The sequence below is a fragment of the Aquarana catesbeiana genome, linkage group LG05 (genome assembly GCF_042186555.1).
Source record: "Aquarana catesbeiana isolate 2022-GZ linkage group LG05, ASM4218655v1, whole genome shotgun sequence".
NCBI classification, from domain to species: Eukaryota; Metazoa; Chordata; class Amphibia; order Anura; family Ranidae; genus Aquarana; species Aquarana catesbeiana.
In genome coordinates this window covers 399,761,528-400,023,053 of record NC_133328.1, presented here as the reverse complement: position 1 = coordinate 400,023,053, position 261,526 = coordinate 399,761,528, and the positions used below count along the sequence as shown (strand labels likewise).

Below are 261,526 nucleotides of genomic sequence, written 5' to 3'. Positions count from 1 at the left end.
ACTGAAGCCAGGGCATCACTTTCAACCCTTCCCTCCACCCTTCCCTCCACCCTTCCCTCCACCCCAGCAGAGGCTGATGAGGAGCAAGCTGGGTCTTCCATCCTGGATGAACCGGATATGACCATCTGGAGTCAGGTAAATTATTTTAACAAATATTTACTGTACTAATATTAATGATGTTAACTGGATGTTATAATTGTCTAAAATAATTTTGCCCTCAAAATTGTGTATACATATAAATTGACAGTAGTGGCTAAATATGTTTGGCACCTGCTTGAAATAATTAGGGTGTCTGATTAGACTCTTTTATTAAAGAGATGTATTCACATTGAATTTGCTAGTCATGAGAAGCAAACTGTGTGTCATTGATGAACCCAAAAAAATATACTAAAACTATTGTCCTTTTTTTATACACAGGATGAGTCCATCCAGGAGGAATGTGGGGAAAGTGGCAGGCAGGAGGAGACCGGGCCCATGGACAGCCTGGAGGAGGCTGGATTCACCATCATCCTGGAGGAGGCTGGGCCCAGTGTCAGGCAGGAGGTGGCTGCTCCCAGTGAGGTGGCTGGGCCAAGTGAGGTGGCTGGGCCAAGTGAGGTGGCTGGGCCCAGTAGGAGCCTGACCGAATCCCAAGTGCCTCCCCTCCACCTTCCCAAAAAAAGGGCCAGGAAGGGGACGGTCACACAGGAGGCATCCCTGCGCCTCATGCAAGAGGCCACCCGTTTTTTAAAGAGCCCCCCCGAAGCGGAAGAGTCCTATGGCTGCTACTTAGCCAGCAGGCTTCTTCAAATGGATTGGGAGCAGCGCCTCATTTGTGAGCGACTATTTGGGGAAACAATCCAGAAGGGGCTGCAGGGCACGCTAACACGAAACACCCAACTACATGAGGCAGCCCCCCCTCCTCCTCCTCCTCCTCCTGCCACAACTGAAACACCAGAGCCACAGCCTCGAAAGAAGGCTACAGGGAAGGCTGCAGGGAAGGCTGCAGGGCAGCGTGGAGGAAAGGCTGCAGGGAAGAGAAGAAAGTGATGACTTGGGTTCAGTCTGGTCTGACAGAAGACGCAGGCTGTTGTAGTACCACAGTCTGGGGACATCTATATCATCTGCTGGTGCTGTTGATCTCTGGGATTCTTGGACCAGATTGTGCTCCCTCTTATATGGACTCCTCAAGATCCCCATTTTCTTGTACACATACTTTTTCCAGCGTTGACTTCCTCTTTATTTTATTTAGACCATAAATAAATGGATCTTTTTTGAGCTTAGGTTTTTTATTTTAAATCATAGATTTTAGACACAATGTTTTAAATTAACAAGGGACAACAATCTCATTGATTTTGCAAAAACACACCAAAAATAGATTAAAATAATGTTAATAATGTTCGAGTGGTAAGTATTTAAAATAAAAAAGATACATAACCAAAAACGGTTCTTTGGGTTAACTTTATATTAAAAAAATAACAAATCACTATAAAAACAAAAATTATAAAGGGTTCTTTGTGGTAACTTTACAAACATTAAAAAAAAATTTAACAAATGTATATAAAAATGGGTTCCCTGTGGTAACTTTACAAAAAAAATTATAGATAAACAGAAAAAAAGTTCCACAACAATCATAAAATAAATATCTGGATAAAAATTACAAGAAAAGATGACTCCACCAAAAAAAAAAAAAATTTTAAAAGTATTATTAGTATGGAAACATTGTTTTGAAAAAGCATACATGTCATTCATGAGATCAAAGAGAAAAAGAATCCAGAAATCTGTTTGGGAGAACTCTGAATATGAACAGCAAAACATCTTCGTTCTTTATAGCATTCGTAAAGAAGACATTAAATGCGCTGCATTCAACGATCACAGATTTTGCAGCGTGAGGAATGTGCTACCTACAATACGAACACTAGTTTTACTAGACCGAGTGCTTCCGTTTAGTTTTTGCTTATGAGCATGCGTCGTTTTTTTGTCCGTCGGACTAGCATACAGACGAGCGGATTTCGGGGTCCGTCGTAGTTACGACGTAAAGATTTGAAGCATGTTTCAAATCTAAAGTCCGTCGGATTTGAGGCTGAAAAAGTCCGCTGAAAGTCCGAAGAAGCCCACACACGATCGGATTACCAGCCAGCTTTAGTCCGTCGGCGTACGTTGGACTTTTGTAGACGAAAAGTCCGACCGTGTGTACGCCCCATAATGCAAGCACCTTAGGACTGGTAAACTGTTATATTTTACATCTTGGTTTTGAGTTAAGATACTGTGACATGTCTGGAATTCATGCAGACTTGTAAAGTTACTGAAAGTTCCATTTTCGTTTTTATTTTGTCTGCAGGCCTGGCCCTCCAGCTTTATCTAGTCCCCATCACTGCAAGGAATGCACACTGCACCCCCATGTTTTCCTGATTCCTAAATTATCTTGGAATACGCACTTCTTCAGACTAGCCATTTACAGACATCAATCCATTGACCAACATAAAGAAATCAGATTGCTGCAGCTCTCTCCTTAAATGTTTTGTACTGTGCTGTAACAAAGAAAAAAAGCAGTAAAACCTGTGCCTACAGAAACAAGATGGCTGTCATAGCTCATCACCCCTGAAAATGTTAGTTCCCTGGCTGTCATACTGAGCTCGCGGCTGCGATACTTTCTGCACAAAATGGAGATCAGAAAGAAAGAATGTCTTCACTTGCTGTATACTTGGTCTGAATGAGTGACATTGAAGTCATAATTAACTCAGCAGTGGCAGTCCCCATGTGTTCCCCAGCATAAGTTTTTATTTAAAAATGTTAATAACTGTCAGTTCAGTAATGATGCATCTTATGCAGGTTTTTTATATAAACTGTACATTTAATTACAATGTATAGGTATTTCTTTCAATTTGTTGAAGTAAGGTATTTTTTTACTTGAGATTTTTTTTTATTGAATTAGCTAAGGTTTAATTTTAAAAAAATTAAAGTTATTAACCATGCTTTTTAATAAAGTATTTGAAAAAGTGGATTAGTCTAATCCTAAAGAGATTAGTCTAAGGAGATTAGCGTTAACCACTATGCTACAGGACAGCACAGTAGCTTAGTGGGTAGCACTTCTGGCTTGCAGCACTGGGGTCCTTGGTTTGAATCTCAGCTAGGACACTATCAGCATGGCATTTGCATGTTTTCCCTGTGTTTGAATGGGTTTTCCACCACAATCCAAAAACATGCTTGTAACTTAATTGGCTGCTTTCTAAATTGGCCTTAGTATGTGTAATAGGGAATGATATGAAAGCACTGCATACACTGACAGCACTAAATAAATGCCTGTAATAAAACAATGAGCATTAATGGCAACAGTGTGCCTAAACAGCTGGAGGGCTATAAAGCCATCCAAACCCACCACTTACACTTATGCCCGGTTGGATTTTCCGACAGAAAATGTGCGATTGGAGCTTGTTGTCGGAAATTCCGACCGTGTGTGGGCTCCATCGGACTTTTTCCATCGGATTTTCCGACACACAAAGTTTGAGAGCAGGCTATAAAATTTTCCAACAACAAAATCCGATCGCGTCAATTCCGACCGTGTGTGGACAATTCCGACGCACAAAGTGCCACGCATGCTCAGAATAAATTCCGAGACGGACCTGCTCGGTCTGGTAAAATTAGCGTTCGGAATGGATATAGCACTTTCGTCACGCTGCAATGTTTTAAATTGTTTAATGCAGCGCACGCTCTTCTTCTTTATAATGCTAGAAGAATGAAGTTGTTTTGCTGCTCATATTCGCACAGACTTCTCACAAACTTCTTTCTTTATTATTTATCGTGATTTCATCAATATGTTTTGATTTGTCACGTCTGACTCAAAAATTTTCGTTTTTTTGTTTTTTGTTTTTTTGGTTAGTATTTTTTTTCAAGCCTGATCTTTTTTTTTTTTTTCAACTCTAGAATAGTTTTGGGTGTGTTTTGTGTGTCAAGTTACCACAACACCATTATTATCTTGTATTATTTAATCTCAAGGAGGTTGCTTAGTGTTGGTGTTTCTTGTTAATTTCACATTGTATTTTTGAAATGTACTTGCTTCCTCACAAACAAACTGTCCTTTTTGATGGAAAACACACATAGGCGAGTATAATTGAAACAAAAATTCCTTTATTAAGGGCTTATAACCAAACAAAGGGGGAGGCAACGCTGGAGAGACAGCAGAAATTGGTGAAGCCTTTGGCCCCCAGGGCACACATCAATTATTTTACTGCAAAATTGGTGGCCTGAGGAGTCCTTATATAAGGGAGTACAATCTGGTCCAGAAGTCCAAGAGATCATGAACAGCAGCAGATGACATATCTGTCCCCAGGCTGTGGTCATACAAGAGCTTGCATCTTTTGTCAGACCAGACTGAACCCAGGCCATCACTCTCTGGTCTTCCTTCCACGCTTCCTTCCACGCTGTGTCTGTGGTGGTGGAGTTGTGGCAGGAGGAGGAGGAGAAGGATGGTCCAACTCACACAGGTGGGTATTGGGTGTAATTTCTCCCCTCACCCCCTTAGTTAAGGTTTTATAAAGAATGTCCTCGCACATGAGGCGTTCACCCTCCTGCATGTCCTTCAGTTTTGTGGCAGCCATGCAGGCAAAGGCCTCTTCACGAGTGGGGAAGGCTCTGAGGGACGCAGAAGCCTCCTGAATCAGCCTGAGTGCTGAATCCTGCATGTTACTCCCCTTCCTGGGTCTTTTGTTTGGAAGGCGGAGGGGAGGGACCTGCAATTCTGTCAGGCTCCTACTGGGCCTGGCCTTCTCCTGGCTGCCACTTAGCCCCGCCTCCTCCTGGCTGCCACTAACCCCTGCCTCCTCCTGGCTGCCACATTCCACAGCCTCCTCCTGTGTGCCACATTCCACAGCCTCCTCCTGGCTGAGGTCTTCCTGTGTATGAAAAAGGAACATAGTTTTAGTTTTTTCTTCATCAATCACACACAATTTTCATCTCATGATTGTTGCAAATTGAATGTTAACAAATATAACAGATTATCATTTTTCATTCTTGTCCCAATTATTTTTGCCCACTACTGTCTATTGATATGTCAAACACTTTATTAAATCAGCAATTAGTGATCACTAATAACATCTAGTAAACATCATGTATTTATTGACCAGAAATCTGTAAAAGAATGCTATACCTGACTCCAGCTGGGCTCCTCCACTTCTTCCTGGCTGGAAGTCCCAGGTTGGACATCGGAAGCCTCAGCTGGGGTGGAAGATAGGGTGGAAGGAAGAGTGGAAGGAAGAGTAGAGAGGGATACCCTGACTTCAGTCTGGTCTGACAGAAATCGCAGTCTCTCATAGTACCATAGTCATCTGCTGCAGATCCAGATCTCTGGGAATCCTGGACCTTCATGCGCTCCCTAAGATATGTGCACCTCAGGCCACCAATTTTGGCTTTTAAATAGGGGATGGTTGCCGTGGGGACCACCAGCTTCACCAACTCCAGCAGTTTCTCCAGCGCTGCCTGCCTCTTTTGTTTATTATTGTATTGGGGGTGTTTGACCTGCCACAGACAGGGCAGCTCCCTGTATTTGTCTATGAACAGGGGGAGGAAGTTGTGGTCATTGAAGCCATCCATTTTATCTGCAAGACACAACATAAGACAAACCCTAATGTCAGGCTAAAGTCTCTTAATCTTGTCCCAATATGGGCCTCAATCTAGAATCAGTATAGGCCCAAGTTTAAATGTTACCTTCGTTATCACGATAGGCGCTTCCAAAACTCCTTCCTCCGCTCACAGATCGTACGTACTACGCATGTGTGTTACGCTTTATATACACTGCGCATGCGTGAAACTCCGCCCTCCCCTGATGTTCTTTCTAGTCTATTCCCCACCCCTTCTCGTTCGGCGCAGTGGGCAAGAGCACATGGCGGAGGTGCATGCTAATTACAGCAACAACGAGGAGGAGGAGGAAAGGCCGGAGCCAGGAAACCTCCCGATCCCGGAGGAGACGATTTAAGGCCTCAAATATGACCTTTGGGGAGATGTTGGAGATGGTCGACATCCTGAAGAGGGCCGACTATGACGGGAAGTATGGACCTTACCCCAACCCCAATGTCAGAAAGGCCAAGATCATGGTGAAAGTTGTCAAGAGTCTGCAGAAGAATTTTGGTGTACGACGATCCAAGGATCAATTCAGGAAGTGGTGGTCGGACCTCAAATTAAGGGAGCACTCTTTATTTTTATAACGTTCGTGCTGCTCCATGTGCTTTTCTTAACTGTTGTACAGTTTAAAATGGCAACTTTCATGTTCATGGGCACAATATTCGTGCGTATGAAACATTGTTCGTTCGGCCTAGAAAACACCATGTTTTGTCCAGATGCAGTTCAAAACATTTTTTAAGGCATACTTCTGTTAAATAAATTTTGTTGTCTAGATGAGTATGGAACTAGAATGTAATGCAAACTAGATTCTGGGTAAGGAGAGGACACTCAGCAACTGTTTACACATCTGGACGCTGGAGCACTAGTGTGGGACACCAGAACACCCTTTTTATTAGGGGGCCCACATAGGTGCTCCAGTGTATACTATAGGGGTGTCTCCATCTGTGAAGCTTGTACAAAACAGGTAAGTATTCAAGCTTGACAAAGTAAATAAATATTTCTTCATCTTGCAAATCTGCCAAAAACAGACAATTGTACCCCACTTCCGAGCAATGTTTCATATTCCTATTTCTGCCATCAAATATCTGTGTGCTAAGTATACCTATTTTTTTTTTACATAGTGGAGAAAAGACTTGGAGGACACCCCTCATCAGAGGAGACAACAGACCCCCCACCTCATGAAGAAAGGGAAATCCCCCAAAGCCAACAGGGAGGAGGAGGAGGGACACGTGGTGGAAATTGTCACCACAACAGGTGAGTGTCTGCGACCACAGGCTCAGGTAAGAGATGGATGCCTATTATATATATATATATAATATATATAGCATATTTATAATACATGGTGTGTTTTTAAGTTTCTATATTTTTAGGTGATCGTGATGTTGTGGATCCAGGTCATTTCACCAGTGAAAGTGTCCAGATCCTGATCGGGGAGATCATGGGGTGTAATAGGGCAGTGGCGTAGCGTGGGGGGTGCAGGGGGTGCCGTGGCCCCGGGCGCGAGATTTAGGGGGGCGCCAGTATGTGTCACTGGCTGCCTCCTCCTAATTTCTAATTCTGTGTCCCCGTGCTCCGGCCGCCATGTTAAGTGTCCGGCGCCCTGTGATTGGGTGTATGGGGGTCATGTGAGGCGTAGGGCTGGCCTGTCCTCGATCGCTCCTGAAGTCCCGCCTCCGCACATGACCCCCCATACGCCCAATCACAGGGCGCTGGACACTGAACATAGCAGCAAGCAGAGCGCAGGGGAGAGAAGAATGTGAGCCGCCGCTGTGTTCTCCTCCTCCGGATCGATGCAGCCAGGAGAAGAAGGTGAGTGAGAGTCTTGTTACTGGCGGGGGGGGAGGGGGGCAAGAGAGAGACTGTAGGCAGGACAGTGTAGTGTAGTATAGTATGGAGGTCAGTGTAGTGGTCACTATGGGGGGCAGTGTAGTGGACAGTATAGTGTAGTATAGTGGTCAGTATAGTGGTTAGTGTAGTATAGTATAGTGGTTAGCATAGTGGTCAGTATAGTGTAGTTTAGTATGGAGGTCAGTGTAGTGTAGTATAGTGGTTAGTGTAGTGGACAGTATAGTGGTCAGTATAGTGTAGTGGACAGTGTAGTGTAGTATAGTGGTCAGTGTAGTATGGTGGTCAGTATAGTGGTTAGTGTAGTATAGTATACTGGTTAGTATAGTGGTCAGTATAGTGTAGTTTAGTATGGAGGTTAGTGTAGTGTAGTGGACAGTGTAGTATGGCGGTCAGTATAGTGTAGTATAGTGGACAGTGTAGTGTAGTGGTTAGTGTAGTGGACAGTATAGTATAGTGGACAGTGTAGTATAGTGGTCAGTGTAGTATAGTGGACAGTGTAATATGGTGGTCAGTGTAGTATGGTGGTCAGTGTAGTGTAGTATAGTGGACAGTATAGTGTAGTTTAGTATGGAGGTCAGTGTAGTGTAGTGGACAGTGTAGTATGGCGGTCAGTATAGTGTAGTATAGTGGACAGTGTAGTGTAGTGGTTAGTGTAGTGGACAGTATAGTATAGTGGACAGTGTAGTATAGTGGTCAGTGTAGTATAGTGGTCAGTGTAGTATAGTGGACAGTGTAGTATGGTGGTTAGTGTAGTATGGTGGTCAGTGTAGTGTAGTATAGTGGACAGTATAGTATAGTGGACAGTGTAGTATAGTGGTCAGTGTAGTATAGTGGACAGTGTATTATGGTGGTCAGTGTAGTATGGTGGTCAGTATAGTGTAGTATAGTGGACAGTGTAGTATGGTGGTCAGTATAGTGTAGTATAGTGGACAGTGTAGTATAGTGGTCAGTGTAGTATGGTGGTCAGTATAGTGTAGTATAGTTGACAGTGTAGTATAGTGGACAGTGTAGTATAGTGGACAGTGTAGTGGTTAGTGTAGTGGATAGTATAGTGGACAGTGTAGTATAGTGGACAGTATAGTGTAGTATAGTGGACAGTGTAGTATAGTGGTCAGTGTAGTATAGTGGACAGTGTAGTATGGTGGTCAGTGTAGTGTAATATAGTGGATAGTGCAGTATGGTAGTCAGTATAGTGTAGTATAGTGGTCAGTGTAGTATGGTGGTCAGTATAGTGTAGTATAGTGGACAGTGTAGTATAGTGGTCAGTGTAGTATGGTGGTCAGTATAGTGTAGTATAGTGGACAGTGTAGTATAGTGGACAGTGTAGTGGTTAGTGTAGTGGATAGTATAGTGGACAGTGTAGTATAGTGGACAGTATAGTGTAGTATAGTGGTCAGTGTAGTATAGTGGACAATGTAGTATGGTGATCAGTGTAGTGTAGTATAGTGGATAGTGTAGTATGGTGGTCAGTATAGTGTAGTATTGTGGACAGTGTAGTATGGTGGTCAGTATAGTGTAGTATAGTGGACAGTGTAGTATAGTGGTCAGTGTAGTATGGTGGTCAGTATAGTGTAGTATAGTGGACAGTGTAGTATAGTGGACAGTGTAGTATGGTGGTCAGTATAGTGTAGTGGTCAGTATAGTGTAGTATAGTGGACAGTGTAGTAGTTAGTGTAGTGGACAGTATAGTATAGTGGTCAGTATAGTGTAGTATAGTGGACAGTGTAGTATAGTGGACAGTGTAGTATGGTGGTCAGTGTAGTGTAGTATAGTGGTCAGTGTAGTATAGTGGACAGTGTAGTATGGTGGTCAGTATAGTGTAGTATAGTGGACAGTGTAGTATAGTGGTCAGTGTAGTATGGTGGTCAGTATAGTGTAGTATAGTGGACAGTGTAGTATAGTGGACAGTGTAGTGGTTAGTGTAGTGGATAGTATAGTGGACAGTGTAGTATAGTGGACAGTATAGTGTAGTATAGTGGACAGTGTAGTATGGTGGTCAGTGTAGTGTAGTATGGTGGTCAGTGTAGTGTAGTATAGTGGTCAGTGTAGTATGGTGGTCAGTATAGTGGACAGTGTAGTATAGTGGTCAGTGTAGTATGGTGGTCAGTATAGTGGACAGTGTAGTGTAGTATAGTGGACAGTGTAGTATGGCGGTCAGTATAGTGTAGTGGTCAGTATAGTGTAGTATAGTGGACAGTGCAGTGTAGTATGGTGGACAGTGTAGTATAGTGATCAGTGTAGTATAGTGGACAGTGTAGTATAGTGGTCAGTGTAGTATAGTGGTCAGTGTAGTATGGTGGTCAGTATAGTGTAGTATAGTGGTCAGTGTAGTATAGTGGACAGTGTAGTATGGTGGTCAGTGTAGTGTAGTATAGTGGTCAGTGTAGTATGGTGGTCAGTATAGTGTAGTATAGTGGTCAGTGTAGTATAGTGGACAGTGTAGTATAGTGGACAGTGTAGTATGGTGGTCAGTGTAGTATGGTGGTCAGTATAGTGTAGTATAGTGGACAGTGTAGTGTAGTATAGTGGACAGTGTAGTGTAGTATAGTGGACAGTGTAGTATGGTGGACAGTGTAGTGTAGTATAGTGGTCAGTGTAGTGTAGTATAGTGGTCAGTGTAGTATAGTGGTCAGTATAGTGTAGTATAGTGGACAGTGTAGTGTAGTATAGTGGACAGTGTAGTATGGTGGTCAGTGTAGTGTAGTATGGTGGTCAGTGTAGTGTAGTATAGTGGACAGTGTAGTGTAGTGTAGTGGACAGTGTAGTATAGTGGTTAGTATAGTGTAGTATAGTGGTCAGTGTAATGTAGTATAGTGGACAGTGTAGTATAGTGGTCAGTATAGTGTAGTATAGTGGTCAGTGTAATGTAGTATAGTGGACAGTGTAGTATAGTGGTCAGTATAGTGTAGTATAGTGGTCAGTGTAATGTAGTATAGTGGACAGTGTAGTATAGTGGACAGTGTAGTGTAGTATAGTGGACAGTGTAGTATAGTGGTCAGTATAGTGTAGTATAGTGGTCAGTGTAGTATAGTGGACAGTGTAGTATAGTGGACAGTGTAGTATAGTGGACAGTGTAGTGTAGTATAGTGGTCAGTGTAGTGTAGTATAGTGGTCAGTGTAGTGTAGTATAGTGGTCAGTGTAGTATGGTGGTCAGTGTAGTGTAGTATAGTGGACAATATAGTATAGTGGACAGTGTAGTATAGTGGTCAGTGTAGTATAGTGGACAGTGTAGTATGGTGGTCAGTGTAGTATGGTGGTCAGTATAGTGTAGTATAGTGGACAGTGTAGTATAGTGGTCAGTGTAGTATGGTGGTCAGTATAGTGTAGTATAGTGGACAGTGTAGTATAGTGGACAGTGTAGTATAGTGGACAGTGTAGTGGTTAGTGTAGTGGATAGTATAGTGGACAGTGTAGTATAGTGGACAATATAGTGTAGTATAGTGGACAGTGTAGTATAGTGGTCAGTGTAGTATAGTGGACAGTGTAGTATGGTGGTCAGTGTAGTGTAGTATAGTGGATAGTGCAGTATGGTGGTCAGTATAGTGTAGTATAGTGATCAGTGTAGTATGGTGGTCAGTATAGTGTAGTATAGTGGACAGTGTAGTATAGTGGTCAGTGTAGTATGGTGGTCAGTATAGTGTAGTATAGTGGACAGTGTAGTATATTGGACAGTGTAGTGGTTAGTGTAGTGGATAGTATAGTGGACAGTGTAGTATAGTGGACAGTATAGTGTAGTATAGTGGTCAGTGTAGTATAGTGGACAATGTAGTATGGTGATCAGTGTAGTGTAGTATAGTGGATAGTGTAGTATGGTGGTCAGTATAGTGTAGTATAGTGGACAGTGTAGTATAGTGGTCAGTGTAGTATGGTGGTCAGTATAGTGTAGTATAGTGGACAGTGTAGTATAGTGGACAGTGTAGTATGGTGGTCAGTATAGTGTAGTGGTCAGTATAGTGTAGTATAGTGGACAGTGTAGTATAGTGGACAGTATAGTGTAGTATAGTGGTCAGTGTAATGTAGTATAGTGGACAGTGTAGTATAGTGGTCAGTATAGTGTAGTATAGTGGTCAGTGTAATGTAGTATAGTGGACAGTGTAGTATAGTGGTCAGTATAGTGTAGTATAGTGGTCAGTGTAATGTAGTATAGTGGACAGTGTAGTATAGTGGACAGTGTAGTGTAGTATAGTGGACAGTGTAGTATAGTGGTCAGTATAGTGTAGTATAGTGGTCAGTGTAGTATAGTGGACAGTGTAGTATAGTGGACAGTGTAGTATAGTGGACAGTGTAGTGTAGTATAGTGGTCAGTGTAGTGTAGTATAGTGGTCAGTGTAGTATGGTGGTCAGTATAGTGTAGTATAGTGGACAGTGTGGACAGCTTGTTAGAAGTGGAAAGACCTTCCTCTTCTAACAAGCTGACAACGGAGAATGTATCTCAGCGCCTTGAGGCGATTCAGTTCGCATTTGCTGCGCTTTACAAATCATTCATTCATTCAGTGTAGTATAGTGGTCAGTGTAGTGTAGTATGGTGGACAGTGTAGTATAGTGGACAGTGTAGTATAGTGGACAGTGTAGTGTAGTATAGTGGTTAGTATAGTGGTCAGTATAGTGGACAGTGTAGTATGGTGGTCAGTATAGTGGACAGTGTAGTATGGTGGTCAGTATAGTGGTCAGTGTAATATAGTGGAGAGTATAGTATAGTGGTCAGTATAGTGGTCAGTATAGTATAGTGGTCAGTGTAGTGGACAATGTAGTGTAGTGGTCAGTATAGGAATCAGTTAGGTCAGTACTATTGTATTTGAAGGGACTCAGGGATAGCTAAAAGTCCGCAGGTTGGGGGGGGGGCGCAAATTACTTGCCTTGCCCCGGGTGCTGACAACCCACGCTACGCCACTGTAATAGGGACATGGAAAACATCAAGCAAAACATCAATGATGTTCAAAACAAAATGAAGAACATCATTGATGTTTTAGGGAGAGTTTAAAACACCTCCAAATCCCTTACTTTGTTGTGCTTTTTTTTATATATTCGCGAAAAGCCACATTTTGAAGATGCACACAGTGTGTCAACATGTGCCATCTGCTATCACGGGAGATCAATGTATGCGTTTTGGGGTTGCAACCCCTTCCTCAATAATAAAGTAGCTGAGAGGAAGGGGTTGCACCCCCAAAACACGTCCCTTGATCCCCCCATGATGGCAGCTAGCACATGTTGACATTCGGCAATTTGTGTGCAGCTTCAAAATTTGGCTTTTCCAGGGGTGACTTCACCCCATCTGAACGCAATATCAAACACAGTTTATAAATACTCATGTCTGATATTGTCTTCAATTTATAACAAAGTTGAACTTAGTAAGTTCCAGATTTTGTATTTCTTGTTGGTTTTAAACATGCCTGTTTTACCTTAAATGGACATTTCTACTTTTATTAATGTGACCCAAAACATTGTTATACAACAAACATGTTGGTTTGTTTTAAAAACCTTTTATAAATGCACATGTGATTGTGCTTGTATTAAAAAGATTGATAATCAACAATGTGTGGATTCTTCTTTCAATGCTCCGAAACTTTTGGTGTGGTAAAATTGGTGTTTTCCGTGACAATGGGGGTTATTTCCTAAGGCCAAATCCACTTTGCACTACAAGTGCCGTTTCAGTGCAGTCTCAAGTGCACTTGTAGTGCAAAGTGTCTTTGCCCTTAGTAAATAACACCCAACAGTGCTTTCTAATGTTACACAATCACGCCATTTTCAGGACTCCCCAAATTTATGTCAGAGTCAGCTAAAAGAAACACAAGCAGTAAATGTACGCAAATATTTTGTAAGATAATTTTTTTTTATTTTCAAAAAGGCTCAGACATTGTCTGGCATATTGATGCCCCCTCTACCCCCAAAGTATTCCATGTATCTTAGACGGACCTCACGGGTACTCGGGGGGGCAAGCCAGGACGGCCAGCTTCAAGCACCGTCAGGGTTGGTTCATTTACATTAATTCCGGATTCAGGCCCAACTGAGCCAGCATAGTTCACAGAATTTCTCCGTAAAAAGTTGTGGAGAACATAGCAAGCCAGGATGATATTATTGAGTTTATACTCAGCCATGCGTATGGGTGTAAGAAATAGGCGGAACCGTCTGGCCATTATTCCGAACGTGTTCTCCACCACTCTTCTGGCTTTGGCCAGCCGGTAATTAAAAACCCTCTGGTCCGGGGTGAGGGTCCGCATAGGGAATGGCCGCATAAGATGGTCCCCCAGTGCAAACGCTTCATCCACAACGAAGACGAATGGGAGTCCTTCCGCATTGTCTTCTGGAGGTGGCAAGTCCAAGCTGCCATTCTGTTGACGCCTGTAGAACTCCGTCTGGGCGATGACTCCACCATCTGACATCCGGCCATTCTTCCCCACGTCCACATACAGGAACTCGTAAGTAGCCGACACCACCGCCAACATCACAAGACTATTGAACACCTTGTAGTTGTAATAGTATGACCCCGAGTTGGGTGGTGGGACGATGTGGACGTGTTTCCCATCAATTGCCCCTCCACAGTTAGGAAAGTCCCACCGCTGGGCAAAGTCTGCCATTCCTGTGGGTTGGAAGGAAACTGTGGAGTCAAACAAGAATAAAAAAATATTCATTTTGCACATAAACATGGAAAAGCAGGTTAGACACAAACATTCTTGGCCAACATCAGTCTAACTTTTTTTTAGGGACTATTTAAAGACAAAGGTATAAGGTCCACCTATCAGATTCCCTCCCCCCCCCCCCCCCATGGGCCATTTTGGGAATTTTATGGGGGGGAGATGTTTTGGACAGGTAACCCTCTCCACTTCATTGAGAGATGAATGCCTAAATAATGTGGATTACTTTGGCCAGCCCTTCCTTATTTACACTATTGGCAGCCCACTGGACAGGTAAGAAGTGTCATAATACAAAGAGAAAAATACACACTGTACACATTTTAGCACATTTTTACATTCTGCTATTACCTATCAAGATAATAATAGGATACAAAAACTTTAAACAGTACCATTTGAAAGTATTCAGGCAGGCCCTTGCACTACATGCTTTGGGGAATTCATCCATAAATCTGACCACAAAAGAGGTGGGTATAGTGTGTATGGGTTTGGCAAAGTCAGCAGATAGAGGATTGAGGATAGCTAGAGGATTGGTATCAGGTGAGTTAGCAGTTGGGGGGAGGGAGGGTTCCAAATGATTTTGTGACCCAAAAAAAAAGCCTCTGGCACTCTGCCAGAATTTCAAGCACAAATCACAATTTTGAACATTTTAGGAGGTATTTAGGTTAAAGCACTACTATGGAGCTGACAAAATACATTAAGTGACTACATGAGGTGAATATAGGCCCATTAGAGCATGCTGGGGAGGTAAGTGAAGGCAAATATGCATGAAGGACCAAAAAAAAATGACATAAAAATCCAGCATGCATGAGGACAAAGGGGACATTCACAGCATATTACAATCATGGTAATTAGGGAATGAGGAAAGAAATACAATATATTATCAAACATTCTATACAATAAAATGTGATATTAAAGGATAAAAATCTTACCTTAATATACTCCTTCTGCAGGACCTGAATTATGGCAGAACAGGTCTCCGGGATAATGATCCCCAGAGCCTGGGGGGAGATGCCTATCGAGAACTTAAGGTCCTGCGGGCTTCTCTCTCACCAAGTACCGCAGGGTGGCGACTAAACTCTGCTCCGGAGTGATGGCTTGCCTCATGCAGGTATCCTGCCTGCTGATATAGGGGGTCAGCAAAGCCAACAAATGGTGAAATACGGTGTCCGTCATCCGGAGAAAGTTCCTGAAATCGTCAGGATTATTCTCAGGGATCTCACAGAGCAAAGGCATGTGACAGAACTGGTCACACTGGAGCAACCACTTCTTGGTCCATGAACTCCTCCTCGCCCTGTTCATGGACTGGGCTTGTGTCAAGGTAAGGACCCCAACACCAAGACCCCACACAGCATGAACTCTACGATGAGTACGTATACGCAACATGGCTAGAAAACGGTCGGCTGCTCAGAACGAAGTAACAGAACGCACTGAAGAACAGCAAGGCCTGTGAAGAGAGAACTGAAAATCAGTAACGAACAAGAACACAATGACAGAGTCAAGGGTAACTCGCTGCACGCACTGAAGACCAGATACAAACCTGCAAGCACAAACTGAACAGCAGAAAATTATCTGAAAACCACGAGTCTGAAAAAGCACGAATCGTCTCTCACCAAACTTTTACTAACACGAGATTAGCAAAAGGAGCCCAAAGGGTGCTGCGCTTGGTTCTGAACTGCCCTTTTATAGTCTCGTCGTATGTGGTGTACGTGACCGCGTTCTTGGTGATCGGAAAATCTTTGTGCGACCGTGTGTAGACAAAACAAGTTTGAGCCAACATCCGTCGGAAAAAATCCATGGATTTTGTTGTCGGAATGTCCGATCAATGTCCGATCGTGTGTACGGGGCATTAGACTTACATGGGCACTTGCTCTTGGGAAACCGCTGTGATTGTTTTTAAAGTGTTACTAAATCCAGTAATATGAAAATAGTTCATCTGCCCCCCACCCCCCCACAGTGCCCACAGCTTATACATTTTTGGCTGATCTGCATACCACGGTCAGTGATAAACTGCAGTTTCTCCAGTGCTAAGAGTTCAGGAAGGTGGAGATTTCCACTTCAGCCTGTATACACACCCACATATGTGACCTGGCTAGCTCTGATCAACAAGTTCGGTAATTATTCTCTACCGCATAAAAGACACAACTGAGCATGTGCAGGTCGGCTACTCTGCCTGTTTTAGCTGGCTTTCCCAAGATAGGCAGTGCAGGAGGTAAGGATCTATGCATACAGGATAAAACAGCCTTTTTACACAATGCAGAAGATTTACCCCTTAAGTTCCACAGTGAGTATAACAAGCATGCTATGCTGCATATACAGATTTTACTGTTGTGGGTTTAGTAACACTTTAATGCTTGCCATAAATGGATCGAAATTCAGTTGGTTCAGCAGTGACCAGCCGAATTTTGATCCATCCACGACCATTCCTGCCTTACAGAAATTAATCTAAAGGTCAACTGTTGAACAGGACTGCTGGCAAACTTTCATTCGATCAGCGGATGCAGCTAATCAACTGCAGCAATGTTCAGTGCATTATGACAGTGGAGTAGTTCTGCTGTCAGAATACAATAGTGCAGCAGGGAGGATTCCTACATCCACCTCACTTGTGTGGATGGGGGTATCCGTTATTTTTTTTTTTTTCCAATAAGCCCTTTGGCTGATCGAAAAAACAAATAATTTATGGCCAGCCTTAAAGTGTCATTAAACCCACATCATTAAACATCAGTACATGCAGTATTATGTGCTGTTCATACTTAGTTATTATGGGATATGTTTTCTGTATTGCAAAAATCTTGGTTGACCCTGCTGTTCACTGACCCTCCTTCCTTGTCTGTGTCCCCACTGCAGCCTGAGGTTATGTAGACCATCCATTGCCATATATACTGAGCATGCTCCAGTTTCAGATCCCTTCCTTTTCATTGCATCTTTTTTGTTATTTGTGCAGCCCACATGACTATAGAGTCACACATATGGGCATATACACTAAATAAAAGACAGCCCACTGTCTCCCTCCTATTCCATGCCCACTAAATCACTCTACACAATTTAAATCATTTATTTGATATCAATTATGTATTTTTCCTCTGTATTCTAAAGGCTTTTTTTTAACATGTGACTGGCAGCAGAGGACTAGAAGCTCCTCCCACTGATGATTTCCTGAAGGTGGGCTGGGAAAGAGCTGGGTCACATGACAGCTGTATATCCATTATGAAAAAGAGTACTTAAATTTATTTTATTATTATTAAAATTAATACATTACCATCATTTGTATATACAGTATGAGAGCCCTTTCACACTGAGCTATGCCGGGCGTTAGCAGTAAAGCGCCGCTAGTTTTAGCAGCGCTTTACCGTCGTTTTAGCGGCGCATTTCGGCCGCTAGCGGGGTGCTTTTAACCCCTGCTAGTGGCTGAAGAAATGGTTAAATGCTCCCGAAAAGTGCCGCTGCCGAAGCTCCTTAAAAGCTGTCCATTCATTTCAATGGGCAGGGGGGTGGAGGGGCGGTGTATACACTACTCCCCCACCACCCCAAAGACGCTGCTTGCGGTACTTTTTTTAACGTTCTGCAAATGCACTGCACCAGTGTGAAAGCACTCCGGCTCTCACACTGGGGTGGCAAGAGAGGCGTTTTTCAGGCACTTTACAGGTGCTATTTTTAGCCCAAAGGCGCCTAAAAAACACCCCCAGTGTGAAAGGGGTCTAAAGAGAAGGGATAATGTAAATTAAACTGTATGTGTTTAGTATCGCCTTAAGCTGAGTAGATACGTATCAAAATTCGTCCGTTCAGCTGAATTTTGGTCTGTTCAACAGAAGCTGATCATTAGATTGGCCGCGTCAAACAATCCTGCTGGAAAACCAGTGTTTAATCAGTGCTTGCAGGTAACGGCTGTAGCGCTTATCAATGTATTTTGATGGGGGGGTTGTCCCTGCCATCAGAATACAATAGTGCAGCAGGAGAGATCCCTGCATCTACATCCTTTGTGTGGATGAAGTAATCAGTGTTCAACCTGATGGTTGAACGAAAAAATAAAAACTGACAGTTTGTAACCAGCGTTACTCTTTCATATTTCAGGTACATTATGCAATCACCAGTATATCTGTGGATACCACCAAACCTCCCTATAGCTTACAGTAAAAAGTGACAGATTAAAAGTCAACAAAGGATGATTTTTTTTTCTATGAATGCACAATTGTTCCCCATTACAAGCTGAGGATGTTATCGATGCACAGTCATAAACATTTAGGCTCGGTTCACACCTAAACCGGCCGCGGATCACACAGCAACGCTGTACATCCCTGTTCTCCGTTTCAGGAACGAATCAGGGCAGAATCTTTGCCTGAATTTGGCTCTGAAACGGAGGCAAAGACGCACAGCGTTTCTGTGCAGTGTGCTCCGCAGCCGCCCCGGAGACATGTGAACCGGCTCCATAGAGAGCCAGTCATATTCTCCTGCTATGCAAATTGGATGCGGTAAATCCCGCATCCAATTCGCATAGGTGTGAACCCAGCCTCGGTTTACACTGCAGCATGCTCCAGCTCATAGCAGGGGTCCAGTGCACCTCCATTCACAGTTTCAGGTCCGATTTTGGCTGAATTCGGACCTGAAATGGACCAAAAGACGCATAGAACTACTGTGCAATTTGCACCGGAGCCACTACGGAGATGTGTGACCCGGCTCCATAGAGAGCTGGTCACAATCTCATGCTACGTGAATTGGATGCAGGGAAACCCACCAATTCGCATAGGTGTGAACCCAGCCATAAAGTGTGAATGTCTATGTTCTGATCAAGGAAAAAAAGACTGGCATTATAGCCATCTAAAGGTAGTCTGAAACTTTTTTTTTCACAATAAAAGATGTGAAAACCACTCCTGCTGCACTTGATCTGATCAACACCACTTGGGCTTAGGCTGGCCAAACATTAAGGCTGGGTTCACACTGCTGCCGGATGCGGCTCACAGGAAAGGGTCTAGTGCGTCCCTCTTCTCAATTTCAGGGATGAATCTGAGCCGAATGTTTGCCTGATATCGGCCCTGAAAGGGAGCCAAAGATGCACAGGACTCCTGTGCAAGTCACTTCGGAGCCGCCACGGAAATATGTGAACCGGCTCCATAAAAAGCCAGTCACAATCTCCTATCATGCGAATTGGATGCGGGGAAACCACCCAATTCGCACTAGTGTGAACCCAGCCTAAAGCAGTAGTAAAGTTGCACGTGTAAAAAAAAAAAAAAGAATTCCACCTGCAAAGTAATATTATAATGTGCTAGTATGCAATCCATACCTTGCCGTTTCCTCTGTGTTGCACCACAATTGTGGGAGTGCTAATGTGATGAAAGCACATCTCTTCCCTTCATTGCTCTGCTACCATGTTTCCCCGAAAATAAGACCTACCCTGAAAATAAGACCTATTGTGATTTTCCAGAAGGGCTGCAATATAAGCCCTACCCCGAAAATAAACTCTAGTTTAAAGTGCTTGTAAAATCCTATAATCCTCTCTATTACAGTACTATATAATGTACAATGTGAGTGTTTATGTAATATAATTGTGCCAAATACCTTTGTTACAGCACCACTTGGCGCTCAGCTGCTCTCTGCCTCTTCTGCCAGCTGTCAGCAGGAGATCTCGGCCCGTCCCTCTGCAGTGCTCAGAGCGGGGAGGGGAGCTCCGGTGGGTCAAGTAAGCCCCCAGTGCATCGAAAGTATGTGGCACAATTATATTACAGAAACATTTACATTGTACATTATATAGTACTGTAATACAGTGGATTATAGGATTTTACAAACATTTTAACTCACAATGATAAATGCTAATAACTCCTAAGCTGACAGGCAGGGAGGGAGAGGGGGAGAAAAGACAGGGAGCACAGGTACTGGCAACTACACATTACATGATAAGACCTACCCCAAAAGCAAGCCCTACTGTGTTTTTCGTTGCCAAAATGAATATAAGACCCAGTTTTATTTTTGGGGAAACAGTAGTTTGTGTCAGATCTAATTACTATTTAGCTCTCACATGCAGAGAGACACATAGATTGTGAGATTTCTAGTTTTTTCACAGGAAATGTCAGTTCTTAGACTTAAAATGGAAGTCGTGTATTAACCTGTGCCTCATGTTTCAACACAAACTGCTGATACAGAAATTTGAAGATTTACTCTACATGTAGCACCCCCCTTGTACCCTGAAGGCAGGATCAAATTTCCAGAGGCAGGGAGCGAGCCAACATTTACCCCAGAGCTGAATTCATGGCTATAATGGGAAATCTTGAACAGAAGTTGGGCGTCAGTCACTTTTTGTCTTTTCAAAGTATTTTTTATGTAAACTGAAAATGAGGAAAAGGAGTGAGGGTTAGGGGTTCCAGATACCACAGCAGATCTCTTACAGACTCTTCAGATCCATTATAAAATCCAGTTTCACAGTGTCAGGATCTTCAAGCCAACACTGAATGCACTTTTTTTCAGATTCCATTAAGTCCTCCAGGCGAGTCGCCTTCATCCTGGGTCTCTCTAGCAAGGGACCACCCCTGAATAATCCCACCTTGGTACAGCTTCCACCTCAGCGTATGGAGGCCCTCAAAAAGGCCTTTTGGGCCTAGTCACAGAACTCCCTCCAGTAGGGTGACCACATTTCCAAACTGCCATTCAGGGACACCCTCCCTGCCCCCCTTCCCAAAAAAAAGATGGGGGGGTTGGGGGAATGTAGTCTCGGGGTTGACGGGGAATTCGGCGGCGGGGGTGATTTGTCGGGCAAATGGCTGGTGTTGTACTACATCATAATATATAATTAAATTGTTCAACTCTCCATAATGTAGAATCAGTGGGGACCCCAAGCTTGTCACTTGCCACCTGAAGCAGTGTGCCACTTTCCACCGTTGCCTGCCACTAGATGCAGCTTGTTACTTTCCACTGTTGCCTGCCCCCAGATGCAGCTTGTCACTTGCCACCGTTGCCTGCCGCCAGATGCAGCATTTCACTTGCCACCATTGCCTGACGCCAGATGCAGTGTGCTATTTTCCACCCATAGCCTGCCACCAGATGCAGTGTGCCACTTTCCACCCATAGCCTGCCACCAGATGTAGTGTGCCACTTGCCACCTATTGCCTGCCACCAGATGCAGCGTTTCACTTGCCACCATTGCCTGACACCAGATGCAGTGTGCCACTTTCCACCCATAGCCTGCCACTAGATGCAGTGTGCCACTTTCCACCCATAGCCTGCCACTAGATGCAGTGTGCCACTTGCCACCCATTGCCTGCCACCAGTCCAACACACTGGAGCCCTGGGAAAGTGAACGCCTCTCCCGCCGCTGGCTGCTAATGTGACTCCTCCCATGCGGGGGGCCAGGGGGGTGTCACATCTTCAGCTCTGAGGGGTTCATGCTGGGACCTGTAGTCCTTCACTTTTGGGGCGGTCACATTCCCCAAAAGTTAAGGACTACAAGTCCCAGCATGAACCCCTGATATCCAAGGATGTGATGCCCCCCCAAATTGAAGGACTACAGGTCCCAGCATGGACCCCTAAGAATTAAGGGTGTGACCCCATAGATTTCACATGCTAATGCTGGGACCTGTAGTTTTTCACTGATGGGGGGGGGATCACATCTTCAGTTCTGAGGAGTTCATGCTGGGACCTGTAGTCCTTCACTTTTGGGGGGGTCACATCCCAGCATGAACCCTGTCCTGACATGTAAGGATGTGTCCTCCTTCCCTCCCTTAGAGGGTGTAATCTCATCTGTCAGTGTCCTCTCCCCTTCTGCAGACCCCTTATCTGCCTACTGTTCTCTTATCAGGCTAGCTCCAGGCTGACACACACCCAGAGCTCATGTGAAGTGCTGACAGTTCAGCACAGAAAGCTGGCTGCTGGGGGAGAGCTGACTGAGGATTTTAATCCTGATCTGTCCATGGTGAGTGCTTTGGATTGTACTTGCCTTTCTACAAAACTCATCTCTCCTTTGTGCACTTCTGCATGCTGCTGGCTGAACGATGCAGGGAGGAGGTGGGTGGAGCTAATCAGTAGGCGCGGTGGAGGAAGTTAAATCTTCCCGCTGTGAATGCTGGGGCTTCTGTCTCTCTCCTCCTCTTGACGTCACTGGTTGCTAGATGCGAGGCGGGCAGCGACTAGCAACCATTTGGGCACTGAGCCAGCGGCTCATGTAAAAGGGGTCTCATCAGCCAGGGGTCCACCACAGGCTGTCAGTGAGTGACAGCAGCGATGCGAGGGATATTTTAGAGGGCATCAGATCAGTCCAGGGCCAGGGGGCAATTCCAGGACACTGTATTGTCCCGGAATGAGGGTGCCCGGGACCCGGGACAGAGCTGCCAATTACGGGATTGTCCTGGACAATCCGGGACACGTGGGCACCCTACCCTCCAGTAGCATCTCCTCAGGCCTCAGCCTATCAGCTGTGTCAAAAATGTATATCCTTCCCCAGAATGGATCATTGGTAGAGAACCTGCAGTATTAGTGCCACCTTCAGGCAACAGTGGGCTTGGAGAAAAAAAAAATTTTAAAACGATGGAATCAGTCTGGGCTGCCAAGTCAACCAGACTAGATTTACATAGTAACCCCAGTTTAGGACCAGGGGGTTACATATAGGTTGTGCATACAGGGCAACAAATGACCCAGTGAAACTACATGCTCAATGCACATCGTATGCAGGTGAAAAAACACAAGGTGCAGGTAAGAAGGTTTAAATTGCTTTTAGGAAGGGGCTTACGTTGGAGGGTTTCCCAATGTCACTGATAAGGTTAATAGTGCCTACAAAACACCCAACTATGATATAGCTGTCATCTAAAGCTTTTCTACTGTACACAAGTGATATGTCATCAGTGCTCAATAATTATGTAAAAACCCACTAGCCTAATTTTACATAATTTTTGTACTGAATTGAGAATGAATAAAAGATCCTTGCCTTCAAATATGGCCAACATTGACTTTGTTTTACAGCCAAAATGCTATAGATGAAAAATTCCCATGCGTTATATGGCTATTTAAAAAAAGAAAATCATTCATAATAAAATAGGCATCTCTTTTAACTTTGAAGTCCCTGTGTCTCATCACAGAGAACCTCTGTTAATGTAGCATACAAATTAGATAAGCATGACAAAAATGGACATTCATGTAGCCTTTGATCTATATCAGATATCACGCATGTCTACATAATGAAGAGCAACACAGCTGGAGCTGCAAAGCTGCCTACGGAAAGGACAATTCCAGAAAGACAAGAAAAGTTATTGTCTGAATTCTCACAGAAGCACTCTGAAGGAAGCCTCATCCTCTGCAATACTCACAACTGTTTTTTCCAAGTTGGGTGCAGAACTGCGTTTCCCATGTCTGCAACTAATGACTTGCAGCTGTTGCTAATCTGTGCCTCTGATTTGCTTTGATTACTATGTGTATTGATGCCTGTGGTAAATAGGCATCTGCCAGGTGGCAGCATAATCAAGAGAAAATATAAAAGTCCCCTGTTTCAAATTCAGTGTGACACTATGCGTGTGTATAGGCAGCAGCTTGATTGTTAAGGATGTACAAGGATCATTAATGGCTTCCTGAGAATAGAAATTCCTTGGGGGGTATGTAATATTGGGCTGCTTCATGGCATCTGAAGTTCTGCAGCCTTGTTGTACTTGGTATAACTCTTTTTCCTGTGGCATCAGATGGCTGGACCCTCATCCAAAAACAAATTGTAGAGTAATAAACTATAATTGCTTTTTCTGCAACGTGGCTCACATGTGGAGATCCCAGTTTGAGTCAGTGTTCCAAGACTAGATTGAGCACCAGATAATGAAGGCATTGGTGATGTGATGTGGTCCACAGGTGTGACACGAGGTGGTCTACAGGTGTGCTTCACCATTTATGATTCTGTTCAGATTTACAATGTGACATTTATTTTCATAAGGTCATGTTATTTGAAGAAAGTGGGTGGGTTTGTTGGACAGATGTTAAAGTCTAATTCCAGGCAAACTGTCAAATACATAGTGGATTCGTATTTGTGTCCACTCAATTCTTAAATTTAGATAGCTCGACCACAACACACAGATCTACCGGCAGGGCAGACAACCTATATTTTCACTACTATGGTTGAGGGACAATACAAGCCTTGTCCCTTCCTCAGCCTTTGACTGGACAGTGAAGGTGAAGCCTCACACCAGTGAGTTCATCTCTCTGTCATTCTGCTCTCTCCTCCTGTCAGCACGCCCCTTGTTAACATATTAGCATGCAAAATTGTTTGGCTCCTTGTGATGCTTATAAAATAAGTTTAATGTTTGGTTAAAGGTTATAAATGTAGTTTATAATTGATAATATAAATAAGCATTTACAGTGTAAACTAAAGTAAATAGTAGCGCTAAACAGTATAAATAAATAAACCCAGTGACAGGTGATAGTGATCAACACTAATACATAAACGACGAATACGTTTGTGCAAAAATAGTCAAATAAATGAGACTGGATTGTCTCAAACAAGGAAAGCTGAATATATTGTGATGTGGGATCTCCAAAACTTTCACCACACCATGTGCACTCAATGTTTCCACTCCCCTTTGGTTAAAAACTCACCAAATGACAATGCCTTGCACTCTCATGCTCGGCAAAACAGCATCAACCCTTACAGGGTTAGATATCCACCGATATCCAGACGTAACAGCCAATATCATGGACACTCCATATATAATGAAACAAAGTGTTCCAATAGTGCAATATCGTTGTAAACAGTTTATTCTATTAAAACAGCTTCAAACATTGCACTCACATAAGCTCAAATCAATGAAGCCTAGAGGAATCCCCTTGCAGCAGCAAGTACTGGTGTAATGTGGTCTCAGCAGACACAGCATAGGTGAACTGAATCTCACCAGCGAAAGATCGTGATCCTCTGAGCGTCACTTCTGGTATAGCATCAAGCGTGAAAAACTGGCTGCCGTACAGCCACATCCCAACGTTTCGTCATAACTTACTCATGGAATTGCGAGTAGCAATCCCATGAGTAAGTCGTTATGACGAAGCTGCTGCGTGCGATGAACTGGCTGCATGAGATGTTAGCTGCTTATTGCTTTGTAGAGGGCTTTCTGCCCAAAGCTGTTCAAACGAACTCCACCCTAGGAATTTGTAGCACCCTCCTAGATAGGCTGCTAGTAAGGATTAGGCAAATGTAGTTTTTGTGGCTCTGCTTTCATCAGCAGAGCAGCATGTGATTGCTTTGATATGCTCTGGGCTCTGCAGGCTGCAAATTTGACTGCTTCCCCCTGCATCCAGGAATATAGTGGGTGGGAGAATCAAATGAGTAGCTCGAATATTTATGGAACTCCAGGCAATCCCTGGGGGAAGGTGCCCAGATGGTGGCTGGGAGAGTGTATAAATAGTCTGGAGCCTGTGAGAGCAGTGCTCTTCCCCAGGAGGAGAGGTCTCCAGCCAGAAAGGTCGCTGCCCTTCCTGGCAGTTCAGCTGAAGACCCTGCTAGTCTCCTCAAGGTCCCAACTGTGCATAGCTGGTGGGCCTGTTATGCTGCAAATTCCTAGAGGGCTAAAAGAGGGGTTTCACTGAGAATCCAGTCTGGAGGGAGACATTCAAGTCCCAGGGACACTGTGAGTATAGACCTGAGAGAGGGGTCCTAGTAACTGTTACTGCTGTTAACCCCTAGTTCACTAGTATTAGGGTTTGCCTGGCCTGGAACATTGTGTATGGTGTCCCAGTGCTGCCTACTTCATGTCCTACTGCTCAAGGGATGAGAAGCAGCTACAAAGGGAAGAGTGTCCTCACATTCCTGTTCTGGAGTATCCCACAGCCTTCTTATGCCCATCCAAGTTACTCTGCAATAAACTTGAAGAAAAGGCTGGCCCTAGACCAGGGGTGTCAAACTCAAATTCGTTGCAGGCCACACCAGCATTATGGTTGTCCTCAAAGGGGGGGGGGGGGGTAGTATCTGAAAGATTAGATGTCCAGAGCACCCCCCCTTACAGATGTCAAAAGCCCCCCATCTTCAGAAGCTGAGTCCCCAACCCTCCCTCCCTAGAAGCTAGGGTAGGAGCTGGGAAGCAGAAAGTGCAGGGTTTGGAGGAGGACCAGAGGAGGGTGGGAGTCAGCTGCCTGAGTCTGCTGAATGCTGAGACCAGGGGAGGTAGAGATAAGGGGGTTCTGTGGCTGCACAGAGGTGCGCAGGATTTGTAGGAGGAATTATGTCCTCCTTTCTGCTGCCAACTGCTGAGAAGGGGGCAAAGAGGACCCTCTCTGCGGCTGAAAAGAAAAGCGCAGGATGTGGCGGAGGAGTTCTGTCCTCCTCTCTGATTTCTGTGACAAGGTGGCAGCAGAGATGAATGGAGTGCTGCAGCTGCAGGAGAGGTGCGAGGGCCACATGAAATGGCCTGGAGGGCCAGACTTTTTAAACAATATATTCTAAAAATATATACTCGCGCTAATGATGTACAAAATAACATAAAGTGAAAAATTAAATGACAAATGCAGCTGCTGTACACAAGGTACTATTCACTTGAACAAGTACAAATATATAAATTACAGCGCTAGCAAACAGAACATAAGTGAAATTGAAAACAATTCATTAATAATAAAAGTGAAAGTCCATATAAAGTGACTGATGTGCTCCAACCCAAAAGTGCAAAGTGCTCCAAAATTTTCAAGGTGTGCCACAACACCCCCTCCTGTGTCCCCACTCACCGGATAGAATGAACCCCCAGCTTTTCAGTCTAGGGGTCACTTCAGGCTTAATAGTGCATAGTTACCAACTGTCCCTGGATTTCCTGGGACATTCACAGGATTTGGACTCTTTTCCCGAGTTTGTTTCCCGGGAAATGTCCCGAGAAATCCAGTTTTTCATGAATTTTCGTCCCCACCGCTAGAGGTCTGCAGCCGGCGGAGACAATGGGGGGGGGGGCACCGCTGGGGACACCTGATGTAAGGGGGGGGCTCCGCTCGGGACACCTGATGTAAGGGGGGGCTCTGCTCAGGACACCTGATGTAAGGGGGGCTCCGCTCGGGACATCTGATGTAAGGGGGCTCCGCTCGGGACACCTGATGTAAGGGGGGGCTCCGCTGGTGACACCTGATGTAAGGGGGGCTCCGCTGGGGACACCTGATGTAAGGGGGGCTCCGCTAGGGACACCTGATGTAAGGGGGGCCTCCGCTGGGGACATCTGATGCAAGGACGGACTCTGCTGGGACACCTGATGCAAGATAAATGAAATGTGATAGCTAGAAAGTTGGACTTTAAAGGCACACGAGTATTTTAGCTATAAAAAATAAAAATGATTTTATTAAGTTTAAATTACAAAATTGAAGACAAGTACTATAAATGTTACATTTACCATAAAAATATTATGTATTCAGTGTTTCCTATCCTACATGCAATTTAGAACACCACTTGTTATACATGTAACTTATAATCCAACATTCAAAAAGTATAATAAATAAATGGGGAATAAATTCCCAAACCGATGTTTGAAATTTATGAATGTAAGGATGAAGAGTTGTGGGTTAAATTACAGATCTGGGTAGGTATTCTTGTAGTAGCTCAGTTGCTCAACATGTTGCGCGTCTGAATGACGCTTCCTCAGGAGCTAAGGATCATTCTGCTGGGTATATATAGAACCCAGAAGAATGATCCTTAGCTCACTGACCACCTTATTACCAGGGACCTCAGTGACTAACTCAAGTACCAGAGCAGTATTCTCACCAACCAGGGATGGTGAAGAATTGGGAAACTTCAGCAGGTGTCAAGCCAGGGACCCAGCCAGCAGAGGTGAAGCTTGCAGAGCAGCCTTGTGTGCCAAGCCAGGGACCGAGCAGGCCAGTGGGGGACGCTTGAGGAAGATACTCAGTGAGAAGGTTGGAAGAGCTCAGGAGATCCAGTGACAGTGCAATGTATCAGCAAGTCTAGTGAGAGAGACTGGGAGCTCAGTGGAGTGAAGATCTACAAGAAGTGATTGAAGAGGAAGTACAGAAGTTCATTACAACTTGTGTTAGAAACTGTAAAAAGACTGTGCCATACGATACAGCGATCCTACACATGCAGATGTGGTGTCTTGCTGGATGCTAGGGATGGGCCGAATACCCCCCGGTTCGGTTCGCATTCAGAAAATGTGAACGGACCGAAAGTTCGCACGAACTTTCGAACATCATTAAAGTCTATGGGACTCGAACGTGAGAAATCAAAAGTGCAAATTTTAAAGGCTAATATGCAAGTTATTGTCCTAAAAAGGGTTTGGGGACCCGGGTCCTGCCCCAGGGGACATGTATCAATGGAAAAGAAAGTTTTAAAAACTGAAGGTTTTTTTGGGAGCAGTGATATCAATGATGCTTAAAGTGAAAAAATAAAAGTGAAATATTCCTTTAAATATCGTACCTGGTGGGTGTCAATAGTATGCCTGTAAAGTGGCTCGTGTTTCCCGTGCTTAGAACAGTCCCTGCACAAAAGACATTTCTAAAGGAATAAAAGTCATTTAAAATTGCTTGAGGCTGTAATGTAATGTCGGGTCCCGGCAATATGGATGAAAATCAATGAGGCAAACGGCATGGGTACCCCCCCCCAGCCCATTACCAAGCCCTTTGGGTCTTGTATGGATATTAAGGGGAACCCCGCACCCAAATTAAAACAAGAAAAAGGTGTTGAGCCCCCAGGCCCTATATACTCTGAACAGCAGTATACAGGCGGTGAAAACAAGACAGGGACTGTAGGTTTGTTCTTATGTAGAATCTGTTTGTAATTTAGAACAGGTACATTTTGTAAGTGTAGCTCCAGCCAAAAAAAAATTATTTTAAAGCTTTTTGGAAAACATAGGGAATCACCCCTGTAACATTTGTTTTGCTGTCTGTGCCCCTGTTCAGAAGATTTCACCTCACTTTCTGTCCCAATGACAACTGGATTTTGAAAATTTGGGGTTTTTAAGGGAAACAAGGATTGGTGATAAATCAGTGGAGGAGACACCTTTTTCCCATATTAACTCTTACAGAAGACAATTTCCCTTCCTAGGGGTAGATTTCCTCTCACTTCCTGTTGTCTCCCTCCATTTGTAAGTAGGAGTCGTTTGTAAGTCGGATTTTTGAAAATAGGGGACCACCTGTATATACTATACGGCCTGCCCTATACACTCTGCAGAAAATTGGGCCTTAGGTGTTGGTCTTACCAGAACACTGTAAGCCCTCACAGTTATTCTTGCTGGGCGCTGGAACGGGCCCTGCTGTGAAATATTATATCAAGAATTGTAATCGGTTACAAAGCCTCCAGCGGCACTGAATGTGCGTTCCAAAAGAACGCTGGATGCAGGACAGGCCAGTAGCTCAACTGCATACTGTGCAAGCTCTGGCCAGTGATCAATCCTCGAGACCCAGTGGATTTTCGGTTGGAAAGGTCTCCAAGTCAGATCTTGCCCCTAGGTATTCCATGTACAACAGACGCTGGCGATGGTTGCTGGAACCGATCAGACCTTGGGTCTGCGGACTAAAAAACTGAATGCATCGTTCAGACGGCCACCTTCTCCACCGCTCCTTCTGTGACTGACGAAGCCTTAGCAACACTTTGTCCAGGAGGACTAGGAAATTGTAACCTCCCAGGCTCTGGAAAAGCATTGCACAAACCTTTCTGCAAGGCCCCCTGAAGATGTTTCATCCTCTGCTCCCTCTGTGACGACTGAATAAGTTCCTCCTCCCAGGGCCATCTTAAGAGCATTATAGGCCCCCGGGCAATACAGTGCACTGGGGCCCTGTCTACACAATCATGCACGAGAATAAAAATGCAAATTATCAATAAGGCTATATTTATTGGTACTTCCAACAAAATCAGTGTTTAAACATTAACACAACTTTGGACAATATAACATGAGTTTGATGGGCACAGTGGCAGCGTTTGATGGGCACAGTGGCAGCATTTAATGGGCACAGTGGCTGCGTTTAATGGGCACAGTGGCAGCTTTGATGGGCACAGTGGCAGCTTTGATGGGCACAGTGGCAGCTTTTGAGGGACACAGTGGCTGTGTTTGATGGGTACAGTGGCAGCTTTGATGGGCACAGTGGCAGCTTTTAAGGGGCACAGACAGTGGCTGTGTTTGATGCACAACTTGAACTTACTTAAGTGTTAGGCTTACTTGAGGCCGCCGGCCTGGTGCAGTTCAGTGTGTCACTCACAGCAGAGCAAGGCAGCGCCAGCTATCAAGGGCTGTCTTTCCGCTCCGCTCCCTCTCCATGCTGTCTGAAGAACATGGCAGAGGTGGGCAGAGTTGTTCACAAGCCGATGGGGCGGCCGCGGTGCGCTATGAATGCTGGGGCGGTTACGGCCTCTGACTGACACCACTGGTTGTTAGCTAGACTCTGGGCGGCTGGCGATTCTAGCAAGTGAGCAACCAGTGCAGTCAGTCAACTCAAGCAGCAGATTGCATTGCTGAAGATCGGCCCTGGATGGGGCCCTCCAGGCAAGTGGGGCCCCCAGCCAACTGCCCAGCATGCCCAGTGGAAAAAACGGCCCTGCCTCCACCTTATCCTTGTAACGTGGATCAAGAAGGGTTGCCAGCCAGTACTGATCCCTCTCCTTGATACCACGAATCCGAGGGTCCTTTTGCAGGCTGTGCAGGATCAAGGAGGCCATGCAGCGTAGGTTTGCTGAGGCATTCGGTCCAGAGTCCTCTGGGTCACTAAGGACAACCCGATATGCAGCCACCTCCTGCCAGCCACGTAAAAGTCCATGAGTTTCTGGGGCCTGAAAATGATCCCTTGAAGACTGCTGCTGATGCTGAGTGCCAGGCTCCACCTCCATGCTGACACAATCCTCCTCCTCTTCCTCCTCTTCCTGTGTGATAGGCAGGCCTGCAGGAATACTGTCTGGATAAAGGGGGCCTTGAGGTGTAAGGAAGTCCTCTTCTTCCTCCCTCTGTTCTGCCTCAAGTGCCCTGTCCATTATTCCACGCAGCGTGTGCTCCAACAGGTAGACAAGAGGGAAAGTATCACTGATCCATGCACTCACTGCTCACCATCCTCGTGGCCTCCTCAAATGGTGACAGGACAGTGCATGCATCCTTGATCATGAGCCAATGGCATGGCGAAAAAAAGCCAAGCTCCCCTGACCCTGTCCTGGTGCCATACTCACACAGGTACTCATTGATGGCCCTCTGCTGCATGTGCAGCCGCTGCAGCATTGCCAACGTTGAGTTCCACCTGTTGGGCATGTCACAGATGAGGCAGTTCTTGGGCAGGTTGCATTCCTTTTGGAGGTTAGCCGGCTGAGCACTGGCATTATATGACCGGCAGAAATGCCCACAGGCTTTCCTGGCCTGCCTCAGGAGATCCTGTAAGCCCGGGTACCTGCACCACCAAATTAAGGACGTGAGCCAAACAGGGAACATGGGTGAAGTGTTCCTGTCAGAGGGCAGAAAGGAGGTTGGTGCCATTGTCGCAAACCACCATTCCTGGCTGAAGCTGGCATGGTGTCAACCACCTCTGAGCATGTCCCTGCAGAGCTGCCAGAATCTCTGCTCCAGTGTAGCTCCGGTCCTCTAAGCAGACCAACTCAAGCACCGCATGGCATCTTTTTGCCTGAGTGCTTGCGTAGCCCCTAGAACGCCTACGGAGCACCGCTGGTTCCGAGGACAAATCTGCACAGGAAGAGGTCATAGAGGAAGAAAAGGAGGGGGTGGAGGAGAGAGGTGTGGCAGAATCACCACTACCAGCATTTTGGAGGCGTGGTGGCGGAATAAGCTCCAACAATACTGCACCCTGTCCTGCATCCTTCCCAGCTGTCAGCAAGGTTACCCAGTGTGCCATGAAAGAAAGGTAACGTCCCTATCCATGCCTGTTGGACCATGAGTCAGTGGTAATATGCACCTTACTGCTGACCGCCCTGTCCAACGAGGCCAAGACATTGCCTTCCACATGTCAGTAGAGAGCCAGAATGGCCTTCCGAGAAAAAAAATGGCGTTTGGGAACCTGCCACTGAGGTACCGCACATTCCACAAATTCTCGAAAGGGGGCAGAGTCTACCAGCTGAAAAAGCAGCAGTTGGAGTGCTAGCAATTTAGCCAAACTAGCATTCAGTTGCTGAGCATGTGGATGGCTGGGACCGAATTTCTTTCGCCGGTTTAGCAACTAGGGTAGGGAAATTTGCCTGGGACACCTAATTCTACACCTTCATTGCTCTCAGTGCAGGTCTCTGAGAGGACTGAAGTTATAGTGGGCTTGGAGATCCCAGCTGGTGAGGAGCAAGGAGAGGTCCGCCTTGTTCTTTGGTGTGGGTCTTTTAAGTACTGTTGCCAACGGACTGCATGGGTGCATTCATATCATGTTTAAAGATACGAATGCACCTATCTAGGCTATACATTTAAGTTTTGTATACCCTTTTTAATATCAAAACAGCTTTTTATGAATTCTGCTTGCCTCTAGTTGGGTTTATAGTAAGCAACAATTTATCCATAATTTAGATACCACCTTTACCATTATTCTTCTCTCTTGCTAAAATCTCGTTTGCCATCGTCTTTCGGCACTCACATTTTTCACACCTCACCTTTTTTATGAACTACTGACATTTCTCCAGTCTGTCATCCTTTTTCACTTCCCAGCTTTGACAAAAACAAAAGGGGTTGATTTACTAAAGCTGGAGTGTGCAAAATTTGGTGCAGCTGTGCATGGTAGCTTCTAATTTCAGCTTGTTGAAATAAGCTTGGGACAAAAACCTGGAAGCTGATTGGTTACTTCGCAGAGCTGCACCAGATTTTGCACTCTCTAGTTTTGAAAATCAACCCCTCAGTTTTTAAAACTCACAGCCAATTCCTATACCTCTCTGGTATCTTGTCTTACTTGCTGAGAATATCTAACCTGACCCTGACCCTCATCATTTTGTTCATTGTGACACAAGTCAAATGATTCATGTGAGCTGTCAAAAACAGCTCCTGAGACCTTAAATTGTGCACATTCTGTGTGTAATAATCTAATATGCGTGGCTTAATCTCTGGATCTAAAACAACGAACATGGCTTACTGACCCTGTCTCTTCCGGGGCCTTGATCTACTGTGGCCTATACTTTAGCCATAAGCGAAGATCTAGAGACAGTTAGAAGGGTGAAGTTGATATTTTGCTGTATCTGTTTTATCTTTTCCTCATTACCATTTCATAAACTAAACTATTGGAGTCCACGCATTTAGAATGTTTTCTCTAGTTTTTTTATAGGCTGTAGTTATCTTCAGTCCCCCTGACTCATCTTCCTAATTCCTAGATCACTTTTCGGCCTTAGTTCTATGCTCCCTATGCTGTAGTGTTCTAATTCTCAATAAAGGGGATTTCAGAATCCTTACTAATGATATATTCTCTTCTACCCAATTCTTAGATTTAAAGTAATTGAAAAGGCAGAAGGTTTTTTATCTTAATGCATTCTATGCATTAAGATAAAAAGCCTTCTGTGTGCAGCAGCCCCCCTCAGCCCCCCTAATACTTACTTGAGCCCCATCTAGATCCAGTGATGTTGCAGCAGTGTCTCAGCTGCCCAGGACTCCCCTCCTCATTGGCTTAGACAGCAGTGTGGCGTCATTGGCTCCCGCTGCTGTCAATCAAAGTCAGTCAGCCAATAAGGAGCGGGACCGGGTCGCGGCTCCCTGTCTTAATGGATATGCAAAGCTGTGGCTCGGGTGACCCCATAGTCAGCTGCTTGCTGTGGGGGCCCTCGACAGGAGGGAGGGGCCAGGAGTTCAGGCGAGGGGCTCAAGAAGATGAGGATCTGGGCTGCTCTGTGCAAATCCACTGCACAGAGCAGGTAAGTATAACATGTTTGTTAAGAAAAAAACGAGGCTTTACAATTTTAATATCATATTTGGTCACTCCTATTCCATCAACTCCACTATACAAAAAATGTCACTCTCTCTCAAACTTTAACATCATCAAAACAATTATAATGAAAGAAAATATATGCAAATCCATTACACAATCCTTTAATGTTGCTACCATTGTAGCCTTTGTAATCAGCAGTCTTTTTCAAACCTGGTCTTTTTTTTACAATATGGTTAATCAGTCCTCGGCCATTCAGTTGATAAAGTTAGAGAACAGTGCGTTTAAAGTGATTGTAAGGGTTCGTTTTTTTTTTCTTTTAAAATAACAAACATATCATACTTACCTCCACTGTGCAGCTCGTTTAGCACAGAGTGGCCCTCCTCTCAGGACATCCTCTTCTGGGGTCCCCCGGTGGCTCTCAAGGCTCCACCCCACATCAGATAACCCCCTAGGAGAAGCGCTCTCCCGGGAGGTTGCCTTGCGGCCATGCTCTTGAGTCCAGCTTTCGGCATCCATAGCCACCGAATGTATGACTCGGCCAGCCCCCCGGTGCCCGCAGTATTGGATTTGATTGACAGCAGCGGGAGTCAATGGCTGCGCTGCTATCAATCTATCCAATCAAGAGCCAAGAACCCTCTGCAGAGAGACAGTGCGTCCCCACTGGGTCAAGTTCCATGGCTCAGGCAAGTAAAACGGAGGGGGGGTGTTGGAGGGCCGGTCACTGCCAGGTGTTTTCTCACCTTCAGCAAAAAAAAAAGTGACAGCTCAGGTGGGAGCCACTGTACTAACAATCCGATGTTCGTACAGCTATCTCCCCTTCTGTACTATTGTGTTCTGGGGAAAGGGCGCCCCCCCGCCAGAACACTCCAGTCAGAACGCTCAGCTGACTGGGAGCCGATCAGCTCACCTTTTTCTGGTCATGAGCCTTCGACAGAAGCCTACCGAACAGTTACACACAGGCCTAATGTCGGACGGTTTCTATTGAATCGGCCGACATTCAGCCCATGTGTACTAGGCTTTATACACATGTCCACCAATAAAACTGTTCGAAGCACAGAAGTGATTCTTTTACAGGTTATGGATTTTTTAAGAATATTATATTATAGGTACAGATTTTTTTCATTGAATAGGTAATGTACATTATAGTGTATGTGAACCCCAACAATAAACTTCTTATTTATTATTATTATTATTATAATACAAGATTTATATAGCGCCAACAGTTTGCGCAGCACTTACAACAAGGGGGGCAGACATTACAGTTATAATACAATTCAATACAGGAGGGATCAGAGGGCCCTGCTCCTTAGAGCTTACAATCTAGAAGGGAGGGTCAAGTGGAACAAAAGGTAATAGCTGTGGGAGATATTTTATCCCTTTTGGCCTGTAAAATATATCACTTACAGCAGTGGTCATCAACTCTGTCCTCAGGGCCCACAAACAGGCCAGGTTTGCTGCTCAGTGATTGCAGTATTCTAGTCTGCATCTCCCCAAGGTAATACATAAAACCTGGCCTGTTAGTGGGCCCTGAGGACAGGATTGATGACCACTGACTTACAGTGTTTTGTGTTATCTGCTCAAAAAAAAATACCTGCTGGTCCTGCCACAAATCTAGTGAGCTTCTAACATCCTGTGGACTCTGCCTTTACTGCACTTAAATTTCAAGCAGTGTTATTAGCCCTGCCGAGTTATTTCCTCTAGACCACAGAAAACCACCACCCTATGTTTTGGAGACAAGTAAAGTGGGAAGTGTTCAGTAGTCGAAATCAAAAGCGAGCAGCCTAGTGTTAAAATACAGCGACTCCATACATACAGTACAGAGAGTGAGCGATGTCACGCAAGGACAGTGAGTGTGTTACTGGCAGGATCACTTTGTGAAAAACAAAGAAATAAAGCCTGAAGAAAAAACTAAGGCCTCATTCACACAGGGCGTACCAGGGCCATGTTTACCTGCACAAGTGTTCTGTGCATCCCCGTGCAGGCAGTCCAATTGATGTCATTTGGGATACAGTGGCTGCACGAACACAGCCGCTGCTCCCGATTTGATATTTATTTATTACAGGTTCTTATATAGTGCAGCACATATGTATATAAATAAATACATCTCAGTTCTGGAAGAGCTTTGTTTTAAGGTATGTTTAACATAATGTGCTAGTATGTGATGCATACTAGCACATTATGACATTACCTTGCAGGTACAAAAAAAAATGTCAAGCAGTTTACAACTGCTTTAAATGAGGGATCTGTTTCAGTTGTATTATTTGTAGCCTTTTTTTGTAGTTTGATTAACCACTTATCGACCAGCCACCGTCAATATACTGCGGCATGTTCCCCCGAACCGTCATAGCTGTACGTCGGCTCCTTTAAGCGGGGATAGCAGGTGCGTGCGCGCGCCCTCTGCACTGTGGGGGTGCCGATGCACGTGGCCAGAAGTCGCAATGACCGCCGGCCACGCGCGATCGCGGGCACGAGAGCCAGAACAGGGACGTGTGTGTAAACACACAAATCCTTGTTCTGTGAGGAGAGGAGAGGAGAGAGAGATTGTGTGTTCCTACTAGCTAGGAACAATGATCTGTCATCTCCTCTAGTCACTCCCATACCCTTACAGTTAGAATACACACACGAGGGAACACAGTTAACACCTTAATCGCCCCCTAGTGTTAACCCCTTTCCTACCAGTGACATTTACACAGTAATCAGTGCATTTTTATAGCACTGATTGCTGTATAATTGTCAATGGTCCCAAAAATGTGTCAAAAGTATCTGATCTGTCCGCCATAATATCGCTGATCCTCGCCATTACTAGTAAAAAAAAATAATAATAATAAAAATGCCATTAATCTTTCCCCTATTTTGTAGACGCTATAACTTTTGCGCAAACCAATCAATATACGCTTATTGCGATTTTTATTACCAAAAATATGTAGAAGAATACATATTGATCTAAACTGAGGAAAAGATTTGCTTTTTTTTAAAAGGAAAATGGGGATATTTATTATAGCAAAAAGTACAAAATATTGTGGGTTTTTTTTTTCAAAATTGTCGCTCTTTTTTTGTTTATAGCGCAAAAAATAAAAACCGCAGAGATGTTCAAATACCACCAAAAGAAAGCTCTATTTGTGGTAAAAAAAGGACACCAATTTTGTTTGGTTACAGCGTCGCACGGCCGCGCAATTGTCAATTATACCAGTGCTGTATGGCAAAAAATGGCCTGGTCATTGAGCAGCCAAATCTTCCGTGGTTGAAGTGATTCTAAATGAAAGATTAAAAAAAAAAAATAACAAACATGTTATACTCACCTGCTCTGTGAAATGGTTTTGCACATAGCAGCTCTGTTCCTCTTCTTTTTGGGTCTTGAGCCTTCAGAACCACTTTAATTGTAGTTTTATTAATTGACTCTTGACATTTAAATAGGAAAAAAAGAACTAGAGAATACTATTTAATATGACCTTAACAACACAGCTAATGTGACCATGGTGCTAACCCTCTCCTGCAGCTTTCAAAATCTTTCAGGGTCCAGGTTAGGTCTATTACTGTAATTATAAATGTATAATGAGGAAAGCATATAATAACATGAGGTCATGGTAAGCTCTAAGCATTGTTCTTGTCCATATGTTGTACATGCATAAGGCAGGCAGGTATTAATGGCAAGTATTAATAGTAGCTTGAAAACCAAGGCGTTTTGTTGGTTTACTGGAACAGCCAATTTTGACATTTTATGTCTTTAGCTCATAAAGTGAACAACTGTGAATTTAAATATTGCATCACAAAAATGCATGATATTCACAAATTGCTGTTTTCTGCTTGTGTGTGTTTTATAACTGCTCCCTCTTTAGTTTTCATTATAGAAACTCTTGGAATCTACTTTCAATATAATACTTTCCCTGTGCAAGTGCCCCAGTTGAGTAAGCTGTAATTTGACAATTGCTCACTAGATGGCACTAAAATTGCACCATACACAATTGTATTGTTCATCTGTTCAGCCATATGAAATCAATTAAAGTTTGAAAATGACTTTGTTTTTTTAATGAACATTCCTCAAGTATGCCAAGATTGAGTTTTTCTATTTTCCACTGCACTCTATTTAGGCTCAATGACATTCCTTCTATGGCATTTTAATTAGCAGTGCCAAATTTAGAACAGCTTTATATATTTATGTAATTACAAAGGTAAGCTAAGCATAAGCCTAAGTTTAGAAGAAGACATTGTTTTTTTTTTTTTTTTTAGTAAAGGCAAATAGACTGTGCACTTTTTAAAGTGCATTTGCTCCAGAACTTAGTAAATGAGGTAAAGATTCACTTTGCAAAGACTACCCAATCAGGTGCAAAGAAAATAGAAAAAAAGAGTACTTTTGCTTGCGCATGATTGGATGATGAAAGTCCGCAGAGCTTCTGCTCATTTACTAAGCTCTGGATCAACTGCTCTTGCAGAGTGCAACTGCACTTTGAAAAGTGCACAGTGTATTTGCCTTTCGTAAATCAACCCCATTGTGTTAATTTACAAAAGAAACAAGGGTGGCATCAAGATTCAATTCACCCAAAGCGAAAGGGATATATTGAACCTGCACAGTTGGGCTCTGATCAAAGTTGCCATGACTCATGTGCTGCATACTTTATTTGTGATAGAGAATCAATAAATAGCAGTGTTGCCCACCCCCGAAGTGAAATTTACTGGCAGGATGCCAAAATTTACAAAAGGCACCAATTTTTTACTGGCAAAAACCATGAAATTTACTGACACTGCAAAAAAGTACCTAAAATGACAGTTTTCAGTGCTAAACAGAGCAGATATTAATATGTAAACTATAAACATATAGCTAGTGCTATTGGCAATGTTTTTAAGTTAAACAAAAGTCAAAAACCATATTTCTCCATTTACATGAAGGTCAGGTTACTATAACCCAGCCAGCACAGAGTCCACCCATACATTAGTGTGCAGGATTCCCCCTTACAGTGCAAGGCAACTCTTATGTAAAGGGGAACACTGCAGATCATAATCTAAGGGGGGAATCTGATGTAAGGGGGGCTCTGGTGACCAGAGACCACCTTATGCCAGAGTCCACGGTGTTCCCTTTACATCAGAGTTCCCACACACATCAGGGTCTGCAGCATTGCTCTTGCACTGTAAGGGGGAATCCTGCAGACTCTGATGTAAAGGGGAATGCCAGGAACTCTCATGTGGGGGGGGGGGGGGGGGGACTCTGGTGACCAGAAATCACCTTCTGCAGAGTGAATACACTAAGGTAAGGGGGGGTTACTAATATAGGGGGGACTTTTATATCAGTGCCCCCTTACATTATTGTATTAACTCCCCCCTTACATCAGCAACCCCCCCTCCTCAGACTGGCCTGCCGGAGCTGTCACTGACCTCCTCTCAGGTGCACCATGCAGAGCTCAGTCAGGTCAGCTCCAGCTTTGCAGCTCTGTTTTTTATCCTATAGTCTCCTCTACACAGTTCACACACATCTGACTCCTCTCCAGACTCCACCTCAGAAACTGCAGACACGATAAAAGACAAGAGATGGTCCAAGACTGCAGACAGGATACAGGAGATGGTCAGAGACTACAGACAGGATACAGGAGATGGTCATAGACTGCAGACAGGATACAGAAGATGGTCAGAGACTGCAGACAGGATACAGGAGATGGTCAGAGACTGCGGACAGGATACAGGAGATAGTCAGAGACTGCGGACAGGATACAGGAGATGGTTAGAGACTGCAGACATGATACAAGAGATGGTCAAAGACTGTGGACAGGATACAGGAAATGGTCAGAGACTACAGACAGGATACAGGAGATGGTCAGAGACTGCAGATATGATGCAGGAGATGGTCAGAGACTGCAGACAGGATATAGCAGCCATCTTTTTTCACGGGCGCTGCTGCCCGTAGCGGGCTTTTACGGGCAGCCCGAAAATGGGCTGAAATTTACGGGCTGCCCATAAATGGGTGGTTGGCAACACTGATAAATAGGTAAAGAATACGTTACCTCAACATTTCATGTTCCTTTTATGTGAATGTTGTACCATGTATTGTGCTAAAAGCATCCTGTTCTCTTTGTATTTCTTTGTGATCAGTTTTCTGGCTGTGCCGGGAGAACAGACTACCTGTCCTCCAATGGGCAAGACTTGTGCTGACACCCCCACTTGCACAGCCATTTACTGGGAAGATCGGTGTCCTGCTGTTTTTCCACCCTTGCCTCTATAAGCCCCTTACGCAGTTGAGAACAGAGATTATGTGTTCATTTAAAAAAGAAAAAAGTATTTATAATGTGTGTATATATATATATATATATATATATATATATATATATATATATATATATATGTAGATGTGAATCTCTTAAACACCCCACAAGACTAACAGCATGAAGTAGACCTGAAGTGTGCCCTGGTCGGTAAGAAAGGGGACATACCTAAGATAAGTGACTGGATGGTTGTAGAGAGGATGTGTTTTTAGAGAAGTGCCCTGAAAAGGGGAATGCGTGGGAGGTTACCACGTACTGGAACCGACAAAGACCACAGGTGGGTGGTCTGCTTAACCACTTCAGCCCCAGAAGGATTTACCCCCTTCCTGACCGGGCCATTTTTTGCAATACGGCACTGCGTCGCTTTAACTGACAATTGCGTGGTAGCGCGAAGCTGTACCCAAACAAAATTGACGTATTTTTTTCCCCACAAATAGAGCTTTCTATTGGTGGTATTTGATAACCTCTGTGGTTTTTATTTTTTGCGCTATAAACAAAAGAGCGACAATTTTGAAAAAAACACTATTTTTAACGTTTTGCTATAATAATTATCCCCAAATTAAAAAAAACAAAACACATTTATGTAATCTTCTACATATTTTTGGTAAATTTTTTTTACCAGTAATAGCGGCGATCTGCGATTATTATTGGGACTGCGATATTGCGGCGGACAAATCGGACACTTTTGACACAGAGCTAAAAATAGTCACTGATTACTGAATAAATGTCACTGGCAGGGAAGGGGTTAACACTAGGGGGCAATCAAGGGGTTAACTCTGTTCCCTCAGTGTGTTCTAACTGAGGGGGAGATGGGACTGCCCAGGGGAGGAGACTGATCGGTGTTCGCATATACTAGAAACACACGATCTGTCTCCTCTCCCCTGTCAGAATGTGGATTTGTGTGTTTATACACACAGATCCTTGTTCTGGCTCTGTTAGGAGCGATCACGCGTGCCTGGCGGGCACACGCATTGGCTCCTCAGTACCGCGGCGGGCGCATGTGTGCCCCCTATACACCTTAAAGCAGCCACCGTACAGCTACGGCGATTCATGCAGGGGAGCCATTCTGCCGCCGTCAAATGATGGCGGGAGGTCGGCAAGCGGTTAAATACCCCCCCCGGGCTCCTCTCCTCCCATAATTTCAGGCCACCATACTGGCCTTCCTTTTTATGGTCAGAGCCCTACAACTGGGACAGATGTGAACCACATAAACACGCCAAAAGACTAACATGAAGCAGGCCTGAAGTGTGCCCTGGTCAGTTGGATGGTATGCCAAGAAAGGGGACAAGAACACTTGGATAGGGAGGTAACTATTTTATAGAGCTGGTAACGTACTACTGAGCAAGCTTGCTGAAGGCTTGCGACATCTCTATTTGAGGGTTCGGTATATATCGAGCAAAGCAAGCGGATTTCCACCCGCCAAACTTCTTGATGACGTGGTCCAGTACCCTGTGTTGTGTTACAGCTGATGCTGCTCCGATCCGGAAGGAATGTCCAGAATAGCAGCCGGGGTCAAGGCCTAGGTTAAGCAAGAGGATCCTAATGTGTCTGGTGAACTGATAACCACTCAGAAGGTTGGTAAGGAAAGGCAGCAACAGGCTGAACTCCGATAGGTCGGACAGATGAGACAACTGGTCTAGAATCGCCACTGGACACCAGGCATTGTGGGTCTGGAATAGCTTGGTGTCTACCCCGGGTCCGGACTGTTGTGTTTTGGACACTACGAGGTGTAGGACAAAGTCATCTTGTCGGTATGTCAGGTGGCTTCTGTGCAGTATCTGACAACTGGGACCAGTAACAGTGAACTCGCTCGGCCGTAAAAAGCCGTAGAAGGGCAGGTAGATGGCTGCTTGGATGACCAGGCTGGACAAGAACCCGAATGGGGGAACGTGAAAGGATGGTAGAAATGTCCCTGAAGATGGTACTAGTGATGGGTAAGCGATTGCTATTGGCTACGGGCCACTGCCTCTGGGTACCACGTAGGATGGATTTGACTGCGTGGGCTGCAAATAGGGATGGCTTAGAAGGGTCCTGTAAGGAGACAAAATGCTGGATGCCAGCTAAGAAGAGTCTGATGGTATTATGTGATAGAGCCAGCTGCGTGTGGAAGTATAAAGGCCAGGACATGCTTGATGTCTCCCGACACTGCCCCGGGGTATGAGGCTAGAAACCTGTCATAGGTGTTCCAGGTGGTGTGGTAGGCCTTCAGGGTGTTGCGGGATAATGACTGATTTATGAGGCGGGTCGCATTGTGTAGGTGTTCCTTTAACCCAGCGTCAGTTGCGACCAAGGTGGAAGTGGTCGGGTCAGCTCCAGGTTCCTGCAAAAAGAATGACGAATAGTTAAAGCAGGACAGTGCGTCAGCCGAGATGTTGCACTTGCCCAGGATATAGATGCAGTGCACATTGAATTGATGCTGCAGGGATAATTGCACCAGCCTGCGCAGGAAGGACATGATGGCTAGCGATTTTGGACCTGCCTTTAGTGAGGATGACTGACTGAACCCGGGGATCAGGACTATTTCTGGTGGCCATGGCCCTGCAAACCAATGATGGCCAAAAATTGCAGCGAAGCCTGTAGAGTCCGTAACTACCCAAGGTGAAGAAGAGGATACTGATGGAATGAATATTGATATACCATTCCAGTTTGTTAGAAATTTGTCCCACATTGACAAATCCGCTATTGCTGCTGTGTCCAGCCTGAGAATTTGGTCAGGGTCTTGCGCCTGCGAGAGAGAAACCAAGAGGCATGAAATGAAGGACTGCCCCTGAGGGATGATCCTCATGGTGAAATTAAGCATGCCATTAAGCAGGCCGTTAAGCAGGCAGTGTACGCGGCCGTCATGATGTACTTTGCAGCTTAATGCCGTACGTGAGTTTGGGATGCGCTTTATGACATGAGAGGCAAACATGGAGGAGACGACACTGACTGAAGTTGCAAGTTCCGAAGTTATAATTGTTGCAGATTGACGCGCCCCTCACTCACAAAATCGGTCATCCCAACATGTTCACCTGGGACGGCTGTGTGAGGGCGCAGGCACCAGGCGCACTTCTAGGGCTCCCACTCTGTGTACAGCGTGGTCACCATGGAGTGGAGCTGGGCAATAGCCGAGAAGATTGACTGCAGGGATGCCTGGGTAACAAGCTGGGCTGCCGCTGGTGGTGGGGAAAGCAGCCTAAAGAGCTCGACTTTCCTGGCTGTGGCGGGGTAGGAAATACTCCTGCGCCACAGCTCTGCTGTGAGCTTGGGGATGGTCCAAGCCTTGGGGGGAATGAGTGCCACTCTCTGAACCCGCAGAGGCTGAACATTTTTCCAAACTATGCGAATGCTAAACTTTTTGGATCTATACTTTAGATACTCTTGCGCCTAATATGTTGAATGAAGAACTGGAAGTCAATACTATTTTATAACGGTTGTTTTTATAATACATTTTTTCAGTGTACTTTTTAGATGGTCTCATAAATTCTTCCCCCTGTCTTATTTATAACTTTTATTTGTTTTTAGCGTTTTATTTCTCTTTGGTATGCATTACATATTGTTTGAGTTTATGCATTTGCATGCATTCATACTTACAAACAGAATTTGATATATTAAATATATAAGTTAAATTAATGAATTCGTTGTTGTGTGTGGCGCATGTTCATGCGTCTATGTGCATGGGTGTGTGTGCCTGAGCACACATACACACCTGTGTATATCACAACACATAAGTGGTCTGTTATATACATAATCTCCTTTCTCCTTATTTTTACATACTATACGTATATATCTTTCATATATCATAGTTTATATTAACCCAAACATTCCTCTTGATAGAGGGTATCAGTGTATATCATTATGGAATCTTATATTTATTTTTTGTTTTGACTATCTTCTTTCGTTTTAATTATCATTGCTATTTTTAATTTTTTTTTTAATTATATATTTTTTTTATCTTTTACTCTCCATGGTAGCTTTTCTATGATCTTATCAGTTGTAATGTATTTTAATGTAGTATGGCCTATGTCTATTGTTTTCAGTAGTTCATCACTGCTATACTAGTGTAAAACCATGTTTAAATGGTTAATCCACCAGCTGTTGCGGTTTCTCTCCCTGATTGCAGAGCTTTTTATTTTCCCTGCTTCCCCGTCCTCCTTACGATTGACAAAGGAGCGCGCATGCCCAGTGTGAGCCTCGCGCATGCTCTGAAACGCGTTGTGGATCTCCTATACTCCAGTGACGTCAGAGGCCAGCGAGCGGCTTCTCAGCTGTTAAGATCCTTGGCGAGTTCAGCTGGCCGGTTCCCTAACGAGTGACCGCGGCTGTCTCGATCCGACCCCTGGATTGCCGATTCACGCTAAGGCTACTATGTACTGACCCAGGAGCTTCCCCTCCCCGTGGCTTGTCATCCGTTACTTCTATGTAAGTGTGGATTGCTTGTTATGTGCCTTCATTAAATACTTGCACTCAGAGGCGCTTTTCTCTTGTGTTTTTCTCCTGCTTCTACAATAGAGCTGACTTCGTATATATATATAAAAAGCTTTGCCCTCAGTGCTGGTTACACTTCAGAGACGCTATCTCCTCCCAGCTACACAGACAAACTTGTCATGGACTTTCTCTAATTTTATCACCATTATCATTATCCCCAGCATTTTGCTTTTACAGCTGTACTTATTTATTTATTTATATATTACTACTGATATTATCCCCAGTAATTTGTTATCTCATGTCCTGTGCGCTGATATATGTATATAGAAATCGGTGAATGGCCAATGTGCCACTGGAGACAGCGAGTGGCCGGGTTGATTGTTACTGGAGACGTGCTTGTAACGATTGCAAGAAAGTAGCCTTATCAGGAAGGCAAAAACAAGGATAGCAGAATTGAGTATGTAGGAATGACCGTCAGAAACACACGTACGAATAGATGAAGTGAGATGTGTATGCTGTGCTCCTGGTTTTGTGTAATGTGAAGCCGAGGATTTGAATAGTTGTGCCGCCGACGCGACTGGATTCGGATCGGGCTGAGGAGTGAGTGAATGGCGTGGATTCAAATCGTTGTGCCGCCAACGCGATTAGATTCAAACCGGCCTGTGGAGTGCATGAATGGACTCGACACGAATCATTACGCCAACGATGCAACTGAACTCGGATCAGAGTGTAGGGTATTATGAATCCGTGGTAGTGATTTAAGTAACCGACTAAGTATGAATACATGCGAATGATTTGGTAAGTCTACAAAGCGGTGGGGAACAAGGCAGAGGAACCTTTGACATGCTGCAATGATACTGCAGGGGAACCGCAGCACTCTGGAATTGGAATGCACAGACTCACGAGCTGGCAGAGTCGGCCTGGTGACGTAATACCATGCACTGGAACCAACAAAGACCACAGAGGGGTGGTCTGCTTAAATACCCCCCCCCAGGCTCTTCCCATAAATTCAGGCCACCATACTGGCCTTCTTATACACACACACACACACACAAATGTTTTGCCTTTCATTTTTATTTTAAACTGAATGGGTTTTTACAAGATAAGGGTTCACATATACTTTAACTTTCACTGCCCTAAAACTGACTGGTCAATGGCTACTTCCATTCAATCCTAGTCTCATAAACCTTTAAAGCTGTTGCATAGTCCCTTTAAATATGGTGTGTTATCAAGAGTTGTAGCAATTTCAGAAAAAAAACAATGCACCAATTCTGTTTTCTTGTGATAAAAAAAATGTTCTTAAGCACCCCTCTACTATAAGATCCTGATGGTTTGTCTGTATCAGATCTATTATTTTCCGGATGTCAGCTGAAGCTTGGAAGGTACATCTTTTTGGTGAGTGTGGAACCGAGAGGAAAGCACGTGTGGAATTCACCCAACTCTTCACCAAAAATATTGTTGGTCCAGGCACAAGTCACTTTGGAAGTCACTATATTATTTTTTGAACTATGATTTATTGCACACATATTTTTATATACTCCGGGTTTATAAAAATAGTCCCTATGGGACTATTATATGCAAAGTACATTGTTAATGTTGGCTTTTTTATGGCTTTGTATTTTATCATGATATACAAAAAATGTGTTACTGTTTTTAAACAAATATGAACTAATAAAATGTTTTTAATACTAAATAAATGCTGTGCCTTAAAAGTCCCATGCCAATACCATAGTGTAATTTTTGAAGACAGTTTGTCACCTGCAAATGAACAGACAATATTCACACAATTTATTGCGTGAACATTCTCAACTCCTTTACTAATTCAGCCCCTTTATAATAAATAATAAAAAGAACATTTTTAGCAGTATTTATTGTTGCTTGCAATTCACTTTTTAGTGATAAACTAGATCATGTTGTGTAAATATTGTATTTCATTTTAGCCAGAGTGGACATTGGGCATTGATTCACTTTGTCTCCTTTTCCTCCCACTACCGTCCCCCCTGTCAGTTTACTGTCATTTCTGGCCTGTCAAAATGACAGCTGGAAGCTGCTGTGTTATACAGTAGCTACTACAGCTGCTGCTGTTAAAAAGGCACAATCACAAAAGGTCTGGCGCTAAATCTCTAATCCTATATGGGTAATTTGTACATATAATCTACAGCTGCTATAGAAAGTCACTTGGAGTGGTGAACCATAATTAACCACTTGCCGACCAGCCGCCACTGTTTTACTGCGGCAGAATGGCACGGCTGGGTGAAACGACAATATGTTACGTCGCTTCGCCATGTGACGCACGCCCGCTGCTCGCCTCCGGAGCTTATGCGAGTGCCCGGTGGTCACGATCACTGTTGGGCTCCCGCAATCGCTGGTGACACACCGAGAACCGAGATCTGTGTGTGTAAACACACAGTTTCTGGTTCTCTGAGGGGAGAAGAGACAGATTGTATGAACAGCGATCTGTCATCTCCCCTACACAGTCCCCTCCCCCCTTCAGTTAGAACACACACTAGAGAACACAATTAACCCCTTGATCGCCCCCTAGTATTAACCCTTTCCCTGCCAGTGACATTTTTACAGTAATCAGTGCATTTTTATAGCACTGATCGCTGTATAAATGCCAATGGTCCCAAAAATATGTCAAAAGTGTCCGATGTGTCCGCCATAATGTCGCAGTCCCGATAAAAATCACAGATCGCCGATTACTAGTAAAAAAGTTAAAATAATAATAAAAATGCCATAAAACAATCCCCTATTTTGTAGACGCTATAACTTTAGCGCAAACCAATCAATATACGCTTATTGCGTTTTGTTTTGGTTTTTTTTTACCAAAAATATGTAGAAGACATAAACTGAGGAAAAAATTAGTTTTTTATATATTTTTGGGGGATATTTATTATAGCAAAAAGTAAAAAATATTGCGTTTTTTTTTCAAAATTGTCGCTCTTTTTTTTGTTTATAGCGCAAAAAATAAAAACCGCAGAGGTGATCAAATACCACCAAAAGAAAGCTCTATTTGTGGGGAAAAAAGGACGTCGATTTTGTTTGGGTGCAGCGTCATCAGCAGAGAACTGCAGTGTTTCACAACAGCATTTGCCAATCATTTTCTCCTTTTTTCTCTCTCATTTTATTTTTTGGTAAAATGTCAGCGGTAGCATTAACTATGTTTTATCATTTCTAAAATTGTAGTATCTTACAGTGACTTGGATAGTGTCCACATGCAAAACAAATACAGCAGGTGTTACGCAGGGTCATTTTTGCAGTCTGTTTATTCACTGAGGATTGATTTTTTTCTTTTTTTTTTTTTAATGATCAGCCTCATTTAACATTTTGCTTTTTTATTTGCTGCCATTGATATTTAGTATACCTCTTTTAAAACAAAATACATTTTAACTGTATTAGAGCGAAAAAAATCTTTAGTGGCATGCAGATTCAGTTTACCCACAGAATCTCCAATGCTGTTTTCTAATATTTTTGTTAAGACATAACTCACCATATTATATGGTGTGTTTTTAAATAAATTACAGTAAAACCTTGGATTGCGAGCATAATTTGTCCCAGAAACATGCTTGTAATCCAAAGCACTTCCACAACCATTTAAGATTTTTGATGTTGAAAGCGGTACAATTATTTTGCATGTAAATTTGGCATTTTATATTGTAGGCCTGTAATTCTTAGGAATAACTCACTTAAATCTGTCCAAACAAGAGTCTAGTAGACATCCCGGGTATGATAAAGTTTGAAAAACGAAATCATAAATTATTATATAATAAATAACTATAAATAATTATAACTAATAATATAATAATAATAAAAATTATTCAATAATGTAATCAAATCAAAAACACTGAAATTTGCTCAGTTGCAGAATTGTCGCTGTCATTACTTTCAGTGTTTGATGATGGATTTCCCCACAAATCACTATTGCTCAATTCTGCAAGTGATTCTAATTTATTATCGCTGTTTTCTAGCTGGTCTAAAACCGCTTTTGATGTAAAGGGATGGTTTTGGTTGCTATGGACAATCTCCAGTTTTCAGGCAGAAAGAACAGTATTTATAATATAAAACTGCATGCAGGGCACTGGACAGACCACTAGGGACAAAAGGGATGTGAAATCAATTGATACAGTAATGTAATCTGTAAGATTACAGTGTACTGTATATGTATTGTGTGTTTTATTTTTTGAATTTGGTGCCGTTCTCCGTCCCCATGTGTCGTAACGCTCACAGGGAACGGAGCTCGGCTCCGTGATAAATCGAGCGGAGGACGGCTCGCACACAGTGCGGGGAGACATTGCAGGATCCTGGGGACAAGGTAAGTAACCTCTTCCTGGATCCTGCGTTGCGATCCCGAGTGTGGCTTGGGGTTACCGCTTTTGGTACTGAAAATCTACCCCGAGCCACAATCAGGAATACCGCCAGGGAGGTTAATCATAAGTCCTTTAGTTTATAGTCCATATAAAAAGATTATAGCAATGTGACCAGGTTGTGTAACCATAAGGTGCCCATCCACAAATGGCAGCCTCCACAAGGGGCTTAGAAGCAAAATCCAGTAGGAGCTACAGAGTATAAAAGAGAAGAGAGGTGCCTCTAAGTGTAGCAATATGGTTAATGAAGGTACAACATTTTGCAACTCACATGGTTTATGTTTAAAAGAGGCACATCTAAGTATGCAGGCATCCAGGGTAAAGCTGTCCACATAGACCATCCTCCGCACCGCCGGCTCTCACCGATGTCAGTCTGCAATCGTAACCATGAAGACTACTCTGCAGTAGAGCGATCTGAAAGAGAGGCTTGAAGCGCTCATGGAGCGCAGCGTGAAAGGGATGACATCGATAACAGTGCAGAGGATGGTCTATGTGGACAGCTTTACCCCGGATGCCTGCATACTTAGATGTGCTTGTTTTAATCATCAACCATGTGAGTTGCTAAATGTTGTACCTTCATTAAATGTAATCATATTGCTACACTTAGAGGAGCCTCTCTTCTCTTTTATACTCAGTTGTGAAGTATGAAGCTACTTGTAAAGCAAGATATTGCTTGTTTATCAAGTCCACGTTTATAAAAAAAAATGTACCTTGTCTTGCAAAGCACTCTCAAACCAAGTTACTCTCAATCCAAGGTTTAACTGTATTCTGTTCCACATAAACTGAGCCAAAGAGATGTTTGGAATTATTTATTAAAAGAGTTAGGAATCTTCACAAAATAAATTGTGTGAATATTTACTTTATCCACTCACGTGAAAAGCAAATTCCTGTTTACGTTTAATAACCAACTATGTGCAGATGAAATAACTCTCTTTTACATGACTGGACAAGTGAAGTAACATTCTCACAATCCTTTAGTAGATTAAACTCTCAGTACATCAATCAGACACTTTTTTTTTTTAGTAACTAGTTTGCATAGTTATTTAACTTTTTGGGGTCAATTATGGTATTCATGCTAAGTTGTCAATCCTCCTCATTTAGACACACAATAACCAACACAGACAAGTCTTCTGTAAAACAAAAGAACATTAATTACCATATCATTGTTGCTGAGAAAGAAATGACACCCGTGTGGCTACATTTTCTGCAAAATATCTTTAAAAACAAAGTAAAGCTTTTTATTTCACATTTGTTAAATTGCTGGAGCAAAATGAAATATTATTCTTATGGTGTCACAGTAAACCAGGGACACACTATGAACACACACTTGTCTGCTAGTAAAAATAAACTAAAGGTTGTTACTAGACAATAATTAACACTGTGTTGTAATAGGGTTATTTTTTCTGAACTTTTTACAGAAACAAATTGAAGTGTTTTTAGATCTGCTGCTAATGAGTTCTAATCCTAAAAAAAAAATAATCTGGAGTTTTCACTCTGTCTGCTACATTTGAGATACACTGGTTCGGTTTAGAAACGGTGTAGAAAACATGTTTACTTTCAAAGTGAGTTTTCACTCTTTTATTCACTAAGCTTTTTTTTCTTTGCAAAGTGCATATTTTCTTTGCAAATATAGATAGATCCTATAGTACTAAAAGGTTAGTGGCTGATAATACACCTACATCTAAAATTCAGCCATACAGTGCTCAGCATAAATTAATACAGTCCTTTTGAAAAGTAAGATTTTAATCAATATCTTAATCAACACAAGAACAGTTTCCAAAATTTTGACAAAACTGAGTAGAACTTTTGTTTAGCTTATTACATGAAAGTAAGGTTAATAATATAATTACAAAATCTTCAGATTTACTTAAATTAGTTGATGCAAAAATGAATACATCCCCACAACAAAAATTACTACATCTAGTATTTTGTATGACCTCCATGATTTGTAAGGACCGAGGCATAAATGAACAAGTTGGCAACATATTGCAACATCTATCTTTTTCTATTCTTCAAGAACGGCCACTTTTAAAGTCTGGATGCTGGATGGACAGTGATGCTCAACTTGTCTCTTCAGAATTCCCCATAGGTGTTCGATTGGGTTCAGATTAGGAGACATGCAGTACTTGGCCAGTGAATCACTTTCACCCTCTTTTTCCTCAGAAATGCAACAGTAGATGTGCATTTTGGATCATTGTTATGTTGAAAAGTGCACAACAACCAGGGGTGGGAGCATCTTCTCTTCCAATATAGAGTAGTGCATCTGTGAATTCATGATACCATCAATGAAATGCAGCTCCCGACACCAGAAGCACTTATGTAGCCTCACAGAAGGACACTGCTACCACCATGTTTCACTGTAGGCAAACTTGAGGAAAACTGAAGGAAGAGTCGGCACTGCTGGATATTACATCTGTGATCCTTATTTTATCATGACAAGTGGCACAAGCCTTGCTCACAGCTCTTTCACTGTAGGCATCATGCATTTTTCTTTGAACTCCTCACTTTTGCGACACCATACAGTTTTGAAGCCCTCAATTCCAAAAACATTTATCTTGGTCTCATCACTCCATAGTACAGAGTCCCAGTAGTCTTCTTCTTTTTCAGCATGGGCCCTGGCAAATTCTAGGTGGGCTTTTTTGTGCATGGGCTTTAGGAGAGTCTTCCTTCGTGGATGACACCCATGCATGCTATTCCTCTGCAGTGTACTGGTGTATTGTGTCATGGGAAGCAATCACCCAAGTTTGGCTTTCTACTTTTTTAGCTAACTGCAGTGAACTTGCATGGCAATTTTCTTCAACCCATCTCAACAGAAGACGCTCCTGTTGAGATGTTAATTTTTTTGTGGATGGCCTGGACGTCTCTGTAAGATGGTTGCAGTTCCATCTTTGTTACATTTTTGTATCACTTTTGCTACAGTATTCTGATTGATAACTAAAGCTTTCAGTAATGCTGACAGCATGACATGGGAAGGGGTCTTCTTTTTTAAGTAACACCCTTTTATAGTCAACTGTCTGCTGGACACCTGTTTAATGAATAATTAGACTCATCTGCAGTTGAATTCTTGTTAATTAGGATTTTGTCTAAAATTTAGCTTTGCTCCTAAGCTTTTCATTGGAGTGTATCCATTTTTGACATATGGTCTTGAAAGAATTTGTTAGGAAAAATACTTTTTTGTGTGTGCAAATTAACAAATCTTGGTTGCAATCAATGGCCCGCATTTGTGGGAGTATTTTGTAGTATAGTGTCCTATAGAAAATGTTGACTCTGAAAGGAAAGTAAAGGTTTTCTGACAAATCCGGGGTGTACTCATTAATGCTGAGCACTGTATGTACTGTGTTTCCAAGACAATACCACAATTTTAAATGATTCACCATGAAGAGGTTGAAATCAGGGTTGATTTATTAAAGTAGCAGAGCATGTTCACTTAGTGGATTTTCATCTATCTTCGTGAATAATGTGAAGAAAGAGAAAATTTGATTTGCAAAGAATATCCAATCACGTGCAAAGATAATTAAAACGAAAAACAAGATATTTGCAAGCACATGATTGGATGACTTAAAGGAGAAGTATGGTCAAAGATTTTTTGGCCATACATCTCCTATGGATCACAGGAGTGTAGTTTGTTCTGCACTCCTGTGACTCATTTTCTGATGTCACTTTGGCCATTCAGGCTTGGGAAAGATCCTGACTATATGGTCGGGATCCACCCAGGTGCCTGCACCGGCACATGGCCCAGCCTGAGCCAGCCCCTCCCACACAGCTCAGTGCTCCAATAAGTGCTGGAGGAAAGCAGAGAGCCAAAGACTGACAGTCACAGCTCTCTGCTCAGAGCAGAGGGGGGGGAACTGGGCGACCAGCAGTGTTTGATCACTCAGTTCTCACTGCAGGGCCGACTGGGGACAGATGCAGCATCAATACAATGGTTAGTATAATTGTTTTTTTACAATCCCGAACTTCTCTTTTAAGTTAGCACAACTGTGCCTCATTTACTAAACTTAGATCATTTTCTCTTTGCAAAGGGAATTTTCACTCAGTATAGTGAGTTGGGTTAAGCTTTACTGACTTCAATCATCCAATCGTGTGAGAAAAACAACAATTTTTTGGTTTAAATTTCTTTGCACACTTTGAATTTAAATATACTCTACACCTTTAATAAATTCAGGGTATTCAGGTATATCAGGGTTGGGATATTGTCAGGATGATGAATATGATATTCTGACTAATGCCTGGTACACACTAGTAGTTTATTTGTTTTCAACGGGCTGAAGGGAAAAAAAAACTGAGGATCTCAGGAGTTGTCGCTGCACTAACAATCGAATGTTAGTACAGCGACCTTCCCTGCTGAGCTATTGTGTTCTGATAGGGGGACGGCCCCTCCGCCAGAACACACCAGTCAGTGCTCTGAGAGCGCTGTTTGGATGGCAATCGGCAGCCCTTTTTCGGTCATGCCCTTTCAACAAAAGTCGGACAAATGGATGGCTTCTGGCCGACTGACTGCCGTACACACGGGCCAAATATTGGCCGGTTTCTATTGAACAGCCCTATATTCTACCCGTGTGTACTAGGCTTTAGACCCAGAATACCACTCAGTGCTCCTCCCTAAATACAGTCTAGTCTGCTATGCATCTTTAGCTAAGTGTTTGCCACTGTCAGCAAAGATAATACTGGAGGTAGTACCATGGGCATTGTATGGTAAATTACGGTAATTGCAATAAAACAAGGAGTAAGAATCAGAAGAGACATGGTTGGTAGAAAAGTACTACAATTCAAACATTTCCCATCAGTGATGCTGGCAAACCGGGGAATTAAACGTGAGAGTAGCATGGAGCACTAGTCTCTGGTAATATCACTTATAATAACACATCTGATTTTGAGTCAGGTTGTGACAGTCATTTAATTGTGAGACAGGATATGGGAAACAGCTCAGGGACACAAACAGAAGCCATCATAAGAGAAAGGTGGTGGTGTTGATTTAAAAAAAAAAAAGCCATATCAATATTTTACTACAAAACAAAACACATACAGAAGAAGAGAACCTAGTTGCAGATTTGCCAACATATATCTTTAATAAGCATCATATGCACAATATACAAGTTCTGCAGTAAGATTCAGTCAGAATCCCAGAGTTTAATTGGCCACAGAAACTCTGTAATTCCTCTGTGTCAGTGATCCAATGGATGAGTTGGCAATCCCGCCTAGCTGGACAGTATTAACACAGTATAGGCATACCAACAAGAACATTAAGAAAAATAAGGTGCATATATTACAAGCCATATCATTACCTGCACTTTTATTGTAAAGTATGCTCATTGCACTATACATTATGAACAAAATGTTAACAGCAATGGAAATTCTTAAAAACATATTCTGGCTTAAATGTATTACTTAAATAACCCTGGCATATTGCGAACATTGCAAAAAGCTCTGAATCCACTGCACATTTGCCAAAAGGAATTTCTTCCCAACAAGGGAAACATAATAGTCATATAAATTACAACAGGAACACCAAAAATTGGTTACCGATAATAATTTAGCACCAAATAGCTAAAATTCCCTTTTAAATGTATTATAGAACACTTACCAAACATTTGTTTCCCCTTCTTTGGAATATAAATAACTATATATATACAAAAGTATAATATACATATATAAGTGATTGCGTATATTTTAAGTTTTACTCTCTACAGTCTATTTTAGTTTTGCTAGGAATGTGTTGCAAGCATACACATGAATGTGAAACTATGTATGCTCATAATGCTTTGAACAGCTTTGCATGTCCTGTATAAAATTTTACACAGGTAATGCAAAAACCAACAATAATATGCAGCGTACAGTAACCTATAGCAACCAAAAGTTTCAGGTTACTATATAGATCAAAGATTAAAGCTGGCTCCATGTACATATAAAAGACAAATTATTGCATCTCTGTATTCACCAATACATAACTACATTTTATTAATGTAAGCAGTGTAAGTACCTGAATTAGAAATGGTATCCACTCTACAGCAGACTTGGAAAGACAGAAGCAGCTCAAGGAGCCAATCAGCTGTGCTGCAGTGTTCGTGGGCAAGTAAGAGACATGCTGATATGAGAAGAGAGCAGAGTGAAAGACAGATAAGCTTATCTTTCTGCTGTTTAAAGTGATTGTAAAGTCTCATTTTTTTCCTATAAAAATAACAAACGGAGCCCCTACCCGGCCCTGCCCCTCTCCCCCCCCCGATTGGCTAGCTGACTCTGGCAGCAGCAGGAGCCAATGGCGCCGCCGCTGTGTCTCAGCCAATCAGGAAGGAGAATCTTGGATGGCTAAGTCACTTGTGGACATCGCTGGACAGAGAGGGACCTCAGGTAAGTGTTAGGGGGGCTGAGGCGGCTGCAGCACACAAGAAGGCTTTTTATCCTCAAGGCATAGAATGCATTAAGATAAAAAAACCTTCTGCCTTTACAACCCCTTTAAGGCAGCTCATAGATGATTCATTTTTTTTGTTTTGTTCAACCAGGGGGTTAAATAAAAAAAAAAAATGACTGATTGAGTGGCGGTTGATCGGTAAACTGACTTCTGTACAACCTGCCATACATGGATCAAAACTCAGCCGGTCCCTGCTGAACCAGCCACATTTCAATCCATGCATGGCTGGCTTTACTTAACTACAGCAGAGGTAAATCAGGGCTTCTGCTCTGTCAGACAGGGCGGCGTTGAGTAGCAAAGCTGTGTAAAGCTCAGAACTAGTTGAAAAGAAATACAAAACCTTAGGCAGGTTAAAACCACCTGCAGTACTTCACAATAGAGTTATTCGCGGTATTTTATATGTGTATTTGCCCAGAGTTCAGCTTTAATTCTATTGTATTACTGCCCTTTTTACACTGCTCTCTGTCTTATTAATAAGTAAACCAATGTATAGAATGCATGTTTCAATATATATATATATATATATATATATATATATATATATATATATATATACAGTATTGGTCAAAAGTCCCATGTACAGCCTATGGTACATTTCCACATTAAGGCATCCATCAACAATAATATATCTCTTGGGACAAAACATATTAGCAAATACTATCTTGAAAATAAAATGTGCATGAGTGAAATCTAAAGTGGACCCCCCCCCCCCCCCCCCCCTCAAATATAATAAAGCCCCTGTGCATGATTTTTGTATTAGCTTACATTTAACTTGTTTGCACTGCCTGGTTCCCTGAAACACTGGTGAAGTCACATGCGCTATACAAGCTGTGAAGTGGTTAGTTATTGTTCAACAATAGTCCGCTTCACAGTTTATGTTGTATATGTGTGCGTTCAGGTGACCGTGTATGCAACATGTGGGATGGTTTGTTATCAAACACATGAGCAAAACAGCTTGCACAACCCATTAACTTGAGCGTGTGCTTGCGCATGCTGAGTACGAGGTGTGAGGTGGTTTATTATTGAACAGTCACAAACCTCTCCACAGCTCATACATGCCCAAGAACAGACAACACATCGTCATTGAGGTGGCTTGGATAAGGAAGAATAAGCTGGCCACTAATGATGTTATTTGAAAAAATGGCAGTGTACTTTCCCATCTGCTGGGAGGAGGGGTTGGGTTGAGGATAAACCACAGAGGCTGCAAAAGGCATAGAAGAAAGTGTTCAGTAATTATAACTAAGTTTATTGGTTTTCACCTAAAGATTGCATTGCTGTTACAAGAATGAGGAGAGAAGGTCCACTTTCACGAGAAATGCTGAGATTCCGCTAACTACATCTGTCCTTTGGTTTCCAGATTAAAGGCTTGAATAAATGTCTAAGCGCTTGGTGCTGGGCTGTGCTTTTTCTTCTTTCCTTTGCAGGATTTACAGACACAGCAAATGATGCATGGTGATGCCAAAAGTAGTAAGGGTGATGTCACAATAGCAATGATACCAAGGCCAACTAAGATCCCCACAACCTGCATAAAAAGAAGTTAAAAGATCCTGTAAAATCCAACAGTAATGTAGAACAATACATTTTATTTTTACATACAGTACGAGATAATGTTATGTTTAGCTAACACAGAATAACATTAGTAGCTCAAATTATTTTAGTTGTACTTTTTCAGATGTGAGTAACAAAAAGTCGCTTATCACTAAATGATTTAATTTCACTACAACATGTTTCCCTATACTGCAAAAAAAAGGCACCAGTTAAAGCTGTACTGTAGTAGCATAGTTGAATGGTACAATAAAGCCCCATACACACAGGCTGAATATCTGGCGGTATTGGCCGGTTCAATAGAAACCGGTTGACAATCGGCCCGTGTGTACAGCAGCCGGTCCGACAGATGACAGCCAAATGTCCGGCTTTTGTCAAATTGGCAAGGCCAAAAAAGATCTGCAAACCAGCATCTGGGTTGTTCTGGCAGGGGGGGGCATCCCCCTGTCAGAATACAATAGCTCAGCTGGGAGGTTGCTGTACTAACATTGGATTGTTAGTACATGATCTCCTCCAGAGATCTTCTGGTTGTTGTTTTTTCAGCTTTTTTTGTTGCGTTCAACCAAAAAAAAATTATTGCGTGTACCAGGCTTTAGACCAGGTTTACACCTGTTTATTCTCTGAAAAGTGATCCGTGGTGGATCCAGGCAGAGTGGGGTCTGGGTACAGTGTCCAAGGTATGTACCAAGTAACCAATCTGGAAAATACTAGGTAGCGCAAGGCACTAAGCAGTCAGATGTTGAAAAAAGATGCGAATGAAAAAAGAAAAATTACGTCTCTAAAAGCGAGTAGGTCCTTCACCTAAGAACACTTGCAAAAAACTAGAGCCTCAGAGTGAGCAGGGGTATATATGGGTACGCTCTAGGGTCAGCCCTAGCAAACGTTTTTGCCAGTGCCCAACGTCCATCGCTTGAAGGTAGGAGTATAGGTCTTTCAATAACAAGCCTGTGTCCCATATCGTATGATTAGAAAAAAATATTTTGCCTTTAGTTATACTTTAAACAATTGAGTGTTTTTTTTTCCTTTTACTACATGCAGTAAATAGTTGCTTTGCAGCAAGGCATAAAGGTTCAATACAAACAAACTAGTATATTCTATCTAAAGGGACAATTCTATTAAGATAGTAGTAAAAAGAAACTTTCATCAATGATTAATTTGGAGATCCTTAACTTGAAATTAAATCTAATAATGAAATACTGATATGTTACTAATGCAGTGTTCAGCCTGCTCTCTGGGCCAAACTAAATTCTGCTGCTTTTGTTGTCAGCAGATAAATAGAAAAACAAACTGTGATTTAGACTACAAACATAAAATTGTAAACAAACAACAAAATAATCATCATTTTCTTAGATATCATCATACCTGTACATACCTAAAAAGTGATTCACCAGGATTTTTTATTACTATACTATGTCTACAACAGACAAAGGTGATACAAAAGAAAGGTCAGATGTATGTTGTTATTCAAATACAACATTTGCACGTGTATACATAAATTATTAAATCGATAGTAAGGCCTTTTTCATATGTGCGGTAAAGCTGCACGATTAAACCCCCTTGCGATCTCTATGCAGAATTTCCCGATTCATTCATGTAAGAAGTGTAGAGCCTTCTCTGTTCACTCAGCTCTCAAAAGAAAAAAAAAACGGGCAGTCTGCCAAGAACTTCACAACATTGTGGTGCTAGTAGAGAACTAGGAACATAGTAACTTTTCCTTCTTAGATCAAAGGGATGAACTTTGGTGTGTAAATGAAGGAATTTTAACCAATTAAATTCTAAACCTTTTTCTGATACCTGTTTCTTACAAAGGTAAAGTCATTTTTTTTTTTTTTGCTAGAAAATTACTTGGAACCCCCAAACATTATATGTTTTTTTTTTTTAGCAGAGACCCTAGGGGAAAAAATTGAGATTGTTTAAATATTAATAAAATAAATATTTTATGTCACACTGTATTTGCGCAGTGGTCTTTCAAATGCAATTTTTGGGTAAAAAAAATACACTTCAATGATTTTTTAAAAAAACGAAACAGTAAAGTTAGCCCAATTTTTTTGTATAATGTGAAAGATGCACTCGGCTTTCACACTGCGGAGGCATGGGAGGAAGCTTACAGGCACTTTACAGGCGCTATTTTTAGCACTAAAATGCCTGCAAAGCACCTTCAGTGTGAAAGGGGTCTTAGAGGTGGGTGGTGGAGATAGCGATAAAAATGTGGATCAACCACCTGTTTATACTGACCCTCTGTTGCCCGTGGCTAGGCTTATCAAAAATCTCTTAAATTCCCCAGAATGGTAAACGTGTAAATGTTTGCAGCTGAGACCTCTTCTTTTACTATGATTTTATACGTTTTCAATTTAATAGTCAGTTATTTTAACCTCCCTGGCGGTATGATTATTTCGGATTTTAGGTGCTGAAAGCGGTACAATTATTTTGCATGGAAATTTGGCGTTTTATATTGTAGCCCTGTAATCCTTAACAATAACACACTTAAATCTGTCCAAACAAGAGTCTAGTAGACATCCCGGCTATGATGAAGTTTGAAACACAAAAACATAAATTATAATATAATAAATAAATATAAATAATTAAAAATAATAATAATATAATAATAATAAAATAAATTTCCCCACGATTCACCATCGCTCAATTCTGCAAATGTTCTAATTTACTATCGCTGTTTTCTAGCTGGTCTAAAGCCACTTTTGACGTAAAGGGACACTTTTTGGTTGCTATGGACAATCTCAAGTTTCCAGGCAGAAAGAACAGTATATATAACATAAAACTGCATGCAGGGCATGGGCCAAAGCACTGGGGACAAAAGGGATGTGAAATAATTTCATACAGTACTATAATCTGTAAGATTACAGTACTGTACGTGTTATGGTTTGTACATTTTTTTGAATTTGCCGCCAGGCTTCGCCCCCGTGCGTCATGACGCTCACAGCGAATGGAGCCTGGCACGGAGAGGCTTCGGAGGAGACAGAGCCCGCAGACACAGCAGGGGACATCGCAGGATCCCAGGGGCAAGGTAAGTAAAGCCGCACCAGGATCCTGCAATGTAATCCCGAGTGTGGCTCGGGGTTACCGATAATGGTGCTGAAATTTAACCCCGAGCCACACTCGGGAATACCGTCGGGGAGGCTACTAGCTGGGAAAACAAATAACTGATCATTTGGTTTTTTTTTGCACTCGTAGTTAACTGCACATCCCCCATGCATCTCTTGCAGGTTATAACATGAGGGCAGCTTGCAACTTTTTATATTTGCATAGTTTGATATATACCCAGGAGAGGTCTACAGCTGTACTGAGTGCCTCATCTTCCCATGGGATGCTACACCTAAGCTATGGTTAGGGCAAATTCATAGTTAGTTTTGTTCTTTCATTATTCTTGGGTATATCTCAATGTTGGTGCTTTCATAGTTTAGGAGTATATGTAGAAACGTTAACAGCCGTATGTAATTTCCACAAATAAAATCTATACTAAGGGGTATCACTGTATTATGTTGCTGCAAAATGAATTGTGCTTACCTGTGTCCTGTTCCACATGACCGAGGCTCTTGAATGTCCCAGTTTGTTCCTGCAGGGGCCTTTGTCATAATGCCGCAAAAATATGTCATTCTATAATACAATAACAAAACAAGAAAGCAAATTTATTGCATATTACAAGTAAAAATGTCTTTTTGCTGCATCTGGTTATATTGATGTGCTCTACCTATGTGAAAACAACTTCATATAGGCTGTTTGCTTTATTGGCCACGTGCTTCATTACCAAGTCACAAACACTATCATACAGGCCCCCTATCCACATATGCTAAGGTCACAGCAAACATATAATTAGCACAAAGCTAATTGCTGTCTTGGTAACCTACGTTACTATACAAATTACTCATTGGTTTTAGCTTTCCCAACTTATGGAACTATGGGGTTGATTTACTAAAACTGAAAAGCACAAAATCTGGTGCAGCTGTGCATGGCAGCCAATCAGCTTCTAACTTCAGCTTGTTCAATTAAGCTTTGACAAAAAAAAACTGGAAGCTGATTGGGGTTGTATGTAGCACTGTAATGGATTTTGCATTCTTCAGGTTTAGTAAATCAATCCCACTATGACTGAATGGGTACTCTTTAGAAGGGGTATGCATCTTCATAAAGCTAAGGATAAGTTCACACTCTGTGCTTGTCAGGAACATGTGCAAGATTGCTAATTTTTCCGACACGCACATAAACGTGATACTCTTTAGCAGGCGCGGGACGGTACTATTCATTCAAAATTCTTAATGTGCACACACTCCACCGCACCTGCATGGGTTGAACAGTCTTAATGTGCTTATGCACAATGTTGCAGTAGTGAAGACGAAAAAATTAGACTTAGACATTTATGATTTGTGATCAATCTCAATTTCTGAATGCGGACCTGTCTGATCTGTTGGATCTCTCTGATGCAATTTATGAATTCAGGCAATTGTGGTTCATATATTCTGTGTTTCTCTACAGACTGGAAAAATCTACGTGTTAGTATTGAAGTGCACAGAAACATTCACAATTTGTACTTTTATCTGCCTTTCAAACCAATTTGCCCATCCTTAAGCTATTTACAGACTGTTTAAAAATTGGGCCGGTTCAGCAGCTGATTTTCGGTCAGTGTGTACAGCAGTCTGTCCAACTGAAGCCAGACTAACAACCAGCATTTGTCAAAGGGATGTGCTGAAAAAACAGTGTTAGTAGCCAATTGCTGCGAGTGCTGATCAGTGTATTCTGGTGGGGGGGCAGTCTCACCTGTCAGAATACACTAGCACAGCAGAGGAGATCACCACACATTGCTTGTGTTGGTATGCAAATCTGTCAGTTTTCTGTGTTTTTTTTTTTCCTTTATCCCACTAGGTTGTAGGAAGAAAAAGCTTGCCGTGTGTAGCCAGCTTAAGTTGGGGGTTGGCTTTGTTATTTTTTTTCTTACTATGTTGTTTTGATGCTATTGTGGACTATTTCGTAATACAGTCCAGTCATTAGAAGTTGTTTTTGTGGTCTCCAGTTGGGCTGTTATGTAAAAGCAAGGAATGTAATCAAACAATGGACAATTTAGTTCGGCTGAGTATTTTATGTTGTGAAATAGTCCATCAGTTCCACATACCTGTGTGTGTGTGTGTGTGTGTGTGTGTAAGTCGTGTAAAATAAAAAGCCCATATACAGGAACAACATGTCACCGATCAGCATTGTGACTCACCACCCACAGAAAAGACTGAAATACTCCCACTCAAAAGATCAGATTAGCTGTTGTTATGTATCACAATCAATTATGAAATATTGCATTTGCACGAGAAAACAATCAAAGCCATTATGGTTACTTAAATGGAACTAAGGTAAAGCTTTTTTTTCTAGTTTTGTACAGTTGGGAATTGCTAGAACCTCTGGCAGATTTTTATTGCTCAAAATGGGAAAAAGGCAATACATGTCACACCACTGATCATGGAGTCCAAAGAAGTTTTTAATCAGTTCATGTTAGAATGGAATAAAACAGCTGGGTTGCTGTGTTAAATGACAAGAGCCTCACCAAAACTACTCAGCTCTATTGATTAAATGAGTCTCTCACAATACAGGATATTAAAGAGAAGATCCAGTGCCTCGTATACACATACTCCAGGTTTTATATTGCTGTCTGTTTTGCTACTATGAAGTTTTTCCCCTGCTTCCTATCTTGATGACACTAGGACAGGAAATAATGAGAAATTCCACAGTGGGAACATAGCTAGGTATAAAAAAAAAAAAAAACATGCACAAGTTTTAACTATTTTCAACTCTATTCTAGACTAAAAATAATTTTTGCTTGGAGTTACACCTCATACTTTAGTCATGTTTTCTCTGTATATCATTTGAATACAACATGTTATTTTCCAGCATGAATAATAATAATAGTGTAAACTGGCGGCGCTATATAAACCCTGCATAATAATAACAAAATTGTTGTACTTAACGTGAAATCCATTTCATGGGATCATACATGGAATCATACATGGGATCAGATGTAAACTAGAGACAAGTAGTTTATACTACTGACTTTAGTAGGAATTGAACCCTGACAAACAAAAATCCATTGGCCAATCAGATATAACCCCTCCCACTACTATTATGCATCAGTTTAGTACAAAGCAATACAGGAGTAGAACACAAGTGGTCGGGACCTTTGTCCCTTAATGAACTCCAAGAAACAGATTTTATGGCAAGTATAAAAAATCCCTTTTACTTTATTGTTCATTTTGGGACACAGGATCAGATATAAATCAGAGACAGGTGGTACATCCAAAAGCAGTCCAATTAAGTGGCAGGCAAGGCACAGAGAGATCCAAGCAACATGGAATTTATACCATGCATAGTCTAAAAGAAGGAGCCATGATTGAGGAAAGAGCACCAAAAACAGAAACCAGGAGCTACATATCAGGTCAGAAAGCACCTCAAAGAACAAAACTGTACTCAAGAACTATAAGCTTCAAACAATGATGGACTAAGTAACATTCCACACCAAAAAAAAAAAGGGTTCAACAACACAACCCCTCAAAGGCAGGAGAAAAAAAACAAGTAGCAAAAAAGTCAAACGAAGAAATGACAAATGCATCCATTAGCACAACATCATTTTGACAAAAGCAAAGAGGCTTAAGCCTAGCATGTCTAACCCTAAACCTCAGGTAAATTAGGTTAGGACAAAGAAGATATGTTAAGATGAAGGTCAATTTTATCCCATAATCGGGCTTAAAAGCAAAGAAATGTCCCATTAAAGAAAAAAAAAAAACAACACACACAAACACAAGCTATTATAATGTTAGTCTCCAAGCTTCAAAGAGGAACCATTTCCAAATGGAAGAAGTGGAGAAGGTCTTTGTCTTAGGTTAAACTGTTACTTAATTCCTTAATAAAATAGGGCAGGAAATTTCAAAGAAAACTGCGATCAAAGGCTAATGTTGTCACACTATTCTGTTTGCTGCAACCCACCAGTCTTATCATAAATGAATGAGAGAGAAACTGGGTCATACCTACAGGTTGTGCAACAGCTCTAAAATCAGATAGTACTCTGTACAACAACAAAATTAGTGCACAGGCAACTAAGAGGTGATATAAGGCAAAGACCAGGGTATAGGAGTTATATATATGAAGATATGAGGTAAATGTCACAATATAGAGCCCAGTGCTCAAGGCCAGAATTGGGCTCATAACAGCATTTTAAGGTTCACTCAGAATGCAAGAGTATTGAACATGCTCTAAAACACACACAGGGCTGGAAAATACTAAATGCAGAGCTCAGTGCTCAAATGACAAAATGAATCATCAGCTGGCGTGGCCATCAACATGTCAGATCCCTAACGTTTCTTAACATTAGGGATCTGACATGTTGCCCCAGTAAGGCAACCTAAACATCCCAAGAATATACCTTGGATGCTCAAAAAACTACTGCTAAGAGTAAGAAAGGTCTAAATAGCTGGAGGTGTTGATTCACTAAAGGCAGCAACATGGACAAACCAAGGCAATACCTGTGTGACCCTTGCCATTAAAGTAAACACTTAAGCTCCTGCATCTCCACCCTTTCCATGTAAAAAGTGATGGAATAGAGAAAAAAATGATGGTGCTCTAAAGTATGAACATGCTCATAAAATTAAGAACAAAGTTCTTGACACACAACTCAGTGGTGTACCTGGATAGCACTCTGTGGATAACAAGTACATGAGAGCACCACATGCAGGGTTCAAAGCCAGTCACACTCCCAGTGATGTTTGCCCAGTTAGTAAGAGTACTCACAGAATGAGTCTTTAGAGATTGCTACACACTGAAGGCAATGACACAGCTCTGGACCTGTAAAGTGCTCTGCAGCTACCAAACCAGTACATTTGGTATCTAGGGAACACCATAAACAGAGCCCAGTACCCAAAAGTCACATTACAGGCTAGCCCTGCAATCTTTACTATAATTGGGTCTAGGTATGGGCTCCAAGATGGCACTATGGATCAGCTTACCTGGATAGCTTTATAACAAGCCCAGCTCAGCAGCACAGAAATAAATCTTGGATGAAGGAAACATTTATTGATAAAAGGAAAAAACATGTCTAGTAAAAATAGGCAAACTTTTCTCAGAAAAGAAATTGTCCATCTTAAAGGACTCTAGCAAAAAAACTGCAGCATGATGGGAGTGGGAGGGGTTACACCTGATTGGATAGAGACTTTTTTGTTTGCCAATGTCCAATTCATCCTAAAGGCAGCAGTACATCAAACTTGTCACTGATTGTGTTTCCCTTAAAGCTAAAGTTTAGGTATGACAATTTTTACATAGTTATATTGGTCCAGCTTGAATCGATGTAATTATGTATGTATCTACCATACCTGGCAAATACCCCTGGAAACTGGAAATCATTGTAGTAGGCACGTTACTATATTGATCTCCACTAACTTCCGGGTCCAGTGCTGAGTGGCTGCCCTGCGATATTGTAAACACAGGAGGTCACCAGCTCGGCACAGCCATCATTCTGACAACACTTAGTGGTTGTTAAGCCACTCTGACTTATTCATACCATCCACTCTGTGTCCTAATGCTGTGTCCCCCTGTGTGTGTGATTTATAAAAATGCTGATTATACCTCATTTCAGAGCGCCGATTGGCACTCACGTGATCGGCCAGCTCTTTCCTTTCCCCATCTGACAGCTGCAGGGGGCGGGCGGGGCCGAGATTCACCTGCTGACGTCAGGCAGGACAAGGAGAGGTGAGACGGAGAGAGCCGTCTGGTCATGTGAGCGCCAATCGTCGCTCTGAAATTAGTTATAATCAGCATATTATTTTATAAATCACACACAAAGGGGGACACACCATTAGGACACAGAGCGGATGGTATGACAATGTAAATGTTATTTCAGCAGCAGGAGGGGCAGAGGCGGGCACTGTCACGAGCTGACAAGTAGGAAGGGGGAAGAGCAGGCAGGAGACAGCTGATAACAGAGGCAGGTAAACTGACCACGGTGTCAGGGCTCAGCATCCACGATAAACCGTGGTCAGTTTACAAAGGGAAGGGTAGAAACTGGCATGATCAGCCAGGTATTTCAGGTGATACAGGGGGCCAAATTACACAGCACAAGTACTGTGCTGTATAAAATGCTCTAAAGGGACAGGATCCATTTTTCTTTAGATTAACAAATGCTTTAATGAATGCAAAGTGTGACTGAGGTAGAGAGGTGGTGCAGTGACTTCACAATCATGACCTTATTCAAAGCAGAGTTTTATGATTGGACGAGGTGGAGATCATGATGGATGGATGAATTTACCTTGCTGGCTATTGTATTCTGACAGTCACAATCCACAGCTGCCATCATACTTGACCAGTGGCTGCATCTAATTCGGCCAACAGTTTTTTTACCTGGCTCCTTCAAAAAAAGTTGATTGGATAATCAACTTCTGTCAAGACGAGGGGTGCCAACAGGGGCACCCACAGCACGACATCACCACCACACCTTGTCTAATCAGAGAACATTCTGCATTTATTGAGAAAATGCAAAGTGTTCGAAGAATGGCACTGGCTCCAAAAGTTAGTTGGGATCACTGTAGCAGTGGTGATTTCCAGCCTCCATGGGGATGCCACAGGTAGTTGGACGTAAAAGTTGCCATACCTAAACTTCAGCTTTATTGAACTATAAGTAAAAACAATTTTTTAACAAAATTGCATTACAGGCATCCAAATTTTCACTTTACTATATAGTAACATGCTTGTTGCAATGATGATAAACTCAAAGCATTTAGAAACTTATGCATGGGCCAGACACATTGTGAAACTATAATTTAATTTTTTCTCTGCAGAAATTGTAAACACTTTGCTTTGGTGAAATGTGATCGCACACAGCTGCTAAGCGTATGTGTAAATGGGCTCTGTTTACTGTGTACACAATCATTAGAAAGGCAGGCACACTGCCAGCATATCACCTATCACTATAAACTGAGCCCAGCCGGCTTCAGCCTTGGATACTCTGGTTTTGAGCTGACGCTGATGGCTCTGAATTGTAATATTCTACCATCATGTCAATGTTGTAAAAACCATTTAAACGCATATATGCTTCCTATCAGAGAAACCTCAGTAATGAAATTATATGTACTTGTACTTGTTTTATGCCGTTTTTAGAAACCAATCCAAATGACCAATTAGGGTCTGTAAACAAATGAGACTATTATTATATATACAAAAAATTACACTCAGACTTTTCTATAGAAGCTTTTACTAAAATGGTGACTAACATAGAGAATCCTAATTCATGACGGTGTGTGGTAACAAAAAAAAAAACTAGATAAATATATTCTAAACAGGAATCATGGCTCTCTAGTTTTGCACTTCATGGAAATTTGAACTTTTTCCAACTATGTGTGGCATTAAGCAATCAATTATGTTTGTTTGTACTAGCTGGCAGCCTGTGTTAGTTTTTTTTCTGGAATTGAAAACACTGCGTAGTACTCACCTTTGGTCTCTGCAGTGACATAGCATGAAAATTAGCAATCAATGCAAAGATTTCAAGTCCAGCTCCATCCAAAACTTCTCATTTGATTATGGATATAGCGGGAATGGATCAAAACTTAATTTTTATTTATTTAGTTATTTATTTTATTTTCCCTATGATATTTCCTCTCACTTATTGGGTGGTCACCAGGACAGGAAGTGAGCAGAATCTTTCAAACATAGACAAAACCAGGAACAAGTGACGTGCAATCGATCAACACAATCCAGGTGTACAATCAATAATCAAACAAAAAACAATCAAAGAGATTATAAAAATCAAAACAAGTAGCTGCTATCACTAAAAGTGCTTTCACTCCACTTAAGAACAATAATTAAAACAAAAAACAGTGCTGTGCTATTGAAATAGTGTATCTTAAATAGGGTTGCACCGATACCACTTTTCTAAGACAGAGTACAAGTACCGATACTTTTTTCAAGTACTTGCCGATACTGATTACGATACTTTTTTTTAATGTCATGTGACAGTAGCACTAATACGCAGCACTGATGGGCACTGATAGGTGGCACTGATGTGGCGTGGACCGTGTCAGTAGTTTTTTTATTTACATTTTTTAAATTTGATATTTTATATAAATAAGGATAAGAATTATATCTGACGTGGTGCTGGCGCTTTAAATCTCCGTCTCTCACACTCACTTCAATGGGCCCAGGGAAGCCCCGATACCTCTCACCCAATGGATATATGAGAAAAGAGAATGGCAGAATCTAGTGCTCTCTGCTTTTAAAACATTTATTTTGCATATCAAAGATAGGAAAAACACTCACAAGTGTGGTACTTCAATCCATGCTAGCTGAACAGGCATAATTCAGGCATAAAATCAGCGGCTTCACGAGATAGCCACGATATGACGTCAGTACGTAGGCGATGACCCATATACGCGTTAAGTCAAGGTGTAGACTTCTTTGGTGGGTTGACCTCTACTGAAGAAGTCTACGCCTTGACGTAACGCGTATAGGGGCATAGCCCACAAACTGACGTCACATCGTGGCCATCTCGTGAAACCTTCTACATCTAGTCACGTGTTCTTATATATTCATGGACTTTAACAGATCTATGAACTTTTCCTTCTTTTTCTAATGGTGATTAGAATGTTATTGGTTTATACACTTGATTACATTATCATTGTTTTCATTTAGGATACACTATTACAGTAGCACAGCACTGTTTTTAACTATAATTAAAACCAGGAACAAAAGTACAAAAAAAGCCAAGGAAGGGCTAGTGTCTTTGTAAGGTTTGTATTCAAAGCCTGGAGCTGGGCAGTTCTCAATCTGCCAAAAATGATGTCAGTATTGTACTCTGAATCATTAAACTACTAGGAGGTGGGTCAATGACACCCAGCACTTACAAGATGTGTTTGGTCTTCTGGCTTGAATGACACTGGTAATAGTTTATCCTGAATGACTAAGGGCATCTAGGAGGTGAAAAGAGATTACTGTGGGGAGAAGTTAAGTACTGCAGTCAGGGCTGTTTTTTTTAACACGTGCTAGGAGACCATAATCCCAAAGATTTTCCCCCAGAGTTGGAAAGTGGTTCTAAAGTCTGAACTTTTTTTTTTTTTTTTACTTTAATGCATTCCCTGCATTAAGGTAAACAATTATTAAATAATAATATCACCCCCTAACCTCCCCCCCGTCCTCACTCGATCCTGTCTGTAGCGGCTCTCCTTGCTCTCACAGCCATTGGCTCCAGCTGCTGTCAGTCAAATCCTGTGATGGAGTGGGACCGAGCCACACGGTCTGTATCTGTGGATGCAGGCAGTGTGGCTCGCAGGTGTGGAACAATAGGAAGCAGCTTCCTATGGTGGCACACCGAAAAGACAAGGAGCCAGGAAAGTCAGTGAGGGACCCAAAAAGAGGAGGATCAGGGCCGCTTTTTGCAATTCTATTGCACAGTGCAGGTAAGTATAACAAGTTTGTTATTAATAATTTTAAAATCGCTTTAATTCACAGTCAAGCTTAAACTCTCTTGGCCATGCTGTTAAATGAGCATGGTCTTAAAATAATGGTGTGCTTATCAAGAAATGTATACTCTACATTTACTTGATCAAAAGAATGCAAGTCTTAAATCTGATTCAAACCTTTTTAGGTGGAGCATGAATGCAGCAGAGATCATAAGCAACAGGCAGAAATCCTGTGTAGAGAATTACCTGGTATAACATTTCTTAAAGAAAAAAAGAAAATGAGTGCATACTCACAAAACCCCAAAGCTTATAGGCAATGTAAACCAGACACAAGTAGTGGGATGTCCCTCATAGGGGGAAGTATCAATATGATGAAGAGGGTTCATTCCTGGAAATGCGTTAGCTGGTGAGTCTCAGTGACGCAGGGGTGTATTGGTACTTCCCCCTGTGAGGGACATCCTGCCACTTGGGTTTGGTCTGCAATGTTTACCAGCCTTGGGCTTTTATGAGTATGCATTATTTTCCTTTTTTTTTTTCTTTAATAAAAGTAATACCTGGTAATGCACTAGGCCTTTGAGCCCTTTTGTGTTTTTTGTTAAAGATTTCCCAGTCAAAAACGGGCAGCATTGGCGCTGTGTACCAGAATGTGTAGAGGTGATCCTTTGAATGATCCACACAACTATGTTGATCCTCTGGAATTCTCTAGTGCTACGGTGTCATTTGGAAATTCTCACTTGTTTTGAGAAATCATGTGTGGAGGTGGAATGTCTATTTCCTGAAGCCAGATGATTAGCATTGCAGCCTAGAGTGTGGCATTTTCAGAAACTGGGGTCATCAATCTCCGCCTCCATGGTGAATAGACATACATTATTTAAATTGTACTGGCTCTGTTAGCATTAGTTTTTTGTTTTTTTTTTATATATGCTCTCAGACAGTAGTGAAATGAACATAGCAATCCAGCATTGTTCCCATTTAAGAACACGTGCGGCTAGCCTCAGACATCTGAGCTTTTGTGTTCTCTCATTTAGTCCAGGTTATTAAAAACTGAGTTATGCTTATAAAATATTAGTCAGAGGCAGCTAACTAAAAAACTCAAGGGAAAGTTGTAATGCCGTTAATAATTTACTGGCAAATTGTTAGGTTTCCAGTGTACCTAACATGCTGCACATTCAGTTGCTAAGCAATAATAATAAATGTCACTAATCTATCATAACAAAACAGGTCACCTATGTCCCTGTCCTCTTTCTTATTCATCTGTCAGACAGCTCTATTTCAAAGCTAATTATAAGTCAGCCAGAGGGAACTTCTAATTAATTCTTTATGATTTTGAAATCTTTCACAGAAAAGCATATCTTCTTTTAATCTGAAATGAAAATCTTCCTCAAAACCTTAGCTTGGCTTCAGCCAAGGTGGGTTAAATCTGCTGTCAGGTCTATATAGCTGTCTAAAGGCAGGGAGATCTTCCTCAACCCACAGTCATACCTTGACAGACAGTGCTCTTTCTATAGTGTATTCTTCATATATTCCTTTGCAGAATCCACTGGGGAGTGGTGATAGTGCCAGTGTTATGGTGGAATTAGTGGTTGCTCCAAAGGAATATATGGAGAATTCAGGGTAGGCAGAATAGATTCACACCTGATGCGGTGGGACTGCATTGGGCACCTATTGCAGCAGGCGCACCGCATGACAAAGCAAAATGCCTTGTCTCCTGTGTGTCCAGTTCACACCACCACCTTGCAGTGATGTGCGCTACAAAAAGGTACTGCGTGCAGTGCTGGAATACAATTTAGGAAATGTCTGTATGACATTTCAATAAAGTTTGTTTAAAAAAAAGTAGACAGTGTGATGTGCCAAAATAAGTACATCAGCACAGTAGTGATCCCGCTGGACCGCATACCAGCCGATGTGTTACCAGGGTCCACTGAATGGACCTTAAAGAAGGTAAGCAGGTCATGAACAGCGGGCCACTAGTTATCACAACACCTCTATTCTTCACAAAGACTATCTCCACATCTTGGATAACAGTAGAAGACAAGGGCTTGATAGTTATAGATAGTTATATGGTTATGAACTGGTACCTTCGGGTGATAGGACACTGGCAAAGCTTTTGAGGAAACACCCCTGTGCCTCCCATGGCAAAACCTACAAAGTCACAATAACAAAGCCAGAGCCAGTAACAACGTATACAAACAGAAATAACATGAGGTAGCCTATCTCCTCAATTCTCAGTGCGGGCTATCACAATCATAATGATTAGTGAACAGATAGTACATACATGGGTACAATTAGAACATACCAACGGTACAAGTAGCTAAATGAAGCATTTTTAACTTTCTGACTCTGGATGGTGATGGCTGTATTAAAGCTGTTAGTTGTCCAAGAAATTGTGACATGGTTGCAGAAAAGTCTGCCTCAGTCAGGTAGGCCATTTGTTGCCTGCCTAAGATATAGCTAGAATCAGATGCAGAGACTGCTGTTAAAAATAGGGTTCTGCTCCAATTCAAGGGAAGCACTGTTACTCTAAGTGGTTTAAGTGTTCTGCAGGCCTTTGGCAGAATAAATGTTTGCCTGGGCTTTTGCCGTGGTTCCCTTGTGCCCAGTCTCCACCTTTGCTCTTGGTGAGGGTATTCCCCTGTAGGGTACTCACAGAGTAGGGTGAGGAAAGAGGGTAGGTATGTCTATGAAGGAGTACGCAGCAACCCAGGTTTCATTCTGTTGCAAAGTCCATGTAGCAAAAGGGCAGGAGGACGTGCCTAAGTAATATATAAAGGGCTCTAGGTGGAAGTGGCAGTAAACCACGCGACCTATGGTGTCATGTAACAACTGGTCATACCCACGAGATTAAGCTCTGAGTGGTGGAATATTAGCCCATGTTTGAAAAGGTAATCTGAGCAGGGCTGGTACAAGGGGTGGGCGGAAGGGGCACCTGCCCTGGGCGGTGTCCCGAGATGCAGTGAGGGGGGGCGCATTGGGAGCTTCCACTGTTCTCCTGCCTCATTGACAGGAGTGACTGTTATTCTCCCTCATTCGCGCACTGTAAAGATCCTCACTCTGCCTTATCTCACTCACTTATCTGTGCAGTTATAATTCTGTCTCCTATAGCCTGCACCATGCCCTCTGTGTACTTCTACACTGCACACACAATAGAATGCCGTCCTCGCTGAGCTCTTCTGAGCAGTGAATAGTGATTACAGAGAACTGATCTTTTAGTAGCAGCCGACAGAGACAAGAGCAGCTGAAAGATTCATTTTCTGTAATCACTACTGCACTGACTAAGATAGGGCTCTGAAATTCTAAACACCTCCGTCTCCCCCTCTCCCTCCAGTTATTGGGGTCCTAACCCCTAGCTCCCAGAGGAGGACAGAACTCCTGTTACACACTTGCTCCTCCTCCAATCTCCTACTGTGAGCTACACCCATGCTGCTTAAGGTAGGGGGCACAATAATGTAAAGGGGGTAGGGAGGGGAGGGGTCACAGTTATGTAAGGGGGGCACACTAATGTAAGGGGGGGTCACACTAATGTAAGGAGGGGATGCACTTATGTGAGGAGGGGGCACACTAATATAAGGGGGGGATGCTCTTATGTGAGGAGGGGGCACACTAATGTAAAGGGGGGAGGGAGGGGGTCACAGTTATGTAAGGAGGGGGGCACACTAATGTAAATGGGGAGGGAGGGGGTCACAGTTATGTAAGGAGGGGGGCACACTAATGTAAGAGGGGGGGGTCACACTAATGTAAGGAGGGGATGCTCCTATGTAAGGAGGGGGCACACTAATGTAAGGAGGGGATGCTCTTATGTAAGGAGGAGGCACACTAATGTAAGGAGGGGGTGCTCTTATGTGAGGAGGGGGTGCTCTTATGTGAGGAGGCGGGGCACTAATGTAAGGAGGGGTGCTCTTATGTGATAAGGGGGCATACTAATGTAAGGAGGGGATGCTCTTATGTAAGGAGGGGGCACACTAATGTAGGGAGGAGATGCTCTTATGTAAGGAGGGGGCACACTAATGTAAGGAGGGGGTGCTCTTATGAGAGGAGAAGGCACACTAATGTAAGGAGGGGGTACTCTTATGTAAGGAGGAGGCACAATAATGTATGGAGGGGGTGCTCTTATGAGAGGAGGAGGCACACTAATGTAAGGAGGGGGTGCTCTTATGTAAGGAGGGGGCACGCTGATGTGAGAAGGGGGGCACACTAATGTTAGGAGGGGAGCACACTAATGTAAGAAGGGGGCACACTAATGTAAGGGAGGCACACTGAAAGGAAGGACTCTGATGTATGATGGAGAATTAATGTAAGAAGGGACACTGATTATAAAGGAGGACAATGATGTAAGGGGGGACATTACTGTGGGAGGGCACATTGATGTAAGGAAGGACTCCGGTGTAAGGGAGGACTGTGATGTAAGGGAGGACTGTACTGTAAAGGGGGACTGCTGTGTGGAGGGAAGACCTCTTATGTAAGGATGGACTTTTTATGTCAGGGAGGACAAGGGCAACTCCTGATTTAAAGGGGAACTATTGATGTGAAGGGAGGGGGGCTCTTGATGTAAGTGTGGACTCCAGAATTCTGATGTGAAGGTTGCTAAGTAGTCTATGAAAGGTTTACTGAAAAACATATTTAATGGGAAGAGTTTTCCTTGTACTGAGTGTTAAACGTGCCTGGTAAGCGGGGCACAGATTATGCAATTTTCTTTCCTTTAAATCAGGAGTTGCCCTTGCCCTTAAATTGCTGGGTTTACACAGTCATTGTTGATGGGGGAATCCCTCTCGCAGTGCTATTGTGTTCTGCCAGTGGGGAGCCTTCCTGGCCAGCAGAACACATGATTATTGCTAGCTTCTATAACCACTGGCAGTAATCGCATGTAAAAGATCCAACAGATTGGCTGTACCCAAGTCGATCAATGGATCGACTTGGGTACAACCAGCCAGCCCACAGATGGATTAAATCCCATGCATCTGCTAATGCACACATTTTTATGGGCCTCAAACTGCATTGTGCAGCAGCATCATGCAGGTGGTGTGGGGCGTCTTTTTGAAAAGGGTCAGGGACTTTTCCAATTTCCCCGCATATAAGGCAGCCTATTGAAATAAAGGGGCTGCCCTAAACACCGAAACACATGCATGCTCGATCACTCCTGTAGGTGTGAACCTAGCCTAACTTTATTTTACATTTTCTAACTCAAATCTTATCACTCACAGTAAATATCAACTCTTAACACAGATCCCTTTGTGCATTCTGTCATGATTCCATTACATCCAACTGTCCACTAAATGTGATAGGGGTGTCATTTTCCAGTATACAGAGCCTCACAGCTGCAGCACGTGTATAGCCCCATACGACTGCCTTTGTAGCCTGGGGGGAATGTTAAAACAACCCACCAACCCCTATTGTAAACAAGGCCTTAAGGCTCATTCACAGACATGTGGGTTGCGGTAAAAGCAAGCAGTGTCAAACACCAGCAATGATTGTGGCACATCTGAAGGAACCCTTTCAGTCTCATTCCCTCTGAGCCCCCTAGAGTCCTTTAGTTCCATGCACCCCACAGAGCCCAGCTCCCCTCCCCTCCTTCATACCACTGACTTAGATGCTAATCAGTCCTTTTCAGACTGACACCAGTGACACAGTGGCAATTATTTCCTTCTAGTGACACCATCAACACAGGGACATTTTTTTCTTCCTTCCAGTGACACCATGGATGCAGGGACATTCTTTTGTTTCAATAACATCACCGATGCAGGTATGTTTTCTGTCTGACCATTGCCACTCTTAGCCCCATATTTATGCGCCAATTTTAAACTATTCAGTTCAATGCAGTGTAACACAACAATTGGTACTATTTTGGTACACATCACATATATTACATATGTTACAAACCTAACACCACTGTTACCCTATCCTGAGGGGGGGGGCAGTTTGCCATTTTCGCCCTGGGCACCAATTGTCCCGGCATTGTCTGTGAGTGAAATGGTTTCAAATACATTCACAGTTTCCTGATAGTTTTAACATATAAATGTGAATTCCCCAGGATACACATAAACAATGTAAAGCAAGTATTGGCGGTATTATATCTTATACTTGTTGTATGGCTACATTAACGGTCCAATAAACAGCATTAACCTGTGCTACCAATCCATGTAATTTATCCCATATAGGGTCCAGACTTTTCCCAACAAGCTATGCACAACCCCTAGGGTTCTTCGTGGTCTTGGTTTTCTTAGAGGTGGACCACGGCCCTGGACCTGTATAGCACTCTGCAGTTATCATGTGTTGCATCAATTGCAGGATCCAGTGCCTGAAGCAACATTACAGGCTGTCCTCATAGTGTGGGGTCCGGGTATGGCTACCATGGTATTACTGAGGTTGCACCGATCCAGGTGCACTGCTGCTATTGTTGTACTGGAAGACAGTGAGGCGTTGACTGAAGAATTAATTGATGAATCAGAAGTAAAATAAACTAGTTAGGTTAAGAGTGATTTCTCTGTAAGGAAGAAGAGGTCCATTATCTTAGGACACTAGCAAAAAACTGAGGATTCACAAAGTAGGGTAGGGTTATAGCAGCCCAGATAGCAAACAACTGAGCTGCAAGTTTGAAAATGAATTGCTAAGCTATTGCTGGACCTGGCAGGCCTCACAAGTTTGTTGCACAAGTGCAGCAAGTTCGCATTGCGTGACTCCAGATCAACTTTCTTTGCAAACATTCTGTAAGTCTGCTGCAGGTTCTGGTTCAGTTATGTTGTGCAATAGTCATCCCACCACAGGGGTCACTGTGATGGAATTTTCATGCTGTAGACTTGCAGTCTTGCTGTAGAGTCTTGCTGTAGACTCACCCCTGTAACTTTGCTCTTGCTAGAGACTTGCCACACAAATTTGCTACAAATTGGAAAAGTGTCAACTAGAACTTGTGCTTCAAGTGCTCTGCAAGTGTACTACTTGCCAGTGAAAATGTGCAGCAAGTTAACAAGACTTGCAATTCAACACTGCCACAAATTTGTGGCAAGTTATCCTTGCTATCTGGGAGGACGTCCAGGGAGCATGTCCTCAAAGACTTTACCAGTGTCCAATCACTTCAAAGTGCCAGCCTCTAACCCAGGATCTATGAATATCAAGCATGTGTCCTGTACCTTACGATTAGGATAACTAATATGGTTGTGTCTTATTAGAGAAGAGAGCAAGCTGAGTGTATGACTATGCTGTTGACAAGACAGGGGAGCATGTCAGACCATTGTGTGGACACCAGTGCTCTCTGTATGGTTCCATGCAACCTACTGAATATTTCTTGGATCTTTTGTCTGGTGCTGAGAAGAAATAAAAGCCCTACCACCAGTAAGACATGGCAATGTTAGCTTTTTATATACCAAAAAAGTGGATTGAACATGACAACTGACAGGTAGGGTTTTTATGAAAGAAGAAATTGTATTGGTCTCTTCTCTCAAAAATGCTTCTCCCTGCCTGTCAGTGATAATGTACACTGGGCCACGCATGTGCAGCTATGCATAAATTTATGGTACCACTCTGTGCCATGATGATGTGGCTCAGGTGCGCATGCGCAAGAGTGACATCATCATGGCCCAGCCATTCAAGAGGCCAAACAGAGTGAACCTGGAAGAACAGGAGAGGATGTAAGTGCCCATGACCTCTGGGACTGCTGACAGTACTTCAGTGGAGGGCATCATTTAACAGGTAAATTATTTTATAATGTGCTAAATATGAAGTGCATAACAGCAGGGGGAGCCTGCAGGAGTGGAGGATCAGGTAAGTAAGAATGTTTTTCCAAGTCCTTTAGACAGTAAAGAGCAGTTAACCCTCTGCAGTTGCAACACAGCCCCACTTTTGCATAAGCATAAAAAAATTACAAATCAGCGACTCTCAACAATATTAGATACTCACATCAAGATTTTGTAAGCAGTACCAGCAGAATGTGTGTTTGCAGTTTTTGCACATCATTTGTGCACAGCCTTCATTCCTCTCAATGTAAATATGACACATAGGACATTGCTTGATACAAGCATCTACATCTGTACAGTCAGCCCTAGAAAGGAAATAAGTTCAATTAAATGTGTCAACCAACATACAGTTTTCCAAACTTCAGAGATATAACTGAACTCTTTAAATACAGTACCCAGCACTTGCTTTGCCAGCTGTTTGTTGCCCTGTCCCAACTTTTTTGAGACATTTTGCTATCACTTTCAAAATGACCCTACTTTTTTCTTAAAATGGTACATTTTCTCATTTTAAACATTTATGTTTTCTATTTTCTATTATGAATATAATACGGGTTTATGAGATTTGCAAACCATTGCATTCTGTTTTTATTTAGATTTTACACATCGCCCCAACTTTTTTGGAATTGGGATTGAATATATTTACATTAGGTTAAACAAAACATCGGCAGTTGCTTATCTCGTACAAGTCAGACACGCAAATCTTGTTTCCTTTGTTTTGACTTCTTTTAAATTATGATGTTCATCTTGATTTCATATTACATTGCATAACAATAATAATACCAGGCTCTGTGGAATTTTGCACACACCCATCCGCTATGTAAAAAATGCGTAGCTGTATGTGTGCACAAAAAATTTAATTATTGAAGCTAAATACTAAATAAACAGCTAAATACACTGAGGAAATGCATACAAGGGAGAAGGTTTACCTGCCCAGGAAAGGATCTGTATTTCTGTCCATACAGGTCTCATTTACTGTATATGCCTCTGGCCTACCACACAGCCCTGACTGTTTGGAGAGGAAGCCTGATTTTTCTTTTCAGTAACACTAAAGTTGGGTACATACAGATCAAAATTTGGCCAGTTCAGCAGGGATGGGACAAAATTCTATCTGTGTGTGGTGCTCCCTGTTTGACAAAAGTCAATTGGTAGATCAACTTCTGTCAAATGAAACTGTTGGAAAACTTATATTGAATCGGCTACAGTAAATCGGCTGCAGAAAATCAGCTGCAGCACTGATCAGTGTATTCTGACAGTGGAGTTTCAGCTGTCAGAATAAAATAGCACAACAGGGAGTATTCCTCCATCCACCTTGCTTGTGTGGATGAGGGAAACATTTTTATTTTCCTTTGGCCCGCCAGCTAAAAAAATAAACAAGCATGTATATCCAGCTTAAAGGTAGATATTAAATGTAGATATTTGTTTTTGTTTTAAAAATAACAAACATGACATAATTACTTGCTCTGTGCAATGGTTTTGTCACAGAGCAGCCCTGATCCTCCTCTTCTCGGGTCCCCCACTGGCCCTCCCAGCCCTTCCCTCCGGCCTTGTACCCCTATAGCAAGCAGCTTGCTATATGTGCATCTGAGCAGGCTTGCTCCCGAGCTGCTGTTCTGTGTGTCTATTCACACATGAAGCTATGCCCTGCCACCGCTCTCTCCTCATTGGCTCACTGGCTTTAATTAACAGTGGCGGGAGCCAATGGCTACCGCTGCTGTCTCAGCCAATGAGGAGTGAGAGACCAGAGAGTGCCAAGGCTCTTGTGCACATCGCTGGATAGCGATGGGGCAAAGGTACGTTTTAGGAGGCTGCTGCACATAGGTTTTTACCTTCATGCATAAATTGCATGAAGGTAAAAAACCTTGAGCCTTTACAGATACTTTAAGGCTATATTTAGACGTGTGGCAACATTTTCATGCCTCTGAAATAAGAACTCCATTCAGATTGCTTTTCAGAGTCGTTTGACATGGCGCGAGGAGGCAGTATGAAGCCTCCTTACTCCCTCTTAACCCCGTAAATTGCACACTAAGCTAGCTTTGTGGTATATGTTTGTGTACTATAGCAGAAACAGTTATTTGACCAGGAAATGTTCTTATAGGTCAGTGTTTTTGCTTATTTTTTTGTTCCATACTGTCAGCCAAACAATCCATATCAGATTATCTCACCTATTCCAGTTCAACGGCTATCCAATAACTACTGGCTAGAAATTTTTAATAATACATTTTTAATAATAAAAAAATAAAAATGATTCTCTTGATACATTCAAGTCAAATATTTATTAAATGCATTCATGTTTTCAGTGTATATTTTTACACACTGAGCTCACGTCTACAGCTACCAACAGGCACTAAACGTAAAAGGCCTCTACATTTGTATTAAAGCTGAACTCCAGACAGATATGAAAAGTGCAAAGCACTTCTGTAATCATTAATACAGATTTAAATGTATATTTTTAAATGCAAGCATGTAAATAACTGAAATCTACTTGGTATCAGCATCTAGCAGTCTACTGTACAATCTGCAGAACAGAGATGGCAGAGAGTAGCAGTACCAGTGTTGGAGAACACATGGACAGAGAGATGAAGTCATCAGGGTGCTGCTTTCCTTTTCATTTCTAATTGCAGGGTGGGGACAGGGAGGGGGCCTGTAAGTGAAACTGCAGCAGGGAAAGATCCGGTCCTCTGCGCTGATAGACATGGCTGTGCTGTGAGGCAGAGCTGTGTAAATCTTGGAACTGAATGGACAGAAATACAAATCCTTTAGTAGGTAAAACAGCTGCAATATGTATTTTTTCCATGCATTTTAGCTGTTTGGAATTTATCTTTAAGGCCTCGTGCACACTGGATGTTTTTACAGGAGCTGTTTTTGGCTTCAGACATTTTTTTCTACAGTCAATAAACTCCCCATCATGTTATCCTATGTGTCCATGCACACATAGGCTGTTATCAGCAGTTTTTGACTGGGGTGTTTTTTGGCTTTAAAAAAACCCCAAAACTAGTGGGTTCTGAGAGGAGTTTTTCAGCTGTAAAATGCTCTAACGTCAAAAAACGCTGATAAACGCCGATAAGTGCTCAAAAAAGCTCACCAGCATTTTTTGATCACTTAAAAAAAAAAAACGCTAAAAAATGATATCGTGGAAAAACGCTAAAAAAAGCTATTACAAAAACGTTAAAAAAAGTTGAAAAGCTCACTGCAAAGCTACTGGCATTTTTATAACGTTATTTTAACGTCCAGTGTGCATGAGGCCTAATGCTCCCATTAGCCAAGCATACCTGTTTATGCCTATGGAAGGGGATACGGGAGACAGAAGAAGTCTGTTTTAATTTAGGAAAAAAACAACATGAAAATCCAACCTGACCAATCAGATCTCCCCCTTGGAACTGTCAATCAGGATGTATATGGAGAGATCAGGGACTATCTACAGACAGGAAATGATGTCAATATACAATTTATCATTATTGTATCAAGCTGTCTCGGGCATTCAGAATGGCTCCTGAATTTGCTGGCTTACTTCATTTGTACCAAATTGAATACCTTAACATTTTGTACATCTCCGAACAGTATGTTATTGAAGAAAGGAAAATTTGCTACAGCTGAAGGGAGTTTGAATGTTATATCCACAAGGGTCATTGAAAAGCAGAATGACTAAACCGCAGTGTAGGTGTTTGGTGGGTGGTAACATATGATAAAACACAGTAAACAACCACAGTACAAACCAGCTCTCACTTTGAGGAATTCTTGCAAAGGTTTTCTTAACACAATACCTATCAATGCAGATGAGTCTTGGTTTGCATAGCATACAGAAATTGTTCAGTTACTTTGATACATTGGTTTACGGCACCAGGAGTCCTGTGCTAGTAGTTTTTGGCATGAGGCTCCCAATGCAAGAACTAGTGTGACTACAGTAGTTACACAGTTTGCCAGTAACTGCTAACCTAGCCCTTTAACACTTAACCCCCCAAAACATAACCTTTAATTTGTCCCTCTACACTTATTTTCCTCCTCATGCTAACACTTAGCCTGACACCTACAGTAAGCCCTCTTAATGCACTCCAATAAGCACTTTATCCTAACTTTACAAACCCTAACACGTTATGTAACCCAGGGGTAGGCAACCTCGGCCCTCCAGCTGTTTTGAAACTACAAGTCCCATGAGACATTGCAAGACCCTAACAATCACAGGCATGACTCTTAGAGGCAGAGGAATGATGGGATTTGTAGATTCACCACAGCTGGAGGGCCGAGATTGCCTACCCCTGATCTAACCCATAAGTAAGCCTTTAACACCTAAACTCTCCCCAAAGCACTAAAAGCTAAGCTTAACACTAACCTAACACCTAAACAGAACAGTGTATTCCAGCTTCAGGATCCCAACTCTGAAAGAGAAAGAGCAAATTTGATGCAGGGGTTTTAAGCTGGCCATACATGTGAATTTTGGATGGTTTATAAATTTACTCTATTGCCCTGTACACACGATAGGATTTTTCAGCAACAAAATCCATGTTTTTTTTCTGACGGATGTTGGCTCAAACTTGTCTTGCATACACGCGGTCACACAAAGTTGGTCGGAAATTCCGAACGTCAAGAGCGCGGTGACGTACAACACGTACAACGAGCCGAGAAAAATGAAGTTCAATAGCCAGTGCTGCTCTTCTGGTTGATTCTGAGTAAGCGTGGAACTTTGTGCATTGGAATTGTGTACACACGATCGGAATTTCCGGCAGCGGATTTTGTTGTCGGAAAATGTGAGAGCTGGTTCTCAAATTTTGTGTGATGGAAATTCCGATGGAAAATGTCTGATGGAGCCTACAAATGGTCAGAACTCCCGACAACAAGCTCCTATCAAACATTTTCCGTTGGAAAATCCTATCATGTGTACGGGGCATTAGAGTGACCCTGTCGCCACATTCCCACCCGACATCTTTCAATTCAATTTAAAAACTAAAGGAGGCAGTTCGAAAATTTTAATCAAAGTATGGACAGGCTGATCCATCGATCAACTTCAGCACAACCAGCCTGTCCAATTGTTTTTATGCTATGACTGCCAGTGGCTATAGCAGCCGGAAGTCATCATTTTGTTGTGCCAGCAAGGAAGGCTCCCCATGCCCCCAGAATACAATAGCACTGTGGGAGGGATTCCCCCATAAACACTGACTGTGTTCATGGGAAAATTGAGCGATTTTTTTTCCTTCTGCCCATTGGGGGGGAAGGAAAGAAAATTGTATAATATATGACTTGCTTTAGTCTTTGTTTGCAGAGCATCCTAGTGCAGGGCAGAGAAGTATGCAAACAAGTAGTTAATCTTACATGTGTTGAGGCTAACATTAATGTTAGTGTGAGGGCTAGTTTTAGGGTTTTTCAGTGAGCTGAGGGTACAGCTCTTAGCAATGGGAGGTCAGTGCTAAAAACTATCAATGCCAAGCTGTCTGCACTGAAACCTAATGTATTGCTTACCCTACGCCCTAACACCATAACTGCTATTCTGTATACTATCCTCATCCTGCTCTGAAAGCTGAGATCCTAGCATGAGAAGAAACTGCTTTGCAAGGACTCTTTGAGTTTTCCTAATACATTAACAGGTCAAACTTACATACTTGGTTAGAAAAGAAAAAGTTCTTCATTGATTTTAAAATCAAAAAAATTGCTCAATGGGTACAAATATCACAGAACAATAAAATCAGATGAAATATACACGTTACCCTTTCTCAGGTTGAACTGCTTCAGGCTGGTTTTCCTGGCATAAGTGTTCAGGGTGCCAAGACTTTTTGCATACAGAACAAAATTTCATAAGGCAAACTTGGCATTCCACAGACACAGGCATATCAGAATCGCTGGCTTCAATCTGGCAAACTGTTTGGCAATCTGCTGTTGGGCACCACGTTCTGCAGGGGTCAAGATGGACTTCTGGAAAAGTATTAGAACCAAAGATATTTTAATTTATATAACCTTTTTTTTTATTCAACTAAAGAACTTTTAACTAAATGGAAAGTTTATTTTAGACCATGTCCACAGATAACTGCTCTTTGTATTAGCCACTGCCAACTTTCAAAGTCAATAAGTATCTTGTATCTTCACACGTATGGAAAAAAAAAAAGAGGTAATAAGATGCTGCACTGTACTATGATCATTTTATATAGCCCCAATCTAGTGGTTTTCCAACTTTGTTGCAGATCACGCAATCTGCAGCTGGCATGGTGAAGTGCCAGGCGGTTCTATATGCCCATCAGCAAACAAGGTAAACTACGTTACAATTGAAAAATAAAAAGCACTGTATGTGCCTGGAACATGAACAATGCTTTGTATTTATGCCATCTGTCACCTGCTGCCTGCTTTTTACATAGCCAGACTCACTAGAAAAGGTGAAATTATCTGCTGCCTGAGGCATACAGCATGCCAGCAAAACAAATAACAAGAGAGAACCTTGGAAACTTTTAGCATTAAGAGGGCACTGAAGTCCATTCTTCTAACCTCTGGTACTCAGTAGAGCAGAATTCCACCTTTGTTAATCAAGAACAGATTAATGCTGAAGTTTAATCTGCTTATACAGTATTTTGTGTTCTCTGGTACCTCCTTTCTCCCCTCATTAAGATGCTAATGAAATTTTAAAATAAAACCTTTTTATTTTCATTACATACTTTATTTTAGACCCAGCGACATCATCTCTAGGTCTCTTTTCTTCTCTATACAATGCAGGCAGATCCTGGATGGTAACAGGGGCTGGCAGTGTGCAGTACATAGCTTCCTGAAAACAGGAAGATGTAGTAATGCCCACATGTCATGCTGAGTCTCCATGATGTCCTCTAAGAAATGAACTCTATCTGACTTATTACAGCTTCTAATGCATCCTGTGAGAAGCTTACAGTCGGCTGTAAAATCAGAATAAGCAATTTCAGTACAGGGGAAGATATTGTGCAAGACAGAAAGTAGGGCTAGAGTTCCGTTTTAAAGGTAACTGCAGGTATAAGGCTCAATATCCCAGGACGGGGGTCTCCAAACCTTCCAAAGAAAGGGCCAGTTTACTGTCCTTCAGACTTTAGGGGGGCCGAACTGTACCCAGTGGGAGTAAACAATGCCCGATCTTTGGTATTACGGGGAGAAATAGTTGGTGTGAGTGGGAGGAATAGTGCCCCATTTTTGTTGTCAGTGGAAGGAATTATGCTCCATCGTTGGTTTCAGTGGAAGGAATTATGCCCCATTGTTGGTGTCAGTGGAAGGAACTATGCCCCATCGTTGGTGTCAGTGGAAGGAATTATGCCCCATTGTTGGTGTCAGTGGCAGAAATAACACCCCAAGGGCTGGATAAAGGCAAGCAAAGGGCTGCATCTGGCCCCAGGGCTGCAGTTTGAAGCCCACTGTCCTAGGACATGCACAATATTGGAGCCAGGTTGCAAGATGACAAATAGAATTCCCAGCCTTATGCAGGCTATTATATTCAGATACTACAAATGTGTGCATGGTCAGTCTGCAATTACACCTATTTTGCTGAAGAAGGTGAGGGGATATGGGAGATTGTACCATAACTAGTGCAGCTCTTTGGACGTACGTAGCACATCCAAAGAGTGACCCGTAAGTACAAGTTAATGGCCAATCACTTTCATTGTGCAGGCAGCTCGGCATGGCTCCCAGGCTCTCCTGTTCTTACCCGGAGCCTGGGATCACATCCAGTCACTTCAGAATGGGGAGCACGAGGAAACCGAGACACATGCATTCTTCAATTTCACTGCACTGAATGAAACTGGAAATGAGAATTTCATCCCTTTCAGTTTCAGAGCTTCAATACCCTGGCAGGTACAGCCAGAGGAGCATCTATCTGAGCAAATCTCTTAGCTTTGGAGGGTAGGAGAGACATTGGGGTTTATTAGACTCCTAGGGGTTTTTTTACTAAAGACAAATAGGCTGTGCACTTTGCAAAGTGCAGTTGCACTCTCCATGTGCAGTTGCTTCAGAGCTTAGTAAATGAGTAAAGCTTCACTTCGCAAAGAGTACCCAATCATGTACAAGGAAAAAAAACTGACACCACCTGTGGATTCGCCAGCCGTTTTTGGACATGCTGAAGCTTGCAGTCCCTCTCCTCTCCTCTCATCCAGAGACATGCCTGAATGCAGATATGCTATCTTCCATGTGAGTGGATATTATTTTTTATAATAAATGTTTATTGATACATAATCAGAGGTGCCCCATTTTCCTTGTCTCAGCCTGTTAGACCTTGCTTCTGGTCTCATCGGCGGCAGCCCTGACAGACCAGTCTCTATATATATATAATCATTATATATAGTTTCCAACCCCCCTGGACTATCAAGGTATACTTTATAGAGGTACTGTTGCACTGCGCCTGTTTTACTTGTAAAAAGGAAAAAAAAACTGCATTTTTACTTGCAAATGATTGGATGATGGAAGTCAGCAGAGCTTCTGCCCATTTACTAATCTCTGGAGCAACTGCACTTGCAGAGTGCAATTGCATTTTGCACAGTGCACAGCCTATTTGCCTTTAGTAAAATCAACCCCCTAATGTCTCCATAAAGAGTACCTGTCACCTGATCAATACTATCACATGGAGGTTTGTTAACCCCCTGTGAAAGCAATAACGTTAAATTAAAAAAATGGAAAAACAGTAAAATAAAAAGGATTAAAATAATTATAATAACTGTTGCCCTGCACACACCCGCAAATGCAAACACCTGGCCATGTAAGATTGCCATGGACAGTGGAATGAGGGCAATAATTCTAGTGCCAAGGTTCAAAGGTACCTCTAAACTGATGGGCAGTAAAGGCTTTTAAGGCATCGTCTATAGAGGTTTTTGGGTACTGTAGTTTTTACTATATTAAGAGCGCAATCAATTTTAAGACTTGTTTGGTCCCTATTGATGCAAACCCATCTTTTATAAACTACCAAAAAACTTGTTATTTTTTTGTGTGCTTGCACTAAAATTCATTTTATTTTTTTGTTTCCTAAAAATATGCACACAAAAATCCTGCAAAACTATCTTATTATTTTACAGGATATCTCCTTTCAGAATATATATAATGTTCTGGAGGTTTAAGTAATTTTATGACCAAAAACTCAGATTTTTACTTGTGTGCAAAAAATGCAGTGGCTAAACTACGGTTATCCTAAAATTATACAGCCATTGGAATTCACACTGTGTTTGCAGCATGGGTTTACATACATTGCACCAATGATGGCCAAATAGCCTGAAACAGCTGTATGCAGATTGGAATAAATGGCTATATAATAGTATTCTATATGATGATATACCAGCAGTTCTTGATGTGCATCTGGCTAATGGGGCGTGAAGCAATGATTTGCATGACCCCCCCCCCCCCCCGACCCCCACTATCCTGAAATGAGGAATAAACCTCTTATTTTTGGGATATGGGATGGAATGAGACATGTGAATAACTTCTGTTTTAAGAAGGCTTTATTGTGCTACACACTAGGGTTGATTTACTAAAGGCAAATAGACTGTGCACTTTGCAGGTGCAGTTACACTAATTTTTCTCGGAACTTAGTGAATAAGCTGATTTCCATCACCCAATCATGTGCAAGCAGAAATACATTTTCTTTTATTTCCCTTGCACCTGATTGGGTATTTTTTACAAAGTGAAGCTTCATCATATATACTAAGCAAAAGTGCATAGTCTATTTGCCTTTAGTAAATCACCCCTGCTGATTAGAAAGAGGGCTTTTTGATTGCTTGAGTCCCTTCTCACCACACCCTGTATGGCTATACTACCTCGTTGTATTCCAAGCACTACTCCACAAAAAACACTGTTTCCATACACTGCACCAATGATGGTCAAATTGCCTGAAACAGTCTGCAATTTTTAACTAAAATCTCTATAATACTAAGCTATGTTTGCACTGTACACCAGCGATTCTGAATGTGCATCTGGCCAATGGGGCATTAAGCAATGATTTGGCTCTGTCCACTGTCCTGAAATGAGGAATGATCCTCTTATTTTTGGGATATAGGATAGAATAAGAAACGTGAATACCCTCTATTTTCAGAAGGCTTTACTGTGCATCCTGGTTGAAATGCATTTGAGCACTGCTGAGTGTCATTTTAAAGGTAACGGGGTTGATTTACAAAGGGCAGATAGACTGTGCACTCTACAAATGCAGTTGCTCCAGATCTTAGGAAATTAAGTAAATCAATGGGCAGCGCCGCTGAAGCAATGGCAAAGCGCTGCCACAGCAGCGCTTTGCCGGCACTTTTAACCCCTTTTTCTGGCCGTTAGCGAGGGTTAAAAGCACCCTGCTAGCGGCTGAAAAGCCCAGCAAAAACGACAGTAAAGCACCGCTAAACATAGCGGCGCTTTACTGCCGGTGCCCAGCGCTGGTCAGTGTGAAAGTGCCCTTAATGCAGATGAATATTGGGAATGGGCTTTTATGGCTACATCCACAGATAATTTCCCTTGCTGTGAATATTTGGCCTCAGGTATTTTTGGAAACAGCAAACATACAACACAGTTTATCGAAATAAACATGCATACTTTATATTTAAAAAAATGAAATATATCACATTGAAATGCAGAGAAAAGCAACAGGTTCACTTTAGTGCAGCCCTCACCAATAACATAGCCTTACTTTCCTATTGCTTGCCCCTGCCCAGTTTAGTTGCTGGGAGTGAATGGAAATCCCTGTGTGAGGTAGGAATCGCTGGAATAAGAGCTTACACAGTTCTATTAGCTACCTGTGTGACAGTGCTGATTGGCTGATTGCTGTCCCATTGTAATAAATCACATACTCCTTCATATTCGGAGGTGGCTGCCAGCACGAAGGAGTGCAAGGAAAGGTGAGTATCTGTCCTTCTTTTAACCAGGGCTTTTTTGCAGCGGGAACGCGGGGGAACCAAGTTCTGACACCTCCAGCACTGACTGTATGTAATGGTAAGGGGTGCGCTGCAGGGTCTATTTATGCTGGCTGCTGGGGGATCTATTGTCGATGGAGGGGATCTTTATTGGCAAGGGGGAGGTACATTTTTGCTGAGTAGGTCTATTGTTCCTGGTGGGAGATCTATTGTTGATGGGGGTGGGTCTTATGTTGCTGGGGGGGGGTCAGTTGTTGCTGGGAAAGATGGAATGTTAAGGGAGGGGTCTATTGTTGCTGGCTGCTGGAAAGTATATTGATGCTGGCTGTCTACTGTTGCTGGGGGGGGTATTTTGTTGTAGGTGGTCCATTGATGCTGGGGGGATCTATTGTTGCTGGGGGGCCTATTGTTGCTGGCTGCTGGGTGGTCTATTGATGCTGGCTGCAAAGGATTCTGTTTTTACTGCTGGGGGTCTATTGTTGCAGGGGGGTATTGTGTTGCAGGTGGTCCAGTTTTGCTGGGGGAATCTATTGTTGCTGGGGTGGTCTCCTGTTGCTGGCTGCAGGGGATCTATTTTACTGCTTTTCTTGTTATCATTAACAAATTCTATACAAATTACTTAGTTCCACAAATGTTACTTGGTTTTGTATTCTCTGAAAGGGGCAGTACTGGGAGGTGGGTAAGGGGTGGAACAAAGTAACGATGCCCGAAGATGGGTAGCGGCAGAGACAGAAGGTGACTTGAAAAGGGGGAGTTTCTGCACCTATTCTTTGAGAAACAAAAGCCCTGGTCATAACTGACGATGCAAATATATGAATAGAAACAGCAATATAAGGAAAGCATACGATATGCAATTAAGTCCTGCAGTATGTTCTTTAGAGATAACCATACATATCCCATAATAACTGCAAGATTATTTGTATTGTTTAGTGACACAACACAGTAACACCCATAACAGTAACACCATCAGTTAACCTACTATGACAGTTCCATACAATACTGTATGTTGGAAAAGGAGCAGTGGTGACATATCAGTACAGAAGTGCATAACTGCACAAGAATGACAAGGATGACTACATACTGTAGCCTAAAAATGTAGATGAATTATTTATAAACCTACAGTACTGTGGAAAACTTTTAGGTAAGTGTGAAAAAATGCTGTAAATAAAGAATGCTTTCAGAAATAGAACTTTTGATAGTTTATTTTTATCAATTAAAATAATGGAAAGTAAATGAACAGAAGAGAAATCCAAATCAAATCAGCATTTGGTGTGACCAATTCTGTAAGTAAAAATGCTTTCAAAAATATCTATTTGAATTTCTTATTTTTATTAATTTACAAAATGCAAAGCGAACAAAAGAAAAATTGAAATCAAATCAATATTTGGTGTGACCACCCTTTGGCTTCAAACCAGCATCAATTCTACTAGGTACATTTGCACACAGTTTTTGAAGGAACTCGGCAGGTAGGTTGTTCCAAACATCTTGGAGAACTAACCACAGATCTTCTGTGGATGTAGGTTGCCTCAAATCCTTCGGTCTCCTGCTGAGTTCCTCCAAAAACTGTGTGCAAGTGTACCTAGAAGAACTGATGCTGGTTCGAAGCCAAGGAGTGGTCACACCAAATATTGATTTGTTTTCGATCTTTCTTCTGTTCACTTTGTATTTCGGAAATTGATAAAAATAAGCAATTCAAATAGATATTTTTGAAAGCATTTTTACTTTACAGTAGTTCTTCACACCTGCGTAAACCTTTTGCACAGTACTATATGTGTTCAAATAGCTCCTCATGCGAATGATCTCTATCAGACCTGTAGGCACTGAGCTGTCTGGCTATTTACAGAACTCCATAGCAGTTTTGTGATTTAAACTGTTTATTAATGGAAACTGACTACATGAAAGAATGATTCACTCTTTTATTCAGCAACAGGAGTTCTTTTCTGAGAACATCAATACCCTTGAACTGGTGATTCATACACATTTTCATTAATGAAAATTTTCTAAAAGTACTTATGGGTTAGGCATTTGATAGAAATATAAGCAGAGACAGTAATGACATTAACTGGACAACCAGACGTAGGTGGTACATTGTACAACACTATTTCAGTAAAATATAAGTGTAGCCATATATAAATCAATGATTGAATCCAGCTGTGTATTGATTTAAAACAAGGTTCAACAAATCCCGAGCGACAGGACGCAATTGCGACTAGAAATTGCGCCCTGGTGCCTGGGCTTTTGCCAGTCCATTCACTATTCCGCACCCGCTGTGCTCACACTCCCAAGTGTGGTGTCCGCTCTCACTCCTGGCTGCCTGAGCGGCCAGCTCAGCTACAGCTTCCTTTGTTTGGCTGGCAGCAGCGGATGGGCTGTGCGTCAGGGTCACGTGACTGGTGGTGGAGCGCGGTTCAGTCAAACTGACTGAAGGGTCACATGTTGCATCACTGAGCCGAGATAGGTGTTGAGTTGGTCGGTGGCAGTGAACGGGAAGGGGGGGTTTGGTGGACCGGCCTGCCCATTGAATGTGTAGGCGCTGTGTATTGCTGCACAATTCCTATACCTGTGAGCTGAGCTGTTTTTGGGCATGTCTCTGCTGTATTGGGCATGTCTCTTTGCCGGAGGGGATGTCTCTTTGCTGGATGGGGAGGTCTCTTTGCTGGATGGGATGTCTCTTTGCTTGATTGGGTTGTCTCTTTGCTGAATATATGGGGATGGCTCTGCTGGATTGGGCTGACTCTTTACTATATAGGGAAGTCTCTTTGCTTTATTGAAATGTCTCTTTGCTGGATTAGAATGTCTCTTTGCTGAATATATGAGGCTGTCAATTTGCTGTCAAATCCTTATTCCCCGACTCCCGGACATGTAGTTCCGGTGCCTGGCTCCTAACTTTTTTAGCTGGCTTCTAACTTTTTTAGCTGGCTCCTAGATTCAAAGCAAATTTGTCAAGCCCTGATATAAAATACTTAAAGTGGAATTTCAGCTTGCATCTATCTAGCCTTAAAACTGTCCCTTTCTCCCTTCTAACAGCTAGGCTAATTAACCCGTGTAAGAAAGATTTATATACTTACTTATTTTCAAGCCGCACCAGTCCGGTCACACAATCTGGCTCCCCCGTGTCAGCCAGAGCAGATGCAGAAGAGGAGAAGGAGCACCAAGAACAGATAGGCCATTGAAGCCTATGGGTAACATCATAACTCCAGGCTTTACCAGCCATTGTTGGTGCATTCTCTCCTCTCTCCTACAGCTGCCACTGGCTAACACAGGGGTAATCACATTATTGGACCAGAGCAGCCTTTATACACAGGTATCAGGTACAGCTAGCATAGGCGCTAAACTTATCAGGCTCTATTATATTGTACACTATTGTGAATCTAACAAACACAACCTGTTCACTGGAGAAGAGAACACATACAGTATATGACCTACAGTATGTACTGAGCTGCCATTCCTTTAACCAGTAACAATTACAAAAAAGCTGTATTGTTTTGGTTCCAGTGGAGAAAAGTAAATGGTCAGGATCTGTCTATGGTGTCTAGCAAGGGTATTTATCCAGCATCTGTATTCAAAAATAATTTAGCTGATTCTCTATACTCATTCTTAGCCCTCGTTCACATTGACTGCATCATTGAAATTGTGCGGCTTCATCTGAAATTGCACAATTTTAAAGTCGCATGTCAGTACAATTTCGGGTGCAATTTGCAAGACATCTGTGTGGTTTCGTGCATAGATGTCTATTCAAGTCGCACCCGAAATCGGCAAGTCGCTCCAATGTGAATGGGAGCTTAAATGTTTACAATAGCACAGCCAACAGGTGTGCTGGTTCTCACAGTTACAGCTTAATACAGCAGACACTTTCCCCATGCTCTTTAATTCCCCTGTATTCTTGTGCTGCTGGTCTTTGCTGGAGAGCTACAGGGCAATCAGGAAGAGATCTGGTTGCTTTTAACTTTAAAGTCCCTGTTTTTTGTTTTTTTTACAAAAGTGGTGGGAACAGTAAAGAAGCCCCTTGCATTCTCGTGTGATAATGTGACTATTCCCTGTTTTTCTTCACATTCACATTCAGCAAATTCCCAAACCCACTAGTCACATCCAGCTGGTGTTGGACCTTACCCCTTAAACCCAGGACCCTGCATTCACTATATCTAGTCTCCTACAGTACACAGAACTTAGAAATGCAATTATTTTAGTAAATATAAACTATAACTACTAACTACCTTTTCTCATCAGCAGTATATAGCAGTCTTATGACTTATATCAGTGTCTGGTTAAAGCTTGTAGGAGGAGTTTTTATTCTCCTCTGACTGTCCTATGAGGCTGCAGGACACCTGACCCTCTGTCTGGACAGTGCTGATTGGCCATGTGCTGATAACATGCACCCTCCTAAGAAAAAAAAAACTCTCTAGCAATATACACCAAACTGAGCAAGTGCAGAGTGCCCCCAAGGCTCTGTCTTATCAGGAGATGAATTGAGGACTGTGAAAGTAGAGGAGGATCAGAGAAGACAGGATTTAACAGCCAAACAACCCCTTAGGTTCCACAGGGAGTATAAAAAGCATGCTTTACTGCATATACAAACTGATTTTACTGTTGTGGATTTAGTAACACTTTAAGCTGGCCATACATGGGTAGCTTTTCATTTGAACGTTCATAGAAGAATTGTTTGTCAGAACATTCTTTTTTGCCATCACTGAGTCAATTAATTTCCTGTACAAAGGGTTTTATTGAAAATACACATCAATAAATGAATACAAAAACTGTAGTGGACACGTCATGTAAACGTTCTTGCATACATTTCAGTTATCAAAAAGCTGTTTGTTGGGGACCTAGAGAATTGTAAAAAATTCATGGGAGTTCAAGGGCTATCACATAAGCCCCGAGATCATAATAACACGTTTAACTACAATTGCATATGCTTTAGCTTACTGAGTCCCATGTTACGTATGTGAGACCAGATAAGATGTTCCTGTATGCGATAATAAGAGAAAAAGGAAAAGAAAAAGGGATTTTCTCAGCTAGCGTCCATTCCCGACAGAGATTAACCTGAGGAGCGGGAAATCAGGAAAAAAGAGGTTGTAGAAAAGGAAGGAGTGCGGAATCGGAGTGGGTAGAACAGAAAACAAAGTGGATATGGAAAGTCAAGAAGAAGAAAGAAGGATAGTACAGAGAGGTAAAGAGGTGTAGGAAGAAGAAGGGGGGGCCCCGGGGTGGAGGGGGATTGGAGGCATGTTAAAGCGAGAGCAGTGCTGGATCGAATCGAGATGGGTGGACATACGTTACCCAGGGTTGCCATGTCCGGAGGAATTTGTCATGAGTATCCGATAACACGGCTGTCAGCTTCTCATATCACGATTTTTAACTGCTTCGAAAACTGAGGGCCAGGGTTTTCCAGGATTTTGCTATGGTCAACTTAGTTGCAGTAAAAATATGTGACGCCAGTTGGCGTTCTGGTCGTAGGAGTTCCGTGATTGGCTTCCCCAGTAATGCCTCATATGGGTCCCTTCTTATGGTTGCACTAAAGAGGTTACAAAGAAGTGCATAAATTCTGATCCACAATCTGCTCACCTTGGGGCATGTCCACCAAATATGTGCCATTGTACCCTCCTGAGCACACCCACGGAAACACAAGGGGGAATATGACGGAATAAAGCTTGCCAGTCTGGCCGGGGTATAGTGCCATCTATAGAGCACTTTGTAAGTGTTCTCCAAAAAGAGTACATTCTTGGAGCATTTAGACAATGCGATGATCATGACCTGCCAATCCTCTGGATCCAGTTGTTTTCCTAATTCTGCCTCCCACTGGCGTTGATATGACCTCAAAAGTGTTTTTTTAGAGCCTATTATGGCAGCATATACTAAGGAGATTAAACCCGAGGACTGGGGCCGTGATCTACAAAGGATCTCAAAGGGGGTTAACGTGAAGGGTCGAGACTTGGTAAGTTGCTGAAGGAAATGTCGGATTTGGATATAACTATAGTGTTCCCTAAGGGGGATGTCATGGGAAGATCGTAGGGATGCGTATGGGATAATCTTAGTGGGTGTAAACATGGAGTGAACATCTGAGTCAATTAATTTCTTTCGAAAGATCTTAAAATTTAGTCTGGACCTGCTATTTGAATTGAATCTCAGGCATATTAAACAGGTTTTATTTCCCGAAACGAAATCCACATTCACAGTTAGGCCTCATCCACAAGGGGCACATCAATGTGTACCCCATGTGAGAGCTGTGTTTACAGTATGGGGATGCATAGGTTTTCTGTGCATCCCCGTGCAGGCAGTCCTATTAATGTCAATTGGGACACAGCAGCTAAACGGGCACAGCTGCTGCTCCCAATCTGACATTCATGAGGGTGTGGGTGCATGTCCCGGAACTCACACAGTGTACATTCAGGGTCACACACCTGCACCCACACAGATGTTATATTGGGAGCAGCGGCTGTGTCCGTGCAGCTGCCGCATCCAAACTGACATCAATGGGACTTCTTGTACAGGAATGCATGGAGCACCTGTGCATCCCCGAGTGGGTAAACACGGGCCTCACACAGGGTACACATTGATACGCCACTGTGAACGAGGCCTTAGAATTTTGTTAATTCATGAAACATTTTCCATCCTGCTACTTTGAATCTTCTTGTCACTATGATCGATTCGACCCCACTGATCATCAGAAAATCTAATGAACGTTTCACAAACAAAAATTTTCAAATGAAATTCTACTGGTTTATAGAACATTCCTAATTGTCCATAATGATCATGGGCAGCAATAGTAATGTGTAGGAGGCAAGAAGGGGGCTGCTAAAGTTTTGTGTTGTATCTTTGTCTGCATTGTATGCCTTAAGCAGTTTGTTTGTTTGTTTGTTTTTTCTCCTGAACAACATTTATTTAAAGAGTACCTCCACTTTGTTTACCTTTTGTTATTCTGAAGAAATACCTGTTTAACTGTGTCCATGTGCAAAGTGAATCTGTATGGGGTGATTTTATAATTATCAATCGGCTGCTGCACCTACAGGGCTCTAATGAGGAAAGTGTCAGGGTCTACATCCCTTTAAACATGATTTCCCTTTGGAAGTGTCTCACAAAAAATTACATATCAGATACCTGATATCTGAATTGTATTTTGTATCTTAGTGCAGACTTCTGGGATAATCAGTAAGCCAATCACACAAGCAGGAAATGACATATTTGGGGGGCGTTCTATACACCATCTGTGTACAGAACACCTCCAGGTAGACATATCGCATTGCATTTTACAGAATATTACAGAGCTGCAGATTGAAAAGGAAAGATCATTTATAATAACATTCATTTACAATATGACTTGAATCGCAATTGTATATGCTATATTATTATGTTTTTATTTGCTAATTTTTTTCCCACTAAAGTGGAGTTACCCTTAAAGCAAGGCTATCTCACAAAACAAATTAAGGCAAAAATTAGGAGGTTATGTGATATATTCATAGATCAGTTAGTAAGTAAAAAAACATGTTTATGCAGACAGAGTTCTTCTTTAACTCCTTGCACATCTATGTGCCATATGAGAAATTTCTGGGGTTGCCAGTGAGAAGCTCATTTTGAAAATGCTAGTTCCCTGGCTGTCTGTGGCATCAGTTATTAATGCCGTGTACACACAAGCGGACTTTCCAGCAGACTTGGTCCGGCGGACCGGGCTCCGTCGGATAATTCAATCGTGTGTGGGCTCCAGCGGACATTTTTTTCCCCAAAAGTCCGACGGACCTAGAAATAAAACATGTTTCAAATCTTTCCGACGGACTCAAGTCCGATCGAAAAATCCGCTCGTCTGTATGCTGGTCTGACAGACTAAAACCGACGCTAGGGCAGCTATTGGCTACTAGCTATCAACTCCCTTATTTTAGTCTGGTCGTACGTCATCACGTACGAATTCGTCGGACTTTGGTGTGATCGTGTGTAGGCAAGTCCGTTCATTAGGAAAGTCAGTTGGAAGTCCGTCGAAAGTCTGACGGATAGACCGTCGGACCAGTCCGGTCGAAAAGTCCGCTCGTGTGTACGCAGCATTAGAGTCACTGACTTGGAGAAGTATACAGATCAGCAGCTCTTTAACACTGGTGTTTCAGAGAGTATTGAAACATCTAAGAATTTTCTAGCATTCTCAGAAAGAAGTTAGCAAATACCTAATAAAAAGTGCACTTTAAATGTCATTTTAATACAGTAAATTCAGAACAACATTTCTGTCTTTATTTGCGATAGGTTAGGTAAATTCATCTAGTCACTAGTTGCATGACAAGTCCAGTAAGAAAAATCTCATATGTTCTTTTAAGTCTTGTTTCATGGGCGTGAAAAATTAATGTAAATGATCTATTTCTGTTACACTCAATAATGTTCCACTTACTTGTTCCAACATGTAAAAAGATGTATGCAACTGAGATGAAGAGTGTTTATCTAGTTGGAACTTCAGCGAAAAAGTCATACCCTACATCAATTGTTGGGCCATGACCTATAAAAGTCAGCATACAGGGGCTGATTTACTAAAACTGGAGAGTGCAAAATCTGGTGCAGCTCTGCATAGAAACCAATCAGCTTCCAGGTTTTTTTGTCAAAGCTTAACTGAACAAACTGAAGTTACATAGTTGGTGAGATTGAAAAAAGACACAAGTTCATCCAGTCCAACCTGTTTGTGCTTTTATGCTAATAGTACATTGTATATCCCTGTATGTTGTGGTCGTTAAGGTACCCAGGTAATAGTTTTTTGTAATTATCGATGCTCCCCGTTGATACCACTGTTTGTGGAAGAGAATTCCACATCCTCACCGCTCTGACAGTAAAGAACTCTCTACGCAGTTTAAGGTTAAACCTCTTTTCCTAAAATTTTAGTGAATGGCCACGTGTCTTATTAAATTACCTTTTACTGAAAAGTTTTTTTCCCTATGCTAGGGTCACCAGCACGGTATTTATACATCGATACCATATCTCCTCTCAAGCATCTCCTCTCCAGAGAGAATCAGTCCCTCCAGTCCCTTAATTAGTTTTGTTGCCTTCTCTGGACTCTCTCCAGTTCCAGCACATCCTTCCTGAGGACTGGTACCCAGAACTGGACAGCATACTCCAGGTGCGGCCAGACCAGAGTCTTGTAAAGTGGGAGAATTATCGTTTTATCTCTGGAGTGAATCCCCTTTTAAAATGCATGCCAATATCCTCCCTCCCTCTCTCTCTCTCAGCTCTTTTTAGCGCTCCCTCTCAGTGTGCTCCAACGCTGTCGGAAAAAAAATTACAGAAGAGGAGGCGGAGCTGCAGCTGACAAGTGCTGAGATGGGAGTGAATGTTCATGGAATGACACTGAGAGCTCATTGCCCGAGATTGGAGATCCCGGGGGGGGGGGGGGGATACAAGCAGTGCCAGTCCATTCTGCAGGATATGTGCAGGGTGGTAAGTTGGCAGGGTTTTGCAAGTTTCCGGGAGATATTTCTGTGCAGCAACTTGAGGAAGAGGGTTGAGATGCCGGGAGGAAAGAGCAATGTCTGCAGGGAGGTGCAAGGCCAGTTCTGGTGCTGTGTGTGTGTGCGGCTAGCTTCACTTTCTCAGTGGTCTCTGCAGTGCTGGAGCAGTGCATTAGGGCTTGTTCACACCATATACTTTCAAGTCAGCTGCACACCCCCCTCCTGCACATACCACCCACCCCATGCCCCCCTCCTGCACATACCACCCACCCCATGCCCCCCTCCTGCACATGCCACCCACCCCATGCCCCCCTCCTGCACATACCACCCACCCCATGCCCCCCTCCTGCACATACCACCCCCCATGCCCCTCTCCTGCACATACCACCCACCCTTATTCACTCCATGCCCCCCCTCCTGCACATACCACCCACCCCTATTCACTCCATGTCCCCTCCTGCACATACCACCCATCTCTATTCACTCCGTGTTCCCCTTTTGCACATGCCACCCACCACCATTCACTCCGTGCCCACCTCCTGCACATACCACCCTTCCCCATTCACTCCATGCCCCCCTCCTGCACATACCACCCACCCCTATTCACTCTGTGCCCCCCTCCTGCACATACCACCCACCGCCGTATACTTCATGCCCCTCTCCTGCACATGTCACCCACCCCCATTCACTCTATGCCCCCCTCCTGCACACGCTACCCACCCCAATTCACTCCATGCCCCTCTCCTCCACATACCACCCACCCCTAGTCACTGCATGCCCCTCTCCTGCACAAACTACCCACGCCATACACTTCATGCCCCTCTCCTGCTTTTACCACCCATCCATCTTAAAGTAAGTGATATTATCCACTTGGCTGTGATATGTGGGGAGCTATGTAAATATCAGGATTGAGTGGACAGAAATTCAAATCCTTTGGCAGGTAAAGGAGATCCCTTAATTGTATTTCATTTGTGTATTTGGTTGGAGTTCACCTTTAAAAATCAGGTGCTATAACAGAGTAAAAAACAGCCAGATTCCTTTGCGATTCCTCTGCAGCCTGCCCCAGCCATCTCTCCACACTTCCCCACTGGTCCCATCACATTGGACCCAATAAAGAGGTAAGTAAAAGCAGTACTGGGGAGTACCAAGTGTCCAGGGAGGGACTCTTTGCTGCTATCTTTATTACATTGGAAGACTTTTGTAAGTATGTGGTGTTTCGACAAAAATGGCTGTTGTTTCTCACAGATTACATTTGGATTATGTTAACAGTGTAAATGTTAACAGTGTTTAGCACAATATGCTTTGTCAGCTATAAACAATAGAGCTTGTGTTAAATATACGATTAAATAATATTAAAGGACAGTAACACTCATCATTGATTTACTTGTTAACACATCATCTCAGTTGCCTGGGTGGTTTCAGAGTTTAAATTCCACATTACAATTACAATAATAGCTGATTCAAACAACATACAGTTATCATGCTCCCACTTCAAGAACTAAGCATAGAGGTAGGATTATTTATATTAGAAAAATTGAGCATTTTCTCGATCAAAGCTTATTCAAAAAAGTGTTCCTATGTACATGCATTTTTTTAATCCGCTCATATCTTGAGACTTTCATCATTACTGCCTATTTGTTCCATTTCAATTTCCTTCCAATATTCTATAATACAAACATCTCTTATAAAAAAGAAATGCTTTTAATATTAACACATGTGCTTAATACTACAAATAAAAGAAGAGAGAAAATGTACTTGAATTATACCTCGTTCAAGCTTTAGCCGCTGATACAAATGTAGCTGATCAATGGTTACTAAGCAAGCAATCTGAAATGCAAAGGAACAGAGTTACATTAAAAATGTGTACATATCACATACAAAGTATTTAAAGCTGAACTCCAGGCAATTAGCTAACTGAACTATACATGTAAAGAAACTGCTTTCTCTGCTAAAAGATTTGTAGTTCGGTGCAGCAATTTTGTGATCTAGGTCCTGTGCGGCGATTTTGTGATCTCGGTTCTGTGCAGCAATTCTTGTGATCTAGCCATTCCTGGCAGACAATAAATTCATATCCTCAATCTCCAAGACAGCAAGAGTGCAACTTGATCAGAAACACACCCCCTGTCTGCTGACTGGACAGTGAATGAGCTGCAGCACCCTGGTGAGGTTATCCCTCTGCTCATTCCGCTCTCTCCTCCTGGCAGCATATTTTGTGTGAGCACAACAGAGTTTTACTGATTTCTAGTGCTGATCTTCCAGCTCCCTGCCTTGTTGTATAGATGATTACAGGAAGCTATCAAGAAAAATCAACATACTTGTAGTACACTACACTAATACATTTAATAATTTTGAATGAATATTTGGCAGGCCGCACTGATTGGTGCTTTTTATATCTGCCTGGAGTTCAGCTTTCACAGAGAAAAATATATTTCCATAAATATATCATTACTAAGGAGTGGTCCAAGTGTATTTCTACCACATAGCACATAAAAAAATGAGGGCGTGTGTTGTTATGTGTATGTCTAGGTGGCATAGTCATTTATATATGATTATTCATTCTAAAATATCTGAAATATTTGACTGTTTTCTTTTAAACATTACAGCACAGTATGCATATGTCATCATCAAGCTTCCATCAGATAAGTAAGAATATTTCAGGCACAGACAAATCAAGTGTTGTATCCGCTCAGATTTAGATTTATGACATTCAAGGTTTTCCTGATATACGGTATATACTTCCTCAGTCTTCAAAGTATTTTGCAGCAGTATACGATTTAACCATTTCAGCCCCGGAAGGATTTACCCCCTTAATGACCAGGCCATTTTTTGGGATACGGCACTGCGTTACTTTCTCTGACAATTGTGTGGGCGTGTGACTCTGTACCCAAACAAAATTTATGTCCTTTTTTCCCACAAATATAGCTTTCTTTTGGTCGTATTTGATCATGTCTGCGGCATTTTATTTTTTGTGCTATAAACAAAAGAAGACCAACACTTTTGAAAAAAAAATAAAAATTTTTACTTTCTGCTATAATACATATCCAAAAAGAAATGTAAAAAAAATTATTTCTTCATAAAGTTAGGCCAATATGTATTCTGCTACATATTTCTGGTAAAAAAATCCCAATAAGCGCATATTGATTGGTTTGCGCAAAAGTTATAGCGTCTACAAACTACGGGATAGATTTATGGACTTTATTTAAATTGTTTTTACTGGTGATGGCAGCGATCAGCGATTTTTAGCGGGACTGCGACATTGCGGTGGACAAATCTGACCCTAAGTGACACTTTTTGGGGACCAGTGACACTAATACAGTGATCAGTGCTAAAAAAATGCACTGATCACTGTATAAATGACACTGGCAGAGAAGGGGTTAACATTGGGGTCGATCAAAGGGTTAAATGTGTTCCCTCAGGGTGTTTCTAACTGTGCAGGGGGGAAGTACTGACAGGAAGAACACAGAGATCCCTGTTCCTGATTACTGGAAACAAACGATCTCTAAGTTCTTTCCTGTCAGAACGGGGATCTGCCTTAGTTACATAGGCAGATCTCCGTTCTGCCTCTCTATGAAGCGATCACGGGTGGTCGGTGGACATCAGCTCCTCCTCCGTGCAGCGGGCGCGCACCCACACTATCTATTGCATGAAACAACGTACAAGTACGTTGTTTCGCGCAACAGAGCGGCCCTGCCACAGTATATATGCAGTGGGCGGTCCTTAAAGAGGAGTTCCACCCAGGGGGGGCCGTCAAAAAAAAAAAAAAATTAAAAGTCAGCAGCTACAAATACTGCAGCTGCTGACTTTTAATTGGACACTTACCTGTCCCTGGGTCCAGCGATGCGGGGGATCGAAGCCCCGCTCGTCCCCCCCTCCGCTCGTCGGCGCCGGCATTTCAACTGTGGGCGCCGGGCTGTGGCTTCACAGCCTGGCACCCACTGCGCACGCGCGAGCGGCGCCGCACGCCGTGATTGGCCGCTCAATCACCTGGGACCTGTATTGGGTCCCAGATGATTGACAGGAGGGAGAGAGCAGAGCGGAGCCCTTCCTGTGCCTGGGGGGAAGTGATGTCACCAGCCCAGGCAAAGGAACAGGCAGACTACGAGGGACCACCTAGCAACAGGCATTTAGAGGTAAGTGAAAAAAAAAAAAATATCCAAATGTTTTTTTGTTTTTTTTTTTAGAATTTTTACAGGTATTTTTGTTTTTTGGGTGGAACCCCACTTTAAGTGGGTAAATTAAATCAATTATAAACCAGGCAATTCAAACAAAGGCTACTATAACTGAATGCACAGGCTCAGGTTTCCTTCAGTGAAAATCACATGTCAAAGTGATCAGTAGATCAAGAGATATAGCCAGTTGATATTATGCACAAATTATAATATGCATCATATCCTGGAAAAGTAACAATTATGACCCAACCCTTCCAGCCTTCATATTGGTCATTGGAAATGCCAAATACATTAAAGAAGTTGTAAAGGCAGAAGGTTTTTTATCTTAACGCATTCTATGCATTAAGATAAAAAAACCTTCTGTGTGTAGCAGCCTCCCCAGCACCCCCCAATTACTTACCTGAGCCCCCTTTTTCTCCATCGATGTCCACAAGTGTCTAAGCCATCCGGGACACTCCTCCTGATTGGCTGAGACACAGCAGTGGCGCCATTGGCTCCCGTGGTTGTCAATCAAATTCAGTCAGCCAATCAGGGGAGAGAGGGGACGGGCCAGGCCGGGGCTCGGTGCCTGAAAGGATACACAGAGCTCTGGCTTGGCTCGGGTGCCCCCTATAGGAAGCTGCTGGCTGAGGGGGGCACTCGATAGGTGGGAGGGGCCAGGAGCAGCAATGAGGGACCCGAGAAGAGGAGGATCCAGGCTACACTGTGCAAAACCAACTGCACAAAGGACGTAAGTATGAAATGTTTGTTATTTTTGTTTTTTAAACGAGACTTTACAATCATTTTAAGGGTCCATTTACATGTTTGCTGTGTATTATGTAACAGAGTAATGTGCCCTGTGTTAAGACAGCCCAGTGAAAATAATAGACTCTGGAACAACATACTCAAAGAGGCGTTGGGAACTTTTAGACTTGCAAATATAATCGGATGAAGGAAAGCTCAATAGACCTAGAAAGATGGCTCCCACTCAGATAGGCTTCCCTCAATGTGCCTCCAACAGTAGTTCAAGCCATAGAAATACAGAAAGGAGCGCCAGACCAAATTGGATAAAAAGAAGTCATATAAAAACAGCCAGCACATTTTGGGGGCAACACCACTTCTTTTTTTTATCAACAATTAAAATTATCTTGCATTTGTTTATCCAGTTTTGGTCTGGTGCTCCTTTCTGTATTTCTATGCAATGAAAATAATTTGATCAGCTTTGATTAGGATTTAGAAATGGCCAAAGCAGGCCTAGTCTGGCAAAGGTAAATAGCACAAAAAAAAACTGGAAACAGAATGTGAAGGTAAGAACCATTTACCCACTGCCACGCTGTTAAAACACATCTGTTTTACAAAAATTTGATGAGTTTACTAAACATTTTTATGTTTTGTGTGTGGGTTTACAATTATTTGAAAGTCCTTACCTGCTAATTCAACAAATGTAATTGTATCATAACAAAATGCATACCTTAAAATTTATAGATATATTTGATTATATGTTATGAATATTTTCATATATTTTCATTGTACTCTTACTTTGTTGTTATTGTTTTGCCCTTAATAAACCACCTTAAGGCCCCTTTCACACTGGGGCGGTGGGGGCGTCGGTGGTAAAACAGCGCTACTTTTAGCGCTGCTTTACCGTCGTTTTGGCGGCGGTATTCGGCCGCTAGCGGTGCGGTTTTAACCCCCGCTGCGGCCGAAAAAGGGTTAAAACCGCTCGCATAGCGCCGCTATAGCCGCGGTATAGCCGCGCTGCCCTATTGATTTCAATGGGCAGGAGCGGTTTAGGAGCGGTGAATACACCGCTCCTTCACTGCTCCAAAGATGCAGTTTGCAGGATTTTTTTTTTCTCCTGCCAGCGCACCGATTCACTGTGAAAGCCCTCGGGCTTTCACACTGAAGAAACAGTAGAGGCAGTTTTAGGTCGGTTTGCAGGCGCTATTTTTAGCGCAATAACGCCTGCACACCGCCCCAGTGTGAAAGGGCTCTTAGTCAAAAAAAAGAACCAGATGTCACATTCCTGTTTAACTGTGAGAAAGCATTTTAGTGCTTTAAAATCATGATTAAAATATGGAAGTTCACATTTTAACTTCCTTCTTAAAATGCTACGCAGATTAGGAAAATCAGAGAATTGTAAAGGTCCTTATCTGCATACTTGTTTCACATCAGTGACTCAAATATTAAAGCAAAAGAGTCATCATCATATTATCAAGGGAAATATATTTTCAGACATGACAGCCATCATGTTTGTCTCTGACAGGCTTTATTTAAAGTTCAACTCAAGCCAAATAAAAAATACCCCTTGCAGTGGGGATGTGCCTGCACTGCAAGGGTTAATTGCTCATTTTTGTCTAGGGGAACAAAAAAGCATTTACTTACCATCTCCTCCGCTTCTCTTCACAGCTAGACCAGTCCCAGTAGAGTCTGCACCCCTATGTTCCACCAGTCTAGGGTCCTCACAACATCAAGACCAGAGCAGGGTCCAAAGCCCTCATCTGGACATGACAATGCTGAAGGACAGTCCACCTCCAGATCGTAGGGAAGCGCTGCCTACCAGTGGAATGGAGGATCAGGTAGGTAAAACTGTTTCTCCTCTCCCCCAGACAAAATAAGAAATTAACCCTTGAACTGCAGGCACAGCCCACTGCAAGGGATAACTTCTAATTTGCCCAAAGCTGGGCTTTAAAGTAATACTAAAGTCTTGTTTTTTTTTTTTTTGCTTAAAAAAAACAAACATGTTATACTTACCTGCTCTGTGCAGTGATTTTGTACAGATCAGCCCAGATCCTCCTCTTCTCCAGTCCATCGCCAGCAGTCCTCCTCCCTCCTGCCAAGTGCCCCCACAGCAAGCAGCTTGCTATGTGGCACCCAAGCCAAGCTTCTGCTCTGTGTGTCCATTCAGACACGGAGCCGTGGCTAGGCCCCACCCCCTCTCTCTGCTCATTGGCTCACTGAATATGACAGCAGCGGGAGCCAATGGTGCTGTGCTGCTGTCTCAGCCAATGAGGAGGGGAATCCTGGGCAGCTGAGTCTCTCCTGCAACATCGATGGATCAAGATGGGCTCAGGTAAGTATTGGGGGGGCTGAGGGGCGCTGCTGCACACTGAAGGTTTTATATTTTAATGCATAGAATGCATTAAGATAAAAAACCTCCTGCCTTTACAATCACTTTAAAGTAGAACTATAGGCTAAACCTTTTTTCCCTTTTGGATAGAGTAAGGGAGGGTATAATCCCTGTCATTTTTTTTTTTTTTTGCCTTCTTTGTTCCATAGCCAAAACAGGAAGTGAGAGGAAATCCCTTTAAATTAAGGGAATCTCTCGAGGACCCCCAGCTCACCAGCACTACTGTCCCCATCGGAAGATTTCCCCTCTATGACTTTTCTAGAGACAACCCAAAATTTGGGATTCTTACAACACCACTGCAGTGAACATTCACAATGTAAACGTCATTTGTGATATTTCAATAAAGTTCTGTGAAGGAAGTAAACAGTGCATAAAGTAAATCCCAGCACATCAGCACTGTATCAATCAGCATGGCTCACTGGTAAGAACAAGCCCTAAGGGATAACTAAATCCAAGAACAAAAATGTAATATATTGCAGCTTACCAGTCCTTAGATTAGTTTTGGAAAGTACAAAAAATACCAGTTGATCTTGCAAAAAATTGCAGTGTCATTTACTGTAAACTGAACTGAAAGTAAAAACAATGTTATTTATTTTTCTATAAACTACTAATCCAATGGAGGAGTGAGCATAACCACCCAGTGACACGGAGCATTTCACAGAACTACTATGTAAACTTAAGAGGGAAGAAAAGCCAGAAAAATAAAAAAATAATGCAGGCACCTCACGTAAGGACTGGTAAACTGCAATAAACTGTATTTTATTTTTGTTCTTGGGTTAGGCATGCTTTAAAAAACTCAACTCCAGCCAAAACTGCTGCCTTAGTCTTGGACCAAGTGTAGAAGGTAATGGGAACCTGAGTTGAAATTTTTGTTTGCAATTTGTGTCAGAACAGGCCATGATGGAAATCTCCCTGGTGGGGACAGAGATTGCAACAAACAACTTTTTTTTTTTTTTTGTAAAATGGAGAAGAGTTAGAATATCTGGGTATTATTACTGTCTGTGCCTTCAGCAGAAAAGAACACTATATTTAAGGGTAAAGATTATTTGGTAGTTTACAAAGCCATCATATACAATTAAATATTTATAGAACATTGCTCTTTCTCTACCACCAATTAAAGTGTTACTAAACCCAGGACCCTGAATTCAGTATAGCTGGTCTCCCACAGTACACAGAATATGGAAATGCAATTATTTTAGTAAATATAAACTGCTAAATACCTTTTCCCATCAGCAGTTTTTACTGTTGTGGGCTTAGTAACACTTTAAGTGTATATTATACTGTAAGTGAGAACAATATGATGAAAGGTTTCTCTTTAATGGTCCTACACATGTTCCTGCTATGATGAAAGCTCATTTGATGACTAGCGGTAGACACTCTATGCCAAGACATGTTTTATTGACTGACATCATGGTATCTTAGTTTAATTTTGCTATAAGGAAATGGGTGAGAAAATAAAATAAAATAAGATGTCCAATCACTCTCAGCCTACTCAGAGAATTTTGTAATTCTATTCAATACCAAGCACTGCTTCAACATGCTTCTACTGAAGTTGACCTATACTGAAATGTCTAAGGATATCTATCAGAAATGTTTAATTTTTTTTAAAGAGCTTATATGAAGAATGCATACTATACTGTAAATGGTTTACACGATGTCTGACTGGCTTGACTAAAAAAAATACATAAAGCAAAAGCATAGGCAAAATCTTTTTTTTTTTCATTTTGGAAGGATCCAGGGAGTGTCATAAACCCTGTCAGATTTTATTTTACCATCTGTGTCCCATTTCAGAGATTTCCATGAACTTCCTGTTCTATAGCCAAACAGGAAGTAAGAGGAAATTCCTGCAAATTAAGGGAATCCCTTGGGGGCCCCCAGGTCACCAGAACTAGTGCCGTCATTGGCAGATTTACCCTCTATTACTTTTCTGGGGATAACCCAAAGTTTGGGATTTTCTTTTACTTTCACTTTCAATGATAATGGTAAACGGGACAAATAGAGAGGCTAAATATCTTTAACCAGTTGCCGACTGCCTATCACATATTTACTGCGGCAGGTCAGCTCTATTGGGCAAAATCACGTACCTGTACATGATTTTGTGCAATAGCCGCTGGGGGGTGTGCTCCACTGTGACCGCAATCACGCCCTGACTGGCCACAGGGGGAGACAATCAGCGGGTCATGGCCTCCGCCGGCCACCCGCAACCGCTCCCCACAGAGATAGAACGGCGGTCTGCCGATATAAGCAATATATTGGCAGACCGCCTTCCTGTCAGGCATGGGCACTCTGATCTTGTGTTCCTGCCAATCAGGAACACAGATCACTGTGTCCATGCAGTGAGCCCATCCCCCCACACTAAGAAAGCACAAACAGGGAACACACTTAACCCTTTGATCGCCCCTGAAGTTAACCCCTTCCCCGCCAATGTCATTTATATAGCATATGCACATTTTTAGCACTGATTACTGTAATAATGTCACTGGTTCCCAAAAAAATGTCGAAAGTGTCAGTTAGGAGTCCGATTTGTCCACCGCAATGTCACAGTCCCACTAAAAATCACTGATCGCCGCCATTACAAGTAAAAAATAAATAAATAAATAAAAATGCCATAAATATATCCCCTATTTTGTAGACTCTATAATTTTGGTGAAAATCTATCAATCTACGCTTATTAGGATTTTTTTACCAAAAATATGTAGCAGAATACATATTGGCCTAAACTGATGAAGAAATTATATTTTTTTTATTTTTTATTGGATATGTTTTATAGCAGAATGTAAAAAATATTGTTTATTTTTTTAAATTGTCGCTCTTGTTTTGTTTATAGCGCAAAAAATAAAAACTGCAGAGGTGATCAAATACCACCAAAAGAAAGCTCTATTTGGGAGGAAAGAAGGACATCAATTTTAGTACAGTGTCGCACGACAGCGCAATTGTCACTTAAAGTAACGCAGTGCTGCATCGCAAAAAATGGTCTGGTCATTAGGGGGTAAAACCTTCCGGAGATGAAGTGGTTAATGGGGCACAGACAGCAAAAAAAACCTAACAGGGGTTCTATTCCCTCTCCACTTCACCAAAAACAAAACAAAAAGTTATGCCTTTAGGTATTAACTGTACTTCAACAAAATCATTACTGTGTCTGTTTATACTAGAAAGGAGATGGTAATATACTATCCCCAAATTGTCTACAAAGTAGGACTGAGCTATGTGATTTTAAATTGCATCTGCTAATCTTCTGGGTATATGCTCGTCAATTTTCTAGCACAAGAAGATGGTAATCAATTTGTAAATGTCTTATTTGTAAGGAACTTCTGAAACTAGCAACTTATCTTGTAAACTACATATGCATATAGTCTGTATAAAAGATTTATTTAGGAAAAAATGTATTGTATAAAAGGAATTTTAAAACTGAAGGAACTTGTGCTTTACCTATGCAAGACAGAGCAACAGCTTCACTCAAAAGCTAATTCTGTAAGCTGCTTATACTCACTTTCCCTTCAACTACCAGGCGCTAGAACTGCACGATTTTGGATAAAATGAAAATCACAATTTTGTTGCTTCAAATAAACATTCCGATCCTCTCACGATTCTCGACGTAACATCATCTTTCACATAATACAACAAAATTTGGGCTAACTCTACTCTTTCGTTTTTGTTAAATTCATTGAAGTGTATTTTTTCCCAAAAAATTGCGTTTGAAAGACCGCTGCGCAAATACAGTGCGACTTAAAATATTGCAATGACCGCCATTTTATTTTCTAGGGTCTCTGCTAAAAAATATACATATAATGTTTGGGGGTTCTAAGTAATGTTTTAGCAAAAAATACAAATTTGACCTTGTAAACAACAAGTGTCAGAAAAAGGCTTAGTCTTTAAGTGGTTAAACCAGGGGTCGGTAACCTCGGCACACGTGCCAGACGATGGCACGCAGAAGCATTTTAGACGGCACATAAGAGAATCCTGGGACACCTATAACACATCAGCAAAGCCGGCCGGATACACAGAAGGGAGCACAGCTGGCTCTTTCTAACTTTAATCTCCTGCTGCCTCTGGTCCCGCCCACCTCACTCAGTTTGCCTGCAGCCGACAACTGTGTTGAGGCAGGAGCGGATCCAGGGGTGTGGTGGCAACGGGGCAATTCCTCTTCTGCCCTGCTGACCTTGTCCTCTGCCCAGCTGACCCTGTCCTCTGCCCCGTGTACCACATTCCTATGCCCCGCTGACCCCATCCTCTTCCCTGCTGATCCCGTCCACCTCCCTGCTGACTCCTGTCCTATGCCTTGCTGACGCCTGTACACTGGCCTGCTAACTCCATTCTCTGCCTTGCTGATCCCTGTCCTATGCACTGCTGACCTATCCTCTGCCCTACTGGCCTGTCTTCCACCCCGATGACCAGTCTTTCACCCTGCTGACTCTGTCCTCTGCCCTGCTGACCCCATCTTCTACCTCAATGACCCCGTCCTCTGCCCATTGACGTCCTTCTCTGCCCCATTGACTCTGGCCTTTGCCTCGCTAAACTTGTCCTCTACCCCACTGACCCTGTCCTCTGCCCCGTGTACTCCTTTCCTATGCCCTGCTGACCCCGTCCCTCTCCCTGCTGACCCCGTCCACCTCCCTGCTGACCCCTGTCCTATGCCTTGCCAACCCCTGTACACTGCCCTGCTGACCCCTCTCTCTGCCTTGCTGATCCCTGTCCTATGCTCTGCTGACCCACTCTCTGCCCTGCTGGCCCATCTTCCACCCCGATCACCAGTCTTTCACCCTGCTGACTGTGCCCTCTGCCCTGCTGACCCCATCTTCTGCCCCAGTGACCCCGTCCTCTGCCCGTTGACTTAATCCTCTGCTTCATTGACTCTCCCCTTTGCCCCACTGACCTTGTCCTCTGCCCCCCTGACCTTGTCTTCTGCCCCGTGTACCCCTTTCCTATGCCCCACTGACCTCGTCCTCTTCCCTGCTGATCCCATCAACCTCCCTGCTGACACCGGTCATATGCCTTGCTGACCCCTGTACACTACCCTGCTGACCCCATTCTCTGCCTTGCTGAACCCTGTCCTATGCCCTGATGGCCAATCCTCTGCCCTGCTGGCCCCTGTCTTCGACCTTGATGACCCATCTTTCACCCTGATGACCCCTGTCCTATGCCCTGCTGTCCCTTGTACACTGCCCTGCTGACCCCATCCTTTGTACTGCTAATCCTATTACACTGCCCTGCAGACCTGTGTAAACAGCCCTGCTGACCCCCTGTCTTCTGCCCTACTGAACCGTTTTCTTCCCTGCTGAACCCTGTTCTCCACCCTGCACGCTTCTGTTCTCTGCTTTGTTGACCCCCATACACTCCTATGTTGACCTCCAATTCTCTGTCCTGCTGGCCTCTGTACACTGCCCTACAAACTGCTGACACTATCCTCTGCTCTGCTGACCTCCCATCCTCTGCCCCCTGATATTTTTTACTGCACCCTCACATCAGACAGGCTAGATCTGGTCCTGGTGCTGAGTTGGACACACCAAGCTGCCTGCTCTCCTTTTGCATTGGTAGTTAACAAGCTATTGGGAACTGAAAATTTAGAGGTGTGGGAATTTGGACTGATCTGAGGTGTGAAGGTGCAGGAATTGGACTGATCTGACGTGTGAAGGTGCAGGAATTGGACTGATCTCAGGTGTGAAGGTACAGGAATTGGGCTAATCTTAGGTGTGAAGGTGAAGGAATTGGAGCTGATCTGAGGTGTGAAGGTGCAGGAGTTAGGCTCACCTGAAGTGTGAAGGAGCTGGAATTGGGGTGACCTGAGGTGTCAAGGTGCAGGAATTGGGGTGATCTAAGTTGTGAAGGTGGAGGAATTGGGCTCATCTGAGGTTTGAAGGTGCAGAAGTTAAGGGTTGTGTGAAGGTGCATGAACTGGGCTGATCTGAGGTTTGAAGGAGCAGGAATTGTGACTGATCTGAGAAGTGATGGTGCAGGAATTGGGACTGATCTGAGGTGTAAAGGTGCAGGCATATGGGCTGATCTGAGGTGTGATGGTCAGGAAATGGGCTGATCATAGGTGTGAAGGTGCAAGAATTGTGGCTGATTTGAGGTGTGATGGTGCAGGAATTGGGCTGACCGTAGGTGTGAAGGTGCAGGAATTGTGGCTGATTTGAGACGTGAAAGTGCAGGAATTGGAGTGATCTGAGGCGTGATGGTGCTGGAATCGGGGTGATCTGAGGTGTGGAGATGCAGCACTTAGCTCATCTGAGGTGTAAAGGTGTAGAAATCGGGGCCGATATGAGGTGTAATGGTGCAGGAATTGGGGTCATCTGAGGTGTCAAGGTGCAGGAATTGAGCTTATCTGAGGTGTGAAGGTGAAGGAATTGGAGCTGATCTGAGGTGTGAAGGTGAAGGAATTGTGGTGATATGAGGTATAAAGTGCAGGAATTGGGGCTGAACTGAGGTGAGAAGGTGCAAGAATCGTGACTGATTTGAGTGTGAAGGTACAGAAATTGGGGTGATCTGAGGGGTGCAGAAATTGGGGTGAACTGAGGTGAGAAGGTACAGAATTTGGTCCTTTACATTTTCTTTATAAAAATGTCCTTTTTGTGGCTGAATGTGTGAAGTTGGCATTTATTTTTTTTTGTAGCTGGCACTCCGTTTTTTTGAGAAAAATTTCCGGCACACTATGCTCAAAAGGTTGCCTACCCCTGGGTTAAACTGACCTAATTTGCAGACCGAAGTTCATCCCTTTGATCTGTAAATGAACAGAAAGATACAATGTTTCTTTTTACCTCTCTTTAAGCACTGAGCAATGTTGTTAATAACCATTGCCGGCTGCTTTTCTTTTTGACAGCTGTGAGGGAACTGCTCTGCACTTGTTACATGAATTGAGGAAATGCTGGATTAACCACTTCCGGACCGCCGCACGACGATGTACGTCCAAACTTTGAAGGGGGATACTGTTGTTATGGCAGCAGCTATCTGCCATAACCCCAGTATCCCCGTTTTCGTGCGGCAGCCAGCTTTCTGATAAAAGTGGTCCCTGCGTCGGATTTGCAGCGAGATCACTTTTATCGCTGGCGGGAGAGGCCCCCCCTCCAGCCGCGATCGGTGCCCTGTGAAGGAATGTGATGTAAATAATAATAATAATAATCTGAAAATGTCTATTTTCTTATGTGCATACATATTTTTCTCCTTACTCATTATATAAGTATACAGGTTTGCTCTGTTCCTATATTTTTCTCAAAATGGAGGGTACCCCCTACATCCCACACATCAGAAGAACGCGGAACTGAAGATAAAACCAAGGACAGCCAAACCTCGTTATGAAGATTCTCCATCTTCTTTTTTTATCTTAACCAATGAGATGTACCTATTAGACTAACATAGCAATGACGTATTTTTGTGTATAAAACATTAGCACCGCCTTGAATAAATTAGAAGTGTAAGAAGTAATGGAGCTGAGCGTGTCTCAGAGTGTTTACTTTTATATGCATGCATATCCACACTTTTCAATTAGAGACAGTAGCAGATAACCTTGGTCTCGATTGGAGCTCTTAATCATTTCCTTAACAGCTGGTGCCGAAACCCGGGACCTCAGGCTACAGTCGAAGCCAGACCGCGATAAGCATTCGGGCGTTAATTGATTGATAAGAGTGGGGTTTGCGCAGCCCTAACAGTACCGGTAAGTTTGATTTATATTCTTACCACTGTACGACTTTCTTATCTTTCGGTTGACGGCTGGATTCTGTCGGTATGCTGAGACTGTCTTAGAGGCAGGTATTTCCTCGCCTGAGGTTGTTTTAACGAACCTGCCAATGGGTTTCTGCTGACTGTATTTTTTGTTCACTGTCTGCCATTCTTTGGGCTACGAAACTCAGCAGTCTAAAAGTGCTACATGTGTGTTCTCATCTCCAGATGAGCTGTCGGCCTCTGGAGTGAGATGGGTTATTGTGGCAGTCGGTTATTGGACAGGTTACTCTGGGTTCGTCGAATCTTTGAGGGTTATCTCAGCTGCTGGCGTTGCAGTCTGAAAGCATTACAGATGTATCACCCCCAGATGAGCTGTCGGCCTCTGGGAGTAACTGTAATGACGGCCTTTAACTGGGTTTAAGGGGAGTTGTCCGCCCCTGGGGTTATCTTAGCCTGCTGAAATTTTGCAGTTCGAAGAGTGGCAGGTGTAATGTCCTGTCGTGAGTGTATTTGTGGTTTACTGTTTGCTATACACGAGAGGGGTTGGGGACTGGTTAAGGTCGGAGGGGGGGGCTGCCCGGGGGATCTGTTGGGTCGCGGGCCGTTGCTCCTCACTACCCCTGACGCGTTTGTTCTTGTTCTGAGATTAACCGTACATTACAGGGTTATAGCAAACAGTAGAAGCTAGGAGCGCAGTTTTATGTGCTCCCACCCAAGGAATTTGTTGATAAGAACACTGAGAAAGAATATTAACCCCTTGGTTGTATGTGTTCTCCTCTCAAGCCGTTAGCCGAGAAACAGAGAGAGAAAAGAATGTGATAGTGAAGAGGAGATAAGATGTTGAAATAGTTAACAAAGTTGAAAGAAGTGGCGAAAGTTATGTTGCTAAAGAAACAGGGAGAAAAATCCTGTGTGATAAAGAAAATTGGATAAAGGAAGTTAAGAAAGATGGCGATTGTATTATGTATGTGTATCACAGAGCTGATGATATGTTGGAACTTGAAACAAAAGGAGGGGAGGGACAGCACTGCCCTCCGTCTAACAACCACTCCTTTCTCACCACCCAAGCACAACCCACTGTGACAACTCAGCCCGGCGGCCATCTTAGTGCACCCATGCCTTCACTTTCTACCCAGTCCAGTGTACTTCCTGCCGGCGGCCATCTTGGTACACCCAGTAAGCTTAAACAGCCTGTACCCAGCCCTCCCTGTTTTAAACCAAGATGGTTCATACCACACACCTGTCTTCCCCAATACGGGAGCATCACATTCCCGGGCCGGATATGTTAATGATGAAGAAGCGTCTGAGTGGGAAGCCCAACAGCAGGCAGCAAGGCCACCCACTGATTTAACCCCCAATCCGGCTCCAGACTCTCAGTTCCGAGAGGATCTCAAACACATGCTGGCAACCGTAAGGAACAGTGCCTCTTGCCAGCCCCCGCCCCAACAACAGTCTCGGTTACCAGAAGGGGCACCAGTGATGTATGTCGCTTTTACTCCATCACAAGCAGAGGCCTTAGTGACAAGTCTGCCTGACCCAGAGAAGCAGCCAATTCCCTTCTACCACAGGATAGTGCAGATACAAGAAACTTACTCAGCTGCCTGGAGAGACTTGATCAGCCTATGCCGAATCAAAGCAGGACATGTCTTTTGGCCAGTCATGCAGACGGCCTTCAATGATGCCAGCCTGACAAGTGCCACTTCCTACACCTCAGGCGTGGAGTTCTGTGCACAACTCCACGACTGGGCAAAGGAGAAGTTGACGGATCAGAAGACCACAATCCAAGATATTACCCAAGATAAAGGGGAGTCTGAAGAAGTATCATACTAAACTCGTACAGGCCTTTGATGATCTGAGTTTCTCCCACTATGAAAAGAGACACACACGTTTCCTGCGTGGGAGTGGATGGGGTGCTCCGCTCCAGTCCATTTGTAGAGCCACTCCAAGTGGGGACATTTCCTGATTTGCTTGCCAGATTTGTGGTGTCCTCTACATGTCCCTTGAATCTACTAGGAGCTGATGTGTTGTCCGGACTACAGGCTTCAATCAGGACACGCCTGAAGGGGGGATGAAGTTACATACTCCCCTATCTTTAGAAGACTCATCTGCCTTGTGCTCTCTGCCTCTCCTGACGACACTTCATGAAGCAATAACTTCAAGTTCAATACTGCAGGAAGTACTTGACAGAATCCCTGCGTGCCTATGGTCCACAGGACCGGAAGACAACGGCGGTCACTTAAAGGTGCCACCAGTTTCAGTCAAGCTAAAAGAGGGCGCATCATTGCCCCGGAAACCACAATAACCCCAAGAAGAGAACCCCTAAAGAAGAACCAGGTACCTGCTGTGGATGCCTTTGACTGCAAAGTACCTCACAGAGGTGGACCTTACAAACGTTTTCTTCAGTGTCCACCCTCACCCCTCCTGCTGGTACCTTTTTGCATTCATCCACGGAAAGAAACGGCAACATACCTAAATAGTTGTGCCGCAAGGGGCACAGAACTTTCCAAGCCAGTTTGCAAAAGCTATGGCTATCATCCTTGACACATAACAAGAGGAACAGCCGGAAGTGATTCTCTTCCAACATGTTGATGACCTTCTCCTTTGTGCAGCTGACTTACCCCCTGTTGAAGTCACCTCAGAAAGCCTGTTGTGCTATCTTGCCAACCAGGGCTGCAGAGCCTCAAAGCCCAAATTGCAGTGGTGCTCAACACCTGTCATTTTCTTTGGACTAATTTCCTAGTGCAGAGCATGGATTCCAGAAGCCTTCCTACTGATGCTCTGCAATCAGACCCTTCCAGATGTCTCCTGAAGAAATATCTAAAGTTTGAAGCCTTTAAGTGCGCCACCCCCGGCGCTAGGGCTCCCAGCCTACGACAAAACGCTCAAGTTCTTTGTATCCGAACGTCTGGGACATGCTGCAGGTGTACTCACCCAATCACACGGCATCAGCCTACGCCCCGTAGGATATTATTCCTGTCGGCTGGATGCGGTAGCAAGAGGAGGCCTATTGTGTCTGCGAGCTGGCTTTGCTATACAAGCCTTGCTTGACAAAACTTTGAACTTGGTCCTCGGACACTGCCTCGTTCTGCTTGCTTCCCATGATGTTGTTGCCATATTCAACCAAGATCCAGCCGAAACACTTGTCCACTACCAGACACTTGAGACTCCTGTGTTCCCTCCTACTGGACAGCATTACTCTATTAAGTTGTCAAACACTGAACCCTACCACCCTTCTTCCACTTCTCGAGGGGGGAAAGGAGGAGGAGGAGTAGAGTCTTGACTTGTCACCCCATGACCACACAGGACACGCGGTCACCACTGAAAACACTGTTCTACAAGCTGAAGCCTTACCACCGGTGATGTCTGCACAGGAGGCAGAGCTGTAAGCACTTACTACAGCATGTAAATGGGCAGAGGGAAAAAGAGCCAACATTCATATGGATTCAAGATATGCTTTCAGCATTGCCCATGATTATGGTGTTATCTAGGACAGAGGATTCCTGATGGCTGCAGGAACACCTGTGAAAACTTGATTGATGCCTTGCTTCTCACAACCCAAGTGACTATTATGAGTAAAAGCACACGACAAACTGAACTCAAAGGAAGCTTAAGGCAATCATCTAGCCAATTCAGCTGCCAAACAGACAGCTGGTGGTCCAGGGGAAGTGGACAGCAGGGTGGTAGAAGAAGACCACCCCGTGCTTACCTTACAGACTTTCCCAGTGGACAGAGTTTATCTAAAAGAACTACAGGAAACAAGTCCGGATAAGAAGGAAAGCTGGAAACGGAGAGGAGCAACTCTCAGAAATGGACTATTCGAGTGCAACAAGAAGCCTTGTCTACCCAGGAGTATGTACCCAGCTGTGGTGCAATGGGCACATGGAGCTGCCCACTTGACAAAGACTTTTATGAACTCTCTTATCAACAAGTGTTGCACCAAGAGTTACTCCACTGACCGACAACTTCTGCAGATCATGCATTATCTGCACCAAATGTAACCCAGGATGCACAGAAGAAGCACAGAAGAAGCACAGAAGAAGCACCTGGCAAAAGCCCTATACCCCATTCCAGAGGATGCAAATTGATCATTCTCAAGTGCCAAGAAGTGGCAGATTCGAATACGCCCTAGTGGAAGTGGTCATGACTGCCAGGACCACAGCTAAGAAACTACTGAGTGAGATAGTATGTAGATTTGGGGTCCCAGAGGTGATATTGAGAGATCAGGGCCCAGCCTTAACAGCAACCCTTACTAAAGAGATTTGGGCAGCACTGGGGGTTCAGTTGACACTACACATCCCATACCACCCTCAAGTAGCGGGAAGGTAGAAAGGATGAATGGGACATTAAAAACAGGATGTTAAGGATGGCCCAAGAGACTAACATGAGTTGGCCAGACAGTTAGCCCATTGCCCTGTTCAGTGTCAGACACACCCCCAGGGGAAACATGCCCTATCCCCTTATGAAATTTTGTTTGGTTCAGCTCCCAGACTTGGTTGTTACTTTCCACAACAGTTACAGTTGCAGTCTGATGTGTTGACTAATTATGTAACCACATTATCACGAGAATTAACCTGAATGCATGTCCAGGTGTTTTCTTCCATTCCAGATCCTGAATTAGATACAGGAACACACCAACTACTGTCTGGAGATACTTGAGCCAAGTTATGATGGTCCATTCCAAGTTTTGCTGACCACAGCCACCTCAGTCAAGTTGGCCAGGAAGAACACCTGAATGCATGCTTATCACTGCAGGAGAGCGTGTTTTCGGGTGCTGCATATTGTTTTTCTGTTTGATCTAGGGGGGAGGGGCCCAGGGGGTGGCCATCACAAAAATGATAACATAATTACGTTTTGGTGTAACTCTTCAGGTACACATGTGACCACCTTTACCTTAGATTACTGTGACATAGTACCTTGTCCGTTTGACCCTTCATGGTGATGCCATTGGTACAGTGATATCCCTGACGGTAAGGACATATATGTATGCCACACAGACAGTTACTGGGGACAGAGTTGTGGTTTCTGTGGGGGCCAGTGGGTTGGAACACAGGGCCAGACTGGGCGACCACAGAGTGCATTAGACAAAAAAAAGATGAGAATAGAAAGCCCCATATCCTAACCAAAGATACCCCTGATACATACACTGACCCAGCACACAGTCAGAGGAGGAAGCGAGCAGCTCTCTCCGGAAGCTTTGATCCTCATGTATACATACATGTCATAGGGGTTACAAGGGGGGTCCCTGATGAGTTTAAAGCCAGGGATCAGGTAAAAGGTGGTTTTGAGTCTTTGATCCCCATAACAACTGTCAGAAAGAATGTAGATTGGATTAACTACATGTCATGGTTGTGCAATAGAGTTTGTCGATCAGCATACCTGTCTCCATGTGTTCATCTCTAGAGACCAGCTGACCCTCACCTGACTGCTTTTGTAACCTCTCCTCTAAGCATGGCCCCACCCCCGGCCCTATCAGGGAACCCTATATTAACCTATGCACCGCAAGCCAGCAGTGCTGATCAACCATTGTGTGTTAGCCTCTATGTGTACTTGCTGTGTTTCCTACATCTGATTCCTGTTACCGACTTTGGCCTGTTCCCGACCATCCCTGTTTGCCTGTGACCCTGATGTTCCAGCCAGCTGCCTCCTTCCTCTTCTCCTGTAGTCTACCGTGAGTGTGAGCTGTGAGACCCTGGGGGCCGCGACCTGGAGCCAGACTGCAGCGCAGTCCATCCTTACCATTAAAGGCTCTGGTGAACACCTGCTGGCTCTTAGACTCCGCGCCCTGGGGAATCTATGCTCTAGCTCCCAGTGGGATCTGTTTCAGTGATCCAGTAGACCTGCTTCCCGAACCTCCCAGGGTTCAATCCGCAGCAGTCACCCGTAGGGTCCACTACCTTGCGGTGCACTCCTGATCCCAACGGTGTGCATCTGTCACCCAGCCTCTAGGTGACCTGACACTACACATATTATAACCAACAGAGATTTGTAAATTACACTAAAGATGCCCTCCAGGGAATTGCTGACCAGTTAGCCCCCACTTCCTACATGACATTCCAGGACCTGATGGCCTTAGACATGGTGCTAGCTGGGAAAGGAGGTGTTTTGTAAAATCATAGGAAAAAACGGGAACCTGTTGTACATACATTCCTGATAATACTGGCCCAAATGGTAAGGTTACTCTAGCTATAAAGAAATTAGAAGATCTGTCACTGGAGTTGAAGAAGAACTCAGGTATCACAGACCCATGGGATCAATACTTTAGCTGGATGAGTGGGTGGCAGAAGGTGCTCGCCCAGATACGGGTAACGGTATTAATAATCCTGGTTCTTTTAGCCCTGATTGTATGCTGTATTCTATCTTTCGTAAAAAGTTAATGAGCAAGGCTGTAGAGAATAGCACACCTACATTTCTCCAACAAGAAGAAGAGGACCTCCTTATGATGGAAGATGACAAACCCTTCACTCCTCTACAGTCACTCCCTGTCCATAATCTCACAATCCTATAGGGTTATAGGGATAGATAGCGCCTGACTGCACCTCTCCAGCTGTATCGAGGAGGGAAGTGAACAGTTGCTGCCGAATTCTATATACAGCCTAAAAGAGTTGCTGAGGAGAAGGGCCAGGCCAAAGTGGGACCTTTAGTATTAGGGACAGAAAAGAGAAAATAGTCATTTTAGGGGGGATTGTGAAGGAATGTGATGTAAATAATAATAATAATAATCTGAAAATGTCTATTTTCTTATGTGCATACATATTTTTCTCCTTACTCATTATATAAGTATACAGGTTTGCTCTGTTCCTATATTTTTCTCAAAATGGCGGGTACCCCCTACATCCCACACATCAGAAGAACGCGGAACTGAAAATAAAACCAAGGACAGCCAAACCTCGTTATGAAGATTCTCCATCTTCTTTTTTTATCTTAACCAATGAGATGTACCTATTAGACTAACATAGCAATGACGTATTTTTGTGTATAAAACATTAGCACCGCCTTGAATAAATTAGAAGTGTAAGAAGTAACGGAGCTGAGCGTGTCTCAGAGTGTTTACTTTTATATGCATGCATATCCACACTTTTCAATTAGAGACAGTAGCAGATAACCTTGGGCTCGATTGGAGCTCTTAATCATTTCCTTAACAGCCCTCCGCCGCTTACCGGAGCCATCGGTAGCAGCGGAGGCGATCGCGTCCGTCTCCGTCCTGTGCCTGGAGACCAGTGAGGCTAAGATGGCGCCCACTCATCTCCATGACACTGCTGGGCGGAAGCGACGTCAAAACGTCACTTCCGCCCACGCCTCTTAAAACGCATATTTTTTTCAATGTCATTTTTTAAATGACTTTTTTTTTTTTTTTTAATTGCATTTTAGTGTAAATATGAGATGTGAGGTCTTTTTGACCCCAGATCTCATATATAAGAGGTCCTGTCATGCTTTTTTCTATTACAAGGAATGTTTACATTCCGTGTAATAGGAATAAAAGTGACATTTTTTTTTTTTTTAAACAGTGTAAAAAAAAATAAAATAATGTAAAATAAATTAAAAAAAAAAAAATTTTTAAAACCCCCCCCGTCCCGACAAGCTCACGCGCAGAAGCGAACGCATACATGAGTAGCGCCCGCATATGAAAACGGTGGTCAAACCACACATGTGAGGTATTGCCGCAACCGGTAGAGCGAGAGCAATAATTCTAGCACTAGACCTCCTCTGTACCGCAAAATATGCAACCTGTAGAATTTTTTAAACGTCGCCTATGGAGATTTTTGAGGGTAAAAGTTTGACGCCATTCCACAAGCGGGCACAATTTTGAAGCGTGACATGTTGGGTATCAATTTACTTGGCGTAACATTATATTTCACAATATAAAAAAAATTGGGCTAACTTTACTGTTGTCTTATTTTTTTATTCAAAAAAGTGAATTTTTTCCAAAAAAAGTGCGCTTAGAAGACCGCTGCGCAAATACGGTGCAAAAAAAGTATTGTAATGTCCGCCATTTTATTCTCTAGGGTGTTAGAAAAAAAAACATATATAAGGTTTGGGGGTTCTAAGTAATTTTCTAGCAAAAAAACCTGTTTTAAACATGTAAACACCTAAAATCCAAAACGAGGCTGCTCCTTAAGTGGTTAAGATAGTGTGTGGTTGACTCGAGATCGCAATTTTTTTACGATTAATCGTGCAGCTCTCCCAGGCTGCTTGTTTATATCTCAGGGAAGAGCTTTAAAAGAGTTTAGGACCCTTCTTCCCATCCGCACATGACTGCACTAAAGCCTAGTAACGTTGGGCATCATGGTAGTGAACCACATACTCTCCATACCCTTTTAATAAAAGGTGTCTGAGGCAACTGGCGCAGTTGCCTAGAGCAGCCAATCAGCTTTTAAATTTTCATGCTTTAAGTTGTGTAGACAAAAATGAAAGCTAGAAGCTGATTGGTTGTTATGGGCAATGGCACCAATTTAGACAGCACTTGTCTCAAACACTGTGGGGGAGATTTACTAAAACTGGTGTACACAGAGTCTGGTGCAGTTGTGCACAGTAACCAATCAGCTTTTAGGGTTTATTGGCAAAGCTTAATTGAACAAGCTAAAGTTAGAAGATGATTGGTTACTATGCACAGCTGCACCAGATTCTGAGTGCACCAGTTTTAGTAAATCTCCCCCTTTGCTTTCTTCTCCCTAATGTATTTATGAACAAAACAAGATATCGTCAAAGATCATCAAATGCAGAAAAAAGAAGGGGAATAGATGGAGGGAAGGGGAATAGAAGGATAATGTCACATATAGATTAAGAAATGCTAAAATAGAATATACATACTATGATATGGTACAAATCAGAGTAGGCAAAAACAAAGTGATCTCATGCAAATGCTTCACAAATTCTCCAATCAATGCAGATTTTTATTTCTGGCTGACACACAAATAACTGGTTAGACAGTATTCAAATAGGTTCTGCAGGAACATGTAAATTACAGCTGCACCTAGTTTGTCTGAAAATAGAGATGTCTGAAGTTACAAAAGAGAACAGAAGCTACTACTGCACGTGCAGCTTAGTTTAAGGCTGGGTTCACATCTTTCCATTCGGAAAAATACACATTACCGCAACGCACAAAAACCAGCATGTGGCACATTCCTAATTTATTCTTAATGACATCCCAAAACACTTTGCTAATCCCTGTGTGTTTTAGCGCACCAAAGTGCACTGCAGTCCATTTTGGTGAGCGGCCTTTCAAAAAAAGTACATGCACTTTTTTTTTTGGTGCATGTTAATGTGCTTGGGAACACATTCCAATCAATGGGCTGCCCTAAAACAACTAATGTTACTGCACAAAGTTACACATGTCAACACACTTTGTGTGAACACACTGCAAAGACATGAACCTAGCCTAAAAGTTCATTGAAGTTGAGGACTGGGATCATTTAACTTGGCTAGAAATAGCACATACCCTGACTGAGCTGAGTAAACATTATCTCAAGGTAGAAAATAAAAAGCCCATTGCTGCTGAGTCTGGCTGCAGCAAGAGGTCGATGCTTAATGTTTATTATGGGAAAGTAAAACACCTTTAAAAAGACTTGGTCAGAATCGAGGCATTCATCCAAAATGGAAATAGCTTAGTTATCTGTACCTCTGCTTCCTGGAGGAGACCCCTCTTTGGGCACACCATGTCTGGACAGGTGATCGGAGAACCAAATCCTTCACGAACTGACAACTGGGCATATTGTCTGAGGCACTGTATAGGAGACAGAAAGACAAAGTCACAAGCTTGTTATAGTATTCTGAGCTGGGCTTAAATTATTATTAAACCCATAGCCAAAAATGTATTATATTGCAGATTAATAATTCTTAGATGTGGAGACTGCAATATTTTTTTTTTTTTTTATATATATATTTTATTTTCTGGTGATCCACTCAGTAAGTGAGTGTTTTTTATGTAAAACCTTTATCCGCCCAAAGAAAAACTGTTGCTGTAACTGCTTATAAAGTGTGAGCTGGAGTTCATCATTAATTCATTGGTCAGGTCCAGGGGTCTCCAAACTTTTAAAACAAAGTATTAGGGGAGCCAGACTGTGGCCAGTGGGAGTAGAAAATGCCCTGCCATCGGTAGAAGTAAACAATGGCATAGGCTTGGAGGTCAGTAGGAGTAAAAAAAAAATTACATTATTGGTCTGTGGGAACAATAGTGTTTCATCATTGGTGTCAGTGGGAGGAACAGTGCACCATGGTTGGTGTCAGTAGGAGGAATAGTGCACCGTCTCTCGTGTCGGTGGAAGGAATAGTGCCTCGCATCAGTGGAAGGAATGGTGCCCAAAGTATGGTTGCACCGATACCTCTTTTTTAAGACCGAGTACAAGTACCGATACTTTTCTTCAAGTACTCACCTATGCCGATTACCGATACTTTTTTTTAATGTCATGTGACAGTGGCACTAATATGCAGCACTGATGGGCACTGATGAGGTGGCACTGATGGGGAGGCACTGATGAGGAGGCACTAAAATGTAGCACTGATGGGCACTGATGAGACAGCACTGAACGGCACTGATATGGAGGCACTAATGGGCACTGCTAGGTGGCACTGATAAGGCGTGGACTGTGTCAGTAGTTTGTTTTTGTTTTTTACATTTTTTTTTAAATAATTTTTTACAATTTATATATTTATTTATTTTTACAATTTTTATGGGGGGGGGGGGAGTGGATGGTGTCAGTCTTTTTTTTTTAACCTTTAAATATATATATTATAATTCTTTTTTTCTTTCAGCCCTGTTGGGGGGCTTTGGTGAGATATCAGGGGTCTAAAGAGACCCCTGACATCTCCTCTTTGAGACAGAGAAAGGGACTGAGAAAACAGTTTCCCCAGTCCCTTTCTGAGTAGCCTCAGCTGCACTGAAGATGAATGAAGAGGAGACAGCGGCTCCTCTCCATTCATAAACTAAAGCATCGTAAACACAGTTTACTCTGCTCAGTTATGAATGGACAGAGTCAGTGTTCACTGTGCATTCGGAAAAGGAAGGAACCGGTAAATGACAGATTTACCGGCTCCTTCATCCACTCTCCATCCTGACAGATCTGGGGCAGGGGGGACCAGAGGAGGACCTGGAGAGAGTGAGGACCATACGGGGGAGCCAGAGAAATCGAGGACCATACGGGGGAGCTGGAGGAGGACCCAGAGAGAGCAAGGAGCACACGGGGGGACTGGAGGGGGACCCAGAGAGCCAGGGGAGGAGGACACACGGGACAATCGGTACGGTGGTGGGGGGAGGTACAAGCACCGATCTCCCTGTGTGGCTTTCAATAAAGCATTTGACAGCCGCGGGAGGGAGAGGAGGAGTAACGGCTGTCAGAGGCTTTATTGAAAGCCACACAGGGAGATCAGTGCTTGTACCTCCCTCCACCACCGCAACGATCACCTGTGAGGCTGCCTGCCCTCCCTGCTACACTGAGGATGCCTGGCCCATTACAACAGGTATCGGATTAAGCATCAGAGCATTTGCACAAGTACAGATACCCGTGCGAATACTTGGTATCGGCACCGATACTGATACAAGTATTGGTGCAACCATAGCCCAAAGCACCAGATAAAGGCAAGCAAAGGGCTCCTGGGCCACACTTTAGAGACCCCTGGTCAAGTACATCTAACACTACCCTCTACCCTGATTGGCAAAGCTGCTGTCCAGCGATGTCTCTGTTTCTCCTCAATCCACAGAGGGGACACCCTACGACAGGAAGTGTGTTACTAGCCAGATCACCAGGTGAATAAAAATAAAAGAAAGACTTAGGACCCTTTCACACTGGGGTCGTTTGCAGGCGCTATTTCGCTAATAATAGCGCCTGCAAACCAACCCGAAAGTGCCGGTGCTTTGTCTCCAGTGTGAAAGCCCCGAGGGTTTTCACACTGGAGCGGTGCGCTGGCAGGACGGGAACAAAAGTCCTGCCAGCAGCATCTTTGGAGCGGGGTAGGAGCGGTGTATTCACCGCTCCTGCCCATTGAAATCAATGGGACAGCGCTGCCATACTGCCGGCAAAGAGCCTCTGCAGTGCGGTGGTTTTTAACCCTTTCTCGGCCGCTAGCAGGGGTAAAACCGCCCCGCTAGCGGCCGAATACCGACAATAGCAGCGCTTTGCCGCCGACACCGCCCCCACCCCAGTGTGAAAGGGGCCTAAAGAAAAAAAACAAATGCAGCCACAAAAACGAATGCAGCCACCACACATAAGGAGTGTTAGGCTACTTTCATACTGAGGCGCTTTAAAGGCGCTATAGCGGTAAATAATTGCACCTGCAGAGCGCCTCTCCTCTCACTCCAGTGTGAAAGCCCGAGTGCTTTCACACTGGAGTGGTGCGCTGGCAGGACGCAGGACGTGTGTACATTATACTATTGTATACAGTTTGTGAGACTAAAGATTCCAGAACCAAGCTGTAGTAACTGTATTCACACCTATATTCCAGACCACAAACATAATCATTTTTGCAAGTCAATGATAAAACTGAAACACACCTTTAGAAAGCGTGCTGCATCCTACAATTTCCTGTAGCAGTTTAGTGTTTTAAAATTATAGATCTTTAAATATAATGAAATAGTGTGAGAAAATGGCAATGTAGATTGTCTAAACACGTGAGTGTGAACACATCTATTAACTGCTTGAAGCTATGTACAGATAAAGGAAAATATTGGCTGAATCTGCTGATCGGGGAACAACTATATGAAAATAATGACAATTTAGCAATTGTATGTTAATGTGTATGTCCGTTCATTCATAGCTCTGTGACAGATTCCTCCTGATGATCCAAATGAAAATTGCAGTGCCGCTCTAAGCTCAGACCGAGATTTTCCCACCGATTGCAGTGAAGGGAGCTGGCCTCAGTGCACAATTCAGAGGTGTAAGAGTATTAATTAAAGAGAAGAAAAACATGTCAGGGGGACGTGGCTAGAGCGGTACTGGCTGAGGCCACATTCATCTACATACTAATGTACTGGGTTGGTGAGCAACCTTTTCTTCTCATAGATTCCTCCTGACTGCCACAATGACAATGACAGTTTCACCACCCAGGAAGTAAGGGAAAATCTTACTTTCTGAACAAGGATCTCAGAAGTCTCAAAAAATTAATCTAAAAAAAAAATGTTCTTGCTTTTTTTTGCTTTTTTAGCACAGTGGGTAAGGCTAAAGCCACAATCAGATTTGTATTGTTCCCTGTGTACCTGTTGCAGATTTACCTGCTCTTCCTGTCTGGTGAAATCATCGTCACAGTAGCAGTACAGAGCTTCACATAGCAGAAATACCAAACAAGGGATTCTAAATCTTCCACATTCTACCCAAAACTAAAAAAAATGTTTGGCTGGATTACACATTAAATCTAAGAGTCTTCCACATTTATCTGCATGGATAGAGTCCAGGCTTGCATCAGAATGAAAACAGAATATCACACATATTTAAACAGTCTATTTATATTTTCTGCCTGCCCCACATGACCTCCCGCAAATATTACATCCTGCATTGAAAATCACCTTTTTGCTAGTTGTGCCACCCCCCATAAACCTAAGCAAGCCAAATTTGGTACCGCAATAGTCCCAAAAAATCCTAGAAAAAGGTAGGACCGGATTGGAGAGGTCCTATTGGCCTTCATTCCACCTTTTTCAACCAACATTGCTAGGCAAGCCAAAGATGATGCAATTTTGTAGGAAAATAGAATACAAAATCGTTCTATTCCCCCATCAATCCTCCCCACTATGCTATTGTATTCTGCTGGTGGTAGGAGCGTACGTACAGGGGTCGCAATTGCCCCATGCTCCAGGGGGTCTGTGTGGGCCCCTGTATAGGAGGGGTGGCAGGGGCAGCATATAGAGGAACTGATCTCCTCTATTTTCCTCTTGCAGCCTCTCAGCAGCTGCAGGAAAAAAATGGAGAGGATCGGTTCCTCTACACGCCTCCTATCCTCCAACTGCTGTGATCAAGTACCTGTGTACTCCCCCGGCCCCCCTCATTCCACTCAGTACTGCCGGGTTCCCACCTCCCCTGCTGGATCTGTCAGGATGGAGAGTGGGGAAGGGGCTGGTAAATGTGTAATTTACCAGCCCCTTCCTTATGTTGATGAATAGAGTCAGTGATCCGTACCAATTCATAACTGTGTCTACTCAGTTTATGAATGAACAGGAAGCTCTGTACAGAGCTATTCCTGTCTATTCATTCTGTGCAGCTGAGGCTGCAGAGAAGGAGATTGAGAGCTGTGTCTTCAATCTCCTTTCTCTGTCTCAAAGGTGAAACATCAGAAGTCTGTTTAGACCCTTGATATCTCACCAAAGCCCCCAACAGTGCTCTTAAAAAATTGTAAAAAAATAAAATTAAACAAAATAATATAGAATGGTAAAAAAAGAAATAATTCTAAAAAAAAAAAAGAAGAAGCTACTGACACCAGTGGAAAACTACTAGGGTTGGAAAGGTTGCACTTGCGACCGGGCCCAGGGGGAGCCCTTTATGGTTTCTTGCACCAGGGCCCTGAAGGTTCTAGTTAAGACTCTGGCTGGCAGGGAGCCTTCTCTGTTGGCAAAACACAATGATCACTGGAGGCTATAGCAGTAATCGCATGCAAATGTTCCAACAGGCTGGTTGTACTGGTCGATCTGGATTGACTTCAGTACAGCCAGCCTGCCCATAGATGGATTAAATCTCGGCTGGTTCTTGCTGAACTGGCCAAGATTTGATCCATCTATGGTCAGCCTTATACAGACTTCATAGCTCACAGAAGCCCAAGAGACAGTGTTTGTGAAGAGACTGAGTACTTTAGTTTGTGAAGGGGCACTTTGAACATGCGCTTATCCTTTGAGGTTACATTCACATTGTTGGATCGCAGTAGCATTGGTGTGCTGTGGGGCCACTTATTCTAAATGTCACTACAATGAACCTTGTCAATGGAAGTGCATTGCGCTGTATTGCCAAAAATGCTAACTGTACCTTTTTGATACATTTTAGTGCTACACTGAATGCACTGCATGAATCTAAGTGGGCCCTGATGGAAATCTCTACAATCGCTAAAATATATATTGCTATACAAGCCATTTAGGAAATTACTATCACCAAACATTACTTTTCCATTTTGATATGCAGATACTGTAGTTTTCCAACTGTCACTTTCTAACATAGCAACTGTTGCATTGCACACCCAACATTGCTATAATCAAAGGAAGGGCAGAATGCCCCTGTGTGATCTTATTTCCTGAATGTGTGATTAAACCACAGATTTTTTCAGACATCTGCACTCTGTACTCCCTGCCAGGGACACAATGGAAACCTTTGGCTTTGCTGTCTCAGTTACACACACTGGAAATAATATATAACATTACAGAAAGGCTCTTTATTAATCAGTACAGTTAAGTGATTTCTAAATACTGTAAAATCCCAAGTCTGGCTAAAAATTAAGTATGTAAGAAATGAAACAAGGAAAATACAGTAAATGACACAAATATTCAATTTTTCTGAATGCTTTTTCAGATATCTTCTTTCATTCAAGCCTCTTGAGCATTTTACCATGACTTGCAAAAAAGAGCAAGCCTTAATGATTACTGACTGATCCTCTGTCTCAAATACATTCATCCACTATGCTCCATTATGTTTTCTGGCAGCGGTTGAATCTTTGCAACTTCACTAATTGCACAAATATCTTATTATGGATACACACATAAAAAAAATGATAATCAAATATGACCAGAAAACATTGAATAATAATGCCAAGAAAAAGCAAATCCTCCATAGAGACAACCATGGGAGGGATACTTTTATCGTAATCCATACAGTACTGCTACTGCAAATAGCAATTACAAAATCCCATCCCTTTAATGCATTGTGGAATACAGTTTCCTACAAATAATAATTCTCCATTAAAAGAGTAACAGAGAACACAAAGGGGTTATTTACTAAAGGCAAATCCACTTTGCACTACAAGTGCAAACTACAAGTGCAAAGTGCACTTGAAATTGCACTGAAAGTGCACTTGGAAGTGCAGTCGCTGTAGATCCGAGGGGGACATGCAAGGAAAATAAAAAACTGCATTTTAGCTTGCACATGATTGGATAATAAAATCAGCAGAGCTTCCCCTCATTTCAGATTTACCCCTCAGATTTATAGCGACTGCACTTCCAAGTGCCCTTTCAGTGCAATTTCAAGTGCACTTTGCACTTGAAGTGCAAAGTGGATTTACCTTTTGTAAATAACCCCCAAAGAGCCTTTTTTTATAGTCATAGAATTTTCAGGATTATCCCAGAAAAAAAAAGTGAATGATAAAAGTTCTATAAACCATTACATTTTTACAGTTAATGTAGAAGTAAAGACTAACTATATCTATTCTTAATGTACCCTGCTGCCTCTTCCTACCTATCCTGCCTAACCAATATAAAAAGACGTATGTACTTACCTATTTTGATTCACTTTAATCTGGTCACATGATCCCGCAGCTCCGGCCTTCCTGTGTCAGCTGCTGCAGAGGAGAGGAGGGAGCGGCAACAACAGTTGGGCTATGGAAGCCTATGACTGACATCACGGCTCCTGGAATTCAGAGCCATTGTCCAGCACTCACTTACACTGAGCTGCAGGATCATATGACCAGACAAGTAATAGGTAAGTATAGAGATCTTTTTTATACAGGTTAGGCAGAATAGGTAGAAGGGGCTTTTTAAGATTGATATAGTTTAGAGTTTTCTTCCACTTTAATACAGGCCACATACTGTAAAAGTTCATAGAATTACATACTGTCGCCCAAACAGTGGCCTGTGTTGAAGGACTTTGGGCTTGTGTCAATGTCCAAATGCAGATTTTTTTTGTTTTTTAAATTAACAATGTGATGAATTTGTCTGTGAAGATTAAAGTGTGTCTAAAACCAATTTTGTTTCCTTTTGATTAAAGTAACAAAGGGTTATTAATACCTTTGTTTTACTGGCCTTGAGTAGTCACTGGAACAGGAATAGAAGGGGAAATCTTCACTTCACTTGTTCCAATGACTATTATTATGTAATGTAATGTTACTAATCTCATTACCCAGCCAGTATTTCATCTTCAGTGAAACCTTTAGGTTTAAATTTGGCAATGTGTCAGTCAGAATACAAATTCTGTCCCCATATTAGTGACACTGCAGCTTGCTGGCTATGGGATTGCTCTTAAATTTGTAGGACAGTGGTCTCCAAACTGTGGTTCATGGGCCCGATGCAACCCTTTGCTTACTACTATCTGGCCCTTGGGACACCATTCCTCCAACTGATGCAAGGCATTATTTCTCCTACTGACACCAATGATGAGCCACCATTCCTTCCACTGACCTGGACAATGGAGCACTAATCTTCCAACTTACACCAACAATGAGATACCATTGCTTCCACTGACACCAATGAAGGAGAACTTCTTATTCCAGTGATACCAACAATGGGGCACTGTTCATCCCAATGACACCATTGAAGGGGCACAGTTCCTCTCACTGACTCCAACAATGGGGTGCTACTCCTCCAAATAATACCAAAGATGGGGCACTATTCTCCCCACTGACACCAACAAAGGGGCACTAAATTCAAGATTAATCACTGCTCTAGTAATGATATTAAAGCAGCTGACATAAATTGTACGGTGACAATAAAAAGCATAAAAATATTGGTGTACGCAGCGCTAAGAGCATAACATTAAAAGTAAAAGTCCATAGTGTTTTGGATAAAGTCTTTGTTCAGGGAAAAAACTGGTCAACGTGTTGCAGCATCGTGATGTCACAGCTCCACCCAAAGGTGTGGAGCTGTGACGTCACGACGCTGCAACATGTTGACCGCGGCCATCTTGGTGGTTGGAAACAAACACTACCTCATACAGACTGCTGCTTTTGAACATGCCTGTTTTTATTTGCTAAAATGTGAGGAGTACCCTGGATATTTTTTACAATAAATGTGATCCTTGTTTTAAAGTATTACACCATGAGGAGTTCCTTCTTTTGTATCTTATGCATGCACCTCTGAATATTCATCTGATGAGACTACAAGCCATCTATGATCCTCATGAAATGGGTTTGTGGCTCTGTGGATTTATCATGCTTGTTTGACCACCTGTAATTTAGTGGTCCATTCTTTTTGGTAAGAGGCCTGGTGTGTTGATGTTCGGTGGAGGATTAGTTCGTGCTCACCTAACTTGTGTCTCTGTCTACACCATGGGTGGTTCCAGTTTTTTCCCTGAACAAGTACTTTAACAAAGGGGCACTATACACATTAGAATCCTGGATCATGAACTGAAGAGCACTACTACGCCTCAATTCATTAGGTTCATCATTTTAGGACCAGCGGCATAACTGATATTTGTTCTGTCACTTGGAAGTTGTGTTGAATGAAAGTAAATCCTCCACATTCAAAGAATTAAACTAGTGATGCAGGCCTGATGCATCACACAAATATTTGTAGAAGATTTGGCAGAACAAGAAAAAAATGTGTTATCCATCTCTGCTATATCATAGCAATACATCAAATCTTCCTTGTCAAAAGATTTTATTAAGTATATGAATAAGTAGATAACGAATACATGAGTAAACATATTGTGGTACAGATAAGATGCTAAAATTATCCGTTAATAATATATTATTACATAACATATAAATTGGGGTAATTGGGTATAACCTGGATAAGGTGTAGAATACCTAAGTAGGAGCTATTAAAGAGTAAGTAGATTCTCAAATGGTACTTGTGCCCACAACTTGAGCTATGTCAGAAATGTCTGAAGGAGACTACAATCTACTAGGAAAAGAGCTTTAGGATCGGAAAGTGGATAGGGAAAAAGAGAAAGGAGAGAAAGAGTAGAACATAGAAAGGAGAGGGTCCACAGGGTTGAATTGGGATCCGTCATGAAGTCTGTACATTTTTATATATCAGCTTAAATCATTGCAACTCAGCTACCATGGCAGTAGAACATTCTCATCAAAGTTAGATGGTAAATGATGTGTGCAATACATCAAATCTTAACCACAAATTGAAACTACCAAAAAATGTAACTGAAGAATTTATAATGTGCTGCTTATTTGCATATATAGCTATTGTACAATATAACTTACCGTATATTGTATGGTACATAAAAGGTACATAAATCACTACTGCCATCGCTGTAATAGATCTTATGTGATCATCTCATGACAGAGCCAGCAATGCACCACATATACATTTCAGAATAAATACTAAATTGCCTAAAAACATTCTATTAAGTCAGTTCTCTAAAAATCTCTATGGTCTCTTGATGTTCCTGCATGCTGGTAGTATTGTGAATAAGTGTGTTGTTTTGCAGTTTTGTGCAGTTTGTCAGGATGCTATAAAACACTAAAATAACACTTGTATAAAAGGCCATTCATTCGATCCACACTGCAGACATGGTGTTAGAAAAAAGACTCAATTCATAGACAGAAACTCATATGGAGTATACAGAGTAAGTTTGGCTTTTTACATAGCAGTCTAGGTCTCAGAATGTCTTGCTGACTGCTCAGAGGCTGGGTAGAAAGACTCCAAAAAAAGATCAAAACTGCAGTCGTTTTCCTGAGCAATGAGAGAAAATCTATTTTTCTGTTTTCCACACGATTGGAGGCTTATTACCAGGCTGAAAAAAAAGTGATTATGTCTGAAAATAAACACATTTTCACCCTTTCTAATCATGTCATTGACAGCATTACCTTGACCAATATAGCCAGATTTATTAGGCCAAGGCTGGCAATAAACTACAATCTAATTGTTGTTAGCAATGCCCAATTTAACTAAATTTTGCATTTTGGTAGCCCCTGGCAACTGCTTGCATACAGGCCTACAGAGGAAGAAATGCGCTGTAGATATCTCAGGTGCTGGTTTGCCATTCAGAAGACTGTAGCATTTAAGCAAGATCTTCCAACCTGTCCTATCACTATTGCCCCTGATGAACCTTGGCTGGTAGTCTCTGCAGGTGGCTCATCATTAATATATTGGCCAAATCAGGACAGCATTACCTGCAGAGCATGCATCTTCATGCAGATGCCAGTCCTATCTGTAGGAAACAGTGTCGATCTGCTTAGAAAATCCAACACTGATACCTGCTTTTCCTTCTGTCCTGACATTAGTAGTCCTAGGGCCATCTGCTGCAATGTAATGGTACCCATACACATGCAATGGCGCATCATTTATCTCTATGATTATCTTTTGTCTAAATCTGTGTGTGAGAAAACAATTATATCTTGGCTTGTGGGAAGGTCATATTTTGTGATGTTTTGTGCAATAGGTAGATCTGATGCTATCAAATGACCAATAGGTACCTTAAAGTGGTTGTAAACCTCAGACAAGAAATATGAACAAAGCATATTCCTCTATAGTGTGTACTTGTCTCAATAAGAGAACCAAGTGTCATTTCTGCCTCGTTCCTCTGCTATCAGCATGAGTCACTTCTGACAGATTTGCCTGACACCGAGAGAAAAATGGTGACAGGGGCGGGACTTCCAGCTGATTGACAGCCTCAGTTCTGTTGCTGTGTGAAGGGGGGGGGGGTGCGTCCCTTTCCTCCACTCAACTCTCAGAGCTCTCCTCACTATTGTAACTTCAGCTCTCTGCCCCTTGCTTTTGAGAGCTGAGAGTCTGTGTAAATTATGCACTTTGGCACTTTGAATGAATGTAGGGGACAGACAGCTGCAGATAAACATGTACAATTGATGTAGAAGGATTTGTTTCATCTCTGTGTATGACCTGAGGCCAGTCACTTCACTGGGTATATGTGAGAGTGTACGTATTGTTATATACTGGCTAGTTATCATAGGCAGTTTTAATATGACTAATGACATAAAATTACTCTTGATTCTGCAGGTTTCCACTGGATTAGGTGAAGCTCTAATACCCATAATGTACCCTTTGGCACTGCCAGCAGAGGCTTCTAAATAGAAATAGTGATTAGGCAGGTTTCAGAACCTTGTCAAACTACTGTTGTTCTTCCCCTGGAACTGGTGTGTTATGCATAGCATTAAAGAAAACGAAAAAAAAAAACAAGCTGACTAAGAAACAAGCTCACCATTCCTATTTGGAAACCAACAGCCAGTTCATATGTCTGTGAGAATCCCCTAATTTCTTTGCCCCTCATTAGAAAGATTTGCTAATAATTGCCCATGTATACGGAGGTGATAGCTTCTGCTGCTGAGCAACTAGCAGTTGTCAGGCACTAACAATCTGAGATCCTAGATGCTATTTAATTATGCCTCGTTTCCACTGAGCGGATCGGGTCAGTTCGGTTCGGTACGGTACGCTATTTTGAGTGTCTCCATTATGAAAGCGGCCCATACAACCGAACCGTACCGCTCCATTCAGGGTCCTGCTTCAGATGTGGGGCCATAGAAAATGGAACGGTTCGGTTAGGGCGGAGCTACGATACATTCCACTGATTGGCTGACAGAAAACCCTCTGCTGTGCTATGCTGAGGCATTTTTTCTAAACCCTGTATGGCCCCTTGTGGTCCCACTTGCAGTGGAAACGCTCACCAGAATAGACCGGACCATTCTAGGCCATTCAATCTGTACCGACCCGAACCGATCCGCTCAGTGGAAACGAGGCATTAGACTCCAGCTACCTATCCTCATAAATTCTACAGATGTGCCCATAAGACAGACATATGGACTAGCAGCTATAAGCGAGAGATTTGGCCATATCCACATACCGGTAACTCTGACAAAGAATCGGCTACCCAACAGTTTAGGAGGCTAAACCCTCTAAGACAAGGTTTGCTAGAGATGCTAGCAAACAACCTTAGAAGACATACTTTCATAAAGAATTACAAACATTGCTATTTCCTATCTTAAAAAGAAATACAAGGTTGAAAAACTTTACTGGCATAGTTACTATACCTTAAAGCAAGGGGAACCATTATCTGCTGTGACTCTAGGGGTCAGTATAGCAGTACTCACTTTGTTTGGTGCCTTATGTCCATAACTACACTTGCAAATGGTTCAATATTTCAATTAATATTTTGCTTGGTAAATACTGCTTTAATTATATACAGGACCGAATAGCCATCTGCAGCACCCTTTTTTCCCCTACAATCAATTTTTCAGCGACAAGCAATGATTGCATCTGTCAAATAATAGTTATTATAGTTATTTTTCAACTAATTTCTTACCACAGTACAGAAAATGCAGCTGCAGTCCCGAAGGGTGGTCATCATATTAAGAGGGTGTTCACAGAGACACAGCTTGCACATAATTAGGGGTTCCAGTGCCAATTCTCCATGGCTTGAATTGCCAGTCATCATGGTGTGATGAAGGATCTTAGCAGCAGAAGCCATACTTGCTTTAGTTGCTCAACATTTCTACCTGTCAGAACTGAAAAAAACATTAAGAAAACAATTGTGTATTAACTTACTATAGAATGTGATCTAAAAGAGTATTGCAAAACAAATTATAGATCGCTATTCTACAAACAATCTCATGCATAGTCCCAATTAGAATTAGAAGTATCCACTATACTTACTATAAAAATGTATATACACTACATACACTTAAATTTATTTTTATGTAAAACTAAAAGACAAAACTTTTTTTACATGTAGATAAATGGGTGAAGGGTTAAAACCACTATCAGGTCTTTATTACTAAACTAGAATACTAATATCGTCCAGGTATAGCCCATTAATTAAACATTTAAATCAGGGGTGCTCAACCCCTGTAGCCCACATAGGCAGTTTTAAGGCAACCTCAACCCAGGGAAGCACATTCCCATGCTATGGGGGAAGAGGGTCGGCAAGCCCAGATCGCGATTAACGATGCCAGCAGAAGCTGGAAGAGGAAAAGAATATCAGTGTATTAAACAACACATACACTGCGCTTTTCTCCTTATGGGGCACATATCGCAAAAAAAAAAAAAAATAACAAAAATGTTAGGCTTGTAGTTCTACATTAGGAGCCCAACTCAAGAATATCTGTCCTTTTTAATTTGATAAAAGTACTTTCAAATTTGTTATACTTTGTAATAGGGCTGGGGAGAAAATCGATTTGAATCTTGAATCGAGTTGAGAGGACAAATTGATTCAAATTTTTAGCAAATCGATTTTTTTAGATTTTTTTTTATCAGGACCGGCGCGGCTTCGGCTTAGTCCGCGAGGCCGGATGCCGTGGACTAGGCCAAAGCCACAGCCTTGCCTAAAAACGCCTGCCTGCAGCTCCCCAAGACCGGCGCTGACAACGCGCCGGTCCTGAGGAGCTGCGGGCAGGAGTCTTTAGTTGAGGCCGCTGCTTCAGCCTAGTCCGTGAGTCCAGACGCCGCGGACTAGGCCGAAGCAGCGGCCTCGCCTAAAAACTCCTGCCCGCAGCTCCTCAGGACCGGCGCGGTGTCCATCAAAAAAACTAAATTCGAACTGTGAATCGAGTTTTTTTTTTTAAAATTGCAGATTTTTTGGGGGGAGAAAATCGCCCAGCTCTACTTTGTAAAAGACATGTCTTGCACTTAGATAATTCAAGCTCATATGAAAAGGACATTTAGGATTGGCTCCAACACGTACAGGATATCTCAAATCCAATTGATAGATGCTTTAGAAAAAACAATTTATCGCAACTTGAAGGTGCATTTGAGACACATACTTGCTTGTCAACAAAGATTCCTCCCCTCAGCTAAATATGACTTCTATGAGATACAAGAATTGCACTGCAGATGTTAAATATCAAATAAGCATTCTGGACACTTCAAAAGTTGAAAGTAGCTTCCAAAAATGATCAGTCCACTCATGGGGTTTCAGCAGTCTCTCACAGACGCATTCTTATGCCAAAAGGAACCAAAGCATACTTATGTAGACAAATATGTCATTGAGATAACACAAAGAATCCAACATGCACATGCTACTTTCCACAGCATGCTACTTTTATCTAACTGCTTATGGCTTCCATATTAATATGTCCACCTGTAGCAGAACCTAATAGAACAAATGCAAATACATGGCCAGGTATGGCTGCTTCCTTGTCAGAGGACATATACAGCCCATGCATACTCACAGATGATTAGATTCTGCCTCCAAATGTATAAAGAACAGTAACGCTAACCTATGCCTACACCATGCCTTCATTACTATAACCTTTACTATATCCTCCTAAGCAAATCTTACATGTGTACATTTTACAGACCAGTAAAACCATTAAGTATACCTTGCAGGACCTTCAGAGCTTCATGCCAGAACCAAGGGCTCCCACGCGAGCAGGAGTGACATCATTGCGGCTCTGGCCAAACACATAACCGGATCGCACAAACCCAGATGAAAGACCAGGGGAAGATATCAGCCCTCTCAGCGGTGACAGTGTGCCGCTGGAGAGCTTCCTTCCAAGGAAAAGTATTTCCTAATGTGCTAGTATGCGATGCATACTAGCACATTATGCAATTGCCTTACAGGTGTTTTTTTTTAACCAGCCACGGTTTACTAAGGCTCAGGCATGCATGCAGGAGGATGTGCTTAGCCGAGAAAGCCCCTCCTCCCCTCCTGAACACTCCTGGGATGTATGGCATCATTTGCCTAGGCATGGAAACCAGGAGGTAACTGAAGAAATGTAAAACAGTAAATAAGTGTTAAACAAGTAAAAATTATATACTTGCCTATCTATTTACTAATGCTAGCAGCATAAGGATTAAAATAGTCAGTGTTGACTGAGAGAGTAAAGTTCCACTTTACATTTGAACAATTGCCCTTACTCTGATTTGGACATTATTGTCATTTACATGCAGCAATAACGGCTAATGGCAGGGGGTCGGGCAGCTGGTAATGAGCATCAGCATATACAGTATGTGGGGGCAGGGTTTTTTGTCCTAGGGCTCCTTTCACACTGAGATGCTTTGCCGGCGCTAAAGTGCTAAAAATAGCGCATGCAAAGCGCCCCGAAAGAGCCGCTCAATGCACACCAGTGTGAAAGCCCCGAAGGCTTTCACACTGGAGCGGTGCGCTTGCAGGGTGGTCCAAAAAGTCCTGCAAGCCGCATCTTTGGAGTGTTGCAGGAGCGCTGTATTTACCGCTCCTAAAGCACCCCTTCCCATTGAAAACAATGGGGCAGCGTTGCAAGTTTTAACCCTTTTTCAGCCGCTAAGGGGGGGGTTAAAACCGCCCCGCTAGCGCCGCTAAAACAACAGTAAAGCGGCGCTATATTTAGTGCCGCTGTACCACCAGCTCCCACACGCCTCAGTGTGAAAGTAGCCTAAGAGCTGTACTCCTTCGTAAAGGAACCTAGTACTATGTACCTAAAACACAATATAAAATTAAACAAATGTTTAATAAACAAGTCATTCCCAATTTTGAAATTTAGATCCTATGTGGGTATCCTCAGTATTTGTACATGCATGATTTTTTTAAATATACCTACTGGCAGAATAAATGTTCTTCCTTGGTTTTTGGCCTCCAGTAGCTTGCCTATGTGTACTGTCATATCAGTATGTCATTGGCTGCCATATGTTAAACTACAAGAAATGTTATACAGAGTCTGGATAAGGTCACGTCACTATCTTTGTTATGGCTACAGATATAAAAAAAATCTCTATACTCAAAGCACACCTACATCGGTGTACACAAAGAGTCTGCTGAGGGAAATGAAATAACAAAAATGACACCATCTGCTCCTCTCTGATCAGTAGTCAGGGATACAGACAGTAATGATAAGGGAACTAAAGAAGGAAAACATGGGACTTTTAGACAAAATATGTTGCAGGATCACGTCACTACACATCATCTTTCAACTGTTCAAAAGTGTCCTTCCCAAAAAGTAATGGCGCTTTGGATCACAGGTCAGAACAGTTATGTTGCCAATGTAATCTCATTTTCTAACAAATATATTCAATGACTCCTCATAAGAACAGTCCAAAGTATAAAATGCTTGGACATTTAAATAATAAAATCAGACTGATGAAAAGATGATGCAGTTTGGAAGCCTTCTAGATAACTGCCACAGATTCTTGACCTTGAAGCGAAATATTAACCGTAACAAAAAAACAAAAAAAATTGGTAAGAGGAAAGCTTTCATTGCAAAAAAAATACTATCAGAGGAATACATAAAAGGTGTTGTAGAGTTTAGACACCCTTTAGAATTCTGTCGAGGTGACTCCAAAAGTGTTGATGCATGAATCTGTCCATGCATGAACTAAGGTACGAGGGTCCATACTGGGCGTTCCTTCCTCTCAATGCACTCCCTCCCTCCCCGGCCACTGCGCCCATCACGAGGACAGGCACATGGCTCAGGAGTTTTATAGCCTGATGAGAAACTGGAAGACGAGTTCTCCACCAGGTCCACTTTACTTTTGAAAGCAGTGGGTGGATCCCTAGTGGCTATTCAGTCTGAAAGAGGCTTTCAAATTTGCCTGCTGCCATGCACTATCAATCAAAAGTAAAGTGGACCTGATGGGAAAGTAGTCTCTCAGTTCCCCACCAGGCTCCACTCACCTAGTGGCAAGTCGTTTCCCAAATATTGTAATTGTCATATTTGAGTAATGATATCATCTTTATTTACATTTAATTAAAATAATTCAAATTAAAATAATCCCCACTCTGTGTTTAATAAAACAAACAAAAAATTCCAAACTATGAGTTCAGATCCAAAAAAACTATGTGCAAATCAAATAATATCTACAGTATATATTCTCATACAGATGCTATGCTTAACCACTTAAGGACCAGCCTCGTTTTGGATTTTAGGTGTTTACATGTTTAAATCAGGTTTTTTTGCTAGAAAATTACTTAGAACCCCCAAACATTATATATGGTTTTTCTTCTAACACCCTAGAGAATAAAATGGCGGTCATTGCAATACTTTTTTTTTTTGCACCGTATTTACCGGTCTTAAAAGCACACTTTTTTTGGAAAAAATTCACTTTTTTGAATAAAAAAATAAGACAACAGTAAAGTTAGCCCAATTTTTTTTATATTGTGAAATATAATGTTACGCCAAGTAAATTGATACCCAACATGTCACGCTTGAAAATTGCACCCGCTCGTGGAATGGGGTCAAACTTTTACCCTCAAAAATCTCCATAGGCGTCGTTTAAAAAAATTCTACAAGTTGCATATTTTGTGGTACAGAGGAGGTCTAGGGCTAGAATTATTGCTCTCGCTCTACCGGTTGCGGCGATACCTCACATGTGTGGTTTGACCACCGTTTTCATATGCGGGCGCTACTCGCGTATGCGTTCGCTTCTGCGTGTGAGCTCGTCGGGACGGGGGTTTTTAAAAAAAAAATTTTTATTTTTATTATTTATTTTACATTATTTTATTTATTTTTACACTGTTTTTAAAAAAAAAAAAATCGTGTCACTTTTATTCCTATTACACGGAATGTAAACATCCCTTGTAATATAAAAAAAGCATGTCAGGTCCTCTTAAATATGAGATCTGGGGTCAAAAAGACCTCAGATCTCATATTTACACTAAAATGCAATGAAAAAAAAAAAAAAGTAATTAAAAAAAATGACATTTGGAAAAATGTGCCTTTAAGAGGCGTGGACGGAAGTGACGTTTTGACGTCGCTTACGCCCAGCAGTGTCATGGAGATGAGTGAGCGCCATTTTAGCCTCACTCGTCTCCAGGCACAGGACGGAGACAGATGCGATCGCCTCCGCCGCTACCGACGGCTCCGGTAAGCGGCGGAGGGCACCGGATCGCGGTGGGAGGGGGAGCCACCGATAAAAGTGATCTCGCAGCGAATCCGCCGCAGGGACCACGTTTATCTGAAAGCCGGCTGCCGCACGAAAACGGGGGGATACCGGGGTTATGGCAGCTAGCTGCTGCCATAACAACGATATCCCCGTTCAAAGTTTGGACGTACATCGTCGTGCGGCGGTCGGTAAGTGGTTAAAGTGATTGTAAAGCCTTATAGTGGTTGTAAACCTCAGACATGAAATATGAACAAAGCATATTCCTCTACAGTGTGTACTTGTCTCAATTAATGGCACTGTCATTTCTGTCTGTTGCTTTGTTCATCAGCTATCAGTATGAATAATTTCTGACAAGTTTTCCTGCAACCAAGAGAAAAAAGGTGACTGACAGTCTCAGCTCTGTTCCCATGTGTTGTGTGAAGGGGGGGGGCATCCCTTCCCTCTCCTCCCCTCCAATCAGCTCTCAGCTCTCCTCACTGAGCTCTGCACAGTGTAATTTCAGCTTTCTGCTCCTTTTTTCTGACAGCTCACACAAGATTTATGAATTCTGGACTTTGAACAAATGTATAGAAAAGAAGACTGCAGATAAACAGGTACAACCTATGTAGGAGGATTTGTTTAATCTCTGTGTATCACTGGAGGCTAATAACTTCACTGCGATATGTAAGGGTTTACAAACACTTACATTTTTTTTTTAATAACAAACATGTTATACATACCTGAGCTGTGCAATGGTTTTGTACAAATCAGCCCCGATCCTCCTCTACTCAGGCCCCCTGCTGGCATTCCTGGCTCCTCACTCCCACCAAGTTCCCTCCATAGAAAGCCGCTTGCTTTGGGGGCACTTGCTCCCTAGCTGGCTCTGTGTGTCCATGCACAAAGGGCAACTTAGCCCCGCCCCTACTCCCTCCTCACTGGCTGTCCCTGAGTCTATAAGGTGGGAGGGAGCCAAGAGAGCCATGGCTCCAGTGCACACCACTGGATCGAGATCAGTCTCGGGTAAGTGTAATGCTACACAACATAAGCAGATTGGGCGCTAAAAGACTTTCTCCCCATCATAGTGTCATGATGACAGCTGAAGCACAAGAGTTAGTAATAGGCACAAAAAAAGCAGGGCAGCCACAAAGTGTTCCCAAGGAATGTTGGGGAAAGAAGTTGTACACAACCAAACCACTGCCAGGCATAAGTGGATGCGATCCCATCCTGCAGCAGCAGAGGATAACGAGGGGAAACCTGTGTATACCGGGAGATCTGGATGGAGGGCAGATCCTGTGTGAGAAATCTGCTCGCCGCGGCCCAACTGCAGGGAAACACAGGTCACCGGAAACAGCGTGGATGGAACACAGAGATCAGCTATTCCACCAACAGGAAGCTGAACAAACAGGAAGTGAAGTCAGTTGCCAGGACTACATGTTTCAGGACACACCCCTTTTTCAAATCCTGGCTTGGCAACCGCCTAACTGACTTCATCACAGGAGGGAAAAATGATTGTTTTTTTACATCCAATCAACAAGGCAAGACATGGGGATAGCTAAATTAGAGGTTTTTTTAATACCTATTGGGACCCACTTGCTGCAAGGGCTATTTTTTGAAAACTTAGCCTTATTTAATTACAGATCTACATTGAAACAAACCTGTCAGCCATTTTACAAATAGTCCTGCCTTAAAAACAGATACTAAATGATGCCCGCTATCACCTTTATTAGAAAAACATCCCTCCTCTGTGCATCTCTCTGATTTAGTTCCACTTGTTTTTACTTGGAGCCATACACAAGAATTACTGCAATATAGAATAATGCAACAAACAAAGTACAATGCGTTGCATTGCCATGCATTGTGAGTAGCAACCCCTCCAGCGCTGTGCAGGGGGCGGGAGAGAAATGTGGTATTTCTTTCTGACTAAAGATGCCGGAGACAAATGTATGTCCGGCGTGTGATTATAATAATCTGATATTTAATCCACTAACAGAAATGAATAAAGATAACTGTAACCTAGGCAATAATTGGGACATTGTGGGGGATTTACTAAAACTGGTGCACACAGAATCTGGTGCAGCTGTGCACGGCAGCCAATCAGCTTCCAACTTCAGCTTGCTCAATTAAGCGTTGACAATAAAACCTGGAAGCTGATTGGTTACTATGCTCAGTTGCACCAGCTTCTGTGTGCACCAATTTTAGTAAATCTCCCCCATTGTCTGTTATCTTTAAAGGTGGGCCTCAGCTCTACTAAGGACAGAAGTCTTGGGGAGAAATTTGCCTGTTTTATGGCTAGCTTGCACACTGTGAGCCCCCTCCCCCTATTCTAATCCACTGCAAAAATAAATAAATAAATACATTAAATAAAATACAGGGGATAGTTGCTTAATGTACTTGACTTTTCCCAAGCTTCCATACTGCAAGGGGAGATGTTACCATCCTCTTTTGACGAGATCCTGAAGTATTACTAGTTTGCAAATCTCATTACATTAGTAAATGAGGCAAGGTATCCAATCATGTGCAAGGAAAATGATTAAAAACACATTTTTGCATGTGATTGGATGACAGAAGTCAGCAGAGCTTCTGCTCATTTACTAAACTCTGGAGCAACTGCACTTGCAGAGTGCACAGTCTTTTTGCCTTAAGACTCCGTCATTTACCGATGCATGCTGGGTCGGGGATGTCACAAGGGGGCAGTGCCACCAGGTGACATCACCGTGTGGCCCCGCCCCTTAGCTATTTAAAGTGGAGTTCCACCCACTTTTACAACTCTTCAACATCCCTCACTAAACTGTGCACTGTAAATGAATTGGATATTTTTAATTTTTTTTTCTCAGCACCTACTGTATATCTGCTGTATTCATTTTTCACTTCCTCCTCCCTGGCCATGGCCCATCGCATCATTTCCTGTTTGCAATGCCTCTGACTCTGCCATTGCTATGGAGACCTGACCTGAAACCTATTACACTGCTTGTGCTGCACTGAGCATGTGCGAGATCTGCAAGAATGAGATCCAGGGAGAAATACAGTCTGGCTTCAGATGCCCATACTTAAGATGGCCACGGCCTGCTATAACTTTATAAAATAACAAACTACTGCTATAAACTAACAAAACAGACCTTAGTTTACAGACTAACTTTACTAGAATACATTAAGCTTGTGTATTATAGGGGTATTTTTATTTAAAAAGTATAATTTCATCCGGAACACCACTTTAAAGACTTCTGTGCGAGCTGAGCGTTTTTTTTTTTCTTTTTCTTTTTTTTCAGGTTGGCGGCGGTGGCGGGCGTCGTGATGGACAATGGATCTACACAGAGGGACATTGTTTTTGTATTTTTAATAAAGGAATTGTCAAAAACTGCCTCCTGTCTATTTCTTTTTGACACTTTTTTGGTGAATGAATAGGGGTGCTATGAACCCCATACTCATTCACATGGGGGGGGCAGGATCTGGGGGCCCCATTGTTAAATGGGGCTTCCAGATCCCGATAAGCCCCCTGCCCATAGATCCCCACAACCACCACCCAGGGTTGTGGGGAAGAGGCCCTTGTCCCCATCAACATGGGGACAAGGTGCTTTGAGGCAGGAAGCACCCCCCCATGTTGAGGGCATGTGGCCTGGTATGGTTCAGGAGAACTCGCTCCCCCCCCCCTCACCTTCCTGGCCTGCCAGGCTGCATGCTTGGGTAAAGATCTGGTATAGATTTTGGGGGGGAACCCCATGCCCTTTTTTCTTTTTCGATTTTGTGGCGGGGGTTCTAAGGACCTAAGGACCTGGTATGGATTAGGGGGGGGGCACAAAATCTTCTTTTTTTTATTATTATTTTGGTGTAGGGTTCCCCTTAAAATATGTGCCAGACCCAAAGGGGCCTGGTATGGATTAGGGGGGACCCCATGCCATTTTTTTTCAAAATGTTTTTTTTTTTTTTACATTCAGCTGTCAGCGAGGAACCTGTGTACTTCCCTTCAATTTGTGTAGGAGGATATGTTTTATCTCTGTGTATCACCTGGGGCCAGTCACTTCACTGAGTATATGTAAGTGTTTACAACCACTTTAGCTTAACTTTAACTGACTTCAGACCCCTTTAGCATTGGTCCTGTGCCCCTACGGGGGGGGGGGGGGTAACAAACAATATTCTCTCCTAGTCGGAGAAGCACAAAAAGAAAAAAAAAAAGACTGTGAAGTTAAGAAAAATAAAATAATATACAAATGTAAGAGAGGGAGGAAGGAGAAGACGGGAATGTAAGTTTATATTTTGGATGAAGATCCACTTTAACATCAGCCTACAGAACTTTCAACACTTTACTAGGCTGTCCTGGAATCTCAGCACATACCGAATAACAAACCTAACCAGAAAAATATGTAAATAGCCAAGTCTGTGAACTGGCCTGCTGCTTCCAGTGTATGGAAACTGAGTAATCAAATCAGCCTGCGACACTAATGTGTGATGAGTAACGTACAGTATTTTTACATAGTTACATAGTTTCAGACCAGAAAATCCACATGCCAACTTGCCATATTCTTTCCCTTTAATGAGAACCTAATGTGTGTCTGCTCAGCCACATGGTACATTGCCCGAATTAGATATTTGTGTCTTCATCCAGTACACGGGAGTAAAGTGTCATTAATGATAGTGTACATGATCTCTATTTATAAGGAATGTGAGGTCATCGATATAGATTCATAGCTTGCTGATTCTTATGTCAAAGTACCAGAAATATTATGTCAATTCAAACTGGAAACATGACTATTTCTGCTAAGTGATTATAGTTTAAAGCAGAACGGAAACACATTTCTTTACACACTAGTAACACTTGTGCGACTTGTCATGTGACTTTGGACATCAAAGTCACATGACAAGTCGTACCCATGTTTTCCAAAGATAACCATTCATATATGTGTGACTTAAAGTAGTTCATGCACTACTTTGGTCCAACTTTAATGCAACTTGAGGGCCATAGACTTCAATGTTAACCCTCAAAAGTTGAATGGAAGTCATACCTGAATGTTTTACATGCAACAGTGGGTCCAAATTTGCAGAGGGACAACAATTCATACCCAAGTCGCACCCATCCAAAGTTGCATCAAAGTTGTCATGACTTTGGAGTCATACAAGTGTGAAAGGAGCCTTATTCTCAATGCAATGGCGATGACAGCTTGCCGACAGCATAACTTAGTTATATGGTGACAGAGCAGCTCTCCTGCAACGGATCACGTACCTAGTATGTGATCTGGCACTTCCAGGTAGGGGGCGCGCACCGTGGCTGTGCTGTGATTTGACACAGCACAAACCGATCAGCGGGTGCCGGTGTCTTGTCAAGAAAGTTCCCTCGGCGGATAAGGACCCCCCCTGTACTGCGCAGGCGCAGCGCCTGTGCAGTACGAACTACTATCAGCCGCCGGAGATAGCCGAAGATCAAAATGTTCAATCAGCTGTACACGGCGCCTGCGCCCTAGGTCCAGGTTCCTTCCCCAACATCCAAGTGGACCTAGAGGGGGAATAAAAAAGAGCCGAGCGAAGCGAGGCCGTGCCCGAAGTGTGGCGAGCGAAGCGAGCCCAAGAGGGGCCCTCTTACAGGCGCCGTGTACAGCTGATTTTCACCTATTCACCTTCGGCTATTTCCGCCAAATCCTACTGCGCAGGCGCAGCGCCTGCGCAGTAGAGGGGGGTCCTTATCCGCTGAGCGGAACTTTCTCGGCAGAACACCGGCTAATATATGTCCCCCAGCACCCACTGTTCGTCGAGGAAACACAGAAAGGAGCCTTGCCTATGTAAACAAACAAAGGGAATAAAATCCATCACTTCCCCTAGTAAAGGCAGCACACATATTAAACACAAACACTGGTTAGGCACACATTTAATGTGGAACTTTATCCATAACAACTTGAAAAAAAAATAATGTTCTTTGGCAAGGAACACATTCTAAATTAATAATTATGCAACCAAAATTAGTGCGTGGTAAAAGTGAGTGGTGCTGCGCTAATCCAAAATAGGTGTAAGTAAATGTGTCAAAAATTCAGTGCAATTTCTTAAAAAATATATGTAAATATAACCACAATAATCAATAAATAAAATGGCTGGAGCAAACGTGGCAAGCATATATTAAAAAGGATGGTAGATCTAAGAATTGTGAACGTAGTGAATGTAGCTGCCTGTAACATTGGCTAGTAATAGAAACAATAAACATAAAAAATTCCAAGTAAAAACAACGTGCATCTATAAACCAGCAAAGTGTGCAGTGCAAACACAAAAGTGCAATGTGCAACTTTACAAGGTGATGACTAGCTAATATTCATATAATACATATGTAAAACTGACATCAAAAAAGGAAAGTGACATAGAAAAAAACGCATGAAAAAAATGCATATAAAAGTCAGTTTAAAAAAGTAGTGACAGCAACGTGCTAGCATGCACACGTTGCAATTAAAGTGCTGAGGTGAGCCACATCCAGTGTTTTCTTCATGCACAAAAACCACTCAGGTAGGTAATGGCCCCTTACCTTAGGGTAATAGTGCAAAAGCATGTATCAAGATGGTAATTAGGGCGTCCACCTATAGTCTCCAAAAGACACGTCCCTCACTGTCCTAGATCCAAGGATGGGGTCTCCTCAGGTAGAATGCGGGGGAGGATTGTAGGTGTAGGGAGTAATCGGCAAAAGAAAAGCCAATAGTGTAATCCCGTTTAATGAGTAAATATCTCTTTATTAATAATAATAGGTACTCACATGGAGATAAAAGAACAGTGGTATCAATCCGACGAGCGGCGAGCTCGTATGCCTCTGTTAGTGTATTCAGCCTATCTCGTCCCTACGCGTGACGTCACACCACGTGCCCTATTACCCTAAGGTAAGGGGCCATTACCTACCTGAGTGGTTTTTGTGCACGAAGAAAACACTGGATGTGGCTCACCTCAGCACTTTAATTGCAACGTGTGCATGCTAGCACGTTGCTGTCACTACTTTTTTAAACGGACTTTTATATGCATTTTTTTCATGCGTTTTTTTCTATGTCACTTTCCTTTTTTGATGTCAGTTTTACATATGTATTATATGAATATTAGCTAGTCATCACCTTGTAAAGTTGCACATTGCACTTTTGTGTTTGCACTGCACACTTTGCTGGTTTATAGATGCACGTTGTTTTTACTTGGAATTTTTTATGTTTATTGTTTCTATTACTAGCCAATGTTACAGGCAGCTACATTCACTACGTTCACAATTCTTAGATCTACCATCCTTTTTAATATATGCTTGCCACGTTTGCTCCAGCCATTTTATTTATTGATTATTGTGGTTACATTTACATATATTTTTTAAGAAATTGCACTGAATTTTTGACACATTTACTTACACCTATTTTGGATTAGCGCAGCACCACTCACTTTTACCATTTACTCAAAAAGGCCTGGTGTTCACCTTATCGGTGCATGCGGCTTTTCCAATCTTAGCCATTTCCATATCTGATAGCGCGGGAATAACTCCTTAAATCTACAAAATTAGTGCGTGCTGTAAATTGCCTCCAGCAGTGTTCCTGTTTCTTCTTGGTGGAAGCTGCCATTTTGCTGAAGCCCAAATCCCCAGCTGTAAATAATAAATATGAACTAAACCCATCGATTTACCAGTTTCAAAAAACAGTTTGATTTGATTGTGTCCTTAACTAAACTGTCAAGCAATCAAATATCTGGTGTCATAACTGATCACATGTGCAGCACCATGGCAGTTGCAGTTCAAACAGATGCGGCTTCCTTGGCTGTAAAGGATAGGAGGGTTTATTTCTGCTTTAAAGGCTGTCAGCAGATCGGCCTCTACAAACTCAGCAGTGCCTAAAAATGCCTAAAAATAGAGAGCAACTGAGCATGTGCAGAACAGGGTGAGACAGTGTATTAGACCCCTTTCACACTGAGGCGTTTTACAGGCGTTTTTGCGCTAAAAATAGCGCCTGAAAAGTGCCTGTAAACTGCCTCTTCCACAGCCCCAGTGTGAAAGCCCAACTGGGGCGGTACGCTTGTGGGACAGGAAAAAAGTCCTGCAAGCAGCATCTTTGGGGTGGTGTGGGAGTGGTATATACACCTCTCCTCCACCACCCCTGCCCATACAAATGAATGGGCACCACTGCTGAAGCGCCTGCAAAGCGCTTCGGCAACGATGCTTTTCGGGCGCTATTAACCCTTTTCCTCGGCCGCTAGTGGGGGTTAAAACTGCCCCGCTATCAGCTGAATAGCGCCGCTATAACAGCGCTAAAGCACCGCTAAGACTAGCGGCACTTTACCACTAACATCCTCCTGCCCCAGTATGAAAGGGGTCTTACTGGATTTTAACCACTTCCCGCCCAAGGAGGTCATATGATGTCCTGGACTTTGTGGGAATATCTGAATGATGCCTGCATGCTAGTCTCATATCGAAAACCAATAAGATACTATCGTTATGAAAATTCTCATAAGACAGAATACAACTTCGGAAGTGATGTAATGTATTGTATTGTAATGTATTCTTTCATTTCCGAGCATGCGTGGTCTTGGGCACTTTTTTTTGTACAAATACCATACTAATTGCACGAAAATTGTTCATTCTGTTATCGCACAAAAACAAAAAATAAAAAATTTTGTGCTTGCCCCTACATATATTTTTACATGAACTGTAAGGCCTCTTTCTCACGGGGCGGATCAGTGATGATCCGCCCCGTGAACATCCGCTGGCTCAGCGGGGATCGCTCCGCCGATCCCCGCTGAGCAGGAAGATAACAGGTGCATCGCTGCACACTGTGCAGCGACGGACCTGTCAGAGCGCCGCTCTCCCCTATGGGGGGATCGGATGACGACGGACCGTAGTGTCCGTCGTCACCCGATCCGATCCGAAAATGGATGGAAAAGTAGGTTTTTCCTCCGTTGCACTTTTCGGATCGGAGCGGGGTCGGATGTCAGCGGACATGTCACCGCTGACATCCAACGCTCCATAGGGATGAATGTATGTCCGTTTTTCATCCGAAAACGGAAGGATGAAAAACGGACATACGGATCGTCCATGTGAAAGAGGCCTTATGATTGGCTCTCGAAAGCTGTGTACTACTTTTTTTAAAAATAACAAACATATCATACTTACCTCCACTGTGCAGCTCGTTTTGAACAGAGTGGCCCCGAACCTGCTCTTCTGGGGTCCCCAGGCGGCTCTCGTGGCTCCTCCCCACATCAGATAACAACCTAGGAGAAGGGGGGGGTTACCTTGCAGGCGTGCTCCCGTGTCCAGAATTCAGCATTCATAGCCGCCGAATGTATAACTTGACCACCCCCCCCCCCGCCCCGATGCCCGCATCATTGGATTTGATTGAAAGCAGTGGGAGCCAATGGCTGCGCTGCTATCAATCTATACAATCAAGAGACAAGAACCCCGGGCAGAGAGACAGCGCGTCCCCGTCAAGTCAAGTTCCAGGGCTCAGGTAAGTAAAACTGGGGGGCTGGTCATCACTGCCAGGTGTTTTTTCATCTTATTGCGTGAAAAAACACAAACCTTTACAACCCCTTTAAATAAAACTGCACCCGAAAGAAAGGGCTCCAGCTTTTACTGCCCCCCAGGCCTCCTGCGTAAACGAGCCCAAAGTGTAAACTTAAAAATGAGTCCCAAATTGACAGAACTGAAAACAAAAACCACGGCTTTCTACAATGATTCTACCTTCTTCTTTCAGCTCTGAATAAAAGCAAACTGGGAACTACGTCATCCAGCCACCACTCAATAGCTATAACAATACAATGTGACATTATTAAAAGGTCATTTATCAATGGAGAGAGACGCACGGTACACACCTGCAAGGGACTCACTGAACCAGCACAATAACTCAGGGAGGCAGATTGATGAGACACCAAAACAATGGATTATAAAACAGCCAAGGAAACAAAGTCTGTGTCATGTAAAAGGCCTGGCACTGAGATTCTCCAATCATCCTTTCTACAGATGTCTGTATTAATATGCAGGAAAAATACTTACCACCCATAAACACAGCTTCACGTTTAGACCTACACATATAGTCTCTGCGGTAGCACACACCTACATCAGAGCCGCCTCATGGGACTTCTGCAGGTTAGACAGGTCTAAGCGACATATCTGATATTTATGCTGCTGAAATCTTCGGGACTTTTAAAGGAACTGCTCATGGGAATACCCTACACATTCCGGGAATCATATCTCCTTTCCTGTGCTGGAACCTGTAGAACGAGCTTTCACTTTAGGAGCAGAGAAGTGCTGCAATGTACCCATATTATTAAAGCCATATTAAACCTAAAAGCAAATGTTTATTATATTGGAGCTTACCAATTCTTAGAAGTCATGGCTGCATTTGTTTTCTTTGCACCAGGTGATCTGGCCAGTAAGCCTGTTGTTTTTCAAAATTAAAAAAAAAAACAAGCTCTCCTGCAGATGTAGCAGTTAAAGGGCTGAGACAAACCATTTATCACTTACAGGGGTGCTTACAATGATTAGCTTTTATTTATTTATGTAAACAATTTATCCCAAAGGGGGGAAAAAATGGTTTGCTGTAACTGCTTGTGTAAGGCTGGGTGGGAATGGATGCAGGCTTCCCCGCATCCAATTCGTATTACAGGAGATTGTGACCGGCTCTCTATGGAGCCAGTTCACACATCTCTGGAATGGCTGGAGTCTGGCTTCAATTTGTTAGTGTATCTAAATCTGCTAGTACATCTAACACCCCCCCCCCCCCCGATTAACAATGCTGCTGTCCTAAAGTGCTTCTGTGCCCCTTCATCCAGATTGAAGGCACTCTAATACATGAGGTGTGCTACTGGCCAGATCACCAGGTGAAAACAGAGGGGAAAAAAGCCCCAAAAAAAATGAATGCAGCCATCACATCTAATGATTAGTAAGCTGCAATATATTACATTTTTTGGTTTTGGGTTTAAAAGAAAAGTAAAGTTTTTTTTTTTTTTTTTTTAGAATCATAGTTACCCCGGTGGATGCAGTATCGATCCAATGCTGCATCTGTCCCCTGGCGCCTCTGCACTAAGAACCGAGCAAACCGAGCCACCGAACACCATCGATCGCTGTTTTCAGAGCTCTGTGAGCAGAAAGCTGCAGACTGTCAGTCACAGCTCTCTGCTCTGCTCCCTCCTCACTCATTGGAGCGCTGGGCTGTGGAGGGGCTGGGGCGGCCGGCTCAGTCTGTCAGTGGCTCGCTGAGTGGCTGAGCCGGGTGTCAGTCCAGGGATCTGATGGATCCAGACTATTGTCGTGATGACGCGGAGCCTGGACCGACATCCATAACCTCAGCAGAGAAGGAACTTCAGCTCGCTCTCTGCTGAAAACGGGTCAAAGGAGTGCAAAACCAACTGCACTCCTGTGATCCATAGAAGAACAACCAAACAAGCTTTGGCTGGACTTTTTCTTTAATGCAGCTTTAATTGATAGCATATAAACCGATCTGTTTTCAGTTTTAATTAAAAGATTTAATCTAAGCTCTTTTCTAGTACAATAATTGGCAGTTCATACCTGATCACTTTAAACCGAGCAGGAGAAACACAGAGCAACTAGCATGCCACTAGGTGTGTGTTCCTGTATGCCGCCTCTTCCCAAGGGCATAAGCATGAAAGCAACTGACTTGATTTTACAGGTACAGGCTCCAGAACTGTCAGGTCACTTAATATACATATGAAAGCCCCAAACATTGCACCCTCAAAAACACATGAGCAATAGCAGCTTCCAAACACTGATATATTCTCTTTAAAGCCCAACTCTGGCCTCAGGAAAAAAACTACCCTTGCATTGGGGTCCCACCACACTGCAAGGATTAAATGCTTGTTTTTTGCTTAGAGCACACATGTCAAACACAAGGCCTTGGGCTGAATACGGCCTGCTAGGCCTTGTCATGTGGTCCTTGCACCCAGTTTTGCAGTCAGAACGTGGCAGAACTCTATTCCGCCACCTCCGTCTCCCACTCTCTGCTTCTGCTCCCTGCTGTTATTTGTAAACATAGAAGCTTTCTATTACATACAACAGGGAGCTGAGAGTCCCAGGTGATACCCACGCCACTGGCTGGGAACCACTTAGATCACATGATGTCATGTTACAGATAGATAGATAGATAGATAGATAGATAGATAGATAGATAGATAGATAGATAGATAGATAGATAGATAGATAGATAGATAGATAGATCAATAGATACACTGAGCAAAATTATAAAACGCAACACTTTTGTGTTTGCCCCTATTTATCATGAGCTGCACTCAAAGATCGACTTTTTCTATGTACACAAAAGGCCTATTTCTCTCAAATATTGTTCACAAATCTGTCTAAATCGGTGTTAGTGAGCACTTCTCCTTTACCGAGATAATCTATCCACCTCACAGGTGTGGCATATCAAGATGCTGATTACACAGCATGATTATTGCACAGGTGTGCCTTAGGCTGGCCATAATAAAAGGCCACTCTAAAATGTGCAGTTTTATCACACAGCACAATGCCACAGATGTCACAAGTTTTGAGGGAGCGTGCAATTGGCATGCTGACTGCAGGGATGTCCACCAGAGCTGTTGCCCTTGAATTGAATGTTAATTTCTCTATCATAAGCCATCTCCAAAGGTGTTTCAGAGAATTTGGCAGTACATCCAACTGGCCTCACAACCGCAGACCACGTGTAACCACACCAGCCCAGGACCTCCACATCCAGCATCTTCACCTCCAAGATCGTCTGAGACCAGCCACCCGGACAGCTGCTGCAACAATCGGTTTGCATAACCAAATAATTTCTGCACAAACTGTCAGAAACTGTCTCTGGGAAGCTCATCTGCATACTCATCGTCCTCATCGGGGTCTCGACCTGACTGCAGTTCGTCGTCGTAACTGACTTGAGTGGGCAAATGCTCACATTTGATGGTGTATGGCACTTTGGAGAGGTGTTCTCTTCACGGATGAATCCCAGTTTTCACTGTACAGATAGCAGACGGCGTATATGGCGCCATGTGGGTGAGTGGTTTGCTGATGTCCTTGTTGTGGATCGAGTGGCCCATGGTGGCGGTGGGGTTATGGTATAGGCAGGCGTATGCTATGGACAATGAACACAGATGCATTTTTTTTTATGGCATTTTGAATGCACAGAGATACCGTGACGAGATCCTCAGGTCCATTGTTGTGCCATTCATCCACAACCATCACCTCATGTTGCAGCATGATAATGCACGGCCCCATGTTGCAAGGATCTGTACACAATTCCTGGAAGCTGAAAACATCCCAGTTCTTGAAAGGCCAGCATACTCACCAGAAATGTCACCCATTGAGCATGTTTGGGATGCTCTGGATCAGCGTATAAGACAACGCGTCACAGTTCCTGCCAATATCCAGCAACTTCACACAGCCATTGAAGAGGAATGGACCAACATTCCACAGGCCACAATCAACAACCTGATCAACTCTATGCAAGGACAGGCAGGGCTGCCCCCTATCGCCGTTGCTATTTGCAATTGCGATAGAACGTTTGGCGGCACTGATAAGATCCAGCGGGGAAATAAAGGGACTGACGATTGGGGGCCTAGAAGAGAAAGTGTCTTTATACGCTGATGACATGTTAATATACTTGGCGGACCCTCAGTCGTCTCTCCCAACCCTGCTGGAAATTATTCGACAGTTTGGCCTCTTCTCAGGGTTTCAAGTTAATTGGGATAAATCCCTATTGTTTAAGATAGATAAGGAGGCGGTGTATACACTCCCTCCCTCTTGCCCACTACAGATAGTTGACTCTTTTAGATACTTGGGGGTCATGATCCAACATCCTCTTTCCTCCTATATCAAATATAATCTAGACCCACTTATTAACAGAATGAAGACCACATTAAAGACATGGACCAATCTCCCCTTAACGATATTAGGTAGGATAAACATTTTTAAAATGATATTCCTCCCACGTTTCCTGTATCTCCTGTGCAACTCACCAGTATACGTTACAAAAATCAAATTTAAAGAGATTGATTCGATCCTTATCGCCTTCATTTGGAAGGGGGGAGCAGTGAGAATTGCAAAAAATACTCTTCAACTGCCGGTGTTGGAGGGAGGGCTGGCATTACCATGCCTCCAGACATACTACATTGCCGCACAACTGGTTCATGTGCATTGGTGGTTTTTCCCTGAAGCCAACAATGCGGCCACGGCCCTGGAAGCGGCCATACTCACCTCTTACGAATCCCTACAGTACCTGGTCCACCGTCTATCTCTTAGAGGGAGGGAAAGCACTAAAATCCTTGAAATTACTCTACGAATTATTAACTAAAATGCTGCCAGCTACAGAACATCGTACCTACTCGCCAAATACTCCATTATGGGGGAACCCAAACCTACAGGAATTCGCCCGTAGGACAGATGGGGAATACTGGTCGAAAAAAGGGGTAAAAACCATAAAGCACTTGTTCTCAAACAATACGTTTCGGTCATTTGAGGAATTTCGCCAGGACTATCAGCTACCACGCACAGCCTACTTTCTTTACTTGCAAATACGCCACACGGCAACCACGCAGTTTGGGTTGCGCAATATAACTGTTCAATTATCTCCGCTAGAGCACTTACTAATAGATCCTTCTCATGACAAATTGGTCTCCACATACTATAAAACTCTATTGCACACCACAACGCTCAGACTCAGTAACACGCTTGATAAGTGGAAAGCTGATATCCCCGAGCTGACGGAGGACATCTGGCAGGACATACTTCCCCTCCAGGTCCCCTCTGTCATCTCTTCCAGGGATAGGGTCATACAGACCAAACTATTATATAGAGCATATTTTATGCCATCCTTATTATTCAAACTCAGCAAACTTCCATCGGCAGTGTGCTCCAGATGTAACATTGCGGATGCTACCTTTTTCCATCTGATGTGGGAGTGCACTGAGATCAGGCGGTTCTGGTCAGGGGTCACTGCTTTTATCAGTTCCTTGACTCAATTGCCTAATATCTGCAACCCCCTGAGATGTTTATTAGGATATGTGGATGATGAGGGTATATCTAAAAATAAGCAAACATTCTTGAGAATTGTACTGTTTTATGCCAAAAAATCGATCACTATTCATTGGAAATCACAATCCCCACCTACAATAGCATTCTGGCTGAACATTGTTAATCAGGCTATACCGCTGTACAAACTAACATATGAAGCCAGAGGATGCCCAAAAAAATTTCATAAAATATGGGGTTTGTGGACTAGTTCTGAAAATACTATTACACCTGCCATATAAAGCTCATAAAGAAATTACAGTTAATGCTACAAAGTTTAATAGAAACTGAACAGACATATACAAATGTACAATATGATAACATATATGCCAAATGTATGCCAGTGTCTTGCACTCTGTATTGGAATGAGCGACGTTCGCTCAGAATATGTGTATTTATGTTTGTTTGTTTGTTTTGTACCAAAAAAACAAATAAAAATTTACCTTAAAAAAAAAAAAACTCTATGCAAGGAGATGTGCTGCACTGTGTGAGGTAAATGGTGGTCACACCAGATACTGAGTGGTTTTCGGACCCCCCCCCCCCCCCCCCAATACATTAAAACTGCACATTTTAGGCTCCATGCACACTGGAGCTCAAAAAAGCTTTTTCTGGACACCAGATTGCTGGCAGAAAACACTGGTTAAAAAATGGTTTTAACCTCCCAGGCGGTTTTCCCGAGTGTGGCTCGGGGTTAAATTTCAGCACCATTAGCGGTAACCCCAAGCCACACTTGGGATTGCATTGCAGGATCCTGGTGCAGTATACTTACCTTGTTCCCAGGATCCTGCGATGTCCCCCTGCTGTGTCCGTGGGCTCTGTCCCCCGCCCGATGCCTCCCTGTGCCGGGCTCCGTTCCCTGCGAGTGTCGCGACGCACGGGGGTAGAGCCCGGCGGCAAATTCAAAAAAGTGAAAAATCATAATACATACAGTACACTGTAATCTTACAGATATCATTACTGTATAAAATTATTTCATATCCCTTGTGTCCTCAGTGCTTTGTCCAATGCCCTGCACAGGGGCGGATCTGCCCCCCCCTGGATCCGCCCCTGCACAGGGGCGGATCCGGGGGGGGCAACGGGGCAATTGCCCCCTCCGAGAAATGCGAGTGAGTGAGCCAGCGGGCGGCTCCGTAAGTGAGAGAGCCACCGGGTGGCTCCATAGGTAAAAGAGCCGCCGGGCGGCTCCGCAGAGACAGCGGCAGTGGCGTTGTTAGGTGGGTGCGGGGGGTGCGGTCCGCACCCGGGTGACACCCGCCAGAGGGGTGACACCTGTTGGTAGCGGCATGCACCGCTAACACCGCCCGCTGACCTGATCTGCTCCTCAGGTCTTGCGCTGTATCCTTCAGCGCAGCGGGCTGAAGCCGCCTCCCCCTCCTCTCTGTTTACATCCACACAGGAGGAGGAGGAGCCCGAGGGACACGCACAACTGTGTGTATCGTCCGCGCTGTTCTGAGGTCTGTAAAATGTATGTATATGTGGGTTGACATGTGCAGGGGGGATTCTATACTAATGGGGGGCTCTGCACTGAGGGGGATTCTATACCAATGGGGGGCTCTGCACTGAGGGGGGATTCTATACTAATGGGGGGTCTGCACTGAGGGGGATTCTATACTAATGGGGGCTCTGCACTGAGGGGGATTCTATACCAATGGGGGGCTCTGCACTGAGGGGGATTCTATACTAATGGGGGGTCTGCACTGAGGGGGATTCTATACTAATGGGGGGCTCTGCACTGAGGGGGATTCTATACCAATGGGGGGCTCTGCACTGAGGGGGATTCTATATTAATGGGGGTTCAGCACTGAGGGGGATTCTATACTAATGGGGGGCTCTGCACTGAGGGGGGATTCTATACTAATGGGGGTCTCTGCATTGAGGGGGGATTCTATACTAATGGGGGGCTCTGCACTGAGGGGGGATTCTATACTAATGGGGGGCTCTGCACTGAGGGGGGATTCTATACTAATGGGGGCTCTGCACTGAGGGGGGATTCTATACTAATGGGGGGCTCTGCACTGAGGGGGGATTCTATATTAATGGGGGTTCTGCACTGAGGGGGGATTCTATATTAATGGGGGTTCTGCACTGAGGGGGGGTTCTATACTAATGGGGGGCTCTGCACTGAGGGGGATTCTATGCTAATGGGGGCTCTGCACTGAGGGGGGATTCTATACTAATGGGGGACTCTGCACTGAGGGGGGATTCTATACTAATAGGGATTACAACATCTCTCTGCTGCCTGTCTCTGGGACACAAGAGACCACCTTAGCAGGTGGCAATTGACAATCTTCATCTGGTGACAGGCGACGTGGCAAGAGACAATCCGCAATATGTGGCAGGCGACGTGGCAAGTGACAATCTGCATCTGGTGACAGGTGACGTGGCAAGTGACACACTCGGGGCTCCCACTGATTCTGCATTATGGTGAGTTAAACTATTTAATTTTTTATAACAATGTAATAATAGTAATAATGCGCTTCAATCATCCTGACACCATAACAACCATGGTGCCGTGATGATTGAAGCGCCAACACCAGCCATTTCCCCCGATAGATGTACCCCAAAAAAATATATTTTCTGGCAGTGCCCCTCCCGAGACTGGATCCGCCCCTGGCCCTGCATGCAGTTTTTTTTTTTTTTTAACAAGAAAGGCCCTGCATGCAGTTTTATATTATAAATACTGTTCTTTCTGCCTGGAAACTGGAGATTGTCCATAGCAACCAAAAAGTGTCCCTTTACATCTAAAGTGGCTTTAGATCAGCTAGAAAACAGTGATAGTAAATTAGAACACTTGCAGAATTGAGCGATAGTGAATCGTGGGGAAATTTATTTTATTGTTATTATATTATTAGTTTTTATAATTATTTATATTTATTTATATTATAATTTATGATTTTGTGTTTCACACTTCATCATACCCGAGATATCTACTAGACTCTTGGTGGACAGATATAAGTGTGTTATTGCTAAGAATTACAGGCCTACAATATAAAACGCCAAATTTCTATGCAAAATAACTGTACCATTTTGAGACGCAAAAATCTGACATAATCATACCGCCAGGGAGGTTAACAGCGTTTTGTACTAGCGTTTATGAGCATTTATGCATGTTTTTTAGCGTTTATGGGCGTTTTTAATAAAAACACACAGAGGACACTCCAAAAATCCCACAATGCATTGAAAAAATAGAACGCCGAACGCTAATTAACACGCATTTATGAGCGTTTGGTGTTTTTTAGCGTTTTTTGTGGTCAGAAAAACGGCACTTTGAACGCGATTTTATGGCGTTCAGAGAACAGCCCATAAACTCCACTGATGATAAAAGCTAAAAAACTTCCATGTGTGCATTGACACATAGGATAACATAGAGTGGAGTTTATGGGCTGTTAAAAAAATGCCCAAACTCCAAAAAATGGCCATTTATGAGCTCCAGTGTGCATGGAGCCTTATGGCCTGTACACATGATCAAAATATCGTACGAAAACGGTCATCCGAGATAGAATCGTACGATTTTCGGATCGTGTGTACACTACTTTCGACAGCCGATCACAACAGTTCGTCCGATATTATTCGATCGGACATGCACGGAAATTTTTCTTGTACGATTCCAGATCGTACAATTTTCATTTAGTCAGTATAGTTGTCGTCCGAAAATACAATACAAATACATTACAACACATGACATCACTTCTGATTTTTTTTTCTGTCGTACGAGAATTTTCGTGACTTTATTTACCTATTCAATTTCTACTTGCAACTATCACGCGAAAAAGCTTGTACGATCTGTCGTACGATATTCGGATCGTGTGTACAGGCCATTAGAGTGGTCTTTTATTGTGGCCAGCCTAAGGCAAACCTGTGCAATAATCATGCTGTGTAATCAACATCGTGATATGTCACACCTGTGAAGTGGATGGATTAGGGCAAAGGAGAAGTGCTCACTAACACAGATTTAGACAGATTTGTGAACAATATTTGAGAGAAATAGGCCTTTTGTGTACATAGAAAAAGTTGTGGATCTTTGAGTTCAGCTCATGATAAATAGGGGCAAACACAAGTGTTGCATTTATAATTTTGCTCAGTGTGGCTAGATAGATAGATAGATAGATAGATAGATAGATAGATAGATAGATAGATAGATAGATAGATAGATAGATAGATAGATAGATAGATTTACTAAGTTAAATAGATCAGAGACTTACTAGGGATTGATAGATTTACATATATAGATATAGTTAGAGCTAGATTTAGTAAGATAGAAATATAGGTAGATTTACTAAGCTAGATGATTCATATAGATAGATAGCTGAATTTACTGATATAGCTTGATTTATTTACTAATATAGATGCGTAGTAGGATAAACAGATAGATTTACTGATATAGATACATATATTTACTGATATAGATACATTAATTGATTGATTTATTTACTAATATAGATAGCAGGATAGACAGATAGATTTACTAAGATGGGTAGATAGAGAGAGAGCAAGTGAGAGATGGGTAGATTTACTAAGGCAGAAATATAGGTAGAGTTACTAGATGGATACATATATTTACTAAGATAGATAGATAGATAGATAGATAGATAGATAGATAGATAGATAGATAGATTTATTAAGATGGAAATATAGGTAGATTCACTAAGCTAGATGGATACATATATTTACTAAGATAGATAGATTGATACATGTACTAATATAGATTGATTTATTTACTATGAAAGAAAGAAATAAAGAAGGAAAGAAAGAAAAAGAAAGAAAGATTTTTTAAGATGAACAGAGATAGATAGATAGATAGATAGATAGATAGATAGATAGATAGATTTACTAATATAGAAGATAGATTTACTGATATAGATAGATGGATTGATTTAATAATATACTGTAGATACATAGCAGGGCAGACAGATATATTTACTAAGGTAGATAGATTTACTAAGATAAATAAAGAGATAGATAAAGAAAGATGGATAGATTTACTAAGATTGATAGATAGACTGATTGATTTACTAATATAGATACATAGCAGAACAGACTGATGGATTTACTAAGATAGATACATAAATAGATAGGCGATGTCCTGATCGATAGATGTAGAGAGCTGTGATCAGAGGGGTATCAGTTGAGTATGTAGTAGTGAGTGAGGGGGTCATACACTTTGTATACAGTAAGGTGATGTGGTATACATCCAGTAGGTGATGGGTACACACAGTACATAGGAGGAGATTAGACATCACACACACAGTACATAGGAGAAGATTAGACATCACACACACGGTACACATAGTAGTAGTGGTGTGAGTCCTCCGATGATCCCATCAGGCAGACATAGGGAGGGTAGTAGTAGTGTGTATGGTGTATAGTGTGACAGCTGTGCGGACAGACACATGTGGAAGGGAAGAAGGGGGAGAAGGAAGGGAAGGAGGAAGGGAGGCAATGAGGGACAGCTTACCTTGGAGGAGCGCTCCGTACGGTGTGTTCCTATGGAGCTCCTGGCTTGTAGACATACATTGTAGTCCCCGGTCTCCACCTTCCCGGGAGCTCTCCTCTCCTCTCGTGTGTAGCAATGATAATCTCCTCCCTCTATACACAGCGAGGTGCCATTATGTTGAGAGCACGTCACGGCGTGTCTGTAGAGAGCAGAGGATGGCAGAGTACAGAAGAGTACAGGAAGCCTGCACACTGCACTTCCTTCTTCCCATCTGGGCTTCCTCGCTCAGTGCAGGTGATTACATCAACTCAGCTGACATGGAGAAATCCACCAATCTACAGAGGGGAATAAAATCTGGAGCTGTATGCATGCTAACCAATCAGCTCCTGGCTTCAGATCGTTCAAGTAAACTTTAAATATGGAAGCTAGAAGCTGATTGGTTGCCATGTACTCCAGACTTTAATAAATTCCTCTCATATGGATTCTGGTATCTGTATGCAGATCATGATTGTATTTACTATATGCAATCCTCCTTTTATTTTACATGCTTTTATTTACAGTATCCATATCATGTAACTGCAAACCAAGCTGATTATTATCATGGTTGGGTCAAGTTATATATCACTCACATAGGTGTGCGCAGCCTATTGCATTAGGGTGTGCACCCTAAAGCTCAAACACACATGCATGTGTGTGTCTACATATATATGACCCCAGCAAATTTATCTCCCTGCCGACACAGTGAAAGAGAACAGCATAGACACTTCTCTTATGGCAGAGCCGGTAAGAGGCAGATCTTTCACATGTTCCTGCTGCTACACAGAGCGATAATACTAATGCGCATGGGGTGATTAGGGTGTGCCTGGGCACACCCGGCACACCCTGTGCGCACGCCTATGATCACTCACAACAGTTTTTATTCATAAAAAAAAAAAAAATGTGTTGCTGCTTGAAAAGTGTTATCTCCACCTAGGACCATACCACACTAGTGATCCTGTTGCTGCTTGAAAAGTGTTATCTCCACTTAGGACCATACCACACTGGTCATCCTGTTGCTTCTGACAAGTATGAGCATAGGCTTGGTCTGAACTTGGAGCCAGGAGGGAAGCTATCATTCCTGCTCACTACTGTCCAATCAACCCTACCAAGGGAAGGTGATGCTGCTTGAAAAGTGTTATCTCCACTTAGGACCATACCATACTGGCCATCATGTTGCTGCTTGAAAAGCTTTATCTCCACTTAGGACCATACCACACTGGTCATTCTGTTACTGCTTGCAAAGTGTTATCTCCACTTAGAACCATACCACACTGGTCATCCTGTTGTTGCTTGAAAAGCATTATCTCCACTTAGGACCATACCACACTAGTGATCCTGTTGCTGCTTGAAAAGTGTTATCTCCACTTAAGACCATACCACACTGGTCATCCTGTTGCTGCTTGAAAAGTGTTATCTCCACTTAGGACCATACCACACTGGTCATCCTGTTGCTTCTGACAAGTATGAGCAAAGGCTTGGTCTGAACTTGGAGCCAGGAGGGAAGCTATCATTCCTGCTCACTACTGTCCAATCAACTGCAACCAGGGCATTCCCCACCCTACCAAGGGAAGGTGATGCTGCTTGAAAAGTGTTATCTCCACTTAGGACCATACCATACTGGCCATCATGTTGCTGCTTGAAAAGCGTTATCTCCACTTACGACCATACCACACTGGTCATCCTGTTACTGCTGGCAAAGTGTTATCTCCACTTAGAACCATACCACACTGGTCATCCTGTTGTTGCTTGAAAAGCATTATCTCCACTTAGGACCATACCACACTAGTGATCCTGTTGCTGCTTGAAAAGTGTTATCTCCACTTAGGACCATACCACACTGGTCATCCTGTTGCTGCTTGAAAAATGTTATCTCCACCTAGGACCATACCACACTAATGATCCTGTTGCTGCTTGAAATTGTTATCTCCACCTAGGACCATACCACACTCGTGATCCTGTTGCTGCTTGAAAAGTGTTATCTCCACTTAGGACCATACCACACTGGTCATCCTGTTGCTGCTTGAAAAATGTTATCTCCACCTAGGACCATACCACACTAATGATCCTGTTGCTGCTTGAAATTGTTATCTCCACGTAGGACCATACCACACTGGTCATCCTGTTGCTGCTTGAAAAATGTTATCTCCACCTAGGACCATACCACACTAGTGATCCTGTTGCTGCTTGAAAAGTGTTATCTCCACTTAGGACCATACCACACGGGTCACCTGTTGCTGCTTGAAAAGTGTTATCTCCACCTAGGACCATACCACACTAATGATCCTGTTGCTGCTTGAAATTGTTATCTCCACCTAGGACCATACCACACTAGTGATCCTGTTGCTGCTTGAAAAGTGTTATCTCCACTCAGGACCATGCCACACTAGTGATCCTATTGCTGCTTGAAAAGTGTTATCTCCACTCAGGACCATACCACACTGGTCATCCTGTTGCTGCTTGAAAAGTGTTATCTCCCCCTGCGTGGGAACTCGTTATATGGGTTTTTCCCTTTCTCATATTTCAATAAAAAACATTGTACCAGAAAAGTGTTATCTCCACTTAGGACCATACCACACTGGTCACCTGTTGCTACTTGAAAAGTGTTATCTCCACCTAGGACCATACCACACTAATGATCCTGTTGCTGCTTGATGCTTGAAAAGTGTTATCTCCACTTAGGACCATACCACACTGGTCATCCTGTTGCTGCTTGAAAAATGTTATCTCCACCTAGGACCATACCACACTAATGATCCTGTTGGTGCTTGAAATTGTTATCTCCACCTAGGACCATACCACACTGGTCATCCTGTTGCTGCTTGAAAAGTGTTATCTCCAGTTAGGACCATACCACACTGGTCATCCTGTTTCTGCTTGAAAAGTGTTATCTCCAATTAGGACCATAACACACTGGTCATCCTGTTGCTGCTTGAAAAGTGTTATCTCCACCTAGGACCATACCACACTAATGATCCTGTTGCTGCTTGAAAAGTGTTATGTCCACTTAGGACCATACCACACTGATCATCCTGTTGCTTCGGACAAGTATGAGCATAGGCTTGGTCTGAACTTGGAGCCTGGAAGGAAGCTGTCAATCCTGCTCACTACTGTCCAATCAACTACAACCAGGGCATTCCCCACCCTACAAAGGGAAGGGGATGCTTATGACATCAGTAACCTAATATGACCACAGGCCACAATGTCATTCATTTCAATGCATTGCCCTAAGCGCAAAAACGCATAAAGAAGTGCATGGCCATTTTTAAAAACCGCCCAGCACCAAAACATAGGGTTCTTTGTTACTATTCATTTTGGTATGCACCTTAGCAAGGTGCGTGGGGGTACATTTAGAATAATGGTAACACCACATACCTGCAAAAGGGATGCACATCTTTGTGGATTGCAGGAACGCAGTTTTGTGCACATTCCCGCAATGCACAAATGTGAACCAAGCCTTAATTGCAAATTAAATAATTGCAATCGTTCTGGCGCCCGAGGAGAGAAGACATCCAAGTAAGTCTGCACCAACACTACACTAACAGTAGAACACAAATCACCCCCCAATCACCCCCCGATCACCCCACTGCACCCCCTGTCACAGTGACACCAATAGCAGTTTTTATTTTTTTACTGATTACTGCATTGGTGTCATTTATGACTGTTATAAGTGTTAGGGCAGTTAGTGGTAGGCTCTTTTAGGTCTAGGGTACCCCCCTAATAAAGGTTTAACCCCTTGATCACCCCCCAGTTAACCCCTTCTTCGCTTGTCGCCAGTGTCACCAAGCAATCTTTTTTCTGATCGCCGTATTAGTGTCACAGGTGACACTAATTAGCCAGGTAAGTATTTAGGTTCACCGTCAGCTTTTTATAGCGTCAGGTACCCCCATATACTACCTAATAAAGGTTTTAACCCCCTGATTGCCCCCTAGTTAACCCTTTCACCAGTGATCACCAGTGATAAACCAAGACAAAGGTAGGATCGAAGGGTGGCCCCCTAAGGTTTGTTAAGGTTTGTCTAAATCACCTAAAATCAGATCTCTAAAGACAGTAATGGAAGGGGATAGGGCTCCTGGTGGATTCAATATAGAAGCATTAGCGAGGCCTGAATGTTTAATCTGCCTCAGCTGGGTGGCTGTTTTAACTGGAATGGGGTTAGATACAATATACCTTTGTATGTTGATTTTACGGATATATTTGTGGATATTTATAAAAGTGTTCATCTGTTTAGGTGGAAAGTATTTCAGGCCTTTATCCAACACTAGGGTCTCCTCCTGTGTAAGAATGGTGTTACTTAAATTAAAAATGTCCTTTCCCTTTATGTCCTTCTCCTTTTTCCTCAGTAGTCGCTTCCCCCCTCTAGTGTCTCTCCTTGTTCGGGGCCCCTTTTTCTTTCTCTGATGTCTTTGGGTAACCCCTGTCCATTTTGTACGGGAAAATCCTGATTATAGTTATAGGGAGTGTCACGGAACGTCCCACACTCCGCTTGAGTGCTTCCGTCATATACCGCTTCCTAAGTTCTGGAACACGAGTCCAATGGATCCGGCTATAGGAACCCCAAGAACTAGACAACACCAGTCTTGGAGTACATCAGAACTACTCTTTATTTGAGATCTCCCACACATTTATAGACCAGGATGACTCAAAGCTAACCTAATTAACATGAGCTCCAATAGGAGTCGTCCCGTCTCCTACATTGTATAGAGGACAATGTGATCAGCTCATTCAATTTACACACATTACCATTAACATCAACACAGGGTTAATTAGAACAAACAACAATGAGTTGAATACCCTTAGAACCTAGACTAAACTTATTTACATTAAACCCATTATAGCTGACATCAGACAGGTGAGTGGAGTTGATGACATTAGCATCTCCTCACAGTATAATTCAGTCTTATCATTCTAATATGGCATATAACGGGTTCCAGAGTCTGTGTGTTTTGGGGGGACATGGAGCTGAATCCAAAGTAACACCAACCCCAGGGTCCCCAGGCATACAGCTCACAGAGAGCACCATTCCCCCAAATGCTAGGGCCCATAATCGGTGGGCAAGAGGCTTGCGTTCAGTCCCCTCCAATAGCCTCTGTCCCGGGTGAGTTTGTCACATTTCTCCCCTTTCGGCAGGAGACTAACAAAGGAGGAGACCCCAGACGGGTTGACTCCGAAGTTAGCAAGTAGCTCCAGTCCTCTAATGCCTGTACCCACACAGTACCCCAAATAAATTGTTCCAAACAAAGCATTACTCACCCAGCCAACCTCTGCCTCTCTCAGAGAACATATCTGCCGCTGGGGAGAGGCCTGGACTGGCCCTTCTCCCTGGAATCCTTTCTGCCGCTGGAGAGAAGACAGGGTGTCTGGGCTCACTCTGTCATGCTGTTGGGGATCTGGGCCCACTGCCCAGCATCCCTGGGGTATACAGGTGGAGACTGAAGTCCCATCCACCTTCACAGGAAATCCATCCTCTGTTAGTTGAGGGCAGAGTCCAGCACCACTCTGCTCTGTTGCCAGCCCTTCTGCTGGAAACCCCACACCATCTGTTCCGGCTAACTGTTGGAGAGGGAGGCCGACTGCCCGGCCTCCCTGGAACTCTGTAGTTGTTGCCGGTGCTGGGCAGAGGTTGGTAGCACTCTGCCCTGTTGCCAGCACTTCTGCTGGGGACTCCGCATCCTCCGCTCCGGCTAACCGTTGGGGCAGGAGGCTGGCTTCCTCCACTCCCAAACTGTGTAGCTGCCATTGGGGAGGTGAGCCGGCTGCTTCCTTTTCCATTCCCTCATCTGGCTGCTGGGACGACATGTCGATGGTACTGTCTCCCAGGTACACAGATCTTTGCAGGGGAGGAAAGCCCGCTTCCTCCACCCTGGCCAACTGTTGGGGAGGGACAACACACACCTCCTCTCCCTTCTCCCCCTGTATCTGCTGCTGGGAAGTGATTGCCATCTTCTCACTCTGAGCCTCCACAATTGCTGCAGGTGTGGGGCAGAGATCTTGGACCCTCTGTCCGGTTGCCAGCACTTCTGCTGGGGGTTTGCCAGGTGGTTCCTCCTCTACAGAAACGTCTATGAAATCCCCAGTCTCTAGAATTGGTAAAAGTGTGGGACAGAGGTCTTGGACCCTCTGTTCAGTTACCAGATCTTCAGCTGGAGAAGTTTGTTTTAACTCCATAGATGCTGCTGGCAGAAAATCACATGTCCCTGTCAGTGTTGTGGGAGAAAGGCCGACTACCTCTTCTCTCAGGAAGGCTGAAGCCACTGTTGGTGCTGGGCAGAACACAGTGAACTTTGGCCCTGATAGCAGCTCTTCTGCTGGAGGCTCATCAGGTTGTTCTTCCTCAGCAGAAAAGTCTATCAAATCCCATGTCTCTGCAACTGATGTCTGGGGATAGAGGTTCACCATCTCCTGTCCATGGAACCCAGAAGATGCTATCATTTCTGGGCAGAGGTTAGCAGAGCTCTGCCCTGTTGTCAGCACTTCAGGTTTGGGGACGGCAATCTCCAGATTTTCCACTGCAGATTCTCTGGCATGCTGCTGGACAGGCACATTCCTCCATCCAAGATCATCCCATGCAGAAACAGGATCATCAAGGTCAGTCAGCACTTGCTGCATCCGCCATAAGACCTCCGCCTCCATAGCTGTGGGGGCAGGTTGGCAAAGCACACTATTGCTCTGCCACATTGCCGACTCTTCAGCCAGCATTTCAGGGTTGTCAGCTGGTATTTCCTGATAGTCCCAGTCAAAGGGAGCCCAGCCCTGGTACTGAGCAATGTCTAGCAGCCGTCTGTAGGCGATCTCTAGCTCCCATTCCTGAACGGCCAGAAACTCCAAATCTTCCTGTGCCCAGTGCACTTCCGAAATGTTCAGTAGCCCTTCTCTGAAATCCATGATTTCGTCCACCCGCTGCTCCAAATCACTCCCAAAGTTAGGGTCCCCTGTCAGCTTCACAAACAACAGTCCCAAGCCGCCGTAGCTTAAGCCTTCCGTTGGGCTGTCATCCGCTATCCAGGGACATGCTTGGGATACATGCCACCGGAGGGCTCTGTAGCTCTCATCCAGCTTTATCTCTGCCCAGACCAGCCTGCTTAATTCAGCTGTCTGCTTCTTGTGTGGTTTTTCTCCCAAAAACCGCACCCGCAGTCCGTACTGCGACCAGTACCTTTCCTCGATGGAGGGGAGAACTTTTCCCTGGTGTCGCTGCTCACGGGCTAGCGCTTCCTTCCAGAGTTTGCAGCGAATAGAATCACACCATCCCAGCAGGACCTGCTCCGATACTGGACCTCTATGCTGTATCTGCATCTCTCGCAACCTCCTTCTGAATTCCTCATCCATGGCGGCTGGTATCTGTACCTCTCCTCTCCTGGTATCTGTACCTTTCCTCTCCTGGTATCTGTACCTCTCCTCTCCTGCTATCTGGACCTTGGATCCAGATGGAAGTTTGGATGTCCCAGACTGCAGGAAGCTATCCCACTGCTGCCACCAATGTCACGGAACGTCCCACACTCCGCTTGAGTGCTTCCGTCATATACCGCTTCCTAAGTTCTGGAACACGAGTCCAATGGATCCGGCTATAGGAACCCTAAGAACTAGACAACACCAGTCTTGGAGTACATCAGAACTACTCTTTATTTGAGATCTCCCACACATTTATACACCAGGATGACTCAAAGCTAACCTAATTAACATGAGCTCCAATAGGAGTCGTCCCGTCTCCTACATTGTATAGAGGACAATGTGATCAGCTCATTCAATTTACACACATTACCATAAACATCAACACAGGGTTAATTAGAACAAACAACAATGAGTTGAATACCCTTAGAACCTAGACTAAACTTATTTACATTAAACCCATTATAGCTGACATCAGACAGGTGAGTGGAGTTGATGACATTAGCATCTCCTCACAGTATAATTCAGTCTTATCATTCTAATATGGCATATAACGGGTTCCAGAGTCTGTGTGTTTTGGGGGGACATGGAGCTGAATCCAAAGTAACACCAACCCCAGGGTCCCCAGGCATACAGCTCACAGAGAGCACCATTCCCCCAAATGCTAGGGCCCATAATCGGTGGGCAAGAGGCTTGCGTTCAGTCCCCTCCAATAGCCTCTGTCCCGGGTGAGTTTGTCACAGGGAGGTTCATTATAAGTATCTCTATCGTTAGTCATACAGGGATACGGACCATGTCCAGGGTCATGGTGGAATCAGAATCAGAAGGGAGTGCCTGTTAGTCATAGATAGCCGTCTATTATGGGGGGTTTCATAGGCCCCCTCTGACATTGATTACCAGTTCTCTCATGGGGAAAAGAGGAATGGAGGGAGCGGAGTTGGTGGATAACCCCTACCCCCACCACCTCTATGGTTGCCACCTTCCCTTCCCCCTGGACGTACAAAACGCCCTCCATTAGAAGGGTAATGATCTCTCCCAGGTGAGAAGGGTAATAAGATGCATACTAATAACTTTCCCTAGAATTATTCCCATGAGATTGGTTGTTTCTAGGTATATAATACAGTGTATTGAAGTGGTTAAGGGGAACCCAATGACAGAATTAAGAAAAAAAACGGCATGGGTTCCCCCCCCTCCAGTTCACACCAGGCCCTTCTTGTCTTGTATAGATTTTTTAAGGTGAACTCCATGCCAATTTGTTTTAAAAAATTGGCGTGGGGTCCCCCCATAATCCATACCAGTCCCTTATGCGAGCAAGCAGCCTGGCAAGCCAGCAAAGGGGGCGACGAGCCCCCCTCCTGAACCATACCAGGCTGCTTGCCCTCAACATGGGGAGGGTGCTTTGAGGTCCCCCCAAAGCACCTTGTCCCCATGTTGATGGGGACAAGGGTCTCGTCCCCACAACCCTGGTCCGGTGGTCGTGGGGGGCTGCTGGTGGGGGGCTTATCAGACACCCCCAGATCTCACCCACCCATGTGAATGGGTATCGGGTACACTGTACCCCTACCCATTCACCAAAAAAAGTGTCAAAAAGTAAAAACCACAAAAGACAGTTTTTGACAAATCCTTTATTAACCACTTCCCTACCAGGCCATTGTCAAATGACGTCCGCAAAAACACCCTGCCAAACCGGGTGGACGTCGTATGACGGCCTTAGGTTCTCGCCGCTACTGCGGGCGATGGAAGATCAGGCGTGTCCCGCGGGACACAGCCCCTCCCCGATCAGGGTAAAGAGCCAATGAAATTGGCTGTTTACCATGTGACCTGCTGTTTCTAATCACAGCCAGTCACATATATTCTGCTCGTAATCGCCGCTTGTGTGCGCCCCCTGGGGCGCGCGGCGATCAGGGATGAGGCGTGTCCCCCGGACACAGCCCATCCCCGATCAGGGTAAAGAGCTAATGAAATTGGCTGTTTACCACGTGACCGGCTGTGTCCAATCACAGCGGTCACAAATGTCAACAAACAGCTGTAGCGCCATTTCCGGGTTCACCACCTCAGTGTGTGAGGAGGAGACCTGTCTGAAAAAGTGCAGGGATGTGCCGATTGCCCCCCAAATAAAGAGGACCTGTCACAGCCCATCAGGAGTACCTGACACAGCCCATTAGAGTACCTGTCACCAGCATCTGAGTACCTGTCACCAGCCCCAGAGTACCTGTCACCATCTTCTGAGCATCTGTCACCAGCCCCAGAGTACCTGTCGCCAGCATCATAGTAACCGTCACCAGCCCCAGAGTACCTGTCACCAGCATCGGAGTACCTGTCACCAGCATCAGAGTACCCGTCACCAGCCCCAGAGTATCCGTCACCAGCCCCAGAGTACCCGTCACCAGCCCCAGAGTACCTGTCACCAGCCCCAGAGTACCTGTCACCAGCATCTGAGTACCTGTCACCAGCCCCAGAGTACTGTCACAGCCCATCTGAATACTTGTCACAGCCAATCTGAGTACCTGTCACAGCCCATCTGAGTACCTATAACCAGCTCATCAGAGTATCAGAGTACCCGAGTACCTGTCACCAGCCCATCAGAGTACCCGAGTACCTGTCACCAGCCCACCAGAGTACCCAAGTACCTTTCACTAGCCCAACAGAGTACCCTAGTACCCATCACCAGCCCATCAGAGTACTCGAGTACCTATCACCAGCCCATCCGAGTACCCGTCACCAGCCCATCAGAGTACCCATCACCAGCCCATCAGAGTACCCAAGTACCTGTCACTAGCCCAACAGAGTACCCGAGTACCTATCACCAGCCCATCAGAGTACCCGAGTACCTATCACCAGCCCATCAGAGTACCCGAGTACCTGTCACCAGCCCATCAGAGTACCCGAGTACCTATCTCCAGCCCATTAGAGTACCTATCACCAGCCCATCAGAGTACCCGAGTACCTATCTCCAGCTCATCAGAGTACCCAGAGTACCTATCACCAGCCCGTCAGAGTACCCGAGCACCTGTCACCAGTTGGGGTGTTTTCTTTTAAAAATTGGGTCATTTTATGGCTAATTTCATTGTCTTGGTGCTCCAGGGCCTTCAAAAGTGTGATAGGTAGTCAGGAAACTAAATGTGTAATTTATGCTCCTAGAACGCCTGATGGTGCTCCCTGCATGTGATATCGCCATACTCAGGAGGAGTAGCAGAATATTTTTTGGGGTGTCATTTTTGCTATGTACATGCTATGTGTTAGAAAAATCTAATAAATTGACAACTTTGTGTAAAAAAAGGTTTTCATTTTCTTTCCACGTTTTCCAAAAACTTTTGGAAATAAATAAACCATTCAAAAGACTCATAATGCCTCAGAGATTATATGTTGGGGTGTTTTCTTTCCAAAATGGGGTCATTTTGTGGGTAATTCTACTGTCCTGGTGCTCCAGGGCCTTCAAAAATGTAATAGGTCTTTAGGAAATTGTATGTGTAATTTATGCTCCTAGAACATCTGATGGTGCTCCCTGCATGTTGGGCCTCTCTATGTGGCCAGGTTGTGAAAAAGTCTCACACATATGGTATCGCCATACTTGGGAAAAGTAGCAGAATGTATTTTGGGGTGTAAATTTTGCTATGTGCATGCTGTGTGTTAGAAATATCTTAGAAATTTCACTACTTTGTGTAAAAAAAAATACATTTCAGTTTTCTTTCCACGTTTTTCGAAGACGTTTGGAAAAAAATGAACCGGTTCAAAAGACTTATTATGCTTCATAGAATATACATTGGGGTGTTTGCTTTCAATGGGTTAATTTTTTTGGGTAATTCCATTGTCGCTGGGTCCAGGGCCTTCAAAAGTGTGATAGGTCCTTCGGAAATGAGATGTGTAATTTATGCCACTAGAACGCCTGATGGCGCTCCCTGCATGTTGGCCCTCTCTATGTGGCCAAGCTGTGAAAAAAGTATCCTACATGTGGTATCGCTATACTCGGGACGAGTAGCAGAATGTATTTTGGGGTGTAATTGGAAGTATGCATATGCTGTGTGTGAGAAATAAGTTGCTATTATGATAATTTTGTGTAAAAAATAATAATAATAACTTCTACATTTTCCCAAGAATTGTGGGAAAAAATTACAACTTCAAAAAACTTTCCATTCCTCTTACTTAATACCTTGGACTGTCTACTTTTCAAAAAGGGGTCATTTGGGGGGTATTTTTACTTTCCTGACATTTTAGGGCCTCAAGAAACTAGATCCGTCAGTACACCAAGTGTGATCAATTTTCAATGATTTGCACCATAGCTTGTAGACTCTATAACTTTCACACAGACCAAATAATATACACTTATTTGGGTTGTTTTTACCAAAGATATGTAGCAGTGTAAATTTTGGCCCAAATTTATGAACAAAAATGACTTATTTGCAAACATTTTTCACTAAAACTAACTAAAAAAAAGTGTTTTGTTTTCCAAATTTTTGCTCTTTTTTCACGTATGTCACAAAAAATAAAAAACCCAGTGGTGATTAAATACCACCAAAAGAAAGTGACTATTTGTGTGAAAAAAAAATGATAAAAATGTTGTTTGGGTACAGTGTTGCATGACTGAGTAATTGGCATTCAAAGTGCGAGAGCGCTGAAAATTGGTCTGGGCAGGAAGGGTGTATAAGTGCCCTGTATTGAAGTGGTTAAAAATGAAAAAAAAAAGTGTCCCGCAATGTCCATCCATCTTCAATCACGCCATCCGACAGACCCCGAAAAATAGAAAAGAAAAAAAAACTCTGCCTCGATGGAAGGCATCCCGCCTACTGCTGTCTCTTGGCTGTGACAGCTGTTATATAGGCAACCGGTGACGTAATCGAGTGACCCCACCCCGCTCTGACAGCACGTGACATCAAGGGGGGGTGGGTTCATGCGGTCACATCATCGGGTGGCCCTGCCTTTGCCTATATAACAGCTGTCATAGCAAAAAGACAGCAGTCCCTTGGAGACCTCCCATTGAGCCAGAGTATTTTCGTTTCTTTTTTTTCTATTTTTCGGGTCCGTCGGGCAGAGTGATTGACGAAGGATGTATATTGCAGGACACTTTTGTGGTTTTTACTTTTGACACTTTTTTTTTGATGAATGGGTAGGGGTACAATGTATGTTATACCCATTCACATAGGGTAGAGGTCGGGATCTGGGGGCCCCCGTGGTTCAGGAAAGAAATTTGCACTGTGTATACCTGGCCTAAGCTTCAACTTTTGAACATTATATCTGACATCCGGAGAATGGAATACCTTACTCCTACTGCTAACGATACCCTTATGCAGTTTAATAAATGCTGGGAAGTTTGGGACCAATTTGATGAGTCCCTACTCTATGGCCTCTTTCACACCAGGGGACCGATTAGGTCCGCCTGTCCATTTTTCAGGCGAACTCGACTGGAACACCCATTGTTCTCTATGGAGTGGCAGATGTTAGCGAACATCTGCCGGTCTGCTAAAAACAGACGTATAGGGTCCATCCGTCTGGCAAATTGGATTGGATGACAGTCATATGGAAATGGGCAGGCAGTCCGTTTCTATCTGACCGCCCCATAGAGAACAGCGGGCTGTGTCTGTGTCTGTGTCCGCTCTGCATAGCTGAGCGGACATACAAACCTGTCATCCGCCCGCTTAGCAGAGGTCAGCGGATAGATCCCCCGCTGAACAAGCTGATCCGCTGAAATGTAATGTAACCATTTATGAAATGAATGAAATGTAACCAGGGCCGTTTTTAAGGCAGGGCAAAAGGGGCAGCTGCCCTGGGCCATGTCATTGTTGTGGGGCCCAAAGCAGCTGCCTCAAACTTGCCAACTATCCTGGTTTAAATTCCCTTGTCCCTTGAGGTTTTAGTCCTGTGCTGTGTTCCAATATCTCAGTGTGAAGTGCTGCTACTAATGCTGCCTAGCTCTGCTCTATTGTGTACAGATGACTCACCTGCAAACCCTGTGTTTACATGTAAATTATTGGCATTCATATGCAAATAGTGGCAGCATTCATATGTAAATAGGGGCGGCCCGGCGGCATTGATACTTATATCATGCCCCCCTGAGGTCATATCCACAGTAGCAACCAATCAACAAGCAGAAATCATGTGCTGTACCCTCTAGCAACCAGTCAGTGAGCGGTAATGATACATTGTAACCTCTGGCAACCAATCTCAATAGCTGCCTGATCTGATTCAGTAAACTGATTTTGAGTCTAGCTGCTATTTATTGTATTTCTCACAGCAGGCGGAGAGCAAAACTGCATGGAGGGGGGCCCCAAGAAAAGATTTGCCCGGGGTCCAATCAATATTAAAGACGGCCCTGAATGTAACCATTTAGAGCTATGTTTCATATTCTCATTTATCTTAGTTTATTTCTAGCATGTATTGTACGCTTTTTTTTTTTTATACCTTGAAATGTTGTATCTATGACACCTTTTTGTGCGGTATGTTTTATATAGTTTTTTTCCCTTGTTTGTACTCTCTTTGTGCAAAAACTTAATAAAAAGCTAAATTATAAATGGCTGCAGTGACGTCACTGTAAATGCACACTAAGCTGCGCATACACGGCTCAGTGTACATTACAGCGGACAGTCAGGGGAAAGCAGTTATGAAAGAAGAGATCAATAGGGTCTCTTCTGTCATAAAAACTCTACTTGTCAGCAATTTTTATAAAAACAAAAATTTAATACCACTTTAAAGGTATGTGCAAAAATAACACCTCCTGGCAGCATTGGGAACTGGGGGGAGAGTCAGAAAAAAAGAAAAAACTGTTGTGGTAATGCTACTGACAGATTGCACCCTATTGTATATGTCATATACGTCTTTATTACTTGGGCTGAACATCAGAAAGAAGAGATTTTTTTAAATGAAGCTTCAGCCATAATCCACTTTAGTTATGGACAGAGTGAAAAAGGGGTTACAGACAGGGATAAGAACAATTATCGGTAGTGGATTGAGGAATATTTAGAACATCTATTACTTTTTCTATCTTTGTTTTTATTGAGAAGTAGGGATTAGCAAAATTAAGAGTTTTAACTGTCTTTAAATTTCATCAACGATCAGGAGATTTCAGCATAATTGTGCCATTTTGCACAAAATGCATTTATTTCTATGGAGAAGGATCAGTTTCAGTGTTTTTTAGGGGAGCATTGGGGTTCAAATGGTTCTTCAGGTTACTGAACTATTCCGGATCTGTTTATGTTGCAAAAAATTGGCCTTTTCGATAACCTCATTTATTTTTATACTTTTTAACAGAATGTAAAAATCACAAATACAAAGAACACTTAGTAAATTTAACTAAACTACTCTAAATGCACCCCCAAAAACTGACACCCTCCAAATGAAAAAAAAAAGTAAATTTAAAAGGGACAGTACACAAATGATCAGATACACATTGAAAGGGAAAAAAACACAAGTACAAAGCACACCACGTAAAATAAACAAAACGACCCCAAATGCATCCAAAAATTGAGAGTTTGGTCAAACTCACTCCTGTCATCCCTGCTATCATTGAGAAGATTCCCCTCTCTTCCTGTATGGTTGTGATTGTGTAGGGATTGCTATAAACACAGATTTGTGTGTAATTTGCTATGTTGAAAATGCACAATAAAAATAAAAAAAGCTCAAATTTCTCTTTTTAGTTATATGTGCATATTAAACAAATATACAATTATTGTGGTTGTTAAAGGACACCGAAGAGGCATACTCTAAAAAAATAAGCTACACACAACCCAGTGTAAATCTCATAATTTTCTAGCCACCTAGTATAGTTGAACTGCAAGCTTCTATGCCCTACCAGTACTTGTTTGACAACACTTACAGACTTACAGGTTGCCTAATACAGAGATTTAATTATAGGCTATTTTTTGGTCTAGCATTACAGGTAACAAAAGCAATTCTATTACACAGTAGTGTTTTGTTGCTAGGATCCTAAAACACCTAGGACATACTGGGGGTGAATTGGAGTTATGTGAATTATGGATATCGCCAAACATGTGGGTTTAGCTTTAAGGGGCATGGTTACATGAATAGCAGTATTCATTTTAATGATGGGCATGATCCTATCTCATAATCCTAATTCCTAAAACATGTTTTTAAAGACCAAGCAATTTAATATTGGCACATCTATTTTAAGGACTTGGCACAGCCACTCTTTGTGAGTTTTAAGGGTTAAAAACTTTTTAAAAAATGGTAAATGAATGCTCACTTTTAACTCAGGTTACTCTTATCTCTGCTGCCAACCCTCCCCCCCACAGCGCTACCGGCAGATGTTTTTCTGAATGAACACAGTAAACAATCGGTACCGAGGACTGTTCTCAATCACCTTTCTCTGTGAGACATCAGGGGTCTGTTTAGGCCCCTGATATTTTACCAAAGCTCCCCAACAGGGCTGTTAAAGAATTGTAAAAAAGAAAATTGAAAAGAAAAACAAAATAAAATAGGATGGTAAAAAATAATAAAAAAATTAAGTAACAAAAAAAAAAAAACTACTGACACCCTACACTGCTCTACTGACAAAGTCCACTGCCATACTGACACTGTCCACTGTTCTACTGCCTGACAACCATCCATTGCCCTACTTGCACCATCCACTACCCTAATGACACTGTCTACTGCCCTAATGACACTGTCCACAAATCATCCACTGACCTACTGACACTGTCCACTCTTAAGGTAGGCTAAGTTTATATTTTTACAGTGACATATGTTTTATTCAGGGCTGGCCCTACCATGGGTCCCGAGGGGTCCATTGGACCCAGGCATCACTTTGAAAGAGGCGGCTCTTTAATTGGGGGGACACCTTAGGCCTCGCACTCACTGGGGCCTTGCGGCCACCTAATTGAAGAGCTGCCTCTGGGGGTGGGTAGCAGAGCTCCCTGCACTACCGCACTGGCTGCTCTTTAGTCTCGGAGTCTCCGCCCGTGTTCTCTGTCGGCTCCTCCTCCGTCCCTCTCTTCTGCCCCATGTAGCGCCACTCAGCCCAGTGTCTGACCTCCCCAGCCAGAGTCCCGCCCCCCTGAGTCTGCTCACACTGCACTGCATGCTTCTTCTGGGCAAACAAACTTTAAGCATACAGATACAGCCCTATGAGAGCCGGCTCCCCAGAGGACACCACAGGCTTGTCTGCCCGCCCCCCCATCCTCCCCAGTCATACACAGATGACAGATCTCCCTCAGAGATAATGGTGATCACCCGTCCGTCCTGCTGCTGGAGGGAACCCAGGCGACCATGGACGAGTGCCCTGCAGCTTGGTCATGGTGAGTGAGATGACCCCATATCCCCCACACACCATCCCATACACCACTCCATCTCCCCTGGGGACAGGACCCCCTTCTCCTCTGGGGACATTAATCCCTCCTCCCTTGGGGTCAGGGACCCCTTCTCACCTCAACGCTTCTCTGCGGCTATCTCCCATCAAGTGCTCTTCCCCTATGGGGAGTCCCAGGGGACCTACTGCTGCCCGACAAGGATGATGAGACCTCTGAGGAGGTGGAACTCGCACAGCCATTTCTCTTCTGTGAGGCAGAGTTTAATAGCTCTTTTTGAGCACAGCACTGAGACAGAGACAGAGACAGAGCACTGACATCAGCACTGAGATAGAGGACACTGACACCAGCACTAAGAGAGTGCACTGACACAAGCACTAAAAGCATGCCAGCACTGACACCAACACTTTAAAGCTCTTAATATATGCAATTTATACAGTTAATTTTTATCTCTTGAATTATTTTTTCCAGTACAGGCGTGAGTGGGGCCTCATTTTTAAGTTGTGCCTAGGGTCTCACAAAGCCTAGAGCCACCTCTCCCCTGGGGACAGGGCCCCCTTCTTACCTAGGGACAGGGACCCCATCTCACCTGGGGACAGGGACCACATCTCCCCTGGGGACAGGGTCCCCTTCTCAACTGGGGACAGGGACCCCTTCTCAACTGGGGGAAGGGACCCCATCTCACCTGGGGACAGGGACCACCATCCCCCCTGAGGACAGGGTCCCCTTCACACCTGGAGACAGGGACCCCTTCTCCCTGGGGACAGGACCCCCTTCTCACCTGGGGACAGGGGCCCCTTCTCACCTTGGGACAGGGACCCCATCTCCCCTGGGGACAGGGCCCCGTTCTCCCCTGGGGAATAGGGCCCCTATCTCCACTGGTGACAGTGTCCCCTTCTCCCCTGGGGAATACGGCCCCCATTTCCACTGGGGACAGTGCCCCCTTCTCCCCTGGGGACAGGGACCCCTTCTCACCTGGGGACAGGGGCCCCTTCTCACCTTGGGACAGGGACCCACCTCCCCTGGGGACAGGGCCCACATCTCCACTGGGGACAGTGCCCCCTTCTCCCCTGGGGAATCGGGCCCCCATCCCCACTGGGGACAGTGCCCCCTTCTCCCCTGGGGAATAGGGCCCCCATCTCCACTGGAGACAGTGCCCCCTTCTCCCCTGGGGAAAAGGGCCCCCTTCTCCCCTGTGGACAGGGACCTCTTCTCACCTCACCGCTTCTCTGCAGCTATTTCCCACCAGGAGCTCTTCCTCTACAGGGAGTCTCGGGGGATCTACTGCTGCCTGACGGGGGTGATGAGACCTCTGAGGAGGTGAAACTCGCACAGCCATTTCTCTTCTGTGAGTTCCAATAGCTATTTGGGTACAGCACTGTTAGAGACAGAGCAGTGTCATCAGCATTGAAATAGAGGATACTGACACAGCACTGAGATAGAGGACAGTGACACCAGCACTAAGAGAGTGTGCATTGAGATAGAGGACACTGATACCAGCACTGAGATAGAGAACAGTGACACCAGCACTAAGAGAGTGTACTGACACCAGCAATGAAAGCATGCCAGCACTGACACCAACACTTTAAGGCTCTTAATATATGCAATTTATACAGTTAATTTTTATCGCTTCAGTTATTTTTTCCAGTACAGGCCAGAGTGGGGTCTCATGTCTAAGTTGTGCCTAAGGCCTAAAAAAGCCTAGAGCCACCTCTGAGGGGTGGCAAACTGACGCCCAAGAGGATTTTTTTTACCAGCAGTTTTGTGTGTCATCAGTTTGCGGTGTGTTACGGGCGGCATTTCCCCATCTTATTCTTGGACCCAGGCAGCACAATGTGTTGGGACAGCCCTGGTTTTATTATATTGTTTTGGGTTTTCCTTACTATTAAGTTAGGTCTTGCTAGTTACTCTGGTGATCTTTGTTCTCTTTCATGTTTTTTAGGTAGATCTCCACGCCTGTACAATCCCTGTTATCAGTGGTAAATGGCAACCTCAACCTGGACTCCAACGCATTTCGCTCTGCCCCTCTGAGCTTAATCATGAAAATAGATGTCCCAGGCATAGGGGGAGGTTTTTTTTGCATCATCGGCTGTCACATTTAATGAAGAGAATTTTCAGATGTGTGCGGATCTGCTATGATGCTATATGGGAATATATATAAGGATCTCCAAAAAAAGGAAAACATTTCTAAATAAAGCAGGTCTGTACAATTACATTTGAAGCTGTATGGACAGGAACATGGAGGAGTGCCATCTGCCGGGGGAGCAGAGGATCGGGTAAGTAAAATACTTTTTTTCTGTCACAGTGTTATGAAGGGTAAAATCCACTTAGTATTGTTTGTTTGTGGATACTGCCATCCCAAACATTTCTATAAATTTGATATTATACAGCTGGGCCACAAGAAATAATGACATCAAATAAAAATGTATAATTCTAAAAAATGTAAAAAATGTATTTTATACACGTAGAAAAATGATAAAAGCACATATATATGTAGAATGACATGATGCATAAAAACCTCCTAATATAATACAGCATGTAAACACATATACAACAAAGCAATATTAAGGGATCAACACAATTATCTCATAATGGTGCGCCAATACAGTATTGTAAATATTAGAGTCTACACCAGCCAATCTGAACCAGGGTTCTGTGAAACCCCAGGATTCTTCCAGAGATTGCTAGGAATTCCTTGAGCTGTGGCAAACTGACCTCCCATTTGATGGTACCTGCATAGTTTCAGTGCCAACACCACTTGGCAGGGTCAATGGCATGACACACTTTTTAGCTATCTGTAAGGGTGGCATTCTGATCACCACTGTAAGGGGGCAAGTCTTCCCACGGACTCACAATGAGTTGGATTTGGCAGGGGTTCCCGAGACCTGAACATTTTCTCAAGGGTTCCTCTAAGGTAAAAAGGTTGAGAAAGGCTGGTCTACAAGTTTCATGGTGTGAATCCACTTCTTTGGGACCTCTGTTTAATATGGCAGCTCATGAGTTTTTTGAGAGTCACATTGACAGTGATCACAAAACTTGTTATATTTTGCACTTGTCCAATTTAAAAACATTTAGCTTTTCACCAGCTGATTCTGTGGAATCAACAGTCACTGATAATGGACGAGAAGGCCTGGCTCGCAGTCTGTGCTCCAATTGATCCCAAATGTGTTCTATCGGGTTGAGGTCAGGACTCAACCCGATAGATGGAGCTTGCTTTGTGTACTGGTGCGCAGTCATGTTGGAACAGGAAGGGGCCATCCTCAAACTGTTCCCACAAAGTTGGAAGCATGAAATTGTCCAAAATGTCCTGGTATGCTGATGCTGCCTTAAGAGTTTCCTTCACTGGAACTAAAGGGCCAAGCCCAACTCCTGAAAAACAACCGCACACCATAATCCCCCTCCACCAAATGATTTGGACCAGTGCACAATCAAGGTCCATAAAGACATGACGAGCGAGTTTGGGGTGGAGGAACTTGACTGGAATTCACCTGACCTCAACCTAATAGAACACCTTTGGGATGAACTACAGCGGAGACCCGGAGCCAGGCCTTCTCGTCCAACATCAGTGCCTGACCTCACAAATGCGCTTCTGGAAGAATGGTCAAACATTCCCATAGACAAACTCCTAAACCTTGTGGACAGCCTTCCCAGAAGAGTTGAGGCTGTTATAGCTGCAAGGGGAGGGCCAACCCAATATTGAACCCTACGGACTAAGACTGGGATGCCATTAAAGTTCATGTGCGTGTAAAGGCAGGTGCCCCAATACTTTTGGTAATTCAAACAAAATGATGCAGCCCTCAGAGCAGTGGAGTTTAGGTAAAAACTGGAAGTTGCTATCTGGGTGCCTAGGCTGTGGCATCCTCCCATCCACCAGAAGACAAGACAGTCATCGAGAAAAGACAGCTGACAACTCCAGAGTCCTCAAGTATTTTATTTTGCCATACCAGTGAGTACACAGACAATTGCCACTGTCTGTGTACTCACTGGTATGGTAAAATAAAATAATTGAGGACTATGGAGTTGCCAGCTGTCTTTTCTCGATGACTGTCTTGACTTTTGGTAATATAGTGTATGGGCAGAGAGCTACAAAGGCAGTCTGCAGGAGCCTGGCATTAAACCTGGAATCTGCTGATTGCGAGTGCAAAGCTCTGCGTCACTGTGGCTTAGGGTGTCTGTCACATCTAATGTCCATGTCACACCTTCAGTGAAAAGATCATTTCCTTTTCTCAAGAAAAATGGAGCAATTAAAAAAAATGGTTTCAAGAAATATCCCAAGCACAGTTCTGTTAACACCATGCCTTTGGACAATATACAAGTATTATCGGCAGCAATCAAAAACATTGTCACTTATTTTATTACGAGGAAAAAAAAAAATGTTTTTATAAGTATTTTCTTTGAAAATAACATTATAGTCATAAATCATTATTTATAACAGTTGGTGTTTGTTATTTTCTTTATGGTTCGCTTGAAATTGCTGGGTACACAGTTGGTTTTACTTTTAAATTTTAAGTGCTTTCCTTTGTTATTTAGTATTGACTGGAAATGCCAACAACAGATGCTGCTAGTTTCCATGTTAAGCTCAGTTCCCCTATGTTACTAAAGGGCCCCTGAAGAGGTTGCATTTTTCAGTAATGTTACCAGTATGGTCACTTTAGAATCTGGGAAAGGGCAATTAACTGAAACAATGTATATTATTGTAACCAGAATTGCTGTTACTGAATTATGCAGGGCTTTAAATGTATTATTGTAAAATCTCCTGAATGCAGTTCCCTTTTTTCATCAAAAGATGGAGCTAGTAGAGGCCTTGAGTTCCTGATGCTCAAATATAGGACACTGAATGCTGGGAGATGTAGTCTGGGCCATAAGCAGTTCTATTGCAGTAACTGGAAAGGAACTTCAAGCCCCAGTGTTCCTGAGGACAGGAGGAATCCAAAGGAATGGTATAAATGGGAAAGCTCAGGAAACAGCGGGGCTGTTGGGAGATAGCCACCAGTCAGAGTAGAGTGAGAGGAGCTGCTACTGGGAGAGAACAGGGAGAGAGAGAGACAGTTGATGAGAATGGTTTGTGGCTGTATTGCTAAGCATTTGGTGAGTCTGCACTCTTGACAGCCACTCGTTATTGGTGCAGATTACTGGACTGAGACCTGTAAAGTGTCTGCACCTGCCTGCTACATGTAAGTGATCCGACATTTTCGGGTAGAGGGCATGCACGTACCCGCCACCCCATCTGTGCTGTCATTCACTACAGCACAAGTCGGTTAGCAGGTCCCGGCCATAAATCATTGGCCGGGGCCTGCTAATCGGCTTAGCGAATGACAGTACAGAGCCCGGTGTTTTCTAACAACACAGGGCTCTGTACACAGAGCAGAGAGCAGAGATGTGGCCTTTTTTTTATCTCCCTGCAAAGCAGAGAGATAAAACAGTCACAGCTCTTAGTTACACATTTTAGGCACACAGTTAACCCTTTGATTGCCCCTATATAACCCCTTCTTAGCCAGTGTCTTTAGTACAGTGACAGTGTATAGTATTATTACTGATCACTGTATTAGTGTCACTGGAGATGTCAGTGACATTTAGTCAGTTTCCACCCAGTGTCAGTTAGCGTCAGATTTCTCACCGCACTATCACAGTCCCACTATAGGTCGCTGATCAACGCCATTATTAGTATTAGAAAAATAAATACAAATTCCAGTATATATACCATAGTTTGTAGATGCTATAACATTCACAGAAACCAATCAATATACACTTATTAGGATTTTTTTTTACCAAACACATGTATCCAAATACATTTTGGCCTAAAATTATGAAGAAATTAATTTTTTTTTTGGATATGTTTTGTAGCAGAAAGTAAAAAATATTGTTTTTATTGAAAATTTTCAGTCTTTTTTCATTTATATAATAAAAAACCCAATGGTGATCAAATACCACCAAAAGTAAGCTGTATTTGTGTGAATTACAATTTAATTTGCGTACAGGCTTGCATGACCATACAATCGCCAGTTAAAGTAGCGTAGTTCAGCAAAATGCAAAAAATGACCTGGTCATGAAGGGGGTGAAACCTTCTGGAGCTGAAGTGGCTATAGGCTAACGCCACCTTTAAAGCCATGTTACGTCTATATTTTAGGTGTAACATGGTGGCAAGTAGAACCACCATTCCAACCCCCCACCCCCGACAGAGTGCAGAACTTCCACTTTACACAGCAGCCGTCATATTTCAAATCGGCATGGCTGTGTGGGGTGAAGCCCTGACAAACCTGTCATAGATATGTGAGTGAATAAACTACAAGTCCTGTCTATCACTGCAGCAGATGGGCTTGTAGTTTACAATGGAACACAAGTGTGGTGATCACTGCACTTGTAGTTCATTGACACTTCCTCTAGCAGACATAGAGTTGTAGGAAGTCTTCAGGAGCCTGTGCATTGCACTCATGATCCATTGATCATGGTTGCAATGCTCTGTGGGCTCATTTGTATACAACATACAGTATGTACATTTATTTTTTTGTGCAAAAAGTGGCCTTAGCCTTTAACCATGTGTGACTGTATAAACTCCAGTGAGAAAGGCTAAGTCAACCATTTGCTTCAATACAGTTGTCTTGAGGAGACAGCCAACTCCCGATGATGTGTGTCAGGACCTGGGTCTGAAGCTGCAACTTCTGCAATGCCTGGCTGTTACTCTTCTCATTGTGCCACCAGGGAAGCTAGACAGCTCCCTGCCTGATTCCTTGGACAACCTTGCCTTGTGTCTTGTATCTCTTGAACCTTAAATGCTTTACTCCTCCCATGAGCTTCCTGCTTTAAGCCGTGTCACTGCATTTGCTGTTTGCCAATTTATTGTGCTCTCGCCAGCCATTATCCTAATCCTTGCATACCTGCTGCTGTCTTTATCTTCACTACTACTCATTACCCAACCTTGGCTTGTTCATCAACTACACTTCCATATGATCCCATTCTGCTACTACTAGTTACTGATCTTTGGCTTGTTTACTGACTACTCTTCTGCTTGATCCCTACCTGCTACCAGACCCTGGCTTGCTCAGCTCCTGGTGGAGCGATCCTGAGGACCGCGGCCTGGTACTAATATGTAGCAAAACCTACCTCCACCATTAGGAGCTCTGGTGAATACCGGCTAGTGCTTAGACCCCGTGCGTCAGGTCAGCCTGCATCATCCGCTAGCAGAATATGCTTGTACGTTTCTTGCTGGCTACCCATGAATTTCTCTACTACTACAACCACTGGTCTTCGAGCCTGACCCCAGACCGTGACAATGTGACATAAGAGGGTGGTGGCAGGGAACCCTGCTTGTAGCTGCAGATTGGCAGGTCACAGTGGACATCGTTGGGTTTGAGAGGTAGATGAGTAGGTTTTTTGAGGATAACTCAGCTTAAAAAGGAAGAGGGGATTAAAAAATAATACAGGGATGCATGAAGTTCCTCTTTAGAAAGGGCCTGAAAGAAAATATAGGGAATGTGTAGAAATTTTGATTTTGACCAGGTACCACCATGAAATTCTTAGTAATATCACACTTAAATCTGTCCAAACAAGAGTCTAGTAGACATCCCGGGTATGATAAAGTTTGAAACTCAAAATCATAAATTATAATATAATAAATAACTATAAATAATTATATAATAATAATAAAATTATTTTCCCCACGATTCACTATCGCTCAATTCTGCAAGTGTTCTAATTTACTATCGCTGTTTTCTAGCTGGTCTAAAACCACTTTTGACGTAAAGGGACACTTTTTGGTTGCCATGGACAATCTCAAGTTTCCAGGCAGAAAGAACAGTGTATATATATATAACTGCATGCAGGTCACTGGACAAAGCACTAGGGACAAAAGGGATGTGAAATGATTTGATACAGTAAAGTAATCTGTAAGATTACAGTGTACTGTATGTGTTATGTATTGTGTACTTTTTGAAAATTGCTGCCGTGCTCTGCCCTCATGTGTCGCAACGCTCACAGGGAACGGAGCCCAGCACCCAGAGCATAGGACGGAAGACACAGCCCGCAGACACAGTGGGGGGACATCGCAGGATCCTGGGGACAAGGTAAGTAACCTGGACCAGGATCCTGGGATGCAATCCCAAGTGTGGCTCTGGGTTACCGCTAATGGTACTGAAATTTAACCCCGAGCCACACTCGCCAGAGAGGTTAAATTCATCCTGAAAAAATAGCAGTGCACTTCCTTATGGGTGACTGTACCTGTTCTGTAGCTTAATGACTGTATACCTGCAGTGTAAGAGCATCTAAGGCACTGCTGCCTGTGACTGCTAGTCTCAGGAGATGTGGAATGAGATCCATTGATGTAGCCTGTGCTGCTCACTATTCTCATTTTGGGAGAGAAAGCTGTACCTGAAGACCTGCAATGCAAGGATCTCCCTGCTTCTTTTTTTTTCTTTATGTGGATCTGTGCTTCCTCCACCTTTCCTGTTGCTTTTTGAATAGTCTCACGCTTGTTATTATTAAACAGGATTTATATAGCGCCAACAGTTTGCACAGTGCTTATTATTAGATCACAGCGCTGTTATTAGATCACAAGTCATCAGGGAGGCAGTTGTAACATGAGAAAACAAAGCCCTGCTCCTCGACCAAGATGTCTGTCTCCACATAGCAGCACTATGTGGAACAAGTAGTTGTGGTAAGTTAGTAGTAAAGAAAAAAATAATCAGCTGTAAGGACCCTAAAGGCAATCTTTTTTAAATGTAGTGCTTTCCCCGCATATGTTGGATATCTTGTTCCTGCTCCCACGACTCCGAACAATGCACACACCTGGTGGAGCAGGGAATGTTTATTGCAGGCAGTTGTACTGTATATACACCCCAAAGGCTCATGGTGCACAAACTCATGGAATGACACTGCAATTGATTAAAGAGTATGTAAACCTCACATTTTATATTCTTCATATGTGCCTGCTGTACCATGTACTTGTATGAAAAAGTACCCTGTTCTCTTTGTATTGCTTCCTTTGTGTGAAATCCCTGGTATCCCTGCCAGCCCCTCTGCTTTCCTATTAAACACTGACCACACTAGGCAAGAGAACACAGCATGGTCAGTTCTCTAGCTGTGCTGGGAACGCAGTGTGCTCTTCTCCAATGATCAGACTTGCCTTGCCACCCCCCCCCCCCCCCCCCATTCCCTGTGCTGCTGTTTCTTGTCCTCAAGCTCTTTGAGCTTCTTATGCAGCTGAGAACAGAGGGAATGTGATCACTTATAAAAAGGGGTATTTGTAATGTTTTTTTTAGATCAATACAATCAATACACAAATGTTTTGCCTTTCATTTCTATTTTAAACTGAATAGGTTGTTTTACATGTACTTTACGTAGTAGCAAGAAGTATATTGCAACAGGGTACACAGAGAAAAAATACATTGGGGTTGATTTACTAAAACCGGAGAGTGCAAAATCTGGTGCAGCTGTTCAAGGTAGCCAATCAGCTTCTAACTTCAGCTTGTTCAATTAAGTTTTGAGAAAAAATCCTGGAAGCTGATTGGATTCTATGCAGAGCTGCCCCAGATTTTGCACTCTTCAGTTTTAGTAATTCAACCCCACTGTAATGGTTAAACAGTAAGAGAAATATACTGTAACAATTAATACGAGTATTATGCTGCAACTTAATTAATAACATTTGGATCATGTGTTTTTTCTGGATTGTTGTATGATATTCTATCTCTATCATTTAAAATACACCTATGATAACACTCTAGACCCTTCATTTCTTTGTAAATTGGCAAATTTACAAAATCTGCAGAGGATTAAATCATAATTTTCCCCGCTGTATGTATTCACATTACTTTTATTCCTGGTCCCCTATTTCTGTGTGATCAGAACTGATTTTTTTTACTTGTTCATAATACCAACAAGAAAATATTGTTCCTCTAAAAAGCGATCCAGGCTCAGATCCCTTTTTAGAGGCAGTTGACAGGCAGTTAAGAGGCAATATGTTGTGCCCTGACTGGAAAAAGGTTGAGGAACCAAACTCTCAATTTTCCTCCTGCAGCTGCTGAATGACTGCGAGAGGGAGAGGAGGAAAAGTGGGAGGGAAATGAAGAGATCAATTCCTCTATATGCAGCCGCCCCCACATATTCTCCTATCAAGCTTCTTTCTGCTGCCCCCCTGTGTGCTCTCCATGCCCCCTGTGCTTTTTCACCACCCCCTAGGCTCTCTCCTGGCCCCTCCCCTGGTCCCCACAGCTCTGCAGGGTTCCCCCCTTCCCTCTCCCGCCGGCTGCTGCAGGGTATCTGCCTGTACCGATTACTGACTGACTGACCCTTCATGGTTTCTTGCACCGGGGGGGCCCTGAAGGTTCTAGTTAACCACTTGACCACTGGGCACTTAAACCCCCTTCCTAACCAGACCAATTTTCAGCTTTCGGTGCTCTCACATTTTGAATGACAATTACTCAGTCATGCAACACTGTACCCATATGAAATTTGTGTCCTTTTTTCCACACAAATAGAGCTTTCTTTTGGTGGTTTTTAATCACCGTTGGGTTTTTTATTTTTTTGCGCTATAAAAGAAAAAGATTGCAAATTCGGTAAAAAAATGAAATTTTCTTTGTTTCTGTTATAAAATTTAGCAAATTAGTAATTTTTCTTCGTAAATTTTGGCCACAATTTATACTGCTACATATCTTTGGTAAAAATAAGTACAAATTGGTGTATATTATTTGGTCTTTGTGAAAGTTAGAGTCCAAAAGCTATGGTGCCAATATCTGAAAATTGATCACACCTGAAGTACTGACGGCCTATCTAATTTCTTGAGACCCTAACAAGCCAGAAAAGTACAAATACCCCCCAAATGACCCCTTTTTGGAAAGAAGACATTCCAAGGTATTTAGAAAGATGCATGGTGAGTTTTTTGAAGTTGTCATTTTTTCCCACAATTCTTTGCAAAATCAAGATTTTTTTTTTTTTCTTTCTTTTTTTTTCACAAAAATTTCATATTAGCAGGTCATTTCTAGAGGAGGTCTAGGGCCAAAATGATTGCTCTCGCTCTACTGATCGCAGCGATACCTCACATGTGTGGTTTGAACACTGTTTTCATATGTGGGAGGGACTTACGTGTGCATTCGCTTCTGCATGCGAGCACACAGGAACAGGGGCACTTTAAAACATTTTTTTTCTTTTTATTGTTTATTTATTTTAGTTTGACACTTTTTTCCCAAAAAAACATTTTTTGATCACTTTTATTCCTATTACAAGGAATGTAAACATCCCTTGTAATAGGAATATGGCATGACAGGTCCTCTTTACAGTGAGATATGGGGTCAATAAGACCCCACATCTCACCTCTAGGCTGGGAAGCCTGAAACTAAAAAAAAAAAAAAACGATCCTGGCTTCGATCGTAGCGGTGAGTCGGCAGATGCACCGGAGGGCGGCGGGAAGGAGGGGGATGTCCCCTCTTGCCTCCCATAAGAACAATCAAGAAGTGGAACAGCCGCTATGATCATTCTTATGGTGTAGGGAATCGCTGGCTGAAAAAGCTGATATCTGAATGGTGCCTGTAGCTGCAGGCATCATTCAGATATCCCCGCACAAAGTCAAGGACATCATATGACGGCGGGCGGGAAGTGGTTAAAACACATTTTTTTTTAACACAAAGTTGTCCATTTATACAATATTTCTAACACATAACATGTACATACCAAAAATGACACCCCAAAATAGATTCTCCTACTCCTCCTGAGTACGGCGATACCAAATGTGTGAGACTTCCACAGCCTGGCCACATATGGCCGGGTATGGCTGCATATGGCTGCGCATGGCCGGGTATGGCCTGGTATGGCTGGGTATGGCTGCGCATGGCTGGGTATGGCTGAGTATCGCCGAGTATGACTGGGTATGGCAGAGTATGGCTTTGTATTGCAGAGGATGGCTGGGTATGGCTGGGTATTGCGGAGTAGTGCAGGGCATTGTGGAGTATTGCGGGGTGTTGCGGAGTATTGCGGAGTGTATTGCGGAGTATTGCGGGGTATTGCAGAGTATTGCGGGGTATTGCAGAGTATTGCAGGGTAGTGCAGAGTATTGCGGGGTATTGCGGGGTATTGCAGGGTAGAGCAGAGTATTGCGGAGTATTGCAGGGTAGTGCAGGGTATTGCAGAGTATTGCGAGGTAGTGCAGAGTATTGCAGAGTATTGCGAGGTATTGCAGAGTATTGCGAGGTATTGCAGAGTATTGCAGGGTAGAGCAGAGTATTGCGGGGTATTGCGGAGTATTGCAGGGTAGTGCAGAGTATTGCGGAGTATTGCAGTGTAGTGCAGAGTATTGTGGGTTATTGCAGGGTAGTGCAGAGTATTGTGGGTTATTGCAGGGTAGTGCAGAGTATTGCAGAGTATTGCAGGGTAGTGCAGAGTATTATGGGGTATTGCAGAGTATTGCAGGGTATTGCAGAGTATTGCAGGGTAGTGCAGAGTATTGCAGGGTAGTGCAGAGTATTGCAGGGTAGTGCAGAGTATTGCTGGGTATTGCAGGGCATTAGAGTATGGAGGGATGGCTGAGCATGGATGGATGTGACTGTATTTGTCACTGAGCAGCGCTGATGGCACTACAGATCCAGCCCACAGCACTGCTACCATCCAATCCCTCCCCCTCTGTACCGATCGCTACACAGAGGGGAGGAGAGGAACCGGAGTCATAACATGACGCCGGTTTGTTTACATGTGATCGCTCCATCATTTGACGGAGCGATCACATGGTAAACGGCCGCGATCAGCGGCTGTTTACTGTAATGCGCCGGGTCCACTGGACCCGGCGGTCACAGATGTTCTCGGGTGCGCGCCCCATGGACGCCCTCCCAGGATAAGCCGACTGCGCTGTAGCCGTCTTTCGGCTATGGCCCGGTCGGCATGTGGTTAAGCCACTAAGGGCAAATGTAAACAAACATCCATGTACGTCTGAGTCAGTTCATGCCCGCAAATTAAAACAGAAATTGTCCGCGTCCTTTTCCATTTTTCTGACCATAAACAGATGTAAACTAAACTAAACTAAACTAAACTAAACTAAACTGAAAATTGATATACAAATGAATGAAGACAAATCAGAATCAGTGCCTATGAGTTTTTTCTTAGCAAAAAAAACGTGGCTGTAGGGTCCTTTCCATGTGAAAGGACCCTATGGGTACCTGTAATTACGCAGGCCAATTCATAACCAGGATATTCTGAACCATTTTGATTAACATACTTGACAATGCCATGGATACATATATAATTCCTGTTTTATTATTCTGCCCCATTCAAATAACCTTCTATTTGAGATATTTTCATATTACATACTTCTTTTTCCTGTGTTTGTGTTGTAACATGAATAGTGTGCTTTGTTATTTCCCTTGAGAATTATGAGTCATTACCCTGAAATTTGTACTTATTCACACCTAGGTAAGGTTAGTGGAGTTACTTCAAAAAAGCATTGAAGTCAATTCACTAAGATAAATGAGTAATTCTAAGTGTTCTTTTTTTATCTCAACACTTATTTTCTAATGGAAATAACCAATTCACATACAAAAAAAAATCATGAAGGTGTACAATATTTTTTATGCATTAAAATAATCGATTCAACTATTGCAAGCCTTTATTTCTCATAAATCAACATTTATACTGTATTTATTGGCCTATAACCTGCTCTTTTTCACCCTGAAAATCAGGTGCAAATAGTGTGTGTGTGTTATACGCAGATACTGCAATTTGGAGTACGGGGAACGGGGAGGGGGGCGGGACGAGAGCCGTCAGATTACATACAGTGAGAATCTCCTGTTTACTCAGCGTCCTCTGTAATAGGAAGTCCGTCTCCTGGGCCGGCATTGGACCACTGTTCTGTCTATCATAGAAAGCCGGTCCAGGAGGCGGGACTTTGTATTAAAGAGGCAGCCGAGTAAACAGGAGATTCTCAATGTATGTAATCTGACGACGCTTGTCCCACCCCCCTCCCTGTGCCCTCTGAGGCAGCAGTAATCTGAGGTGAGGCTGCAGACGGGCACCGATCAGGTTGCATTCATGGCAATGGTGAGGCTGTATATGGGCATTGATGACAATGGTGAGGCTGCAGATGTGCATTGATCAAGCTGCATTGATGGGCAATTGTGAGGCTGCAGATGGGCATTGATCAAGCTGCATTGATGGGCAATTGTGAGGCTGCAGATGGGCATTGATCAAGCTGCATTCATGGGCAATTGTGAGGATGTAGATGGGCATTGATCAGGCTGTATTGATGGGCAATTGTGAGGCTGCAGATGGGCATTGATCAAGCTGCATTGATGGGCAATTGTGAGAATGTAGATGGGCATTGATCAGGCTGCATTGATGGGCAATTGTGAGGCTGCAGATGGGCATTGATCAAGCAGCATTGATGGGCAATTGTGAGGCTGCAATGGGCATTGATCAAGCTGCATTGGTGGGCAATTGTGAGGCTACAGATGGCATTGATCTGGCTGCAGGTGGGCAATGGTGAGGCTGCATTGATGGGCACTGACTCTTATTTTGCTTCAAAGTTCTTTATTTAAAATATTTTTTTTTCCTGAAACTTCCCTCCTAAAATGAAGGTGCATGTTATATGCCGATAAATATGGTAATTGTCATGAAGTAATATTTTATCTTCACCTCGAGCAGCTCCGTTTTCTTCTATTTTCAAATAAACACCTTAGAGAAAATCAAAATTTATATATATATATATATATATATATATATATATATATATATATATACACACATACATATATATACATATATATACATACATACATACATACATATATATATACACATATACATACACATATACATACATATACATATATATGTTTTAGTGATAACCTATGTAATGATTGTGAATTATTGCATACAAAATGTCACAAAAAATCTGTAGATGATAAAATAAATATAATATATGTCAGGTAAACTCAACTGTTCATGGTGAAACCTTCAGGCCCCTATACGGTACCATTTTATTGTGGTGCATTATCTGGATGTCTCTCTTTTTATATTTAGTGTAGCGTATTGTAGTTTGATGCATTACAATCTACTGAACTGTGTGTTTGGGGTGCCATTCTAAATGAATAGCACTGGAACTCACCGCACAAAGTGCCATGCATTTTAGTAACACGCATGTTTGTTGCATTACAGTAGAACGGGGGTCAGCAACCTGTAGATCGCAATCTACCTATAGACAGGTGACTGGTAGATTGCGGTCTGGGCTTGATGACCCACCATTCCAAAGCATCAGAGTGCAATGCAGAAGGACTAGTTGTAAAGTTGGAGCAAGAGCCACATAAGCGGATGCCTCCTCTGTAGTGCTGGCTCCTGTCCCATGCGAAGGTTGACCCAGCAAAGTTGCAGATGCACTGCATTGCGCCCACAGCACAGGTAAGACGAAGCTCATCAATGTGAAAGCAGCCTTATAGGGGGCTCAGAACAGTAAGGGTTCATTTACATTTGCAATTTAGGGGGGTGGTAAAAACCAAATAGTTAAGACATGTTTTTATCACCTCTGCCCCAAACGCACCCCATTTAACTGCTGGCGTACATATGTCGCAACTGCAGCAAAAGTTATATGCCCTGTCATGGTTGGTGGGGGTAGCACAACACATATTTATATTATCCTCTCTCATATTTTTTATAATTATCATAATGATTTTTTTTTATAAAATGTTAACATGAATCTAAACTTGAAGATCTCAGTCACACAGGTATTTACATACATGCATTTAAGGACATTTCTAAACACAAATAAATGCCAGAATTTTAAATGGTGTAATTTACACTGCAAGGTTGATTTACAAAGGGAAATAGGCTGTTCACTTTGCAAAGGAATTTTCCCTTAGCTTAGTGAACGAGGTGTTTTCTCGAATCGTCTTCCAGGGCAGCATCCGAGAGATAGGCTCCTCCTCACTGAAACAGGAAACACATTAGTCCACTATTATAAATTTCACAGTCTTACCTGCGTGCCTCAGGTGTTTGTGTTTCCTCCAGACCCACAGGAGCTGCAAAAGAAACGTTTATTATTTTACTTCTGTCTCTGTGCTAGTTCAAGGAGACCCCCTGCCAGCATCCCATTCAGCCCAGCGGGCCTTGGGAGGGCGAGCAGGTGCAGCAAACTTGAGCATCAATGCTTTGCCTGAGATTTCACCCCTGCAGAGGGGTCTGCAATCATCCCCCCAAGCTGAAATGGTGCACTGTCATTTACCCCATGCCGCTGACCAAGGGACCTGCTGCAGTTTATCAAGGGATACAGAGGTATGGTGGATGGCTTACTCCCCGACGCTGGACAGGTAGGTGTCCCTCTACTGTAATTTTTGTCCTCTGTGTCATCCAGGATGTCTGTGCCCGCCCGATTGCCGTTAGTTTCGCCGCAATCGGCCACCCCGCAGAGCCTCGTGGAGGCTCTGCGGGGTGTACCAAGATGGCGCTGACGCCATTTCCGGTTCCGGGGCAGCGGCCATCTTCCCGGAGCCCGCTGCCATGAGATACAGAGCAGGACTCCGGCGACGTCAACGTCATCACTTCTGGGGGTGGGAATTTTGAAAAAAAAAAAGTGTGTGTGTGTGTGTGTGTGTGTGTGTGTGTGTGTGTGTGTGTGTGTGTGTGTGTGTGTGTGTGTGTGTGTGTGTGTGTGTGTGTGTATATACATCCACATATATACTGCAGCAGGGTCCCCTCCTTGTTGGGCACCAAGAAAAAAGGACACCAACTGCAGCGGCAGGTATATCCACCAACCTGCACGGGGTCAGCTGGGGGCAGGGCCGGAGCTTAAGCAGGAAGCAGTTAAAAAGGCCCCTCTAAGCAGAGGATCCTGGTGGCTGACCATGTCTGACGCTTCTCCACCCTGCCCTGCAGATCCTGCGAGCCAGGACAGCTCCAAGGTAAGCCAGAATACTCCAGAGTCACCTCTGTCTTAACCTTACTACAAAACTGCCTACTTACAGGCAGCTTTTAACCACCTACCTCACGGGGAAGAACAAAAAACCACAGAGCTCACAGTACATGACAAGATGCACAAAGGGCTACAACCCAGAACATTCCCTGTACACCAAACCCTCAAAGACATAGTCAAAAAAGAATGGGAAGACCCAGAGTAGACATGCGGCCTTTTCCCACCAATGGGAGGAAGCAACAAAAAAACAAGTTAATTTTGCGCACCATAACGGACGGCTACGCAATAGAATTTTCCACCCGCCCCCCAACCAGGTACCTAGCAACCATACTGCCAAGGGACAACAATCGAGCAAAGGCCTTTTTAGAATCCCTGCAGAACCTACCGGATCAGAAGGTGATTCGCCATGTACCTCAAGAAGAGGAACAAAGGGATTCTGCTCCCATATCTTTGCAAAATGGAAAACGTCAGGCAAGCTGAGACTTATACTGAACCTCAAACCACTCAACCAAGGGATAAAATACAAGAAATTCAGAATGGAGTCTATTTACTCGATCAGGAACATCCTACCACAGGAGACATTCATGGCGACACTAGACCTACAGGATGCCTACCTACATGTCCCCATAAGGGAGGATCATCAAAAATCATCAAAAATTCCTGAGGTTCGCAATACAAGGGCCAGCAACTACTTTAACCTACAATACACAGCTCTCCCTTTCGGCATCTCTTCAGCACCAAGAATCTTCTCAAAGATAATGGCAGAAGCATTAAAAGGTCTAAGACAACAAGGTATTGGCATAATACCGTACTTAGACGACCTACTGTTCTTTGCGGACTCGGCAGAAATCCTAGAGAACAATCTGCGCACAAGTATGTCCTATCTGCAAAACCTGGGATGGATATTGAATGCAGAAAAATCTCAAATGACCCCAAGCCAGAGAGTGGTATACTTGGGATATGTGCTGGACTCCAAAATATCAAAAACGTTCCTAACGGAAGAAAAGAACGAGAAAAATCACACAGGCAATAACCTCCCTAAGGCCCCTTTCACACTGGGGAGGTAGGGGGCGTTTTACCGCGGTATTCGGCCGCTAGCGGTGCGGTTTTAACCCCCCACTGGCGGCCGAAAAAGGGTTAAAACCCCTCATATAGCGCGGCTATAGCCGCGGTATTACCGCGGTATAGCCACGCTGTCCCATTGATTTCAATGGGCAGGAGCGGTGAATACACCGCTCCTTCACCGCTCCAAAGATGCGGCTGACAGGAGATTTTTTCTTCTCCTGTCAGCGCACCGCTTCAGTGTGAAAGCCCTCGGGCTTTCACACTGAACAAACAGCGGAGGCTGTTTTGGGGCGGTTTGCAGGCGGTATTTTTAGCGCAATAACACCTGCAAACCGCCCCAGTGTGAAAAGGGCCTAAGAGAGACCAATGCCATAACAATCAGGCAAGGAATGACCATACTAGGACTGATGACGTCTTATATTCCAGCCATCACCTGGGCACAGATTCACATGAGACCTCTACAGAACTACATTCTGTCTCAGTGGGATGGCAGCCACTCATCCCTAGACAAGTCCATTCCTGTTCCAACCACAGTCAAGCAAACGCTCCAATGGTGGCTCAATCCACTTCGATACATCGAAGGGCGCAGATGGGCTCAATCCGATCTAATCAGGATCACCACCGATGCCAGCGCCCAAGGCTGGGGGGCACACTTGGAGGGGCTCTGCTCACAAGGAAAATGGACCTCCAAATGGTCCCAAGCCTCCTCAAACTTGAGAGAGCTAAAAGCTGTGGGGGAAGCATTGAAAGCGTTCAAGCCAGCGATACAGGGGAGAGACGTAAAAGGTGCATTCAGACAACGCCACGACTGTGGCATACCTAAACAGGCAAGGTTGGACGAAGTCCTGAAACTTGATGAGGCTGACGGAGACAATCCTACTATGGGCAGAATCGAACATAAAGTCAATATCAGGTATTCATCTGAGAGGAACAGACAATACACCGGCAGACTTCCTGAGCCAGAAGACCATAAAACAGACAGAGTGGTCACTGAACCAAACAACCTTCGCACAAATCACTCAAAAATGGGGAGTACCCGAGGTAGACCTATTCGCCTCCAAAGCAAATGCAAAATCACCAATATTCTTCTCTCTGGACCCCACAGATGGCAACAGAGGAGTAGATGCTTTCAACCAAAGCTGGAGATGGCAACTGTGTTATGCATTCCCTCCAACTGCCATAATTCCAAGGGTGATTCAAAAAATAAAGGCAGAGAAAGCAACGGTGATACTAATAGCACCACACTGGCCCCAGAGAGAATGGTTCAGCCACTTGGAAAACTTCAACATACAACCTCAGCTGACACTGACGGACCGGCTGGATCTCCTGTCACAGGGCCCAGTCAACCACCCAAATCACAGAATCCTGAAGCTTTCGGCTTGGTTATTGAAAGGGTAAGACTTCAGTACAAAGGGCTGTCAGACAAAGTGATCAATACCATCTTAAACAGCAGGAAGCCTGTAACTAGGGCCATCTATGAGAAAGTAAGGAAAAAGTTTGTCTCCTGGAACAGAAACAAACAGATTTCCAACAGAGGGATAATCCCAACAATTTTGGATTTCCTACAAGATGGAGCAGACAAAAATATCTCTCCAGGCACATTGAAGGTACAAGTCGTAGCACTCTCCTCGGTCATGGACACCAGACTAGCAGAGGATCCGCTGATAGAGCGATTCCTAATATCGCTTAAAAGAGCTAGACCGGACAAAATGTATAGAACTCCAACTTGGGACATGGCCACAATACTTAAAGGTTTTCTTTCCCCTCCATTTGAACCGATGGAAAATAGCTCAGACAAAAACCTCACTTTAAAGACTGCACTCCGGATATCGGGGGGCGTGGCCGGATGTGAAGGGGAGAAGACGTGCTGCGGCTGAGCTCCGCTCTCTCACAGATCCTGATACTTATCCTGGCTCAGAAATCACACTTACCTCCACATAATCCGGCACCCTGGGGTCCAAGAGGTCCTACGGCACCAAGCGGACCTCCCCGCCACCACCTGGTAAGACCCGTTAATCCTCTGCGGCCTGTACCCGCTCCTCGGCCGCCGCCATCTTGTCCACGAGGCCCCCTGTCTCTACAATGTCGGCCGGTACACAGACACAGACCCTGTCTGAGCTGTCTACTGCTCAGGCAGCCTCACATGCTGAGCTTTTGGCTGCGATAAAAACGGGCAACGACTCTGTCATGGTCAAGATAGACCATCTAGTGACGGATGTCAGCCTTATAAGGCATGATATGGACAAATTTAGGTCCCGGGTTGCAGAGGCTGAAGGCCGCATCTCCCAGCTTGAGGATGATACCAGAGCTGACTCCCGGGACCTCCGTGCCCTGCAACTGCAAGTGAAAGCCCCGCAAGAAAAGTCCATAGACACTGAGAACAGATTGAGGAGGAACAATATTCGTGTCATAGGCCTTCCTGAGAGAGCAGAGGCATCTAAACCGGCTGAGTTTGCAGAATCCTTCCTCCTCTCTCTCCTGGATATTCCTGCCATGCCTCCTACATATGTAGTGGAGAGGGCCCACAGGGTCCCCCCCGCTCCCCCTGTACCTGGAGCCCCACCGAGACCATTCCTCCTCAGACTCCTAAATTACAGGGACCGGGACAAATTGCTTGCTGCAGCCAGGGAGAAGCAAGAATTACGCTTCAACAATGCAAAAATAATGCTCTTCCCTGACTATTCCCCAGAGATACAGCAAAGACGCCGATTGTTCACAGAAGCCGGCGCCTGAGAGACAAAGGATTGAAATTCAGCCTACTTTACCCTAGCAAGCTTCGGGTGATCGATGGTGAAAGAGCTCACTTCTTCATGGATCCTGAGGCAGCTCTTTCCTGGCTGGATGGTCGTGGCTAAAATTGCAGCTCAGTATTCACAGGTACTGTGACTTGGCTTAACTCGTCTGCAGGCTCTAACTTCCCTATTCTCCCCCCTTTCCATTTTGATCTACCTTCATTAATTTCTACTTACCTTCGGTGTCATATCATCTGCCGCTGATTTGCATTTCTACAACTTCCAAATGTCATATTGAGACTCTGATCTAATCTCCAATTCTTCGGCCAGCTGACCCCCTACGTTTTATTTTCTTCGTTGGATTTTTATTTTTCTCCCCCCTTTTTTTCTTATGTCCCTTCTTCACTTTTACAGCTCCAGTTTGGCAAAATGTACACCACGTGTGTGAAACTGAGCATTATATGGAGAGCTGGACTGCTCACCCTCTGGATGAGCACACTACACAACCAACTCCAGCAGGATCTCTACGCAACAAAACCTTCACCTACCCCTCCTATATACCCCCTGCACCTGCTCCCAATTGGAGGCGGTCTATCACCCCACTGTTTGAGGGGGGTAAGATAAGTTCCTACCCCTTTTTTTTTTACCCCCTTCTGTTGTTTTTGGGACTTTGCTACCAACAATAGATGGACCAAAGATCACAGGCTGATCTGCTGTAAAAGTATTGCAGAGTGATAACCCTATTTAGGGGTACATCTACAGTTAGAAGTTTGTTTTTTGGGTAAAACTATTCCCGATTCTCCTCCCCGGGTTGTATTTTTATTTTTTTTTTTTCTTCTGGAGAGGAGATGGGAATTAGTAGGATAAGCACTCCGTGCTTGGGTCTTATATGTTTTAGTTTGTTGTTTTTACTTTTAGTTTATAAAAGGTTGCTGCAGTGGTCAATTGCTACCAGCACACGGCAGTATGATTCAGGGATTTTGCTGTCTGTGAGTTGCCCTCTCATATGCCCCCCCTACGATCCTGTTCTGCTTTGGTTTCTTTACTACATATGGCTACCTCCCTAACTGAAACATTTACTGTCCTCTCATGGAATGTCAGAGGCCTGAATTCCAAATTCAAACACGCACTATTAACAAAATACCTGAAACTCCACTCCCCTCACAATATTCTCCTCCAGGAGACTCACCTCACAAGCAGCAAGGTTCTGACCCTAAAAAAACCCTGGATACAGAGGTCCGTGCATGCTACATACTCCTCCTACGCAAGGGGGGTCTCAATACTAATTGCTAAAAAATTTCCATGTATAATTGAGGAAGTATGCACGGACCCCCAGGGTAAATTTGTCATTTTGGTGTTTAGACATTGGTCTCAGAGATATATTGTTATAAATATATATATACCTCCACCTTTCTCTCCAGGCCTTCTCTATACAGTCTTGGAAAAAGCAGCCCCCTTTTGTCCCGGGAAACTATTGGTAATGGGGGATTTTAATGCTATTATCTCCCCAGACATGGATAGACCTACCCCTCCTAAGAATCATAACTCTGACTTACTTTCCTGGGCACGGGCAATGGGCTTGGATGAGATATGGAGATGGAGACATCCTGCCCTTAGGGCCTATTCGTGCTTCTCAGCTTCCCACAAGACTGCCTCAAGGATTGACTTAGCCTTCTCCAACCCATCGCTGTTAGCGGACGTAGTGGAAGCCTCCTATCTCCCCAGTGGTTTATCCGATCACAGCCCTCTGGTTGTGGAATTCCGCTCGTCTGCATGTCGTGATGCGGCTTTGTGGAGGCTGGGGGCACAGTGGATTTACCACCCTGAGGTGGCAGATATTATTCGAACCGGGTTGGTAGATTTTTGGGATCATAATAAGGACTCTTCATCTCCGCAAATAGTATGGGATACATTTAAGGCCTATGCCAGAGGCCTATACATTTCCACCATAGCTAGTGTTAAGAAACAACAAGCCCAACAAACTCAACTACTCCAACAGTCAGTTGATGATCAGGCTGCGGTGTTTAGTGCAGACCCCTCGCCTTCTCATTTTGACTCGCTAAATGCAGCTCAGAGTGCATTAAACATACATATGTCAGAGGTCACTAGGCTAGACATACATAAAAGGTAAACAACGTTTTTTTGAGCAGGGAGACAAAAACGGTCGGTTTTTGGCTATGCTGGCTCAACATGACCATCCACTCACAGTGGTCTCCAGCCTGCGCTCCTCAGAGGGAGATGTAGTGACGTCCCAATCTGAAATATTGGAGGTGTTCGGTGCTTTCTATGAAAGGCTCTATGCCTCCTCTCTTCCCTCCGATTTCCGACCCGAGTCATTACAGGATCTCTTGGATCCGCTGGCACTGGGTTGGCTCTCGGACGCGGAGAGACAGTCACTGGTCCAGCCTTTCACGGCATTAGAAGTTTTAAACGTTATCCGCTCCTTCCCCACCGGTAAGGCACCAGGGCCAGATGGACTTCCCATAGATTTCTATCGAACTCACTGCGATCTGTTGGCACCCATTCTGGCCCAGCTGTATACTACTTGCCTGTCCAAGGGTGATTTACCTCCATCAATGCACCAGGCATACCTGACCCTAATACATAAGCCCCCCAAGGATCCGGAGCTATGTGCGTCCTACAGACCGATCGCACTATTAAATAACGATCTTAAAATCTTAACCAAACTTCTAGCCTCCCGTCTTTATCCATTGTTGCCATCAGTAATTGATCCCGACCAAACAGGTTTTATGCCCAAGAGGTCCACTGATGTAAATCTTAGAAGACTCTTCACTAATATCCATACCCAGCATCACAATTCGGGGACAAGGGCCATAGCTCTGTTGGACATAGAAAAGGCTTTTGACACAGTGGAATGGCCCTTTCTGTGGGAGACTCTCCGAAGAATGGGCTTCCCATTAAAGTTCATTTCGTGGTTACAAACGATATACAAGTGCCCCACCTCTTCGATACGACTTGGCTCCAGATTGTCATCCCCCTTTAAATTGTTTAGGGGAACTAGACAGGGTTGCCCTCTCTCTCCGGCCTTGTTTGCCATAGCCATTGAGCCAGTTGCTGAAGCCCTGCGTACATCGCCCCACATTAAGGGGCTGCGTATTGGCTTGCTGGAGGAGAGGGTAGCCCTGTACGCAGACGATATGGTCCTTTTTCTCGCAGATGCTGGCCCGGCGACGGGTCTTCGGGTTAATTGGTCAAAATCCACCCTATTCCCAATAGATCAGGAAGCAAAAAACACCTCTCCCCCTGACAGCCCGTTGAGATGGGTAGACACTTTCAAATATCTTGGGGTCCAGATCTCTACGCTTGCCCAAGACTTCATTAAACTAAACCTCGACCCAGTGTTGGAGGATATGAAACCTAAACTCAAATCATGGAGCAATCTACCCTTATCAGTTTGGGGTAGAGTAAATCTCCTCAAAATGAAAATTATTCCCAAATGTACCTACCTTTTTCGCCACTCCCCGCAGTGGATCCCCAAATCATTCTTCACCAAACTTAACCAGAAATTTTCAGACTTCTTGTGGGGCCCCACCCCACCCAGATATAAACTGTCTACCTTGATGAGGCCAACATCACAGGGTGGCATGGCCTTCCCAGGCTGCTATAAATATTTCCTGGCCTCTCAGTTAGTGACGGTGGTCTGGTGGTTAGTCCCTGACAAAACCAATGCGGCCTCAGCCTTAGAAGCTACGGTGGTGGGTTCCTGGGAGACCCTTCAGCTTTTAATCCATAGAGGACCACGCGCCCTGCACCCACTAACCCCCTCCATGCATACTACTTTGCGAGCATGGCGAATAGGTCTTCATATTGGAAAACACAAGCACTCTGAACTTTCCCCCAACGCTCCGTTATGGTCAAACCCCAATTTACCACATTTCCTTAAGCTCACAGACCCCCAATTATGGACTAAATACGGTATTAAATTAATATCACAAGTTGTGTCACAGACCTCGTTACTTTCTTTTGACCAGCTATCCTCAATGTACAACCTACCGAAAAACTACCAGTTCTGTTATTTTCAACTAGCACATGCATTTGCTGCCCAATTTTCTCACTCCTCTTGCACCCTGACTCAATCCGAGCTGGAGAAGACGCTCAGATCTGGTTGCGCTGAGAAACCTACATCGCGTTTGTACGCGTATCTGGTATATGTGTCTTTACCACCTCTGGATGGGCTCTGGTCCCGTTGGCAACGTGATATCCCTGCGTTGGATAACGATGACTGGGACGACGTCTGGGATTTTCCCTTCAGGTCACTTGTTTCCATAAGAGACAGAGTAGTACAATTTAAAATTGTCCATAGGGCCTATTTTACCCCACATAGATTACACTTGATGAACCCTCAGCATTCTTCGGAATGCTGGAGATGTGGTTCATCGCCAGGGGACTTCGCACACATCTTTTGGCACTGCCCAAAAATAAATCAAGTACCTCTCTCCAATATTGTTGTAACTAACAAGGTGGCCTCAACTAATTTATCACCGCTGATGGAGATATGCATACTGGGTTTACTAGAAAATGTTGTTCCAACCATAGCCAAACGCACTTTGACCAGTCTACTACTCTTTTATGCCAGGAAAAATATCGCAATGCAGTGGAAAAAACCTAACCCCCCCATCAATTACACAGTGGAAACGTTTAGTCAATGAGAACCTCCCGCTATACAAAGACACATATGCTAACAGAGGTTGTCCTTTGAAATTTGACAAAGTCTGGCGTAAATGGATGGAATTATTGAATATTTTACAATAAACACAGATTTACAGTAGTCTTCAGGTTAATATACTGATTAGAATATTGTGTCTCTAGGCTCAACTGTCTGCTATTTCAGGCTTGTTTTGTTACTGTATCTAATGGATTGATTCCCTCAGAGGTGGACCATCTGTATACCTATAGTACTGCTATTTAACCTAGCAACTCACGATGTCAAATGCTCTATCTAACCTGATGTGGTGTTGATGTACTGTAGCAACCAAGTGTTTTTGTTTTGTTTGTCTCAAAAATCTTAATAAAAATAAATTAAAAAAAAAAAAAAAAGACTGCACTCCTTCTGGCCCTGGTATCCGCCAGAAGAGTGAGCGAAATCCAAGCTCTGTCTATAATGGAACCATACTGCCTAATACATTTAAACAAAATAATTCTCTCTCCAGATCCGGCCTTTCTACCCAAGGTCTCTTCAACGTTCCATAGAACCCAAAATATCGTCATAGCTTCACTTCCAAAAACTATGAATAGCAGAAAAAGAGACACAACAAACTAGATGTAAGAAACACACTCATAACATACCTCGAAAGAATGAAGGATTGGCGAAGAACGACCTCCCTTTTTGTCCTTTATGCAGGAGTCAACAAAGGGAAACAGGCTTCCAAGAATACCATCAGCAGATGGATAAGAATGGCCATACAGACGACCTATGAGGCACAAGACCTCACTCCGCCAAGCGGAATCAGAGCGCATGCAACCAGAGCCTGGGCAACCTCGGTCGCAGAGAAAGCAGGGGCAACTCCGGAGCAAATCTGCAGGGCAGCAACATGGTCAAGCTTCAGTACCTTCGCAAAGCACTACCGTATAAGCCAGCTGTCTGACCAAGACCAGGCATTTAGTCGCAAGATGCTCCAGTCTCTATCCCCACCCTAGTAAGTATTGCTTGATGCTGCCCTGGAAGACAATTTGAGAAAACAGAGTTAGGTACCTGGTAACTCTTTTTCTAAGTCTTCCAGGGTAGCACTAGTTCCCACCCTTGAAATGACAAATACCAGGTACAGCGGGGGAGCGTTTGAACTTACTGGGAATTCCTTTGGTGCACACAGGTAAGACTGTGAAATTTATAATGGTGGACTAATGTGTTTCCTGTTTCAGGGAGGAGGAGCCTATCTCTCGGATGCTGCCCTAGAAGACTTCTTAGAAAAAGAGTTACCAGGTACCGAACTCTGTTTTTTTCCTCAAGAACATGATTGGGTATTCTTTGCAAAGTTATTTTCACCACGTTCAATAAGCTAAGGGAAATTTCCTTGCAAGTAAACAACCTATTTGCTTTTAGTAAATTATTTAGTAAATGCATTTATTCATGTTTAGAAAGGTGTTATAAAAGTGCATTTACTTGTTGTTACTTGCATTTAGAGAAAATAGAAATCTGTGCACCCAGGGGCAGACTGATACTCTGAACATGTCTAAATGCATTTAAACCTTGTAAAGGCTGTATTTGTCATCTGCATTTGGGGTGGTGTTAACAATATATTGTCACTTGCATGCAGATTGCAAGGGCAATGTGTTTGAATGCAGTGCAGGAAACACACAGAATGCACCTTTCCCACACCTCATTCCGGTGTGGTCTGGCCCTGATACTTCCCAGTTTAACTGACCTCCATTTAACCGCTTCCCGAGCAGCCAGCACAGTTATACTGCGGCAGGATGGCACTGCTGCGTGAGCCTTCGTAGCTGTGCGTCGGCTCTTTAAGACACGCCCGCAAGCATGTCCCTGGAGCCGATGCGCATGCCCGATGACCGCCGGGCACTCGCGGTCACTCGTGACAGAGCGAGAACTGGGATCTGTGTGTGTAAACACACAAATCCCGGTTCTGTCAGGGAGAGGAGAGAGATCGTGTGTTCCTACTAGGTAGGAACAACGATCTCTCTCCTCCTGTAGTCGGCCACATTCCCCCACAGTTAGAACACACAGGGAACACATTTAACCACTTGATCAGCACCTTGTGTTAACCCCTTCCCTGCCGATGACATTTATACAGTAATCAGTGGCTATTTTTAGCTCTGATCGCTGTATAAATGTCACTGGTCCCAAAAAAAAGTGTCAAAAGTGTCCAACGTTTCTGTCGCAATGTTGCAGTCCCGATAAAAATCACAGATCACTGCCATTACTAGTGAAAAAAATAAATAATAAAAATACCATAAATCTATCCCCTGTAGGACGCTATAGCTTTTGCGCAAACCAATCAATATACGCTTATTGTGATTTATTACCAAAAATATGTAGACAAGTACATATCGGTCTAAACTGATGAAGAAATGTGTTCTTTTAAATTTTTTGGGGGGGATATTTATTATAGCAAAAAGTACAAAATAGTGTTTTTTTTCAAAATTGTCGCCCTTTTTTTTCTTAATAGCGCAAAAAATAAAAACTGCAGAGGTGATCAAATGCCACCAAAAGAAAGCTCTATTTGTGGGGAACAAAGGACATAAATTTTGTTTGGGTACAACATCAAAAGACCGCACAATTGTCAGTTAAATTGACGCAGTGCCGTATCGCAAAAAATGGCCCGGTCAGAAAGGGGGTAAATTCTTCCGGGGCTGAAGTGGTTAAATAGGACAAATGTATGAAGATTGTGTGACTGTATCCTAACTGGATGATATTTATTTTGCTAAAGCAAAGTGTATCATAATAAATTGCCATTTTTTGTTTCATAAATACGGTTAGTGCCTTGTTCAGCTTTCTTCAACCACTTTCTACCTGCCTGCACTCGCTCCGGTTTTGGATACACATAATTTCCTTAGACTGGCTTACTGACAGTGACAAAAGTGAACCATGCCTGGACAATGTGTGTGTTAGTACCAGTCCTGGGACAAGGTCAGCTAGAGCCCAGGGTGAACATGCCAAACTGTGACCCCCCCAAATATATGAGCATTATGTGTCAGCAAAAATCCCCCCACAATTCACCAAGCACTAATCTGCATACTTACCCCCCAAGGAAACATTCCCCCTCCTCCCAGTACAAATCCCCCCCATCACCTCATGCATATAGGAATAAACAAACTGGATAGTGTTTTATCGTTTAAAAATCACTATTTAAAAAATCCCAATATAGGGTACTCACACAGCAATCACCCTGAGGAAAACACGCGATTCCCTGTGTCAACACGCATGGGGGGGGGGACAGGACGGTGTAGGTGGAAGCAGCAGCGTTAGCACAACCTGCTGTGACAGTACAAGTGAACCTACGGCTCCCACTGGGCTACAGCTTTGTTGGATATAGATTGGTGCGCTATAGCTTCTCTAATGTGTACCCTATATCGGGATTTCTTATATAGTGTTTTTTAAACGATAAAACACTATCCAGTTTGATTTTTCCTATATGCATCGGGGATATATTCTCATAACAATCCAGGAACCTGCAAAGTCAACTTAACACAGAGCCCAGGGGTGGTTCAACTGCCTGTATTTACCAAACTTAATTGTGCAGTCGAAAGCCCTGAGGTAAGGATAACTACAAAGGGGGGGGGAGCACAAGAGTGTTGGCGCTTATTATTAAGTTTGGAGCACCTATCACGGATCCACTGCAATCCATTTCTATCTGGAACGTTACAAAGATTTTTTAATGGACCTTAACCATTGAGCACGTAATAGTCACATGGGACACAATGATCTATAATATATCTTTTTCCTAGCACATTAGCACTTGATTGCATGGATGCTATATGGGACTGAATTTTATATTTGTTTATTGAAAGTCATATACATTGTTTCATTAGCACTTTTTGTATACATTTCATACGCTTTATTGAAAATGTATGTGGCCACTACGGATATTTTGTTCTGCAAATTCACCTAGGGAGTATGGGTTTATTTATTCATTATTCAGTGTGGCACTTTTTGATTTATAAAAAATATGTACTGCTGATACTTTTAACATTTCATAAAAAGTATTTTGAAGTATTACTTCCTTTCATTATTCACACTTACATGTTGTGTAACAGTCAGCTGCATTTTTTGGTTTCATGCATCTTAAATGCAAATATTTAAAACACAAAGGGGCGTATTTATAAAGCAGTGACTGTGAAATATTTACTGGCGTTGAATAAATCACTTTTTATTCAAAACACATGCACCTGGAAGATTCACCTAAAGTTAGTATTTGGTGAAGTTCAGATTCCCTGCCTTCTAAATATGTCACAGTTTCTTTGTCAACCATGGCTCTAGAATGGATATAGTACACAAACAACAGAACAGCGACATCATGTGGTCAACATGGTTGCTTGCTGCTCCACAAAGTCTATTTATATTTTCAACGTCAATACAAGCAACATTATATAAGCAGTGGAAAATGTGGCGGTGGCCTAGATTTTTTAAATGCAAAGGCAAAATACATGTACAAATGCATTGTAATAAAATGATTCATATGCACAGGAAAATAGCAGTCCTGTAACAGAGAGAACATATGAGCTCTAGCCTTTGTTTTAATGAGGTAGCATTAATATCGGTATAAACATTCTGAAAGAAAAAAGTTGCATATACCCGTTACCCTTTTCTGTCCACGAATAATCCCAACGTTAAAGTGATTCTAAAGGCTAATGTTTCTTAAAGCGGAGCTCCACCCAAAAGGGGAAGCTCTGCTTATTTGCTTCTTCCCCCTGCTTCACTGCCACATTTGTCACCTTTCGAGGGGGAGCGGGTACCCGTTTTTCACAGGTACCCGTCCCCTCTTCCGGGAGACCTTGCTGCAGTAAGGTCCCCCAGAAGTTTGGCCCCCCTCCTCCTTCCACCACCACCAGGCCATTCACAAAGCGCAACGTGCTTCACATATGCGCAGTAGGGAACCGGCTTCACTGCCAGTTTCCCTTACAAAGAATAGCGGCAGCAGCAACTGAGCATGGATTGAAAAATTGGCTGGGGTGCTGACATTGCGGGTTCCCTGTACAGGTAAAATGTCCTAATATTAAATGTCAGCAACTACAGAATGCCCCTTACCTCTTATTTGACAGTCCAGTGCCGACGCTGTGTGGCCATGCTGCTGAGTCGGGCTGTGTGCGTCCATAGACACACAGCCATGCCTCCTGTTTTCTCTTCATAGGATTTGACTAACAGCATCAAGAAACTATAGCTCTATTTCTGCCTGCCTCTCCTGTGAGACAAAGAAGTGGAAGGCAGAAGAGCTGCAGTCGGAAAAACGGTGGTTTGTGGGAGGAGGCAGGTAAGTGTTTAGGAATAGGGGGTGAACAGTTAGTAGCTGTTTTTTACCCGAAAGCAAAAATACTTTATTTCATTAAAAGGTCAACTCTCAATTTCAGCACGATCAATCTAACCAAAATACTATTACTACACTAATTTAAACAGGCCAAAATACAGATAACTTGGTCTAAAGCAGAGGTTACTCCAAATCATTCATGTGGCTAGTACAGCATGAAAATCAGATTTTAAAATGGGTTATAAAATTTTCCAAAAGTTATAATACATATACAGTGGGGATCGAAAGTTTGGGAATCCCCAGGTAAAAATGTGTATTAATGTGCATAACGAAGCCAAGAAAAGATGGAAAAATCTCCAAATGGCATCAAATTACAGATTAGACATTCTTATAATATGTCAAAAAAAGTTAGATTTTATTTCCATCATTTACACTTTCAAAATTACAGAAAACAAAAAAAATGGTGTCTGCAAAAGTTTGGGCACCCTGCAGAGTTAATATCTTGTACTGCCTCCTTTGGCAAGTATCACAGCTTTTAAATGCTTTTTGTAGCCAGCCAAGAGTCTTTCAATTCTTGTTTGAGGTATCTTTGCCCATTCTTCCTTACAAAAGTCTTCCAGTTCTTTGAGATTTCTGGGCTGTCTGTCACGCACTGCTCTTTTAAGGTCTATCCATAGATTTTCAATAATGTTGAGGTCAGGAGATTGTGAAGGCCATGGCAAAACCTTCAGTTTACACCTCTTGATGTAATCCCCCTTGGATTTTGAGGTGTGTTTAGGATCATTATCCATTTGTAGAAGCCATCCTCTCTTTAACCTCAGCTTTTTCACAGATGGCATCAAAGTTACCATCCAAAATTTGCTGAAACTTTATTGAATCTATTTTTCCTTCTACTCTTGAAATGTTCCCTGTGCCACTGGCTGCAATACAACTCCAAAGCATGATTGATCCACCCCCATGCTTAACAGTTGGACAGAGGTTCTTTTCATTAAATTCTGTGCCCTTTCTTCTCCAAACGTACCTTTGCTCAAACCGGCCAAAAAGTTCTATTTTAACCTCATCGGTCCACAAAACTTGTTTCCAAAATGCCTCAGGCTTGTCTATATGTTCATTTGCAAAGTTCAAACGCTGATTTTTGTGGTGAGGACGTAGAAGAGGTTTTCTTCTGATGACTCTTCCATGAAGACCATATTTGTACAAGTATCTCTTTATAGTGGAATAGTGTACCACAACTCCAGTGTCTGCCAGATCTTTCTGGAGGGATCGTGCAGTCAAATGTGGGTTTTGAATTGCTTTTCTCACAGTCCTGCGAGCTGTTCTGTCTGATATTTTTCTTGGTCTTCCAGATCTTGCTTTAACTTCCACTGTTCTTGATGACTGCCATTTCTTAATTACATTCCGAACAGAGGATATTGACATCTAAAAACGCTTTGCTATCTTCTTATAGCCTTCTCCAGCTTTGTGAGTGTCAACTATTTTCAGTTTCAGTTTTCTAGACAACTGCTTAGAAGAACCCATGATGCTGATTGTTGGGGCAAGGTCAGATGAGTCTGGCCATTTAAAACCTTTGAGATTGACATCACCTGGTCTTCCCAGACGATGATTGAGAACAAGCCATGACACTGGCAGGTCTCAGCTTTGCAAAGGGGGCAGTGCATGCTATAAATTCTGCAGGGTGCCCAAACTTTTGCAGATGCCATTTTTTTGTTTTCTGTCATTTTGAAAGTGTAAATGATGGAAATAATATCTAACTTTTCTGACATATTATAAGAATGTCTAATCTGTAATTTGATGCCATTTGGAGATTTTTCCATCTTTCCTTGGCTTCGTTATGCACATTAATACACATTTTTACCTGGGGTGCCCAAACTTTCGATCCCCACTGTAGGAATATGCAAATAATCAAAAAGACAACTCCTCACCTAACCTACAAGTTACAAAAGATATTCGCATACACTAATTAGGAGAGTGAAGAAAAAGAGCGCATGAATGTGACAGAAGCACATTTTTTTTTAAACTAAAAAAAATAAAAAACACCAGAAAAATAGTCAACCAGTGAGGTTCATCAAAACAATTTGGAGCACAATGGAGTGAAGTGAGGGAGATGCTTGCAACACATTGGAATGTATTGACACATTGTCCTACTTTGGCCACGATTGTAGGTATGACCACACAAATGGTCACACTGAGAGTGCAAAACCTGGGGGAAATGTTGATACATTCAGAGTTTATTAAGAAACCAAAAAATGAGAATTGGCTCTCAACATTCCCCAGGACAAAAGGAATGGTACCTTGCCGCCATTGTCAGTTGTGTCCCTTGGTATAACGTACAGACATCTTCTCTGATTCAGATAACCAAAAAAACATTTTGATTTGATAATTGCTCTGCTTTTAGAGTTATATGTATGTTAACTTAGCCTTGTAACAAAAAATACATAGGGGAAACTAAACGACAGCTGCATGTCCAAATCAGAGAACACTTAAGAGACATCAGAATGAAAGATCATGACAGTCCATTGGCCCAATATTTTGTTAAAGTACACAATGGAAAAACTGAGGGTTTAAAAAGGTAAAAGGAATTTGTGCACTGAAATTATTGCCTGGGAGACGTGACTTCAATACAGTGCTGCTAAAGAAGGAGAAGATGTGGATTTACATGTTGAATACGCTGCTTCCAAAGGGACTTAAGAATGAGTTAAGTCTCCAGTTTTTCTGGAAAATTGATCTTAGAAAATAGTTACACAGTATGTGCATTTTGCATCTTTTTTTGGCCTGACTCCTATTTAGCATTTCTTTTTTCATACAATGGGCTAAATGACTATTAGCAAATTAAGCACTTTCCTTTGAACTCCTCTAGTGAGATCTCAGTCCAGATTGGTGTCACCCCTTGAGCTTTTGAAAAAAGGTTCTTAAAAAAAAAAATATGCGATTTGGAGATTCCATATTTGCTGTAAGATACATTTAATAAGTTACTATGGGAGGTCTGAGGTGTCTTTAAGAGTAGGGGAAAGTGGTAGTTAGTGGTAGAGGTTACTTTTTAAATTGGATCCATCACTGCCCACATCCCTGTCCTGATGAAGCTTGAATACTCTGTCTAAGCTAAGCATGTTGTCATCAGCACGCTGTGACATCAACATGGCCACTCCTCTCGAAATCCTGGAACTTAAGCAATAGCAGCACAAGTAAATATCTCAATGCTAGTACTAGCGGAGCATTAGGATTCAAGTGACATAGATACAAATGAGAGGCAAAGAGGGTCATCTTGAAGAGTGCAGAGTGGTGAGCATGGCATGTATGTATGGCCTACTATACAGTAATATAGCATCCATTTTCCGGGGAGGGTGAAGAGAAATTTGAAATTTGCCATAGTACCTTCTAGTGATTACTAATATAAAACTTTTTTACCTTACACCTGTCTCTGCAAATCTCCAGTAACCGCTGATCGCTATCTACTAACTATGCCCTTTATGGATGGATAATTTCTACTCAGCTCTATAATACTAGCCTAACAATATGCAGTCTGCTTTTTAGCTTTTGTCATTTCTAAGCAGAGAGCTGTAAGAGGGGAGCAAGAGCTTACTAATAGAACTCTCTTGACTGTATTCTTACCATTTCAAGCTATTTCTTTCTGCTGGCTGCTTATTTACTAACCATACTATAAATGTTCTACAATTTGCAATTACTAGCTTAATAACATGCTGACAATCTGCTAGCTGTATCTTTCCTGATACAACAATGGATCCATGATCTAATTAGGGACTGAAAGAATGGATGTTTCAAACCTATATATAGCTGGCATTGTGGTTTCCTAATAAGAGCCTATCATCTTGCCTTGACACTATAGGCAGTTGGATGTTAGGTCATGTGTTCCTTGGGAATTACCTATATTGGAATAATACGTAGAAGTAATTTATCAGGTTTACATACAAGCTATAGGTGTGGTACACTAGTGGTGCCCCTTTTGTTACTGTGTCATTAGAGATAGCCAGGTCTGCGATAATTATTAGTCCCATATATCACCTTGTGCCTTTACTGTCCTCTGAGTGGATTTTATGTTATAATTATTATTCATATATACTATAGATTATCGCAGACGCCATGGTTGATGTCTGGACGCTCCTTTATGTGAATAAACACCTGTCTTTTTTACCTTATTGGATAGGTAAAGGGTGTTGTTTTTGAATATTTGCATATTCTTCTATTAATTATAACTTTTGCAAAATTCAATAAGAAATACATTTAGTTCTATTTTGCAGAATAAAAGCCACATGAGTCAGTCGGAGTAACCTCTGTTTTTGACCAATTGGTCTGTGTTTTGGCCCATTTAAACCATCTTAAAGAAGAACTCCAGGAATTACAGCAATTCAAATCCAATGAGGTGTATGCTACCTTATGACTTCTCTTATTTACTGAGCGCTGGGAGTAACTCTCTCACTATACTCCTAGCGCTCTGACAAGAGACATGTTGCTGCTGTGTGATTGCCTGCCGCTCCTCCAAGCTATCCATTTATAGAAGCATTTGAATTTTGTGAATGGGTTCACATAATACAAAGCACTCCACGATTGGGCAAGAGAAGAGGAAGGACTCCGCAACTGCTGTACTGGAGACCCGAAGGTCCAGTTTTGGAGTACCAGAAGCATAGCACATTTTTTACTCTCAGGGTAAAAAACAGGGTTAGTTACCTGGTAACTCAATTTCCAGGAATCTTCCAGGATAAGTTAACAAAAGAGAGGCATTGCCTACCTAAAACAGGAAATACATCATCCACGTTAAACAAAAACATGTCCCTATGACAAGCCCTTCACTAATTGACAATAACTGGAGGCAAAACAAATTGTAAAATATGAATCATAGATAAAAATTTATATACAAGACCTGGAAGATTCCTGGAAATTGAGTTACCAAGTAACTCAGCTTAATGAGAGGGCAAGCTAGAAATACCTGTTAGGGAGGGACAACTTCCTGGAGCACCTTGCTTCCAAAGTCTTGGCTGGAGAGAAGGTCCACCCAGTAATGACGTGCAAATGTATGAAAACTGGTCCAGGTGGCTATCTTGCAGAGCTACACTGGAGATGCTCCTGTTTTTTCAGCCCATGAAGTGGCCAAAGCACTGTAATGCCTGGCGGTGGCAAAAGATTGTGCCTGATATGCCTCTTCAATGGTGTCCCTGATCCATTTAGCAAAGTTATTTTTGGCTGTCCCTGCTCCTTTCCTGGGACCAAAAAATAGGATTTTTATAACAGCTTACCTGTAAAATCCTTTTCTTAGAGTACATCATGGGACACAGAGCCATAGTAGTTACTATGTGGGTTATAGGCCACCTTCAGGTGATGGACACTGGCACACCCTTAAGGCAGGAAGTCCACTCCCTATATAACCCCTCCCACTACTGGGAGTACCTCAGTTTTGGAGCAAAGCAATATACATGTATTAGAAGAGGGGAGGGACCTCTGTGTCCCGTGATGTACTCCAAGAAAAGGATTTTAGAGGTAAGCTGTTATAAAAATCCTATTTTCTTTATTGTACATCACGGGACACAGAGCCATAGTAGTTACTATGTGGGATGTCCCAAAGCAATGCCAACTGAGGGGAGGGAGACACAACAAAAGTAGGGCACCATGAGATCAGAGGACTTATACTGCTGCCTGCAGAACACTACGCGCAAAGGGCAATATCCTCATGCCTTCTTACATCCACCTGATAGAATCTGGTAAATGTATGGACTGAAGACCAAGTTGCAGCCTTCCAGATTTGAGCCATGGAAGCTTGGTGATGCACTGCCCATGAAGCACTAACAGTCCTAGTGGAGTGCGCTTTAATTTGAGAGGGTGGAATCTTCCTCTTCAAACCATAAGCTTGAACAATTACTTGCCGAATCCATTTAAAAATGGTAGATTTCGATGCTGACTGTTCTTTTTTAGTACCTTCAGGCAACACAAACAAAACATCCGTTTTTCGAATCTGAGCAGTCGCCTTCAAGTAGACTTCGACTGCTCTCACCACATCCAGAGAATGTAGTGACTTCTCTTCCGTAGAGCAGGGTTCTGGAAAAAATGAAGGAAAACAATATCTCGGTTTAGATGAAAACCTGACACTACCTGTCATGAAGATCCTGCCAGCAATCGGCGCTCCAGGCGCACTGGAACACGGCCACGAGTGCTACCGCACATGCGCGCACGCTCACGGGTGCTGTCACACACGGGCACGTGCGCGCGCTCCCGTTGGCGTCAGGCGGGCTATTTAAACCTGCCTGTCACACTCAATCCCCGCTGTCTGCTCTACAGCGTTCCGTGTGCCAAACCTGATCTGATCTAAACCCTTCTGTTATCTGACCCGGCTTCCTGTTGTGACTATCCAGCTATCCGCCTGCATCTGACCCCTTGGCTTGCTTGACCATTCTCCTGTTTGATCCCTGGTACCTCTGCTGTCCGCCTGATATCGACCACCGGCCTGTTTGACTATTCCTCTGCCTGATACCTGTTACCAGTCTGTTACCTGCTGCTTGTTCCTGGTTCCCGTCCAGCGTTCCAGTATCCAGCCTGCTATCTGCTGCTTGTTCCTGGTTCCAGTCAAGCACTCCAGTGTTCAGCCTGCTACCTGCTGTTGTTCCTGGTTCCGGTCCAGCGCTCCAGTATCCAGTCTGTTACCTGCTGCTTGTTCCTGGTTCCAGTCCAGCACTCCAGTGTCCAGCCTGCTACCTGCTGTTGTTCCTGGTTCCGGTCCAGCACTCTAGTTCCTGCCTACTTACCTGCGGTGGTTCCTGGTTCAGTCTACGTTCCAGTCTCCAGTCTTCCCTTCAGTTCCTGGTTCCAGAGGTTCCCACCACTCCTGAACTTTCGGTGGCTGTTGATCCTGCCAGGCACCCATACCACTCTTTACTCCTGTGTCCTCTGTTTCCACTCCAGAGCGACAAGAGTGTGAGCTGTAGGGGAGGCCTCTCTCTGCACTTCAGGCTCAAAACCTACCAGGTACGTGACAGTAGCAGACAGCGATGTCTGAGCCTGAGCAGGGAACCTCTCCCATGGAGGAACTTTGTGCACACATGGCAGGATTGACTGAAGCAGTCAAGAATTTGCAGCAAGGATACACCCGGCTGGAAGAACGGGTACTAACCTTGTCTAACCCTACCGGGGTCCAGGGAATCCCTCCTGCTTCTTCAGTTGGGCCTTCCTCAACGGTGGTGATGCTCCCTCCAGAACCCAGAGTTCCGACACCTGAACGATTCTCCGGAGATCGACATAAATTCAGGGCCTTTCGCAATTCCTGTGAACTATTCTTTGCTCTTCAGCCACGTAACTTTTCCCTGGAGGCCACCAAGGTGGGCTTTGTGATTTCCCTACTTGCAGGCGACCCCCAAACCTGGGCCCATCGCCTCTTGGAGCAAAAGGATGTATCCCTGACCAACCTCACCACCTTCTTCGACGCGTTGGCCCAGTTGTATTAAGACTCCCAGCTTTCTGTGACTGCAGAAACTGCTCTGCATACCCTTCAACAGGGTCGCAAGGCAGCAGAGGATTATGTGGCTGAATTCAGAAGGTGGAGTGCAGACACAGACTAGAATGATGCGGCTCTCCGCTATCAATTTCGAATGGGACTTTCTGATTCTTTAAAGGATGAGTTGGCCAGGGTTGGTATACCACAGACTCTGAATGCCTTGATTGATCTAGCCATTCAGATCGATCGACGCTTAAGGGAACGTAGGGCAGAAAGAGCTATGGGACCTTCTCGCCCAACCTGGGTGCTTCCAAAAGTTCCAAATCATACTTCACCGACACCACCTACCTCCACGTTCAACCCACCTGAGCCTATGCAGCTGGGGGTCCTTCGGCCTTCTCTCACCCAGGAGGAGCGTCAACGTCGTCAGATGAATAATTTGTGTCTGTACTGCGGGGAGCCTGGACACTACGTCAGGAACTGCCCTCTTAAGCTCCGTAAGTGCCTCTCCCTGTCCACTGACTATGTTGTACCTTTGGCCAAGAACACTACTCACCTTGCTCTCTCTATCCAATTACAGCTCCCAGGAAAGACTCTGCAAATAACCGCCATTATTGACTCTGGAGCTTGCAGCTGTTTCATGGACTCCCTTTTTGCTGCAAAACATCAGATTCCCCTGTTGCCCAAGGCCCATGGACTCTCCATTCATCTGGCTGATGGGACCGCCATCAAATCTGGACCTGTCACTCAAGAGACTGTTCCTATACCTGTTTCTATACTTAACTCTCATCAAGAATTACTACACTTGGATATCATCGCTTCACCCTCGTTCCCCATAATCCTCGGCATGCCTTGGTTGCAAGCACACAATCCTGACATCAACTGGGCCACAGGAGAGGTTACCTTTTCTTCTCCTTATTGTCAGCAGTTCTGCAGATTTCAGGATGTTCACGAGGCCTCTACCTTGCTTTGCCTAGACACAGATTCCAGCCTACATCAATCCATTCCCGCGGCTTATCATGACTTCCTAGATGTGTTTAGTAAACAGGGGGCAGAGGCCTTACCTCCCCACCGGGCCTATGACTGTCCTATCGAGTTGCTTCCTGGAGCAGAGACTCCATTCGGAAGGATTTTCCCTCTGACAGAAGTAGAACAAGGGGCATTAAAAGAGTATATCGATGAGAACTTAAAGAAAGGCTTCATTTGCCCGTCCACGTCTCCAGGAGGTGCGGGCATCTTCTTTGTACAGAAAAAGGATAATATTCTTAGACCATGCGTGGACTACCGTGAACTAAATAAAATTACAGTAAAAAACGCTATCCTCTTCTCCTGGTACCAGAATTATTCCAAAGACTTGGAATTGCCACTCTATTCACTAAGCTTGACCTCCGCAGAGCCTACAATTTGGTCTGTATCAGGGGCGGAGACGAGTGGAAGACTGCTTTTCGTACCCGCTATGGGCATTTCGAATACCTGGTGATGCCCTGCGGATTGTGCAATGCCCCTGCTACGTTCCAATACTTCATCAATTATGTTTTGCGAGACTTTCTAGATCTGTTTGTTATCGTCTATCTAGACGATATACTAATCTTCTCTTCTTCCCTTGAATCTCACCGCAGGCACGTCAGAAGTGTGTTGGCCCGGCTTCCACAACATGGCTTATATGCAAAGGCAGAGAAGTGTGAATTTGAACAGGAAAGTATTCCATTTTTGGGGTTAATCATCTCTAGTAAGGGCATTAAGATGGACCCTCAAAAAAATCGCTGCAATACTAGATTGGCCAGTTCCAACAGACAAATGTTTATTAAAGAAGTCAGACTCCACGGGGTGCCGGCCAATATTGTTTCAGATCGGGGGGGGTACAGTTTACCTCCCATTTCTGGAAGTCTCTGTGTAAAATACTGAACATTGAGCTTTCATTTTCATCTGCCTACCATCCCCAGACGAATGGGCAAACAGAGAGTAAAAACCAAACTCTTGAACAATACCTGCGCTGTTTTTCTTCTTTTGCCCAAGATGATTGGATTTCTGTACTTCCATTGGCTGAATTTGCTTACAACAATTCCATTCATTCTGCTATCAGACTCCATTTTTTGCAAATTACGGCTTCCACCCTTCATTTCTACCTAATTCTCTTCTAGAATGTACAGTACCCGCAGTTCAGGAGAAATTGAATTTCTTTACCTCCAATAATCAAGTTTTGCAGGAGACCATGACCAGGACCCAGGAAACAACAAGACAACTTTTGATAAAAGAAGACGAGGTGAACTGTTACTTGCACCCAGTGACCAGGTATGGTTGTCTACAATGAACCTCAGGCTGGTCTGCCCTTCAAAGAAATTGGGTCCCAAGTTCTTAGGACCATTTCCTGTCAGACGTAAAATTAATGAGGCGGCATATGAACTAGAACACTCTGATTCGTTAAAAGTTCACCCAGTGTTCCATGTGTCTTTACTCAAACCTTCCATTCTTAATCCATTTCCAGGTGGAAGTACGGATCCTCCTGATCCAATTTTGGTAGATGGCGAGGAAGAATTCGAGGTGGAACCTATCTTGGACCACAGGAGGAGAGGTAATCGGAATCAATTCCTGATAAAATGGAAAGGGTTTGGACCCAAAGAGAATTCTTGGGAACCTGAGGATAATATTCATGCTGAAGGTCTGTTGCAATCTTTTAAAAGGTCCCATCCAGAAAAATTTGCCCGAAAGGGCAGGCGCACTGGAACACGGCCACGGGTGCTACAGCACATGCGCACGCTCATGTGTGCTGTCACGCACGGGCACGCGCGCTTTGTTGGCGTCAGGCGGGCTATTAAAACCTGCCTGTCACACTCAATCCCCACTGTCTGCTCTACAGCGTTCCGTGAGCCAACCCTGATCTGAACCCTTCTGTTATCTGACCCGGCTTCCTGTTGTGACTATCCAGCTATCCGCCTGCATCTGACCCCTTGGCTTGCTTGACCATTCTCCTGTTTGATCCCTGGTACCTCTGCTGTCCACCTGATATCGACCACCGGCCTGTTTGACTATTCCTCTGCCTGATACCTGTTACCAGTCTGTTAGTTCCTGGTTCCAGTCCAGCGTTCCAGTATCCAGCCTGCTATCTGCTGCTTGTTCCTGGTTCCAGTCCAGCACTCCAGTGTCCAGCCTGCTACCTGCTGTTGTTCCTGGTTCCGGTCCAGCACTCCAGTTCCTGCCTACTTACCTGCTGTGGTTCCTGGTTCAGTCTACGTTCCAGTCTCCAGTCTTCTCTTCAGTTCCTGGTTCCAGAGGTTCCCACCACTCCTGAACTTTCGGTGGCTGTTGATCCTGCCAGGCACCCATATCACTCCTTACCTCCTGTGTCCTCTGTCTCCACTCCAGAGGGACGAGAGTGGGAGCCATAGGGGAGGCCTCTCTCTGCACTTCAGGCTCAAAACCTACCAGGTACGTGACACTACCTTTGGTAGAAAGTTAGGATGAGGACGCAATACCACCTTATCCTTGTGAATAATTAAATATGGCTCCTTACAAGAAACAGCAGCCAACTCCGTTACCCTTCTTGCAGAAGATATGGCTACCAGAAAAATTAGTTTCCTTGTCAAAAGGACCAGGAGAATATGCCGTATCGGCTCAAAAGGCTGTTTTTGTAATGCCGATAGAACTAAATTCAAGTCCCAAGGGTTCAGGGGTGGCCTAACTGGAGGATTAAGCCGCTTTACCCCCTGAATAAAGCTATGGAACAAAGTATGCGAAGCAAGTGGTTGTTGAAATACCGATAAGGCAGAGACCTGGCCTTTGATAGTACTCAAGTACTCAAGGCCAGCTTAATTTCTAACCCCATCTGCAGAAAGTCAAAGATTCTACCTATGACATATTTCCTGGAGTGCCGAACCCTGGATTCACACCAGGAGACATATGCCATCCAGACTCTATAATATATGGATTCTGGAGGCCGGCTTCCTTGCATTAATCAAGGTAGATACCACTGAACCTGATAGCCCACGCTTCTTCAGAATGTTGGTCTCAATAGCCAAACTGTTAAATTTAGCGTTTGTAAGGTAGGATGGAATACCGGACTGTGCGAGAGAAGGTCTGGACGTGGTGGTAGAGATCCTTATCTCTGCATACCAGGATCTTCTGGGCCACAAGAACCACCGACTTCCCTTCCTGCTTGATCCTGCAAAGAAGTCGCACAAGCAGCAGAATAGGAGGGAACGCATTAATCAGTGAGAACTGATTCCACGGGAACATCAAGGCATCTGGTTCCACACGCTAGCGGATCCCTTGTTTTTGACACAAAGTTGTCGATCTTTTTGTTGAACCTGGACGCAAATACACGTCTGGGATCACCCATCTTTGGCATATTGTCAGGAATATATCGGGGTGAAAGGACCATTCTCCCGGGAACAACTGCTGGTGACTCAAGTAGTCTGTCTGCCAATTTTCTATTCCTGGAATGAAGACTGTCGATAAGCAAGGTACATAGTTTTCTGCCCATGCTAGTATGTGATTCACCTCTCTCTGGGCCACATGACTTCTCGTGCCCCCTTGGTGATTGATATGGGCCACTGCTGTGGCATTGTCGGATTGGATCCTGACAGGACAATTCCGTAACCTAAACGTCCAGGCCCTCGGGGCCAAGCGCGCTGCCCGAATCTCTACAATGTTGATGGGTAAGGTCATTTCTGATCTGGACCATTTTCTTTGCACAGTCGCCTCTTCCAGAACCGCTCCCCAACCTGAAAGGCTGGCATCTGTTACCACCTTCCAGGTAACTGGTAGGAAGGATTTTCCCTTCTGCAAATTCTTGGTTATCAACCACCAACTGAGGCTCCGGTGCACCCTTGGAGACAGACACGTTGGGAAATCTAGAGCTTTGACCTTCTTGTTCCAAACCGATAGGATACTGTTTTGCAGCAGCCTCGAATGAAACTGAGCATAAGGAACGGCCTCGAATGAAGCTACCATCTTTCCCAACAACCTTATGCAAAGTCGAAGGATTCTTCTTAACCTTGACCACCTGAATCAGTTCCTTTATGGTGCTGATCTTTGCCTGGGGCAAGAATTCCCCTTTCTGGGCTGTATCTATGAACAGACCCAAGTATTCTAATCTCCCTGATGGTTTTAAGGAGAATTTCTCTAGGTTGAGAACCCAACCTAGGTATTCCAGGTAGTTGACTGTGGTGATCATACTTTGGTCTAACCGGGCTACCGACTGGTCTATCAAGATCAGATCCTCTAGGTAAGCTATAATCATTATACCTTAGGCCCTTAATATGGCTAGAGGAGGGGCCAGGATCTTTGTAAACACTTGAGGTGCAGTAGCTAGACCGAAAGGCAGAGCTACAAACTGAAAATGAAGATTTTCTACCTCGAAACGTAGATATTTCTGGTGAGCGGGGAAAATAGGCACATGGAGGTATGCATTCTTGATGTCGATTGACGCCAGAAGTTCTCCCCCTTGTAGGATGGAGACCACTGATTGGATTGACTCCATGCGAAAAGAGCGGACATTCAAAAAACGGTTTAGATCTTTGAGATCTAGAATGGGTCTGACATCCCCATTTGGTTTTGATACCATGAAAAGGTTTGAATAAAACCTTAATCCCTGCTCTTCCACGGGGACCACTGAGATCACTTTTTGAGACAAAAGATGGTCCAATGCTTGAAAGAGACATTTTTCTCTGGATCCCTGGGAACTTTTGATCTGAGAAAGCGAGGAGACGGGAATTTTCGGAACTCTAGTTTGCACCCTAGAGTTATTGAGGAAGTCACCCATCTGTCTCGACACTCTTCCTGCCAGACCCTTTAGAACTGCAGAAGTCTTCCCCCCACTCGAGCGAGCGGAGGCGCCCTTCACAAGGAGGCTTTAGTATTTCGTCTCGTAGGTTTCCTCCCCCAGGACTTTTTTTGTCCTTGGGGTTGACCCTGAGGTTTACCTCTTGAACTTGACGGCGAGGCCGTCGTGAGTGCCTGGAGGCAGGACGTCCCCGACACTGGAGAAGGAGCTTGTTTAAATGAAATACTTTTACTCCTCTTCCTAACTGGCAAAAGGGTGCTTTTTCCAATAGAAATTTTTTGGATGTATTTATCCAAATCATCGTGAAAAGGAAAACTAGCCAGGAGCTTTTTGCATGGTGCTTCGGCTGACCAATTTTTCAGCCATAAGATTCTCCGCATATGTACCAGCCCAAGCGTAAGGCCTGGAGAATAGAATCTCTCATAGCATCTACTGAAAAACAAAGCCCCTGGAAGCTCGGCTAAATCCTGGACCTGCTGATCAGGAATAATCTTGAGCACCTGTTTAAACTGGTCTCTCAAGGATTGACATACACTGATTGCTGCCAGCGCAGGCTGAATCACTGAACCTGCTAGAGAAAAAGTGTTTTTTAATTCCAACTTCTTATCCATTGGATCCCTTAGCATTTGAGCAAAGAAATGCTTATCTGGGTGATCCCACTCAGAATACATAAGCTTTTCCAGCAATGAATAGACAGGAAAGGTATGCACAGCTTGAGGAGACTTTAGCGAACCCAAACAAGAAGTGGGCTTATCAACCGACTCAGTTAAGGGTAGCATAAATGTGGAACGGACCATCTCAGTAAGAGATTGCACCATCAATCTTTCAGATTGTGAAGCTGATCCTTCCACATTTGAACCCTCAGAAGAGGAGTCATCAGCCTCTTTGCGGTCCCCTGAGAGAAATTTGTCTTCTCCCGACCCTAGTTCCTCAGTTTGAGGGTCCTGGGTAATGGACGGGGACCTATCGCGTTTTGCCCCACACTGGGATACGATTAAAGCCGCTAACCTTTCTTCCAAACCTATCATGGCTGATGAAAAAACTTCTTCAGTAATATAGACAGGGGCTGCAGTGTTGGAAACAGTTGCAACATTTGCCAGCCCCAATGGTGCACTCTGACCAGCCACCTCAGATCTCTCAGGGGAGGATGCCATTGCAGAGATGAACAGAAAAAAACAGTCTGGCGCCAGGAAACTGGGACATCTATTGCACTAAGAGCTGAAAGGAACAGCTGTGTGGATGAGCACACCAGGAGGGGTGTGAATACAAGTAAAAACATTCAGGCGCAACCACAATTTAAAGCGCTGACCGGGACAGTCTTGAAAGGACAAACAGTTAAATAATAAAAACTTTCAATGAGATAAAGACATGTGTCGATTTATAAAGAACATGTGATTGGATGAAAAATTATCTAGACATCTCCTTGCATAGATGGAAGCGTGCTCCTCGCTGTGACAGTACCTTAAGCAACAGTCGGTGGTGGACTGGCTTGGTGGGGCAGTGCTGCGATGGCAAAACCTTCATGTGTTCCTGGATGTCACTAGGAAGAGGGAAGCCAGCATGTGCAGAGCCGGACGGACATTGTGGAGCCTCCATGGGATACCCAATGGTGTGTAGTGGAATCACGCAGCAACCAGGAAGTAAAAGGGGGGGACCGAGAGGCAGCCAGAGCAACCACCGACCGGAGCAAGTGGATGGGAACACCCGAACGTGACGTCACATGATCGAGGAACGCAGGTCCAAAATGAAGCTTGGAGCACAACAGGTGGAGAGCAAGGTAAGGAGAGTAGAGAGGGAAGATAGCTGTCGCCTTGACTACGTGTATTAGGTCATGGCCCTTCTTCAGGTCCCTGTCACCTGAAAGGAGACTCTTCACCACGTTTCCCATATACCGTAGCTGCAGGGCTTTTGTAATGTAATTGTTATATTATGGAAATGGGGATTATCAAATCAAGCTGTGATGGCTCCCTGGCTGCTGGGCTATGGGTGTTAATGACCCATCCTGGTATTTATTGGAAACCCTCTAGCTGCCATGCTTGCTACCCCCCTCTTACCCTGCCCTGTGGTGGGAGGGATCCTGTACAGTCTGACTCATGTGTTTATGTGCACTGTGTTGCCCTTCCCATATAGCCTTGAATGTATCCCCCGGTCCTTCCATTGCTTTCCGCTACTAAGAGCTGGGTTTAAATACTCACTTCTAGATATTTTTTTTGCCATTAATGAACAGTTACTTGTTTATAAGGTCAGGAGTGGATCCTCCTCACCATGCTTTTCATAAAATTACGAGGATATTGCTCTATCCATGTTGTATTGTGAAAAAGGACAATCTTGAGGACTCTTGGGAGACCCTCTGTTGCCACATTGACTGCTCTTTACTGGCCCCACTCCCAAGTGGTGTGGATCCTTAGGTTTTGCAAGACGTGATACTATCACAGCGGTTCGCTAGATGGGTTCCCTGAATTTCCTGTTCTACAATATTAAGTGCTTGGTTCAGTGTTGTTTTTCTGACTACTATATCTCTGTTTCCAAAGTTGAGAACAGCATCTCTTCACCACAAGGTTTTTACAGATCTGTGGTGCTACTGTGCAAATGGTCGCTGGGGTAGTGGGCTTGCAGTGACTCTCTGACTGCTGGTTTATGGGTGGTTTGGCTTTTTCCTATCCCACTACCTGGGAGTTCAAGGAGGCCCTCTGGCTTACATGCCTGCCTCTCTTTAGTTTTCTGTCATTTAGAAACTCTCTGGTTACAAGGCTCCTCCATACTATGTTCTCCATAGCGTTGCATGGCTGACGGTACATGCATTTTGTTTTACAGAATTGGGTGGTGTGGTGGAAGGCATCAATGGCTCCCTGGTTTTCCAGATGTTGGGTGCCCTAATTTTTACTGGTCCCCTACCCAAATGTTAGGGAAAGACCAGCCGCTTGCAAAGGCATAATGCCCTTTACTTACCCTGTCCTCCTGTGGAATAGATCCTGCATAGGCAACCTTCTGTGGCCAAGAGCGATGTGACAATTTATTTACAACTCCAAATGCTCTCTGCCCTGTCTTCTACAGTGAACATGGGCCAGGCTGTTTCTATTTTTGACAGATACAGCAGTTTCTCTGTGACCCGGTTGATATGTGCACTGTTATGCCTCGTACACACAATCAGACTTTCCGACAACAAAACCGTGGAATTTTGTCCGAAGGGCATTGGCTCAAACTTGTCTTGCATACACACAGGCACACAAATGTAGACTAATAAAAAAGATAGTAAACAATTAAATTTTAAGGAGCCTAACAGACACATCATCCTATCAAATGCAGTGACGTTTCAGCAGTGCCATTTTATTCAGGAAACTGCAGGAGACATAGCCAGTAGTGGAGTTCCTCTATCTGAGCTATATATGACTTGTTTTACCCAAACATTAACCACAAGGTAGATTTATAAACATCATGGTAGACAAGCAGTTAAATCAAGCTCACAGCTGCAGCAGGCTTGTATACCAGATTTAAGAGCCGGCAAGGGTGTTTCTTTTTATAATCAAAATTTTATTTTTCCATTTAATAAATACACTTCTCCATTTATACAGTTTACAGTCACCAGAACCATCGAAGGAAATTACCGGGGGTTTCCCCCCTACTCGCCCCACCCTCCTCCCCCGAGAGAGGGAAAGAAGAAAAAAAAAAAAGTGTATTTGAGGCCTACTATGCCATTTAAATAAAGTACTACCAGTAAAGCGCAATTCCCTTGTCAACCACTTAAGCCCCTACAAAAACTAAATAATAACCCCCTCTCTATAAAGGGGGGTACTAAAAACCACCCATCACTAACCCTGTGAACCACCCCCTTTCCTCAGTGAAATACAGTGTCCTTGTCAACTATACTGAAGAAACCCCCACCCCCCCAGTGAAAACAAGATTCCCTTATCAACCACACTTGTCTCTTCAACAAACCTTAATGAAGTGAAAAAATTAAGATAAAATACCCCTCCTTTCTATAGCATGGGGCTACTAGCAACCACCAACTCATTGTCTCTGAGCGAAATTGTGTATGAGGCCTTTAGGCCATATAATATACCAAAGGAAGGAAAAAAAAAAAAAAGAAGGGGAAGCAAGGGGGCGAGGGGGGGGGGGGGGACAAGGCAAGACAACGGTCAAAGGAGGAGCAGCAAGTGAAGAGAGAGAGAAGAGAAATCCCCCCTCTCCTAATTACATAGGATCATTATACAATTTATTATAATCTACTTCTATATCGACCTCTTGAGTTACATAAGGCCTTAGGGGCTGTACCATCCTCTAATCTCACCTACCCAATGGAGCCTCCTTCCTTCTCTAGCTCCATATTGCAATTTAACCACCCTGCCCATGTCTCTTCAAATTTCCCTTGTAGATCCTTCACTATGTGGACCCATCTTTCAGCTTCCATTATTAAGTGGACTTCATTCCTCCAATCTAGTAGAGTAGGGCAGTGAGTCTGCCTCCAATATTTAAGAATAACTAATTTCGCTGCATTTAGTAAATGCGGGGTAATGCTCTTCCTATAGGCTTTAATAGAACCAGGTGTGTCGTAAAATAAATAATGTAAAGGTGTAAATTGCAGGGTTCTAGGGGTCAACTTCTCGATCCATGGGACAACTGAATCCCAGAACGATTTAATCATGGGACAAGTCCACCATAGATGGAGAAATGTTTCTTTCTGCCCACAGCCTATCCAACAACGATCGTCAGCGGTTGAATACATCTGTGACAGTTTAACTGGGGTCTTGTACCATCTTGTTATGAATTTATAGGCCATTTCCTGCACCCTTTAACTTATAGATGGGGAATGGGTTAATTCAATCATCTTTTTAATTTGTGGGTTTGTCAGTGTCTGGCCCAACTCCCTTTCCCATTCTCTAACAAAATAGGGAACTGTCACTTCTTGCCCACTAAGAATCACTCTATACATTCATGACAACAAGTGTCTAGCGTCCGACAATCGAACACACTGCTTTTCAAATATAGTGAGTTTTGAGATCTCATTAAAGGCTTTATTTTCTTAAAAAAAAACTCTCCATTTGCTGATGTTTCCACTCCGCTAATGGTATACTCCCAAAGCTTGACGTCAGTTTCCTTAGGGTTAACAGTACGCCACGCGGAGTGAACTTGCCGCACGTTTTATCTCCATCTTGACCCCATGCCCCCAGATATCCCATCTCCTCCCCCCGTGGGAACCATGGAAATCCCTCCAGTGGAGCCAGAGGGGACATCTGGGGTGCATAGTTACCCCTATTGTTCAGATTATCCCATACTACCAAGACATTACGTGTCACTGGGGATGTCCACTGTGAAAGCCCTCGAGGGACCGGGGATCCAAGGGGCCCCTGCCAGGTTCCTCCCTGCTATTGTCTTTTCTAATTGGACCCACACTTTATTCTGCAAATCATGACACCAATTCAGTATCCGCACTAAAGCCATGGCCTTACAATACAGTGTGATGTCTGGTAATCCCATTCCCCCTTCTGATTTACACCTACGTAGGGTGTCATACGCCAGTCTTGGTCTTCTATCATTCCATACAAAAGCCACAAACGACTTTCTTATTTGTCTTAACAGGGTCTCTGGTAATGTAATCGGAACCGTCTGAAATATATAAATTCATCTGGGTAATATATGCATTTTTATAGCACTTACTCGTCCAAACCATGTCAAGTACTGGCCATTCCACTTCTTCAAATCTCCTATTATCCGTTCCGATAGGGAACCATAGTTTAGGTCGTATAGCAATTTCTGGTCTGCACTAATGTGTACCCCTAGATACTCCAAGGAATTTTTGTTCCAAACAAACGGGTATAGAAGTTGTAGTGATCTTGCCAGTATTTAGGGGACATGACTTGGTAGGAGAATAGATAGAATTGGATAAAATACCAAATCTATTTACTTCCACCATAAGTGCTGGTAAGGATGTCTGCGGGGTGGAGAGATAAAAGAGAAGGTCATCCGCATAGGCTGATACTTTATGTTCTTCCGTTCCAATACACATCCCTAGTATCTCACTATTTCTTCTAATCCTACAGAGGAGGGGTTCCAGTACAATAGCAAATATTAATGGGGATAATGGACATCCCTGTCTTGTTCCATTTCGTATTAGAGCTGCACAATTAATCGTTAAAAAATCGTGATCTCGATTCACCTCCCCTGACGATCTCTTCTGCTGAGTTTGACGATTCTTTCATATAAACAAGTGGAGAGATTATCTGCTCACTCAGCTGTCAAAAGAAAACATCCAGGCATTCTGCCAAGTTTAGAACTTGAAACATTGTATCTAACTTCCTTCTTAGATCAAAGGAATAAACTTCTCTGTGTAAACAAATAACCTGGGCAATCTGCCAAGCTTTAAACAACGTGTAAATGCAGGAAGTTTAACCACTTAAAGTCTAAATCTTTTTCTGACACTTCTTTCTTAAGTTAAAATCAATATTTTTTGCTAAAAAAATTACTTGGAACCCCCAAACATTAGAGATAGAATATATATATATATATATATATATATATATATATATATATATATATATATATATATATATATATATATATATATATATATATATATATATATATATATATATATATATATATATATATATATATACTAATATTTTATAATATGGAATAAAATGGCAATTGCTGCAATATTTTATGTCGCACTGTATTTGCCCAGCGGTCTTTCAAATGCAATTTTTTGGGAAAAAATACACTTCAATAAATAAAAAAAAAGAAACAGTAAAGTTAGCGCAATTTTTTTTTGTTTTAATGTGAAAGATGATGTTACGCCGCGAGAATCGTGAGAGAATCGTGATCTATCCTCTAAGCAAAAAAATCGTGATTCTCATTTTAGCCAGAATCGTGCAGCTCTATTTCGTATAATAAAGTATTCCGATAATGTACCATTTACCTTGACCCTTGCTCTTGGGTCTGTATACAAGAACCTTATCCATCCCATCATACGTTCGCCCAGGCCCACCCCCCTCAGCACTTCAGTCATAAAGCCCCAATTCACCCTGTCAAACGCCTTTTCGGCATCCATTGACAGTATGATCCTTGGGACTCTATCCGGGCCATAATGCATCCAATGAAGGACGTGAAGCGCTCGGATGTTGTGGGTCCTTTTCCCCTTTCGGGATTACCGTTATATAGGCCAATAAGTCTTCTGGAGGTAAAGGGTTAGTTGCATTAATTGAATTAAAGTACTTACATAATGGTACTGCCAAAACTGAGAGAAATTTTTTATAATATATATTCGTCAGGCTATCCGGCCCTGGGCTCTTGCCCAACGACAAGGCTGTTATCACTCCACTCAGCTCCTCCACCGTAATTGGACGTTCTATTTCTTCTATGATTGTATTAGGCAATGCAGGCATTCATGCGTCTTTAATGTATTCCCGCATCTCCTCCCTGCGTTGTCTCTCTATGTCCTCTGACTGCTGGGTATCTGCTGTTTGAATGTTATATAGTGCCTCGTAAAATTTTCAAAATTCTGTCGCTATAGCTTGAGATTTAACTATCTTTCTCCCCTGCACCGATAGGTTATGAACAGGTCTGGATTCTTGTTGTTTTTTAAGTTGTTTGGCCAGTAACCGCCCACACTTATTCCCCTATTCATAAAATCTATTAGCAAAATAACTGATTTTGTTTTTAACTCTACGGTCCAGGCACTGTGAAAGCTCAAGTCGCAAGTTCTCTAATCGCACAGTATCTCCAGGGTCAAGGTTTTTTTATGTTTCCTCTCCAAAACACTGATTTTCTCCAATAACCCTTCTATTTCTTTTCTCCTTTCTTTTTTGATATATGATGACACGGAACGTCCCACACTCCGCTTGAGTGCTTCCGTCATATACCACTTCCTCCCAGTCTGTATACAGATATCAGGTATTCCAACCTCTCGGAGCACAAAACAAGGCGACACTTGCTTAGATGCTAACATGAACTGACTTTATTCAGAACCAGAATACAGTCTTATATACAGGAGAAGATGAGGTTCTCCCCTCCTGCTCATATTACTCTAACGATACAAACGTAACCTAATTAACATGAGCTAATTAACTAATCCTTTATACAGCCTAGGTGACTGAGACATGACCTTTTGCCCAGACTGAGTTAATTATCACAGGACATTTTCTCACAATAGCAGCAGCTCCAATAGGAGTCGTCCCGTCTCCTACATTGTATAGAGGACAATGTGATCAGCTCATTCAATTAACATAAACACAGGTAGTTGGAGTTGATGACACCAGCATCTCTTCACAGGATGTGTCCCAACAGTATGAATCAGTCTTATCAGCAGGGGGCTGCTGAAGGAATCCCCCCCTCCCTCTTCAGGAACACAAATCCCAAATGACCACAGTAAGGAGTCCCCAACAGAATCAAACAACATACAATATATACACAACTGAGTCCGATTAGTACAGTTCAGACTGGATTTCTAAGTCACCTCACAAAGAGTATTGTTCCCTTGAAAATCCAGGGCCCATAATCAATAGGCAAGAGGCTTGCATTCAGTCCTCTCCAACAGCCTCTGTCCCGGGTAGGTCTGTCACATATGAACCATATGCTATCAACTCCCCTCTAATAACTGTTTTATGTGCTTCCCACACCGCTTGCTCTGACACTTTTCCTGGCTTGTTTATTTCAAAATATGCTTTTATTTTAAAGGATAACTCCTCCATTATGTTTTTTTTTATCTAATGACTCGTTCAACCGCCAAGTTCGTTCTATATGACCTCTTTGAATTGTAGAAATGGTCAATGTTATGGGGGAGTGGTCTGAGATGGTTATGGGTTCAATTGTGCATTTAAATTACATTCTCTAGGTAAAATTGGTCTACCAAAAATAAATCCAGGCGGGAATACATGCCATGCGTTTTAGAGTAATAACTATAATCCTTGATTCCTGTATGCATTATCCGCCAACTATCTACCAGGTGTTGCACATGAAAAAGTTGTTTTACATGATTTAGAGCTCTGGAAGAAAACACTGTTCTACCCGTTGATATGTCCATACTTGGATCCAATCTAAGATAAGTCTCCGCCCAAAATCAGGCATCCTTCCCTAAATGTTTCCAGTTTCCTTAAAGTCTTAGCAATAAAATTAACAGTCTCTTCATTGGGTGCATATATAGATGCTAACGTATAACATGCACCATGCAGTGTACCCTTCACAAATAGGAAACGCACCTCTGGATCTATCTCCAACGACTCCATCTTCCAGGGGCATGATTTCCTGAAAGCAATTGTAATCCCCCTTGCTCTTGTAATGGGTGACACTGCATGGTACCATTGATTAAATGCATATTGGAGGTAAACTAGGTATAGGCCCTTCCACAAAATGTGTCTCTTGTAAAAAAGCCACAAAAAAGGAAAAGAAAGGCGCCTCTAAGTGCAGTATGTAAAATTTAATAGAGTGCACAAAGGGTTAAAAGCACTTACAAGATTGTTGAGTGTTAAAAGACATGATAAAATCAGGAGTCCTCATCTGTGGCATGTGTCCATCCTCAGCACGGTGGTAGAGAGCAGTGTAGAGCCGTCCAGCAGCTGTAATGCGTTCTCATGCGTGTTGAAAAGAGGAGGCAGCAGGGAAGCCTGTATTCACACAAGGCTGATGGTGTCAGTGGAGAGAAGGGGGCGGTAACGCGTTTCGGAGCATGTGCGGCTCCTTCGTCAGACCTACGCCCACACTCCTCAAGCTGGCTTATAAATGGTGAGGGGGAGGAGCAAGGGGAGGAGTGTGGGCAGATACTAAATACACAATGATAAGGGAAGTGACAGATGTATTATGAGGACGGCCAAGACGACCGTGCACTCGCAAAATGGATTATTAACGTCAGTGCTATATACAATGAAGTCCTGAAGGAATTTGAAACAGGGGTACAGGGCACAGATGTCAGTGATTAAATTAACAATAATAAATAAATAAATAAATATACAAACATAAGGTTGACATTGAATTAATATACAGGTGTGTTACATGGTCGGCCGGGTGTCTATATGAATGTGTTATAAAGGCGGCCGGGCATTTGTACACATGCAAATAGGGTCGTAAGTCTAATGTTGAGTTGACAATGAATAAATCTACAGCCGTGTTACAAGGGCGGCCAGGCGTATATACACATGTGTTACCGGGGCAGCCAGGCATCTATGTGCACGTGTTACAAAGGCAGCCAGGCGTTTGTACACATGCAAATAAGGTCGTAAGTCTAATGTTGAATTAACAATGAATAAATAATAAATAAATATGTAGCCATGTTACAAGGGCAGCTGGGGAGCTATACACCTGTGTTACAGGGGCGGCCAGGCATCTGTTGTAAGGGGATAAAAAAAAAAAAAAAAAAAAACTACAGAAGGATAATAGGAGGTGGTGGATACTTATACAAATAGTGCAGATTATGCCTGTAGCAATACTCTGACGATAATAGATAATAATAGATAATAATAGACTGTAAATAAGTATGCGAGTGTGTTACAGGGGCGGCCGGGCATTTACACACCCGAAAATAAGGTCACACATCTACTATACGGAATTAACTTATAGGAATAGGTAATAAGATGTAATGGATGCTCTACAAATAGTATTTTATTGTGACAGATGGCAGATATGTACATGTATAACTTGCAAACACCATGACGTATGGATATGATAATAAGCAGGGATGAATGATAAATGAACCATAATATTACAGTCTGTATGTTAAATGTGGTATCATCTAGAGTAAGGTGCTAATTTCCAATTCTTCATTGATACCTCCAGGTGAAAGTACGTCAAGAGCGTATATCCAATAAGTCTCCCGTTGGCAGAGACGTTTAAATCTCTCTGCCGCAGGGAGAGTGGCTGGTATGGATTCGATGATCCATACTTTTAGGCCTACGGTAGATTTAGGGTGATGTTGGGTGAAATGTCGTGGGACGCTATGATGGTCTTTACCGGCCTCGATGAATCGGCGGTGCTCTCCAAAACGCTGGCGTAGGGGGCGTATAGTTCGACCTACATAGTGGAGGCCGCAGGGGCAGGTCAGGCAGTATACTACATGGTCTGTAGAACAGGTGTAGAATTCTGAAATTTTGTATGTTTTATTTTTAATCGTGAATGTTTTTTGACCATGTTGTACAAAACTGCATGTAAGGCAAAGGGGTTTGCGGCATTGATACATCCCAATCATAAAAAAGAGTTGGAGTGAAGATGACGTATTTGTTTTCTTTTTGAGTTTGCTTGGGGCAATCTTTCCCTTAATGTTAGGTGCTTTCCTATATGAAAATGTAGGTTTATTTGGTATACTGTCTTTGAGATGGGGATCCTGCAGTAGTATTGGCCAATGTTTATGAACATCTCTCCCTGCGGCAGAGAGATTTAAACGTCTCTGCCAACGGGAGACTTATTGGATATACGCTCTTGACGTACTTTCACCTGGAGGTATCAATGAAGAATTGGAAATTAGCACCTTACTCTAGATGATACCACATTTAACATACAGACTGTAATATTATGGTTCATTTATCATTCATCCCTGCTTATTATCATATCCATACGTCATGGTGTTTGCAAGTTATACATGTACATATCTGCCATCTGTCACAATAAAATACTATTTGTAGAGCATCCATTACATCTTATTACCTATTCCTATAAGTTAATTCCGTATAGTAGATGTGTGACCTTATTTTCGGGTGTGTAAATGCCCGGCCGCCCCTGTAACACACTCGCATACTTATTTACAGTCTATTATTATCTATTATTATCTATTATCGTCAGAGTATTGCTACAGGCATAATCTGCACTATTTGTATAAGTATCCACCACCTCCTATTATCCTTCTGTAGTTTTTTTTTTTTTTTTTTTTTTTTTATCCCCTTACAACAGATGCCTGGCCGCCCCTGTAACACAGGTGTATAGCTCCCCAGCTGCCCTTGTAACATGGCTACATATTTATTTATTATTTATTCATTGTTAATTCAACATTAGACTTACGACCTTATTTGCATGTGTACAAACGCCTGGCTGCCTTTGTAACACGTGCACATAGATGCCTGGCTGCCCCGGTAACACATGTGTATATACGCCTGGCCGCCCTTGTAACACGGCTGTAGATTTATTCATTGTCAACTCAACATTAGACTTACGACCCTATTTGCATGTGTACAAATGCCCGGCCGCCTTTATAACACATTCATATAGACACCCGGCCGACCATGTAACACACCTGTATATTAATTCAATGTCAACCTTATGTTTGTATATTTATTTATTTATTTATTATTGTTAATTTAATCACTGACATCTGTGCCCTGTACCCCTGTTTCAAATTCCTTCAGGACTTCATTGTATATAGCACTGACGTTAATAATCCATTTTGCGAGTGCACGGTCGTCTTGGCCGTCCTCATAATACATCTGTCACTTCCCTTATCATTGTGTATTTAGTATCTGCCCACACTCCTCCCCTTGCTCCTCCCCCTCACCATTTATAAGCCAGCTTGAGGAGTGTGGGCGTAGGTCTGACGAAGGAGCCGCACATGCTCCGAAACGCGTTACCGCCCCCTTCTCTCCACTGACACCATCAGCCTTGTGTGAATACAGGCTTCCCTGCTGCCTCCTCTTTTCAACACGCATGAGAACGCATTACAGCTGCTGGACGGCTCTACACTGCTCTCTACCACCGTGCTGAGGATGGACACATGCCACAGATGAGGACTCCTGATTTTATCATGTCTTTTAACACTCAACAATCTTGTAAGTGCTTTTAACCCTTTGTGCACTCTATTAAATTTTACATACTGCACTTAGAGGCGCCTTTCTTTTCCTTTTTTATATCTTCAGAGTTGCTTCTCCTCTAACCAAAGTGCTGCCAGAAGTGCCATCTCATCACTATCATCCCTCTGACCAGCTACCCACCTCCACCAGAGCGCCCTTATCACCTCTCTGTTTTATACCTCATTGAAGCTTCTTGGCTGCTGCTTAGGCTGGAACAAGCTTGGTCAACATCACCGTTATATCAAGGTTCTTTCTTCATAGACTAACAGGATTTACCCTGCTATCATCAAGGAGACCCATGGACAGTACAACTGATTGAACAGTGACTGTGTCTTGTGTGCTCCTTTCCCTACCATTTGACCCCCTCCCTCTGCTTCCTCATCAGCCCAAACCCTTCCCCTCCCCCCCTCTCCACTAATCTTCCTTTCTCACTATCACTCCCTGTTTGTTTTTGTTTTTTTTGTCTGCATATCATGGAACTCTTGAAGGAAATAGAAACCTTAAAATACTCTATATTGGACACTTTGTACCCAGTGCTTCCAAGCACACTATTTACACCCACCAACAAATTTATTCATCCCAAATATAATGATCTGTGTATATTATTCAAAAGATTTGAACGGGCATGCACCTCTGCCAATACACAATGGTGGGATAGGTACTTTTTAGAAAAATACCATTCCACGCATATTTCACCCCGAGGCCTACGCATATTAAAGGACTGTTCATTTCTAGACCAACCACACGAGAAGGAATGGCTTTCGATTGCTGAATTCTGTACACAAAAGTGGATCAGTATTATTATCGAACAGAGAACTATTAAATATGATGCAGCAGTACATTTAGTACAAATCCTCTCTGACGATATTTTAAAGCTCACCAATACACTTCCTGACAGATGGCTCAACACCCTCAAACAAAACACCAAACATCAAGAGGACATCCTCATTCGTACCAAACTAAGGAAATTCAAAAGAGATATAGATGATTATAATCATAATAAAGTTTTTACGTGGAAACGCAAAAACGAGAACAGTATACCCTCATTATTGCATATTGACCCCTGGGTGGTCACTATTACCTCTAATCGTCAGGAACAACCCACCATCAATAGACCTAGACCCTCCAATAACAACCAGAACAATACCACTACTATAGATACAAGTAGTGTATCCAGAAGGAATAACACCACCACAGGCATCAGTGGAGTATCTAATACTACTGACACCCGCAAAGTTCCAATTACTAAACAGAATAGTAATACCAGCCATAACCACCCTGCAAGAAATACATCTACCACACTAGAATCAAATAGTACAGTCTCCCCATCTACCTCACACCAGACTATCCCAAATTTCCATACGAGTATGTCACATACATCCCATAACCCTACCTCCAGCAATCCCACTATTCCATCCACTCCCAGCTCCAGGGGCACCATTGACTATTCCACTGTAACTGGTGCTCAACTTACTTCAGACGCAGCACTACCTGCGGTCTCTTTTTTAGGGCCCAGCCTCTTCCCCACCAGGCCGTCAAAAAGAAAATACACCGAAGAGGTTGTAGGGGACGAGGAGGAAAACATAAACCCAAGCCCACACAGCAGAAAACAACGCCTACGGTGAAGATTTTCAACTTATCTTCACACACACTCACAACGCAGGAAACGATCTTACTCACACGAGGACTTACTTTCGCACCAACTAATTTGCCTAACGCCTTCCAATTGTTCAAAGATTTGAACAAGTTTATCCGAGACCTTACCCTCAAAAGATTTTATAATATAAAAGCAGCTAAAGATGCATCTATCATTTCAATCGACACAACCTCCCCCTCTTCAGCCTATAGCAACATCCTAGACGAAAAAATAGCCTTGGATATATTAGAAGAATTATATCACGAAGGAACTGGACCGCTCCTTAACCCTGATAATCCTGAATCAGATGCCCTTTTATATACCCAACATCTAAATTGTTCTCCTGCAGTTAAACACACCAATTTTCGTCCCCTGTCTAATTTTTATCCCACACAATCTAAAGGCCCATGCCTTGAAACATTTTACCGCATGGTATACTCTGAATTATTGATGATGTGCCAACAGCAACATAACCCCTATAAAAATCACAATTTAACATACCCAGAAAGATTAGCCCTCAATTCATTGAAAACCAATGAGAATGTTATCATTAAATCAGCAGATAAGGGCGGTAGCATTGTGTTGCAAAACCGGGTAGACTACATCAAAGAGGCCATTAGACTACTCGGAGACTCACAAACCTATACAAAATTGCAAGAGGACCCCCTACCTAGTTTCACTATTGATGCTACAATTTTAGTTAACCAAGCCACCAAAGATAATGTAATTACCAAAAACGAAGCTTCATTCTTGGTTAAAAAATATCACCAAACTCCGTATTTCTATCATTTACCAAAAGTACATAAAAGCACTACCAACCCCCCTGGCAGACCCATAGTTGCCTCTATGAACAGTATTACTAGTGGTTTTTCCCAGTATGTAGACCTTTTTCTACAACCTTTTGTTTCCAATTTACAATCCCATATCAAAGATGGAATACACCTGCTTGAATTATTAGGTCCATACCAATGGGAGCCCAACTACATCTGGCTCTCACTGGATGTCCAATCATTATACACATCCATCCCCCATAATGTCGGCATGCAGGCCATACAACACTTTCTGTCAGAAGACCCATCTATTCATCCAAACCAAGCTAAATTCATTCTAGATGGCACATTCTTCTGCCTGACTCACAATTATTTCATATTTGAAGACCATTACTACCTTCAAACCCAGGGCACTGCCATGGGCACCAATTTTGCACCTTCATATGCTAACTTAACTATGGGTCTTTGGGAAACGCGATACATATGGGCGAATAACCCTTTCATGGCCAAAATTATATTTTACGGTCGTTATATTGATGACATCATTATTATCTGGGACGGTAATACCGATGATATTGAATCTTTTGTTTCCCATTGTAATGATAACAACATGGGCCTATCCTTTACATCTGTTCACGATAAAACACATCTAGCATTCTTAGACCTTGATCTATTTCATGATACTGGTCGCATCCATGCAAAAAATTATTGCAAACCCACTGCTGGGAATTCCTATCTGCACTACAATAGTTGCCATCACCCTCGTTGGTTAAAAAATATTCCAAAAAGTCAATTCTGCCGTCTCAGACATAATTGCACCATGCAGTCAGACTATCAGACACAAAGCATAAATCTCAAACAAAAATTCATTGAAAAAGGCTACCCTCCTTCACTCATCGAACAAGCCTACACCACATACGTCAATCCTGATACCCATACCCATAAAATGAATTCATCAAAGGACATTCGGTTCACGACTCAATTTCATAACAAATACAAAAATATGGAACACATAGTTCATAAACATTGGCCAATACTACTGCAGGATCCCCATCTCAAAGACAGTATACCAAATAAACCTACATTTTCATATAGGAAAGCACCTAACATTAAGGGAAAGATTGCCCCAAGCAAACTCAAAAAGAAAACAAATACGTCATCTTCACTCCAACTCTTTTTTATGATTGGGATGTATCAATGCCGCAAACCCCTTTGCCTTACATGCAGTTTTGTACAACATGGTCAAAAAACATTCACGATTAAAAATAAAACATACAAAATTTCAGAATTCTACACCTGTTCTACAGACCATGTAGTATACTGCCTGACCTGCCCCTGCGGCCTCCACTATGTAGGTCGAACTATACGCCCCCTACGCCAGCGTTTTGGAGAGCACCGCCGATTCATCGAGGCCGGTAAAGACCATCATAGCGTCCCACGACATTTCACCCAACATCACCCTAAATCTACCGTAGGCCTAAAAGTATGGATCATCGAATCCATACCAGCCACTCTCCCTGCGGCAGAGAGATTTAAACGTCTCTGCCAACGGGAGACTTATTGGATATACGCTCTTGACGTACTTTCACCTGGAGGTATCAATGAAGAATTGGAAATTAGCACCTTACTCTAGATGATACCACATTTAACATACAGACTGTAATATTATGGTTCATTTATCATTCATCCCTGCTTATTATCATATCCATACGTCATGGTGTTTGCAAGTTATACATGTACATATCTGCCATCTGTCACAATAAAATACTATTTGTAGAGCATCCATTACATCTTATTACCTATTCCTATAAGTTAATTCCGTATAGTAGATGTGTGACCTTATTTTCGGGTGTGTAAATGCCCGGCCGCCCCTGTAACACACTCGCATACTTATTTACAGTCTATTATTATCTATTATTATCTATTATCGTCAGAGTATTGCTACAGGCATAATCTGCACTATTTGTATAAGTATCCACCACCTCCTATTATCCTTCTGTAGTTTTTTTTTTTTTTTTTTATCCCCTTACAACAGATGCCTGGCCGCCCCTGTAACACAGGTGTATAGCTCCCCAGCTGCCCTTGTAACATGGCTACATATTTATTTATTATTTATTCATTGTTAATTCAACATTAGACTTACGACCTTATTTGCATGTGTACAAACGCCTGGCTGCCTTTGTAACACGTGCACATAGATGCCTGGCTGCCCCGGTAACACATGTGTATATACGCCTGGCCGCCCTTGTAACACGGCTGTAGATTTATTCATTGTCAACTCAACATTAGACTTACGACCCTATTTGCATGTGTACAAATGCCCGGCCGCCTTTATAACACATTCATATAGACACCCGGCCGACCATGTAACACACCTGTATATTAATTCAATGTCAACCTTATGTTTGTATATTTATTTATTTATTTATTATTGTTAATTTAATCACTGACATCTGTGCCCTGTACCCCTGTTTCAAATTCCTTCAGGACTTCATTGTATATAGCACTGACGTTAATAATCCATTTTGCGAGTGCACGGTCGTCTTGGCCGTCCTCATAATACATCTGTCACTTCCCTTATCATTGTGTATTTAGTATCTGCCCACACTCCTCCCCTTGCTCCTCCCCCTCACCATTTATAAGCCAGCTTGAGGAGTGTGGGCGTAGGTCTGACGAAGGAGCCGCACATGCTCCGAAACGCGTTACCGCCCCCTTCTCTCCACTGACACCATCAGCCTTGTGTGAATACAGGCTTCCCTGCTGCCTCCTCTTTTCAACACGCATGAGAACGCATTACAGCTGCTGGACGGCTCTACACTGCTCTCTACCACCGTGCTGAGGATGGACACATGCCACAGATGAGGACTCCTGATTTTATCATGTCTTTTAACACTCAACAATCTTGTAAGTGCTTTTAACCCTTTGTGCACTCTATTAAATTTTACATACTGCACTTAGAGGCGCCTTTCTTTTCCTTTTTTATATCTTCAGAGTTGCTTCTCCTCTAACCAAAGTGCTGCCAGAAGTGCCATCTCATCACTATCATCCCTCTGACCAGCTACCCACCTCCACCAGAGCGCCCTTATCACCTCTCTGTAAAAAAGCCACGTCTGCTGCAAGATGTCGCAGTTCCAACCAAAGTCGCCCCCTTTTATGTGGTGAGCACAACCCCCTAACATTATATGATATAACTTTTAATACTGCAGCCATTTCCTAAGATATCCCCCCAGACCTACAAAAGCCAAAATCATGGTACCAACCCCATTCCCCTCTCCCATTTCTCTTGCCTCTGATCCTAGTAACCCAATATCAAGTAAACCATAATAAGATAAGAGAAAAAGAACAAAAAACAACCTAAAAAACAAGAAAAAAGAAAAACCCATTCCCTTACTAAATACTCTACCCTGGAGTATATCAACTAATAGGGGGAGGGATCTGAGCGAGAGAATATACCCCATGCCCAAACCTCCCCCCCTCCCTGCCAGTTAGCAGGTTAACTAATCCCTTAACTCGGGACCAACCTATTGACCAAAAAATGATCCCCATTCCCAGTACCTCCCTAGTCCCTGGGCATTTTACTATTAATTCCCCTCCCTGATGATTGGATGAAATAAAAAAAAAAAAAAAAAAAAAAGGGGGGGGGGTGGTAGGGGGGACACCCCCCATCCCTTCACATAACCTTCTTCCTAATAGATTTACTTCGCCATTTTCATTTCTCATTTTGTTATACAGTTCAACCTATTACTCCCCTGCCCCTCTGGCTCTTAATTTACACAAATATCAAAAAAAAAAAAAAAAGGAACAAAATATACGTCCAATCCTCTAGGTAGTCTCTATATAGGTCTATCTGTGTCTTCTCAAGCAATTTCCATGTTGGCCTTTTGCCGAGATCTCTTGCCATCGCTTGGGATGTTTTAAAAACGATCCTAGAGGATTTGTTCTCCAATCTGTAAAGTCCACCAGGGGTATCTCTAAAATTTCCACGAATGACTTTAAGTCGTCTTTAGTGCGTAGAGTTGCAGTTTTACCATTCCTAGAGGCCGTCAGACTAAATGGGTATCCCCAACGGTACTTAGCCTCCGATGAGCGTAAGGCTTCTAATAGAGGTCGGACTAAACGCTGTTGATAGAGTCCATCGCGATATATCTGGGTACAAGGCTAAACCTATACCATCAAAGACAATTTCGGGCTTACTACGGGCCATCCTCATAATGTTTCCTTTAACTGCGTATCTGTGCACCTTGCAAACAACATCTCTTAGGTTTAGCCACCTTCTGGGCATTCTGGGCCTTCTGGGAAGGGGTCCAGTGTGCCCGATCGATCTCTATTTTTTCTGGTGCAGAGTCACCCAGGATCTGGCAAAATATTTTTTGAACTGTTGGAATCGATTCAGGTAAGCCCTTTATGCGGATATTCTGTGTTCTATCCCTGTTCTCAAAATCATCCAACTGATCTCTGTAAGAATTTAGCACCTCCTCATGATTTTTGATAGCGTCTTGAACATCCACCACTGCGTGTATCATGACTTCATAATCATTTTCCACTTTTTCTACTCTGTGTCCCAGATCCCGAATATCCTCCCTTAAACTCTCCACAGCTTGCAGACATGACTGTTCCACGGCACTTATTAATTGCTGAATGTCCGTTTTTGTAGGAAGGGCTCTCAGCAATTCCCCGATATCCCTCCCTGTATCCTCCACATGTGTAACTAGTACGGGGGGCCACCTTTCTTCATTATGTGGATTTGAATTATTGACCGATAGTGTCTTATTGACTCCCTGCAGACCAGGACCACAACCTGTATCAGACACTATATGTTTATTTTGTGGGGTCATCTGGCCCATATTTGGGGCTGGAGCATTTCTTCCTGTTATGGCCTCTGTGCAATAAGGAACCTCTAATGTCCCCCATTGCCTGCCACTGTACCCCTAGGTTTTGTTCGCTTAGGGAGATAGAGTTCATGTCCTGCTGTCTATTACTGCCATAGTCCGTCGCTAGAACTCCCCCAGAGGGCAGTGCATCGGTCTGGTCAGGGGTCTCCACCTCTTCCCCTGTCCTCGGTGGGCCCTGTCTGGCTCCTGGGGTACTCTGCTCCGGGACTTTCCTCCCCCTTCCTGCTGCAGGAGATCTCCTACCATATTCCATGAGGCCTCTTCCTGCCGCCTGGGTACCTTGAATCGGCGTAGATGGTCCCCGTTCTGATCGAGCCATGCCACTGCTGGAGTTCATGCCACTGCCCTTTCTCTCATCCTGTCTCCCCGCTTGCCGCCCCGGTCCCACTTCCGAGGCTCGGGGAGACAGGTAGGCTCGGATTCCATCCACCGAGCTCCGACCTCCTCCGGCTGGCTGAAGCGCCGCTTGTCTGCACGTCGTCATGATCAGCTGACCAGCCCATCAGCTGTTCCGTTCGTGCTGTCTGCCCGGGATTCCTAGGGAGGGGTGGAGTGCGTCACTCAAACACGTCCACTCCTCACATCCATTCCGCCGGCAAGGGGGTTTCTAATTAAAGTGATTGGGCAGCTCTAGAGCCACCACATCACTTTTACAGGGCTCTTAAAGATCCCGGATCCCCGTTGCGACTAATGACCCCAGAAGCAACATGTATTAAATCATTTTCGGGATCACAACTGTCATTCTGTAAGCTAGTGTAGCACAATCTGTCTCCATAAAAAGTACCTGTCACCTGCCCAATGCTACCACATAGGGGTCTTTTAGGCCCCTTGTTATGGCAATAAAGTATCAAAAACCGCTGCCCAATACACACCGCTGTGACCGGCGACATGTCTCCGAGTTATTCCTGGGTTCACAAGGTCCGGTGCTGTGATTGGCCGGAGCTGCGATGACATCACTCCTGCTCTTGCGCTTACTGAAGGAACGGCACGAGCGAGCAGTTTCTTCAGTCCGCATGCGCCAATGACATCAACGCAAGCTTATATGGTAAATATCTTCTAAACCGTGCAGGTTTTGGGAGATATTTACAGTACCTACAGGTAAGCCATATTATAGGCTTACCTGTAGGTATAAGTGGTGTAACTAGGTTTACAACCACTTTAAAGTACTTCATGCATGACTTTGATCTGAGTTTCATGCAATTTGTGGGCCTTAGACTTCAATGTTAACTAGAGGTCGACCGATATCGGCCGGCCGATATTTGGCTTTTTTACTTAATCGGCATGGGCCGATTGTGCTGATAAAAAAAGCCGATTATAACTTCAGCGGGACTTGCAAATGACTTCTGTAATAGAAGTCAATGCAAGTTTTCTGGAGTTATCTGTGGAGAGGATTCTCTCCTCCTCTGGGCAGCCTGCCAAGTCTGATAAGAAGATACATTGTATCTTTTCAAGTTCTTTTATCAATAGACTGAACTCCGTGTGTAGTTCTCAGTTTAACCATTTAAAGACTCAATCTTTTCTGATACTTGTTGCTTACAAGTAAAAATCCTGTATTTTCTGCTAGAAAATCACTTAGAACCCCCAAACATATATATTTTTTTTAGCAGAGACCCTAGGGAATAAAATAGCGGTTGTTGCAATATTTTATGTCACACGGTATTTGCGCAGCGGTCTTTCAAACGCAATTTTTTAAAAAAAAATGAAATAAAAAAAAAAAAATAAGCAGTAAAGTAAGCCAATTTTTTTTCGTCCAAAAAGTACTAGTTACTTACCGGTAACTGTCTTTCTGGGAAATCTTCCAGGACGGCACACCTGAGAGACGAGAGGCTCCTCCCCACAGGAAACACAATCAACAGCTGTTTTAAGTCCACACCCTTCCCCCTGATCCTCAGTTTGTAGAGAAGCAACTCCTGAACCTGGTTCAAAAGGGAAATCATTCCTCATAGGCACTCACCTTCTAGTGTTCTAAAATGTTCCCTCCTCCAACGGGTGGGAAGTAGGCCTGCCGTCCTGGAAGATTTCCCAGAAAGACAGTTACCGGTAAGTAACTAGTACTTTTCTCAAGTCATCTTCCAGGATGCCACACCTGAGAGGATAATCAAGTACCTCAGGCCTACCTTAGGGTGGGACCACTGCAAGACTCTTGGCGAACCTCGGTTCTGCAGTAAGCTTTACTCCATATGCTTGATGAAGGTATCTTAGCTGGATCATGCGGCTGATCTGCCGGTCTACTCCACCGGTGTCCCTGCCTTCTCTGTTTCGGATGCAGGATTTAGGTGGAGTGGGCTCTTAAAGATGGAATCAGAAAACATGTTAAACTTGTAGGTTATCAATGTTGCCTGTCACATATCTACCAACAATGGCCTATTCTGCCTATAGGTGCTGTTTAGAACCACTAAAAAGATTAATCGGAGACCTGTGTTGTAAGACAAGGACACTACATTGATCCATAAGGGGGCCTGTCTTAACACAACCCTGTCCAGGGAAATAAAACTGCCAAAAAAGGGGGGCCCCTGACAGACAACCCCTTTTTGTTCATTTTTAGCTTTACATCAGCAAAGACTGAAGGGAAACCTACTTAAGGGAAATAGATTAACAAAAACTTAATCCCTGGGTTTAAGGCATGCCCAATCTATAGTTTTACTTTCGCCTGAGAGCCTACTCAGGAGATTAACATCTATAGCAGGAGAAGAACACTCATATTGCTACATCTAGTTTTGCTAGAAGGGCAAAATGAAGGCCATGCACCGAGCTGTAACCTATTTGGTTGGGTATACATGTTTATACTTCATCTTCAGGCCATAAAACTCCTCTGAACCGAACTTCCTAAGTTCTTATTAAACAGGGCGATTCATTATCGCCTTCCTCCAGTGACCCATAACTCTACTGGGCTTCAACCCTAGGAAATGGCTCTGGCATCCCTGAATGTAAGGGGGTCGAGGCTTTCTGACATGTGACATCTGCACCAGAACTCCTGGCCCTTTCACGGAAGAGAAGGCTGAAATACAAAAAGGTGATACATGTATTATTAATATCACAAATAAAAAAAAAAATCATAGATTGTGGACATAGCACAATAGATTTAGACAGAAAGGACACAAGCATAGACAACAATGTTGTGTATCTGAGTGTGACTAGCTAAACCAAAATATCAAATATGGGAAGAGACCCAAATCTGAACCTCACAGTCTGGTTTTCTGATGTGCGGCCAATATGTAAACATTAAGACACAAACACACCTTAAATGCTGCGCATTTCTGAAGTGCAGCTAGCTAGGTCATAACTGGTAAATACAGAAAGGACGGGAACCCCCTTTTACAGTGGTGTTTTACTGATGTACAGCAAAACAAGGCTATAAAGAGAAGACAGAAAGACCCAAACTTCTATGTTGCGTATTTATGACGAACCACCAAGTACAGTTATAAGACAATCCTTCCTGTTATGCAGTTCTGTAGTGCAGTTACATAGAACCAACAGAGAAAGAACACAAGCAACCTACAGCATTGTGTTTTTCTGAAGTGCCATAAGGTAAGGCAATATGAAACAGAAAGCACCAACAAGCTTCAATGTTGAGTACTTCTGCTGTGCAGCAACATAAAAACAAAGAAACAACAGACAGCCTTTACAGCTGCGATCTTTCTGGTCTACTGCAAAATAAGGAAATAACTCCACAATGAGTATTCCTGCAGCGTTGCAAAACCTGAACCAGAAGGGACAGATAAGCTTAGTGTTCCCACACCCGTGCGACCCATCCTGCCACTTGGGACTGCAAGACGCATGAGAAGTCATACTATGGCTTCCAAAGGGTATCATTTGTGACTGTGCGACTCCAGGTCGCAGCGTATCCAGCAGTCCCTGCTTACGGAACCACAGACCTCAAGATTACACAGGTCGCAGGAAAAGCAGTTTTCGGGTCGAACAAACAAGGGGTCCCCATGCTGTGGCTCCCTGGAGGAGTGCAGCCAACAACCCCCTACTGTGTATACCTAAGAAACAGCAAGGAAGATCAATGAGAAACACCACTTACTGCTGTGCCTTTCTGATGTTCAATCTTTGTGTATGTCTGATGTGTAGCATATACCAATACTGAGCAGAGATGTCATTATCCTCAATGTGTCTCCCTGCTGAGCAGCAAAAACAAATCAGAAAAAGACAAACAACCTTCACTGTTGTGTCCTTTCTGATATGCAACCAATAAGGCAGTAAACCTTCAATTTTGTATGTGTCTGATGTGCAACAACAATCTTGAATAGAGATAGCACATCCATATTCAAGTGATTTGGCATGTGACTCAACATGTCAAATCGCATGCCTAAAATTGGCAGCCATTGCCGTTAATAACACTGTCTGAATCAGCCCGGGCCACTTTGTGGTGCTGCACCGATTACCAATGGCAGTATGTGTACTACCCCTGGCACAGGTTCAATTTTGTATTTTCCAACAAAATCAGGACCATCCATCATCACTGCTGCCTTTCTGATAAGCAACCAATAAGGCAGTAATACAGGACCCACAGACAGACCTCAATCTTGTATATCCCTAATGTGCAATAATATAACAGTTCTGAATAGAGATAGCACATCCATATTGAAGTGATTTGGCATGCGACTCACATGTCAAATCGCATGCCTAAAATCGGCAGCTATTGCCGTTAATAGCACTGTCTGAATCAGCACGACGCCACCTTGTGGTGCTGTACCGATTACCAAAGGCAGTATATGTACTACCCTGCCATCAATCTTTCCTGCTGCCTTTCTGATAAGCAACCAATAAGGCAGTAATACAGGACACAAAAACCCCACAGACAGACCCCAATCTTGTGTAGGTCTGATGTGCAACACTATAACAATTATGAGCAGAAATGTCATAACCAGACTCAATGATGTGCGTTTCTGGCGTGCGGCACAAAACCAGAAAGTACAGACCACCTTCCCTGTTGTATTTTCTGATCTGTAGCCAAACAAAGCAGTACCTTTAGGATATAAAGGACACCCAACAAGCTTCAGCAGAGATGTCACAAATCTCAATGTGTACTTTAGTTGTGCCACCAAACACCCCAGCAAGGACAAACCTTCACTACTGAGGTCTACTGGTGAGCAGCCAAGAAGGAATCATGGTGTATCCCTTTATGAAAATAACCAAACAGGGGCAAATTATTTCATAGGTGTAGCCTGGGCTGTAGATACTAATCCTTCACCACCAGTGAAGGAACCAATCCTAAAATGGTTGGACACCTTACTATAGTAAAAAACAAAAGGGAGGAAAGCAAAAAGAATTCTTCAGTGAGGAACCAGCAAGTTTAGCAAAAATATAAATATTTATTATAGAAAAAATAATACCACATATACACCAGATAGTGTCAACAAGAAAATAAGTTGACTGTAAATAGACCAATCACCACCACTAAAAATAAAATAGACAACGTTGTCTAAAAACAGAGAACAACATACAGATGGCCACCACTACACATACAATCACATCTAATTGGCTAGTTGGACTTGCATCGTCCCATATATAGTGTCTCTAAATAGAGGTTGGAAGCCAAGAGGTGACGGTATGCAGCCGTGGGTATGGGAATTCCGATGTGCACACTGCCGTTGGCAAACTTGAATGTGACTTTACAGACAACAGGGGCTGGTAGTGGCACTTGCAGGTGAATGCTCAGCCACAGCTGATAACCATACGTGAACGGCTGTGTGGGTGCTGGGCAGAGGTGCAGGAGGGGGTATGTGCCTGTGTAACTATTGGTGTATGAAGACAGCGTCTGAGCTGGATATAATAAAACGATCTCACCAGACCATAGACATCCAGATACACCAGGCACGTTGAACACTCCAGGCCTCCTCAATGTAAGCAGAGCAGCTGAATCATCCTCTGATCAAGTCAGAGTAACTGGAAAGTCCGTTTGGGTAGATGCCCACCAGGGTAGTGGAAATGAGGGGACGTGGTAGGGTACCGCCAGGATGCGGTGTGAGCCACGATAACTTCCGGGTTCCGTGCTGTAGAACTTTCAGCGGGCTTCAGCGGGCTTTCGGCAGGGCTTGAGCAGCTTCAGCGGAGTAGCAAATCAGATCCCAAAGGCTGGTGGGTGGGTCTGTATGTATGTATTTCTTCTGCTCTGAAGAAATCCTTGACGGATGAAACGCGTCAGCATGACGCCATTACGTTCGACGTAGTACCCATACAGACCCACCCACCAGCCTTTGGGATCTGATTTGCTACTCCGCTGAAGCTGCTCAAGCCCTGCCGAAAGCCCGCTGAAGCCCGCTGAAAGTTCTACAGCACGGAACCCGGAAGTTATCGTGGCTCACACCGCATCCTGGCGGTACCCTACCACGTCCCCTCATTTCCACTACCCTGGTGGGCATCTACCCAAACGGACTTTCCAGTTACTCTGACTTGATCAGAGGATGATTCAGCTGCTCTGCTTACATTGAGGAGGCCTGGAGTGTTCAACGTGCCTGGTGTATCTGGATGTCTATGGTCTGGTGAGATCGTTTTATTATATCCAGCTCAGACGCTGTCTTCATACACCAATAGTTACACAGGCACATACCCCCTCCTGCACCTCTGCCCAGCACCCACACAGCCGTTCACGTATGGTTATCAGCTGTGGCTGAGCATTCACCTGCAAGTGCCACTACCAGCCCCTGTTGTCTGTAAAGTCACATTCAAGTTTGCCAACGGCAGTGTGCACATCGGAATTCCCATACCCACGGCTGCATACCGTCACCTCTTGGCTTCCAACCTCTATTTAGAGACACTATATATGGGACGATGCAAGTCCAACTAGCCAATTAGATGTGATTGTATGTGTAGTGGTGGCCATCTGTATGTTGTTCTCTGTTTTTAGACAACGTTGTCTATTTTATTTTTAGTGGTGGTGATTGGTCTATTTACAGTCAACTTATTTTCTTGTTGACACTATCTGGTGTATATGTGGTATTATTTTTTCTATAATAAATATTTATATTTTTGCTAAACTTGCTGGTTCCTCACTGAAGAATTCTTTTTGCTTTCCTCCCTTTTGTTTTTTGATATGTATTATAATTCAGAGGTACACACCCACTTATGACCCTCATGTTGGGTGTTAGCAAGCATTAGCATCATTAGGCAGATCTCCTATGGGCATTACTCCCATCTGTCTATAGCTATATGATATCTAAGCAAAGTGTCTGATTCATAAATTTTCTTTTGTTTATTCAACCTTACTATAGTAGCTGTTGTCCTACCTTACCTCCGTAGATTGAGCAAACGCTAGCCAGCTCATACATGGGTGGGGCTAATCAGTTACTAAAGTCTCAATGAGCCCAGCCCTAGAGACCAATATAAGACCTCTAAAAAAGGGTGGTTACCAATTTAGCCTGGAGGTAAATAGCCACCTGCAGCCCTTAAAGAAGCAATCATATAGCCATCTAGCTCTTGCATATGTTTGCACAGAAAATCCTTAATCAAAGGATATAGGAAAAATGATTTATGGTAAATCGCTTTTAGATCTGTCACTGAGTGGACTGTAGCCCAAACCAACAAAAAGGTTTTTCTTACCCCCTGCATTAAAATATAACCACAATGTAAGAGTGGAGTGGGAGGTTGGAGCTTATGAAAAGTTACCCATAGCAAGCAACCCCCAAAAGGAGGATCTGTCACAAGGGAACCCCTACTGTGCCACACAGAAGCTTGGTCCCTGCCACATTGTTGAAAGTTAGGTCAGCTTTTAAGCATCTTGGAGCAACTTTAAGCAGATTCCTAGCAGCTGGGCTAATAGGGCCAGATAACCTAGTGCACCTGCTGAGCAAGGGAGCTTACTACTGAATCCTTCAACCATTGCACCATTAATAACTTGTTCAGTGGTATACCTGGCCAGTAAGGAACTCTTTGTTCTACCAGGTCACCCTCTTTGCTGTATTCACCCCTACTAATGTACCACAACCGGGTATGTAGGGAGAGGCTGGCAACCTACTGTTGTGATAACCACAGTGTCTCTGCTATAAGAGGAAGCTGTGGCTGGTGGTTTTTAGCAGTAGCTTCTGGGCTATTTTGTTATGGAGACCCCAGGTCCTGCACTGCACCACTCAGTAAATACAGGTGGAAGGGGAAAAAATGCCTTACCTACCTCTTTCCCATCTGAGGTGGTTTAGGCACACTCGCTCCTCTGCACCACTTGTCCACCATACAGCATCTCTGATGTAGGAGGGAGCTGTGGCTGGTGTCTTTAGCAAAAGCTTCTGGGCTATTTGAATCCAGACCCCAGGGGAGATGATCTCAAATGCCCAGAAACCATCTGGCTGGGATTGGGGATTTTTGACTCACCGTTGTCGTCTTCCCCTTTTGCCACAGCCACCGGGCTTGCTTTTCCATCCTTATGGTCCACACGCAAGGAGGATAGCCGCCAAAGTGCCCCCCCCACAACTGCTGTCCCTTTAGGGAGCTGCAAGGTTAGGCTGTGTCCTGCACTGTCCAGTCAGTATATACACATGGGGGGGGGGGGGGGGGGGCAATGCCGTACGTTCCTCATTCCCATCTGAGGTGGTTTAGGCAGACATTCACCATAGTAAACTGGTGTCTCCTCGAAAGGAGGATGTGGGCGCCTACTCCTGCTGACTCTCAGCCTTCCCTTCTGGGTAAGAACACGGGTCGTTCAGGCAGTGCCATCCCCAGCAGCCCACGCGCGCTACCAGGGACCCAGGAGTCAGGGGATACGATCCCCCTGGAAAGAACCGACGGCCAGCACCCCCGTCTGAACGGACGTCCGGACAGGTAAGGGGGGGGGAGACAAGATAAAGGACCCTGAAGTTCTGGGGACACCACTGTACCCAGGGGCCTTCAGCTCTCAGGGGGGCTTTCCCAGTTTCTGCTGCCCCCCCCTGAGGAAAGGATAGGGGAACCCCCCGGGAAGGATAAATATATCCCGCCAGACCCAGAGGCTTCCCAGGCATTTGGTCTGGCTCCCAGGGGGAGACCACCAGCCCCAGGCTTCGGTCATTTGGAAAAAAACAAACAGTTTCGCCGTGTAGGGAGAAACACAATCAAAAACTGAGGATCAGGGGGAAGGGTGTGGACTTAAAACAGCTGTTGATTGATTGTGTTTCCTGTGGGGAGGAGCCTCTCATCTCTCAGGTGTGCCATCCTGGAAGATGACTTGAGAAAGTTTTGATTACCTGTTTTTGTGTATTTAATATTTAAGATAGTTTTTTTTTTTTTTTTTTTTTAATCTAAATTATACATACAAGTGAACTGATTGGAGGTTTGTTTTGTTTAATAAATGTTTAAATGTAAAAACATTTCTGTATCACTTATTACTTAAGGTTGCTTTCACACTGGAGCGGGCATGCGTTGACGGTAAAACGCTGTTAGTTTTAGCGGCGCTTTACCGTCATTTTAGCGGCGCTATTCGGCTGCTAGCGGGGCGCTTATAACCCAGCTAGCGGCCGAGGAAGGGGTTAAATGCTGCCGAAACTCTTTGCAGGCGCTTTGGCAGCGTTGCGCATTCATTTCAATGGGCAGGAGTGGTGGTATACACCTCTCCAAAGATGCTGCTTGCAGGACTTTTTTTTAACATCCTGCCATCGCATCTCCTCAGTGTGAAAGCACTCAGGATATCACACTGAGACTGCAGGGGAGCCGTTTTACAGGCACTTTACAGGCGCTATTTTTAGCCCAAAAGCGCCTGAAAAACGCCCCAGTGTGAAAGGGGTCTAACTGTTCGATTTTATGAGATGAAGGGGAAAAAAAAAAAAAAAAAAAAAAAAATCGGCCTAATATATCTGCCCAAAAAAAAAATCGGCATCATATATCGGCCATCGGCCACCGCGATTTCTAAATATCGGCATCGGCCAGAGAAAAACCCATATCGGTCGACCTCTAATGTTAACCCTCAAAAGTTGCATTAAAAGTTGTGCCTGAATGTTATACAATGCAACAGTTGTCCATTATCACTGGTCAAACCAAAGTTGTATCCAAGTTGCACCCATCCAAAACTGTGTCAAAGTTGCACTCCAAAGTCAGCACAAAGCTGGAGTTCTACAAGTGTGAAAGGATCCCTAAAGCATCACCTATGGAGAATTTGGGGTACCATTGTTTATCAGCCCATCCTTGCATGCCAAGGTTTTAGATGTAATCCTGTACTCTCCTTTCGGCCCCACGCCCAAATCTTGCTGCCTCAACATCTCCAAAATATGCCCCTTCCTAACCAATGACACAACAAGCTCCTAGTTCACGCTCTGGTCATTTTTCTCCTTGACTACTGTAATTCCCCCCTCATTGGATTACCTTTACATAGGCTATCCCCCCCTTCAGTACAGCATGAATGCTGCTGCCAGACTCATCTACCTTACCAACTGCTCTGTGTCTAGTACCCCTCTCTGCCAATCCCTCCACTGGCTTCCACTCACCCAAAAAATGTAATTCAAAATACTAACACTAACTTACAAAGCCATCCACAACTCTGCCCCCAGCTACATCACTAACCTGGTCTCAAAATATCAACCAAATCGTTCTTTGTTCCTCCCAAGACCTCCTGCTCTCTAGCTCACTTGTCACCTCCTCCCATGCTCAAAAAAGGAAAAGAAAGGCGCCTCTAAGTGCGGTATGTAAAATTTAATAGAGTGCACAAAGGGTTAAAAGCACTTACAAGATTGTTGAGTGTTAAAAGACATGATAAAATCAGGAGTCCTCATCTGTGGCATGTGTCCATCCTCAGCACGATGGTAGAGAGCAGTGTAGAGCCGTCCAGTGGCTGTAAAGCGTTCTCATGCGTGTTGGAAAGAGGAGGCAGCAGGGAAGCCTGTATTCACTGCGGGACACACAAGGCTGATGGTGTCAGTGTAGAGAAGGGGGTGGTAACGCATTTCGGAGCATGTGAGGCTCCTTCGTCAGACCTACGCCCACACTCCTCAAGCTGGCTTATAAATGGTGAGGGGGAGGAGCAAGGGGAGGAGTGTGGGCAGATACTAAATACACAATGATAAGGGAAGTGACAGATGTATTGTGAGGACGGCCAAGACGACCGTGCACTCGCAAAATGGATTATTAACGTCAGTGCTATATACAATGAAGTCCTGAAGGAATTTGACACAGGGGTACAGGGCACAGATGGCAGTGGTTAAATTAACAATAATAAATAAATATACAAACATAAGGTTGACATTGAATATACAGGTGTGTTACATGGTCGGCCGGGTGTCTATATGAATGTGTTATAAAGGCGGCCGGGCGTTTGTACGCATGCAAATAGGGTCGTAAGTCTAATGTTGAATTAACAATGAATAAATAATAAATAAATATGTAGCCGTGTTACAAGGGCAGCCGGGGAGCTATACACCTGTGTTACAGGGGCGGCCAGGCATCTGTACACATGCAAATAAAGTAATAAAACTGTTGTGCAGATTATGCCTGTAGCAATAATCTCACGGTGAGAGGTATTACTCAACTGTGTACTAGAATATAGAAGTATTACAGGGGCGGCTGGGCGTCTATAAACTACAGAAGGATAATAGGAGGTGGTGGATACTTAAACAAATAGTGCAGATTATGCCTGTAGCAATACTCTGATGATAATAATAGATAATAATAGACTGTAAATAAGTATGCGAGTGTGTTACAGGGGCGGCCGGGCATTTACACACCCGCAAATAAGGTCACAAATCTACTATAAGGAATTAACTTATAGGAATAGGTAATAAGATGTAATGGATGCTCTACAAATAGTATTTGATTGTGACAGATGGCAGATATGTACATGTATAACAGGCAAACACCATGATGTATGGATATGATAATAAGGAGGGATGAATGATAAATGAACCATAATATTACAGTCTGTATGTTAAATGTGGTATCATCTAGAGTAAGGTGCTAATTTCCAATTCTTCATTGATACCTCCAGGCGAAAGTACATCAAGAGCGTATATCCAATAAGTCTCCCGTTGGCAGAGACATTTAAATCTCTCTGCCGCAGGGAGAGTGGCTGGTATGGATTCGATGATCCATACTTTTAGGCCTATGGTGGATTTAGGGTGATTTTGGGTGAAATGTCGTGGGACGCTATGATGGTCTTTACCGGCCTCGATGAATCGGCGGTGCTCTCCAAAACGCTGGCGTAGGGGGCGTATAGTTCGACCTACATAGTGGAGGCCGCAGGGGCAGGTCAGGCAGTATACTACATGGTCTGTAGAACAGGTGTAGAATTCTGAAATTTTGTATGTTTTATTTTTAATGGTGAATGTTTTTTGACCATGTTGTACAAAACTGCATGTAAGGCAAAGGGGTTTGCGGCATTGGTACTTTCGCACCAACTAATTTGCCTAACGCCTTCCAGTTGTTCAAAGATTTGAACAAGTTTATCCGAGACCTTACCCTCAAAAGATTTTATAATATAAAAGCAGCTAAAGATGCATCTATCATTTCAATTGACACAACCTCCCCTTCTTCAGCCTATAGAAACATCCTAGATGAAAAAATAGCCTTGGATATATTAGAAGAATTATATCACGAAGGAACTGGACCACTCCTTAACCCTGATAATCCTGAATCAGATGCCCTTTTATATACCCAACATCTAAATTGTTCTCCTGCAGTTAAAAACACCAATTTTCGTCCCCTGTCTAATTTCTATCCCACACAATCTAAAGGCCCATGCCTTGAAACATTTTACCACATGGTATACTCTGAATTATTGATGATGTGCCAACAGCAACACAACCCCTATAAAAATCACAATTTAACATACCCAGAAAGATTAGCCCTCAATTTATTGAAAACCAATGAGAATGTTATCATTAAATCAGCAGATAAGGGCGGTAGCATTGTGTTACAAAACCGGGTAGACTACATCAAAGAGGCCATTAGACTACTCGGAGACACACAAACCTATACAAAATTGCAAGAGGACCCCCTACCTAGTTTCACTATTGATGCTACAATTTTAGTTAACCAAGCCACCAAAGATAATGTAATTACCAAAAACGAAGCTTCATTCTTGGTTAAAAAAAGTACTAGTTACTTACCGGTAACTGTCTTTCTGGGAAATCTTCCAGGACGGCACACCTGAGAGATGAGAGGCTCCTCCCGACAGGAAACACAATCAATCAACAGCTGTTTTAAGTCCACACCCTTCCCCTTGATCCTCAGTTTGTAGAGAAGTAACTCCTGAACCTGTTTCACAAGGGAAATCATTCCTCATAGGTACTCACCTTCTAGTGTTCTAAAAATTTCCCTCCTCCAACGGGTGGGAAGTAGGCCTGCCGTCCTGGAAGATTTCCCAGAAAGACAGTTACCGGTAAGTAACTAGTACTTTTCTCAAGTCATCTTCCAGGACGGCACACCTGAGAGGATAATCAAGTAGCTCAGGCCTACCTTTAGGGTGGGACCACTGCAAGACCCTCTTGGCGAACCTCGGTTCTGCAGTGAGCTTTACCTTCACTCCATATGCTTGATGAAGGTATCTTAGCTGGATCATGCGGCTGATCTGCCGGTCTACTCCACCAGTGTCCCTGCCTTCTCTGCTTCGGATGCAGGATCTAGGTGGAGTGGGCTCTTAAAGATGGAATCAGAAAACATGTTAAACTTGTAGGTTATCAATGTTGCCTGTCACACATCTAACAACAATGGCCTATTCTGCCTATAGGTGCTGCTTAGAACCACTAAAAAGATTAATCAGAGAGCTGTGTTGTAAGACAAGGACACTACATTGATCAATAAGGGAGCCTGTCTTAACCCAACCCTGTCCAGGGAAATAAAACTGCCAAAAGAGGGGCCCCTGACAGACAACCTTTTTTGTTCATTTTTATCTTTACGTCAGCAAAGACTGAAGGGAAACCTACTTAAGGGAAATAGATTAACAAAAACTTAACCCCTGGGTTTAAGGCATACCCAATCTATAGTTTTACTTATGCCTGAGAGCCTACTCAGGAGATTAACATCCATAGCAGGAGGAGAACACTCATACTGCTACATCTAGTTTTGCTAGAAGGGCAAAATGAAGGCCATGCACCAAGCTGTAACCTATTTGGTCGGGTATACATCTTTATACTTCATCTTCAGGCCATAAAACTCCTCTGAACCGAACTTCCTAAGTTCTTATTACAGGGCGACTCATTATCGCCTTCCTCCAGTGACCCATAACTCTACCGGGCTTCAACCCTAGGAAATGGCTCTGGCATCCCTGAAAGTAAGGGGTCGAGGCTTTCTGACATGTGACATTTGCAGCCAGAACTCCTGGCCCTTCCACGGAAGAGAAGGCTGAAATACAAAAGGTGATACATGTATTATTAATATCACAAATAAAAAGAAAAAATCATAGATTGTGGACATAGCACAATAGATTTAAACAGAAAGGACACAAACATAGACAAAAATGTTGTGTATCTGAGTGTGACTAGCTAAACCAAAATATCAAATTTGGGAAGAGACCCAAATCTGAACCTCACAGTCTGGTTTTCTGATGTGCGGCCAATATGTAAACATTAAGACACAAACACACCTTAAATGCTGCGCATTTCTGAAGTGCAGCTAGCTAGGTCATAACTGGTAAATACAAAAAGGACGGGAACCCCCTTTTACAATGGTGTTTTACTGATGTACAGCAAAACAAGGCCTTAAAGAGAAGACAGAAAGACCCAAACTTCTATGTTGCGTATTTATGATGAACCACCAAGTACAGTTATAAGACAATCCTTTCTGTTATGCAGTTCTGTAGTGCAGTTACATAGAACCAACACAGAAAGAACACAAGCAACCTACAGCATTGGGTTTTTCTGAAGTGCCATAAAGGTAAGGCAATATAAAACAGAAAGCACCAACAAGCTTTAATGTTGAGTATTTCTGCTGTGCAGCAACATAAAAACAAAGAAACAACAGACAGCCTTTACAGCTGCGATCTTTCTGGTCTACTGCAAAATAAGGCAATAACTCCACAATGAGTATCCCTGCTGCGTAGCAAAACCTCAGCAGGAGGGACAGATAAGCTTAGGGTTCCCACACCCGTGCGACCCAACCTGCCACTTGGGACTGCAAGACGCCTGAGAAGTCATGTACTATGGCTTCCAAAGGGTACCATTCGTGACTGTGCGACTCCAGGTCGCAGCGTCTCCAGCAGTCCCTGCTTACGGAACCACAGACCTCAAGATTACACAGGTCGCAGGAAAAGCAGTTTTCAGGTTGAACAAACAAGGGGTCCCCATGCTGTGGCTCCCTGGAGGAGTGCAGCCAACAACCCCCTACTGTGTATACCTAAGAAACAGCAAGGAAGATCAATGAAAAACACCACTTACTGTTGTGCCTTTCTGATATACAGACGATAAGGCAGTAAATATAGGACATACAGGACACAATGTTCAATCTTTGTGTATGTCTGATGTGTAGCATATACCAATACTGAGCAGAGATGCCATCACGCTCAATGTGTCTCCCTGCTGAGCAGCAAAAACAAAATCAGAAAAAGACAAAAACAACCTTCACTGTTGTGTCCTTTCTGATATGCAGCCAATAAGGCAGTAAATGTAAGACATAAAGGACAGACAACCTTCAATCTTGTATGTGTCTGATGTGCAACAACAATTTTGAATAGAGATAGCACATCCATATTCAAGTGATTTGGCATGCGACTCAACATGTCAAATCGCATGCCTAAAATCAGCAGCCATTGCCGTTAATAGCACTGTCTGAATCAGTACGGGCCACTTTGTGGTGCTGCACTGATTACCAATGGCAGTATGTGTACTACCCCAGGCACAGGTTCAATTTTGTATTTTCCAACAAAATCAGGACCATCCATCTTCACTGCTGCCTTTCTGATAAGCAACCAATAAGGCAGTAATACAGGACCCACAGACAGACCTCAGTCGTGTATATCTCTGATGTGCAACAATCTAACAATTCTGAATAGAGATAGCACATCCATCTTCAAGCGATTTGGCATGCGACTCAACATGTCAAATCGCATGCCTAAAATCGGCAGCCATTGCCGTTAATAGCACTGTCTGAATCAGCACGACGCCACTTTGTGGTGCTGTACCGATTACCAAAGGCAGTATATGTACTACCCCTGGCCCAGGTTCAATTTGTACTTCTGTTATGGAGCCCGACAAATCAGGACCATCAATCTTTCCTGCTGCCTTTCTGATAAGCAACCAATAAGGCAGTAATACAGGACACAAAACCCCCACAGACAGACCTCAATCTTGTGTAGGTCTGATGTGCAGCAATATAACACTTATGAGCAGAGATGTCTTTACCAGACTCAATGATGTGCGTTTCTGCCGTGTGGCACAAAACCAGAAAGTACAGACCACCTTCCCTGTTGTATTTTTCTGATCTGTAGCCAAACAAAGCAGTACCTTTAGGACATAAAGGACATCCAACAAGCTTCAGTGCAGTGCATTTCTGATGTACAGCAATATACCCCTTATGAGCAGAGATGTCACAAATCTCAATGTGTATTTCTGCTGTGCCACCAAACACCCCAGCAAGGACAAACCTTCACTACTGAGGTCTACTGGTGAGCAGCCAAGGAGTCATGGTGTATCCCTTTATGAAATAACCAAAACAGGGGCAATTTATTTCATAGGCCTAGCCTGGGCTGTAGATACTAATCCTTCACCACCAGTGAAGGAACCAATCCTAAAATGGTTGGACACCTTACTATAGTAGCTGTTGTCCTACCTTACCTCCGTAGATTGAGCAAACGCTAGCCAGCTCATACACGGGTGATGCTGATTAGTAACTAAAGTCTCAATGAGCCCAGCCCTAGAGACCAATTTAAGACCCCTAGAAAGGGTGGTTACCAATTTAGCCTGGAGGTAAATAGCCACCTGCAGGCCTTAAACAAGCAATCATATAGCCATCTAGCTCTCGCATATGTTTGCACAGAAAATCCTTATTCAAAGGATATAGGAAAACGATTTATGGTAAATCGCTTTTAGATCTGTCACTGAGTGGACTGTAGCCCAAACCAACAAAAAGGTTTTTCTTACCCCCTGCATTAAAATATAACCACAATGTAAGAGTGGAGTGGGAGGTTGGAGCTTATGAAAAGTTACCCATAGCAAGCAACCCCCAAAAGGAGGATCTGTCACAAGGGAACCCCTACTGTGCCACACAGAAGCTTGGTCCCTGCCACATTGTTGAAGGTTAGGTCAGCTTTTAAGCATCTTGGAGCAACTTCAGATTCCTAGCAGCTGGGCTAATAGGGCCAGATATCCTAGTGCACCTGCTGAGCAAGGGAGCTTACTCCTGAATCCTTCAACCATTGCACCATTAATAACTTGTTCAGTGGTATACCTGGCCAGTAAGGAACTCTTTGTTCTACCAGGTCACCCCCTTTGCTATATTCACCCCTACTAATGTACCACAACCGGGTATGTAGGGAGAGGCTGGCAACCTACTATTGTGATAACCACAGTGTCTGTGCTATAAGAGGGAGCTGTGGCTGATGGTTTTTAGCAGTAGCTTCTGGGCTGTTCTGTTATGCAGACCCCAGGCCCTGCACTGCACCACTCACTAAATATAGGTGGAAGGGGAAAAAAATGCCTTACCTACCTCTTTCCCATCTGAGGTGGTTTAGGCACATTCGCTCCTCTGCACCACTTGTCCACCATACAGCATCATTGATGTAAGAGGGAGCTGTGGCTGGTGTTCTTAGCAAAAGCTTCTGGGCTATTTGAATCCAGACCCCAGGGGAGATGATCTCAAATGCCCAGAAACCATCTGGCTGGGATTGGGGATTTTTGACTCACCGTTGTCGTCTTCCCCCTTTTGCCACAGCCACCGGGCTTGCTTTTCCATCCTTATGGTCCACACGCAAGGAGGATAGCCGCCAAAGTGCCCCCCCCTCCAACTGCTGTCCCTTTAGGGAGCTGCAAGGTTAGGCTGTGTCCTGCACTGTACCAGTCAGTATATACACATGGGGGGGGGGGGGCGGCAATGCCATACGTTCCTCATTCCCATCTGAGGTGGTTTAGGCAGACAATTACCATAGTGAATTGGTGCCTCCTCGAAAGGAGGATGTGGGCGCCTGCTCCTGCTGACTCTCAGCCTTCCCTTTTGGGTAAGAACGCGGGTCGTTCAGGCGGTGCCCTCCCCAGCAGCCCACGCGAGCTACCAGGGGCCCAGAAGTCAGGGGATACGATCCCCCTGGAAAGAACCGACGGCCAGCACCCCCGTCTGAACGGACGCCCGGACAGGTAAGGGGGGAGACAGGATAAGGGCCCCTGAAGTTCTGGGTACACCACTGTACCCAGGGGCCTTCAGCTATCAGGGGGGCTTTCCCAGTTTTTGCTGCCCCCCCTGAAGAAAGGATAGGGGAACCCCCCGGGAAGGATAAATATATCCTGCCAGACCCAGAGGCTTCCCAGGCATTTGGTCCGGCTCCCAGGGGGAGACCACCAGCCCCAGGCTTCGGTCATTTGGAAAAAAACAAACAGTTTCGCTGTGTAGGGAGAAACACAATCAAAAAACTGAGGATCAAGGGGAAGGGTGTGGACTTAAAACAGCTGTTGATTGATTGTGTTTCCTGTCGGGAGGAGCCTCTCATTTCTCAGGTGTGCCGTCCTGGAAGATGACTTGAGAAATATCATCAAACTCCGTATTTCTATCATTTACCAAAAGTACATAAAAGCACTACCAACCCCCCTGGCAGACCCATAGTTGCCTCTATGAACAGTATTACTAGTGGTTTTTCCCAGTATGTAGACCTTTTTCTACAACCTTTTGTTTCCAATTTACAATCCCATATCAAAGATGGAATACACCCGCTTGAATTATTAGGTCCATACCAATGGGAGCCCAACTACATCTGGCTCTCACTGGATGTCCAATCATTATTCACATCCATCCCCCATAATGTCGGCATGCAGGCCATACAACACTTTCTGTCAGAAGACCCATCTATTCATCCAAACCAAGTTAAATTCATTCTAGATGCCACATATTTGAAGACCATTACTACCTTCAAACCCATGGCACTGCCATGGGCACCAATTTTGCACCTTCATATGCCAACTTAACTATGGGTCTTTGGGAAACGCGATACATATGGGCGAATAACCCTTTCATGGCCAAAATTATATTTTACGGTCGTTATATTGATGACATCATTATTATCTGGGACGGTAATACCGATGATATTGAATCTTTTGTTTCCCATTGTAATAATAACAACATGGGCCTATCCTTTACATCTGTTCACGATAAAACACATCCAGCATTCTTAGACCTTGCTCTATTTCATGATACTGGTCGCATCCATGCAAAAAATTATTGAAACCCACTGCTGGGAATTCCTATCTGCACTGCAATAGTTGCCACCACCCTCGTTGGTTAAAAAACATTCCAAAAAGTCAATTCTGCCATCTCAGACATAATTGCACCATGCAGTCAGACTATCAGACACAAAGCATAAATCTCAAACAAAAATTTATTGAAAAAGGCTACCCTCCTTCACTCATCGAACAAGCCTACACCACATACGTCAATCCCGATACTCATACCCATAAAATGAATTCATCAAAGGACATTCGGTTCACGACTCAATTTCATAACAAATACAAAAATATGGAACACATAGTTCATAAACATTGGCCAATACTACTGCAGGGTCCCCATCTCAAAGACAGTATATCAAATAAACCTAAATTTTCATATAGGAAAGCACCTAACATTAAGGGAAAGATTGCCCCAAGCAAACTCAAAAAGAAAACAAATACGTCATCTTCACTCCAACTCTTTTTTATGATTGGGATGTATCAATGCCGCAAACCCCTTTGCCATACAGTTTTGTACAACATGGTCAAAAAACATTCCCGATTAAAAATAAAACATACAAAATTTCAGAATTCTACACCTGTTCTACAGACCATGTAGTATACTGCCTGACCTGCCCCTGCGGCCTCCACTATGTAGGTCGAACTATACGCCCCCTACGCCAGTGTTTTGGAGAGCACCGCCGATTCATCGAGGCCGGTAAAGACCATCATAGCGTCCCACGACATTTCACCCAACATCACCCTAAATCCACCGTAGGCCTAAAAGCATGGATCATCGAATCCATACCAGCTACTCTCCCTGCGGCAGAGAGATTTAAACATCTCTGCCAACGGGAGACTTATTGGATATACGCTCTTGACGTACTTTAGCCTGGAGGTATCAATGAAGAATTGGAAATTAGCACCTTACTCTAGATGATACCACATTTAACATACAGACTGTAATATTATGGTTCATTTATCATTCATCCCTCCTTATTATCATATCCATACATCATGGTGTTTGCCTGTTATACATGTACATATCTGCCATCTGTCACAATCAAATACTATTTGTAGAGCATCCATTACATCTTATTACCTATTCCTATAAGTTAATTCCTTATAGTAGATTTGTGACCTTATTTGCGGGTGTGTAAATGCCCGGCCGCCCCTGTAACACACTTGCATACTTATTTACGGTCTATTATTATCTATTATTGTCAGAGTATTGCTACAGGCATAATCTGCACTATTTGTATAAGTATCCACCACCTCCTATTATCCTTCTGTAGTTTATAGACACCCAGCCGCCCCTGTAACACTTCTATATTCTAGTACACAGTTGAGTAATACCTCTCACCGTGAGATTATTGCTACAGGCATAATCTGCACAATTCGTACAACTTGTATAAGCATCCACTATTTTCCTCTATCTGTCTTTAGTGTATAGACGCCCGGCCGCCCTTGTAACACACCTATACATTTATTCATAGTAAAGTAATATTCATCACTGTTTTATCATTGTTACAGACATAATTAGTAATCGCTTATTCCTTTTTTTTTTTTTTATCCCCTTACAACAGATTTATTACTTTATTTGCATGTGTACAGATGCCTGGCCGCCCCTGTAACACAGGTGTATAG

At 43.4% G+C, this 261,526-nt stretch overlaps 1 protein-coding gene across 1 annotated transcript; it reads right to left on the bottom strand.

The window, feature by feature from the left end:
- Positions 1–56,469: 56,469 nt before the first annotated feature.
- On the bottom strand, positions 56,470–160,386 carry RNF144B (ring finger protein 144B). The gene is made up of 8 exons (XM_073631136.1): positions 160,100–160,386; positions 134,197–134,398; positions 121,710–121,814; positions 98,926–98,986; positions 82,638–82,842; positions 77,105–77,246; positions 60,315–60,404; positions 56,470–56,766 (listed from the first exon to the last, which is right to left on the bottom strand). Exons 2-8 carry the CDS (start codon positions 134,359–134,361, stop codon positions 56,623–56,625), a joined length of 912 nt encoding a protein of 303 aa, XP_073487237.1. The 5' UTR covers positions 134,362–134,398; positions 160,100–160,386; the 3' UTR covers positions 56,470–56,622.
- Positions 160,387–261,526: the final 101,140 nt, after the last annotated feature.

Coding starts and splice junctions, on each gene's coding strand:
- RNF144B (XM_073631136.1), bottom strand. CDS start 134,361: ATGGCTTCTGCTGCTAAGATCCTTCATCACACCATGATGACTGGCAAT. Junction 121,815..134,196: donor GCTGCATTTTCTGTACTGTG/GTAAGAAATTAG, acceptor TCTCCTATACAG/TGCCTCAGACAATATGCCCA. Junction 56,767..60,314: donor TCATGTGGAACAGGACACAG/GTAAGCACAATT, acceptor CTTTTTATGCAG/GTTGTGGGGATCTTAGTTGG.